The following is a 288358-nucleotide window of genomic DNA, read 5'->3' as shown; positions in this document are numbered from 1 at the left end:
AGATGGTTTGGGGTGAGCTGGACTGCAGAGTGAAGGCAAAGGGGCCAACAAGTACTAAACAACTCTGGGAACTCCTTCAAGACTGTTGGAAAACCATTTCAGGTGACGACCTCTTGAAGCTCATCGAGAGAATGCCAAGAGTGTACAAAGCAGTAATCAGAGCAAAGAAACTAGAATATAAAACATGTTTTCAGTTATTTCACCTTTTTTTGTTAAGTACATAACTCCACATGGGTTCATTCATAGTTTTGATGCCTTCAGTGAGAATCTACCAATGTAAATGGTCATGAATGTAAAGAAAACACATTGAATTAGAAGATGTGTCCAAACGTTTGGCCTGTACTCTATGTAAGAAAAACCCTAAACAAGTGAGTAAATAAATAAAATGATTTTTATTCATAGTTGTGGTCCTAGTGAACCAAAACAGATTACTTCATTGATGGTAACATATATGTACATTCTAAGTCGCTCTGGATAAGGGCGCCATAAATGTAAATGCATAAAACCACAACCAGTAAAGAAACTGAACAATAGTCAGAGCAGCAAAGTATGTCTAAGTTACCAAGAAAAGCAAAGTCTGACCTTCTGTGTCCCCAAGATCAGTCTGACTTTCTGGAAAAATTGTGAATGCCAGTCTTGATTTAAATCCTTTATCATTTATTACACTCAAAGCAGCCCCAAAGCTGGTTGTGAAGACAGCACAGTGCAGCTTTCTTTCATTTATCCCCCACCCCTGCACCTTATCTGCCTGGTAATGGCCTATTTTCTTTGGGAAATAACCTAAAGAAATGAACATAACTCGAGTGTCAGCATAGCAGAATGGACAGGGGTGATTTATCAATCTCAGGCCCCGTGTTCGGCCCTCCAGGGCCGCGTCTGAGATGTGAGGGCCGTGGCTGAAGTCGGGGAAGGAGAAATAGGTGTCGTTCTCAGCCCATGGACAGCCATTACTTTGAAATTAGCTGCTGTGCTCTGGCACAGAAATAGGCTATTTCAGACGTGTCGGAAAGAGACACAAACAGAAATGATTGAAGAAGAGTGTGTGTGCCGTCTGCACGCTAGAAAGAAATGGGTCAGAAGCCAATTTTACAGTGATACAACTGGGTGTCGGATGAGACGGAAGAGGTATTTGCTCTGTGTCTGCAGTCTGGATTGTCACCCTAACATGAAAGTCCATGCCATAGATTAAAGCTGTATTTCAGACTTAATTCTATAATTAAAGGGTCTTCATAGCATATGCAAATGAGAAATGTGTGGATTTAAAGAAATTTGTCCAAAATGGGAGTTAATGTGGCATAGTGCCTTTCTGCTTAAAAATCATTACAGAGAAAAGACATTGACCACAGGCCATGGTCCTCCTCAAGGGTGTCCAGCCATGGCCACCGTGGGATCTTATTCACGCCTGGAAAAGGGGATGTGAGGAATTCAAAGTGCCGCCTCCTTGCTAGCAGTTACATACAGGTCAAAATAACAAAAAACCTAAATGTGATAAACACCAGAAACCACAACTTCGGCAGGACGAGAAAGAAATTGGCAGATTCTATCAAATTATCACACCAAACCCCCTGGTAGAGAGGTTTTAGGAGTCTTACTTAGCAGGGTATGAACCTCCCACTTATTTTTTTAAGCGTGGAGAAGCCTGGGCAGCAGCTTTCTTTTCTTCTGGGAATTGGGTTGGAGAAATTCCAAGCCTAGAAGCAATTTAATGATTCATGATGAAAGTCTGTATACTCCTTTAAAAAAAATGTCCTGCATTGCATTGCACTAGCCTCTGGTCTTTTCAGCAACAAAAAACCCTGATAAATAAATAAAAATCACTGTCTCGATTTGAATTGTTAACAGAAAAAAATATATAATAAGATAAATTATCAAGAGGTGTTTTTTCGGCATATTGATTTTACCCATTAATGTCCATTTAATTTTTTTTCAGAACTATATAATGCCTTGTTGGGAAAAGAAATGGCTTCACTGTTCCACTAGTAGGCTGCCTACAGTTTTTTGTGGTATGTTTCACCTACATCCAAGGCCCTCGTTTCAATCATTCTGCTCTGCTGTTATGCACATAGCCGTTACTCAAGTATTTTTTCATAAAATACATAAAATGAGAAGGTTGATCTCATTTGATATCACACAGACAATGGTTCACAGACAACGGAGCCCTAATAGTTTTTTTGAGTCCGTCTAACACACAGCTGCTCAAAAGAATTATATTTTCCACACAATTGAAGAAAAAACAAAGATAATCAGTAGAGAAAGATTAATCCTGACAGCGGCAGGCAACCTTCCATATTGTCTGCAAATCTGTTGACAAATGAGCGTATTGGCAATACATGAACGGAACAGGAACTGGGGGGCTGCCCTTGCACACCGTTCTGATGAATACCAAATGGAGAAGGAGCAGAAGGATGGGGAACGAGAGAGGAGAGGAAGCGGGATGGTGCACTGAAGATGGTGCACTGACATAAATCATATCAGACATATAGAAACCCTTTATATACCCTATATAACCGGTGCGGCTCCGCTTCTCACCCTTTTCAATTTTACTCATACGTCAGTCATGCACAAATAATAATTCTGGTTTGCTTTAAGGTACGTTGTTTTTTATTTTTCATGCACTGTGTAGCAATAATAGTTTACTGATAAATTAAATGAAGTTTTTTGTTTTCTTATGCTCATGTAAAAGATGCAAATTGAAAGTTATTTCTTTTTAAAATTCTCAAATGTAATTTTATATACAGTAATATATATATATATGCTGTATATTTTATATATACTGTATATATACTGTATATTTTATATACAGTAATATATATATATATATATATATATTACTGTGGCAAAAAAAAGCAATTCATGGCAAAAAAAAAAGTTCATTAGGAAGGAAGCTTTATATAAATGCTGCAATTAAAATTCAGTATTGGAGATGAAAAGAGAGACACTCCTTTTTTACGGATGATTACAAATGGGAGGACATTCAGCAGATGCTCGCTTTCAATTAAAAACTGCTTAAAGGCAGACAAATGAGCACTGAGGAGCAGATATCAAACAATCTGTCATTTTCGCACTGTGTGTGTGGACATGTGTAGACCTCTGCGGGGTTTCAAATGCAGAATAGTTATTGCAATACAAATCTTCTCCTCATTCCTCTGAGAAATTCCAGAAATTCCTTGGTTTCTGCAGAGAAAACATAACCAAAGGGCCAAAACAAGCACAAATGTTCTCTCCTCTAATAAGTCTGACTCTCCCATTTTGGGAACTGTGTGGTTCTAGGTGAAGGACTCAGGAGGTCTAACAAACTAAATCCTCAGGTGTCCCCCACTGCATGCTCTAGGTTATGACAACTACAAGGCTGTGCCTGGTGTTCCAATAGCTGAATGACACTGGTGGGCTTTGCCCATAATGTCTTCAAACAGCTGTGACAAGCATGTTTACATGTGTTTGTTTTGTATTATTTGTTCTTAGAGATTTCCTCTGGATACTATTAAACCAATATAAAATGTGTTTCTTGACATGAAATGATACCTATCACAGAATGTTATGAAAAAACTGTAATATTGTAATACTGTAATATATCTGCTGCGTGATCTGTTGCTGTAAATTGCAAATTTTCTTCCCACCCCTGACACCAGGCATGCGAGGGTCTCAGCATGAATATCTCACAGTAGTGAATGGTGTGTTGAGGGCACGCCCAATGAGCACTCATCACCCGCAGTTTTTTTCATGTGTTTTTTCCCTCTGTTTGAGGTTTTGGACTGGATGGAAGTGAACACAGGCGATGATGCAATGGGCTGAAATAACATGGCCAAAGCGCACATGGGTTTAGATGCAGAACTTAAAATGATTGCCTTTCACTGAATGGTTTGCAAAAGCATCATGGCTGAATGTGTGCTTGGGTTCCCATATCATCCCATTTACAATGTCTACTGACAGTGCCATGAACAAAGGGTGTGATGAACAAAAGGGGAATGGAGGAGGAAAGAAGGAGACAGAATCTTCTGCTCTGTGTTGCCAGATAGGGCAATTTTGGAAAGAAATACATATTAATAATATCAACCCATTTCTGATTTAAATAAATTCACACAAACAAAACAGTGATTCAATGGTAGTTATTTCTGCATATTTTCTGCACAATCCCCATGCGCTGAACCCATTGCATTTCTTTGAAAATTGTGCCCTAATTGTTCTGCAAAGGTTTTCATGCTTTATATTCTAAACTGTTACTCATTAAGTCAATACATGACTTATACTAAACTTTCTGTGTAGTCATCTGACAACATGTGAATTGGCTTTCCAATGACATCATTTTGAAAATTTCCTTTTGCCTGCATGGCACATGGGAGAGAGCAAACAAATGCTTAAAACCCATGTTTATTATTACCACACATTTAACAATTACAATGTCTTAAAAACATCTCAAAATGTCCACCAAAATTATGTTAAGTACAGTAAATTGATAAGTAACACATTTTTAGTTAAAGCTTTATAAAGAAATGTCCTTACAAAATGTGGTCCCTGAGCTAGACCTCACTGTCAGAAATGGTGCCCTGCATCACGTGAGTCTGTGTCACATATACCGTATACTGTGACTTACTGTTACTCAATGCAAACTCATCACTTTTTAATTGTGTTTACTGTATCAAAAGTGAAATACTATATGTGGCAATGCCCACTGGGCATTTGACGTTAAATCAGTCAAAGAAAAACTGTTCATTTACATTGTTTCCAGGTTCTTATGGGTTATCACACATTTTGCCAGTCTGATATCAGAAAACTGAACTTGTTGGAGCAACAACTTCTGGATAGAGGGCCTGTCCATCATTGGGAATAAATCAAAAGGTCGCCATGACAAAACCCCTCAGCCACTGTGCCAGCAAAATCTTAAAATCTTCAGCAGCTCTGTCCCAAACTTGTGCAACCCATTGAGCATCATAAAACCATCAAAATCTGGTAGCTTTATTATGAAACCACAGTTATGCCATCTGTCGCAGCTGACAAAGTGTGTGTTACAGTCAGATCGTAAGACTTTTGTGCAGATGCAGCCCAGTCTTTTCTGCTATCTGGTCAATAGTAAACAGTGGGTGTGTGTTGCCAGAAGTTTTGTTCAGGCTTTCCTGGTTTTGCTTGTACTGTCCTGGATCAATTGTTTCATTTGGAACAGTTGAGGAGTGCCTCCAAAAGCCAGTCCTGCCTCGTCACACAGAGATTAATTTAAGATTTATGGAAATGCTCTGTCGGATCATCGATTGACTGGACCACACGCTGAAAGAGAAATAAAGTCATTATTACTGTGTCTGATGCCTTAGCCCTTGATTGATGTTTCCATTCAGAAGAAAAGGGATAGAAATATAGGACATTATCCAAAGGTCAAGTTCATTTGGTTGGCTTTAAATGTATATATGTCCCACAATTTTTCTTAGCTTGAATTACATATTGCTATTTTGGAGTAAGCGTGTTAATGTTATTCCGACCTCAAAGAAAATCATTTGTGAAAAACAACAATGAAATAAATATATAAGATTTCACCAAAAAATTACAAAGCGCTCTCAGCTCTGCACAGACATACATTTTATTAAAGCATCTTAATATTGAGGCAGATTTGTCATTTTGGGTATTGGATGCTTAAGCTTGATTTTCAGGAAACTGACCACATAATGTGATTTTTGAGGAGGTCCAAATCCCAGCATGGCTACTGGACGACAAACTGCATTAAAAAACCCAAACAAATAAAAAAACAAGATTTAGCCCTGAACCCTCCATCTGTGAAATATATATGAATCATGCTAATGTATTAGTACTGACATTTGACATTAGTGTGGAGTGGATCTTTCTATGTACGGAAATCTTTGTGTTTGAGGTTAGGGGAGAAAAAGGTCAGACTAATTTACTGGCTGAGATTGACGTGAATGCCAAAGTACACATACATGCCTTCAGCACCATGGATCCCATTGATTGGTTGCTGATTGATCATAAGCACAATGTGTTCAATCTACAGATGACTAGAATGGAGTCAAAAAGTCAGGAATTGATCTTGCGATGCTTTTGCTGACCTCATTAGCCCATCTATTAATATTCACTTTGTAACATATGTGTATGTCGAAGCCCTTCACGCAACCAGGGGTCTTCATGATCACTCTGCTTTCCACTGATTTCGAACAAAATGCCTGTAGGGCCACCGGACTGGCACCAGTTTAATCATGTAAAACTCTTGAGGTTAATGAAAATTCTCCCATTGGAAGAAGCTTATTGGAAGGAAGGGATCTGCAAAGCTGTTTTTTGCTGATAATACCACCAAGCAAACACACCCTGTTTGATAAAGATGGGGAAAGAAAGAAGATGAAGAAGATGGAGAAAGAAAGAATTTCACTGAGCAATGTATGTGAGACTGCAATGAAATAAACCTGCCGAGGTGGGAGTCTGTGTAGTCCCCTTAGCTTCTCTGTTCCATCCTCTTCCATATCTCTCAAAGCCACTTTATTGTGTTTTCCTCCTGAAAAGTCTCCCTTAACCATCTGGCACCCTGACTTTTATTGCATTGCGGACTTCCTGCTTCACAAGTGCGTGAGTAAACGTGGTTTCATTGCACTTTTTACGATTTGTTAAAAGATCTCATATCCTTCTCAGAGCAATAAGCTACAGAGAGCAAAGTTCTGAAAATTGATTGTCCAAATTGTGGGGTAATGCCTTAATAAACATTAACCCTCACTTTTTTTATGGAAAAATAACCGCTTAACCACTAATATGTTTTATATATTTTAATGAATACATAAATAATATTTATTAAATTAATATTCTTTTGACCTATCCTACTTTGTTCTGGAATACACAGCAAACATACCAGTGTTAAATTAACACTGGCCATCATTTTATAATGCAAATACTAATCAGTTCTACATTTAACCAGTGTGTCAGTTCAGTAGGTACAACAGTTACTAGCTACACAGCACTAAACAAACATATACTTTTATGTATTAAGCTAATAATGCCAGTCTCATTATTTAAAGACGTCTGATAAATGTATACCATAAATGGGATCTGTATGATCGTAGTATACAGTTTTGATGATGTCATTAAGTTGTCATTAATGGCCAAAAGGCAGGAACATTGTGTGATGAATGTGGTCCTGGCAAAGGCCCCGATCCCCTGCTGCTGGTGGTCACAACTCTAGATTGGATTGTGGACTGGCCTTCAATTCTGGTAATTAAAACCCTTTTTTGGGTTATTTGTTTCAGTTTTTGTTTGCCTGTTTTGTGCTTGAAGGGTTCTATTTGCTGGGCGTTGTCCTTAGGTTATGTGTGCTAATAACCTACATCAGCAATAATAATAATAACGATTGATTTTTTTGATTGAATGTTTCTTGAATTCCCTGTGGTTGCTTCCATCTTTCATTAGGTGAATCCGACTTATGAAGCAAGGCACAGGCAGATGTAGTTGTAGTATCTTAGTAAAGCCTTATCAGGGGTATCACAGATTAACTTAGGGAATTTGAAACAAATGAATGCTGAACCATTTAATTTAAGTGAAATGGACATTTCGTTAAAATAGGTTGCAAAGGCCTAAATGTCTGTTTGTCCTTCGCACTTCTGTCATTTTTAATTGCATTTAAAACACTCCTTTGAATTGACATTTCCAGACATAAGCAATAATGATCAGTACATGTTTATGACTGTAATTATGTGTAAGTGCTCAATGAAATTTGTGTCTGTGGTCATTGTTTCCAACTGGACTTGTTATTGATTCGTTTGTTCTGTGTCGCTGCGTTGTAAAGTAATGAGGCACGCTTGGCCGCGATACCAGATTCCATGTAATTAAACTTGTTCTGTTAATAATTAATCATCATTACCGCCGTTTTCCACTGAAAACAGACAACCTGACAGAGAATGTCAGGTTAAAGTGGCGGCCTGAGAAATGTCAAACAGATAAACCAATTAACTTTGAGCTGTCTGGAGACCGGAGAACTGGAGACCGGAAGGGAGGGGGGCTGGAGGCGGGGAGTTGAAATCCCTCTTAAATTGAAAACTATCTTAATTATTTATAGCAATCAAATGGAGAAAGTTTCATGAAAGGTATTCTCATCAGAGGGACTTGCAAAGCAGCCTTGGCCGCTTGTAATACAGGAGGCCATCAATTGGCTGCCCAGAGCAGCAAATTAAAAAGCTGTAACGCCGGTTGGGCTTAGAGCGGAAAAGCGTGAAGCGATCTTCTGCCTTGACACGGGTACGGGGTGTCTGATCTCTCGCCTCATCTTAATGTAGCTGCCAGCTCATTCTTTCCAAAGGAAATGTCCTTCTAAATGACGGTGGAAATTTGGAAGGACGTTGTAAAGTACCGCAATTATTGCACAAATGTTTTTATGTGACTGCAGTACAACTTGGTGATGGACAAGCCATTTTTGCACACATAACTATTTCACTAAAGCACTAATCTTTATTTATAGGAGAGTCTATTAAACAGCAATGATATAACAACAATTCATATTTAAAGGATTCCTTCCAATTCCAAAATAAACGTTCTATTTTTGGATCATAAAATAAATCTAGATAAACTGAAGATCTATGGAAGGATAAACTGACCGCCTCTGCCCCACTCTGTTTTTTGTCCACTGCTCATCTTCCAGCTCTATACATAGATATTGTTCTGAGCCAAATCTTTCCACTTTCTTTTGGTCCTGGTCCTGGCGTGTATTCTGCTTGGCTTTTGTCATATTTATACAAAGGACAGAAAAGCCATACAATTCAGAGCAAAACACTGACCATGTGTGGGTTCAACCAGAACAGCTTTCCATCCAGGAGTTTTGTATGTAGAATGCCACAACTCTGATAATCTTATATAAGATGTTAGACATAAAAACAATATGAACAATCCTTACAAATATCTAGCATACAACAATATAATAAAAAGTGTGAAGTTTTGGGGTTTACTCAACAGTAGAATGCTGAAGTTCAGTTGACTCATCTGCTTATTTTTACTGTGTGACACTGGCCCGTCATGCTGGTTCTAGATCTCTAGAGAGACAAAGTGGCTGTCACAGAGATCAAACAGAATCCAGATGTGTCTTAACACTCACGGTCATGCTTCTGAGGACATGCAAACCTCGTAATCTTCCAAACAACAAGCTGACGGCATTCACAGAACCTCACATTCCAAAAAAAACACATTATTCCTCATTTAAGGATCAGAACATGACCAATCTCTTGCTAGATTGTGGCAGGTCTATGTAGATGCAAAACAAGAAGGTAAAAAAATAATTTAAAAAGAAATTGGTAGTCAAGAAAAGCAGCACATACAGAAAATAGTATATTAGATTCCTGCTGATTAATTAGTAATTAATAGCACAACATTTTCTCTAGGGCAATAAATGCATCAGTGAAGACATGGAAAGAGGATAGAAAACAATCTAGCATATATTTTTTTTACTAGTTTCTACTAGTTTTACTAGTTTTTACTTTATTTCAATTAATTTCCATCTATAGAGTGCATTTTTCATATAGCATTAGATCAGTGCTCAAGGCCCCTAGTGAGGTTAGCACTGGACTTCAATGTGATTCATCCAGGAAATGACTGCATATGAGGTTATTGCAGTCCAGGTATGTATTATGATATAATATTGAGGTAATATATTAGAGTTCCAACATACATGTCTATCATGTAAAATAAGCAGATGGCTTGTAAGTGCCAGGCAGTAGAAACCCATGGATGTCAGCAATGCATCACTCTTCACCAGGATGCTCTCCAGGAGAGATTTGCCAACCACATTGGCAATTTGGCAACCACATATATATGTGGCTATTCACTCCGGTTTATGGCTAGTGATGAATATTTATAGCCAGGTAAAATTCCTCTGCTGATGACTTACTAATTAATCTAAATTAATTAATAAGTAACCAAAATCTTCAATGAGGAAAAAAAAAGCATGCGAAAACATAAAAAGGGGGATTGCGTTGAAGTACTAACATATTGAGCTGAGGTACTGGAGGCACCACAGTCACGCTAAATGGATGGTGTGGACTTAATGGATTGTCTCTCCATTGTCATACTGCGGCTACGGCACAGATGTCTGCCCTTTCCAGAGTAAACAAATAGTAAATTGCGTGGGGCCATGTGCTGAGGGAGAGATCTTAATTTGCAGTGTTCTGTGGGCATCATGAGATGATGAGGCTTAAAAAGGGACGAAGGGGGGGAGGGCAGATCAACAAAAGGAAAAAAGTGCGTGAGAGAGAGACAACGGAAAGCTAGGAAAGAGGATAAAACACATGCTTTTTCGCAAAGTCTTGGCTTTTTATTGGAATGAAACCCACCCAAATCCCAAACATTAGGGAGTGCAATGCTGTGTTTCTGTGTGTGTGTGTGTGTGTGTGTGTGTGTGTGTGTGTGTGTGTGTGTGTGTGCGTGTATAGGGTTGTGTGAATTTCTCTGTCTGAAATCCGTTTCCGTGTTTTGGCCACCACCTCCTCCGCACGCTCTGAAGCACCTTTACTTCCCCCCCTACCAGTCGAGACAAAAACCAGTCGGGCCAACTGTCAGTTTTCTGGCTGCGACCTACTTCCATGTGGTAATCTTTGCACCAGACCTACTTTTTTTAACGGTGCGCATCATTATCCAGCCCTCAGTCTTCTGAGTGTCGAGCAGACATCAAAGTGGTGGAGGACCGGGCCAGCGCCAGCTCCGGAGAGACGCCTGGGCACAGCAACAGGAGGGAGAGTGGGAATAAAACATTTAGAAATCTGGGTTAGTGGCTGGCATTTTATTACTGATGCCAATCAGCCACAGCATTAAAACCAAAAAAGCAGCTATGCATTTTACCTCCTAAGGGCCAATGCACCTAAACAGTATTCTTTCCCAACAAACCTCAAAATTTGGAGTCTTTTGTACAAACACATAATGATAATGACAGCCACATAAATGACACATGTAAAAAGAACAGTTGTATTCAGAAAGATTTTTTTTTTGTGCAGTTTTTAAAAATCAGTGTCTGTGTGTGTGTGTATATATATACATATACATATGTATGTGTGTGTGTGTGTGTGTGTGTGTGTGTGTGTGTGTGTGTGTGTGTGTGTATATATATATATATATATATATATATATATAATTTGAATGCTGGTTTTTAAAAATTGTTCGTGATTCTATCTGACTGTTTACTTGCTGCCAGATATGCCGCAAACCTTGACAGGAACCTTGACATGTTGTTTCGGATTTTGTTTTCGGCCTTCCTCCTTTGGGTATCAACACCCCATTATGGAAAAGCACATCTGTGGTGCAGTCACGTCTTGCCGTTCAATGCACACAGATAGATTTTATAGATTTTGGACCTGAGAGCAAGTGACCAAGTATAGAGCGGACAGACATAAACAGAAGAAACACTCACGGTAAAAATGGGGATTTAAATACAGAGTTAATTGATGCTGAATATGTAATTCAGCCCACTATCATAAGACGTCTGAAAACAGGTTCAGACATGTTGAGGTGTCTGACCTAAGAAGCCAATCGTGAAAGAAAACCACCCCTACTACATCATGTTGTGATGTTCACTGTAGATGATTAATGTTGCATGCTGGGAATTTTGTGCATTTCAGTTGCTTTGTTTTGCAGCAATAAATCCCCTAAGGCCCTACTTGTGACAAATAATCTGATTCCACCAGCCTGTGTGAAATAAAATGAGAACTTAACAGTAGACACTTTCAGGCATAGCGCTGTCATCCATTATGATGTAGAATCGATGTGTAATTTGAAATGTGTTCAAAGCTCCACAGCATTTTGCAGATACCTGAAATAATATGAGACGCATATGTGCTATTTGTATTCCTTTCATATATTTGCAAAATGAATTTTCAGTTCCAAATCCTTTAAATCTGTCTTTGATAGATCAAAGACATTGTTGTTATCTCCTTGAACTTCGTTGTGTAAAGGGTCTACAATCTACAAAACCCCGCACTGACACCACCTGCAGGCTCACTCTACCCTGGAAGGGGTTCCCTCTCTGTGTTACACCTTCCCAACGTTTCTTCCTTTCTTTTTTTACTCTCTCCTGGAGTTTTTTTTTTGTGTGGAGTTTTTCAACTGTAGTGGCGGGTGTCAACTGTAGGGCCTGTCAAAGCCCATTGAGACATACTGTATGTGATTTTGGGCTATATAAGAAATAAAAGTTGTTGTTGTTGTTGTCTACCTCCACCTGTTTACAAGAAAAGTGACAGTTTCTTTTCATCTTTTTTTTTTTTTTTTTTAGCCAGATCCTGTTTATACTGCACTTACAGTGCATGCGGAAAGTATTTACAGTGAATCCTTTTTTCCACATTTTCTTATGTAACCACTATCACATCCTTATTCCAAAATAGATTTTTTTCCTCAGAATTCTACACACAAAACATGATAATTACAATGTACATGAGGTTCTGGCACATTTATAAAAAAAAAAAAAAATCTGAGAATGCACATGTACATAAGCATTCACAGCCTTGCCATGAAGGTAAAAATTGAGCTCGGGTGCCTCCTGCTTCCCCTGATCACCCTCGAGATGTTTCTGCAGCTCAATTGGAGTCCACCTGCAGAAAAAACTGTTTGCTGCTGCCCTCAGCTTTGCACTTTCCCTTGCCATGCATGCAACCATGTGCTGTTTACAGTCCATCATCTCAGCAAGAAAAGGAGGTAATGAGTCTTCACCAAAAACATTTGTTTTGATTTTTTTCATTATATTTATTTCTGAGGGGAATATTCCCACACGTGTGAAATGGAAAGTGCTTTCCGTGACTGTGGACAGATTTGTGTGTAGGGGGCCACTGAAGTGTGAAATGATGCCACGGGAGTCTCCACTTTTCCCGACCTTCTGTGTGGCGGATAAAAGCAGACAGGCCTTTTCACACTATTTTTTTTTTTCACAAGAGGGAGGGGGCCGGACGGAGGACGTAGGTTTGAGGGGCTTGATGGAGCTAAGCAGGCCATGTCGGACCACTGAGGCTTGAAATGCTGCTCTCCAAAGCACTTGGAACATAGCAGAGTTGAGAAAATTTGCATGCGGTCAACAGGGAGAGCCTCATTCGGCTCGCACTCGTCACCCGCCGCCATCGCGGCCGCCTCACAAAAACACTCATCCCAGTGATGTATGCGGATTTTATGGGCTAACCTTTCCATAAAGGTCCAGAATATCGGGGTGGCCTTTTGAGTTAATTTGGTCTATCGCTCCTATAATCTGTGTAGAAAGACGAGGGGATGGGTGATGAGGTGGCAAAGGAACAGGCTCCGAGATTACGCGGGCAAATTGCCACCCTGTGACTTTCATGCGCCTCTGTCCCTTGTTATAAACAAACACTCGCTTTATGAGTTAATCCGCAGGCTTCATGAGAAATGACTCTGGCTTTCGGAGCCATTATTCAGAGTCTTACCTGTCTCTATCACGCTGACCTTTATGCCTTTGCTCTCATACATCATGTAAGGTCCCTGCCTGCAGCTCTCTGCAGTGAGGAGACAGTTCAGTCATGTGTGGAACCTGCAAAAATGCATTACATCAAAGTTTATATTTATACACTCCGTATATACCATTTAATGCCAACTCACTATGTTGTTTGTACTCGTTGCCCTAAATTTTGTGTAATTAGGAACCATATTTAAGTTGTGCTGTCCTGGTCATTCATTACCTTGTTTAACCCAATGTACACCATGAGTTCCAGTGTTATTTTGTTCTGTGTGTCTTTAATTCAGTAAAACTCACCTATTTTACCATGTTATGCACCTGTGCCTCCTCTTTCACTCGTGACATTACACAATCAGTATTTACCACCAGTGACAGGGGACTCAGCTGACAGAGATGTGTCATAAAAAACATGTCACTCTATTTAAATTCAATTTAAACTCCTTTCGCCTAAAATACAATATTTGACGACCACCGCTGTGTCCTTATTGATGACCTTTGACATATGTACATCAATAAAGACGTGGCTTAACAACTATTAAAATAAGTTAATTTAATAACTGGTGTAAGTATTCTTTTATCCAAATGTATTCTAAAAGTTAACCCTAGTAGCAAATATATGGGTTACTTATAAAAGGCACCCAGAGGGGATAAGAGTTAAAGTGATAAGTAAATATCAGTTTAACTCTTATCCCCTTTGGGTGCCTTTTATAAGTAACCCATTAAGGCTGACATTCCTAATAAATACATTTACAGTTACAGCATTTATCAGGCGAGTAACTTACAATCAGTAGTTACAGGGACAGCAATTTAGGGTTAAGTGTCTTGTTCAGGGACACAATGGTAGTAAGTGGTAAGTTGAATTTGGATCTTCTGGTTCACAGGCGAGTGTGTTATCCTCTAGGCTACTACCACCCACCCACTACCACTCAGCTGAAGTGTAGCAGACTTTTCAGAGACATGCAGTTTCAGTAAAAGTAGTTCAATAAAAGTATAAAATCTATTTAGACAATAACTTTGACAGCATCAATTGAGTATTGTTTTTTTGTATTGATGAATTTTATTCTTATGATTGTGTTATTCAATATAACTTAAGCCTCACCTCCTGCCTGTTGTATGGATCGTAATAATTTAATGAACTGTGTTTAACACTCGTAAAAATCAACCAATGTGCTTCTCACCACAGCTTCTGGTTTTATGCACGCACAGGTGAGGCTGCACCTTCATGAAATACAACCTCCTCCTGCCCTGGTGTTCTGGGAGGAGGTGGCATGAGACCAAGTCACATGATCTGTGTTTAAACTTAGCGTGAAGGAACTTTCGAGGCTTGGTGAGTGTTAATGAACATCAAGTGCACTACTGTCTGAAAGGGTCATTTTGAAATCACCTTGCTTTCCACAGGGGAATTTGGACAGTTTTATTGGACAGTTTTATCTTTAATCTGTACATCAGTTTTTCAGATGTACTAAATAATTTATTTTAACGTTTTTTATCTTAAAGTGACAAACATTCCATTGCAATTTAAGATTAATTATTGCTTTTACCTCTCCACATTTGTGTGTTTCCCATTCATTACAGACATTTCCAATTTCGTAAAAATACAGATAGACTGTCAGCACATTAATTCATGCATTCTGAATGGCCACTCTTCACAAAGCACTTCTAAAAATGAATGTTTTTTTGGCTTTCTTATGATCCTTTTCATTTTTGGATTTTTATTTTTTGCTCACCTGTGATTTCTAAACATGTGGCAGCACCGATACTCGGGCTTGAAGGATTTTGCCTGCTCCCTGGCTGCCTCAGTCAGAGAAACAATACAACTTAAAGCCAGAGATTTATCCTCAGTAACTAGCTTTAATGTTGTTTGTGGGACGCTGCGATAAACCATTGCACACCTTGTACACACCATAAAATATTCAAGTCACCAATATATCACATTGCAGAAGGGGGGAATAGCAGCACATAAAAAATACTCTTTCATGTCTCAGTTGGTTTGACGTTAAGTACGTTAATTGCGGATAGGATTTAATGATAAACGGTTAATCACAGTCCCATGGACTGGGTGTGTTTAAAGTAGAGCCAGATCATGGGTTCAGAGGTCAGGTTTGTAAAGCGATCACCAGCTCTGAAAAAAAAAAGAGTGACATCCTATGCCAAAATATCCAGGAAGTAATGTAATGATCTGACTTTAACCCGGTCTGCTCTGATTTATCTCAGCGGGGAGGGGGTCATTTCTTTTTCATGCACCCCTGCATCTCTGAGGTGTCTTAAAGGCGCCGGGCTGAGCCTGAAGCCAATGGAGAGCCACTGCTGCCAGTTTCCATCTGGTCCTGTGAAATATTTAAGAGCAACACAAGCCTCGTGCCCATAAGAGAGACAGAATGATGATGTCACTTTGAGAGCCAACGTCAGTAGTTAATCTCTGCAGACCTCCCACGCCGATATCGTCTTTACCCGCCACTGATTTACACCGCTCAAGTTTCCCATTCGCCTCTCAGATCCGTGACAGATTAATGAAAGATAAATGTGCATGGACGGGAGGGGGTTGGAAAGGTGAATGAATGATTGGCCTAATGAAGGTACTGCCATCCATCTGACTTGAATGACTGAGGTACTAGATTTTGGAGTGTGACAAAAGCAGGGCAAGTCACCTGTCAAGACTCAGTACTAAACTGGAACCATGAATAAGACTCTCCCACTTTAGCGTGCTTGGTGGCCATGCTCATCCCACTCAAAGGCCCTGGTTATGTTGCTGTAACAGGAGCCTGGATGCCACCTCTGAGTGGCGTTAAGTGGTTTAGAATGGCAAGCTTTAAGGCATTATGTATGAAGACAGACGGACAGCAGCCTTGATTACCCCATGTGGGATGAGCACTAAATGTGCCAGTGACTGCACGGTCCAGAATAAACGTCCGGTTTTAGAACTGCTTTGACGTCAGCGTGGTGCAAAGTCAAGTCAGACTTTTGAAAAAAGTGTGAAAATTTACGAGCAGGGGAAATGAATCATGTCCTCAGGAGAGGGATAAAAAAGAAAAGGGGAGTAATCCAGGAGAATTAAGATACTGATACTACATTGAATATCCAGGTCAGGGTTGGGAGGAAGCTAGAGTTTATCCTTGTGGTCTTCAGGGGCTAGCAGTGAGAAGACAATCCAGAACTCTGTAACCTTTACATTAGAAAAAGTTGATCAAACATAGTAATAGATTAATAAAATTGATCTTACAAATGTTCAAATGATGCATTCAAATGATTTTATGATCTTTTAGATGATTTTTTTTATTTTACATCATGTACTTTTTCAAATAAATGTTTTACTAGTGTTAAAATAACTTAGATTAGTACGAGGCAATGGTATTTATACATATACATATTCCACAGGTCAGAGGTCTGGGGCTACACATACGTTCCCATAATTTATTTATTTTAATTTAATTATTATCATTTTTGTTATCTGAAGGTAGGTCCAAATTTATGGACTTCTGTATGAGTATGCTTATTCAATGTTAAAAATCTAATTCTCATTGTCATTTGAACTCACATTGAATTGTTTGAAATCAAACAAAATCCCATACAAATTTAACCTTTGCCTTGATGTGAATAAATGGGAGTGTGAAATAAAGATTTTTTTCTGTAATGTTGTTTTTTTCATGCAAACATTTTGGACTTTAATGTCATTTGTGACACTATGTCAGAGGGGCATGTCATTGAGGACTTTTCTGTTTTGTTGACTGCTCTTAACCAAGTTCTGTTCAGTTTTATTACAAACCAATCACCCTGGAACAAGACATGCACATTTACAGTGGAAGATTGCAGCAAAGTCAAAAACTATTGGCTCTTCTCCTCCATGCAAACGGCTGTAGCACTGCCATCAAGAAAGGCAAAAGCCGTCACAGGTAATCACCCGAATGTAAATGTGCAGTATTGTCCTTGTTGTGTTCCGTGACTTATGTCCCCAGTCACCAGCTGGCCAGAGGTTCAACATAAGGTCAACAAATTGCCTGGGTTGAGAGGGCAGGGTCATGTCTGGGGTGGACGATCACCCTCAAAAGTGCATTCCTGCATCGGGAGCACAAACAGCAAAGGACATGCTGATTGGTCTGTAGCAAAGCTGTTGCAATGCTTAATTTCCCCTTTTTTTCTCCCTCTCAATCTTCATCTTTCTCATTCTGGTCTCAACATCGATTTCAGGAACACAAACACATTCAGAAAGCCCTACCAGGCCTTTGAAGCTTCATTTTTTCCCCGCTTTCCTCTCATATGTTCACCCTCACGTGATCCAAACATTATGCAAAAGATTCTCTACCATAATGTAACTATCACAGCCCTCCGTTAGTATTTTGCTTCCCTTGTATTCCCATCATGGTTTGTTGTGATGGAGCAAAGGTAGACATGAGTTGTTCTGGAACTACATTACACAACAATAATTCTACTGAGATTTAAACATAAAAATCTAAGATTTAAAAAACCCACATTCTTACATTTACATTTACATTTATGGCATTTGCTAGACGCCCAGAGCGACTTACAACATTCTTACTGTGGTTACATAAATTGCTTAGAATAGAATACACTTTTAATTTAAATGTTTCATTGAGACATCACATTCAATTGTGTTTTATATGATGACTTTCATATGATGACTTTTCATAGCTTCATTTATCAAACTAAAGGGGTTTTAAAGTGCCATGGAAAAAGGAGCGTGAAAAGAAATGAGTGATTCCTGGTCAGCAGGGAATGCGGGCTAAGGGGTAGCTGAAGCCACTGGCATATGAACCCATCACCCACCTTTATCCATGTGCATCACCAGGACGATGTAAAGGTCTTTCTCTCCCGGCCCCCTGCCAGGACAGCGCATGGATCTGAATTTCTTAGGTTTTCTGTGCATTCCCATCCGCAACCTCTGCAGAGTACCTGCAGGGTTGAAATAAAAACTCAGACTGTGAGATATTTTAATTGCAAATGGTTTGGCCCCTCAACTTCTCAGTTTCTTGAAAAAGGGGTGCGAATACGACTCGCCGACAGCGGTGTTTGCGGAGTTTGACTGTGCCTAGAGAGCACATAACCTCATTTGTGCCGAAACTTTAACTCGGGCCCAACAAATCATGGGAGCAGCGGCGAAAGTACGCTAACAGTAAATGGCAGTTTTTTTTATTTTTTATTTTGCTTTCTGAGCCAAAGTGCACAGTAAGCGCAATGTTGGAATGATGAAAAAGACACAAGAATAAATAAATGTGACTCGTATCGTTTAGACGACAGACAATTATACGTGCTCAAGTTTCTCCAAACTCCGCTAGTGCCTCGGGTCCCTTGTAGCCGCCTCCGGCTCCCTGTGCATGATGGGTAGGCGTGGGTGTAAGACGCACAGGTCTAATAAGAGATGCTGCATTAGGTGAGGAGAACAGAGGGGGTTTCCACCGCAACTCCTCGTGTTTGGACAGCTGATGTTAACAACTCAGATGAGATGCTGAAAGCTGGAAGCTGAAAGCGCAATCCACTCCCTCCTCACCCAGTCTGGGGGCAGGAGTTGACGTCTTGCTGTGGCTACACTTTATCTTTGTTTGCATCTATATACGTGGTAGTACATTATTATTTTTTAGGAAGGTACTGTAAGGAATAAGTCACTATATTATTTAAGATCCAGGAAAAATGGGATTATCAGAAATGCAGAAATTATTCATTTCAATCTGTAATGCCACGCGGGTGAAGATGGGATGAGGTGCAAATGCTCAATATTTTGAAAATCCTTTATGTTTTACACAATCCTTGATGTTTTTACAACAGAAAAGAAATGCCGTGATGTCCAAAGCACAGATTACAAATTCAAACATCTAACACATACCGTAAAATGGTTCTAATGAACTCATTCGAACCCATGTACAATGGTGATTCAGTGCCAGGGGCACTTAGGCGTCACACAAACTAGTAATCGTTGGTACTCCTCCTATAAGACTATTTCTCAGTAACAGAGGCTCCTTGGTGTAATATTAGAAAACACCCACTCGGGATTCTGGGAAACGTTGACTTTATTTGACTGTCCTCCATTAATTCTTAACAATTTAATTAAGACTTTTTTTTTTCTGATTAATTAGCTGTTTAATGGGATATTCTGATCTTAGAATATTAATTGGATACTGGCAACAGAACCAAAATAACCGAAGTGAAGGAGAGGGATGGGTTAGAAGAGCTTGGGGAGAACCAATGATGAAGTGCAGGAATAAAATGGAAAAATAGACATGTGTCCTCCACCATGTTCTGTCACAGATCATGGATTTGAGGAACATACTGGCGAAATAACAAAAGGGCTCTGAACATGGCCATAAATCTTTTCTGTGCTGTAGGATTTATTTGATGCATCAAAATAGGGCCCTGTTTGGTATTCATTTTGTTACAATTACTGATTGTTCCCTAATGGTGTTTCTAAACCTCATGTATCAAGAAAGGTGCCGGAATTCTAATAAATGAAATATTTAAAGTAACAAAAATATAAATGCAGTGTCTTCAACAAAGAAGATTAGACTCGTGATAAATGAGAATTCTTGTTAGAAATGATATTTGCCTTCATGATAAGAAAACGAGCTTAATGAAGGGGCACTGTAATTAAATGAAATATTTTTGGTGGAAAAAAAACGTACTGGGTAAGCAGCGACAGGCTCCCTTTTTTCATGAAGACACTGCAATTAAACCAAAGTAATTATTAGCTTAATTAAAATTCCTTCAAGCAAGACTGAACATGTGCCAAAAGCTGTAAAGTTAAGCAACTGATTTCATCACTGATGGACCAGCAAAAGCAAATGTCTTTGCCAGGCAGGATACCGGAAAAATGTCATTGCAGTTGGACACAGAAAAAAACAAATCTAATTTAATCCTGATGGTCCACCGCACTTTAATTTAATCCACAGTTTATGTGTCATTTGCTATCAAAGGATTTCTTCATTTTTGGTTACAACAACAAAAGAACTTGCCAGTACAGAAACACTTTACATCAAATTACATCAAACATTTAACTTTTTTTTAAAGATAAAAAAAAAAAAAATTAATTAAGAGTATCCTGCCCCAAGCAGCCATTTGATAATGTTTTTTGAGTGATGTTGCACAAGCATGTAAAAAATATAACAAAAACTGGAGGCAGGAAGAGGGAATACTCACCATCTGGCCTGTAGAAATCACAAGTGCATAATATTGTGTTTGCCTCTGCAAACCAGCTGTTTCCTGCAGTCCTCTCTCTGCTGCTTTGGTGACTGAAATTGGAGTCTATTGTATTTGTTAATCTGACTGGATCTGAAATTGAAGTGGAGCAATAAAAAGGGCCCCTTGTAAAAAAAACTGAATGAAAAGTAATACGAGTCACAGAAATGTGACAAATGGAAAAAAAAAAAAAAAAACATGTTCAATCAATGTCACAGCGATGCACAAGCAGCCGCAGCAAATATCACAAAGGGCTGCCAGAATCAATAATGAGCCCTAGATGATGGCTCTCTCAGCTGTGCCTCATTTGGGGGAAAAGATGAAAAGAGACAGTCGGTTAGATTGGAGGGGAATTATGGCTGAAAACACAATCCATTCCATTGCGATGGGTATGATACTGTCTCAACAGACAAAATTCCCAATGCAAAATTAATTTTGTGGCACAAAATATTGGACTGTCTACGATAATAGTTTTTGTTTTGGGTTTTTCTGGGCTCTGCTACTCAAAGGCATGCGCATTAGTTGGATTGTTGGGTCTAGGTAAATTGGCCTAGACTGTGTGAGTGTATGGTGTCTGAACGGTCAGCCTATGTTCTGGGCCCTGTAAGCTGCGTCCTGAGGTAAAGAAGCCTGCTTTGATCTGAAGGGATCAGTACTACAGACAACAACTCCAGTGATTGCATGGATGTAAAGCAGGAACCGATGCACATGGAGAAGCACTATGGGAAGGTCTCTGGGTGGTCTCAAATTGCAAGTCGCTCTGGATAAGGGCATCTGCCAAATGCCACAAATGTAAATGTAAAATGTAAAGAAAGTTTGACAGGGGAGGCAATGTGGTTCTCTTCTAGCAATGAAACTGCTGAAGAATGAATTGAGGAACCTGGCCAGTTGAAGGTCTTCAAATTTTACAGATCTCAGTATGATCTTTGGGAAAATCATGGATCTCTTGCCTTCCAACTTAAAGAATCTGTTGCTATTTTGTTTTTTCACCTTCGGAGGTCTTGTGGAGTCGTGCCTAATGAAGCATTGTGCTAAATGCAGCGTGTTGTAAACATGACATGCAGCCAGTCAGTAATGAGAATCTCGCCAGCTCAATAAACTCACAGCCCACAGTCTTTGTTTACATTGAACAGTTTGTCTGCACCCCTCTGCTTTTTTTAAAGCTCTTTTCCAGGCAGCTCTTAGCTCCACAGAGCACCAGAGATGTTGTGTTTCAGCGGGGCCAGGTCTAGCATGATGATGATCTGTGTTTTGCCCCTTCTTCAGCAATTAGTCTGCTCCGTTGAGTGCAAAGTCACCCTCATCGAGCCGTGAAGCCGGCGCCGATCTGCCACTGTAAGGAACCTAAACGCTGTGCTCCTTAACTACGTAGGCAGGACAAAAAAAAATTGTTCTGTTTCTTTTGAGGTTTCAAGCAAGGATATTGCACTTAATAGGCACAAATGAGCACATTTAAATTCCGACAGAGGACTACTTGATTCATATCGCCCTGCCATTACTAAACCAATATACAAAGAAACAAAAACAAAGACACAATGCTGTTCCAGATTAGGAATGAGGAGGATGTTTAGGTTCAAGCACAGCCGCTGACGGGTCTCTAATTGAGACCAGAAAAGGGGCCCATCGCTGCTTTTGATTGATTGGTTTGCGCTCTTCGTTTGCTTTACACGCCCTCCCCCAACACATCATTAAAAAGCCAATTTGTTGTGCAGATTTTAGCCGGCATGTACAGTAGCCCAGGTGCAACTAAGGGCACGGCACAGTGTGGCACTTCAGTAATCTGGAATATTGGCTTCTGTGTTATTGCCAGCATGAATGCTAAATGTGCTTTTAATGTTGGTAAGATATTCTGTATGGCCAGAGAAGAAGAGTGGGAATTACAGAGACCGATGGCCGCCTGATTGTACTGGCTGATGGGACCTGGCCTAAGTAGATGTTAATTAAATATGAATAATTTAGCTGTATCTAATAACATATTTTCCTTTCTTATTATGATACCTTTTTAATAACAATAGAACATAACTATATATCAAAATCATATACCAGGATGTTTAAATTAAATACTGTGAAATTGAATAGAATCTCAGAAACCTAATAATACGTTAAGGTATCATAAAGTCCCAGAGAAAGAATGTAGTTCAGTACAGAATGTCTATACATAGTTTTTTTTTTCAAAATGTGCTGATTCTTGTAACCTAGTTGCTCCAGGAGTTTGTCCCTGTAATTAGCCTGTGTATGTCATGCTGAAAAAGGAATGTGAGTGTACAATCCAAGTTTGGGACAGAGTCCTAGGATGATAAAAGTTTGAGACTTGCAATATACGCAGCTATTGAAAAAAAATATGCCCTCTCTGCTTTTGTTCCTTTGTTGGAAATTACGGCTGACACCATTAATATTTAACTATGGCAGTAAAGTCTGGTTGATTTCAAGAAACCATCTGGCTTCCAGAAAGAAAATAAAAGAACTGCAACACTGAATTGTGGCTTTCCAGCCTCCAACCATTTATGTTGCTGTTGTCAACCTTCATCATTGATATAGGCACTGTAAGATGGCTTCATTAATTTTAAATTATATTACGTTCACTTGTAACTTTTAGAAATATGTTTTATGATGTTTACACACCCTCGGGTCCACATGCATGGGGCCCTGCGCTTCCATTCATCATTGTAATGCCCCATGCGTGGCACACATATTTTCTCCACTACTTACAAAATGACCTCTCAATAAAACAGGGGCTAAATAAAACATGCCACAGCTCTTCCTGCCATTGGAGGAACAGTGGTCACAAATACTTTTACAAGGGCAAGTGATCAATACTGTTTACCGGTACAAGTTGGCTGGCTGATAAATGACCCCTGGCACATCAGCAGTGGTAAAACTACTTGGCCGGCAGCTTTCCTGCCAGCGATACAAACTGAACTCAGCTTTTCTTATGTGTTTCATAAGTTGAACCAGCATGTTTTTTTTTTTTTTTTACTCAAAGCTCATTTAGCTCTAGATACATAAGATAAGTGCTTGGGAGTGATGACCATCAGACTGATGAATAGTGCATGTCATGCTTCGGGGTCTATATGAAGTGCAAGTGCGCCTGATCTTAATAATCTCCCCAACCTGAGGCTCCTTCAGTGTGGGTGACTGGAGCCCTTTATGTGTTCAGTTTTCTCCCTCACCCCCTTGTCCTGCATTGCTGTACAGTCATGGCCAAAAGTTTTGAGAATTACACAAATACCGGCTTTCACAAAATTTGCTGCTTTCATTTTTATTATGTCAATTTGCATATACTCCAGAATGTTATGGACAGTGATCAGATGAATTGCAAAGTCCCCTTTTGCCATGAAAATGAGCACAGGTAAGTAAAAAGGCTTTAGATCATTCTGACTGAGTTAGAATAGCAGACTGGGTGCTTAAAAAGGAGGGTGATGGTTGTCTGTTAACCATGGTTTTCGGCAAGGAAACACATGCATAGCTCAGGAATGGCAGCAGGCAGGTGTGAGTGCATCTGCACACACAGTGAGGTGAAGAGTTTTGGAGGATGGCCTGGTGTCAAGAAAGGTAGCAAAGAAGCCATTTCTGTCCAAGAAAAACATGAAGGACAGACTGATACTCTGCAGAGAGTACAGGGATTGGACTGCTGAGGACTGGGGTAAAATGATTCCGAAGAAGAAAAGGTGAGCGCCACCATCAGTCCTGTCTCGTGCCCACAGTAAAGCACCCTGTGACCATTCATATGTGGGGCTGCTTCTCGTACAAGGGAGTGGAGTCACTCACAATTATGCCTACAGGACACAGCCAGGAATCAAGAATGGTACCAAAACATCCTCCGTTAGCAACTTCTCCCAACCGTCCAAGAACATTTTGGTAAAGAACAATGCCTTTTCCAGCCTGATGGAGCACCGTGAGGCCAAAGTGAGAACTCAGGGAGCAAAACATTGAAATTTTGGGTCCATGGCCAGGACACTCCCTGGACCTCAATCTAATTGAGAACTTGTGGTCAAACCGGCGGGTGGACAAACAAACCCCACAAATTCAGACAAACTCCAAGCACTGATTATCAGTCAGAATTTGGCTCAGAAGTGGACTGACAGCATGCCAGGACGAATTGCAGAGGTCTTTGTTTATATTTTAAACTGAAAAATGTGCCAACACTCCAAAGATTGACTCTTTGCATTAACTTGATGTAATGGTCAATAAAGCCTTTGAAACTTGCACTTTAATTTGTAATTGTAATTGTTGATTTTTATAACTTTTTTTGCCCACTAACAAAAAAATGTTCAGCATATAAGTTCAAACGCAGATTTATTTGAACAGTGAGCAATAGCAAATAAATCCAGAAAGTCACACATTTCTTGTAGATGTAGAAAAGGTTTGCACGTATCTCAGGGGGAATTTTGCAGATCCTTACCAAGCCATTTTCAGTGCCCAGAGATTTCACAGTACATGGCCATTGATGTGGTGCAGTTGCCCTGTCCCCTTTACAGAAAAACACCCCCAAAGCATAATGTCTCCACCTCCATGTGTGAGACAGTGTTCTTGGAGTCATAGGCAGCATTGCTCCTCCTCCAAACACTGAGAGTAGAGTTGATGCCCAAGAGCTCGATTTTGGTCTGACCACAACACTTCCACCCAGTCCTCCAATGAATCATTTAGAGGTTCAGTGGTTAAACATGTGCTTTTTTCAGCAAAGGTAGCTTCTGGGCTGCAGGATTTTAGTAATACATGATGTAGTGTGTTACCAACCGTTTTCTGGTGACTGTGGTCCCAACTGCCTTGAGATCACTGACAAGTTCCTCCCGATTAGTTCTCAGCTGGTTCCACACTGTTCTCATTATCACTGAAGTAATTGGCAGTAATTTTATGGTTCTTCCATTAGAACTTCTTCTATGGTTCTTCTGACTGTTGTCACCTTCTTGCCCAGCTGCTTGCCATTGGTCTTGTAGCCCATTATAGGTTTTGTGTAGGTACACAATCTTGTCCCTGACATCTTTGGAAACTGAACAAGTCAGGCAACATGTAAATAAAATGTAGAAAATGCAAGAGAAGAGAAGATCTTGCACTCAGTGTTGACAGATTGAGTGATTTTTGAATTTGAGCATGCAGTGAAAGGAGGTCCACCAGGAAGAATCTCATGCCACTGCTGGGGTTTCCAATATGCTCTCTATTTATTATGCTTACAGCACCACAGTTCGACCACGCCCGGGCAAATGCCTGTAACTGCTCGTACATAAACGGGGGCAATATACAAACATAACATTACTGCTTTTATGTAATAAAAAATGATATAATAAAGGGACCACAGGAGCTTGGACCAGTCTGCTTGGTTCCTCTGCTTGGTGGACAGTATGGGAAGCATCGTGACGCATCAATATTGAGGCCTTGGTAATTGTAATCAAATTGAATTGTGAAATCAGTGAAGTTTCACACCTCTAATGTATGCACAATTGTGGGAATAAACAACACACATCTGGCAACAGATCTTCATCTGCCTTCTGCATACAATGCATTCACAGGAACTAGTTTAAATTGTCCAAAGGTAGGGAGCGTGACAACTGTCAATCATAACTATGGTCTCCTCCTATTTTGAACTATAACAACTATAATTCCAGTTATGGCTTGATCATTACCAGTACAACTAGTGTGGTTATAGAGCAATATATAGAGCACTTAAAATTGTGCATTTAAATTCAACAGCACATTTGAATACAGCAGCATCATTAAATTGGAACAACTGCTGTGAAGTTAATTCATTATGACCCATGTCACCCTGTGACAGCAGATTACATGTGTCGCTTGAATGGGGTTTTGGTGTTAAGAGCCATGTGTTTAGATGCAGTGAGCCGAGTCAAGGGGGGTGTTTATTTCTGTATCCGTTACTCCGTGGAGTAGAACCTTTACCTTTTGCTGATTACTTAGATTCTTTTTCTCCCAGGACATGGCAGTGTGAATGATGGGCTCTTTAGTTAACTCTTACCTGAGGGTGTGACTACCCTTCTAGTGGGGATGATGAAGTAGGGTTACACATAGACTCAAGGCCTATCCAGACAAAATGGCTCAAGGTGAGAGCAACCTTTGAACACATTACCCTTAGAAGACCAGTTAATCTATCCCAAATATGTTTGTATTATGGGAGGGAACTATTAGGAGAACCTTGGTCAGGAGGTAAACTCACGTCTGCATATTGAAAAAAAAAAAGCATTGAAAAACGCTGGCCAAAAACGTTACTACTTTGTTTAGAAATATGTATCCATAACTTTATTCAAGAACTGAATATTTCACATGCTTGATCTTCATACACCATTCCATGTGCAGGCTATAGCTGATATTTATTGTTAAATGAGATGCATTGAATCTTGGGATGTATTATTCTGAAAATAAATGTCTGGTTTTGAAGGTGCCTCCGAATTTTCCCCCTTTGACTCGAATGGTCTTCAAATGCACCTTTACAATTGAGACAATTGAGTTGGTTGATCTAATTTAGTATGAGGCAGGTACCATCCTAATCTACAAAAGTCCTTCATGTCACTTTAATTTTCAAGGCAAGGACATTGCATGCTCACAAGTGACATGGTGCCACAGAGGTTTGTGCTACAGAATTCCATTAAGCAGATTTTTTTATTTTTTTATATTGTTTTTTTCTACATGGAGAATACATAGTCCCCTCTCCAATCCATCATTTTATAAAGCCCCATTCAATAATATGTCATATACATAGTCATACAATCAGATCCATAAATATTGGGACATTGACACAATTCTAATCATATTACTTTATACACCACTGCATGATGTGCTTTAACTACAGACTTTCAACTTTAAATAAATCAGGTGAACGCTGCAGAAATTATAATAGTTTGTTATACAGTATGTGCCTCACACTTTTTAAGGGACCACAATAAGATGCAACCCTGATGACTCAAAGGAAAATAATAATAACAATAAACAATACTAAATAATACTAAATACTAATACTAATAACAATAATTCATTGGTAAAGTTGTATTAAGAACTATTACTAAAATAACATGCAGCAATGATGCAACATACCAATGCAAATAGGAATATTATGACACATAATGACATGGTCACATGCAAGGTGTGCTTAGACAGTATTAAAACAGGTTGTTGTGAAAGGTTTAATCAATATAAATCTAAATCAGACTACAGAAAGTCCCTGCATGTTTACATAGCAGCACAGAACGAATCGGTTAAAATCCATTAAAAATGAATTCAAAGTTCAGCATTGTAATTGTGCAATGATGTACCAGTCAGTAGAGCACTACAGGAAGAGAGGCATGTCCTGATTGCCTCAGCCATTATCTGCTATCCCACCTCAACAAACTGCCAGCCGTTAACACTGCACACTACTGCGCCATGTTTTCCATTATTAAGAATCTGAATGAATGCTGACAACCTCCAGCCTTCCATTACCACGAGCTCATGTATACACATTTCTCATGCCTGACTCTGCCTTCTTAATTTGTCCTGTGGAAAATCTTGCAATATGAGCACATTATTAAATCTCAATCATATTTCTAAATTCCCACATGCTCCTAGTGAGGCCTTTGGACTAATATTTCTCCCAGCTTCTGTAATTCTCCTTTTGATTAATTATTTAAAGTGATCAAATTAGAATGTATCAAAGTTGAATTAAACATGAGCTGTAATTTAGAAAGGAAATGGAACCTGATTTCTAAAGGTATGTTTTGACATAAAATATATGACATAGTAAATGACTCAGCAAAGCAGTCATGAGAAATGTCTGGGGAAAAAAATGGAAAATATACATAAAATATGAATGTCAGAGTGAATATTATTAGATCAAAGGTAAGGTTCAGTAAGTAACCACAATCTAAGATTCTTCTGGGGATGTATGGGATTAGGATAGGGTTGGTGGACACATGCAAAAAAAATAAAACAAAGACATTTAATCGTAATTACCATTAGCTTACCATTACATTTCAGTGTACAATGGAAAATTTTAGGTGCAATTTTCTAGTGAAGTACAAAATTTGTCCATGTTTTTCACATCATATTGCAACTCAGCCACTGGGATACGCATGTGATGGTGCCAGTGCCAAACCCGGCTGAACGGGGACAGTTGCGTCAGGAAGGGCATCCGGCATAAAAACTTTTGCCAAATCATGCCGACAACCAGACCTGTGACTTTCTGTTTGAGGTGTAATTTCCATTCCGTTTCCATTTTTCATTTGTTTTCTGTCCCTGTTAAGGTAAAACACGTAACGACGCCCACTCAACCAATCAACATACCACCTCTTCTGGTAACATTAACTGTACAATAAACTAAATATCTGTGTTATTTAAATAATGTGTTAATGTTAATGTGTTAACTTGCTTGGCACCAAAATAGCGCTAAAAAAAAAAAAATAATAATAGTTAAATAATTGAAAGTCAATAAAGGTACATTTTGGTTGACCAGTAGGTGGGAACACAAAAATTCAAACTGGTGCTAGTTTATAGTCACTGGTAGACAGTGGAATGTCTAAGGCAACCAGCGCTCTCAAACCCAGTCGTCTGTCATGTTTAGCTGTGTTAGTTTGCATACAAGCAGTAGATAGATAATAAACACCCATCTGCTGTTGTGTCCTAAATATCAAAAATATGGCACTCTGCACTTTATTATACACAGTAATAATAGCAGATGGCACATGTATGAAATTCTGATTTACCTCTTACCTTCATTTCTTTAATTTATTTGAATTATTCTTTTTGTGATTTGAGAGATGATTGGGGTATATTACACTGCACAATGTACATGAATAATAATGTTTGTGACAAATAAATAATTTTGAATCTTGAATGTTTTCATCTAATGCATGATGAAAGAAAACAGAGTTGCGCCGATGTTCCTCCTCTCTTCTCTCTATTTGTGAAAGCCTGCGTTCTGCATCACATCCACTGGCTATGGACAAATGAACACAATTAAATATCAAAGGACCGTGCACAAAATCACCACAGATGAGCACTGAGGATGATGGGAAGGTGAGTTTTTGTTCTCCGCCATCTGACAGCGTTGTTGTGCAGCCGGGTGTGATTGAGATCATTCATCTCTCTTAAGGCCACTGTGTAATGACCATCTGTGGACCAGAGCAGCCCAGGTTGAGCATCTGAAGCAGTTAGACTGTGCGCTCATCTCCGGCCTCCCATGAGACAACAGTGGGGAGGGCAGATAAATCAGCGGCTCCTGTTTAATCCATACAAGGTATTGGGATGGACTGCAAGGCCCCTAGACCACATGTGAGCTCATGTTTCTGTTTTGTCTTACATCATGGAGGAGCAGCTAAATACAATAAATTTGGGAGAGATTGAGGATTTACACTGTTAACACCTTGATATGAAACAATATTTGTGTCCCAGAGACCATGATTTTGATTGTGTTCCTACCTCGCAATACATATTTTTTTAATGTTGTATTTCCCCAAGTCAGGAACTTGCTGTATGCTACTTGATGTTCACCTATTACATTTTTATGCACTCAAATGACATGTTTAGCATAAAGTAGTGGAGTAAAACGTAAGATATTTGACTTTGAAATGTACTAGAGTGAAGTTAATGTTCTTCTCAAATGGAAATGCTTTTTTTAAAGTAGAGGTACGTGAAAAAAGCTACTTAAGAATGACTTCTGTTCTGTCCACCCCTGACCCAGTGCACCCAACATCTTCTCGTTTGGGTGCTTTTTCTGTTATCCTTCAGTCTTTAATGGCAATGGAATTGCAAAATTTCGTATACCCTGTATAAACACACATGTGAGCCATGATCCTAAGTTCATCTTCCTATATGTGTGTGAAATGTGCATCGTTGGCAATGGCACTGGAATTCTTATAAGATTATTTTAAAAATTGATTAAAAGGAGGAGTTTTTTTGTGGCCTGAATGAGCACTGCAGCGAGGAACAATAGTCCAGAGATGACGGCGAGATATTGAAAACACCAGCTTCTCCCGGCCCTGACTGCTCAGCGATCAGGCCGTTCTGCGGCACTGATCCATCATCATGGCTGGCACGCGCCGCTGCCCGCTCTGCAAACTGAAAACAATGTAGGAGCAGAGAAGCTGCCGGTCTGCCTCTGATTTCCACCCTGACCACCGCGCCCAGGGCTGTATCTATTAACTCCGTCTCCATCCAGAGCATCTGTTTACTCCCTGTCACGGAGGCGGAGCACATGTCTTTGTCTTACGGAAATCACAGTCTTATGGAAATAAGGGAGCTAAATGACGCCGGCAGACAACTTCCTCTCCACGGAGCCATTTGGTGTGCGGAGAAAATCAGTGGACATTTTTTGTAAAAAAAATAGGGGTGAGTCCCCTCGTCTCCGTCTATCAAGAAACAGCAACAAAAAAATGTTCCACACTGGCACATAGCAGATCTGTGAGGGATTGTTTCAAATCTACAAGGATAAGAACTGCAGCACCGGAGCTGCAGCACCGGAGAGCTTCAAACTTTACATCCCAGAGGAAACGGCCCTCTAGGGCTCCTGGACCAAAATGAGCGCACCCAAGCTAGCATATCAACATTAGAACATTATTGACTTCAGTAAGGACCCTTGCAGTTATCATCATTAGCTCCCTGGAGCTTTCTGAAAGTCTCCTGTGTTGAGGAAAGTATTCAACACCGACTCAACTTCTTCCAAAATTGCAATCTTGAAATTTAATAACAGAAATTCTCATAGCTCTTTCGCCTAGGATGTTTCAGACGCTCAACTGAATGGCGTTAGAGACCATAAAGTGAACATACAGTATATGACATTCTAAACTTTGAAAATCATATTAATGTCAGCGTTATTGGCCCGGCATATAAGTGGTTATTGTCACCAGGCAATTTTAGCCTTTTAATGAACTCAAGTTTAAAATAGAATATGCATTATTATTATTATTTACTTGTGTATTTATTTATTTAGACAAGCAATGATCCGTTCAAGGCCTTATGCCTTAAAACCCCACACTTTTTTAGTGATATAAATCAATGTATTTTGCTACCTCTAATGAATCCATGCATCCATCCATACCGTCCCCACACACTGCTCCCTGGGCGCCTGTCATGGCTGCCAACTGCTCACCAAGGGTGATGGTTAAATGCAGAGGGCACATTTCATTGTGTCACCGTGTGCTGAGCTGCAGTGTTTCACAATGACAATCACTTCACTTTCACTTATAGAATTTAACACAATTGGCTTCTCTAACAACTTAAGTTGGATGATGGGGATGGTGTTACAACAGCCCTAAGAGTGTTCCTGTCTTGAGAACTCTTCATATTTCCACCCTCTTAACAGAACAGAAAAAACTTTAAATTTTCTTTTGTGATAAACCAAAGTTTGTTATACTTTTTCTTGAAATCAAACAGTAATAGAAGAGTGACACAAGCACTAGTACCAATATCTCACTGCTTGGCACTACTTTGTACTTATTATTGTGATTGATACCACAGCCTAATTTCAGGATTTACTTTTATTGTGACCAATAAAAAGTTGTACAAACATTATGGAGACACTTTAGAGAACAGCACTCATGATTAAATTGTTCAATCCATGCACAGGCTGTTCCTTAGCAAAACCATAAAGGCAACAATGTTAATAATGTAATAAAGCATTCAAAGAGATGTGTGATATTATTGTGAGAATCCTGAATGATAAAAAGCACTGAGCAGACGTTTGGGCAGTTTTCAGGCTTTTACCCTGCCTTTACACTTTGGTCTCCTGACCTGGTCACGTGTCTGCTGAGAGTTTAATTAGTAGAGGTGTGTGGCTTTATTCGGCACACACTGGCACCTTGCACCCAGTGTGAACTTGTGCAATACGTCTCTGATCTGGGAAGGCAATGAATCATTTTACGCGAATAGTTTTTATAAATCCCCCTGTCACGCTAACGTCAAAGGAATTAAAGTGGCCCTTGCTCAGCCCCACCGTTATTCTGCGGTCATTACCACCAAACGGAGCCGGTGCCCACTGTGGCATCGGCCGCTGACAAAACCTAATCCTCCTTTTTTTTCCTGCCAGTTGGACATGACTATGCTCTTGGTGGCCTAAAAATAGTTTCCTCTTGCTGTGACAGTGGCCATAAATGACGGATTGATGGACAGCCAGAGTCCGGTGCCATAGGGTCCTCCAGTCAATTACTGTCCCGATACACGCCGCTGCACAGCTAAATGATGTTCTGGCCTATTTTTGGGAGGTGGGAGGGGGGGCAAGCACTCCTGAGCGGCTATCGACGAGCTGCTTTACCTCAGAGGACAAACTTTCCTGCTAGTGATGTCCAAACATTAACCTTTCTCCGGTTTCCGCAACCTTACGAGCCTTCAGTCTGTCCCACTCCGTTATTTTTTTCCTTTGGTATATAAAGGTCACACATAAAGGTTTTATCTGCAAACAAGATTATATTTCTGTGTCAAAGCATTGTAAGCATTATACTGTAAGTCACAAGAAAACTGTTGTTTTTTTCAACCAGGATGTCATTCAAGCAGCCCGATCTCCATTGTTTTAACCAAACACCTATTCCCAAATATTAGAAACTACCAAGATCAGTGTGAAATCACTGAAGTTTCTGTTTGAAACTATTTAAATCAGCAAAATGTCTTTACATCTGTAAAAGGTGCCACCCCTATGTTGGATCAAACAGGTCTAGGGCAGAAGTGCTACTGTTTAGGCCTGTGAGCTTGCGTTGATTGTAGCATCTTCTTTGACGTGTGTTCATATTTATCTCTTTTTCTTTTTTGGCCGCTACCAAAGCTGCGACACCTGCCTGATCCAGCGTGGTAGTAGCCCTGTTGGTGGCCTGCTCACCTATAAGCAGGCACTTCACCCTGAGTGTCTCCAGGGGGACTGTCTCTGTAAATTGTTCTGTTATTCTGGATAAGGGAGTCCGATGGGAGCAATACATTTAAGTGTTAAACTGTTAACGTGTTTTCATACACAAATTGTGCTGCTCACCTAATGGAACTGAGTGAGTTGCTTTTTTTTCTTAAGATGACAAGACATAGAAGTATATGTACAAAATAATATAGTAGATAAAGAATTGACTAAACACATAGATTAGAGTTTTATTTTAATAAATAACACTAAGCAAGATGCCAAATGGAATGATATATGTAATGAAAAAGATGAAAAGTTGAAAATGTATAATTTAATTAGTCTCAAACAAATTGATTTTTATAGTTTTTGTAAAAGGTAATGTGTCAGAATTTGCTAAATACATAATTGTTACCGTATGAACTGTTTACACAGTACACTGCACTCAGTTAATTTATTTAAATAAAGTGGCAAAAAAGAACATTTTATTTGAATTGAAAATGAATATAATGAATATTTTGCACACATACTGTCATCATCCATGTTTACACTCATATATTGTACACACACACACACACACACACACACACACTTCACACTCCACGACTGTGCAAACATCTCTGTTGTGCTTCTTTTTGCTTCTTCACATTGAGCGCAAACATCTTCAGGCTGTTGCAGGAGCAGTGCAGCGGGTGTGCTGCTGAGAATAAATCTTAATGTCTCGGCTGTACAGAAGGTTCAAAGATCCTCTGCCAATAAAGAATATCCCTTGGATTCAGCATGCATGGAGCATAAGATAATTTTTTACGAAGGAAAGAAACATGAAGTGAATGTATTGGAGGCCCATTGTACGTTCTGGAATGGGTCATTTAATTACTGCACCTATTTCAGACAGAAATTCGGACTCCAAAACAGAAGCTGATGATCCATGTTCACCCAGCATGGAGTAAAAATTCTGACAATGATATTAGAAACTTTGCATTGTCAGTGTCATAAATTTACATAAATATGATTAATGGCCTAGAAGCTGTGCACATTCTTAAACTGCCATATTAACTGTCATGCACATCCACATTGGAGTGCACAAATCACGTCATTATTTTTATTTTAAAGTATTCTATTTCTTTAAAAAATGAACTGTATAATGAATTCTGTCTTGTACAATATAACATGCACAGAACACTTTATGACATGTTCATTGTTAAATCCCAACCCTGGCTACTGATATGCTGCTCTTCACGCCTACAGCAATGTATGTCAACTCATTTAAGTACTTCATATGGATAAAACGTGTTATGAAAAGTTAAAATTGGTCTTATACTCTTTTCTCTTTATTGAATTAAACCACATTGGATGACATGTTGCTCTTAAAGACCAGGGGGGTAAACAGTCTTGTTGACAATTTTCCTCCTTGGTCATAGTCTGGCTCATTAATTCCTTTCGAAGCTTCCATTTATTTTCACCCACGGAACTGAAGTCAAACCATGGATGAGCAAAAAAATGAAATGCATTTAGCTTGAACATGGTCATGGCTCCTTGTCCCAGAGTACAAGCTTTGGATTTACTGACTGATGTACTGTACGTACCGATCCGCTATGACAGGTGCCTACATTCCCCCTTTAAGCTTGTAGTAATTTCTCCGATTACATCGCATATGTACATCACAAAACAATAGACATATTTAGCTGGTTACAAAATGGTACCACATCAAGCAGTAAATTGGACAGCTTTACATGTAAGAACATTTCATATGTGCTGTGTGCTTTACTTATTTTACAAATGAGATGTATTTTATCATCGTCATATGGTCGTGAAGTTGCTTCAGGAGAACATCTGTCAATAGTACAATTTCAGTCAGATTGACACATTTGCACACAGTTCGGTAAGTCAATAAGTTTTTTTTTCATATATCATCACATAAATCTTCTTGTTGTCATTTAAAAAAATTGTTCAATTTTTTTTTTCAGTCCTAATTAGTTATAATGATGCACTGCGCATTTGCATTCATTTGTTATGACCCTTCCCATCTAAGGGCATTCTGGCAGCAAAATGCTCCAGAAATCTTTTTTCTTCTGCCATTCAACTGTATATCTGTATGAAAGGTGGCTGTAACAACTGCTTACAGGTAACTGTCTGTTGTAGAGTGATGAACAGCAGGAAAAAAGCACATCTTTCCCACATGTCAATCAAGACATACGTCTGGAATTGTCTAGCACAGCCTCAAATCGTTTGTTTACCATTGCTAAATACCACAGTGGCATATTTTTATGAGCAATGCATTTTATCTGCACAACATATATATGTATTAAAACACAAATCCATAGTCCCTGAAACACTCTCTCTTGTTTCTTCTTACGGAATCAGGAAGTCGTGGGTCTGTCAATCACGGGCGTTGAATAAAGAGGCTGATGAGAGTTAGGGAGGTGGGCGGTGACACGGCATAGCCAGTCAAATTTGTGGAGCTTAAAATAGGACCGTGATTAGGCCGCAGGGATTGCAGCCATGCTCATGAATGCTAATCAGTCGTCGAGCACGTTCCACGATTCCCAGCTGAGCTCGGTGGCACGCTGACAAACCAAGCTTCAGAGAGTGACTGACAGCCCTGCTACTACCCACCAATCCATCAGCCTCGCCGGGTGCCAACCAACCACATCAGATTTTCACTGCTGTCAGACGAAAAACGGTCCCACACTAATGATCTTAAATTATTCTGCACCCCAAAAAATGCAGGCATGTTCGGGTGCTAATGGAGGGTCATAGAATTAGGTGATTCGTGCAGCAGAAAATATTCAGGGATTTAGATCATATGTCTTTTTTTGTTTCTCTCCACTTAAGCAGAAGCATTTTGGACACCCCTGGATGGCTGTTGCATCTTCTGTTTTGAGTTGTAATGATAATCATCATCATAAATTCCGTGAGCGCTGCATTATATCCCAGATATTTTTGAGTGCTGCTTGAACAGGATTCTAAACCAGTGACCACACTCACACACACATATGAAAAACAGATCTAATTTAGCACAGTGAGTGCAAAACGTACTGCAGTCTTGCAGCAAAAAGGCCCAATCATTAAGGCCATAAACCAAAAACAAAATCATGACAGAATCGTGACACAGACCAGCCCAACCCACTGCTAGTACTTGACTCTCAGGTTACCAGTGTACACACTGCAACATGTGTTCATTTGGTGCAGTGGTGGCCTAGTGGTTACGGAAGCGGTCCCGTAATCAGAAGGTTGCTGGTTCGAATCCCGATCCACCAAGGTGCCTCTGAGGTGCCACTGAGCAAAGCACCGTCCCCACACACTGCTCCCCGGGCGCCTGTCATGGCTGCCCACTGCTCACTCAGGGTGATGGGTTAAATGCAGAGGACAAATTTCATCCACTACATTTCGTTGCCCTGTACTTGTACATGTTTTGACAATAAAGTTGAATCTAATCTAATCTAAAAAAAATTTCACTGTGCTGCTGTGTATCACATGTGACAATCACTTCACTTTACACTTAATCACACAATCATTATTTAGATTTGTATTTTAATGCAAATCATCATCAGCCTCCAATGGGTCCTAGGGCCCGAATATTGGCTTTGGATAGTGAGTGGATGAATGGGTTTTATTAGGGGATCTGTCGATGTAGCATGGGGGAGTGTTCCCGGTCATCACATTCAGTGGTTTTCTGCGTCTTACTGAAGAAAATTGCTTTGCAGTAAATCACTGACTTTACATGCTCACGTCATGTTGGTGCACGTTTCCACCTGGTTCTCCAGTTTCTTCCCTCCGTCCTAGGGCATGTATACTAGCTGGACTTATCGTTCAGATTAACTCTGAATGATAAGTAGGCATTAGAATAAATGGTTTGTGTGCGTATATGAATGTGTGCCCTGCGGTGGCTTTGCCATCCTTCTCCTTGTGAAAACCCAGTGCCCCGTGTCCCGGGATGGGCTCCGACCCTGAGCAGACCATAATGTGACCAAGCAGTCATTGAAGGTGAGCGAGAGTGAGTGAGTGTTTTACAAAACAGAAAAAATGGGAGCCGAACTGTGTCTCTGGAGAATGAAAATAGTATTTTTTTTTTAAATGCCACCCACAGTGTCGAAATGCTGATGGCAGGTGTAATCCTTTATGGGGACATATGTTACAGAAAGTTTGCAATAATTAGCATGAATGGCATCTTCAGACTTTAGACACAGCCCCTGTCGAGAATCAGAGTAGGAGAAATAACACTGGAACACGCCACCCATCAATTAGGCTGGGAGCAAATTGCAGTGATGTGAATCTTCCAGGCGTGGGACTGACTCGCTCGGCGGCCCCTGGCGGTTCGGCGGGGATTGAATGAGCCTCGGGTAATTAAAGCAGATGCAGAGCAGGCCACTCTATCGGCGCTGGACGCCAAGGCACAATGGGGGCTCATTGTCTCCGCTTCATAATGTCACAGGCTCCCGGGCGCCGCGCCAGGCCCCGCGCCACAGAAGGATTTCATTCATTTGTACGCGCGCAGTGACAGCAACAGTTGGGAGCCTTATCGCCGTGCGAGTGCACTGATACTGACAGGAGTGTCTGGCATATGCGGGGGGGAAAGATGGTAGGTCCGCCTGGGTGAATTATTAATGGGAATCTTTCGCGTTGCGAAGAGAGGAATTGTAAAGAATTCATGGGCAAAATAAAAAACTGAGATTTGAGCTGTAATATTAATGAGAAGACAGACTAGCAGACATTTATTTCTTTGGAAAATCAGCACATACAAAATGATGACAAAATGATGTCAGACTTCATTTGATCAGCTCTGCTGACGTTGAATTACAGATGATACAAAAACACCCACAAGCTTGTGTGCCATACTTCCCTGCACGCGAGTTTTTACATGCTCCCGCTCTTGCATTAAATCATATGACGCGAGACTTGGGGAGCCCCCACCCATCAGCCCGCGGCCTGCAGGACAGAGACCTTCCAGCTAATGATGCGGCTGTGTGCTCGCTCACAACGCCAACGGGCCGAGGACAGAGGGGCCGTGGTGGGTCCCGGCGCTGTAGAGCCTGTAAACAAGGTGTGAGCCAGATCTCCACCCGGGTCCTCATGCATGTTTGATGGGTTTGTTTTTGCTCCCTTCAGACAGCAGCTCAGAAGCTCTCTTAGACAGTACTGGCACCATGCATTGCAACATTTCATAACAGCCTCAGATAATACCAGGCCTTTAATGTATTTCGTTTTTGTAGTATTTCAATATGAATTTGATATACAGCAGATGACCAATGACCAATGTTAATTCATTTCGACCCCTAGAACATCAGCAAATGTCAGCATCTGAAACAATTACAACCTTATTAGGCACTTAGACTATAACCACTCACCTGCAGTTACTCATCCACCTTCACTGACACAAATGTATAACAGACTTGTAAAATCTTCATGAGGCAGTCTATTATATAAATTAACGGCATCAAACAGAGACATGGAAACACATTGATCTGCTGATATTTTGTAGATTTTAACGTAATTATTCCCCAAAATTTTACATTTACAGCATTTTTCAGATGCCCATATGCAAATGCCTTAGAATCAGTAGTTACAAGGACAATGTAGTGAAACTCACGGTTAAATGCCTTGCTCAGAGGCAGAATGGTAGGAAGTGAGGTTTGAACCTGGGTCTTCGGGTTCATAGGCGGGTGTTTTACCCACTAGGCTACTACCACACTAAATCTCTCTCTCTAATGTAGAAGAACGCAACACAAAAATTAATACAACTCTGAACTGAATTAAATAAGTTTTTGTCAGTTTAATAAGAAATGTAACTGTGAATTGCAAGTTGTAATAAAAACTAAAGGTGCTTTTGTCACGTCTGTGCTGACTCCGCCCACCACAGCTCCCTCTTCCCTGAGTGTTAGGGTCTTTGTTTGTGTCTGTTTCTCTGTCCCCATAGTGTGCACTTGCTGTTACCTTTTGGCTTGTGGGGTCCTTTTCACGTTCCCTTTCCTAGATCTCTTCGGCATGGATAGGGATCCTGCACTGATGTAACAAGTGTCAGGTGCCACTTGCTGTATCTTATCCGTTCCCCTACAGAAGCCCTGCGTGATGTAAAGTCCATGGAGCTGCTCTCCAACATGAACCTCGAAGTTTACCCATGTCCAGTGTGTCTTCCCCCCAAGACTGTTTTGAGCTGTGTGATTCCGTGCTTGTATTGTAAATAAATTTAGTTCATTTTTCCTTTACCATCAGCATCCATCATTCCTGTAAACGCTCCCCACAACCTTGGGTGCAACAGATTCAACCAAATGTATTTTTGTGGTGTATAAACTGTGTAATGTGTTAACGTGGTCTACATGCAACCAGCAGAGCACACATGAAGCATTATCTAACACCACAAATTGTTATACTGCCTGTCCTGAACAGGAAGAAATGCAGAGAGGTCTTTACCCAGACTAAACAGCACTCAGAACAAAACATAGGGTAAATCTACAGAAGCAGATGGTGACAGAAGGAAAACCAAGCTGGAAAGGGTCTCACATGACGTTAGTGTGAGAGGTGTGAACATCTATACGTAACCTAATATGGGAAAATGTTTAAAGCTTCCCTGTACATTGAATGCTGAATGTTACATTTGACCAAAAGTATAGATGTGTTAACATGATGGAGCTTGTCAATATATTGGAAATCAAATCCCCAGATGCTTTTTTTTCTTTTTTCCTGTTGTTCATATTCAGCACACAGGCTGAATATGAACAAATGGACTCTTGGCTCACGTGCAGATAAAAACAGAGAAGTTTGTAGCCTTTTTGTGAGCGGAAAACAGACAGATGCCCGAACCTCGCAGTTTGTACGGCACAGAGGAAAGCGAAGAGCCGCGGGGCCGACTGCTCACCAAGCAATGTTTAATTAATTACGCTGAGTAATTAAAGACCAGCATATGGTGTGACATGATTGTTTAGGAACGCACTGACGAGTTTTCGGGAGCAGTTAACCTGCCTCACTTAAAGACAGCAGCCAAAGAGGAGGAGTGAGTGATGGGCTAATTGGCTATTATGCCTATTAATAATCCCATTTGTCCAACAGGAGTCTGTCTCAGCATCTCGTTTAAATGCGTGGGCTTCTGTTGCATGCTGGGAGAATTAGAACCATATGCGTCGTTGAGGTTACCCAGGCTACCATAAAAGTGCCTCTGACAGTGGAGAAGGTGGATGAGAACGGAATTCAGACGATTCATCATTTTGGCTGTCCGCTTGTCAATGCACGCCATGTCCACCTCATCATGGGACAGCTGTGCATGATGGATCCCGCATGTCAGATGCTGTGCCTCCTCACCTCTGGCAGGTGGAACATATGGCGGGTATCGTTTCTGGAGACAAACAGGTGGAGGAGGTCATTGTGTCAATGAGGGAGTTGAAGTGAAGGACAACTTGCAAACCAGATTATTGTGAAGACACATTGCAGTCTATTGAGAGACGCTGAACCCTATAAATGATTCTGAGAGGGGGAACTCATTCAATGTGTTTTCTTTATTTTCATGACCATTTACGTTGGTAGATTCTCACTGAAGTCAACAAAACTATGAATGAACACGTGTGGAGTTACGTACTTAACAAAAATAGGTGAAATAACTGAAAACATGTTTTTTATTCTAGTTTCTTCAAAATAGCCACCCTTTACTCTGATTACTGCTTTGCACACTCTTGGTATTCTCTCGATGAGCTTCAAGATGTCGTCACCTGAAATGGTTTTCCAACAGTCTTGAAGGAGTTCCCAGAGGTGTTTAGCACTTGTTGGCCCCTTTGCCTTCACTCTGCGGTCCAGCTCACCCCAAACCATCTCGATTGGGTTCAGGTCCGGTGACTGTGGAGGCCAGGTCCCCACTTTTTGTTAAGTACATAACTCCACATGACGTAAATGGTCATGAAAATAAAGAAAACACATTGAATGAGAAGGTGTGTCCAAACTTTTGGTCTGTACTTTATATATACATGATACATATATACTAATGATCACAGATGGACACAATCAGCTAATCAAGGAGCGCAGACAGAGAACACAAAACTCTGGTCTGAGAAACAGAGAACAGGAGAACCTGGAAAATGGCAGGACTGTGACAAAACACCCTCTCCAAGGCACGACACCGGCAAACCACAAGAACATTGAGAGGGAGCAAAACAGGTGGGCCACGACAGGCATCAAATGTTCACAAGGTCCCAGTCCAGAACCAGCAGAACAATGTCCATCAGGCCTGAGTCCACAGCCTCGTTCTGTGCCTGGCCTCTCACTCCAGTCATCGCTGATCAGACCACGTCTCCATTGCTTCAGGCAGAACCAGGGACAGATGTAGCCTAAAGTAGCTGGAATTAAAAAATAAAAAATAAACATTTAGCAGTCAGTGGTTTATAGAGAACAGAAAAAGTTCTCTGAAATAACAGAAACAGTCAGTAAAAGTAAGGAATGTGTAGTGCAAACTGTGAATACATCTCTTGCCATGAAGAGTAATCCTTTGTTTAAGCCATTGTTTGGGATATGTGCTCTAGATTTGTACATTGGCAGTTTGCAGTGATGGTCCAGGGGATATTACCAGTATACACTCAACCGGGAGACTTGAGACAAGAGATGACCTTGTTTCACTGACTCCATTAAATGTTAACGATGTCATTTAGTAATTCTGATCTTAACTAGACATACAGAAGCATGGTGCAATAGGTTTTACATTAATAATGAGTAGGGTAATTCACTGACATGAATGGGTAAGTATTATAGTTACATGCGATCAATGCCAGTGAATAATGGACAGAGATAATGAGAGGGAGAACAGAAAGAAGATACAGGATGCTCACAACCTCACAACAATACTCATTCTTTCCTAAAATTCCATCAGTAAATCACATTTGGTCTCTGTTCTTTTGGATTCATTCTCAATACACACTTCCAAAACTTCTTGTTAGCAGGACTCAAGTCGGATTTGGGAAGGGGAGGCTTGTTATTGGGGATCTGACATATCATCATATGAGGGTCTTTCTTTTTAGGTGCAGGATGACCTGGGTGTAGCACTCTACCTTTTGTTTATCTAGGCATGAAAACTCTCAGGAAAATCAACATTGAGACAGACTAGAAGATCTTCTCAGGAACAGCAGGATATTTCTTTGTGCAATGTGCTTTGTTTTTTTTTTTTGATAGTAATATTTTTAACTGTTATTAGTCATAACAATTTACTTTTTAAAAGTGAAAACATTTCAAATGTACTACATACCAATGTTGCATGACATGTATGCCTAATTTTGCTTATGCTTTTTAAGTAATATTTTGCTGAGATATTAATGCTTTACAACAATAAATAGCGTACAAATTTCTTCCTTTGTCTTTAGATATTTGTGGGTCTATCACCGAGTTTTAAGTTGTTGCCAGTGCACAAATGAGCCAGAAGTTCCTTGCATGAAAATAATGTAATAGTTTTTTTTTAATATACACACCCTATTTGGATGTGAACATGACAACAGCTCATTTAATTACGGAACTCATTGGCTGGAGTGTCCACACGTTGTCCCAGGAGGATTATAGTCTTTGGAAAACAGGGGCTAGGAAGATAATGGAAGTAAAAGAGGTGACACTATCTGATCTTGGGGGATTTTAGGTCCACATGACTTTTGCTGTATTTTTAACACAGCGGCAATTAAAGAGCCTAGAAAATTTGTTTCACGTTGTGAAATTTGTAAAAATATATGTGATTGGACTAAGTACAGAGATTTCTTGTGCTTTGGTGCCATACATCCTCATGATTTTGACCTGGCTGCAGTCTATCTCACTCTGTAATGGATGCATTCTGCTCTCAAAGATGTGCAGCTGGAGGCTCATTCAGAGCAGGGCCATATATGTTTCTTCTGGGGTGTATTTTACATGAAAGCTTACTCTGTGGGTGAGAGAGGGCAGGAAGCCAGAATTAAAAAAAAAAAATGAATACCCAATCAGGCGCTGTTAGATAGCAGCACGGCACACATGCTCCTCCAAACTCCCCCGGTATGACTTTCAAAACCTCACCTGATGCTCTTCATTATGGCAATCACGCTCACAAAGGCATTCGTGTCATGGTGCCGCCGTCTTAACCACGCTCGCTGATAACCCCCTTAGCAGCTTTGCAGAAATGGTGCAACCATCAAGCCGCTGGTATCGTAATTTGGGCTATGATGAAGAGCTGAGTGCCTATGAGATCGAGAGAGAGAAGAAAGACTAGGCAAATGGCATGGTTTCGGCTTTGACCCCCCAAATTCCCCTTGCTCTGTTCAGCAGAGATCAGGTCGTGCTCGAAGTCAATGATTTTTGTCAATCTGCAACATTTTCCTCCTGCATCCAGGAAGGGGGTATGCTGAGCTCTGAAATGACTTGCCTAGACACTTTGTTTGAGTTTATTACAGTATACGGCGGTGCTTTGGTTTTTGAACAGAGCCGTGCTGAAATATATTAGCTTGGATTCGTTAACACAAGCTGTCGACAAAGCTGTTCTGACAGTGTTTGTAAATCATAAAAAAAAAACATAAGATCATAAAATGAATATTAAGAATGTCATGTTTTGGTTACGAGGACTCAGTTACGAGTTTGATGAGCAAGGAATATATTCAGGAATTAGTCAAAACTGCCATGGCTGGCCTAATGGACGCCATGTTTGGAAGTAAGTAGAGAGATAGATCTGTTCATCAGAATCAGTTTTATTGGCTTGATGGCTGCAATGGGAGGCAGGACGTTGACATTAAATGGCTGACTTGACTAAAGCGATGAAATGTGAGCAATAATTAATAAGTCATGGAACAAAGTCCATTGAACAGTGTGTGATGTGCAGCACGTCAAGTTTATCGTGCTGCACATAGCTTCAACAAACATGTAATAACAACTGTAGCCTTTTGGAAAATGTTGCATATTAAACAATTTCACTGATCCAAGGAACATTGCAACGTCAGTCTTACTTGAAAAAGAGCACCATTAGTTAAAAGCCATTGGAAACTAAAGCAATCCCCCCCCTGCAGCATTGGTTAATTTTTCTAATTTTCTGCATTCTTGGTTCCTCATTAAAAAAACACACAAAGCATTAGTGTAATAAACAACTGTCATTCTACTGCTGGTGTTGCAAAAGTCAACATGATTTACTGCAGTATCCTCAGAGCAGAAATGCTCACGTTTGAATGAACGTGTTCTAGAATGCCTGGTAAAGGATAACCGATGCTCCTTTAAACACATTAACCAATGTCTGCACAATGCCATATACAACTCACTAATTGGAAAAATGTCAAAACACGTCCATTTTGAAGTCGATGTACCACTGACATCTTCCCAATTAAAGCTGTGTAGCAAGTTGCCACACGTACAAGACATATGCATGTTATCAGTTTGTTTACTGTGTGGCGTTAGAGTCCACTCAATTATTACAATGCATTAGAATTAAAACAGGAGAAATGTATTGCAGTGTCATTGCCAGCCACCTCGACATATATTCCAATTTTGCGGTACAGTGAATAGGTGTAGACATCAAAATACCATGTCAGCAGGGGATGGCAACAGCATAGTCCTCGACTATGAAGCCTGTGGTGGCCTAGCGGTTAAGGTGGCAGTGGTGGCCTAGCAGTTAAGGAAGCGGCCCCATAATCAGAAGATTGTTGGTTCGAGTCCCGAGCCGCCAAGGTGCCACTGAGGTGTCACTGAGCAAAGCACCGTCCCCACACACTGCTCCCCGGGCGCTTGTCATGGCTGCCCACTGCTCACTCAGGGTGATGGGTTAAATGCAGAGGACAAATTTCACTGTGTGCACCGTGTGCTGTGCTGCTGTGTATCGCATGTGACAATCACTTCACTTACACATGGACCACATTGACACAACATCTCCTGATTTGAGTCAGTGTTGTTTTGAACCATGTTGTCTATGAGCTGTCCAGAGCTGTTTTACAGTAACTCTTGGTTCAGAATTTCAAATTCTGTATATTTCACTTTTATCATTCCTTGGCCATTCATTTGCATTATTTTTTTCCATGTGACAAAATGAATAATCCACCTAAGCCTGTTATTAGCATATCTCCTTACAATATTAACAACTGCTTTTAAAAAAGAAGCTAATGTAAAAGTGTTTTTATGATATTTTATTTAAAAATATAAGATGTAAATAACAAAATAGCAAAACAAGTTCTTTCCTTGGGGAAAGAAAGGAACAGTAAGTCTAACATAACATGATGAATAGGTCACAGAGGGAGCGAACTCCACACAAAAATCACCGCTTCCTTTATCTGAAGATGACCTCTGTGACATTTTCATGTGGTAAAGTGCTTTGAGCCTGCCTGGTTAGGACAGGTGTAGAGTCATATCTCTCCGGACGTTGGTGCAAATGGAAAAACGGTGTACCCGTCCCTGTGTGCTTCTCAGCTCACCCCACCAATCCTCACTGTGCTGCTCCTCAATGTGCTGGAGGAGACAAATAAATAAGTCATAAATCAGTTTACGAATGTTACCTCGAGGTAATTGCATTTAAACGGCACAGTCCGGCCTGCCTCGTTTGTGGACTTATGGTAATGAGAAAATAACCTTAGTGCCTCAAGACAAATGAATCTTTGATGATGTTTATTTTTAAATGAGAGATTAGCAGTTTTCTGGTATCTTCTGTGTGGCACGGCACCAGCACAAGAACCCTTTGGGGACTCTGCATAGTGGGCTGACCCAGGGCATAACCCAGGATATATATATAAATAACACACTGCAATAAAATTACACGCACACAGGCATTTGCAGTTAATAACAGTGGTAATCAGAAATGGCATCATGGGTAATTTATTGAAAACAACTTGCATGCAGTTCACCATAGGTGAGTACTGTGGTAAATATACTACTTTAATTGTCCTTTTAAAGTGTATTATAATCATTTTAAGTCAAAGACTGCCCAGTCAGAACAATACATTGGTCTATATGGATTAAAACTACACAGTACATACAGACTAAGTCTTGCTGTAATTTTTTTTATTATTATTTAAATCAGTATGAGTTGGGATTAACATCAAAGGACTCATTGAACGGCTGGTTATTCTTTCAGAATTCAAAACCCTGGATTTTCTTTGAATGTTTACAGAATTGCAATTTATTGAAAAGGGAATCTGTGCTTGAAAGCCGACTAAATGTTTAGCATCCAGCTGCTGTGAAAGTGCAAAATAAATGCAGAAAAAAAGACAATCTATTCTTATCCAACCGCTCCTCTGTCAGCAGTTGTTTAATGAGCGCCTACTTGTACAAAAGCAATTATTTATCCCTTTAAAATCAGCCATCCTTTTGAGAATAAAAAAGTGCAATTTTAGAAAACAAATCACACATGCCCAGACAGAACTGACGTTCATTTAATTTAATATCTGTCTGGTTTCCAGTTGTACAACAGATGCCATTTAGGTCCCTTTCTAGAAAACAGCTCTGGTACACGATAATTTGATGATAAGAAGGTGAAGGTTTGGGTCACAGTGCAGAGTGGCTTTCATAAATCACGGCAGGCCAGCGTTGGACAGCTGAGTGTCACCTGGTCAGTCCTACGTTGTTCTGTAATAAAATTGCTGCCCTCTCATGATATACAGGGTCTCCATTATGCTCCAAATTTCCATTTCCACACCAGAAATAACTTGTCTTACAGTTTAAGGATTTGGGTATTAAGTTTAATCCTCTGAAAGAATAAGAACATATTTTAAAAATTGAGTTCTTGGGTCAGAATCCCTTAAAGATCCCAAAGGAAAAAACTTGATATGAAACAAGATATAAAACATTGATAAAGCTATTACATTCAACATGTATAAGACATAAAACAGAAGTGGCCTCAGAGGTTTGGGAGGTTTTGCAGACAGGATTTTGCACTGAAGCTTGTGCGCCAGGAATTCTCTTTTTAACTGTTCCACAAAAGAGGGACTAAAGAGCAATATAAATAAAATCCAAAAAACACATTAAACATTTAAAAGATAATGGAAGAAGTATAGTGAAGGCTTTTCTGCAGGTCAGGCTTTAATAAAGTAAAAAAGAGCAAATAATAAAACAAAATTAATCACCCAAGAGAGATCAGTTTCTTGATCCACATGCGTTTATATGAAGAAGACCCTGTAGATAAATTAAATGTTATTCATCAAAATAGAACTGCTTCATTCACTCCAGATCATTAGACACCACTTTACTTTACACTTTTGACAGGTTTCTGTATATGCCTTTTATTTTATATGTGACTTATAACTCTTAACTTTTACATAATGTTCAATACTGCTTAAGTCATTACTACATACTTATTTTTTGTGCTTATTTTTATTTATACTAAATGTATGTCTGTCCCTCGGTCTCTCTGAGCACTTGAGGTAACGTGACTTCTTTAAATTGGCAAGATGGCCACTGCCAGCCGTCATTGATTGGCATTCATCCACTCAACTGGGCTCACTCAACATCCAATCGCACCGGTGTTTCTCGTTTCGTCCCACACGCACTCACATTCTGGTCCTGCACTGGTACCGTGACACATTGTATGTACAGTATATGTCTTTCCCTCTGTGCAGTTGTAGCATGAGCAATTTCCTTTGGGATTAATAAAGTGTTCTGATTCTGATTCTGCACATTATTTCCTTCACCTTTAAAATGTGTGAGTGAGCCTTAGATTGAGGAAAATAATTTCCTCCAACAGCAAATCACCGTGCCCTTCACTCACACAAACTGTACTGTTTTCATTCAACTAATCTCCTGGTCAATGTCAGCTCTCTGAGGGAAACATGACAGCCGTAATCACAGGTATTCGCTGCTGCATCAAAAGAGACACAGGAGTGGCACTTGAAACGCTGCTCTTAAGATTACAAGAAAGGCTTCATGTCACTAAGTTGTCCTGCAAGGGGAAAGACATGGTCCTTTTCTCAGCCTAAACACAGACTGGCGGGAGACATATGAAGCTCTGGTGTTCAAGGATAATTACTTAAAAGTCAAAGTCCTTATCTACTAAGACCTTATTGTGCAAACAATTTACACAGATTTCTAAGTGTCCTGATTGTGTTGAATCTACTCCATGTGTATCTCTGCCTCCGTGTAGCATCTACACCAGGTTCACTGATCTTTTGCCCAACAGGGTCAGTGGCGCAATGGATAAAGCGTCTGACCACGGATCAGAAGATTCTAGGTTCGACTCCTTTAGCGGGGCAGTGGTGGCCTAGCGGTTAAGAAAGCGGCCCCGTAATCAGAAGGTTGCCGGTTCGAATCCCGATCCGCCAAGGTGCCACTGAGGTGCCACTGAGCAAAGCACCGTCCCCACACACTGCTCCCCGGGCGCCTGTCATGGCTGCCCACTGCTCACTCAGGGTGATGGGTTAAATGCAGAGGACAAATTTCACTGTGTGCATTGTGTGCTGTGCTGCTGTGTATCAAATGTGACAATCACTTCACTTACACAGCTTTGATTCAGTCTTGACTCATCCATACCGTTCTTCGCATTAGTCTATCACAGACGAAGCACAGTGGAGAAGTTTTATTTATCATCAGGACATAAGTCTTCTCAAGCAGGACATTCCACCACAAGTCACATCCTGACCTGATCATACGTCTACAGTTGTTCACACTAATCACGACGTAATGCGCCTACATTGCCTACATTGCACATTGCCATTTTGCTCTTTATTTTTATCATCTTCTGCTTCATATTTATATGTTTTTTTTTAACATTAACTTCTTGTTTGTTTGTTTTTTACTTACACTTCACATAATTATTTAAGCGAATCAAAATTCGGCATAGTAAAAGTTGCAGAGTATAATAGTAAAAATGAGATCAGGATACATTTCACTACATGTTGTACCCTGTATAACTATGTATGTGAACTTAATCCTGAGATGTGGTGCTGTAAACCATTGTGTGACTGATAATGGTGCCCTTCCATTCTATCAGAATAAAGTCTTTCATCAAAGTCTGTCATGGAGTGATTAGATGGAAATGAGAGTAGATTTCAGTTCAGACTACACAGTTTTTAGGTCTGTTTTGAAGCAAACAATGGCTGTAAATTAAATTGCTGATTGGAGGCAAGTTGGTTAATTGTCGATTGCCAATCTGAATGTGTGAACGTGGCCAAAGACGCTCACTAGATCCTCTCAAGCTTCAGCCAATGACAGCACAAAATGACGGAATGAGGCCTGACCTCAAAGAGACTATGCTGCAATGTCTTAAGGACATACCACGCCACTCATATTTGACAAATATTTCTTGACCCATTTGAGTTTTATTTTTATTTTTGCATGAAATTTGTCACTTGTATAGTCATTTTCATGGTTGTTTTGGAGATAATTAATATATCAGGGTGAAACAGTTATTTAAATCAATGAAACAAATATTATAAATATTTTATAAATAACAGAGTGGAAAAAAACCTTCAGTTTGTCAGTAGTTTGTAAAGTCTGAGACATCAGCTGAAAGTGTCCACCTTGACATGGGACTGTTAGCCAACAAATGCTCCAGTCTTCTCTTGGCCTTTTACCTTTCTCCAAACATGATTAGCTTGACCTCCATATTTCCTTTGTAGTACCATTCGAAAAAAGCATAGCCACATCATCTTCATTCCATACGCATTTCACTCATGGCTCAACTCACGTCCATACATACCACTACCAGTGAACCACACAATCACGCACATGCACACTCCATTCCCTTCTTCCAGCACGCTCCTGTTCCCAAGGGCTGTGTGTCATACACTCAGAATTTTCCACTTCAGCAGTCACTCTCGGTGGGCCAGACGTACTTGAGAGTGTTCACGGTTGTGCATCACTTCTTCGATGTTTGTTTGCATATTTCGCACAAATGACAGAGGTCCATGAGAAATACACACAATTCCCAAACAAAAAGGCATGCTGTCTCATGTTAAATAAATCCAGAACTAAACAGGGAGTTTCTACTCTGTAGGTGGAGTGTCTGATGGCCACAGTGAAAAAAGCAAAATTGATTTTTTAATAACCAATCACCAGGCACCCTAGAAAAGGAAGGAAGCAGAATGCTAAGCTTTGTTCTGCAGACTCTACCTTCAGTGCATAAGGATGATCAAAGTCACATCAGTTTGCTTTGTAAAATCCTATCTGCACACTTCATGAGGTTCATGAGGTGTGTGATGAGGGCATCAAACCCCAAAAACCCTGCTCGAGCTTTCATCTCCCCTGATTAAATACTCATGAATACTCGGCATCATATGAATAATCAGCATCAGTCCAGTGGGGTGTTCCATAAAACAGGATTTCTCATTTAACTGGATACATAAAGACTGAAATCATGATTATCCAATCGAAAAGCTTCTTACAAAATTCTGTTTCGGACAATCGTGACTTCTGAGTTAACCATGGTATTCAGAATGCTAACATTGCAGTTAGACTAATTTAGAATTGGCTCATACATCAAGATAATTATGGCATATGAAGGTTATTGCAGTCAATAGCCTATTTTAAGCATTAAATTTAGCATTATATTTAAAATAAAGCAAAACATGCTTTGTAACCCCCCCAAAATACACCATCCATCTTGCTTTCTGACACCACATATTTAGAGGATCTTTATTCTTTGTTATTTATAGTTACATGATTTTTTCTACGCATTTTCTCCAAATAATGCCTGTTTTAGAACCAGACTTGGTGCTTTTTGCATGTAATTAGAGGCTATTTAGTTTCCTTGCATGTGACTAGAGCATTAATGCATAATGGTAATTAATCAGGCTGTCCATTTCATGGTATTTAATGCAGAAGCAAATGTTCTTCCAGATCAATAATTTAAACAGTTTCAATGCACACTTTCTAATTATTAATTTTCTGATTATAATATCACTATGATATCCCTTCTGGTCTCTAATTCTCTTTCAACTGATTTTTACTGCACTGCCTATTCAGGACAGTTCTGAGCTTCTCCGCTGTGTACATCAGTGCATTTGGTTTCCTTGCACCCTCAGATGACACCAAATATTAGCAGAGTTGGACCAACACTGACAGTCACTGAGCACCACATGAGACCTCTGCATGTAATGAGAAAGTTAAGAGCGGAGCAGCTATTGTGCAGCAACCTCATCAGTCAGCCCCACTGTGGTCTTGCCATTAGTCCCGTGGCTGTGAATAATATTCTGTACCAACAAAGAATAAATGGATTCTGTTCTGAGGGGGAGAGTGTTGTAATCAGTAAACTTGTAATTCATGAGGAGCAAAAGTAAAGTGCAACTGTCGAAACGAATCCATTTGGAAGGTAAGAGGAAGACATAAGGCATGGTGGTACTTCAAAAAGGCATGAGTACGCCTGAGGCAAAAAAAAAAAAAAAAACCTGGATGGGTCCATAATAAGAATAATAATTAATACCAAAAAAAAGCTTTTTCCTTCTTCCGGTTTCTAATACAAATGATTAAAACCTTACCCCGATGTTGTAAAAAAAATCATTATTATTCCATACAGCATACATATTTCATGTGATATAACATATTATTGATAAACATTCATGGCATTTGAGTTCAAGGACAGCATGGACGTGTGTTGAATATTTCATGGCGGCTTAGCATGTAGGTCTAATTAAAAAGTTGAAACGATCTCCGCTGGGGGAAGTCAGAAATGTTTTGTAAAATTATGTGTGGGAATGTTGGACAGGAAATGTGACATTCGTACAAATTCAGTCTTCCTGCGGCCAGATTCCGTAACAAAATGAAACCTTGAATGTGTGTATGTATGGTAGTGTGTTGAACGTGCAATCTATGAACGGGAAACAGAACATTTATAAAACATGCATTGGCCACCATGACAGAAATATTATTTATCGGAAGCGCCAGCCGAGCGCCCCGGGTTGAAGTCATTGTGAAGGTTAACCACGTTTTCTCCGATCCGCCTCAGAGATCTCGCTCTTTTGCTGCACTTGCACAATGAAGGGCCATGGGAATACCGCCCAGCGCTATCACCACCACCACCACCTCCACCACGTGCCTTCGCCTGCCCTCCGCGCTACAACCGAACAGTGGAAACCCACGGGGTGATCCTTTACAATAACTCCCATTAATTAAACATGACTTCAGTTTTGAATATGGCAGGACCTTGAATAAGTAATGAACCCTTCAGAATATGGGATGGACTGAAGGAGGAAAGATGGAGAGAAGGCGCAGCCCGTCAGAGGGCCGGCTGTCTTCATGGCTCATCTTAGGCTTATTACGATTTGATGTGGACACTTAGCCACCAGGCACGCGTTTGTCTCCCGTGTCAACGAGAGCTCTGACCTGCCGATAGGAGGAGGAGCGATCCTGGCGACGGTGCTGTGCTCGGTGGGAGAGAGCGTGCTTACTCAAAACCTGGCAGCTCCACCGCTCGACGTCAAGTAGCATCCCTGAGGAAATCTCGGCGAGATGAAGAATCTCCAAAAAGGTGGCGGAGACTTTCCTGCCTCTGACCGGCCACACAGAAAACAAACTTCAAAGAGGGGCTCAGCAATGAAAACACAAGGGAAATGTATGAAAATGCCCAAAAGAGCTGGAGGGCCCTACATCAAGCCAAACCAGGCCCGGCTCCAGGGCTTGGCCATTTGAGGGATAAGAATCCATGTTTTTTATTAGTTTGAAAAGATTATGCATAAATAGACTTGTTGTCACGACGGCGAGCTGACGGGGGAGGGAAGCGCAGAGACGGGACATTCTGGGAAAGGGATTTTTAACATTAAAAGAACTGAAACAAAACCGATAGCCATAAACAGTGCAAATAGGGAAATAAAGCGGACCAACATAAACTAGCCCGCAGGCGTGTGGCGGTTGCCACAAATCAAAAGGTTGCCAGGTAAAATGAGTCCAGTAAAATGTCGCCGCTGCAGAGGGGCATAGTCACAGGCTTTTCAAAAGCAGTCCAGATTGCCTCCAGCTGGCAACCTCACCTGGAGCCAATCCTGACTAGAAATATTAATATGACACCACCATGGGTCATGGTTAAGGAGAATAGTACATTTGGAAGTACTTTTTTTTTTGAGAAAACAATTCAATCCAAATCTATATTTTCATTATGTATTTTTGTTTAGTTGTTAATTCATACAATGAAATTGTCCCTTACTCAGTAGCCCTGGAATTGGGAGCTTCTACAAACTGTAAATTCTGTTTTTGCCCATTTAAATATATGGGTTACTGCAGTTTTGTACAACTAATTACGGGGCCGCTTCCTTAACTGCAAGGTCATCACTGACCCTCCAAGGTGGGGGGGGGGCAGATTTTGCCTATCTGAAGGTCAAATCAACATCAACATGAAGGTCACTTGCTGCAAAGATAATAAATGTTATTCACCCGTTTATGGTTATAATGTCGCTAACCAGTGTATAATGCATGGATAAGTGGGATAAGAACAACAGAACCAGAGCTTCCCCAGACCACAACACCGGGCAGTATACAAAAGCTTCATCAATATGCTCTGGCCGTGTTGCTAGGTGGCTAATGATATGGGGTCACCAAAGTGATGGCTCCAAGTTCGGTAATGGCATGTTTAATGTGCTGACACACATTTGATGGGTTTAACTTTGTAGTTAGTAATTCAGCTAAGACGTGCTGGCCTGCATTTAATGACTTCCAGTCTGCAGTCACTAATTTATTGTTAATGTGTCAACACATTTTTTTTAAAGTTACTGCGGTTGGTAATTTATTGGTCATGTGATGGGGACATTTATTAACTGTCACTTTAAGTTAAAGAATTATGTCATGTGTACAAATCCTATGTACATTCATAGGATTTAAAGGTATATATTTTAATGATAACATGTCGGCAGGACATTTTTTATTAAACACAATAAAATATGCATTGATACTTTAAATAATTTTGTAAATAGTGACCTAAAGTACTCCAAAATGTCCAGAATCAATATCATCTGTCAATTTGAGGAGAAAGGCTGATGTCTGTTATATCCAAATACTTGTGCATGAGAGTGGACCAGAGAAGAACAGAAGATGTTGAAACACCACAAATTGAACCAAAACCTTTGTAAATTTTCACAAGACCAAAACAGAAGGAGAAGCAATTCAGAGTAAGGATTGAGATCCAGGTGCAAAAGGGTTTCAGTTTAGGTTTTTCTCTTAAAACAAGGGGAAAAGGGAACTAGGACCTGAATACTAAACTTATAAAGGACAAACATCAGGCAGGGTCAGTACTTTGGTGAAAGGACCTTGGGAAATTCAGAGTGGGAACGGCGGACACACAATAACGGGGGACCACGGGGTTCACTAACACAAGGAACTGGATACAGTCCATGACCAAGGAACTGTCAACCTGGAGAAAGAACTCAGACTAGGACTTGAAAGTCCTCTTATAGTGCATGTGTGGTGAATGAGGACTCGGCAGGCCTTGCATTACACATTGTATTAAGAACTATGTTATAAAAGCAAGTTGAAATGTTATATGTCCTAAAAACCATTTTGTGCACACAATGAGATCAAGGTGCATTTTGAATTAGGACTACATTAAACCTCCAGTTCATGTTCCCAAATTGGGGTCTGAGTACAGATTTCGGTATATTCCATTCTCTCCAAGCAAAGAGTCAACAACTTTCAGTATTAAATTACCACATATTTCATAACTCTGCCTCCATTCTGGCCATTTATGTGTTTGTGACAGCTGTAGTCAATAACTGAATTACTGAAATGTTGTGCTTTAAATAATGAAACATGAGACATGCTGTCTGTTTATATCTGCACTGTATGATGTATAAACACATAAATAAAGATAAAGAAAAGTAACAAAAATAAAGAAGTGGAAATATTTATTACAATACATAGCATTAAACTAACGTTATTATCAATCAAGATAATTATTTACAAGAACGAATGTCTTTCTCAGGCCCACAATGGTCATCTGGTTCATGAGTGTGTAACGCACTCTTAGAAAGGATGAGTTCAAATCAACTGTATTTGTCATGGCTTGAAGGGTGCCCCAGTCTGGCGTTCCATATTGAACTTTAGTGTGTCGATGTTGTCATCCCAACTTTCCCAATTGTTTGCATCTGTTTTGTTGTTATAAATGGTCCCCTGTTGTTTCCTGTCCTTGTTTTCTCGTTGATTGTCTACCTGTCCTTGTACGTCATGTCATGTCACATTGTGTTGTGTATCAAATTCCCATTTGCATCCATCCTTCCATCTGCCACTGTGATGTAAGTGTGTCTCTCCCTTCTCCCAGTACAAATTTTATATATGAAAGATTATTATTGTAATACATCGTAACACCTTGTATATTATCACATAAATAAATAATACAACCTAACGCAAGCAGCTTCACTGCTGAAAGTTAAAATTAGGAATTATGATGTCTCTCTCTCTCTCTCTCTATATATATATATATATATATATATATATATATATATATATAGATAGATAGATAGATAGATAGATAGATAGATAGATAGATAGATAGATAGATAGATAGATAGATATAGATAGATAGATAGATAGATAGAGGATAGCTGTAATTCTTCCCCTTTTACCCTTACTGTAGATTTTTCTGAGTATATGTATATGGATGGGATGACAATAAAGATGTATTTACTTAATGAGAGAAGTAAGTGAATAGGTATCACTGCATGTACTTAATCCTAAGTAATCATCTGATGTTTCATACATATATTTTGTTTTAGTCAGTCTCATTTACTGTGGACAGCACGTAAAATCCCATCAGCTCACACAAAACAAGGCACTCTGAAGCATCCGCTGCGGGCCTCTTCAGACTATTCCAGCTAAAAAGTCTCTCTGCTGCAGAGCATCACCTGCAGCACTTTGGGCGCAGCTTTTTCTACTCCATCACTTGCCAGTCTGCATGCAGAGTGCTGGGCTTCCTCAGTCCATGAATAAGCGATGGCATGGCAGGTGGCCGCTCCAACCAGCAATCCAGGTCCGATCTTCAGAGAATTGCCTTGCATCTATCATTCAAGGCTGGATCTGTGACAGGAAGGGTGTGTGTTTTTGTGTGTGGGTGGTGGTGGCGGGGCGGGGGGATGGTTCTCACAGGTTTGCAGATGAAAGGGGATGTGGCACTCTCATTGCTATGGGAAGGATACAGAAGAAGGTAAAAAGAGCCCATGGTCCTTGCTTACTTTCATGGTCTTAGCATTCAGCAACAAGGTAGCTATAGTCACACAGAACACTGAAGCACTCAGTTACTTGGCATCCCTGGAGAAAGGTGAAAGAGCCAGGAGCACAATTCCTACATTTTATCTTTGTTGGGAGTACAGTCCGTCTCCACTGAGTAGCTGGTTCAGTCCATATGACAGCTGTCATCACCTACTGTGTGTTCTATTATAGACAAGTTACTTAAAAAATGATGCATCATATTTCTGGAATTTTTTTAGTATACTTGTGTATGGGATGTTTCAGTGAGGGCATCAAAACTATGAATGAACACAGTTCATTCATAGAGTTATGTATTTAATAAAAAAAGTGAAATAGCTGTAAAAATGTTTTGTATTCTAGTTTCCTCAAAATAGTCACCCTTTGCTATGATTTGTGCTTTGCACACTCTTTGCATTCTCGCGATGAGCTTCAAGAGGTCATCACCCCAAACCATCTCGATTGGGTTCAGGTCCGGTGACTTTGGAGGCCAGATCTCCACTTTTTGTTAAGTACATAACTCCACATGTGTTCATTCATAGTTTTGATGTCTTCAGTGAGAATCTACCAATGTAAATGGTCATGAAAATTGAACACACTGAATGAGAAAGTGTGTCCAAACTTTTGGCCTGTACCGTAGTTTTCCAACTGGCATTTTCACTGAATAGATTTAATAGAGCAAAACATGTGTAAATATATGCATATATCACAGCTAGCATTTACAGTTTAATGACCGATTAAGATAATAGACACTAGTTAAGGTACTGAGGGAGGCTGATATAGCCGTGTTCATTCATGCTCAGTGGACTGTTTAAAAAGCCTGATGAAATCTTAATGTCAGCGTGATTTACTGCTGACCTGAGGCAACACTCCAACACCTTTCCCAGAGAAGCGCCATAATGAGGCCACGCCGCATCACCCCACTTTCATTACAGTAAACATCGTAATTGTCCGATGCAATGATCACTCGAACAAGCAGCTACACTGTTTTCTCTCCAGGCGTTTTGAGAAAGAAGTAAGGTCCATAAAGGCTCTCTTCTGTATTGCCCTTAGAAAAAAATAAATGAAAGATGAAAAACCTCAGGCAAAGGGTCCATTTGATTGATTCTTTGATTATGCCTGCTGAACAACACATAACTAGTCTTGCCACACTACTCCTTACATTGGCAGGGTAAAGACCGGGTTGTAGTGTGTAAAGTGAAAATTCTGCAAAAGTTTCTTGCAACAACTGACTCCTTAACTCCGCAGCGAGTAAGCCCGAGCGTTCAGCCCCAAAAGCTATTAATTATTCTACACCCAAGATCGTGGTAATGAACGGTTGCCTGGTTACTGCCGAGGATTTTCTCTCATTCCCCGCATCTCGCTCTCATGCATTCACGCTTTTCCTGGTGGATGAGCACAGCCCATGTCTCAGTTACAGCAGTCATCATTACATTCTGCTGTCTTCTTTACGCATATGAATGTGCAATGGACATAGGCAAGACCCCACTTCTGAAGTCTCGGTTCCAGGGACTTCCAGGGTCTATTTTTTTGACCGAGCATCACAAATCCTTCAACACACACAAAGCGAAAACAAATTAATTTGCGGCATTTATCAGATGCCCTTATCCAGAGCGACTTTCAATCAGAATGACATACAGTCCTCCTGGAGCAACTTAGGGTTAAGTGTCTTTCTCAGGGACACAATGGAAGTATGTTTGGATTTGAACCTGGGTCTTCTGAATCTTACCCACTAGGCTACTACCACCCTATTTCAAATTCATTTGAATCCCAAATTCGTTTCAGTAGAATGTCAAAGTCAATGTGTGTAATAAAGAAAGTGTCTAATGATGACAACAAAAGTACATGTCTAATGATATACACAAAGTACATTTTCGTGCATCACACATCAGAGTTTGCACACCATTGTTGTAATCAGAATTAGCCAACGAGTGCTCAACAAGTGCATTCTATTCAGTTGGACTGTTGAAAAACTATCCCAACAGAAGTTGGTTACAAGAAGTCAAGGGTGGGAAACGGCGTCATTCAAAATTTTTTGTATTCACCAAAAAATCAAAATGTGAAAAAAGCCGTGACTGGGTAAGTGTTTCCAAACCTTTGTATGGTATTTCAGCCAGTCTGATAATTAATGCAATGTTTAATATCAACATATATGATCAAACCCAGAAAACAATTCACTTTCAGAAATGCAGTGGCAAACTTGCAAGGAACTTTAACCATGCATAACTGTTGCAGGCAGATGCTTATTATTGTTCCATTCTACGGGTCTTCGTCAAATTTGAAATCGGAGCGCCTGCTGCCATTTTTCTTCCCCCGAGCTCGTGTTTTTGTGTACAGTCACCGGCCCTGTTTCCAAGTCAACCCTTTCATGAAGACCACCATTGTTTTTTTACGAATAATGCTTAAACTTAAGAATGCTTAGTTTACAGCATTCACACCTGCTGAAACATTTTACACAGTACTGTAAATATATAGCCAAAATGACAAAGCACACTAACTGAAACAGACACTGCGATGGGCTCTGCCAGCAAATTCCAAACTTCCACTTCACTTGCGCAGACAGCGCTGACTGGAAATTTGGCTGTCAGTGGGAACCGTGCAAGAGAGACGCGGCCGAGTATTGGCTGAGTCACCCACCTCTGATCAATGAGCCGCCGCCCCGCTGCCCACTTCCTCTAAAGTGGAGTTCCAGTGCTGCAAGTGCTGCCAAACATTACTAGAGATTGGCTCAGATGATGATGAAATGCACAAACACAGATACACACACATTCTCTTCACTGAACCAACACACCGCAGCGGCTCCACAAAGATCAATCACAGTGCAAACAAGGGAGCTCCTCTGCGAGCATGAACATCTCACTGATTCCTGGAAGGATGAGAAGGTTGTTATGTAAGACGTTCTGATGAATTCCTCTCACTGTCGTTATATCCCAACCCCTCTGCCATCCAAAAGTTAGACGTTGTGTGGGGCCTGTCTGGCCACTTCATTTAACTTGTTTGTCAAAAATTTGGCTTAGCATGTGGTACAGAGCACAGATTTTATGGCCCAAATGTTGTTACACTGTGTTGAACGGTGACATGGGACATTGGTTTTGGATTTGAGTTTCTGAGTTGCTTTACCGCAGCCTTATTTGGCTCAGATTTTGACTCACAGCCCAAAAACATGCTTTCATGACACATAACAAAGTACAAGCCAACATGGCTTTGGAATCCAATCTCATTAAAGAAAATATTTCATATGGTTCAACGCATCAGTGACATGCTTGCAAGGAAAGCCACCCCTCACCACAGCAACCCGGGTAATTGTCTATATCTAGCTAACAACCAACTCACGCAAATTCCACAGGGCAGCTCAGAAGAAGTGCTGACCAGCTGGCTGTGGTACTTACAGACGTTTTTACAGCTCTTTGAACCAGCTTGTTGTTTTGACATGCTGCATGACCAGCTCCAATATAATAAGCACGCTGTCCAAATGTTTTAGTGAAGGTGCTATGCTGCATATATACTTTTATGTGAATGACAAAGCACATAAATGTGGCCTCAAGTCATCCAGGTTAACAACTCCAAGTTGAGCAGCGGGCAGCCATGAAAGGCACCCAGGAACCAGTGTGTGGGGATGGTACATTGGTGAGTGGCACCTCAGTGGTACCTTGCTGATTGGCAATATTCAAATTACGGGGCCACTTCAAACCCAGGTCAACTGCCTGGAAGGCAGCTATGCTAACCACCATACCACCAATGCACAAAAAAAAAAGTGAAGTGATTGTCACATGTGATACACAGCAGCACAGCACACGGTGCACACACTGAAATGTGTCCTCTGCATTTAACCCATCAACCTGAGTGAGCAGTGGGCAGCCATGACATGCACCCGGGGAGCAGTGTGTGGGGATGGTGCTTTGCTCAGTGGCACCTCGGCAGATCGGGATTTGAACCAGCAACCTTCTCATTACAGGGCCGCTTCCTTAACCGCTAGGCCACCACTGGCCCATAGTTAAAGCTTACAGCACCTGGTATTCCCAGGTAGTCTTCCATCCAAGTACTAACCAGGCCCAACCCTTCTTAGCTTCTGAGATTGGACGAGATTGGGCGGTCTTCGGCTGGTATGGCCGTAAGCATGTGTGTTAAGGCATTGTTTACCGACCTTAACTTGCACTGTCCTTCAGTGGATCTGCTTATTTCAAAATTAAATTACTGTTTCACAGACTTCACACCACTTTGAAACAAATATTTTTTCATCATGAACACAGTATTTCACATCACCATTTTACTTAAAGGGCCACAAACATAAATTAATTCAGAAATCGTGGTAAAGCTATACTGACATTTTTATTACTAGTTCCAGGGAATGCTTACCTGGGGTTGACATTACTTGTTTTATTGTGTGAGTCCCTCATTGAAACATGCATGTGACCTAATTACTTAATGCATTTACAAAGTAACTTGTAATTTATTTTCATAGATGAATTAAGTATGAGTTAATACTAATTTGTGTACCCTTAATGTAACGTTTTACCCAAATGACAATCAAAATGTTTGCATCTTTCACTTTCTGTTTCGCATCAGCTCCTTACTGATATTTGAATTCTAAAATGGTGAAAGCCATCAAGCATTTGACATTCACTTTACCTTGCCTGCCATTTTATTTAATAGATACATCAAAACAAGCCCAAAGATCTGTTAAGTGAGACGCCATTTGTCTGTTTGTCTTCCATCAGCTCTGCTGATGGAGTGGGAATGGTAGGCAGGGACGTAAATCTGTAAAATAATAACCCTGGGTCTATGAAACATATGAATCATGTCGGCTTGCTGACACTCCCAATCAATAAGGCCGTATTGTGTCTGCTTACAGCTGCCTGCCTTCCTCGAAGTATGTGATGTCTTGATAGGTCCAATAATCACAGCCAGATTCAGGCTTTCAACATTAGATTCTTCACTGAACGAGTGGAGATTGACAAATATGGCTAATCTGGGTTAATAATCTACGAATCGCATTTTTCCATGTTATTTTAAGACCATAAATTTCACAGTGATGTAATTAACATAAGAGTCAATCATGTTCATTTCATGGAAAAAAACTGCAAGGGTTGTTTGCCTTCAGGATAAGACACTATATTCAGTCTTAATCATGGCTTTTTAAAACGGAATGAGGACTGACAGTCATGTGAGTGCTGTTTTTTGGGTTATACACAACTACTTACTGCATCCTTGAAACATACTTGCCATGAAAACAATATGGCACCATAACAGACGGTCATGCCCTGAAACCGGGGAACCAATCAATTTCTTTGTCCATAGTAAGCACATGTTTTTATTTATTGCTGCTGCCTCCATACAGTATCAGAAGCATCATCTGGTTTGGGTTATGGTGGTTCTGGCTTTATATGGTTTTATGTTGATATTGTTGTGGCCCCAAGTGTATTGCACACTTTGAGGATGCTCAATATGTATTGCACATTTTGCACATATTGAAGATGCTCTTAACTTGGTATTTGTGGTAGACGTTTGTATTTACCCTGTTCCCATCAGCAAGCAACTCAGCTGCCCAAATTAAGAGGTCAAAGGGGCAGTGGTGGCCAAGTGGGGCAGTGGTGGCCTAGCAGTTAAGGAAGCGCCCCCGTAATCAGAAGGTTCCGGTTTGAATCCCGATCCGCCAAGGTGCCGCTGAGGAGCCACTGAGCGAAGGACCGTCCCCACACACTGCTCCCCGGGCACCTGTCATGGCTGCCCACTTCTCACTCAGGGTGATGGTTAAAAGGACACATTTAGTTGTGTGCACCGTGACATGTGCTGTGCATCACAATGACGATCAGTTCATTTCACTTTCAGGGCTTGTGTAGAGAACAGTGCTGGAAAGTATTTGTATATTCATGCTAGTAATAACACAGTGAGTTCCGGTAGTGTTCAGCACCACCAGTGACCCCCTATAAACAGTCAGAGCTCTCAATGCACTGCCATCACCAAAAACTAATAAACTCAACAACAATACACTTCCAGCCTTATGCACATGATAACATATGGACCATTTTGTACATCTCTGCTCCTTTTGCACATTTCTGCTCATTTTGCACGTTTGTCTTGTCTTGTCTTGTGTGTCCTTTTAAAAATATCCAACATATCCCCTCACAAGCATCCTACACGATGTTGTCCAGTTATGTCCAGTTTGTCCTGTTCATTGTACAGAAAAGTATATATAGAGATCTCATATAGAGATCTGTACAGTATTTAAGTTTTAGTTTTAGTTAGTATAGTTTAGTTTAGTGTGTATATACCCTGTATACTGCGTATACTGTTGTACTGACAATAAACCAACATTGAATCTTGAATCAGAGACATACACTCAAAAAAGCTACATTTTCATTGTGCTGCCTTCAAAAGTGAGCAAGATAAAAATGATATAGACCTTTTCATAGTTCATAGACCTGTTATGCAGTTCTCTGTCTGCAAAGAAATGCATTTTATGAGTACATGATGGCCCCATGTTGGTTTTGCACCTTTATTGTTCAAATTCATCTGGCATGTGTCTCACTACAATGACTAAAGACCCAACCAATGAGCTGCCAGCCCATTAAGTCACCCACTCCACCTTATTTCCTGCTCCATGTTTTTCACTTCATTTGCTGGATTCCTCGATGTAATAGGTACCCTTTCCTTTTGCATGTCAATTCATCCTTGATAAATTAATCAGATCTAATCTGAGAGGGCCAGCGTAATTAATTTCACCCTCACCGATCCCCTTACATCGCATTTCAGATTTTATCTAAGAGGATGAAATTGATCAGAGAGTGGAAGCAACTCCAAGTGAGGTTGTGCCTAAGGTGCTAAGTGCACTCTCAATGTTGATAATTAGCATTCCCCAAATCCCCGCTCTTTTGCCATGGGCGAGGTATATTCTGCTAATTCTGCAAATACTTAAAAATAATTGTATTGTATTAAAGCCCCCTGTCTCGGGAGTTGTACGTATGCATCCTGCTTTCCTCGCCATGTCCGGCCACCTTGACAGAAACAAACAAATAGATGATTGACATGAACAGATGATTGACATGTTTCAGTGATAAATTGATGCAACCTATGGTTGTGGCTTCAGAATAATCAAATGATATTCAAGCAAATAAAACAACTAAGGAGATGACTGAATGAAGTACACAGTTATGGCCAAATGTTCTGAGAATCACACAAATTCTGGTTTTCACAAAGTTTGCTGCTTTAGTGATTTTAGATGTTTTTGCCAGTTATTTCTGTCTCGTATTGAAACTGTTCTTGGATGGTTGGGAGAAGTTGCTGTCGGAGTTGCTGTTGGTATGGTCACCTTTTCTTCTCCGGACAATTATTTTTCCAGATGCCCCAAACAATCGGAAAGGGGATTTATCTGAGAAAATTGTTTTATCAGCAGTCCAATCCCTGTACTTTTTGCAGAACATCAGTCTGTCCTTGATGTTTTTCAAGGAGAGAAGTGGCTTCTTTGCTGCCCTTCTTGACACCAGGCCGTCCTCCAAAAGTCTTCACCTCCCTGTGCGTGCAGATGCATTTACACCTGCCTGCTGTCATTCCTGAGCAAGCTATGTACTGGTGGCACCTTGATCCAAGAGCTAATTTATCTTTTGGAGACTGTCCTGGCCCTTGCTGGACTTTCTTGTAAACCCAGAAACCTTCACAATACTTGAACCTCTCTCCTCTCTCTCAAGTTTATGATGATACGATAAACGGTTGATTTAGGTGCAATATTAGTAGGGCAATATTAGGGGCAGTGGTGGCCTAGCGGTTAAGGAAGCGGCCCCGTAATCAGAAGGTTGCCGGTTCGAATCCCGATCCGCCAAGGTGGCACTGAGGTGCCACTGAGCAAAGCACCGTCCCCCCACACTGCTCCCCGGGCGCCTGTCATGGCTGCCCACTGCTCACTCAGGGTGATGGGTTAAATGCAGAGGACAAATTTCACTGTGTGCACCGTGTGCTGTGCTGCTGTGTATCACATGTGACAATCACTTCACTTTAACTTTAGTAGCAGCAATATCCTTACCTGTGAAGCCCTTTTTACTCAATGATGACTGCAACCATGGTTAACAGAGGAAGAACAATGATTTCAAGCATCACCCACCTTTTGAAGCATTCAGTCTACTATTCTAACTCAAGTCAGCATGACAGAATGATCTCCAGTCTTGTGCTTGTCAACACTCTCACTTGTGTTAACAAGAGGATCACTGAAATAATCTCATCAGGTCCTTTTGTGGCAGGGCTGAAATGCAGTGATCATCTGATCACTCTTCATCACATTCTGCAAATTGTCATAATAAAAACGGAGGCAGCAAACTGAAACTGAAAACCAATATTTGTGTCAAGATTGTAACCGGTATAACCTGGAATGATGGGAAACCATCAAAAAGCCATCATGAATGGCCATGATCAGAGATAGCTGACTTCACAGTTCTGTTTACTATTAAAAGTAAAATCATTTCCACACACTGTGCAGAATCAGATATGTGGTGAAAAATGTCTCAATTTGTAAGGAAACATAAAGACTGAACTCTGGAGCAGGGCAATGCGACTGTGGTCTTATGAGTCTACATGGAGGTTAAACAAGGTCAGATTTCAGGATGTCATTTATTTAGGGATTGATTAGTCACAACTTGTATCCTACCTTCATCCGGTGAGAAAACTGAAATACCATTTTCACAGAACACCCCGCGACTGACCCTGTTTCAGTACCCCTGCTACATTATTTAAAGCAGAACTTTTTCAGTTTGCCTCTGTAAGGTTTTTTTCCAGTGAAAAAAGTATTAAAATCTTTTTATCTTAACCAGTTTTAAACCTCACAGATGTATATTTTTAGCACTGTTTTTACCAGGCCAGGATTGGCCCCGCCCTATTCTGTGTGCCAGCACACTTCCAATTGCGCTGAGGTGGCGGATTATGTACCTCAACCGGTTTTAAACCTCACACATTTATATTGATTCTTAGTGTGTTCACAGTGCGTTGTTACATCCCTACATACTTAGATTTTCTAAGTACATTAAGTTAATAACCATGTGAAGAGCTGCCAGCCAGACCAGGGGTTGTTCTTGCTGTGCCCCCTTATAACGTAATGACAGACTCCAGCTTTTCTGACCCCATGCAGGATAAGCGGGTTTAGGAAACTGATGGATGGGTGGATTTGCTCGATAAACATTTATTCTAATGAACATGGGAGCTGTCCTGACGAAACCAGGTCTTAAATTCACCATCAACAAGGGTACAACCATGACAAGGTTAGCAGAAAAATAATGTTTCAAACTGTTTTTTAGAATATAACTGATCTGAATATATACTTAGATTTTAATTTTTTGTTTATTTCTCCTCGCTTCTGAGCAAAGTTTAGTTTATTCAAAAGTGATTATGACACCTATTAATTTTTGATCCAGTCACAGCTCCTGTTACAATGATTGCACACAAGGGTCATACATAAAGAACTGAAGACATGGACAAAAGCTTTATAAATTGACATAAATAATAATTAAAAAATAATAATAATTTTATTTGGTAAGTACCGGATTTCATCTGAGCACTAAAAGAGCTCCATATTGAGCTGATCCCATTTAAAAGAAATATCATTTAGGAGTTTACATTTACAGCATTAATCAGATTTATCTAGAGCGACTTACAATCAGTAGTTACTGGGACAGTCCTCCCCTGTAAGTGTCTTGCTCAGGGACACAATGGTAGTAAGTGGGGTTTGAACCTGGGTCTTCTGTTTCATAGGCGAGTGTGTTTCCCACTAGGCTACTACCACCCTATAGTACCACCCTATAGTTAGATAGTACTGAGCTAATTAAGGCAGCTACATAGTATCAGCTACCCTGAAACTGATGTGCTGTTCACAGTTCCAGTGTAATGATTTACTGAATTCCTGACAGCTTGTTTTGCTGGAAGATACAACCTGTTATTCCCCCTGATGGTTACTGACCCATTTCCATCCCATCCATCCTTCACTGCCTACCTGGAGTGAGCTGACACCTGTCGCAGGAGGGAGGCTGCACCTTACTGGAGGTTGTAATGGGAACTCTCTAGAAAGTGGAGGGATGGATGGCTGCTGCTCTGGTGCCACCTCTTTGCTCAGCCTAAACGAGTCGTTATTTGTGGCAAGAATCCATAAAATAATTAAGCTGCTATGTTAAAATCTAAAGGACCAACACGTCAACATTAATGAACAATTCATGGTCCTTTGAGTCCTTTAGCCAAAGGCAATAAAGAAATGTGACCGATGAAACCTCAAAGTAATTGACTGCATTTGAGTTGCTGTGTGATTATTTGGATTATTTATTCATTTTTATCTCCACTTCATAACTCTGAAGCTGTCCTCATCTTAAGCACAGGGGTAGGAATTTCTGTGCTGGTGACAAAGCAAATTAAAAAGCTTTGGAATGAGTGACAGGCTTTAAAATGGTCCATGAAACAACACAGCCATTGCTTAACATCAGTCATTACCATCAATCATCTTCGTGCATGCAGGCCGCTTTCATTTTATATCTGGTCTGCTGGTAACATACATGTAATCCCTCTGTCTTTTAAAGCTTGTGTTGCCATGGCTACCACTTCAGCAGACTCCCTGTCTCTTGTTCCTAGATGCTGTTGCTGCAGCATCACTACACATTTTAGCCCTTCATTGTTTTTGCTCTTATGATGCATCAGTCACTCTACTGGCGCTGCCCTTGTTGACCTCCTGTAGAAATGGTCTTCGCTTTGTCACTGCCGGCCTGATTTTTCCTCCAGACAACCTTTTAGTCCATGAGCGCTCTCTGGCTTGTCTCTGCAGACGCTTCGTTCACAGTTGAACTTCCTCTTTTGTGTCTCCAGCTACAGCATAACATTCTATTGTCAGGGGGAAGGTCAAAGAGAGATCTTTAAATATTCTGGCTATAGGATGTATTCGATAAAATAAAAAAAAATTACAACCTTCTTATTATTAATGGACCCTCCTCACAAATAAATGTAGCACATTCCCAATTTTCACACAATTGCAATAACTGGCCAAATGTACAATGATGTTTAAGCTTTCTAAAAGCATCCATTAGTGTCTTACTCATCTAGACCCGTTCAGATGCATGGATTCCACATTTTAGCTTGATAATGTAATTAGCCACACTGCTTCTGGGAATTGTCCCTCAAAGTGGAGAAAGTCCAGAGAAATACTCATCCTGAGGTTTTCTAATGCTCTCTGACTCTGAACATTGTAAGCAGAGCTGCTTCCCAAAGGATTTTTTATTTTTTTTTATGTGTGGCACTGATACACATTGTCTTAAAAGAGACAGATTGACATTAAAACCAGAATTTAGCGATCAAACAGTCCATTAATCTTGGGATTGTTTGCTTGCAGTGTGTCTATTTAATTATATTTTGTCCAAAATGACTCTGGTAGTCTTCCAAATCCCAGGCCGAGACGAATGGGATGCGCTAGTATGTGTTTAATGTTTCCTACACAGAGCCTCATATGGGTTCGTCCACGCAGAGATTTGGAAGATGTCAGCATGCTGTTTATGACAGGGGTTGTATGGCACACTTTCTGAGGTTGTCCTTATAGAGTAAGATATGCATGTAGACCTCAGCTATAATACTCACTGATGGATTTCAAGCTTGAAATAATGGAATGGTTAACTCTGACAGACTGTTGTAAATATTGACCAGACTAAGGTGTCTCTTCCTGCAAATATAAACTGACTGGAGTGTCTCATCATATCTAACCTTCCAGTCAAATTATATGAACCAATGAGCCAGCAAATGTTGAGTCTAAACAAAGAATTATGTCTTAGATTCAGTGAGAGAAAAGGAACAAGACTGATATTTGTGTTTATTATTTGTGATGGCTCAAGAAATATGTCAGTACAAAATCAATACTAAATATTAGGAAGAAATGTTGCAAATAGATCTGAGCCATTTCAAATCTTATGTTAACTCATTTTCAGATTTGCAGTAGACCACACTGACTCTCAAGTTATTAAGACAATAATTAAATAATTCATTAACTGTTCACCTATAGGATTGAAATTTTCTCAGCGATAAATGATTTCATATGGATACATTTCTGGTACATTTCATTTGTGAAATGTACCAGTTCTCCTCTCAAAACAATCTTTTACAATTCTGAGAAAAGGACCACACATTTGCAAATGTATTTTTTTTAGATGCTATGACTGCACTGACAAATTCTGAAGCAAATGCATAACAGTCTGACATAATGGAATTGTGGTATGCAGAAATCCAAGGCAATTATGCTAAAGCATGGTTGGTTAGTGGTGATATAAATCATATAGAAATAGGCCTATTAGTGGTCTAGTGTTGTGCAGCATCATATACCTTACCTGTGCATCCAGTCTTTCTTTCAACCTTTATCAGAGTGGACAACCCATCCCAACAACCACTGGGGGCCAGACAGGAACAGCCTCTCGTTTCAATGCACGGCGAACACACGCCAATATCCAGTTGCGTAGCAGGCCCAATTAGACTTCACCAATTCTCCTAATGTGCATGTCTCTGTGCTGTGCTAGGAAACCAGAGCGCCCAGAGGAAAGCCATGTGAATATGAGATGGGGATGTGAAGGAAAGATATGGATGAGACAGGCTTGGCTCTACAATGCCAGGCTGTGCTGAAGTTGGCTGCTTGTGTCGCTGTTCTGCTGGTTGTCTAGACTGATATCACTTTACTGACATTGTGCAGGACCTGAGATCTGGGTCATCAGGACCTGTACTGCATGGAATGGTTGCATTATCTTTCAGGCCCTGAAACGAATTGAAATAGGACTGTTTTTCGAGGCAGAAATTCAAATGGGAAAGTTTCCCAAATAATAAAGCAAAAAAAAAAAAAACATGATATTACAAATGGACTTGAAGCAATAAACCTCCTTTATACGAATTACCTGCTGCCATTGCTGCTTTGTCCCAACAGCCCTCATTACAGCTCTCCCTCTCTCTCTGACTCTCAGCTGTTCCAAGGTGAAAATGAACATAGCCCACAATCGATCAGCAAACAAAGCATGAAGTTTTAAAGAGAGAGATTTCATTTTTTTAAAGAGATTTTCATTTTATTCAGGACGATGCTCACGCCCTGCTCCACTCCTGCTGTTGTGGAATCCAGAAGCAAATATAATAACTGTCTAAGGCCCACTGCATTTCCTTGGTAGGAATCGATACAGATGCCTGGATGCTGTTTGGCAGAAAGAAAATAATAAAAAATTGTGTGTGTGTGTTTTCCTTATGTGTCAGTGAACTTTATGAGCAGCACCTTTGGCTTTTTCACTCCTGAAGGGATTCTAATTATAATATTCGGTTAATAGCGAGCCTGCAGCCCGCTTGTCTCGGTGTGTACACAATGAAGCCTTTTTTTTCCCTTAGTAAGACACTGCAACAGACTTTTGGAGGACACCTCAAGTCACCTTTAAACAAACAAAGAGTGGACAGTGGCTCTCCGATGAGCAGAGCTGCTGTCTGGAACTAAGAATAAGAGACCTTTGCGCTATTTCTGGCCACACCATCTAAACTTAACTCCATCGTTCACACCCTATTAATGTGACCATCCATCCATTTTCTATACCGGGGTTAAGCAATCTAAGGGTGCCAGGCTGGGACAACTTCTGGACAAGGCCTTGTGCCTTGGAAGGTTAAAGCACACGCAGAAAAGGCAGGGCCCATTTAAATTGCCAATTAACCTGCAGGCCTTCGGACCGTGCCAGCGTCGAGAGGAAACCAGCACACAGATGAGGAGAACATGTGAGCGCCAACTGAGGGACGGCTGGCTGTGAAACAACAGCTCTGATGGACTCATCTAATTATTTTTTTCTAATGGCCTGTGGTTCAGTGATGGAACAACTGCAGACCGGGCCCTAGGGCAAAAATTGACAACTTCTAAGTTGTGTCTTCACGACGACATTAAAGTAGTCTCCAATATGGCAGCCATCATGTCCTTCAGTGGTTAGCCAATTTCTCACACATGCTTTTATTGCTAAATATATACAACAACAACATAATTCGACCACAAAATTTTGTAGCTATAAAATTAAGTTTATCTACAGGGCAAACGTGACAGATGCATCAAAATAGACAGATGCATCATTTCTTTAATGCTAGCAGTTCAGCGATTTAGGGATTATTCACAGTTGTTCTTTTTGACATTTAGGACGAGGTCAGGGAGCCCATTGGACGGCCTTGACTCCCCTGGTGGTCCTTGTGGGTTTGTACAACGTATTAGTTTTCAAATAATTTTCTAATAAATTATTGCATCTGGAAGAGTAGGGTGTTGTGAAGGGCTCCACAGCGTGCAAAAGTTTCGGCGAACTTTCTGACATTTTGTGCGAGAAACTTGGAGATAATTATGGCTGAAAGGGGCCTGGCCTCCTCAGCTCTGCCGGTGCAAAGCGCAGTCCCTGGACGGGGCTGATTGTTATTCTTCAGGTTTGGACATCAGGACAAGATTCATGATTCCCAGTTGAATTAATTAGGTTGCATATTGTTCAGTGGCGCAGGGAGTAAATGGGACCAGACAAAAAAAAAAAAAAAAAGACAAAGACAAAAGCAACATATTAACATAGTTTGTCACTAATAGCTTGCTTCCCTAACAATTAGTCAACCAAAGTTGTATGTGCGGCTCCAGCAATACTTACAATATATATTTGTTTGATCATAGCCTTAAGCTAATTAGAATTATTTTGGTATTCAATAATTTATTCTTTAAAATTTATAGTCTACATGTGCGCATGGACACAGACCATAGGTGTGTCTGTAAATCCTGAGACTGGACAAGATTTGTGAAATTTCAGGTATGGACCTACAGAACCCTGCACTAGGCTGTCCGACTGAAAAGACCCTCGGGAAATACAGGTTAAGCAGGCTTGGACATACGATGCATGTTGGGGTCCAGTGAATGGGGGACACAAAGATTGCTTATAATATATAATCACAAATTCCTTGATAAAAAATCATTAATATCGGTTATTCATTAATATCGAAACATCGACATAAAATAGTGCATAAAATCAAATAAACGTAAAAAAAAAAAAAAAAAAAAGTAGGCTGAAGGTAAAGCAGTGGCCGGTCTGCGGGGCTCTTCTGCTCCGGAACGTCCTTCGAAAAACGGACCGGCGACCGGGGGAGCGCGCGTTCACGCGCCCGGGCGCGGGCGCGCGCAGCCAGGCGCAGCTGGGCGAACCAGAACAGAGTGAGTAGGAGGGAGGGGGCGCGCATGAGTGATCGAGAGAGAGAGAGAGAGAGAGAGAGAGAGGGAAGGAGGGAGGGAGGGGAGCCAGCCTCGGAAACGGAGAACGACTCCCACCTCTGTCCATCATCCGCCCGCGGGAGCCGCGCCGCCGTACCGGGTGCCGCCTGCCGCGTCCGACCGAGGCGAATGGATCCCCACCTGCAGAAAAAAGTAACTGTGCCAGTTCCCGGAGCCCGGTTTCAGATTCTCCTCCTCGTTTACATACAACGGCGGGTTTTATTTCGTCGCTCTTACTAATAATCTAGATCCATATTCTTCATATCAAAGTCCACGTGCGGGACTGTCTGTTTTAAACTCGGGACGTCGGCGTTTCGTCTAAGAGGACACGCGTCTGTAATTTAATTCTTCCTTCTTTTACACGGGTAAGTGTGAAATGTGCCGTTTTGAGTGATCGTGTCACGGCATCGTGTGCGTTCCTTTTGCGCGTGACGTGCGTAATTGGAGTAACGCGCGCCGGCGCGTAATCTGGAGAATTGGAGCGACGTTGCCATTTCCGTGGAACTCACCCCACTTTAACGGGCTTTGGGGCGGTTTTGCGTTGTATCAGAAAGTAGTCGGATTTGTAAGTGACCCTCCAAAGTCACTGCGCGACAGGGGCACCCACTTATAGACTCGAGGGCACCCCAGATGCGCTTGAGGATCAACAGGTACCAAACTGTTTGCTTCGCTGAAGCTCAGTTCGGTGCTTGCCGGCTTTTTGTGGGAAATTTGAGGTCAGGCATGGTTATTAAGGAGTCCTCTGAAGACGCGGCCTTGGTTTGTTTATGTAATCTCCTTCATAGGTGCCGTAATTCTCCTCGGATGTTACGTAAAAAAAAACCTGGCAGGGTGTGGGTGCTCCGCATCGCACCGCTGCGTTGTGTGGGCAATCGATGCGTCCTGTTAACTTTGAGTTCCGCTTCTGATGGCAGAGAAAGGAGCCCGTACTTTCCTCTTTTCTCCCTGGCTTTCATCTTCCCGTTTACCGTCCCTCTTGTTGTACTCGCCGACCGTCGACTTCTTCTTTCCTCTCTGTTTGTTACCTACCGCTCTTGCCGTCTACGCTCAACGCCTTGTTATGCGTCTAAAGCGTCTCTCGTCTTTTTTCTTCTCTTCTTTTCTTTCCCCTGTGTTCCTTTTCAGATGGTCTATGATCTAAAGCCAAGCTGGTTGTGAAGGCGGTTGACTTGGCCCCCTCGCCCCAAGCCAGTGTCGCCATGGCGGCGGGAGTCGCGGCATGGCTGCCCTTCGCCCGGGCGGCGGCCATCGGTTGGATGCCTGTGGCGAACCTGCCCATGCCCGTGGCGCCCACCGAGAAGAACAAGCGGCAGGACGAGCTGATCATCCTCAACGTGAGCGGCCGCCGCTTCCAGACCTGGAGGAACACCCTGGACCGCTACCCGGACACCCTCCTGGGCAGCTCGGAGAAGGAGTTCTTCTACAACGAGGAGACCCGCGAGTACTTCTTCGACCGCGACCCGGACGTGTTCCGCAGCATCCTCAACTTCTACCGCACCGGCAAGCTGCACTACCCGCGCTACGAGTGCATCTCGGCCTACGACGAGGAGCTGGCTTTTTTCGGCATCATCCCCGAGATCATCAGCGACTGCTGCTACGAAGAGTACAAGGATCGCAAGCGAGAGAACGCAGAGCGCCTCATGGACGATAACGAAGACAACAAGGACTGCAAACTGCCCAACATGACCTTCCGCGAGACCATGTGGAGGGCCTTCGAGAACCCGCACACCAGCACCATGGCCCTGGTCTTCTACTACGTCACCGGGTTCTTCATCGCTGTCTCCGTCATCACCAACGTGGTGGAGACGGTGCCGTGCGGCGCCACGCCCAACCAGAAAGACATGCCGTGCGGCGAGCGCTACACCGAGGCCTTCTTCTGCATGGACACCGCCTGCGTGATGATCTTCACCGTGGAGTACCTCATGCGCCTGTTCGCGGCACCCAGCCGCTACCGCTTCATCCGCAGCGTCATGAGCATCATCGACGTGGTGGCCATCCTGCCCTACTACATCGGCCTGGTCATGACCAACAACGAGGACGTGAGCGGGGCCTTCGTCACGCTGCGGGTCTTCCGCGTCTTCCGCATCTTCAAGTTCTCGCGCCACTCGCAGGGCCTGCGCATCCTGGGCTACACGCTGAAGAGCTGCGCCTCCGAGCTCGGCTTCCTGCTCTTCTCCCTCACCATGGCCATCATCATCTTCGCCACCGTCATGTTCTACGCCGAGAAGGGCTCCACGTCCAGCAAATTCACCAGCATCCCGGCTTCCTTTTGGTACACCATCGTCACCATGACGACCCTGGGGTAAGGCCTGAGCGCGGCTCTCGTATCAGCGTTACCTGCACGTCAGGCAGAATTATTACTTATTACTTCAGCACCGCCCCGCTCTTGTTCAGATACGCGTTCAATCTCCGAGATTCTCTTGTAACATTGTGTCCTTGTCATAAAAATAGTCCCTTTTTCTCCAGGGAAAAGATAGCACAGTGGAGGTAAATTACTGTGCCAAAGTTGGACGTTTTAAAGTCATTTTTACCCTCTGCCATCTATGCCTATGCAATATTTTAATTTATATGAAAGATTCAGACAAGTCCCCACAGGCCTGTTTGCCCTTTATGTCCCCTCTCAAATAATGCACTATATGAGCTTATGGCTCATGGTAAGGTATGTTTTAAGAAGGTGAATATCTGATCGTGGTTCTAATTAAACTAGAGCTGGTTCATCCTGGGATGCCCACAAAATAATAAGCACCTTGTGATGAAGGTGAGAAATCCATGATGTAACATTCTTGTTGCATTTATGAGTCAAACTCTTATTGTGCACGGTCATCGTTTTCAAATCCATTTATCAGACTGGCTTTGTTTAGCCAGTCAGAGCTTAAAATCCACTTATGGATGCGATTTGGTTTCATGAGTGTGAATCTCAGAAGAGGCTGGTGACTGAGAAATCACTTCCCTTGAAATGCCAGAGAGATTAAAAAAAAAAAAAAAAGACATGGAACGGTTCATTATCTCGGTAGACATTGTTTACTTCACTTGGACCACACCGACATGTTCGGTCTCACTGTTAGAACACTTTAAAATATCCGGCTGCGGTATTTGCCTCACTAAAGTTGTAGGCCACCAGCGGTCACTCAACTTGTGCTCCTAAGGATTCATTTGACCGAACAAGAGGCAACCTTCCCGTCTCCTGCCATACCGTGACCCACCGTACCTCCTCTCCTGTTGCCGCCGGAGTGGGAGGAGAGCAGGAGTCGGTAGGGGAGGGGCTGGGTGGGGAATAAGAGAGGGGAGGAACGGCGTGGCCTCGTCTCCCGCTCCGGTTGCCGGGGCGCGCTTGTCCTCATCAATAAAACACGGCCAAGAAGTGGGTGTCAGCTTGACTAATGGTGTGGCCAACTACATCTGCTGACTAATGTAAACCTCCACCACGTCTCAGTGTTGTTTACATCATGGAGACAGACGCTCTTATTATGGGCATGCTCTCCGTGGCTGCTGGGACTGGCGCTTGTGTCCTTAGTGGGGAGAGAGGGGACTTTTTCAGCAGGCAGAGACATGGAAGATGTCATGATTCTGCATAAATGGAGATACAAATTAAGTTGTACTTTGCCTATTGTTTCATTTTTAGCATTCTGGTCCCTCTTCTGCCATTTTTGTAGTTTTGGTTCCATTTTTTTTCTGGGTGTGTTAGATCTTGTTTGCAATGAATTTCTCTTGGAAATCTTATTTTTAGCCAAACATTGAAATTCAGTGTTTTTAACTTATAGATGTCATCCTTACCCTGGGTACTGTGTGTATTTTGAACCCTCTCTCACTCTTGATGGTCAACACAAAATCTGCCATAAAATCCACATGCATCAATATTTTTCATAAATCACCTTGAGCCCTTTAAGAAACGATCAAACATTCAAACATTTTTTTAGGATTTTAAATGGCAGGTAATTTTTTGTATTACTGACAATTTATTTTAAAAATCCACAAAAAAATTATTATTATCCATATAATAACTAATAGGGGGATGAAGCAGTGGTGGTAGTTAGGGTCTTGGACATGTCAAAGATCAACAACAAAATTTGCATTAGTATTTTTTTGTCTAGTGTCAAATAATGCCTCTTGACACCCCCTGTGGCAAAAAATGTACATGCACCAAAATCTGCCATACAATTCTCGAACATCAATATCTTTTTCAGATTTTTTCATAAATCACTTAGTCAACTTAAGACCTTTGAACTTTAAATACAAATTTAATCATTTGAATCAATGAAAAAGCATTTTTTAATCTAATAAATAGTAGGGGGATGAGGCCATGATGGTAATTTGGGTTTTGGACATGTCAAAGATCAACAAAAAATGTATTTGATTGCATTTGTATTGTCAAATAATGCCTTTTGACATTCTTGTGGCCAAAAATGTACATGCAACAAATTCTGTCATAAAATTATTTTCATAAATCACTTAAAGCTTGAGCCCTTTCCAAAATGATCAAAACAATAATAATTTTCAGGATTTAAATGCCAATTTAATAATCTAACCCCTCTTGACACCTTTGTGGCCAATGCTTAAACTTAAACTGAAAATTATTAAACTGGCACTGAAAGGGTAAAAATCCTGAAAATGATTGAAGGATTGAATGTTCCTGAGGAACGTGGCACAAGCGCTAGTGGAAAAGCAGGATGAAGTGCCATGATATTATTCCTTATTCCTTTTTTGCTATATTAAGATCTGTAGGTAGTGTTGTACTATTTTACACTGAATAAGAACTAGCAGTATACGTCCATGTGTTTTCATTTTGTGCGTGTCAGCACTTGTTCGTTCATAAGTCCTATTCAAGTGCATCTGTACGGCTAGCCGTGCAGGGCGTCGGTGCGCCATCTATACTGGCTGCCTGATTCATTCTGTGCAGAAATCAGTCCATTCTCATTCTGCAGCGATGGCTGGTGCAGCTAATCGTTTTTGTAATGATTGTTCAGTTCACACCTCACATCCCAATGTTTCCAAGTGCAAGTATTAATTTGTACTATCAAATGCCCTCTTAGAGAGAAAGAAACAGAGGAAGATAGATTCTCTCTTTTTTGGCAAGAAATTAAGGGGAGAAAGGCCTCCTGTCGCCCTCTATCTGCCTCTGAATTGGCCAAATCTCGCTTCTTCCTCAGTTCCCTTCTGTAGCCATGCCTAAAGAGGAGAGAAAATCAGTGGGGCCTTTGATGACGGCTCTTAAGCAAGTGCAGCGGGGTTGCGATGGAAAGATAGTGTGTGCCGCGGACGACAAGAGCCGCTCCGACTTGGCAGAATTGGACTTTTTCCTTTCTGCAGCGAGGTTTCGTTTTTTCAGGAAGCTCTGCTGTCTAGCATGTGGTTTAATTTATAGCCCACTTGTTGGACATCTCACTACTGTGTCTTCAGCTGGAGGCGTTGATGGAGAGTGGGAGGGGGAGAGGGAGGGATCGACCGGGGAACCGGAGAGGAGAGAAGAAATAAAAAAAAACAAAAAGACATTCCAGCGAATGCTGGCGTTTTCGCACCTGAACGATACGCTAATTCCGCCGCAGAGAGTTTCCTTTATTACTGTCGAGTCTCGCCGCATTGTCAGTCTGACTGTGCTAATCCATGCAGAGATGGGAACAGGTAATCCCATGATCACAATGGGCGATAAGAGGGAGCAAAGCTGAGCGAGAGAGAGATTGTTTGCCTCTGATCTTATGGCAATGCTTCTGAAACTGATATTCGCCTTTTTAATGCTACAATATGCATTCCTCTATGTAATCCATCATAAAATCCAATGACATTACTGCCAGGCCACAGTCTCCGTGAGGTGACACAATGTGTTTGAGGTCCTGAATCGAGCACTGGTCGTAACAATCAAGCGATAAGCTCCCAGAACCAGATGCCATTTATGAAATTGGGCCTGTAGAGGATTCTGGGGTTTTTAGCAAAATTGATTTTGACCTTTGAAGGTTAGCCATTTGTAGGATTTGTTGTTTTGCTGTGATAAGTAATGCCATATTGTAAATAATGAGAAAAAGAAGTCTAGAAAAAACAATCATGTGTAATGTATTGAGGCTGGACCTTGCCTGAGTGACCTTTAAAGGTAGTATTTGGTATAAAAATATTCAATAAAAAAGTAAAACAATATAATATAATGTAAACAGTATTTGGGATGCAACAATGTATTATGGTGACTGTTATTGACCCCTGGGCCTATGCCCTACCATTATATTAACCATGGCAATAAGTTGTCTGATATTGACTGCCATCCACCTCTATTACCAGTTTGACATCCACAGGTTGCCAGTGTTTATCTGCAGGTTCATATGAGTTGGGGGGATTTGAAGAAGGTCCAATTGTCCAATTGTCTCTACTAGACAAGCATCTTTATTTTAATGGGCAAAATGAATACAAAGCAACAAAAACACGCAATGATAATCAGGCCAATAATCAGTGCATCCTTATGATATGGATGTTATAATAGATTATTTATAGAAACATTTAATCTAGCCAAATGTATCTGTTTTGTTTTAAATAATTTACATTTACATTTACAGCATTTATCAGACGCCCTTATCCAGAGCGACTTAAAATCAGTAGTTACAGGGACAGTCCCCCCCTGGAGCAACTTAGGGTTAAGTGTCTTGCTCAGGGGCACAATGGTAGCTAGTGGGATTTGAACCTGGGTCTTCTGGTTCATAGGCGAGTGTGTTACCCACTAGGCTACTACCACCCAAATGAGTTAGATTCATTTGAATATCGAATAACTGATTTCTAAGGTGACTGGTCACAGATTTTAATCTCCTTGACTTCCTGAAGCATTTCTGGTTGTCATATATAGGTAGTGTCACAGTGGGGTTAATACATAGATTCAAGTGGGACAGCGAGGAGCAGTGCAGCATCTGATATGCTGTTTACTAGGACATACCATGCGGTTCGTAATTACAAGGAAGCAATGTGAACAGAACTAAAAATACAGGCCTATGGTATGAAGCCTGGGTAAAGTCAGTATTATTGTTGGCATTGGTCTCAGTTTACTGTTTTGTATTTAACTATCTATCGTCATAATCTGATGAAGTCACACAACCCTTTATTTAGATGTTACAGCAGGCATAACCATCATGAAATGAGTCAGCCTTGTAACAAACTAAGTCCTATTATTAAACAGTACACTCCACATGTGTTCATTCATAGTTCTGATGCCTTCAGTGAGAATCTACCAATGTAAATGCTCATGAAAATAAAGAAAACACACTGAATGAGAAGGTGTGTCCAAACTTTTGACCTAAAGGCAGTAGTACAAAAGCCAATCCTAATGGTCATGTCTGCCTGATTCTCAAAGACGGAAGCTTTCTTTGTGTTCATAACCACTTCTGTCATTGCCCATCCCACCCATGGCCATTGTGTCACAACTATTTGAAAAATCAATCAATTACCCCATCAGTCCTTCAGAGATAATCAACGCTTTGACAGAAAAGCAGGTATTGATTTAAAAGTTGATTCAGGAACTCATGTTGAGAGCCATGTAAGTTCCTTGTTTGGCGGGGCTAATAATGACCTTCGACGGTATGTCCCCTGTGCCACACACATGGTTTTGACTTCAGCTTCACTTTTCATTTACTTTTCTTTGAGTTAGGAAATTATTTTGCCGCACCGCTCAAGGCCTCAATATGAATCCATATGTCACGTGGACACATCAGAACCTCCTGTCAGTCATATTATAAATGGCTTCAGTGAGGTCTAGGGTGCTGGGGACTGATAGGTGTCATTCAGCCACAGATTTTGTGACAGTAGCCTCCACATGAACCCGCCAAACGAAGTGGGCTGTTTGGTCTCCATCATCAGTCGTGTGCTAATCCACTCCAGCTCAGACGATTCTGACATGTTCTCCCATCACACTGCCGGCCCTTTATCTTCTGGTCTCAGTGTCCCCTGGGTGTCTCCATCTCTTTATATCTGCCCACCTGCATAACCTTCTCCCAAACACATCTTTCTCCTTTTAAATCGTTCTCCCGACCAGCGTGAGCTCTCCTTCTTTCGTGTGTCGGCCGAGGTGACCTCCATCAGCCGGGCGGTGGCAGAGAACATTGTGACAGGAGGTGAAATCGGCCTCTGCCTCTGAGCTCCGGTGAATAGACTAACCTTGCCACCCTCACACTCGACAGAAAGGGGACCGATCCTGACTACAACAACAACAAAGCAGCAAATCAACTGCAAATAAACTTCCTTCAAAAAGTCCCGGAATCAATTTGTTGAGGGAAACTTATTCATTGACTTTTGGAGTATCTTATTTAATTCTGCGGGTTAACAACGGAAATCTAAAAACCTTCACTTCTGCCATCAGGGCCTATCTGTCGGCGCCCAGGCACAATTATCTCCGGCCTCTGGGTGAAGAGGCCTCTGTCTTCGGGGCTTTCAGGGTGGATTATCTCCGCTGTGCTGAGAGCTTAGAGCCGTGTGGCTGCTGGAGACTTTTCTTGGGGGCCACGGCCTGCTGGGTATTTCAATATCCCGTCACACTTTCTCGACCATTTGTAACCGTAATGCATTTTATTGCTCTCTTATATTTTTAGTCTGAATTCGATTAGAGGAGATTAGAGATTAAAATGTTTTTTTTCCCCACCATGCATCTTAAATTCTTACCTGCAGAATTTGTCAGTCTGCATTATTGTCTGAGGGCACATCTTTTATTTTATTAGACCGTCTGGTGATGCATGGATGTGGTCTGAAGGGTGAAGGAACGGGAACTTTTTTTTGGCTAAGTGCCTTTCTGGTGATTATTCTTCCACCGATATTGGCCCGCCGGTTTTGGAGTATCCTGTTGAGGATTTTACTGGACAAGCCTGCTATATTACAGCGAGCTGTAAAGGGGTTTAATGCTGGGTTCCCTTCCCAGGCCAATCGCCGGGCTCACTGATTTGCAGACTTGTCGGCGAGTGATGCTTCTCTGTTCTGGCTCGTGCCCAGTGTAGACCATTTGAATAATTTTATTTTCAGTCCATCTATTTTAAGGTTATGATCCTGTTTTGACCCAAATCCAATTTTTGTTTGATCAGCTTTTTTTTTTTTTGTTGTTTTAACTAAGTTGGGTGGGGGTTTGATATGAAGGTGACCAGGGACAGCAGTGTACCCAGTCCTCAGTAAGGCCTTTTTCTGAGGCACTTTTTGGCTAGACTGCAACATCGAATGTGCAGTCTTGACCACCAGATTTTTGCTGATTGAGTGGACCATCATCCTTTCTGAAAACTGTTGGTACACTGTCAATCACATGGGTGGGTTTCATCATTCAGGTAACAGACTATGGGGCAGAAAGTTGTCATAGCCATGTCTATCCATCTCAAATAGTCAAAACCCGAACTCTATGCCGTGACACAAATATAATTTTTTTTCATCTGTGGTAAAATGGCTAGAAATCCTGCATTGCTGCATATTAACATGCATATTAGCTACCTTATCAGATGTGCGTGATGCATGATGTAATATGTGCTGTCCCTGGTGCTGAAACCTTGGAATGTGATTGGAAGCCTACAGTTGATGCAATAAATTCACATTGAATTGCCTGGCTCTTGCAAATGACAGCTTACTCAGCCGGGCCCATTGAGAATCTACGGCCTTTTTTTAGCTCCGCCTTTGTGATTGGGGGGGGGGTGTAGGTTAACAATGATTAATTGCTCATGAGACCTCTGACTGAGCTGTCAGATTTAAATGGATGTTTGAGTCTCAGAAGATAATTTTGCTAAGAACCCTTATGAAAGTCCTTCATACAACCCGTCTACATTTCAATGAATCAAGTTGAAAAGGTGGTCAGCTAACATCACCATAACTGTTACCAAATATGAATGCAAGCAGATACAGCCGTCACAGTCTAGCAATCCGGTGATACAGCTAGAACGGACCAGTTGCTGGTTTTGGAAATTGTAAAACTGGGGGTTTCTTTACTGTCGTCCAGATTCTACGGTCTTCTATGTTCTGTTGTAGAAGTTTCCTCCGATTTGGAGGTTAACGGAAATGCAAAAAGTTAGAATTGCAACTAAAGTGTCTGTGTCTTCTGTAGTTTATTTTCTTTAGTGACGTTGGTTCCATGCATTAGGATCGTTTTGTACTGTTCTGGTCGGTTGTATTTTCGTTCTCGGGGTCCAAGCTGCGCCGGCCTGCCTGCAGCAGGGTGACGCGAGCGCACGATGGCAGCCTCTTAATTACGGACGCGGGCCCCCACAATGGACCTTGAAACCGAAGAGGTTATTACCGCTGTCCTACACTTTTAAGTTCGCCTTGCCTCTCCGGGGGCCACCCTCCCCCCCCCCCTTCAGAGATCAGGGAGAGCTCCGTGCCCTGAAAGCATAATTACAATGCGCGTCCCGCAATTTCTCCTGCCCTCTCTGTTTATCGTGCCAATCCTCCTCTAGCCCCTCTCGGTTTCAAGTGGCGGCGTGAGGGGAGCCGAGAGAGCGGATCTCCGCCGGAGATAACCGCCGTCTTTCAGCATCGCGAGTGTAATTCCGCTGAAGTGTGCGTGGAAGTCGGTTGGAGTGGCCTTTTTCCTTTTCTCCGTCCTCTTATCCCCCCCCCCCCCCCCCCCCCCCCCCCAAAATGTATTTATTGTCTAGCGCAGAGACAGACGGGCCTCCTCTCGCGGTGTGTTTCCATTGCCTCAAAGTGGCCATTATTGTTGCGTGTGGGTAATGATGATGGCTTCATTTTGGCAGTGAAGTACGGGTGCGACTGATGCCGGCAAATGCATGCAAATTTATGCCGAATCGGTTCCTCACTTCCGTGCAAAGAATTTGGGGAGGAAAAAAAAAACAAGGCTGGAATTCATAATGTTTGATCCTCTTGCTCATGCTCTTGACATCACAGAACGACTCAGATCCTGGCGGGTCTGTGTTGCTTTCCCTTTCTGACTTTTTGTCACATTTCTCTCTTTCTCAGTCTCCCACGCCTTCTTTGGTCCCTCCCGTTGCTGATTTTCACGATATGCCTAGCACTGACAGGCCTGCATCTGACTGGCAGTATTTTCATGTATAGACTGCATTTGACGCCAACAAAAATATGTGAAGTGAGATGTACGTTTGCTGTACAGTGGAAGTCAGAGTCTATATAGAGCAGATTCCCACTGTGCCATGTCACTCCAATATACTGAAATGGGACCAGCCAGGAGGGAGTTCAGGTGATTATGATGCTTGAAACCCCTGGGGACTTTGAGGCTACATGACACATAATGCAATAAAGATAACTGCAACACGAAAGTCTATTATTTTTAACCAGTTCCATTTTATTTTTATTGCATTTTTTTTTCACAAAGCAACACAAAGGTAATAGTCTAGCAACCAGGACACTGGGTGATTTCTTTAAATATGGGCACCCTGTTAGTCTTTCACCATGGCTGTAAAAATTTAATTTGGATCCTATGTAATGAGTATAGTCCAAACTGAAATATTGAGTGTATTAGCTGAGTAAATAAATTGGTTGGGCCTAAATAAGGTCTGGCCAAACCAATTAACGTCAGAAATCACTAATTAATTGACGTGCATGTTCAAAAACCTGTGAAAAGGTGCCAGTGGCCTAAGACACACTTTAATTTCGAGACTTATTTAGGGATTACCAGGGGGTAAATCCGGATTACCCTATCGGGCTGTCACTGCCAGTTTTGTCCTGTGTGGAGTCAACACAGAAGCTTAAAGCTCTAATGCATTTCACTCTGGCCTTGCTTTACTCTGGCTCTGACTGACGGCCATTTTAATTCAATTTTCCTACCCGGCCGATAATGAGGAGCTTTGTATTCTTCTACCGCGTTTGATATTTCTCTGGGCCTGTTTGCTTGTCATCCCTCTCTCCACTTGTTTACCTGTCGACGGCAGCCTCCCCCTTCATCCCCTTCATCTTGGCCATCTTCCCGTTTTGTGTCAATGCGCGTTTCTTAATTAATGGAGTCATGAGCCATTGACCAGCTTGTCATTTTGGCGGGAGACAATTAATCTACTCTTTTCGTCTCTGAGAAGTCTTCATTTTGGATGGTGGCTGGGCCCAGCAATCAGTTGCTGTTCTTTTCAAGCGTGTCTTTTTAATAGATCCTGAGTTGAAACCCATAGACCACATGAAATTCTCAATTTCAGATGTCACAACTATGAAAATATTACTGGCTCACCTTTAAACCCTTTAAAACCCATCACCTTTCCAAAATTAAAAAACTACCAACTATATCGAACAAAGTACATGGTACAAAATCTGCACAAATCTAGAATCAACTCTGAATGTCATGGCAAACCATAGACCAGACCATATGGAAACAACAAGGTAGTGAAGGTGCACACAACAAAATGTGTCCTCTGCATTTAACCCATCACCTAGGTGAGCATGACAGGTGCTCCGGGAGCTGTGTGTGGGGACGGTGCTTTGCTCAGTGGCACCTCAGTGACACCTTGGCGGTTCGGGATTCGAACTTGCAACCTTCCAATTTTGGGTCTGATTCCTTACCCACTAGGCCACCACTGCCCCAAGTGATTATGTGGGTGTGGCTTATTTAGCCTTTAGTCTTTAGCCCTTAGTCTTTAGCCCTTATTGTCTTCTAAGCATGCACTGAGCGGAAAGATGTGGCTCCTCACAGTAGTCCCAACACTGTAAACAAAAAACGTTGGGAAAATGTAAAAATGTAAGGCTGTGAAGCATTTTAACATTTTCTCAACTTCACGCCAATACCACAATCGCATGGACGTGAAGTTGAGAGAACTTGAAAACGCTTTGCAGCGGGTTGCCTTATATTTTTTTGTTTTTACAGTGAAGTCTAACCCCATATTTTTATGTCTTTATGAGCAGTATGTTTAAATTTGAAATATAGAAATTTCAGTAATACCCCAGGGGAGCGCAATAAAAAAAAACTTGATGATTTTTTTAAAAAAAGATGCTTACCTGTGTGTGACTCTGCGGCTTTGCGGTAATTAATTAATCAGCGCTGCTCTCTTGGCTCAGTATTTTGAAGCTGTTTAGCGGCGGGGTTGACTAATCGCATTTCAGGCATTGCACTTGTCAGATGAAAGATTGCTTGAGCTATCATCACGCAACCCCTCCTCTGCAGAGAGGATTTACAGTAGAAATTTTGCAGTAATGTAACAGTAGTAAGAGTGGGAATAAATATTTATGGCTGTTTCGCTTTGTGCCACGAATGCTAGGGGTATTTGGAATGAACCTTAAAAGGCATTTGCTGCTTTTTTTGCAAAACTTATTGAGGAGCTTGTGAAAGAAAAGCTTTAAAAGTCCTCTGACGAGGGAGGGGTTGGTATTGACCAGACTATTCAGCTCCTCATCAAAACCTGTCCTTCCTGCCTAATACGCCGCATTCAGAGGCTGCGCTGTCCAATTTAGCTGTCTATTCAGCGGATAATGTCATGGTGACATGAAATGAAAGCAGCCTCTTCGCTACCGTTGTTTGTCTTTTTTCTGTCAGTGCTGGTAGTACGCGGCTTGTGCCCAACAGTTTTGACAAATTGGGCGAAATTTTACCTTGGGTGTGTGGTGTAGAGCTCTGTAGGTTGATCTCGCAACTTGTTTAAATGTTATTACGCGACAATAGACAATGTGACAATAGATACAGTATAGACACTTTGTGCTACTATACACACACACACATACACTGCACCTCACCCCCACAGAAGCAGTAAAAAGAATAATGGTGTCAGTTGAAGAATTTGTGCAGTTAATCACAATGAAAGGCTGTGATTAATCAAATAAATACATATGTGGTCTTTGAAAAAATGAAAGGTAACATTTATTTATTAATATATTTATTTATTTAAGTGTAGTCTTGATCATTTATGAATGGCAGCGCCTCTGGCAGAGAGATTCAACAGCCACTTGCATGCAGAGCCCAAATACAAATACACCTTAATACATGCAGGCCCATGTAACATTAATGCAACTCTGATGGCACGTAATGACACACACCACCCCCATCATAAGCATTTAAGTTAGTATTTACATTTACATTTGCAGCATTTATCAGACGCCCTTATCCAGAGCAACTTACAATCTGTAGTTACAGGGACAGTCCCCCTGGAGCAACTGAGGTTAAGTGTCTTGCTCAGGGACACAATGGTAGTAAGTGGGATTTGAACCCGGGTCTTCTGGTTCATAGGCAAGTGTGTTACCCACTAGGCTACTACCACCCAGTATTTCACTTTTTCTTGTGAAAGTACATTTGTAAACCATCTGCTTTGGCCATATACACCAGATACACCAGGGGATGTGCTCAATTAGTTTGCCTCGCATGTCAGTAACAGTAGCTAAACTGCAATATGGCAGGAAGTTTTTTTCATATATGACAAATTGATGTTAAAAGCAAAATAACACACTGATGTTTCCATCGCAGGCGTTGCTACAAAAAAATACAAGAAAAATATTCACCGAAACGAACAGCGGCTAATGGGAAAATCCGATCCGATGAGTTCTGAAAATGACAATGTTCAGTTTGCCTCGCCTGTTTTCCCGCCAGCTCTCACACCATCATTTGTGTCCTTTCGGGGGAAATGGCAGCGTTTTGTTCATTCTGCAAGCCCTCTCCCCTCTCGATCCCACCAGGCTTGGAGAGCTGGAGAGCGATGGTAACAACGGAGGCTCGCTTAGAGAAGGTCACGGTTTCTGTTTCATTCTGGCTAATTGGATCACTCTGATGACCATCTTAGGATGAGACACACAGATGTGCACACACTTACATGCACACACACACACACACACAGACACCCACAATGCCATATGATGCCACCGTCCCAGAGGTTTACATACCGACATTTCTCACACAGTGGCAGCCACGACTGAGGCGCTGCAGTGCTGCTTTTAAAAAGGAATCAAAGTCAAGAAGCAGGGCACTTAACAGATGGAGGGACTGCTGAGTGGACAGGGTAGGGGCTGATAGACATCATTTGGTTTACTTTTACTGCATATGTGAGCCAAATTTTATAGTATTAGCAAAATAAATTGGAACATGAAATATCCATAAAGACATTGGAACATCCGTATCTATATCATGTTTAGTAAAAAGCATGAAAAAGGGAGAAATCCAACTCGGAGGATTTCAATTTCAAAGAACTAGATTTGTCCTCGAGGGGCAATTAAGAAGTATTGGAAGATGGCAGGATGAAGAAGAGGTAGACGTCAGAGAATTGCACTGACCTTGTTTATCTGACTGCATTAATTGTTAGCGGTGTATTTAAACTCATCCAATGTTACCTGGACGTACAGGAGATTACTACTGCTAGATTACTATTGGTACCAATGTTACAGAAAAATTCAAAGTAAAAGTAAAGAAGAAAGAGATAGAGAAGAAAAGAGCCTGGACCTGGAGAAGTTGGGGGAGAGAACCCAGCATCTGAGCGGGCAAAGCCCCTGATGGAGGAGAACAGAAGATACAGTAACCATGAAGAGAACCTCTTTTATACTCTGCATTTGACTCCCAAAACGTTTGCCACAGAACAATCAGATTTTGATGTTCCTGCCTTGACCAAGCAGATGTTCTGAAGCAGGAATACATTGGTCATCCAGCACCCCACAAGACCATCATGGCACCTAAGGCCATTTGCTATAAAATAATGAATATGTTTCATGCATTAAATTCTTCAAAATTGCCTCCACCTGCATCCCAACATTTGACTGGTAGGGGATAACGTTTAATTTATTATATTCAATAAATTTCAAGAATCATTGTCATTTCAGTCAGTGGGTGTTATTTATTTTCAGTTTTGCACTTCTGTAAGACACAGACAGATTCAGGACAGGTTGCCAGATTATGCGTAAACCTGGCCGTGCATGTGGTTGTGACATCTTACGACAGGCCAACTGCGTTCTAACAGTGATGTCAGTGATGTCTTCGTGATGTCGAATAGCCAAATAAACAATATTAAATTATATGAAAACACATTTTCTCCAGTATGTACTGTGTATTACCACCCAGCCCTAATGATGTTAATAACTATTTATCAGAGGATTAATAAGTTCAGCCCAACCCCAACTAGTGGGCATGTGTTTGAGCTGTGGGTGAATAAGAAAAGACCTGGAAGAAACCCACGTGATCCCTGGGAGAACCCAGGACCCCTCATTGTGAGGCAGCCACACCATCCACAGTAACCCTGTGTTGCCTGCTGTATAATTTAACTTCTGTATTAGTGCACTGTGTGTGTGTGGTTACCTCTACACTGGCTGCCCGCCCCCCAGCTTCGTTCCACGCTGCCATTAATTACCTGTGACACTTGATCCCCCGCCTGCAGGGCTCTTGCTTGTGAGGGAGCACTCGGCCCGCGCGAGGCACCCGACTCTCAGCATGCTGGAGACTCTCTGCCCAGACGCATCCCAGGAGTTAGCGCTCTCCCGCCTGGAGGGTCGGGACGAACACACAGACAGACACCTCAGGACTGCAACACAGAAATGGGGGAGAATAAGTAAGAAAATGATGAAAGGAAGGCAGGGGCCGAGGGTGTAAATGCAAGATGAGAGAGAAAGAAGTATTAGAGAGAGTGAGAGGGGAGGGATTGGAGAGAGAGAGGGAGATGGCGTGGGGAGGATGGAGAAAGAGGTACTGAAGTGGATGAGGATGGAATACATCAACACGTTGGGATAGGCTTATATGTGAGAAGATGAGAGAAAAGAAGGATGTGACTTGAAAGAAATATAAAAAGTGTCGTGACCCAGTAGGGAGTATGAGCCTCATCTCTCTTTGGTCGCATAATAATTGCGTCACGTTTCATCCTCGTAAAATGTTGTAAAATTTGCAAACACTGTTCCACTGTTGTCACTTTAGTCAGGTAAAAAAATGTAGAATAATAGAATGACAATCCAGTAGTACTCAACTGTCCAAAATCACCCACAACCACTTGCGAAGAGAATGTCTGAAGGAAATGCAAATAAAAAGCGCCATTTTTTTTTATTTCTGTGCTTAGAAGTTTCAAATTATATATTTATGTGGGCAAAATGCAAATTTGATGTAAGCATAAATTATGCAAGCAACATGTTATAAATGCGCATAGTAGGCATATAACACACATGATATTCTCACAATATTTGTAACAGAATGAGTTACAAACAACTATACTAATACATCCAGGCAGTCTGACCTAGCATAACCCAGATTTTAATATTAATAAAGTTTTAATATAGGTTGAACATAAATACTTTTTTTCTGAAGAGAAAAAAGACCAAGATGAAGCAAGGGTCCTGAGAATAAGAAAATGTATTTATGTGATAGCATTTTCTTGCCTACTGCACTTTTTACATTTTTTAGTAATGTAATAGTCCCTGCAGAAACAATCAAATGGCACTTATTACCATTGTTCCAGCTGACCTGACCAGCCTTACCCATTCAGGGGGTACTGTGTCCGTAAGTTACCCAGACAGTGGGTAAGGAAGCAGACTCATAATTGGAAAGTTGTGGGTTCACATCCTGGACCGCCAATGTGTCTCTGAGGTCCCCTTAGGCAAAGTACAGTCCCCACAAACTGCTCCCCAGGCACCCACCCATGGCTGCCCACTGCTCACTAAGGTGATGGGTTAAATGACTCAATTCCTTGTGTCACCATGTGTTGTGTTTCACAATGACAGTAAGAGCAACAGGGAATGCACTGTAAGTTAGAAGAACACAAACATTTTTCTCTGGCTTTGTAATGGACAGCAACTCGCTGGAATCAGTGCCGGTGAGGTAAAATTAGCATTTAACATGGCAAGTTGGCAGACCCGACACTGCGAGATCTGGAGCCGTAAGATTCGCAACATGGGTGCTGAACGTGGGGAAATGGCAGCAGATTTGGGACCGCCTCTCAGGCCAAGCTGTTGCTATTCTCAAGCCTTGCCAAATGCATTTTTAAACAGACAGATGGTCACTTTCTCCACTCTTTTTTCCTCCCTCTCTCTGTCTCTTTCTCACCCTCCAGTCCCTTCATTGTTGCACTTCCAAAATGTATGTATGTATGTATGTGTGTATGTAATGTACATATATAGATATAAAAAAGACATGAAACACAATGACAAAAAACACACACACACATACATATATATATATATATATATAGAGAGAGAGAGAGAGAGAGAGAGAGAGACTTTTTTTATACCTTTGCTGCTTCACAGTATTTCACTATTGCATAATAAAAAAAAAAAATGGTGGTTTTTCCAAATCACACACTGTCAGCGACGCCATATGATTTATGCCAGGGCTGTATAATTCACTAACTGGGCACAGGCCCTGACCGCAAGCTTATAACAGCTTAGATAAAGATGTGCCTGAAAGCTTTGTACTGATAAGCCTGACTTTTCTTTCCATTTTCATACATTTATTATTCATACTGAGTTCCAAGGATTGGCTGAAGCTGGAGGCTCTTTGCCTTCCTTAATGCTTATCTACTCAGTCTCCAAATCCTGCAAGGTTCATGTTATTCATATGACATTATTTATGTTGATGCTGTTTTAAGCTGATATCTTTGGTAATTAAGAATTAAAAATGATAGTATAAAGTCAAAGAACATATGGCTGACCATACACTTTGTATTTGTGAAGAAATGTGCCATAGAAATGGATTTCGGTTGTTTTTTTTAGGGAAAAACCATTCTCTTCCACCCTCCCATCAGTAGAACCATTTTTGTTTGTAAAATTTGTGCTATAAATATTATCAAGTTACATATTTTTAAATATCGTATTCGCCCTGGAATTGTTCTCAATGTTGCAGGTTTCATTATGGCGATTATTATGTTTAAACTGTGTGGAACATTTGACTTTTTTGTCCTCATTCCATTTCTGATTCCACTTCTGGAAACCGTTTGGTGATGAACAGGCGTATCAGAACATTTACAGTCGCACAGCAGGGCTAAAAATATCTCCAGTCTCCTCAGCCTCCTCGCCCAATTCCTCTCATCCCCACTGTTCACGCTCACGCCCAAGCAGGTCTATATCCTCACCCATAAATAAGCTGTCTCCGCGTGCAAAATAACATGCTACGTGCGGCAAACGTCCCGGCGGCCGCGCGTGTGTAATTCCCGACCCGCGCGCTTCCTTCAGTCCGTCTTCCTTCCTTTATCTCCTCCTCCATCGCCTGGTCTCACCCTCCTCCCTCCCTCGCTTCTGTAATCCTCACCCAGCTGTCAGTGTTTAATTAGTACGGGGCTGTGATAACGTCACCGGTGACAGAGGAGGGGGCTGGTAGAATGGACGAGGGGGGGGGGGGGTCGACAGGCACCTTCGTTAAGGGGACGTCTACTCAATACGGCCGTCCGGGCGGCTTCCATTAGCCCCGGCACTACCGGGTCAGGAAAGAGACAGGCCAGCGGCGGCCCCTTTCTCCGGTAAAATACGGCTGCGGTGGCCACAAGAATGGTCGGTTGATTTGCTGCCCGAGTCGAGATGAGCTCTTTCTTTGGAACCGCTGGTGTTCTCATCAGAAGGGTGATTCGTCTCAAAGCTGAGCTGGGACCCTTTAGTTGACTGGGTGGTGACTCTGTTCCGACAATGAACCAGAATGTAGCGATTTGTGCCCACGAATATCATGTAGTATTACCATACAGCAGGTCGTACTTCTCTGAAAACCAAGAAAACCGCTCCGTTGTTGTCATTTATATTTTCTGACATTCGTTGATGTAGGAGGAGTTTCCAAGTGATTTAAAGAAATCATGAGTTGCGTCATGAATTAGCTGCCAACACCCAGTCCTCAAAGGCTGTTTTTGGAGGGTGATGCACTGCAACGTAGTGCAGGCACTTTACCCTCTCTGAAGTTCAGACTTTTCTGTCTGTTGTTAGGTCTTCAATTGCATAGACTAATATAGAGTTAAAATTAAAAAGTAATGTGTGTGACATCACGTGTCATATCCAACTTTGGCACTTCCAGATAGTTCCAAACTGCCATTGTCTCAGTCCATTTCCGAATTTCAGATGGCTGGCCTTGGCCAATGATGGAACATAACAGCACTTATTCATGTACTAGTTTGGCCTAAATTTGTGGACAGATGAGTAGTGCCTGAAAAGAGGTGCATCATACAAACAGAGCCCTCCATTAAGCAAAAAAGGAAGAATGTCTGGCTTTTATTATAGGATCTCGTAAAAAAGTGACATAAATCTGTGGTAGGTGACGTTGAAATCCCTGAACTGTAAAGAAAATCCTCTCATCCTCTGCATCTTTAGTCAGCAAAAGAGATGTGTTTGATTTATCTGCCTGATTCTGGATTACATGGAAATTGTAATTTCTCAGAACAATAGGAACTATATATAGATTTGTTTTATTGGATTGGAAAACCGTACACTTTATTATTATAGGGATTTTTATTTACCATCATGTACAGGTCACAGGCACTGTTTGAAACAGAAGCCCTACTCATGAACATCATTAGTTCTACTGTTATTATCATCTTTAAAGCCCCACAACATGTTATTGTAGTACAGGGCACATTCATCAGCTGTCAATTGTGCAAATACACACACACACACACATTGAGGATTGCCTCATATATATATACATAATCCTATATATACATATAGAGAGAGAGAGAGTGAGAGAGAGAGAGAGAGAGAGAGAGAGGATTGCCTCATCTTTGTTTAATGTGCACTTTCATAGCAAGGCATTGTGGTGCCGTATTTCTGTGTCATTGTTACTTACTGGCCTTTAAACAAGTTATCGGTGACAGGGACACACCGTTGACATGGTTAACACGGTACATTACTCCTCTCAGGTTCTAATGTTTATCATCTGAACGATCATCACACCTCTCGTGCTAGCACACACTGTCCATTTGCTGGAGCCTGAGGGTGTACAACCTATCTGTGTCAGGCTGGGTTGGGCACAATATTGCATCACTGCGCCCAAGTGATTTGGAGGCCTGTTGCACTCTGTGGAATGTGGAAAGTGGCACCGCTGCCCTGTCTGCATCAGGCAGCCACCGGCGACATCGCGATTATTGTAGTGTTTGTGGACGGTACACCAGGATGATGGTAATTAAACAGAATGATGCTAGAGCTTCAGAAAGATCCGGTGCTGGCTTAGGCAGGCTCGTACCCATGGGGTTTTTTTCAGGTCAGAGTATCATAATACAGGCAGTCCTTCCTCAATCAAGTCGTTTTTAGGTATGGAAGGAACTCAAAAATCAACGTTCGCAGCCAAATCTCTGACAATATACGATTTTGCTGATTGCACAGCAAAACAAACCAGAATGAAATATTTGCAATGTGACCCACATTGACTGCCCATTGTTTGTCCTCAACTGGCCCCTATTACATAAATACATACAGACCAAATATCACTATTCATTAACCACACAGCAAGCACAAGCTCTCAAGCGGACATCATCTATTTACTTACAGTACTGGACATTAGATGAGTCGTTTTATTTTCCGTTAAAAACAGCCCAGACCTTTTTTTATTTAATTTGTTTCAATTTCTAGCCCCGTCTACTGATTTCTTTCCATGCCACGTTATGAATATTTAGATAAGTCAGTAGCATCATTTTACATTCAGTAGAATCATTAGGGTCTGGGTAAACTTAAGTTATGCCATAATCAGAAGTGTTAAGAATTGTAAATGGTGAAATATATTATGAAAACATCGTAATTAATTTTAAGTGTTAAAGACACTGCGAAAAAAATACAGATGATTTGCTGTTGCTTTCGTCTCCCACTTCCAAATGCTTAGTGAATTCTAAGCAGGAGGCAGAATTATTTTCCTCTGCTAATTTGCACCCTGCTCTTATTTACAAAGCTGGAAAGATTCACCTCAGGCAAATCGATCAACACACACACAAAAAAATCAAGGGGTGGATCACCCCCTGCCTTCAGACTAATACATTTTTAATTAATATCTCAGGGTGACGCGTCGGACCCATTTACATTGCCTGGGTTTTTGTTCTTTGAGCTTTAGAGAAGCATCCATTAAGACATCTGAAGTTGTTACCCTCTGCTGAGTGAACCTGCAGTTTAGATGTGTATCTCCTCTGGAAATGCGAGCAGCAGCCAGAGAATCGGGTGTCACCGCTTGTCAAAAGAGGATGCGTCGCGCTCTCGTCCGTTGCCATGGAACCAGTGATGCGGTCCTCACCTCGGCGTCCATGAATCTGAGGCTCAGGGAGCGTGAAGGACGGTGAGGGATGCATCAGCTCAACTCTCTGAGTGTCCACTTAAAAGCTGCGCCTGTCGGTGCCACCTCATTCTTTCCTCGTGCGTTCTCTGTCTTCCTCTGAAATCCTTGGCCTACTCCCATTGGCCTACTCTGCTTGACATGAAGCCTTTTCGAGGCTGGGGTGCAGGGGACTGGCGGTGCAGTCTGGTGAGCGAAGAAGGCGGGATGTCAAGCCGGCCATGTGGATGGGACGGTCGGGTCCTTCTGTCACGTGGCATGGGGTCACAGGGAAGCGATACATTTAGACATTTAAACAGCTGCACAATCAGGTTAACAATGAACAAAGCTCCGGCCCGAATGGCGGAGCCGGAGTGCCCCCTCCGGAGTCAAATCGTGACATGCATGCTTCCATTTACCACTGAAAAGTTTGGAGGCACCTACTAAGATGGAGCCATTTTCAAGAATCCCCTGCAATTGAATCCGTTAACAAACAAGCACAAAAAATTGTGTTGCTGTATGCATGAGGAATTGGTTTCGTTTTTTTTTTTTAAGAATCACATCTTTTTACCTTCATGGCTGCTTTTTAACATGAGTGAATGATAAAAAAAAAAGTGTTCAGCATAAACCTTCAGGACTGTTGGAAACCATCCCTGTTGGTGGCTTAAGGAGGTTGAGAGAAGCCAAAAGTGTGAAGTGCTGTTATCACAGCATACGCTCCCTCCTTTGTTGGATATTTTCGGTTTATTACATCACCTCGTGTGTGTTATTTCATAGTCTTGTGTCTTCAGTTTTTTTTCTTCTAAAATGTAAATAAAAATGTGGGTATAAACCTTTCGTACATTTACTGCATTTATCAGACGTCCTTATCCAGAGAGACTTACCCCATGGAGACACTCAGGGTTAAGTGTCATGCTCAGGGACACGATGGTAGTAAGTGGGGTTTGAATCTGTGACTTTGTGGTCTTCTGGTTCACAGGCGAGTGTGTCACCCACTAGGCTGCTACCACCCCAAATAAGCCAAAAGATCTGAAACCCATTCAGATATGTATGCACTTCACGTTCACTCTCTTAGAGTTGGGAAAGATGCTCAAAAGTAACCAAACCAATTTATAACTCAGTGTGCGATATATGGCTGCCTCCATGAAGTTAATGTTTTGCTGAACATTTGCCTAGCGTGTTTTGTTTAATAATGATGACAAAATGAAATATTCTGTTTGTAGATTCGCTCTGCTTAGCCCGTTGGCTAAAATCAAATTCCCTATGTTTTATTCCCTACACACTGGCAAGAGTGAGGCATGGAAGCCCCAAAATGCACACATAGAGCATTCTCGGAAGTAGCTTTCGTTGGTCCCTGTTGGTACAAATAAATACTACATATATTAGCTAAACTAATCACCAAACACATTACGTATGTCAACTGTGTTGAGATTATTCGACTTATCATGGTATCTGCTTCCACTTGTAATGCACTGCTTTATATTAGGTTGGATTGTACAGACAGTATGGTGTCCGCATGAGGAGGAGACACGGGTGGTATTTGCCTGGCTAGCGCACATGACAGCGGAAGTGATGAGGTGAGGACGGGTTGAAGGTGACATGGAGATGGGACCCACCAAACAGCAAAGATTGATGAGCGCGGGCTTTGATGCCTCTTTGATCCCTCACATGAGTCTCACTTGAGAAAAAGTGGCTATTTTTGGCATCGGTTGACAATTTTATTCTCCAATAAATGACATGCTGGGCAGCTTGTAAAATTCTTGCTGACCCCGCTCTGGTGGGTGAGAGTTTGTAAGAGTGAGAGCTTCACATGAGCTCATGGATCTTGTTGTCCCAAAATTGTAAGTAAATAAATGAATTGACCCAGTTGTATGGTTCATCATGACTGCTGATTTTGGCTTTTGTGATTATGCGACTCAGGGACATTTAGGGGCGTGTTCTAGCATTCTGGTTGAAAGCTTTTAGATGTCACTCCAAGTTAATGTGATGTATTCATGATTCCTGGAACATTCCTACATTCTTAATCATCTGAAGGATCATGATAGTTTTCTGTCTCCAATACTGTCCGATCTATGTCATTTCTTGAAATGTGCCATTTATTATGCCATGGTTATAATTGGGCCATGTTCATGTAATCTCACGGCAGGCTTTTATTCTGTATTCTTTTATTCCGTGTCCTATTTAATTTCCTGACTCACACATTTAAAATCAAGTGAGATAATGCCGATAAATTTGTTTGTACCCCCCGAATTTCTCTCGAATTGAACGCTGTGGTGGTTAAACCTTTCCAGTTGGCTATGGAGAGGAGTAAAGAAGAAATAGAGAAATGTAGAACCCACTCGGAACGTGTCATCGCTCACTAGCTGGCAACTTGTTGGGCTTCGAGGTAAACAAATGCAAATGAGGTTAATTGCATGTTGTGATCCCTGCAAAAGCTGAGTAGTGCTGACAGCAGTGGCGGAAAAGGGAGAGTGATAGAACGAGAGGAGGAGGGACGGAAAAGGAGAAGGCAAGGAATGAAGGAGCGCAAGGCAGGTAAAAATTGTGCGGAAAAGCAGTGATCTAATTATGATAGTACGTCACGAGATTGCACGGTGACCTTTATTGGCGTTTTCCTGCCTTTCCGTTTTTTTTTTTTTTTTTTTTTCCTTCTCCCGCTTTCCTTCAGGTCTCTCACAATCCCCTTCAATCCCCTGCTCCCGTCCTCATTTGATTTGCACCTTGTCAGGTAGCAAGCACAACCCACGTTTCGTGAACAATCTCCACTTGCTGTGAACAGCTGACTTTTATAATAATATGGGACTAGCGACTGTTATTTTCATATGCAAATGTTTTAAATATCAGGATATTGACATCTAGTAACGCCCATCCAGCCTCAGTCTGATTGCTTTCTCAGAGCTAATGTTTGAAAGCACGGTGGCCTTGAGCAAAGGGAATACATATCCATCTAAATGAGCATCTTATCAGAACTCCGTAGGCTGTTCACGTAAACAAATCGGTGGTAATCTTCGATCAGAATGGATTCCGCTGGATCAGAGGACATATTGCCATGTAGTTCTGGGACGAGCTTTGCCTGTGTGACAGCAACCTGTACTGCTGACACACTGTATTAGTGTCATTTTTTTATTATTTGTGGCATTGTGAACATGTGCTTACACGTGCACTTATGCAAAAGTGGTAAAGTAGCAGGGTCTTTATGCATGGAATCAGCATGACATCTCAGCTCTCCTTCTGTTCCATCTCCAACGTCAAGGCAACGGCTGTACTTGCTGTGGAGGCTGAGTAGGGGTTTAGAACTAAAAGATGTTATAGATACATATTATTGCCCCAAATATATAGACTCTTTTAAACAATTAAACATGTTTCTGTATTGTTTTTTTGCTGCTGCACCTGATGGTGATAGGAGGGCAGAAAGATTTCATTTGTACACCACGCCCCCTGGATTTTTCCAATTTCCCCGCTCAATGCATAATTAATACGAAGCCATCCTACTTAGCTTTGTCAAAGAAAGGGTATTAACCCCAAAACTCCACATTTCATCCAGCTTTCACACATTCCCTGGCCCGTACTCTCCAAATGGTTATCTTCCTGTAGTTTTTACATTGCTACACTGTTACTCTGTTCCACTATAGAAATGTGCAGCCATGTGTGTGAGAAAGGGAGAGAGAGAGAGAGAGAGAGAGAGAATTATCACTTGCGTGTGCTTTTGAGTTCACAGTTCCCAGGGGAACGCGGTTTTTGTCTGCCCGTGGTTCCTTGATCTGAAATGAGGTTGCTGCGCACTTGGCAGCCTTCACCCTTTTGATTGCGGATTTATGGCCAAAAGCAAATACTGGTGTATACATCGCGCACGTCCACTAAAGCTCTTATCGGAACTTACTAGACCCAGGTTGTGTGTTCGGACTGCGTGACACACATACGGGTTGGCAGGTGAAACGGTGGCAGATGGGCCTCAGGCTTCAGGTCAGGTTGTGCACAGATTCTAGCAGCGGGAGAAGGGGAAAGTTCACACCATGAAATATAATTGACCTGCTTTGTCTGTACATGGATAAGACACACTGTGTAACATGCTGCGGGGTCAGGATATGTGTGTGTGTGTGTGTGTGTGTGTGTGTGTATTGGGTTGGGTTGGGGGTAATTACTTCCCAACTTGAGCTAAGGACTATCATCCTATTCTATTTTGGGACTCTGTCGTAGCCATTTGCGTCAGATGTTACCCAGAATTCATCTGAGCCTTTCCAGCCCACACCTGTTGCTGCTCTGTTGCATCATGGGTCCAGAAAAGCACAAAAAGTCGTTCGCACATAGCATTGTGAATCTCAAATGGATTATCAGAGATTAAAATGTATAGATGTATAACAAATGAAATATTGTCATGGAATTATGTTTTCTTTTTTTGTTGTATTGAAGACCTGTCTAAGAATGCTACAGGCCGCACACGCAGTGTCATTTTAGGATGCCTTCCTCTGCTGGACTGACACTTGTCTGTGTTAAGGAAATTCAATACTTAATTTTAAAACAGCTCATGCATATTAGACATTTGTCACTGGATAAACACACTGAGGCCAATGCATTTACACTATTAAAGCTAGGCTACATTAGCATCGGATGCAATTCCACTATATTATTAGTTATTACACCTGCTATTACATGAAAGCAAACATATCACAGAATATGTTAATTGCCCTGTTATTGGTTGTTTAAAATCACTGGCTAAGATGTGCTATTCAGTAATGCCTATTGTTAGTTTGGAAAAAAGGACAAAAAAAAGAGCTTTCTGTGGCAGACTGATCAAACACAATGTTATATATTTAAAAGTGAACGTGGCTGAACCAATTTCAGCAAATGTTAACACAGACTGTAAATAAAATGTCTGGCCGCGTGCATCTCGCTGACGTCGTGATGTTTATTCACATCCATAACGTTGCCGCGGGAGACCCTCATTACTCCCCTTTCGAGCTCGAGGCTTTTTATACCAAAAACCCAGACTGCATCTAAATAATAATAAAACAGACATTTCACAGATGGAAAAATGGGTCTGTTTTGACTCGACGGCTGCCGGCCACTCAGCGAGAGAAGAAGGATTGTGTGGGGGGGCGGTGGAGAGACAGCGAGGAGGGAGGGCAGGAGGGAAGGTAAGACTCGCTCATGAAGCTGATCTCAAGTGATCCGTCAGAACACAAACAGGGTTTCTGATGCGCTCACGAGCGCACGCGGTAAATAATGGTTATTTTTCCGCCAGCCAGTCGCCCCACCTTCTTTCCCTCGCTTGGTATTCATGGGCCGCATAATAATGAATATGACAAATTATCCGGGCCAGGCCGGCTGTGTTTGCGAGACGCCACGCCAGCGCCTGGGCTTGTAATCAGTCAATCTCGCGCCAACTTGTCACCTCACAATGCATTAACCCACAGCTACAGCAATCTGTGAGTCGTGGCCAGAGAGGGACGATGACAAATATGGATATTTATCTTTCCCCTTGTTTGTGGTGTGTAAAGCTCAGCTCGCCCTCCGTGGAGCTTTTTAATGAGCTCCTCTTTTATGACTTGGGCAATTAGCCCAGTCGTTGTTAGATGCTCTGTCGAAGGCAAGGCGCCCCTCCTGTTCTATTTTTTACAAGCAATTGTTGCATTTAAGGCCAGTATATCATCTCTCCATTTCGAGTAAACACTCACTCAACAAGTGCAAGACCTGGTAAAGAGGAGTCGTTGGCCATTTTTCGAGCTGAATGGCAACCTCCTCTCGTGGGAAGGGTTTTGTTTCAGGGGAGCGTGCCAGCAGCTGAATCCGACCTGTGAGCGTTTGTCTAGCCGAGCAGAGAAGACCCCAGATGTGTAGCTCTGGGTGGGAAGAGTCAGCGTGGCCCGATGACGTCATGCTAATTTGAAGTCTGCACACGGATCATGTGACTGCACCTGATGCTGCAATCTGCTTCATAAATGCTGTACAAAATCAAAAGCGTCAAAGCATTATGTACTCCATAAGTTCAACTATAATCAGCCGCACTATGTTTCTGGCCGCAAATGTAAAGCTCAAGGCCTGTGAACACTTTTGGTAACCGTAATATGTCTGGTATTCTGCATTCTGTTCACAAATTGTAGGACAGAAGAAATAAAGGTCTAATTTGCAATACAATGCATTAATGTAAAAATGTGAATTAACTTGCTCACAGTGCGTGGAATGTTGATGCATTTTTGGCCCAACATTAATTAATGGAATATGTTGCCTGAGCAATAACCTTACGTATGAGGGGGCTCACTGCATCAGCAATGCACGGAAGCACGCAAGCACTAATTGAAATAACGAGTTTAATGCTGTGTGCCTCAACATTTCCATTACATTGCATGTAACATCGAAAGCATATTACCCCCAAGGCAACAGGCACTTGAATTTGCATGGGCGTTATGCACAATAAAATGCAGGATGGAACTTCTGTAGAGAAAAAGTGGAAGTCTACGCATCGTTGACACATCTTTAGCTTTTTACGGTCCTGCACTGGGCACCTGCTGAAATTTATCAAGATGTTAGATATTTTATTATGCATCACAGTCAGTAAAAGCCCTGTGCTTTTGATTAATGGTCGGCGCTTCCCTCACTGAGGCTTTTTTGTTTTCTCATTTTGTGTGGCGATAAATTAGCAGTAATTTTAGAAGCTTGACTGTGCCGCACAGCAAAGCTTGCCGTGCTATAACCATATTAATGACAAACCAACCCACTGACAGACTCATTCAGTAATATATATAGATATATTTCAGTGGCCTCTTTCCCCATCCTGCCATGTTTTTTGTCATACTGTGTACACTAAGTCATTCTCTAGCTCGGGATGTGGTGTCCAAATGTTTGATAATTGATGCCAGATTGATGACAGATCCTGGGAAATGTCTTTGGAGGATGTTCAGAACTAGAGCTTTTCCCATTGCAGATATCATTAGTCACAGAAGGATTGTGGTTAAAAACATTTTGAAAGCTTTTAAATCTTTTTTTAGGATTCATACAGGCCTAAGATTTTTAGGATTAGACTCCAGCTTTCCATGAATCCTACCTGTATTAAGATGAGGAGCCTTCATATGGAGCTCATTTTGGTTGCTTTCATGCATTAGTACGTTTGTTTTGGTCCAAATCAGTCGGTGAGTTTGTAATATTGTATCATTTTCGTTCCACACAGGGAGATATCCAAGCAAATCTCTCTGCTTTTTTGTCGTATGTGTCGCTACGGGAACAACAAAGGTAAATTCAGGAAGAAAATCTTCTGTTGCCGACTACCACAAGTGAAAGTGAAGTGATAGTTATTATGAAACGGTGCACACAACAAAGTGTGTCCTCTTGTTTTAACCCATCACCCTTGGTGAGCAGTGGGCAGCCAGTGTGTGGGGACGGCGGTTCGGGACTCAAAACCGGCAACCTTCTGATTACGGGTCAGTTTCCTTGCACACTAGGCCACCACTGCCCCATAAATATATTTACACTAGATGAATTGGGATTGATTTGGGACGTCTATGGAAGTGAAGGCATCGATAGAGCTGCCATCTTGGGATGGGATAGAGCTCCTTTAAAATGAGTAAACGTCAAACAAGGCAAGGTGGGATACAGAATATTTGAGAAGCGATATTTGAGAAGCGATTTTTATTATTTTGGTTTGTTACAAAAGTCAAAACACATATTTACGTTCGATCCACAAATAAATTGATAGAAAATAAGTTAACTTATAGATCTGCATATAGATATTTTTTCATTTAAAATAACTCTGAAATAAAGACCAGCAATGTTTGGTGAAAGACCCTGGCAATCTCAATGATAAACCCCATAGCATTACTACTCATTCATATTTAAACTTTTATGGATTTGTAGGGAACTATACTCAATAAACTGTACACAATACATGTTCCAGTCAAGGAAAATACGTTATTTTTTATAATAAATGTGAAAGGTCAACATCCTTGGAAAAAAAAAAACTATATACAGGGCAGGTCTATACACAGAAGCACATTGTATAGATTTGTCAAGAACTATAGAAAATGAACTGCAAAAATATACAGGTGTCAGTACAGAAGCTGTGTCTTGGTCAGGGTGGGAAGAATGTTGAATGTACACTACACTGAAATTAATTCACTGTAATTCACTGTTCTCAAAGCATTTGATTTCTAGCGTTTAGTCCTGTTTTGGTTCGAACTTGAGATCAATTCAAAAAGACTAAAGCCCGTAGGTGTGAAAGCGCCCTTGGTGCTATTTAAGAATAGTTGCACTGGTTTCCCTCTCAGTGACCACAAATGGTGGTTGTAGCCAGTGTACCATCTCTGACTGTAAGTGTGAGAACTGAGAACTTGTCTCCATGCATTTTTAATGCAAGATGAGGCTGCCTCCATTATTGTAAATCAGTTTAACGCAGGTACCATTGCTTACAGTACTAATACTGCCTGCCTTTTGCGTTTTACTCTATAAAATACAAAAAGAGAGGAACTGTTGGCTATTTAATTAAAGTAGAAACGGCTGCGTTTAATGTGCAGTTAAGTGCACAAGATCAGTTTTCAATTCTATGAATCTTTTTCACAACTTTACAATGTGCAAAAGGCTTTTAAAAACATACAAAAATTAATTAAGGAGTATTTAAAGAACCTTAATTTTGAAATGGGCTCTATACAAATACACACAAAAAGTGATTCTGTATAGATACATGCTTTACATTATGTTGCTATAGAAACCTTTCAGTTCAAACCTTTTCAGTTTAGATGTCTGTAATTTTCTCATGAAAAGGCTTTCGGAACCTTTGTGAAACATCTTGAAGAAATAGTAAGCAATGTTATGCAATGTTTACTGCACTTAGACACACATGCATTCTTGCACACAAATCCCGCTTCAAGTCCTCTGCACTGGTGTGGGTCGTTCTCGGGTGGGCGGCAGCCTGAGCAATTGCCCAGAGGAGAGCGGAATGCAGGGAAAATGCACTCCCACGTGGATTTTACCACTGGAGAGGCAAATGCAATGCGGCAAGTGGATGTATGGATGTATAGATGGATGAGCATGAACCAGTGCCATCACCCCCGCCTGATGTAGCATCAACATGTTAGCATGCACTAAAAATATTAGTGTCCTTTTTAATTCGGCTATTGGATGGTGAAACACCTTCTCCAGGATGCAGCAATGTGTCAGTAGCGATGAAACGCTGAATGAAAAGTCTGTGGTCTGATTTAAACCCCCTTTCAAGTCGGAGATGTGTCTTCCCATACATTATAAAAGCCTGTCTTTATATAACATGACTCCCACTGGAACGAAGGACGGTGGAGGAATGGTGCTTTGGCTGCAGCATGATGCTTCTGAATGTTCTGGAACATCCTTGCAGCCCAGACTTGATATGCTCTATTCATACTGGGGTCTTTTAATTGGCATCATGCATTTTCCTCTGCATTTGCAGCATTGGATCGGCTGGCAGTGACGGATTAAACACAGCCCATTAGAGACGAGCTCATGGAGACTAAACAGCCTTCATTTGGACTGGGTTGTGCGGCACGGATATCAGTACGTTCGTACATTACTGTGCTTATGTCCTTCTGAGCGCGTGCGGCCAATGCGCACGTACGCATGGGTGCCCCGCGCGCATGCTTCTGCAAAAATCCACGGTCCTGAATGTCAGAAATCATCTGATTCAGTCATCAGGGAAATGACTGGCGCCGCACTGGCAGGAGCTGGAGGAACCAGCCCCCGCCCGTTCCTCCAGACACACCCACTTCTGTCCCGGACTCCCACGCCGGGGACCAAGGATACGAGAGCGATTTGTTATTGTATTACAGAATCGTGTACCTTCTTATGGACGGTAATGAAAAATGAATGGCCTCTGTGAACTGATACATCAAACACAGACCCAGGCTTGGCCAGCCGCGCCGAGACTGATTGGATAGAAGTCCGCTGTTCAGGCCCACGTGTCAGTTCGCTAGCATCTTAATGGACCTCTCCTGCTGCCTGGACACTGAGGGCTGCTGTGCAAAAGACAAAGAAGGCGCCGGGCACAGATAGCAGATCAGCGGGGAGCTTTGTGGTTTTGCAAGTGCAGAGTTTCTCTTCCTTCACCTCAGCTGGAGTCCCACAGGCCTGGGTCCGTGTCAGGTTAAAACACCTTAAATGCAAGGGAGTTTTGACAAGCCGAGTTTTAGATCTTCCTGCTGTCAGAGGATGTGAGGTGATGAAAGAGATGCAGATGCGAGCCATTCTTTGAGGATAATGCAAGACGGGGTTGAAAAGAGTAAAAGTAAATTAATTTAGACTTTGTGTAAAAAAAATGGCTTCATTGTATTTCTTTAAGATGCTCCACCTGTCCATACAGTTGTGTCGACAGCGGTTTCAGGCTCCCAGTCAGTCCATACCGTTCAATTTTGGAACCCTGAGAACCGGGAACCACTGGAACCCAAGAAAATATATGGTAATAGAACCAGACCCTTGGATTTTACCCTTGGATTTTTTTGTTTGAAAATGTTCTTAGCTACAAATAGGGGAGACCTAGAGAAAAAGTTTAGAAACACTGTCCTGAATGATTCTTTGCATTATTATGACATTGATCGATGCCTTCAATGTTTGTCTGACACTGTTGGATGGCTTCCAGTATAACCTGTATATAAGTCTATGCAGAGTATAAACTTGTATACTTCAAGAGTATAGACTTTATGCTTGAAGCTGATGTGTTGGAAGCAGAGAAAATGTCAAGGTCAGTGAGTTCCCATGTTAAGCAGTGGCCATGGCCAAAAGCGGCTACAAGATCATCAGAACAGGACACACACTGCTCACCAACATTGATGGGTTTAACCGCAGAGGACACATTTTGTTGTGTGCACCAGGGGCTGTGCTTGCTGTGTTTCAAAATTACAATCACTTTACTTTCACTTTGTTCAAGGTTCTTGGTCCCGAATGTAATTGGGATAGGCTTCATCATACGGAGATTTGCTGCAATATTTTATTGTATGTGAACAGTTTATTTGTGGATTATTCAAATTGGGACCTATTTTACATGTTAGTCCGTGGAGCCCATGCCCTCAAAGATGACCTTGACAGCTTCACTCTAACCCTTATGTGCACATCTCTGCATGTCTCTTGGAGTGCATGTTTGTATTCTGGGGTGTCCGTGTCATTCTCATAAGATGTCACATTTTCCACAGGGTTAGCAGTGACCTCTCACCTCAATTTCACAATCACTGACAATGACAAACATGCTGGCCCGGCCTGCCAAATCCTGTGAAAGACAGGAAAACATGAAAAAGGGGCAAACACAATCCGTTGAGCTGATTACATAAACAGAGAAGCTAAAGGCCACGTCAACCCCCCTCCATGCAGCGCACACTTATGTCTGCCAGAACCGTGTTGCTCCAACGTCAGAGAGAATGGAGTTCATTAAACGACAAGTACTGGACGTCACACAGCCTCAGCAGTTTTGACTTCTCCCTGTCCCGGCTTTTTAAGCAAACAATGGACACAAGCGGTGACCTTTCATTCCAATTTAGCTGGAGGGCCGACGGCGACAAACCATCTGGATGTGGAATGAATTGACCTGCAGGCGTGGATGGAGGAGGCCAGATTAAGTGGGCAGGAGGTTTTCCACTGTGATGAAGCTGATGATGACAAAGTTAGCCGCCTGCTAGCCCATCTTTCTGGTGTCTTCAGGTGATTTAGAGCTGTGATTCGCCACTCTAGTCTTGGGAATCCACTATCCTCCACAATTTCAGGTGTTTCAGCTGCCTAGAACACTTGATCCAGCTAATGCAGGGCTGGATCATGCTCTTATGAGCTGGATCAGATGTGCACTGCAAAAAAAATTAAACCTTAACCAGGCAGAAAATCTTTAGATCGTCTTGTAAGAACATCTGACCTGACTAGATATATATGTATGAAAAATAGGTTTTTCAGATAACTTCACTTAATTATAGTACCTCTTCTTAAAGTTTATCATTTTAATTACAAATTAAAGTACAAGTCCAATTGTTTAGAATATATAATATTGGATCACATTTCAAGTATATAATATTGTGTGGAGAGATCTTCAGATTGTTTTCCAAATTAACCAGCTTTAACTGGATAATTCATTGTATAAATCTTTGGACTTTAATCAGTATTCCAATTCGTTTTTTTTAACTTTGTTCATTTAAAATACTAATAAAAAGCACCAATTGATAAATGACTGTGGTGTAGCCTAAGAATTTAACATATGCATTGTGTTTATTAAATTAGTTGTAATGTAAAGCTTCTGATGTTTGGATCATACTGTTATAGTATTCTGGTAGCTGTATAATTCATATTCGTAATTACGTATTTAAAAATGATGCACGGATTACAAACCAAAGGAACTTTTCCTAATACCAGAATGAACCATCCTCCTCCCTCTCTCACCCACGCCTACACCATTGCATGTGTCTCAGTCGAGGCTGGTTAGTGTGTGTTTGCAGTGTGTCTCTTCTGTCCCTCGGTATAATGCTTAAATAACGTGCGGTGTTGGGATCCGGTGTGCGGTGTCAGTGTCCGTGTCCTCAGCTGCCTCCTGCAGTCAGTCAAGGATTGTTTACCCGGCGACGGTAAATAATGCAGCAGTGCTGCGAGCGCCGTAAAAATGTCATCGGGGCTTCCTATGTGACTCTGTTTAAACCTATATATTTCATGCATTTTAATGCACTCTGTTTGTTTATGGTGTTATTGGATGACAGGGTATCTTTTTGCTGCTGTCCTTTTTTGCATCCTTTATCATCTCTGGCATTTTTGGAGTTATGCCTACTGTTTATACTGTTTTTAATTTACATTATTTTAAGAGCTAGATTGTTGCTTTTCTATATTTGTACAGAAAATGTTTTTTTATTGTAAATTGTTCCCAAAAAATTGGGGTCTTCTTATGTTTTGAAGACCCCCATTGGTTCTATATTGGGGTCAGCATGGTATTTGTCCTATCGCCTATAATCCAATCACATAATGCAGTTTGTAATTTTATCATGGAAGCTTTAAATACATAGTGTGTAATATATCCTTGTGTTATATAAGACATAGTATGTGGTATATGTTTGGGTTGTGCTGGTTGGTGGGCGTGGCCCCAGGTCTGTGATGTCTGCTAACCTATTATGTCAGGATGGTTTTGTGAAAGTACAGTTTAAAATCATGTAGGAATCAGAAAGCAGAGGCAGTGTGAGCTCCTGCCTTTTTAAATGTATGTTTATAAGAAATTATTAGGCTGGGCTTGGATCTGGTTCCTCCTCTCAAAAACACTGATGACCTGAAAACTGAATAGACTTTTTGTCTATGTATTTCATTATATGTGTGTATTTATTTGATTCTTTTTAATCCAGAAGACTTTACGAACAGTGTAGAAAAAAAAGAAATGTAAATTGTGACTCTCTGTGTCTCTCTGTGTGTGTGTGTGTGTGTGTGTGTGTGTGTGTGTGTGTGTGTGTGTGATGCTTTCTCCCTGATGAACCTAAGCTCCTTTTTACATCACTGTTGATTCTGTTTTGGGACCGGCATGTCACAAAGATTACAATTGATACGCATTGCTTTTTCTGAGAAGAGCCCAACAGAATCTGTCCCCATCTCTGTCTGTCCCTCTCCCTCCCCTCCGTGTTAAAATCCTGTCCAGCTTGCAGACTGATGCCAAACATGGACTGTCCCCAAAGCCATTTATTGAGGGTCATGGATGGGTTCATGCAGTCCCTGCTGATGTCACTGTGTCCCCTCTGGATTTATAGGTTACTGGGAGGCTTTAGTTTCTGATCCCTGATTCTCCTGGCCATCCCACAACCCCTCTCACCCCTAAACCCTCTGGAGCCTGTGCTGTGCCAGCTATCAGTGGTATACTGTGGATGAGTGGCTGTCTGTGTCTGCAGCTATATACACTGACCTCAGAGAGCCCTGTGAGTGACCCATTGACCTGCCACTGCCTATGTTGCTTATCTTTGAAAGACATAAAGAACTAAAGAGTTAAACCTCAAAAATAGCCCTGGGAAATATGTGTTTGTGCATGTGCGTCTTTGGTTTGCTAAATGGTAACATGACTAAATAATAAAACAGTAATAATAATTTTACTTATGAAGGGCAGAACAGTCAAAATAGGACGAAAAACGAAGGTCAAGTTCATAGCTTCTTGGTTTGGGGAGATTTGGATGAACTGATCAGCTTCTCAACATTTATGTTTATAAATGTTGTAGAGCTGTCAAACGATTGAACATTTTAATCAGATTAATCACAGGGTTGTGGTGGATTAATATCAATTAATTGATTATTTAAATTTAATTCATTTTTAATCTACCTCACTCGCATTTAATTTTGCACTCAAGAAAAAAAAACATGAGTACAAATGCACTTAAGATATTAATTGAACTTCTTATATTAGATATTAATAGCTCTGAAGTTTGTTGCAATCCACTTGGCAATTTGTCAGTCCGTTTGTCCGAGGTAGGTTTATTGATAACCTGAACACCGTAGTTTGATGCAAGCTGGGCGACGCATTAGCTAAAGTGCCAAAAGCACCCTTGACTGTTACTGTGGTATTTTAAGGTGTAAGTGGTTCAGTGTACAGAAAACTCATGACTGGTTTATGAACTATTTCATTGTATCTCCTAATCTGCATTAATCATGGTTCACTGTTGTAATTTGACTGTGCAGCAGTGGTACTTCCATGCATGATTTACCTTATTGTTTGACATTGTGACCATTAATGGAAACCCAACCTGCTTTCCCAGGTAAACCCCTCTCTGCTTTAATTTTTCTGCAATCAAAATAGCAAAATATGCAAATGCCCATAAAAGGGTATTTGTGCTAGACTGTTAAAATAGAGCCCCATTATTTCAGTATTAGATATGTAGTTATTCAAGAGAACAGCTTCGCTCACTGCACTCATATTAAACTCATGGAACTATTTCATTTTATATATATATATACTCAAATTTCCCATCGAGACGGCCAATGTGCTGTTCAGAATCTTCCATTTTGAGTTGATTGGTTCTGCTGTCTCTCACTACCAGACCAACTGCCCATTTGCGAACATGTGGAGGTAACTCTCCCTGGGCAAAATGGCCGAAATTCATTCACAGAGACATTTTAGAGATTTTGAGTCTTTCTGCACTGCAGATTCATTGTGTTAATCCGGGCTAATGTGTTAGTTTTGACAGCCCAAATATTTTCTGAATGTTTTCTTGGTTATAAAGTGTCATTAAAAAAACATGATTACTGAGTCCCCCTAGTTGACTATACGAATGTCGTTCACTGCTGTGTGGTCTGGTGAGTACATCGTAGTATTTATAGTCAGACAAATCTCTGAATCTGGGGCACAATCAGTGCTGCAGTACACGAGAAAAGTAGACGCCAGTGACTACCCATCAGATTTAGCTGAGCGGGAGCAGAGCCTGATTGCATGTTGACTTTCCAAGAGTATCAAGTAGGACAAAATTTCTCAATAAAACTGAAGCAAATGTGAACATATCTGTGCACCAGTGATCCTTTTTCATTTGTAAAGACTCCCAACACTCCCCAAGAGGCTTTCTGGCCTTCACTCCCTCTCCAGGCCTAATATCTTTTTAATATCTCACTGAAGGCCTGAGTAAATGGCAGCGGCGTGTCTGTCCTCCGCTGTGCCTTGCTGCTTTAATTGTAATTGCATCTGCCTGACCCAAAAATAGCATCTGCTCTCTCCACTGGGGTAGCAGTGTTTGCCTGCATGCTCCACTGACTTACTTCCAATCTCGCCGGCCCACCGAGCCTCCTTCCCCTGCTCTCGGCTGAAGCAGCTGGGCAGGAGGAAGCACTTCTTTTGGATTTCTTTCTTGTTTTTCGGGGGCTGATGAGAGAGGATGGGAGGCATGGAAATTGGGAAAAACATGTATGAATGGAGGGACAGAGGTGGCCTAGCGGTTAAGGAAGCGGCCTCGTGATCAGAAGGTTGCCGGTCTGCCAAGGTGCCAATGAGGTGCCACTGAGCAAAGCACCGTCCCCACACACTGCTCCCCGGGTGACTGTCATGGCTGCCCACTGCTCACCAAAGGTGAGGTTAAAAGCAGAGGAAACATTTCATTGTGTCACTGTGTGCTGTGCTGCACCACAATGGCAATCGCTTTACTTTCATGAGTTTGATATGAGTGCAGTGAGCAAAGCTGTTCTCTTGAATAAATGCATATCATTCCTGTAATACTGAAATAATGGGGCTCTATTTTAACAGTCTAGCACAAATACCCTTTTATGGGCATTTGCATATTTTGCTATTTTGATTGCAGAAAAATTAAAGCAGAGAGGGGTTTACCTGAGAAAGCAGGTTGAGTTTCCATTAATGGTCACAATGTCAAACTATAAAGTAAATTATGCATGGAAGTACCACTGCTGCACAGTCAATTACAACAGTGAACCATAATTAATGCAGATTAGGAGATAATAGTTCATAAACCAGTCAGGATACTTTTAATTGTTCATTTTAAATGTTGACTAAAATGTATGAAAGCCAACAAGGCCCTTTCTAGAATCCCTTCCACTGCCAAATGCATCGTGTTGCAGTGCCCACGTTCTGCAACCACACATTTCTAAAACGTGCCACTAAAATATTGTTCATCGGTCTGCTGACTTTAGATGTGCTTTTTGTTGTAATGCTATTTTAGTGACATGCTGACAATGTACCCAATCACAGAAGCCCTACCAGCATTTGTTATTTTGAGGACCATCATGAACATTTGATGGAGTGCTATGGGAAAAAACAAAGAATCTGTGGGTCATTGGGTTTGGATGCTTCTCAGTGTGTTGCCCTAATGCCCTCTGCATGCTACTGTAACCCCGTTCACCCAGGTCCAACGATTTCGTGCAGGGAAATCTATGCGGAACGAAACTAGCCAGCCGGTCGAAAAAAAGTCGGATGTGTCTGGGTGCAGGCAGCCATGGTGACACAAATGAAAAAAAAAGCAGTTTAGTGGGCTGAGGTCTATTTTGGTTTGCTTTGCTTTGAGGTGTTGGGTTGTGTCTGCCTTGTCGCGGTCAACCACAGGGCACCCACGAGGAGAACATGATGGAATTAGCAGAAGACAGATGCAGGTAAACCAGAGGACTGGAAGGTGGTTATTATTTTCATTCGTTTTTTTTTTTTCTGGTATAATTATCACTTTTTAATTGTTGCTGTTTTAAATGTTACACAGTGCAGCCCGTTGATGATGCATGCTTTGTTGCATTATTCCCCTCACTGTGGGTTAAAACATCTCTGTGTGAAACTGGTTAAAAGCGATATCCTGACAGTGTGTATTTATTAATTCTTTTGCCATAGTCGGAGTATGCTCTGATGCGTTGAACTGCTGTTAATTAGCCCAGCGCCCTGTGACTTATACAGCAGCACTTTGTCTTCAGAGTGCGCTTGAGAGTTCTTGACAGAGCTGTCAGGGCTCTGAGGTTACGAGAGACTGGAGCGTCAGTAAAGTGCGCGATTCCTAGCCATCCAATGTCTGATCTGCTCATTACAGTAAACACAGATGTAATTGAAAATGCAAGACTTGTTTCGATGAAAGTGCAGAACAGTAGAAAAGCGAATGGAAGCACTACACAGGGCGCATCTCATTCTGAAGACTTCCATTTATATTTGTATTATTTATATATTCGTCACACACAACTGCACACATCTGGAGTAGAAAGTAAAAATACTCTGGTCATCAATGTAGACACAGCACTGTATGAACAATTTGCATTTTCGGTCTCAAGTACAGAGCTGGCGGCCCTCTTCCCCCATATATCACCGCAGACATTCCTGAGTATGTCAAATACTACTCTAGGATGAAAGCAGAGATCACTTTAAATTAGACATAATGAATTTTAAATGATTAAAATGAGCAGGGTGACATTAAAAAAGCACAAGCCAAAATCGAATCCAATTTCCATGTTAACCCTCTGGCCAGTAATTTGCATTTCTGTAAATAACCTAGTGCAAACGTAAATCTGGATCACTTCGAGGTAAGATGGCTGTGCTGTCGCAAGCAAGAGACAATGATTGGTTGCCACTCCTGTGCTCCCTGCATGGCAGACATCGGCGCAGCATTGGGAAGCACCTCCTTTGAAGCCTTCACCACGCACGCGTGAGAGCAGCCTAAGGCTCTGACAGCAGTGAATGAGTGGGTTGCTAACTTAACCAATGGCAATGATGCCGATGTTAAAAATGAATGCTAATCATTAGTACCGCATGACTTTGCCCCAGGTAATATACATCCCCACCTGTCATGACCAGCGGGGTGTGGCTTTGAAAATCAGTGAATTATCCCAGCACGCATGCTTTTGGACAGCGATAGGAAACTGGAATATTGGGACAACATACATTCTCCACACAGGTCTCCAACCCACAATGTAAAAAAAGCAAACATGTAATCAATAATAATTCACAGATAGCAAAAAGTTTTTTGTTTTTTTTTCAAAAATTCACCTTATTCCAGGTGTGTTTGCATATTTGTGAGTGTGTCTACGTTTGACACGCCGGCCACGTTAGCACCAGAGTTTGGTGGCAAGTTTCTTATCTTCTCATTTTGTTTTTTTAATTTGGATGCTTTCCAAACCGTCCAATCTGTGTGTGGCTTATCAGCCCGAGCACATGAGCTGGATAAAAGCTTATTACAAGACTGCTTCGTTTAAAGAGCCCCGCTCCGATGACAGATTATCCGAATCCTGCTCCCGCAGAAGGATCGAGCCCTGGGCCCTGTCGGATAAACCGAATTTGTTTTTATTCCATTTTCCTACGGTAATTCGGCATTCGTCCTCCGGGCCTAATTGCTGCTTGACTCGTTTGTTTGCCTGGCAAGGTAAAGAGTTGTATGTGCGGACCTGCAGGATGATTGAAGGGAAACATCATGCTGATAGTTTCAAACTTTTTCAGCTCCTGACCTTGGTTGCGAAATGAACAGAGCACACAAATAAGGGCGGATATTCACAATAAGAAGAAATGGCGAATGAAGAGAATACATTTAAAACCCTGTGGCTTTTTTTTCTGGGTTCGAATGTATCTGTACGTTTCAAATGTGTCTGACTGAGGGCCACTCGTGGGAGGGCTGCAGGTGCAGCCACATCTGTGCCGATCCTCTGCTAAACGTCCTTTGCGAAGGTGAGCCATCAGGTGTCGGCCTCTCAGAAGCGTCCTGTCATTGGAATATAATGAATTCACCCCCGCGCTTAATGAGGGAATGTACAAATGCGCCGTTGGCCATGGATTGATTTTTCCGCAAGCGAAGAGGAATGTGACGTAAAATTGACTCCCCACTTCCCTCCGTCTGTCTCTGTCTCACCCTCTCAGATGAGATGAGACTCTGAGGTAGCTCTTCAGACCGCCAAACGGTGTTCAGGGAGTCATGAGTCACCATGACAACGGTCGTGCTAACGGTGGGCCGTAATATTCATTCACTCACATTTCCAATCATGGCGCCGCCACGCTGCGCTCCTCATGAAAAGTGTAGCTACCTGGTTTCAATCATCTCCGATGCTGCTGTGATTCGCGGTAAAGCTGCAGCAGGTGCAGTGCGACCAGTGAGCATCATTACCTGATTACCTCAGTACTGAACTGCGTCTGAACTGACAGTGTGAACAGAATTACCACACTGACCTATTACCAATTATCACAAGATGACCCATCTAATTAAAAAACGAGATTACAGAAGATGATGTAAGACTAGATACAGCACACAATGCAGCACAGCACATGGTGCATACAGTGATCCCATCACCCTGAGTGAGCAGTAGGCAGCCATGACAGGTGCCCAGGGAGCAGTGTGTGGGGACGGTGCTTGGCTCAGTGGCACCTCAGTGGAACCTTGGCGGATCGGGATTCGAACCGGCAACCTTCTGATTAACCGCTAGGCCACCAATGACGATAGATAGATCGAAGGCTGTCTGTTCCCTGCACGGGCACATCAGCCGCCCTCTCGAGTACGGCCCCGTGCCCGTCTGCCAATCTGCCTGCCAGTGCCTGCTGAGAGCAATGGCCCTTTGAAAGGTTTCAACGTCCAAATCAATTTCAGTGTCGCGCTTAGCGACATATTTCTCCCAATCTCTCTTCCACTGCTTCTCACACACTCTTTCCATCTTCTCCAGCCCTGCTCGGCCTAATATTATTACACAGCTCTTCAAATCTGATTGCTCACTCATATCTCATGTCCTAGCAACAGGCGTTCCCATAGTAACTTTGGTGTGGATGAATGGTCTCCATGAAGAGAACTCCAGAAAGGTCAGGATGACATCAGAATATGATTCTTTCCCAAATTGACAATAAAAAAAAAGAAAAAAGCAAAAGAAAAGTCCTTAAGTTTAAATAAATGTCATACGTTGGCGAGCAGAAAGGGAAACACGGTTACAAAAAATTATATTGTACAATTTAATTCATAACAATTTTCCAGTAATATTTGACAGATTGTTTTGGGTCACAAAATGAACCAAAAAATATCAGTTTGATATAATATGTGAGCTTATTAATTCAGGTGTACGTCCATTTAATAATAGTGCTTCCTGAAGACATACACAGATGGAACCAGAGTATTTCAGATCTGATAATAATGGCAAATTCCCAAGACATTCCCTGTTCTTCATGCCAATCATTATTCATTAGAAATGTCAATATATAATGAATGTCCAATGACAGAAACAGATCTCTGGAAACAAACAATTAATTTAAAAATGTTAATTAAAACATAATGAACAGGGTAATCAGGATCAGAAAGGGTGGGTTCTTCCTGAGTTGCCGTCTAGGTGAGTCTGTTGGCCCGAGTCTGTTTATCTATCCCTGCGTTATTATGGCAATATAAAGTTAGGCTTGGTTTTCCTTAATAACTTGGTTGCTACAGTAAAAAATAATATTCTGTTAAAATATACAGGTTTTGACCATCGATTTCCATGATTCTCAAAATCAATTAATATGCAATTCTTCAATATTTCAATTATATTTTTTACACATTTTGAAAATATTGTTTTAATGTTTTGCAAATCTTCTGTGGAAACACAGCTTCTGTCTACAGTCATTGACCATCTTACTCTAACATTGCGAATGGAATGCAATAATGGCAAAAACAATCCATGCAGTGTTTTAGTATAAAATCATCTAAACCCAACGGACCACTTGACTGTGACAACATTTTTACCACCATCATATCTTGCTGTAGTTGCGTAACCGGGTGTGGAGAATTTGTGCCAAGGTGCATCAAAGCTGTAATAGCATGCTTTAATTATTGCTTCGTCTGGTAATGGTCACAATCTCCCAGACTCCCCACTGTCTCTACATTTGTCACACTTACACACCCACCTATACATCACCTACATATACACCCACAACCACTCAAATTTTCACATAACCGCTCCCAGACGAGAATACGGTGACTGTAAGATGGTCCTCTTTGGATGGTTTCCATGGAGACGCACCATCAGAGGGACTCTTTGCAAAATATCTCACTTTTTTTCCTCCCTCTCTCTCTTTTTTCTCTCTTCTGTTCCTCACCTGTCTGCCATTGTGAAATTGGGATTATAGCAGTGAGTGACAGAGAAATCCTGGCGTTTGGTTCGGTACTGATGTTTTCTCCCTTTCACTTCCCTTGAGCATCCCTTGGGTGATCCCTGGCGCGGTCATTCTGAGGTCAAACCCTGTAAATCGGCATGCCAGACAGCCTCATGGAGCCCCAGAACACAGGATGTCTGCTGTGGGTTTAGCAAATAAAACGGCTCTCAGGTCCCCATGGAAACCTCATAAAAGCTTCGGGTGACATTTCCAGACCTTCAGATCTTAAATAAAGAAAAGAAGCGGCCTTAAACACACTGAAATATGTAAACCGAGTCCTTCAGCCATGTCCAAATGGCATTTGGTATGTAGGACACAGCGGCTCGAAAAGAGTCGCCACTAATACTAGCATCTAGCTCTCAATTCAATGTTTTGTAGATGAAAGCGTTCGCAGGTCGTGAGCAAATCTCTTTACTCACAGCTTGATAAAGCTTTATTTGACGTGGCTTTTATTTTATTTATTATTATTAAAGGTCTAGATGTGCAAATCAATACAGGTGCCAGCGGGAAGGTGCCGGGAACTTTACATCACAAACCAATCCGAGACTCGACTGTCACCGTGCTCATTTCTATTTTTCTGTTATTATTTTTTTTTTTTTTTCTTCTGTCGAATGCAATATCGTTGATGCAAAGAAGGCGTTATGTAATTGTCCACTGATGAGATTAGGACAGATCCGTTTATTCGTGACTATTTTTGATTAATGTTCTGTCACTTTTGATACGAAGCGATTGTGTGCTTGGGCTGAGCTGGGTTCTCCCACTGAGGGAAGCAACACATCATTACAAAGTGTACCTAGTTTTCGTAATATGAGCTTAAAAGTATATAAGCCCAGTATGTGTAAGCAGCTTTACACTAAAAGCATTAGAGTGCTTGATGCCGTAGGTGCACAATAAAGGTAAAAAAAAATTAAATGTGTCATTACACAGTGTGTGTTAACTGCTGATTTATTTTTACAGCCCCCCTCCACACCCTGCGGGTTGCGGGTTAAAGCACCGACCCCCCCCGTCCTCTCCTCCTCCTCCCCCGGCTCAGACTGCGCTCGGTGTTTGTGTTTGTCGTGCGGGCGTCTCCTGCCCGGGCGCGCTGTGATAACCATGCTGCTCTTATTGGGAGCATATGGAGCGTCATTGGCACAGATCTGCCAAATAGTCCGATCGTGTCTGCTCCCTGGGGATTACAGCCTGTAAATAATCCCCAAAAAGAAGTGCGAGAAGGGCTCTGGCCCACCCCACCCCCCAGCCCCCTTCGGTCTGACCTATCAGCCCGCCCGAAAACTGCCATTTAACCTCAAATCCAGTATTTAGTGATAAGCTTAGTCTCGGGAAGGGGGCCTGTGGGTTTTTTTTTTTGTTTCTCTTCGCCGCTCTCTGCACCTACAGCAGCATGGCCCCTTGTCGTTCGACGTCTCCTGTGGCGTCATCACTCCTCCGTCTGCGTCTCGGCCTGTTCCTTTTCACAATTACACGTGTGCAGTCACGTGACCGTTTCTATTTATTCCCACCTCTGCGTGGCAGGCGGGAGAGAATAAATAGAGGGAGCATTTAAATGAAGCAGCTTGCTCTATAAATAGCGCACTGATAAGCGGCCCACACCACCGCCCCCCGCCCCGGCTGAGAAGCGGCGGCGATAAAAGCGGCAGCTCGGCGTCGTCCCCTCCCCTTCGCCGCTCCGTGGGCCCCGTTAACCTGATGAGGTCATTCTCGACGCAGGGGGAAGGAAGCTGCCGCTGCGTTGTATCAATTCCGACTTCCTGCGGCCTCTGCAGATAGGCGTGCGGAAAATGCAAGAGCGTCTCGCTAGGCCTCGCATCCGAAAAAAATGGAATGTGGGCGTATTGGAAGTGAATGACCGATGTCGCGGTTAGTAGCTCTTCAGAGGAGCGTACTGTTCCGTGCGTCCCACGCCGACATGGTTGAAAGAGAGGAAAGACGACAGGAGATTAGGAAAAGGCGATGAAATCTACCTGTACTTCACATGGCGCATCTTCGCTGGCCCGTCTAATCAGAATGTTTTTTGTTCTTTCTCTAAGAATTTGCAGGTTTGACTATTCATGGTCTCTTGATGTCTACAGCAGAGATCACGTTTACGATTTAAATCATCCAGGATGAGACACAATAGGGCATACCAGTAGATGGCACCAAATATAATATTTTATATTTTACATGAACAAATGCCTGAAATTGGCCAAATTTTGCTCCAGTGCTTCCAACTGTAGGTTGGTATGGTTAATGCACCAAGTGAAATATGAAGGTGATGGGGTTTTTTTTCTCAATTCCTAACATATTTGATAGAAATAGTAATTAAATGGTGTTTCTAGTGAAAGTGAAGCAATTGTCATTCTGAAACACAGCAGAGGGCAGCGTGTGGGGACGGTGCTTTGCTCAGTGGCACCTCGCCTTGGCGACACGGGATTCGAACCGGCAACTTTCCGACTACGGGTCCATGTCCTTACCCACTTGGCCACCACTGCCCATTTGTGGCATTAGCATTAATGAAAGGCATAAGTGTTTATTTGTAATTCCAATTATGTCAAAAACAAATAAAACCTTTTTAAAATCGCAATTTTGTCTGCAATAAAAAAAATAATAATTATCTTAAATTCGGATGAGCAAGGTGGGTAGATCGTTTCCTCACCAAGATACACCCAGCTAGCAAGCGGTCCTTTCTTGTTTGAAGACGGCCCTCGTTCGCTTTAGATCTGCCAGTGAGAAGGCTGGGACTTGGCTGTGCTCAGATGGGGTGTGTCGTGGATGCTGGGGGGGATCGCTAGGTTGGTTGGCGAAGGGACTAGTTTTATGCAGATGTGTTCTCCATCTCGCAGCCCTGCAGGGCATGGGAGCGAAAGGCCGGTCACGGCTATTTTTGGTCGGCTGCGCGAAAGCCCGCGCCTCGTTTTTTTACATTTTTTTTTTTTCACCAGTGTCCACTGTAAAACCAACAGCCTGTAACTTGTGTGTCTTGGAACTGCAGCTGCATGGAGAACTTCAAGGGTCTCTGCCCTCTCATTAATAAGATATTATTGATGCTGATAGATGCAGAAATAATCGAGTAATTAAAGACCAGTCGTGTACTGTCCTGTGGAACTTTGTTGGTCAGGTATTGTCGAGGTAGAAAGATGAAATTGATGACTGGACCGTGGGTGTGATCTTGGCAGCACATTCTGAATAATATTTGTTTACTGGTTTCTCATCCACAATTAAGCTCCTTTACAGCAGGCTTGTGCCAAGAAGGTGGTCGGATTCTGTTTACAGGGACAAAGTAATAAATCCATAAATCCTTGAGTGGCCATATTAAGGTCTGGTGAAAAAAGCATGTTATCACGTCGTAAGAGTCCAGGAATCAGCACTCCAGACAGATCCTCTTTATTTTCCAGTAAGTACATAATTGTGAATGAAGCCAGTGCTTCCGCTTGATGCAGCTCCATAGTGCAGATGAAGAAGTCATTCAGCATCTTGAGTGGTGGTTTAAAGTCCTTTAGCCAGCTGAGATGATACATGTGCTTTCTTCTCTAGGGTGTTGTGTGGAAGGATTTCTGCTCCCTTGTTTTGCCACTGTGTGTAGGTTTTTTAATGGGTTTTGTTGTAGTTGCAAAATGTTGCATATGCAGCCCTGCCACTGCTATAAAGGGTCGTGTAAAGACGTCATATCATCCAATAGCAATATGTTTTCAGTGGTTCGCCAACGCACCTCAGTCCATTAGTTCCATTCACAACAAGTCATGCCAAGCATCATGGTCAGAACCCTGTAGCACTTGGCAGCTTTATTTTGATTGCAGGACTTTCGCCGGCCTTTATTATGTACAATAGAAGGTGACGCAGGCGTGTTATGCAAGCTACTGTTAAAAAATGTCTTTTATACGTGGGCGCGGCCACATATGAGGGATTTGTAGAAAGTGATATTCTGTGATTTCACAGAGGAACTTTTGGCCTGCTCGCCTTTTAATTCTACATTTATTTATTTATTTATTCACTGTATATTTGTTGTCTTATCAGAATTAACCAGACTGTCACACGGTGAGTTCTGTGACGCATTTGCAGACATGCTAGGGGCTGGGGAGGAGGTTCGGGGGCGTTTGGTCTGTGGGGGAGAGACTGGCAGGGAATGGGGACATGGAGGAAGCAGTGGACGCGCTGCAACGCGGCGGGAAGTGAATTCGGGATCCGTGGGGGTTACCGGGGCAGAGGAGAATAGGAAGACGGCGGGTTTCAGGGTTGTCCAGGAACGTGGGTGGGACGGGAGACGTCTTGGGAGGCAGGAAGGCAGGGGAACATGGATGTCGTCATATATCGAAGGATCAAGCAATTCTCGGAGTCGGGGGCAGGCGAAGGTCGTAATTCATGGGTCGATGGATCTAGGACGTGGTTTAAGGGAGCGAGCGTCTCGAATGAGTAGTCTCATACAAAGAGCGTGCAGCATCTCCTCGGGGTCACCCGACTTTTATACTCGACGCTGCACGCTTCCGTTTCCTCTTCCGGGTCGTGGTCTTCCTGGTTAGTCTGGCGCTCTCTGGTGGGCTGGATATTTTATTTATTCATTTCATTTATTTCATTTACAGCATTTATCAGACGCCCTTATCCAGAGCGACTTACAATCAGTAGTTACAGGGACAGTCTCCCTGGAGCAATTTAGGGTTAAGTGTCTTGCTCAGGGACACAATGGTAGTAAGTGGGATTCGAACCCGGGTCTTCTGGTTCATAGGCGAGTGTGTTACCCACTAGGCTACTACCACCCTACGTTTATATGCGTTTAACCTGGTTTAACCTGGTTTAGCACCTTGTGCCAATATAAAATCTTTTTAGTAATTTTTTTCCCTCAACTTTTGTCGTCTGTGCAACTCTGCAGAGGTAAATTTCTTGCTTGCTACTACATTTGAGAGGATCTTATGTAATATCAAAGGCCTGCCTCAACACCCAGCTATGTGCTTTATTGAAACCTATGATTACATTTTCATAATGATTTTCAAACTAAGTCATACGTAGCGATGCTCCAGACTAACCCAAATGCACATTTCGAGTATTATTTGCACTATTCCAAAGATACTTATTAAAAGATATCAGCACTGAGGAAGAATGAAAAGCAACGGATCAAATTAGGTGAAGCTCTATTCATAAATCACTCAGAACCACAGTTTGTTGATTAGGAATAATTACGGTCATTTGTAGAGGTAGATATTTTTTTGTGTGTAATTTGCGTTTAATTTACTCTCCATTACATGGCAACTCCTGGAAATTATGTAGATTATTCTCATGACGGGCAACAGCAGTGTTGATCTTAATTACGTGTGAATGGGATCTTTTGAAAAAACCCGCATTTTATCGTGGTTTTTGCATTTTACTGAAGCCCCCCTGCAAATTTAGACTTTTTTTTTTTAAAACAAAACCTGTTGGTTTGTGTTGGCAGTGAACTGCAGCGCCTTGCAACAGTAAAAATAGCTCAAAATAGATCAAATGTCTCAGGCAACAAAATGTCATTGTACAATTTCACTGAGTGATATCACGAAGAGGAATGGTTGAAAAGCACCGCTTTTGAAGTCCGTACCGGAGACATTTGTGGAGATGGAGTGATGCAAATGCTGTAACTGTAGCTAAGATGATTTTCTAATCTGTTGCAAAAGCAGGGAAAAGAATGAATAAATTAATAACTTTTTTTTTTTTTTTTTACCCCTCTCTCCCTCTTTTACATGCTTACTCAACTGTGGCTCCTCGTGCTTGGTGGTCTCCTCAGGTGAGTGCGTCTTTTTGAATTCGAATTCTTCCTTGTTTATGCGGCTCGCGCGGCCCCTTCAGGCTGGGAGGGCACCCGCGGGGCCTGGTTGCCGTGGGCGGCCGCCGCTGGACCAGTTGACAGAGCTCAACGCGCGCGTGTTGCTTATGCAATCGTGCATATCTTCCAGCAAGCCCACGTTTTTGGCCTGTTTGCGTCCCATTTCTGGGAAAAGCAGTTAGACGGAGGCTGTACAGATGCGCCCGGAGGGAGTCGGAGCGTTATGAATTTCTGACGCGTGTTAAGCTGTGATTTTGGTCCGCTGTGAATTCTGGGATGAATCCTTTCCCCTGAAACCCTTATCTGCGTTGTGAGTGTGTGTGTGTCACCATCACTCATGTGTATTCGCAGACGGGTTTATCACGTTTGCCTTAACGATGGATACTATTTTTTTTTTTACACGATAGACCGACTTCTACAGCAGACTCTGTCTGTCTGTCTGTCTGTCTGAAATTCCGCTTTTCAGATTACATTTTTTTTTTTTTAAATCGATGTCCTGTATTCAGCGGCATGAAGAAAACATGGGATTGATTTGTCTTCACTGCCTCAGTTGCCATGGTTTGCCCAGCAGTGAACAGCAAATGGAAGCAAAAACTGAATCAATACCTGTTGTGTAAATTTTTTTTTTTCCCACTCTTTTATAAGGGCCCGATCATAAAAGGTGCAAATAGTAATAATTATTATTATTGTCCTTCTCACAGAGTTTATTATTGTCCTTCTTTAGGTGCTTCCTATGCGCAAAAACTCAATTTTATTTGCCCCACACATAACAATTCATGCAGATCATAAACTGAGACGATTTACGACCCGGGCGTGGCCATGGGGGCTAAACAGCGACACCTAACGAGTTACCCCTTCTGGTGCACATACACTTTCATGTATCGGCACCAAAATTAATATGCATGCGTATCTCATTAAGACAAATTTATGATACAGTCAGACTCAATAGCTCCAACAGGAAGTGAGATAATCTGGATTGTTTAATTTTCTCATACAAATTTCCAATTCACATCCATTATCTAAAATGCATAAAAAATTTGTTATTTTGTACATTGCACGTGATCTCACATCGCAAACGTTCATGCGCATTGTGATACACAGCAAGCACAGCACACAGTGCACACAACAAAATGTGCACTCTGTATTTAACCTTAGTGAGCAGTGGGCAGCCATGAAAAGCACCCGGTGAGCAGTGTGTGGGGACGATACCATGCTCAGTGGCACTTTGGCATTCGAAATAGCAACCTTAAGAGTACAGGTCCGCTGACTTCCAGGTTGGGCTACCACTGCCCTACGAAATTGCTGAGCAACCAGACAACAGGTTTACAAGGGAAGTGGGGATTTGAATATGGGTCTTCTGGTTCATAGGCGATTGTCTTACCCAGTAGGCTACTATCACCCCAAGATTTCACCTGTCAAAAATCTTATTTCTATCTTTGACGGTGTTGGAGGTGTTAAATTCACCTGTTAATAAGTCAGGCTGCTCTGCCTCTAAGTGAGATAGATACTGCACGCTCCTGTGCATCTGTCTGTCTGTGTGTGAGCTCTTCCAGGCTAAAGGGGAGGGGCTTAGCATGCCCTGAGTGGGCTGAAGAGAAGGTTTCTCGCACAGGAGCAGAGGAATCAGATGTCTGACAGTTTCAATGAATACTGCATTCAGTAAAATCATTCTGCGCATCCATTGTTTTACAAAAACATCAAAAGGCGTTGCACCATGTTTGCGAGGGCCCGTTAATCACCATCTGCGGTTATATACCGTTTTTTTTTTTTTTTGTAAGAGTTGCCATAGATTTACACACCATAATGCTGCATTATATAATTCAGCAAGAAGCAGTTTGTTTTTTGCATTTTTCTGCCAGTGCACTGAGCCATGTATCAAGAAGACACACAGTCCCTAATTGGGTTCGGTTCCTGAGCCTTAAGCAGCAGCAGCGCAGCTCGCCTTCTCCGTTACTCACACGGTGTCGTTGCATAATTCATTGCCACATTGTTTAACACACTGCCACCGCCTTGACTGCAGCAGCTCTGTGTATTTTGTGCTTCTTTAATTACTATTACGGAAGTGTTCACGAGGGCTCAGTGTTTGGTTTGTTTGTTTATTTATTTATTTTGTATATTTGTATATATTTATTATATCTTTTTTATGCAGGATTTATGCAGTGGCAGCTAATAAGTACTTGCATGGCTTCAGAACGTCCTAATAATAGTAATATTAACTAAGAGAAGAAAAAAAAATCCATTCATTGTTTGGACTCATCATAGCAATTTATGACAGGAACAGGTTGCCAGGTCCTTGTTCAACTGCAAAATAAATAATAATCTGCAAGTAAAGAATCGAAACAATCAAATTCAAACCACAACATCAGAACAAACATTAAATAAAAAACCCATGTGGGTTGTAATTTTACAACCTTTAACAACCTTTTTCTCAAGCATACAAGACGTGCGATAAATATAGAGCACACAGTTACACAAAAGACCTGTCTTTTGTGTGGCTGGGCCTGTTTTGCATTGATAGACTGTTGTAAAATAATTCCTTACTGTTCTTTGCAGATATTGATCTGAGTATAAAACATTGAGGAAAAAGGATTTTAGTTGCAAAGGGAGAAGATCCGAGAAACATTAAAAATAGATAAAATAATTTGCGGGGTGCTTCTGTTCTTCCCCTTTTCATCTTGCACCATGTAGAGAGACAGGTAAAGAATGAAAGAGAAAAATCTTGAATTAACGAGCGAACTGAGAAATGGGACATTTTGCTTGTTTAGGTCTACTTGTCCTGCAAGATCAATGGTTGCTGTTCCTGGAGGGCCAAAGCTGCCATATTTTCATTCCATCCCTCCCTTCCTCTGGTTCAGACAACCATTCATTCGATAATAATGGCAGTATGGGTTGGAATGAAAAACACTGCATGAACAGAACTAAGAATGTTTGCTATTACAAAGCTAAAAAAAAAAAAAATTAATGTGGGCTAATTTTTAAATTGACATGCAATAAATCAAACAGAACTGAGCATCATCTCACCTCTAAGATAAGATAAGATAAGATAAACCTTTATTAGTCCCACAAGTGGGAAATTGCACTTGTCACGGCAGAAAGTGGACAGAAGCAGAAGGTAAAAGCATCACAAAAAATAAGATAAATATGTATCTGTATATATGTAAAAATTGTACAATTTAAACAGTTAACAATTTAACAATGTGCCAAAGACAATTTACGATTTATCTACAATGGCAATTCAGGAGCTGGTTGGTACCATTTCAACCCAAAGTAAAGGTATAATTTTTAGCGGGTGGAGACTACCTAAGTTTTGGACCTGGAGATTTACCAGAAGCTGGCGGTGTGAAAAAATGTCTCTTTCTTATTTTATGCATTAGTTGTGTAGGAGCCCAGCCCCCAAAAGCCTCTGAGAAAACAGAGAACCAAAAATATGTTTCCAGCAATTCAGAGAGGCCACATCCCATTGGCTTTTCCGCCGTGACGGACCACCAGAGAGGGTCTTTTCATGGCGTGTTGCGTTATTCGGGGGGACTGACCCAGTAAAGAAAGCAGTGTGCCGTTTTAATGGACTGAGGAGCTCATGCCAGACCAGTAGATCGCCGCAGGGCCTCTCTTCTCTCGCTCTCTCCCAGCCCAAACCTCGTGCTTCTCAGGAGCGCACTGGGGAGAGATGAAAGCCGCATTAATTATTTGTGTGAGCTACGGGTTGCCGCCGCTGGATAGGCTGGTCCACATGGGGTCAGGGGCGACTCTCGCTTGCGATTGGTCTTTCTGGCCTGAAGAGTGAGTGAGTCCTGTAGACGACTCTTCGTAACCCTACAGAGGATACGGTGTCACTAGGCATTACATAGTTAGAGGTTATTATGTTAATAATTGAGGAGATGTCTTCAAAAGGTGACTTCTGACGGTGATTCGAAGTGAAAAATAACTGACACTTGAAACTGACTTTGTTCTTTAAAATAAAATAAATAAAACGGAACAGACTGGCATATGGTCTGTGGCCAAATTGATCGCAGTCGTCCGCCAGTAGATGACTTGACTGAGAGACATAAATCATTTTGACACAAGCCCAGATAAACTCTTTGGGAAAGTGGAGTGGATCTTGACGCTTGTTTGAAGGAGATCATGACGACGAAAGGGGAAAAAATAAAAAAACAAACAGCTCATGCTACAAGTAGATAACCGCCGGGCTGCCAAGCCACGCGCTCACGCAAAAAAAACTCTCCAATGTCAAAGGAGTCGGGGAAGTCATGGGACTTAACTTTGCTGTTTATTGAGTACTTCAGTCCGAGGCTTTTTTATTTTCTACATTCTCAGCAGTTTGTGTGACTTGTAGTTCTTTCTCTTCATGCCGTTGCATGAACGTGTAAATTTGTGTCTCCAAACAGAACTGGCGTCACCACACAGGGTGCCAAGATGGTGCCATATACGATACCATGAGTATTCATTATTCTTATATTCAAGCCAATACAGTAGATTGCATTCCCCGGTTCCTTCCATCTGGTTATCCAATCCATGCTGTCAATTATGTGTGAGTATGAACTGGATAGATGAGAGTCAATGACCAGTACTCCTACTCATTTGCTATCCCTGCTTAATGATGTGGGAATGCCTTGTATGCCTTGTTACGACCCTAGCAAAAAAAAAAAAAAAAGCATACATAAGTACAATCAATTGGTATTCATTTATTACACGATGCAAAACAAACTACTTGACAGATCAGACATAGAAAGTAGTCATACAGTTACGAGTGGTGCAGGGATGCAGATCCTGTGTTTAGAGCATCAATACTGTGACATTTATCATCCATTGTTGATTTAATTAAAAAGTTATGTGTCTGAAATCAGTTATTTAAATGAAATTTAAAAAAATGTTGGACCAATTGGAAACAAAAAAAAGTTTGCATTGATTGGGACATGAAGCACAAAAATACTTCTTGCCAAATGAAAGGACAGAGAGCTTGAAAATGAAATCATTATGCAGAATGAATTGCTTTTGTACTAAGAATAATGTACAAAATGCATGATGAATGCATCAGCCAAGGAAGTCCCTTCTTATCCCTTCATAATTGTCATTTTTAAACCATTTTTCTCAGTATGCTATCATGGTCTTGGTCTTTGACAAATCAGGGCACTTGTCTGACATCTTTGCCAGTGTCAACTGGTCTTGTGTCCACATTTCCAGTTAAAAGCATATTATTTGACTGGAACGCTTGTTATTGTTTTCATGCTCTGATTTGTGTGACTTGGACTGTTCCCTGGCATTTCATTTGTCTGCCATTTTTAATGCCATTAGTACATTTTTCTGCCCAGTGGGCACACAGACTGATTGACCGTGCCGAAAATCATGCCTGCATGTCACATCTATTTTTAACCCTGCCCTACATGTGAATGGCCCGCCTCGTATCATCACCTCTCATCCTGTTTCCATAAGCGCTTTACACCACTGGATGTGACTTCAGACAGCTTCTGATCTGAAACACACACACACATACACACTCCATGGCCCCTGTGGCCAATGCTGAGGCCCTAGGGGCTCTTCACTGCAGAACAGATGGAGACGGTGTCACATGCGAGCAGGCAGTCGGGCCTGGGGAAAGGTCAGTGCTGTGGCATGAAAGGAATGAGAAAAGGAGGTCAGGACACCCAGGGGACATTGGCTCTGGGCTCCTCCCCACTCGGACGACCTGCAGGATGAAAGGGAGGAGGTCAGTGCGTGCCCACACCGGAACTCCAGCTTCTGGGGAGTTTTCCATCATGCCCGTTTACTTTGGTGAGAACACCCAAACCGGGAGGTCGGCGCGGGGGTCATCCTTGTGATATTAGAGAGTTTGCGCCTTGAGTTGCCTTTTGAGCGTTGGGGGGGGTCACTGCTCGACTTGAAATGCTGCCGTGTCCCTCTGACCTCTTTCTCGCCATCATTGCCTGGCCCAGCTTTGCACCTTACCTTCTCCCGCATTCTCCCTCGCTCCCCATCCTCTTTCATCTTCCTCTCTGCCCCTCTATCCCTCCCTGGACCTTTTATGTCTACTCCGAGCCAGCAGTCCATCAATGTGATTTCCACTCACGCCAACGACGCACAGAGAATAGGAGCGAAAATAGAAACATAGATCCGGTTCCATCCCACTTGGAACAATTTTAACCCCAATTTGGCTCCGGTTTTAATGAGATCGTTTTCTTCAAAGGAACACATTCCACCCGTATTTTACACCGATAAAGTGACAATTTACCTCTGAATGACTTAATCCCATTCAGGCTGGGAGTCGCGGGTTTGTCTCGGCTAATGGCAACCTTTACCCCTGGGGTCTGAACAGTTAGCAAGACTGCTGGATAGGATCTCAGTCCGGCCTTATTGGTAATGAGTTGTCTTTTTTCTAGATGAAGGCTGAGATCTGGGTCTTACAAGTGATCCGCAGACCGATCAATTTAAAAGCGAATACCTTTGCTGTGTTTGAAAAGCCGCCTCCCTCTCTTGTCAATGCCTGCATGTTTCAGGTAGGGATTTTTATTTTAGTTTTTTTTCCCCTTCACTGCGTATCAGCATTTCTTTCATTGTCTATTTTGTCTTAAAGGCAAAATGACTTTCAGAGAACATTGATACTACAAATCATTCTGCCTACTGAAGCGTTTATGCAATGAAAAAGAATATAAAAGGAAATTGCCCCTGGTCATTATGTACAGCCTGCAAAACATCTTCTGCTGCACCAAAGGGAATAATGTCCCTCTGAATAATTTAAATATGACAGTGCTCTTCGCAGTTTGCAGTTTACCAAAGACAACATGTGGTTTGTATAAGGGGGTGGTAGCCTAGTGGGTAACACACTCGCCTATGAACCAGAAGGCCCAGGTTCAAATCCCACTTACTACCATTGTGTCACTGAGCAAGACACTTAAACCTAAGTTTCTCCAGGGGGGGACTGTCCCTGTAACTACTGATTGTTAGTCGCTCTGGATAAGGTCGTCTGATAAATGTCGTAAATGTAAATGTTGAACCACACCCCTGACTTAGAAACAACATCCTTAGAAACTGTTTTCAGGTGTTAAAGGGTTAAATCAGACAGTGGACAAAAGATAAATAACCTGGCATGGTTTGAGTCCACATGTCCACTTAGAGAGGTGGGTCACCTCAAATGAATTTAAAGTTATAGTGTTTTATGACTTTTATCGATTTCTTCCGTGTTAAGGTTGGCATCTTCGGTCCCTGAAGGAGCATTACAGAATCTGTGCCAAGGAGCGCTGAAGCTGTTGTGGGGGGGGGGCTTGTGTTGCTGAACAGCACTCAGAGACACCTGATGATGAATTAAGAATAAACCCAGTTGGACAGCCGCTGCAGAAATTCAACAGATGAAGGAAGCCGGTTGAGGGAAAGGGCAAACATCATCGCATTGCCAGTTGCCGGTCGGCTGGTAGAATAGAGACAGTAACCCACAGAGGCCCTGTCCTGGTTTCGCAACCATCTGGGTGGTACTCCTACTTCGGTGCCCTGAAGTCCCCCTCTTGTGGGACACCTCCTGTTATTTGGCACATCTAGGTTGAACATTTAAAGCCCAGATTTTGAGTGGATAAATACACCTTGCAATTGTTTAAGAATTTTGATATTAACACTAGAACTGTAGGACCAGTTATGGGGTACAGAGGGGTGTTCTGTCCCTTTGTTCCATGCAGGCACTGTAGCTAATCATAAAGAGAAGAGGAGCTGTTTATGCCACAGATTTCTGAACTGTTGAAGGGGTTTAAAAGCGGAAGCTGTTTATAGGCTGATGCTAATATTTATAGGCAAGGGTAAAAGAGACCCGCTGTGGGGTTATCATGGTTTCTTCCACACTTAATAGCATTAAAGAGGCTGTTTCTGCTTCATTAGGCCTGGCGCCTTGCCTCGCACCCATCACTGCCATGGCAGGAGAGAAACTAAAACAGTGACACACAGACATGCCTGCAGTAATATGCAGATGTCGATATAAATATATATATATTCTCTTTTTTATCTGGCATGGATGATGAGTAGCTTTCACTTCAGTGCCTGAATGTTAAACAATATTATTTGTCCAGGGCATAAAAGCAGCATAAAGCCACCCCATCCACCTTTTTAACAAATGCACCCGCTTCCTAATAGTCGGTTTTATGGGTTTGTTTGTTTATGCAAATAAGCCCACAGGCACATGACATGTCTGTGCATCCGATCATAATGTGTGGAAGTGAAATAAAATGATCCAAGACGTGTGTTTGAATATTAAAAGTGAAGTGACAAAATGTGTTCTCTGCATTTAACCATCACCCTTGGTGAGCAGTGGGCAGCCATGACAGGCGCCCGGGGAGCATGACAGGATGGTGCTTTGCTCAGTGGCACCTCAGTGGAACCTTGGCAGATCGGAGAACCCACCACTGTGGTTCTCTGAAAGGTATCTGTTGTCTCTGTGTTTAAAAAGTGCTCTAGAAATACATGTATTATTATTTTACATTTTATTAATGCTACACAGTTGTTATGAAGTGCTGTAAATGAACTGAAACGGGAAGCCTGTGCCGTGCAATTCACTGTTGGTTTTATCGACTCTGTCGTCTTCGATTTCCTCCATGATCGGGGTCACCTATTGACCCTCAGCACCTCCAGGTACGTTTCCTACAGGGGGGGTGAAATGCTGATAAACGCTTGGCTTCAGCATCAATATTTGCCTGACATTTTCCAGTGTGGTGGAGATTGGATCTGCTTGTTCGCTATTTATTGGTCTGGAACGTTCTTTATGAGTTGCTTCCAGAGGTCTGACTGTGAGCTTGTTGACATTAAATGACAACCAGTGTGGAACATTGTGGGAACAACGTTGGTCAAAGCTGAATATCTTTTTTTTTTCTTCGCCACTTTTAAATGTTCTCATGTGTGGTTTTGGCAGATTATGTGGCACCTTGATCATAATCATAAGAAAATGCTTAGATATTAGTCTCTCTCTTGCTACGCTCTGCACTTATCTTTTGCTCCCATTTGCAAAGGAAGATTGCTCTGATGACAGATATTATGATGGAGGGGGGGCAAATCGATTTCCTCAAACTCCTTTTTCAAGAAGCTGTGTTCTAAAGCTCAACCGGAGGCACCTGCATGTTTAAACAAATAAATCTCTGTGTTTTTCTTTTATAACTATATAATACATTTCCAGGTGTTTGTGTCTGTGTGTGTATGTGCCATAGAGGGAAGACAAGATCGGTGGTCACCAGCAGTGCAAACGGTGCTGAGCGCCTTCAGCCCCAGGTCGCATCTGTTCTCAGCCACGGTCGGTGATGGGTGGGCTTTAATTAACATAATCATCGTCACCCCCGACCCCATGCCCTCAACCCTGAGGCTGTCTACAACACCACAGAATAAGTCGAGACAGAGGTGGTTTGGCACAGAAAGGCCTGTACCACGATGTTGCGATGATAAAAGAAAAGTGGTAGCTATGAAAGGTTTATTGGTTGGCAGCTGGTATTGGGGGATGTTGCGTGCCGTGACATGTGGTCTCACCTGGGCTTGTCATAGCATAATTTGCCATGAAGTAAGACAGGGGCCCTCGGGAAGGAGCCGGGTAAAGTAGCGCGTCCTCCGCTTTGCAGTTTTAAATGCAACGGTCCGCGTCAAAAATCGAATCGCAATCCAGATAAAATGTCGTACAGTCAGTGTCAAAACGTGAAATGATGACTACACAATGTTATATACAACTCACTGGCTAATTGGGAAGCCGACAGAGAGATGCTGCTTAATGATCTCCAGCAAGTTCAAGTCTTGCTAACATCTTCCCAATTAGCTCACTAGTTGCATGTGACATTGTCTGTGTGAAATCTGAAAACCGTGTCACAGACCAGTCATATTTTCTCAGTGCTAAGTAATGCGGGTGAATTTTTGTGAAGCAAATATATTAAATTGCCTTTTGATTTCCTCTTAAAAGGATTTTAATATTATATTTTTATATGATACGACATAATATAAGGCTATACGTTTTTTTTAATAGACTATACGTTTTCCAGCAGCATTATTGACAAAGTGCTGGAAATCAGGAATAACCGGGAATGTGTGAGGGCAATCAGGCAAACAAGACATCTTAAAAACGGAAACTGGGGTTAGAAACTGGGGTTGTCACACATCACCGTGAAATCTTCCCGTATTTGACTATTAAGTTGTGCATTCTGTTTTCTCATCAATATGTTATGGGGTTTATCCCATATTTCCGAGGGTGTGATAAAAATGTTCTGATTTAAACATCACTGAATGAAATTGTTACTGATCTGTCATGCACGCAGGATCTGAAATTTGTAGCAGTTGTGAAAGTGGAGGCAAGAGTGGGAGGATTTGAATCCGAAGTGTTGAAAGTTTTTTGGGAGAACATTTTCTGAAGTATGAATTGTAATACTTTATTGAGACCACTTTTCTATAAGTTATGATTTACCGCCGCATAGTGTTCGTGGCAAGGCCCCAGTGTGGTAGGCGCCCCTTTTTTTTCTGGATGAAATGAGGCAACCATTATTACAACTCATAGATGTATCACGCCATTCAAAAAGAGGCTGAACTGAGCCGGTTTTCACTAATTGTTTCAGCAGCACTTGACGGAACTTTGCGTCAAACCTCGTTTGTCATTGAAAACATGGCCTCTGCTAAATTAGCCGTGAGGGGGCGGAAGTAAACACCGTGAGGGACCATCTCGACTGTCACACCACAGATCGCTCGTCTCTGCAAGAAATGAAGCCCCTTCTGCATCGGCTCAGAAAAGGTCACTGCTACACACTTGACATTGCGGCGAATCCACCGCCGTTCCTTTACAGTCCGCAGTGTCCTCCGCCAGCAGGGGCTCAGAGGCTAAATGAATGAAAGGGAGCAGGAGAGGAGCATATTAACAAATTTGGCCTGACACGTCTGGCCGCGCTGCCCTCTGATTCCTCTCATAACGCAGATGTAACAAGAAAGATGAGTCAGGGGCACATTCGTCTGGAATGAAGAAGGCTTTAATCTGATCATGCTAAAGGGCTAAATTTGACAACTCTTGGATTCGACATGCTTTTTGAAGGTGGTGAAGGATATGGTGCCTTCACTGTTTGTGCATGGCTGGTGACCAACCGTCACATCATCGCGTTGTTTATTTGATGTCATTAGTACGCTGCTTTTAAGATATATAATGTTTATAATGGTAATAACATATAGAAAATATTGAATAGCTGCAATTGCATGACTGGTATTAGGTTTGCAGAACACCCCGACCAGGGTTTGAACTGTTCGGTTAATGAATGTCACACGCCTCCTGTTCTGGTAAAGTGTCTGCATTTCGACCAGCGATTCGAGGGAAGTAAAGTGATTGTCATTGTGAATCTGCATTTAACCAATCACCCTTGGTGAGTAGTGGGCACCCAGGGAGCATTATGTGAAGACGGTACTTTGTTCAGTGGCGCCTTTCGATTACAGGTTCGCTTCCTTAGCCTCTAGGCCAACCACTGCCCCTAAAAGGGCCTAAGCTTTATATTGCATATATTGGCATATATTGCTTATCTTATTTTAATAAATGAACAGAAAACCAAACCGGTAGTACACAGTCACCACGAACATTAGCAACACAAGACAACCTGTGTTTCTTGCAGGCCCGCCGATAAAGAGTCCCATATCGCTCGAGCCTAATGAGCAGCACCCAACATTCAGGGCAACAGGTGCATCACAATCACAAGACATGAGCACACAAGACATGACAAAAGGCAGATTTGGAGGGTTTTTTTTTACGATTTTGAGGTGTTATAACTTTCTTTTCTGTCTTTTCAGCTGAATTTATTTAGACTCATCCTCAGGATGCTTTTACTACTTTTATCTGAAAAGTTGGATCTTTAGAATGACAGTAATGGACGAACGATAGATGGATGATAGAATGGGATGAACAGCCAGTGGTTCTAAAGCCTTTTCAATAAAACATTATTTTCTGTTTTTGAAATTTAGTTACCCCCAGAACATAACTAAGATGAGTTGCTCGCAGTGCTGTAAATAATCATTGGCTCTATTCACGTTTCTCCGAATATCTCGGGCGCTGGCTCGTGAGCGTCGTGCGTGAATACGAGTGCGGTCGTAACTTTTTATTGCTAAACTCTTAACCGTTGGGAAGTGCAGCTATGGGAGGTAATCTCTTCACACTCGGTTTTGCTGTCGGACCATGTAATCTGATTTACGGCCAGCGAGCCCTGCTTCGGTTCAATCATCGGCAGGCACGAGCGAGTCAGCCGAGCCACCCTGGGATCAGTGGTTAAAGATGTAATGCCGCGTTCCCGGGGTGCGCTGTCTGGAAGGTGGAGCGGACGTTTTTTGAGGAATTACTCTCATGCTATGGAGCTCGGAGGTTTTTTTGTAAAGAAGAGAACGAGAGCAGATTGCTTCGTTGCGCCCAGCACCTTCCATCTCTGAACAGCAAAAAATAGAAAGCCACTCATGCTCTGATTTATATTCTGCATGAAGAATGACGTGGCACAGCGAGGACGAAATGTATAAAAGCAGAGACGAGGACTGATACCTGTCTGAACGCATTGAGACGGGGACGGGGCCGACAGGACCATTAGTGTCCAACAGGCTTACAGCCCAGGCATCAAACACCTCTAACACACCCCAGCCGAGTCTCAGTGTTTTTTTTTTGTTTTTTTTTTATCTCCTCCGCTGCGCTGAAATGTTTTGACAGGCCGGACGGCATCAGCATACACAGCCCGGTGGAAGAAACGCCGCTATCCCACTTGCTCTAATTGCGGCCAAGTCCTCCCTCTCTATTCCTCTCGCCCGCACGAATCTGTCCAGCAAAGTGGGTTTAAATAGCCTGGGGACCACACACACACACACACACACACACACACAGCTAACTGGTAAATATTGTTAATGAGCTCCAGAACATGCAGGAGGCACCTCGAAATGAAAGGGCACTGGCGACGACATGAGGAGACACTTTAATGATTTGATTAGTTCATTAGACCTCACCTTGTACCCCTTTCCCACACGCTCTTTTTTTTTTTTTTTTGCCATTGTGTGGGAAGTCGATCTGGTAATCTATCCCCTGCCAAACTACAGTAGTTGCATTGGCAGTAGTCTTCTGACATGGATCCAGTAAGAGCTGAGGCTTCTGAAATATTGGGTTGGTTTGCAGGGACGTTAAAGCCAAACCAATGACCTGATTAGCACTATTACTGTAAAGCAACAGCTTTGCATTAAAATTACAAGCTGTTCGTGCCGAAGACAGTGTGACTCATCAGATGTCCTTTGGTGTTCAGACCATGTTGCTAACTTCAGTGGCAAATGCTTTTTTCACAGCGATATGACCTTGCCACTTGAGTTAAATGCAGTCAGGAGGCAACCAAGACAGATTTTTTAATGTTATGTGCAACATGTCTTGATAAATCATAATCATTTTAAAAGTGCTCATAATCTATTGGTCTGTTCCCTTTGGTAGTGAACATGGTGATTTGGTCCAGAGACCAATAAAATAAAATCATGAGAGAACCTTGCACTCAGCGTTGCCAGATTAAGCAAATTTGAAATGTTTGAAAATACTGCTTGTTGTTGACAATGTAAAGCAGTCATGATAATTACATACATATAACAATGTTTTATATAGGTAATAGGTTTTATATAGGTTTTTGTGTGATTGTGGGGTGAAACAGTAATGCATCTGGAAGCCTACCTTGTGCCAATCATTAGCCTGTCAATCATTGACACTGGCTTTTCCCATTTTAAACAGTTTAAAACATCAACAACAACATTTATTTCTTATATAGCCCAAAATCACATACAGTATGTCTCAATGGGCTTTGACAGGCCCTACAGTTGACACCCCCCACACTTGACCCTTCTGCACACAAGGAAAAACTCCACACAAAAAAACTCTAGGAGAGAGAAAAAAAGAAAGGAAGAAACCTTGGGAAGGAGTGATACAGAGAGGGACCCCCTTCCAGGGTAGAGTGAGCCTGCAAACGGTGTCAGTGCAGGGTTGGATATGATATAATAATAAGTCCTACGGTTGTAGGGTTGGAGAAGTCCAGGATGTATTAAGTGTCATGGTCTAGATAAGGTGTCTGTAACGATGTTACTGGTCCATTTGAAGATCCCTGGAGCTGTAGTTGTAATGGTGGTGGTGGCTGTGGTGACCCTCTGGTTTGTTTCATGTTTTGTCCTTGTAAAGCATCATTAAAGTTCATCTTCTGTGTGACAGAAATAATAAAAAAAGACAAAAATGCTCATCCTTGGCGTCCAGCGATTTCCGGTCACCAGGGAACTGAGTGCAGACCACGCATCTGCCCTATGCCCTACACCTGTTTTCCCTCCTTTAAAGAAGTGACCGCACCTGCTTTCCGACTCCGGACTTCCTGGTGTACTGTCATCAGTGGGCAGTGTGCTTTGCAACCGCAGTTTTAAGGGTCATGGTCTGAACTCAGGGTCTTGGTGTTATCGTAAAAGTCTTGTATGTCTGATGTGGTGCAAGTGTGGAGTATCCTCGTATGAGTGTGAACCTTCCCTTTTCCCAAAGTAGACCCCTATATGTTTGTTTATCCTGTATCCCACATGTGCCCAGGCTCTCTCCTTCCTTGGTGTCATGACAAAGGGTAGTAAGACATAAATAACTGGCAAGGAGTCATGCAGCGATAAATGTCTAAAGAATACTTGATGTGAAATAATGAAGACTCCTTATGCACTCTATTATTGCACTTTTAAAATAATGCCCTGAGTGGGAAGGAACATTAATTCTCTAAACCTAGTGGTGTTTTACCTGATTCTTTATTGGTCTTTAGTGTCTAGTTTTGATCCAAGTGTTTCGGGTGAAATAATATATGAGAATGTTCTGGGTGGTACAAATTGATTATTTGGTGGACACTATCAGAAGAGCTTTGTCTGGCTGGCCAATGAACACCAGTATTCTCAAGAACATTTCCTCACTTGGACTTTTTAATGAAAACTCCTTAGTTTTATGACCCCATTGATTTCAAAATGAATGCCATTACAGGACATTGCTGTGGCCCATGCAGATAATATGAAACTGAAACAATGCAACTTAAATAAAAGCCCTGATTAAATAAGAGTAGAATGTTTTTGATTTGATTATGTTATAGTAGGGTGGTAGTAGCCTAGTGGGTAACACACTCGCCTATGAACCAGAAGACCCGGGTTCGAATCCCACTTACTACCATTGTGTCCCTGAGCAAGACACTTAACCCTAAATTGCTCCAGGGAGACTGTCCCTGTAATACTGATTGTAAGACTGTCCCTGTAATACTGATTGTAAGTCGCTCTGGATAAGGGCGTCTGATAAATGCTGTAAATGTAGTCATGTCCCTGACAGTGTGTAGCTTGCATTAGCATAGACTATTAATCTTATTATTTTACATTGTATACATTGTATGGCATACATAGAGACATACACACACAAGCTAATGTAAGTGTTATTACAGTTGGTATTAGTATTCTAATATAACCATGTATAACCATGTATAAACTCTGTGTTTGTGTGTGGATACAGTGTTTGAACATGTTTGAGCCTGCACTCCATGTCCACAAACTCCTCGTCTTCGGCTGCTCGGACACACATGTCTCTGCCCTGATTCACTCTATTAGGGCAGCCATAGCCAATTAGAAGACTGATTAGAGGGGCTGGATGCCTGACGCAGGCCAGGGCTCTCGCTCGGCGAGGGTCAAATGAAGAGTCAGAGGAGCTGGGAATCAGCGAGAAGGACAGATAGAAAATGGGATGTGATTGCCCAATCATTACTGGCAGTCACACGCAGAAGAGTATTTCTTGGAAAGGTTGGATGCCTGATTGCAGATTGAAGATGGCTGATTAGTTCTCCTTCACTTCAGGGTCCTACCATGTTAATTTTATTTGGTGTTCAAGTTGAAGACCATATTCGCCAGCGATTTGACCAGCTATTTCAGTTCAGAACTGTGCGTGTATGCAGTAAGCGAAACACAGTGTGTGTCAGGGGTTGTTCATCCTTGGCCTTCCATAATCAAGGTTGGTGTAATTAACTTGTGGAGAGACAGTGGAACAAGTGTTGGAAGTAATCATCACCATGCTCCTTACTTCCCTCTGAATTAATCTAGAGCTTAAGTGGGGTGAGGAGGAGGAAAAGGGCAGAGTTGATGTACTTTCTGTACTCATTCGTTGCTCTGAGCTGTCTGTCACACATGCACTGACCAAAGTCAGCAGTTTCCTTGCTATTGTGTGTCATCTGGTTGAACAATTTTTGACTCAGTTGTAAGGCCTTTGATGGCTATGTGGTCCTGGAATGCACTGATTATTACCTACCAAATGAAGGCTGATGAACTGGTTACAGGGACACGAGTGCCCATAACTGGTCGGTAGGTCAGTGGTATGTGGTGTTCTGCTAGAAGATCTTGGGTTATGGCATGTTGAAATTCTCCATTAGCTGGATAAGACACAATGCAAAAAAAAAACATGACATGAAATTCCCCAGATCTCAATTCAGCCCATGTTCCTTGGGGTCATAGAGTCCCCATCTTTAGGATCCGAGGCTAAAGTCTGAATTGCAAATACCACAGGACCCCTTCAGACATGCAGTCCATGCCTCAAAGGGTCATAGATAATTTGATGGTATGAAGGTGGCTTACATAATATTAAGATGTTGGATTTTAATGTTGTGGCTGCTAAAAAAAAAAAAACAGCAATTAATATTGAAATTTAATGGTGATGAGGACATCAAACATTAATTGGCTGCCAGGCTGTTTTGAAGGTCAGGACATTTCGCATGAATTTTAAAACTTGCTTTGCTTTCATAGCTAATATATGTTCGCAGTATTAAATATGTAGTGTACCACCCGAGGTGCAGTGGGCATGACTGGGTAAACTAGACATAATTAACTCACGATACTTCTTGTTAAATTACCCATATAGGTTGCAGCGCTCTTGTTCTGGTTATGTATGAATAATAATGTTATTAGACACTAATTTGCATCTCTTCACTATTTTCCTGGTTGTCGTTCCCCTCTGTATGTGCTCTTGTGATGCTAATGATCCCACCGTTGCTCTTTTTTTATAACTGCTCCTTGCTTGGTGCACTGGAGATAACGTTGCACACTGAGCTGCTGCACCGAGAAAGTCAGAGAAGCGTGTCATGGAGACTTATGGTGACGGATTCAAATATCCCCAGAAAGACTCATCACACCCACGTCACATTCATTCCCACACGCAAGATAAGGCAGGCGAAGAGAAGCGATGGAAAGAGCAGAATAAGAAACACCCGCCACCACATCTGTCTATGGATAGTCAGAATCACTACCATGCATCAAGACACGACGGCAAAAACGACAGGTTATGATTGTGTCCTAGTGTCCTACTGAGAGATCAAATTTAGATAGCAACCCATATTTCTAACATCATGTGATGTGACAAATAAAAAAACATCTAACATCATGTGATGTGACAATTTTTGATCTTGTGTAGGCTTCCCAGTGGGTCTCTCACTCTTAAGGACATTGATTTTGCTTTATTATGCTACCATTTAATGACCAAATGAAATCCTGTCAACATATTTTTTATTTTGCATTTATGGCATTTATCAGACGCCCGGGTCAGACACCCACTAGGCTACTATCACCCTCATATCTTTTCATGAGGAACATTTCCAGTCATCAGTTGGTTGACTTTTATAGTGCTGGACTATAGTTCTTGAAAAAGCACTATATGTATTAGGACACATTTCCCGCTTTTACTTTAGTCAACTTTTGCGACTTGGCCTGAACGAACGTGAAAAAATATTATTTTTCTAACATCATGAAAAAAAAAGTCCTCTGTGGTCACTCATCGATTAGCCAAGGAAGGAGTTATAGCATGTCACAGCTATTCTTATTGAGACCACAGAGGCAAAAATGACAACATTGCCACAGTTCACATTTGGAAGACAAGTGTTTGTGAAGCATTGGCACCATTGGAAGTCTCATTTAGATGACAAGTGTTTGTGATATATTGATGCAATGTTCTCAGGGCTTTTATAGCGAGCCAATGACCCTAGCTGGAAGAAATGTGCTTTTGATTTGTTCACTGAAGTATATGAGATAATGTATTGATCCAATGCAAAGCAGCCTATGATTATTTTGGTGCACTCAAGTGTACGGTGTGATGTGAGCTTTCCTGCTTCATTGGTTCCGCACTTTGAAAGATTCATGCCTGAAGGCCGAAGTCCATTTCAGCTCTGTTTCAAAGACCCTTTCAAGAAAGGTCATGGCCATTTCACCGAGATCCTGGGGGCTTGTCGCCTTGTTCCCTCCTCGCCTAATTAGGCAGCCCTCGTTAGAGAAGCACTTCCTGTCAGCTCAGCCCAGCCTCTTACCAACAAAGCCAGTTGATGCCGTTTAGATCCCTTTCACGAAACGGTGACACCTGAGCCTTGCTTTGTCACCAGCGTAAGTCATGTATGATGCCAGCATATAGGTTTTACCTCTGTTCCGAGCTCGTTCCAACTAATTTGCATCTCACCTGGCCCATTCTAGACTTCTATGGGAGCTGCCAGCTTTGCCTCATTAAAGGCCAAGCGGTCCTCCTGCTATGGATGCTGCTCATCCATCAAGCTGACAGCAGGGAATCATGGGAGAAGTAAATGTGCATAATGCATCCAGTCTTCACTCATCCCGTCAGCCTGCTTCCTTCCTCTGTTTATTGCTGTGGCAACTAATTGTCACGTCATTGCACATTAGCATGTTTTTCTGACACACTCGGCTGATTTGGTTTATTTTTAATGTTTAACTTGACTTTGTCATTAGACACTTGCTGGAACCAAATGCATCAGTTAGAATTGCAGTGGCACTGTGGCTTACATATTAAGAGGGGTTCTTAAAGAGTCTAAATCATTCAAATTACTTACAGGCGGGTGACAAATGGAAGGAGAAACATGAATAAATAACTGAGGGAAGTCATTATTTTGCAGTTTAGAGGTAGGGCTCGTTGCAGCTCTCCACATTTCTGAGTGATCGACTTCATCTCGCGATGAAATAATAGTGCGCAGCAATTCAGAAGATTAGATGACTGGAAAATCTGTGACGAGGTGCACATGGTGTCCAGCACCTTGGATTGCTTTCAGTTCTTTGGATTGCTGTACAGTTCACATTGCACGGTTTTCTTGTGATCAGATTGGGAGGTTAAATGCAACATGACTTATCAGTGGGGTCAAACAGGAGCATTACAAGTTGTCTGCACAATGATCATTTCTAAAACAAGCATATGAGTATGTGTCAAGAAGTAGTCAGCATGGTGGGCCTTTGGTGCCTGCATCCTTGCATAACTGAATTAAGGCAGCAAATGCACAGCTGCTCCTGAGAGGAATTCACATCTTGTTCATGTTGTTGTGGTGGTTCTCCTTGGTGTTGCCTCATCTCCACGGTCACCCATTGTGTTGCTAGAGCGGACATGTGGGTGGGTGCCCAAGGTGCTACGTTATTATTTTCATTATGGTTCTTCACATGCTATTAGCAACCTGTGTTGTACTGGTCACAATGAGAGCATGGGTGTGAAGCCAAGCTGCGCAATTTGGGTTGACCCTCTCACATTTACATTTACATTTATGGCATTTATCCAGATCAACTGTCATACAGTAGTTCCCCTGGAGACACTCAAGGTTAAGTGTCTTCCACTGGGACACAATGGTTTGACCCTTCATCTGCGAGTGTGTTTCCCAATAGGCTACTACCATCCTATATACACTTTCAGTTGTCTCTTAGTCATCCACCTGAGTATCGGGAGCTTTTAGTTCTGATCTGCCTACATCCTGTTGGTTTCTGGGCCTGCCACTTCATAGCGAGATAATAGGCTACACTCTCACCATATGCTGGATCGATAACTGCAGCTCGGCTCCAGGCAGCCTCACCTGAATACACAAAAGGCTGTAGGGGTTTTATTTATTTAATTCTTTCCTCAGATATATTTATTCCTTTTCTCTCATGCTGTTGTAGTAATAACATTATGACAAATAATTTATAAAGCTGGCTTTGATGTTGGCACTCTCTGTCTTAGCTTGAAATGTGCATCAAAGCGATGAGCTTTAAAAGAGTGTCCTGACTGTGCTGGTGAAAGACTTCTGAGAGGTTGCCTGTGCAGAACTGTAATCACGTTCCCTCAGTATGTTTAGATTTTTCTTTTTTGTGTGTGTGAAGCTCTGGCACCTTTCCTGACACCTATCCTGCCACCAAAGAAAGCTAATTACATCTCCAGATCAAATGTACCATGCGTCCTGAGATGTCTTGGTTCCTTCCCGTCAGTTTTGGTTCATTGCTGGCCTGTAACTATAGCTGTAACCTTGCCCTGTGTTGATTTAAGCCTGCTGGACCATCCATACCTCAGTCTGGCAACACGATCACCGGGCGAGGCCTACATGAGCGGCAGTGGTGTTAGTCGCATGCATGCTCCAAACAGGGTCAAGATCAGTTAACCAAACCACATGACAACGCACAGCATTCCTCACTCTAGCATGTTGCTGTGTAGAGTTTCAGTTAGGTGTGTAATGGATCTCATTGTTTAAGAGGATCTGAGTCTTCTGTTGAATAAGTAATGTGTGTTCATGTAAATTATGTTCATTTAAATCTATAACCAATTCTTTATTTAGTGTTTCAAAGATATAGATGGAGAAGCTATTGCCCTACAAAAGGTTCAATAGGTTTCAACTGGGTTGAGATCTGGTAACTGAAGGTTACGTTATTTATCAATTTAATTTACCATTTAGTTGCTTTGATGGGAAATTATCTGTACTAAGCATTGAGAACACTCAGAAATTTACTTGTACTGCAAGACATACAGAGTTACCGTGTGGAGCATCCTGTGAAGAAAGTGCCAGAAACAGGAGAAGGAGAAGAGTGTCTCTGGTGTCTGCCCTGAATGGTGTGGTGAGGATCATGGTCAGGACCACAAGACTAAAAGGTCACTGAGGTCCCAGTGGGACAGCAATTCCATGCCAGTTCCCATTACACTTTTAAAATCATATGAGAAAGTTTGTACTTTTCAAGTTAATGAATATAAATAACAATGATCAATGTAATTCTAGCCAGGATTGCTCTTCCTGCTCAAGAACCAACTGAGGTCCTCTGACTCGTTTTGGAATGAGTGGGAGAGACAGAGAGGAGTACATTTAACAAATTGGGAAAAAATAGGCTTTGGAGAGAGCAGAATGATCAAAGGTTAAGTATGTAAGATGAGGAAGCGGTTTCGGTTTCTTTGTGCTTGCTAAATCATGTTGAAAAGACAAGCTGCCAGCTGATATCCAATCATTTCCTTTAATCATGTTGAATACGCTTAGACAAAACCACCCAACACCATTCCCTAACATGTGAGCAAGCAAATTAGCTGTGAAATTGCAGAGTAAACTTGGCTATGGAGTTATTATCGTGCCATTAAATCCTTGAATTTGAATGCATTAAGCTGAATTATTGTCTCAAATTTGTATCTGAGGATGAAATGTGAACTTAAATTGAATTCCACAGTCTGTAAAAGGGGAAAGTCAGGGTGTTTCAAATACAAAATGAATCAAGCAAATGTACATTTAGTAAAAAAGGCAGTAGTGGAATACACATGCATTCGTATCTGTGCTGCAAAATAGTCCAATACATGGCAGCCTTACAGGGAGTGCAGAATTATTAGGCAAATGAGTATTTTGTCCACATCATCCTCTTCATGCATGTTGTCTTACTCCAAGCTGTATAGGCTCGAAAGCCTACTACCAATTAAGCATATTAGGTGATGTGCATCTCTGTAATGAAAAGGGGTGTGGTCTAATGACATCAACACCCTATATCAGGTGTGCATAATTATTAGGCAACTTCCTTTCCTTTGGCAAAATGGGTCAAAAGAAGGACTTGACAGGCTCAGAAAGGTCAAAAATAGTGAGATATCTTGCAGAGGGATGCAGCACTCTTAAAATTGCAAAGCTTCTGAAGCGTGATCATCGAACAATCAAGCGTTTCATTCAAAATAGTCAACAGGGTCGCAAGAAGCGTTTGGAAAAACCAAGGCACAAAGTAACTGACCATGAACTGAGAAAAGTCAAGCGTGCAGCTGCCAAGATGCCACTTGCCACCAGTTTGGCCATATTTCAGAGCTGCAACATCACTGGAGTGCCCAAAAGCACAAGGTGTGCAATACTCAGAGACATGGCCAAGGTAAGAAAGGCTGAAAGACGACCACCACTGAACAAGACACACAAGCTGAAACGTCAAGACTGGGCCAAGAAATATCTCAAGACTGATTTTTCTAAGGTTTTATGGACTGATGAAATGAGAGTCTTGATGGGCCAGATGGATGGGCCCATGGCTGGATTGGTAAAGGGCAGAGAGCTCCAGTCCGACTCAGACGCCAGCAAGGTGGAGGTGGAGTACTGGTTTGGGCTGGTATCATCAAAGATGAGCTTGTGGGGCCTTTTCGGGTTGAGGATGGAGTCAAGCTCAACTCCCAGTCTGGAAGACACCTTCTTCAAGCAGTGGTACAGGAAGAAGTCTGCATCCTTCAAGAAAAACATGATTTTCATGCAGGACAATGCTCCATCACACGCGTCCAAGTATTCCACAGCGTGGGTGGCAAGAAAGGGTATAAAAGAAGAAAAACTAATGGCATGGCCTCCTTGTTCACCTGATCTGAACCCCATTGAGAACCTGTGGTCCATCATCAAATGTGAGATTTACAAGGAGGGAAAACAGTACACCTCTCTGAACAGTGTCTTGGAGGCTGTGGTTGCTGCTGCACGCAATGTTGATGGTGAACAGATCAAAACACTGACAGAATCCTTGGATGGCAGGCTTTTGAGTGTCCTTGCAAAGAAAGGTTGCTATATTGGTTGCTGATTTGTTTTTTATTTGTTTTTGAATGTCAGAAATGTATATTTGTGAATGTGGAGATGTTATATTGGTTTCACTGGTAAAAATAAATAATTGAAATGGGTATATATTTGTTTTTTGTTAAGTTGCCTAATAATTATGCACATTAATATTCACCTGCACACACAGATATCCCCCTAAAATAGCTAAAAATAAAAACAAACTAAAAACTACTTCCAAAAACATTCAGCTTTGATATTAATGAGTTTTTTGGGTTCATTGAGAACATGGTTGTTGTTCAATAATAAAATTATTCCTCAAAAATACAACTTGCCTAATAATTCTGCACTCCCTGTATGTGTAAGAATTTCATATTCCAAATTTGATATGGCTGCATTATTCTGTGTGTTTTTTCTCATTTCACTATATTATTGGTTAGTGTCAGTACATACCTATTAAATGTTACTAAAATGCTAATTCAATGATTTGGACCATTTCATTAAGTAGTCAGCATCAGACATAAATATCCAGTGGCCATCTTGGATGCAATGCACTTATTGTGACTTGCTCCTCTACTGGAAGCTCTTATTTATGGTGTTACACTACCTCACGCCAGCTGCCTGTTTTCTCGACCACATCTCCCAGATGTTAATGACTGACCGCTTCGCCCCTGACTATTCTCACCTCTTGTCACCTCTTCTGCACCGTGTGCTGCGCGTGAAAACCCCAGACAGCACGGACGCACCCATTCTCTGATTTTTATCCGCTGTTCTACAAGCGCCCTCGTCCTGCCCTCTCCAGTCTCCCATCTAGTGGTTAAGGAAGCAACCCTGTAATCACAAGGTTGCTGGTTCGAATCCCGATCTGCCATGGTACCACTGAGGTGCCACTGAGCAAAGCACCGTCCCCACTCACTGCTCCCCGGGCGCCTGTCATGGCTGCCCACTGCTCACTCAGGGTGATGGGTTAAATGCAGAGGACAAATTTCACTGTGTGCACTGTGTATTGTGCTGCTGTGTATTATGTGTGACAATCACTTCACTTTCACTTTCATCTGTCTGCAGCGATGTCCCCATGATATCCACAGACCCCAGCCTTGACTATTAATTTTGTGCTGTTTCATTAAAGAGAGTTTCATGGACATTTGTAACGCAGAAGCTATAATTTTTACATTCATGGCATTTATCAGACGCCCTAATCCAGAGTGCCTTACAATCAGTACTTACAGGGACAGTCTCTGTGGAGCAACTTAGGGTTAAGTGTCTTGCTCAGGGACACAATGGAAGTAAGTGGGGTTTCAACCTGGGTCTTCTGGTTCATAGGCGAGTGTGTTACCCACTAGGATACTTAAGTAGTTTTACCTTAACAATCTGTCCATATCTTGTTCAGATTAAATCAATTGAGCTGTGCCAATCAAATGTAGTCCAGACATATTTTAAGGATGAGACCACTGCAGTCAAGCAGTAGCACTTCCCTCATGTCCTATGGGATGATCATGTGCTCCAGTTCTCAAAATGTCCAAAATTTGTCAGCCCTGTGGGACCACACACTGTTTTCCCACCAGCATGATGGGCACCAGGGACCAGAGTGAACTGGCCTATGGTGACACCATTTCCCTCAGGCCTTTTCATCCCCCCACACAGAATGCACCTGCAAATGTGCCGGTGTGCTACGGAAAGGCTGGCAAGCACCACTGGGACACTCGATCTTTATAAGGGCCCCAATCCTTGATGCTGAGTCACATGATGTATAATGTAATCTCAGGTCTGGCTCGGTACTGAAGTAGGACAATGTTCCTGGCTTGCGAAACGGAGGAGGGGGGTTGGGCAGAAAAAGCGAAGACACGCCCCGAGTCTGGCTCCGCCGATGGCCTACTTCTGCAAACAACCTACTTTAGGCCTGAGAAAAAAATATCAAAGGCATCAAAGCACTGGAATATGACACAGCGTGGCTCCATTACAATAAAAATTGCGCCAAACATCAAATCAGATAACAGGCCGCCTTGCCCACCTAGTCCATATACCAAGTGTGTTTTGTAGTTTCTTATCACAGCTGCAGCATTCGACTTGAGACGTCTTGATGTTTGACACTGCTGCTGGACACATACTGGGTGCAAAATCACTGCTGAGAGAAACAGTAACCGATAGACAGATGTGACCTAAATACAATATCTGAAGGTGGATGTGCTGTGACAGTGTGTGAATCACACATGAGTCTCTGATATTTGGTTGTCTGTGACATTTCACAATAATTGCCAAATATATTGAAATAGTTTCAGACTGATTGCTCCAGATTGATTGGATGAATGCTTGCCTGAGAGTGATGCCTAGGTGCCCTGGCCCAGCAGGTGGCACCCTTTCACATATGTGCTAGGTCCTAGTCACCCTCAGGGTCTGCCTGTCAGGTAGGGGTGATTAGGATCATCCTGTGCTTTTCATTAATTTTGTGTGCTATGTGTTTTTGGACTGTTTATTTTCATTTATTAAATTATGCCTTTTTCACAAGCGTCTGCTTTTTTCGAGTGTCTGTGCCTCACTCACTTCTGGATGTGGCATAAGACTGAGGGGTAAACTTTATATACAGTGGGGCAAAAAAGAATTTAGTCAGCCACCAATTGTGCAAGTTCTACCACTTAAAAAGATGAGAGAGGCCTGTAATTTTCATCTTAGGTATACCTCATCTATGAGAGACAAAATGAGAAAAAAAAAAAAACAAGAAAATCACATCCTCTGATTTTTAAAGAATTTATTTGCCAATTATAGTGGAAAATTAGTATTTGGTCACTAACAAAAGTTCATCTCAATACTTTGTTATATACCCTTTGTTGGCAAAACATGGACTTTCAACTCCCTCCAATGATTTTCTATGGGGTTGAGATCTGGAGACTGGCTAGGCCACTCCAGAAGCTTGAAATGCTTCTTACGAAGCCACTCCTTTGTTGTCCGGGCGGTGTGTTTGGGATCATTGTCATGCTGAAAGACCCAGCCATGTTTCATCTACAGTGCCCTTGCTGATGGAAGGAGGTTTTCACTCAAAATTAGAGCTGCACGATTTGGGGAAAAAGACATATTGCAATTATTGAGATCAATATTGCGATATGCGATATGATAAAGGACACTTGCTTGTATATCAATGAAAAGTCACATACAAATTACTAATAGTGAAATGTTTAATTTCAAAGTGAAACATACAAACTACTTATAACAACTTGAAATGCCCAGTGCTTTCAAAATACAATATTCTACAAAAATTAAATAATCACAAAAAACTCTTTACATTACTGTCGAACGACTAAACAACTGCTTTGATTATATTTGCCCATTATAAAATCCCGTATTATAGTTCTTACATTTAACCAAAACGTTGTTTGGAGGCTGACTTGAACACAGGGATGCATAGCTTTGCTAGCTTAGCTAAGGTTAAGATTTGTAAACTGAGGTGAATTTCTTTAGGAAACCTTCAAAGTTTGAGAACAGCTCAAGAGAACAGCTAAGAACAGTCTAAATAGTTAATGCCTACGTTTAGCCAAAACGTTGTTTGGAGGCTGACTTGAACACAGGAATGCATAGCTTCGCTAGCTTAGCCTAGCTTAGCTAAGGTTAAGACTTATAACACGGTATTTTATAATGGCCAAATATATTCAAAACAATTGTCCAGCCTTACCTATGAAATGTAATCCCCCGGGATCTGGTTTGGAGCGTACAGCGGTTTGTACAGCCCCAAGCAGCACAAGAGTGAGGCATTTTAATGTCATGTGACCAAACACGTCACATTCGACTGAAGTGAGACTTCAGTCAGCTCCCAAACTTTGAGAGAATGAGAGAATGGATCGGATATGTTGTTGATCCAATTCATGTACTAATCATTTAAATCGCAGCTTTTTGCATTCATGTAATCGCACAGATTGAAATTAGATTAATCACGCAGCACTACTCAAAATCTCACGATACATGGCCCCATTCATTCTTTCCTTTACACGGATCAGTCGTCCAGGTCCCTTTGCAGAAAAACACCCCCAAAGCATGATGTTTCCACCCCCATACTTCACAGTAGGTATGGTGTTCTTTGGATGTAACTCAGGATTCTTTCTCCTCCAAACACGACAAGTAAAGTTTTTACCAAAAAGTTCTATTTTGGTTTCATCGGACCATATGACATTCTCCAAATCCTCTTCTGGATCATCCACATGCTCTCTAGCAAACTTCAGACGGACCCGGACATGTACTGTCTTCAGCAGGGGAACAGGTCTGGCACCGCAGGATTTGAGTCCCTGGCGGCATAGTGTGTTACTGATGGTAGCCTTTGTTACTTCGGTTCCATCTCTCTGCAGGTCATTCACTAGGTCTGCCCGTGTGGTTCTGGGATTTTTGATCACCATTCTTGTAATCATTTTGACCCCACGGGGTGAGATCTTGCATGGAGCCCCAGATTGAGGGAGATTAACAGTGGTCTTGTATGTCTTCCATTTTCTAATAATTGCTCCCACAGTTGATTTCTTCACACCAAGCTGCTTACCTATTGCAGATTCAGTCTTCCCAGCCTTGTGCAGGTCTACAATTTTGGTTCTTACTCTTTGGTCTTGGCCATAGTGGAGTTTGGTGTGTGACTGTTTGAGGTTGTGGACGGGTGTCTTTTATACTGATAATGAGTTCAAACAGGTGCCATTAATACAGGTAATGAGTGCAGGACAGAGGAGCCTTTTACAGAAGACGTTATAGGTCTGTGAGAGTCAGAAATCTTGCTTGTTTGTTAGTGACAATTTTCCACCATAATTTGCAAATGAATTCTTTAAAAATCAGGGGATGTGGTTTTCGTGAATTTTCTTTCTCATGTTGTCTCTCATAGTTGAGGTATGCCTATGATGAAAATTACAGGCCTCTCTCATCTTTTTAAGTGGGAGAACTTGCACAATTGGTGGCTGACTAAATACTTTTTTGCCCCACTGTATATATAAATAAAAAGATTTATTTTTTCCACCTTTCATCTGTAAGGAAGGAAACAGACTCCTAACAGGGCAGACAGACTCATTTCATGGTTTATTTTAGCCCCAGCATTCCGAGTGAAATTTGGCTGCACTCAGAGATAGTCGTTTTGATTCTGGTCATGACCAATTTCACAGGCGTCAAACATTTTACAACTGGGAATTTTGCTGCCAAAAACAAAATAGCCACTGATGTCTTTGACCAACTGGAGGGTAAAAAACATGATGATGGTCATTTGAATCATGGCAGTAACTGCCATGCTAACGTAGTAAGGAGCATTTAGGCAACAGAACCTTCTAAACTGTTCTTCACAGTTCTCATCTCCTTAAAGACTGGCCTGGTATAGCCAGGAGTAATGTAACCCGCCTGATTGAAGCACATGCCAAGCCTCCTTGCCAGTTTGTCAAGGTCACTCAGTCATGACTTCTGGTAATGCAGTTCTGGTAATGTTTTCACCACGACTCATGTGAATGTTCTCAGTTTTCCTCAGAATGCTTTTTAATAACATTAAAGTTTTTTTTATGAATCTGGCTGTTTTGTTGCATTTAAGGAGTTGCATTTTAGTAGAAATACCCACACCTGGGTGGCGAAGCTTAAAGGCAATGACAAATGATAACTTCTGTAGGATATACTTTACAAAGGATTTTAATATTCATGTTGACAGGTGTGTTAGGTCCTGATCACTCCAGATGCTATCACTTAGAATTGTGTGATCAGGAGTCGATGTCTCAGCTCCTGGTCAGTCTTCGAATGCAGTTACGTTGCTTTTGGTTTATTAAACACCCCTCTTTTTCACTTATGCCGTGCTCCGGTGCCTGCTCCTTCCTTTGTACTATGACAGTTCCAAAGTGAGTAAACTGCTTCAATAGCCATCTCAATATTGTCTGTGGAATAAATTTTTCATTATTCATCAGTGTCGTATAGATATTTCAATTATTTCAGGTAAAATATACACAATTGTAGAGGCAAACCCTAACTCTCAGGTGTGAATATGTGCTATAAGGAAGCACCAACAGAGGCCAGACCGAATGCAAATGCATTGAAGCAATAAACTCTAATGGAAAAAACTCATGCAAAGATCTGTTTATTTAAAAATATTTTATTCATAATATTTTTATTTTATAGTCTGTAATTTATTCTATTATGTTATACTGCATTTCCACTACAAATTTTAGACATTTTTTTTACAATTTGCACAACATATATTGCAGTTTAACACATTTTAATGCAATTTTCACACATAGTACAGTGCAAGCAGAGATTAGCATATTCACATTTTAGTGTAGTGAGCAATGCATTTTCTTAAACAGATTGCTTTTTTTGCAGTTTCTTTTGTGGTTTTGTGTACATTGTAAGAAGCCCTTTCAGTGCACTGCGATACAACAGATAGAGGCTCTGAATGAACACTGGCCTTGAAGACTATCGGGCCCAACATCTGCTGGCCAGTTCAATTGTGATTTCCCACCTGCCAGTGGCAGCTCCAGTGGCAATCCTAGCCCCTGTGACAGCACTCTAGACAGGCCAGAGATAACAGTGGCTACAGAGAGACAACACGGTGACTCTGAACCAGAGATTCATGGACAAACAACTGACTGACCTTAAAGAGGAAATAGTCTGATGCCCTCTGATACCTTAGAGAATCAGAACAAGAACATTTGTGACTTAAGAGGGACAAAGTAATAGCTCACACCCCAGGGTTTTCTAATGTGTATCTGAAGTCCTTTTCTCATTTTGTCAGTGGCTTCTTCAAAAAAGGCCCAGCAGGGTGTCCAATCCATTCTCTCAGCATTTCTTAATGATACCTACTCAGCTATCATGCATAATGATCATCTCTTTAAAAGCCATGCAGCTGTGGCCATTTCCACATTAGCATCATATTGGGCCTCCAGTAGAGGAGCACCGCCTGTGTCCTTCCTTCACTTTGGTGAGAGAGGGGTTTTGCACAGAAGAGATTTGCAGGCTTTGCAGGAAGCTCTCATTGTGTGGAGAATTATAATGGCTTGCTTTATCTCACCTCTTTTCCTGTTCACCTTATCTCTCAGTGGGTGCATGATTATTATTTTAAACCGCTGGTGAGGTCACTTGTTTGCAGATTACACCTTTGCAGTGGCCTCATTGGAAGAACACCACAGAGGGCTGTTTTTCCCCCGTCTTGCATAAAAAAATACCCATTCCGTTAGACAATGTGCACTGTTGTACATAATGCATGCAGGTCTTGTGCACGTATGATCGTTTTAACCTCCACAGCCTTAAATATGCATGGCGCCATGGTGTCAGTAATCATCTGCGGCGCTCAGCCACTGACAATCCCCACTGCCTTTCTGAAGTTTGCACCATTTGCATTTTAATGCATTGTGCATCAAGCATGAGTTGGAACATTATGCATGTGGAGCTTTTATTGCTAATAAATGTTTATAAAAATGTGGATGTGATTTAACTTTTATTGCAGTCTATAAATGTCCTGTTTCATGTTTAGATTTCAGGTCAGGTACTACTTTTTTTTAGCAAATATGGAGAATTTTGAATGGTTATGATTTTATTATCAGTATGCCATAATGTATTCTGCCATCTACATGTATTCTATTTTTCCGCCAAGGTGCCACTGAGCAAAGCATCGGTCACACACACTTTCATGCCTGCTCACTAAGGGTGATGTTTTAAATACAGCAGACACATTTTGTTGTGTGCTGTGCTGCGGACCCTAACAGATCTCAAGGATCTCCAGTGCCAATCTTCATTTATTCTTCTTCATTCCTTTGTTTTTTTTTTCCTAGACTGTAGCATACTTGTGTGTTTGTAATCACTTGGGTCCTTACTTCAGTCTGTACCCCAACACGGCCCAATATTGTACATATTTCATATAATGATAAAATAAAGTTTGGATGCACCTTCTCACTTTCTTATCATTCACTCATGGTAATGAGCATCATCAATGAGCATCTCATGAAGCAACTTTTGATGACAAAAGTGACAATAGGTACAATAGTGAACAAACCATGTGAAGGTAAAAAGCGTTGAGTCTAAAAAAAATTATTCATCAAACATACTTCACTGTCTTCTGATACAAAATACTAAGTATGTTTCATGCATTGGATTCTGCTAAATGACCTCCATCTTAGTCCCCATAACTACCACAGAGTAGGTATGTCCAAACATTGTGTATGTGTCTTGTCCTTTTATATTGGTATATTTGTCTCACTCAACATTTACAAATCGTTGGATTTGAAGCTAAGTGTCTCCAATGTTTCCAGTGTGTTTAATGTTATGTTGCACTTCCAGACTCTATTATGTTGCACTTCCATGCACTATTCAAACTCTTGGGGCAAGAGAGAGAGCGAGTGAGCGGATGTACAGAAGATAATTCTGTTTGTCGCTGAAACGTCTTAATGGAGGAGCCACTCTGTTTTGTGAATCAGTCATGAAGGAACCACTCAGAAAGCCCATGGGATAAATTATGGCCTAGATTCTAATTTGAGTGTGTGAGCGTGTGTTTCCTTTTTTTCTCTCATTAATTGCACATCTGAAATTGTGAGGAAATGGAAGCCACCGGAGAGCTGGAGTATTACAATAAATGTGCGGCAACTGATTGTTCTAAGTCTGCGATGAAATCCCATGACAACGTGCTAACTATAATGCTAACCCTGCCTAATGGCATCAGTGCGCTTCTCTCCATTTTTGCCCACGTTAATGGGCATTTTCAGCTGAAGGCATTGGAAGTCTAATTAGCCCGGGCAAAATTGTGTCTGCACTGTGAAGAGAAAAATGGAATGTTTTCAGAATCAATGTGGTCCAGACAATTGGTTCTGGGAGAATATACATTAAATAAATAAATAAATAAATAAATACATTTTAGAATCAGTCCAGACTTGTGCAAATGCCTGTTCCGGAACAATGTTGTATGAAGGGTTCTTCCCGCTTCAGCAAAGTGAAACAAATGAAATCACAGAAGCTACATAAGTACAGTACTCTTTTTATTTGCTTATTTGTACAGTGAACTTAATATTATACAGTCCACATAGTGTCTGTTCTATTGTCTTTTGCTGCTCTTATCTTGTACTGTCCACTTCCTGCCATGACAATGTAAATTTCCCACTTGTGGGACTAATAAAGGATCATCTTATCTTATCTTGTCTTACATCAGTAGGAGCAGTGGTGGCCTAGCGGTTAAGGAAGCGCCCCCGTAATCAGAAGGTTGCCGGTTCAAATCCCGATCTGCCAAGGTGCCACTGAGGTGCCACTGAGCAAAGCACCGTCCCCACACACTGCTCCCCGGGCGCCTGTCATGGCTGCCCACCATGGGTTAAATGCAGAGGACAAATTTCACTGTGTGCACCATGTGCTGTTTTACTCTGCATCAAAATGTAACCAGAGGCTGTTGGAATAACCTTCTGCTAATGAGATAACAGGCTCAGTTTTGCACATATTCTGCCACATTTTCGTCATTTTGTCATTCATAGATGTGGAAGCTGTAGACAGAATCGTCACCTTGTGCAACATATTTACAGATCAAATATTTACAAGTAAAGGAATTTGGTTGACTACCGTTTCTTAAACATTCCAGATTCCGGTGCATCAGTTATTCAAGATTGCTTCAGCTGGCCAGCAAGTTGCAAGCTGAGTTCATACATGGCTACTCTAACACACCAGTGAACCAAATGAAATGCCACTGCCATTTAAGAATTATAAAGAGGACGTCTCTGTGGTGGTGTTCATTGAGTGTTAAGTGGTTACATTTGGTCTTCTGCTAATGAAGATGGTCCCATAGCTGCTGCGGATCTTTTAAACTCTCACTTTAGCCCTTTGTCTAACGTGGCTCCCAATGGATTCTGCAGGGGTCCAACCAGGCAACCTGACAAATGTTAAAATGGAATTTGTTTACATTTAACTGGTATTTCTGAATCAGCTTTGATTTAAGGTCCACCACATGAGGTGCATCCACACCTGGCCACAAACACCACATTCACAACTCTTTCAACACACCTGCTTTGTTGTATTCGACATGTACTCAAACATGCATCACTGATGTTCATGGTTCCTCATTTCCTATTTTCTAGATCGTGGGTACAGGAACCAGCCTAAACCAGTGTCTGCTGGCCATGGTGCTGAAACTAGAGCGCGGTACACTTCTGTTATGTGTTAGTGTATGTGTTGTGCTGTTAGTGTATGTGTTGCGATGAAAGAAAAGCAGATGGCAGGCGTGGCTCAGTATGCACTTTATGAATAGAAAGTTTTGACTTTAGACTCCAAGCTTTACCTTAAGGAGCGATCCTGGGAAGTTTTATTTCTTTCTTTTTGTTTCATTTTTTTAAACCCTTTATTCTGACTACGGCTTATATAAGGAGCACATGCTCTCAGCAGGGAACTGTGTTTTTTTTAGCATTTGATTATGTAACAGATACAAGAACACTAATTGTGCCATTTGCTGTCAAACTGTGTTTTTTCCTCAATTTTCCATCCCGTTTCCAATTTTGTCATGTTCACATTCTCCAATACACACTTCTTTGTTAAAACAAACCACAGCTTGTTATTTTTGCTACATTTACTGTATTCAGTAAACTTGGCCCCAGCCAAGTTTAGATTGTGTTCAGAAGGTTGACTGCATGTAGTATTGTAGTTTTTGAGTTTTTTTTTTAGCTTATCACACACGATCATCATAATCAACATAAAACCAAAAAAACACTTTTCACAAGGATTTATTTGAAGCTTTATCTTTTATAATAAAATCTTGAAAACCAAATGACCTTTTTCAAATACAATGTACTGCAAATTCACTTACAGTTGGGGTTATGGCATATGATGGCATATGATAAGTTCATGACATTTTGTTATATGTTACACTGTACTTAATGTAACATTACAACTGTAGTCATTATGAATTAAAAATATCATCATAATTCATATATCTGCCTTGGCTCTTGCAATGTAAGTTACAGAAAATGTATCACTCCAGTCCCCCCCCTGACCTTCATAAAAGAAGCCTCTGAATGTTAGTCCATTACTGGAGCGAGTGTTGATCTTCACCACGGTGGAGTAAAGCCGCAGAATATGTGCTGCATAACAATGAAAAGCAGCAGCCTTTCTGGTAGTTGGGGCTTTTGCTGCGACAGCGCTTTTTAAACACCATTGCAGTCAGATGCTTCCCTCCACATGGATCCTAATGATAACATTAACAATATCACACTGGTCCATTACCTCTACATGCAACACGGCAGTAAAAAAAAATAAAATTTGGAGCTCTTATGGACTTAAACGCGAGCCAGTTTTCCAAGGCAAGTGACAGCCAGGGCCGTGGGAAATGGCATGAGTTGCAATAATGCAAAACTCCATATTTGCATGGGATTTGAATCCTCAAACCCGAAGGGAGAAGATGGATTAGCTTGTTTTTTTTTTTTCTTCTTTGCTTGGTGACGAGGCGCCTCTCCCGTAGAGCATGTTCTACAGTAATCCTTTTTCTGCCAGCGTCCATAATAGAGCGTGATCTTGTGTTAAACTTCAGCTCCGTTTGACTCCATAGACTGGATGCCTTCCCTGCAGTTTCAGAACAAAAAAAGAAGGAGAGGGAGAAATCGGCACAATTATTTCAGCATGTGGAATTGTGGACGCAGTTATATGTGTTTTTTTACAGTAGCTGTGTGGGTTTGCCCTGAAGAATCATTAGCTGACATCCCAACTGATTGATTGATCCATTGGGCATTTTGCAAAGCGTACGCTGCAAATTTTCATCGACAATGAAATAATGTCACACAAATTTGATGAGGTCGTCTGCCCAGACTCCATCTTATTAACACCAATAAGAAAGGCTCTCAGTCACTATCCAACACTATTTCCCCGACTTATGCCCCTAAGGAGAAGCTTTGAGGTGAAATGAAGGTAATGGGGAGTTCTTTTTGCTGATAACACAAGCATTTTTAGCAGATCTGCACCGTCTGTCATGTGGAAGTGGTTTGAACGTTCCCTCCCCTTTTAGTTCAGCGGCTGTTCAGGCTTTCATTTTCGTAATTTGAAAATAATTTGTCATTTTATGTGTCATTTGTGACTATTTAAAATAATAGATAAATGCATTTGATCTAAAATGATGCAAAAATGACTGCATAATATATGAACCATCATCTAAGAACAAAACCACATTAAGTGTGAATCATTTTACACCACAGTCAGCTGGTCTTTACTCTTACTTTACTGTCATGTTCATGTGTTTTATGAATGCGGACGCTGCATGGAAGAAAGACGTGTCGTGGATGTCCAGGTGAAGCAGTGGAAATGTTATTAATCTCAACTAATCCAGTAGGGTAACCATTTTTATTTGCATAGTAATTGGCCAATTGCCTACTTTTAATTGTGGCGCCCTGGCAAGATCTCCTGTAGTGTGATCCATGTTGAATGCATATGAGAGTCTTAAAGTCACAACTAAAAACTGTTCTTTCTTTATCTTTTGCCCTTTTATGTGTGTATTTTCTGCACTATTGGGATGGAACATGTCTGTCACTCATGTGAGAAAGCAATTATGCTTAATCTCTTCCTCTTTTTTTCACCCCCCCACCCTTTATTTCAAAGACACAAAGGAGGAGTTTGTTCTTGATCATGCTGAGTCTGAATGAATGTTGTGCAGGTGCACAGAATTCATTGCGTTAGCTTTTTCCATCCAGCGAACTTCTGAGTTCCTGATGTTTAAGTCGTGGAACAATTACAGCTTTGTGTCTGCCCTGACCAGAGTGCGTTATTAGACTGTGAAAATCTGCAGAAATAACTGTAAGTTTCATTCCATCCCGGTTATTTAATGAGTACAGAGTGGATTAAACCGAGCAGTGAGTGGAGGATGCTACCAGACCCTGCGAACACGTACAGAAAGTCTCTTTGATGAGCGGACAGGTGGGCTGGAACACCGGGCACAGGTGAGCACGGAGCCAGACGGTTGTCTGGTCCGTCTTTTTTAGCACAGGTCAGACCGGTGCGCGGCAGATGGGGTCGAAAGCATCTACCGGTAATGCAGGGTCACGCAGGGCCATGTGGAACAGCAGCTGAGATCTGGTTTCCAGTCAAGGGGTCTGAAAGTCCAGCGTGGAGCCACAGTCGGTACACACAGATAGAGAGGTGGACCGGGAGTGGGCGGTAAATACTGCCAGCCTGCAGAGGGAAAAGCCTCGTAGAGAAGGACTAAAGCTAGCATTCGGCAGGCAGCCACATCAGATAAGTGAAAAAAGCCTCCGGGTCTTCCTATTGGGCAAAACCACCCCAGGCTGCCTTACTGCTACATTATGGCTTTGTTGTAGATTTCACAGACATCAAGCCACATCAGGGTCCCGGGACACCATTCACTGCAAAATGTGTGTTTTAATTAGTTTATTAGTTATTGATTGACGGTCCTAGTTATGCCCTGTGGTGGGCTGGCACACTGCTGCTGGAGGAGTTCCCTGCCCTGTGTCCAAATGTCCCGGAATGGGCTGTGGGAATAAGAAGATTAGGAATAAGCAGTGATTTGAGTGAGCGAGTGAGTGAGTGAGAGTCCTAGTTTTTTTTACACGGGTGGACTTGGTCCTGACTGTTGTAGATTAAGGCCGAAATAAATGAAAGTGACCCTGTCAGCTCCCTTTCTCCAGAACTGGGGGAGTTAAACCCTGAACTGCAGGCGACCTCCACACCCCTGCCGCCGCCAAACCCCCGGTCATCTGTCTGGAGACCATGGAGAGGGGGCGGGTTGATCTAATGCAGTCGGGGGAGACCGGGCCAGGGCAAAGCAGGTTGAGCAGCGAAGAGCGAGCCCCGGTGGGCTGATTAATGAGCCCGAGCAGAATCGACTGGCACCGGTGGCCCGAGCGGGCAGACAGACACCAGCCGCAACCCCCCCCCGCTCCTCCAACACCACCATCATTCTTTTTCACGTACAGATGCTGTTGCAACTCTCTAATCCCGTTTTAAAGGTTGGATAATTAATGTGGTCTGTAACAGCGAAGACCCTGAAACGATTCCACAAACGCACTTCTGCAGTCTGCTCCTTTAATTTCATTCGCATCGAATTGGAATTTTAAAAAGAGAGAAGCAGCTCCAGCCAGAGTCTCCTGAGAACAAACGTGTGTTACCGAGTTAATGAGCTTCAGCGCTAGCTGGCCTACATGCCTTCGCTCTGCTTTGGTTCTTACCTCATTCACGCGCTGACTGGAGGCCGACTGCGGAACGTACGACTGCTGTTCTTCTGCTCTTACAAGAAGCTGCCTTACTCTGTCCCGTCTGTCAGAACCGGAATCTGTGCTCATGCGATGATGAGAGGAAATAATACCTGCCACCCGAGACACCCTGACTGCTCTGTCTCCCTTTCCGGTATCACATATATGTGATCATATTTCCAGATACCCTTAGCAAAAGTTAGCATGGACACATACAGACATTCTATATTCAGATTTTAATCTCTGATGTAATATTCCACTTTGCATTTTTTTTTTATTTGAGTTTAAATGTGCATCTGTCCTCTCTGATGTACATTCACACCCACAAACGGCTTCCGTTTTATTCATAGATACAAATCAGAGCGGCTTGTGGATCCGATTAGAGCAAATCAGTGCAATAGACATGGGAGCCCTGCCAAACAACAGCTCAGACAGGCATTAAGAAATCCAGGCTGTAAGAGAACAATGCCCATATTCCAGTCTTTGTTTCCCCCACTGCCTGCTGAACAAGTGGCGGACCTACAGGCCAGGCCGGTGGCTAGTAGCCTAGTGGGTTACACACTCGCCTATGAACCAGAAGACCCGGGTTCAAATCCCACTTACTACCATTGTGTCCCTGAGCAAGACACTTAACCCTAAATTGCTCCAGGGAGACTGTCCCTGTAATACTGATTGTAAGTCGCTCTGGATAAGGGCGTCTGATAAATGCTGTAAAATGTAAATGTAAATGGCTTAGTCTTCAGGGCCGTTGGAAAACCAAGCCAAGAGTGCCTGCCAAAAGCTCCCTGCTTTGGAGAGACACAAACTTTTTTTTTTGTTCATGTGTGTTATTTCATGGTCCTGTGTTTTTTTCTATCACGTAAAAAAAATACAAGACCCATAAATGAACAGGTGCATCCAAAATTTGGACTTTATAGAATTCCCGATTACCCTCACATCCCCTAATAGATCAGTGAGAACATTATGGGTGCTTAGTATTCTGCCCGATTTTGTGGGGGCGACCCACAGCTTAATGAGAGCCTGTGTTCACGATGCTGCCTGTCAGCAGTTGATGCGACTCAATCGCGGAGGCGCGCAACTTCCTTTAGCCTTGCCCTTCCAAGCATCTGCTCGAGTCTCGTATCATGGCATTGGTGCGCTGACCTGTTTCACATGTAATAGTCATTTCTTTAGATTTATAGACACCTGCGCTTTGGCCTTTCCTGCTGTTAAAAGGTGCAAGATGGTGGGTATAAAAAGCTGGTATTGTCGGTAAGTCATTCCAAGGTCATCATTCAAACAGCCATGAACACTCGACGTCACTTAACGGACGAGCAGCGTCACCTTTGAATGCCAGATGCCCATTGCAGGTGACTCCACTGACACCAAGACACGGCCGTAAACGTTTGCAGTGAGCACAAGACCATGTGACCTGGAAAATGCAGCAGAGGACTACCGTCCTGTTCACTGATGAGTGTCGTGTCAGCGTTGCTGGAGAAGGCGAGGTCAACATGGTCCCCAGGGTTTGCTTTGGTGGAGGAGGTGCAACACTCTGGGAAGGCATCAGCGCAAAACAGATTTGGTTATTGTACATGGCTCAGTCAGTGCCCGTTCTTACCTCAGAGACATCATAGACCCATCATCATCCCCCAATTCCGCCAGCACACCCCCAAATTTCTGTTCATGGATGATAATGCTCCACCACATCGTGGCAGATTTTTCACAGCTCGACTTCAGGAAGTTGGAGTGTCTCATATGGTACGGCCATCAACGTCCCCTGACCTGAACCCCATAGAGAACGTCAGGGACCAGTTGAAGCAGATACTGAATGATCGTACCCCACCCCCACGTGACCTGTGTGTCTAGCACTTGTGGAAGAGTGGAACGCATTGCCTCAGAACAACACCATGAGGCTTGTGATGAGCATGAGAGGTCGCTGTCAAGCTGTCGTTGCGGGAAAATGGTGGAAACCCCCGCTTTTTGTTATTTGGGGGTATCCCTGTTATTGTCTAATTTTTTGGGGTAATAAATATTAAACTAATGAAAATGGTGTTTCTTCTCATACATTATTAGTAATGTGAAAGGGACTTATTTACTTATTTCATAAAATATCAGAGCAGTTAGGAAAAGCACTCGTGTAAATAAAAATATCCCTAACTTATTGTGAGTAGTGTATTTGTGCCTCCCAGGATCGACAGAACGCAAATTAAACCTTCATTCACCAGATTTCAACATGCAATAAATTAAACCAGGTATTTTAGATTTGGTTTAAGAAGCGCTGATCAGACGCGGAGCACGACCCTCAAAAAAAAAGTTACTTAATCCTACAAAAGTTGCACAACCTGATCATTCAAAGACCCTATATACCCTCATTTTCCCCCTTGTAATATTACTTTTTTATTATTATTTAATAATGTCTATTCCCACCTAATTAATATAATGAAAGATTTGCACTTAATATCCCATAAAGGCTTACAGTGTGTGCAACGAAAAACACCGAGGCAGCTTTTTTATCCTCTTTTCCCATTTATAAAGACAACTAATGTAATGGTTAATGGAAATAATGGCTGCAATACCATTTCAAATGCTAAAATATATCTTTGCTGTCAGATCCTGCTCAGGGTCTGTGCGGTACATGTCCAGTTTATAACACAATTTTAATAGAACACTGAGACTCCACTCAGGCTACATGAAAGGGTCTGTGGTGGTCTTAATTAAAACAGGGAATTCGTTTTTAATGCACAGAGAGAAGATGGACCTCTCCTTCCTCTCCCCTACCAGCGTAGTTTAATTTCTCACCGTCTCTCGGGTGACATGGCTCTGTGAAGGCCCTGTCTGCCTCAGAGAACAAATTGCGGGCGATTACTTTCGGAACGAAACTTCGGTTACCCGCCACGTCTGTCTCTCCCAGGGACTTTTAACTTTCTTTATTCTCCCCTAGTCTCAGGGCTGAGACCATGTGGCCTCCACACAGGCTGGGAGCGTCTAATATGCAGGTCTAATAGTGTTGTCCTTCTCTGAAGTGCCAGTATGATTGCATTGTGTCCTCCAAATATTCCAGTTTGCGCCACACTAAATTACTTTTTTTTTTCTGTGTTTGTTTTTTGGCCAAATCAATCGTCCTCTGGCTTATGGTCAGGTGGTCCTTGCTTCTCAGCAGCTGAATGTTAATATAGTCTTCGCTGCGTCTGGGTTATTTTGAACGGTTCTTTGAACATTAGGGTCTGACTGCTGTGAAACCGTATATGCAGAAGTGTCCCCCTGGTACCTGTGGCTTGTTCCCCACTGATGAGTCGACTGTAATTTATGACCATCTGCCCTTTAACTCATGCGCTCTCATTAATCTCTGTAGCCTAGATTGCTGTGCAGTTAACGATCAGTAACTGTCTTCTTGTACAGCCATTTACTAGCAAACAATTAAACTGCCGGCACTGTTGTCTCGGACTTCTTCTTCCCCAACAGCTATGGAGACATGGTTCCCAAGACGATTGCTGGAAAGATCTTTGGCTCCATCTGCTCTCTGAGTGGAGTGCTGGTGATTGCGCTGCCGGTCCCCGTCATCGTCTCCAACTTCAGCCGCATCTACCACCAAAACCAAAGAGCAGACAAGCGCCGTGCACAAAAGGTCCAGGTGAGCTCCACCTTCTGCACTTGGTTCGAATCCCAATGCGCCAAGGTGCCACCAAGGGTGATGGGTTAAAGCAGAGGACACATTTTGTTGTGTGCACCATGTGCTGTTCTGTAGTGTATCGCAATGACTTCACCTTCACTACATTCATTAAAATTGTTGCCATTCCAAAAAAAATACGATTTTTGTTATACAGTGTGGATTGTAATTAGCTTCTTGTTAATTTTTATGTTTTAATATGAACATATTTTCCAATTCTGTCCCGGTTGAACTGATCTTTTTCAGAATTTCTGCAGGGCCTACTAGTTTGCTAGTTAGAGATATTAGAAAGATCTGTTAATGTCTTGGAAGTTACCAGATTAACGAATCCGTTTGAACAGCACTTATCGTTTTCCACTTACTGCATTTAGTAATGTGATTTGGGTTTTAGATTTGATTAGAAAAGTTCCCCAGCTCTTGAAGACAGCCTTGAATTGCAATGAATCCCTGGTTTTTAATCCACCTATGCAGTTCAATTCAATTAGGGTTTATTGATAGGCTGTGCTTTATCTTCCAGTCCGGTTCTTCAGATCCAGTCCTGCGGGGCCATGGATCTGCATAGTTTAGTGAACACTCTCGCCCTTGGAGCTCATGATCTAATAATCCAAACAGAAAAATGATCTGCACACTAGCTCAAAGTTTCCAAATCAGATTTGTTATTCAGTGCGCTGAAAGTTAATTTATTGGTTTCAATCCCAAAGGATCTTCTTCAGGGTAGTTAACAAAGGCCTTTATAAATTTGCCAAATGTGAATGATTTACAATCATAAATCTTAATATTAATGAAGGGGTGGGGCCTTCCGATACTGGATAATGGAACAATAATGGCAGAGAGTTTAATGCCATGAATAGCAAAGAAGATGAAGTGTTGAAGTAAAAGCAAACAGGGCCATACGACATGGTTAGCAACTTGACCTCACACCTCTGAGGTTTGTAAGTTTCCTGCCATTCAAACTACATACACAGAGGCTGGATTGGCAGCCCTGGTTTCCCTGTGTGTGTGTGTGTGTGTGTGTGTGTGTGTGTGTGTGTGTGTGTGTGCCCGGCACTGATTAACCATAAACATTCACGCAGCATCTAACATCTGTGTCTCATTATGGCATTGTGTTCGAGGAGGACAATGATTCAGTTTTAAAAGCTCTTCAGATTCTATAATGGCTTCCGCTGCAGCAATGAAAGTATAGAAGCAATCTTCTGACTAACCACTTCTGTGGAACCTTTCTTCCTGTGTATGTTTAAGCATCCTTTGTTATAATAGTGCATAGCTGAAGGAAGAAATATTACTTTGGGGATTGACTAGTGGTTTTGAGACTCATGTCCCACCTACTTTTTTTTTTTGCATACACACACACACGCATACTCGTAGTTACACTCCATCTTGTGTTATTGCTTAATTAACTTTCATTTAATAGCCTGTAAAATCACCATGGGCCCTGTACTGGCCCCTCTAAGGCCAACCAGCCTCAGAGACAAATGACAAGTCAATTTTACTGTAGATTAGTTTGATGATGAGAGCTATTTAATGCTGGCTTCATCACGCCTATAGGGACTGGATGGGTCTCTGTGTCTCAGAAAGAGCAGAAATGCTTTAGGAGGCTTCTCTAGGGTGGTTGAGATAATATGCCAGGGCCGGCAATGCTGATTTTCCATCCGGCCCAGCTTGGCTCTTACTGATTTGCTAATTACACAACCTACCATGAAGTAAGCCATTGGTTAATTAGTAGCGATGGGAGGAGGTTAAAATATTGCTGCAAATTGGATTTCCAAGACCTTGATTACATATCCTGTATTTTTATAGTAACAAATATTTTTGTAGCAATTTTTTTGTTCAGCTTTTTGTCCAACTTTATATTGCACAGCTCATTATGTGCTGCATACGTGTCTTGCATTCACATTTATTGTTTGTATTCCTCGTTTTGTGCGTGTGTGTGTGTGTGTTTGTGTGCCTGTGTGCAGCCCCCAGGGTCGTTTGCTGGACTCGTTTATGTAAATGAGTTTGGGATTTTCAAAGAGAATGCACAACAGAGCCACTGTTCCCAACTGCCAAATGGAGCAGTTGTATCTAGCATGCATAAACACCATGATAATGGCTGACGGACTGCAATCAAACAAGTTGCACCATTGAGTGGTCAGGTGTTTTATTTTAGTCCTTGACACTACACACACACACACACACACACACACACACACGCACACACTCACACACATATATATATATATATAGTGACAAGCACTAAAATAAAGCATGCATGCATATATATATATATATATATATATATATATATATATATAGAGAGAGAGAGAGAGAGAGAGAGAGAGAGAGAGAGAGAGATGTATATATTATAACATTATGTTCACATTCCAGTGGCCCATGATTTACTCATTGCAAGTTCTCCAATGTGAAAAAAACTGTTTGCGTTGCAAATTGTTTTGGGCTAAGGGCCCCTGGCCAGCGGCCCCGCTGGTCCGGTCCGTAATCCGTCCCTGCTCACACAAAACAGGATGATAAATATAAGGAGATGTTTTGTGGTCCTGGTAGTAGCTCTGTTAAGTAACTGTAAATCTGAAAGTGAATTCGTTGACTTGTTCAGGATTAGGAGATACTCTCCTTTAGTGTTAGTTGAGGCTGATTCTTAAATGAGGCAGGTATCCGTGGCTGAAAACTCCTCCTGATTATACAAAGGCCACTTGGGCCGTAGGCAGCTATTCCATCAAAGTGGGACTCCGCTTTAAAAACACTGAGACGCTCTGGCCTGCAGTTCTAGTTACCCCAGCGGACACCGGCTCTGTAATTTAGCTTCCACTTGGAAAATGCCAGAGGTCGCAGTGAGCAGAAAGGAAAGCTGTGATTATCGGCAGGGGGACCAAGCTGAGATAGAGAGGGAGAGAGACTGAGAAGGATGTGGGGTTTGTTCTCCCCAGCATTGCATCATTTCCATAAACAACACCCAGAGATTACGCCCCAGAAAAATACCCTGGGGGCAAATTTGATTCGACAGCTTTCGACGTGGTTGTGTGTCTGAACTCCTGTGGAGTTTGTTGTGCTCGTTCGTCCTGTTTTCAGGACGACCTTGTCCAGTCGCATCTGTGCAGAGCTTCACTAAAGCGGCCAGCTCAAAATGAGTACGACGTAAGCAATGCTCACATCTGTCCAGAAAACTTCAAAATATGTATATAGCAGATTCATTTCTACACAGTATGTCCAGGTCCCACATGTCCAGGTAAACGTTATGTGGAACATGGAGCCTGTCCCAGCCTATCCCAGCCATTGTCAGCAATAAGTAAGAGGTGGAATTATCACCGGTTCTGTCACTTGCTTTTTGAGGGTAATCGTCAGATTTGGGTAGAAACAAGTTACATTTACTTGAGTAGCTTTTTGAAAAAATATTACTTCTAAGAGTAGGTTTATAACGCAATACTTTTTACTTGAGTACATTTGAGAATAAGAAACTGTACTTTTACTTCGCTACATTTGGCAACACTCGACTTGTTACTTTATTAAACTATTTATATGCTTTATTTTTGCCAGACAGGCCCGCCAGTAGATCTAATTCCTTTCAATAACCACATGACATCGTTTCACCAATCAGGTGTAGCGATGCAGTCACATGACCACAAACAAGCTGGGGTGGGCAGAGTGGCTCTAACAGTGTTTCCAGACATATGATAATTATCGCATTTGTACCATCATTTTACCCTCTCTATGATGTACAATCAATAATTCCAAATTTCCCATTATGTCTGATCATTTTATACCCATAGTGTATGATCGTGTATGCCCATAATGTATGATCAAGTTATTTAATTAGCACAACAGGGTACAGATCTCTATTTTCATCTGGCTGTGCAGACATCCTTGGCTTGTTTATGCGCAGTCATCTCACATGCCTTTACATGGAAAACAATGATGAGTGGTTTAAGTGAGGATTTACATGGCAGAGTTGCATTTACGGAAGTACGCATACGTGACTGACATTTAACAGAAATGAATGGGAGAAAAGCCCACACATTTTTATTAACTGGCTGTTTTCTCCCATGAATTTCTGTAAAATCGAACATTTTCTGTCAGAATGGAAGTTGCGTGTGTACCATAATTTTTCTCAAAATATGGTAATTTTAAGATGCTGGTATGATACTTTTTTTTTGGTGTGTTTGTAAACATTTTGTTAAACGGTGCCGTGATCTAAGTAGAGCACTATACAGATTTAGTCTAGTAATTACTACAAATCGTAGTTTAATACTAACTTGCTTTTTTATCATGTGAATCAGCAAACACATCTGTCAGGGTCTGACTCCGTTGGTGGTAGTACTCCGGTTTCACAAGTTTTTCTATTGTCAGTGTTGTGCTCCTGATTATTTTCATCAGTGAAGTGTTAGAAATGTATGGCCTTTGTGTCGGCCCGAGTCAGGTCATGGAGTGTACTTGTTATATACTGGTTTGTGATTGTGTTAAGGGTTTTAACCCCCCCCCCGTTTTTGTTATAGTCGTGCAAATGTGTCCATTCTTCCACCACGTTCCCGTGACAATGTCCCTTCTACTTTTTTGGTCAAAAAACGATGCTTCATGAACTGTTATCATCCCTTTGAAACAAAGACATATGACAATATGGCAACCGCAATTGTTCAAGAAAAAGTTCCAGATATTTTCTTTTTTTTTTTCAACAAGCTATGAAAAGCTTTGTATTGTCTTTTGGGGGAAGGTGAGAGCACTTTTGGCCTGTTCGCGACACGGCCACCCCAGTCCGCAGCCAGCAGGAAATGTGTCTGAAATCGCAGCGTGAACCCTGTTCCCGCTCCGCCGTGCCAGTGAACAGCGCCCGACCTGCAGTGCTAATCCATCTCTCCTCGTGTCACTTTGATGCCGGAATCGCCTTAATGAAACTCTGATCAAAGAGGGGGAGGCAGGACCCTCCCTTTGTGACCGGCACCAGCAGCAACACGCCCCCACCGCGGCTCATTCCACGCTTCCTGTTAATGACTCGCGCGTTCAGAGTGGCGCCGGACGCTCGCTGCCGGCTCGCTGGGGGCGCTTTGATGCCTTCGCTCGCCGTGGCTCCGGAGTCAGGTAGTTTTGATGTAGTCATTACCGCCATTTTTCACCCACCGACATCCACCCATTCATCCGCCCACATGCCGCCGATCCCCCGCCGAGGCGCGCTAACCCCACCAAGGCCGTCCGCACGGGTCACTACTCGCTGTTTAAGCGGCAGGAGGCGAGGAACAGAAGTTATCAAAATGCTGTACACACACACACACACACACACACACACCTTGTCCATATGCGAACGGCGAGGACAGACAGCAGTGTGCTGTCCTCTCCCCTCCCGTCATCTGTCTTCATCAGCCACTAATTGTGAGCAGCTCACGGCCCCATTACGATTAAGCCTCCATCTGGGGCAGCGAGGTGCTCGCTAACCTTCCTTCTCCTTGCGCAGCAAACAAACGCAGTTTCACGCCATCAAACCGCGTTGCGAACCTTCCCGCACGTAGAGCGAGGACAGGCTGCTGAGGACTGCCGCCATTTCCCCCCCTGCCTCGCCGTCAATGTTCGCGGAGCTGTTTGGAGGGGCCTACAAGCAGCTAATTAGGCATGGATTAGCTGCGAGGAAATTATGGCGTATGATCGAAATGGCGAATTTTGAAACATTAGGCCGAGGGGGATCTGTTATTCTCTCGCAAATTGATCATGAACCTTTTCAATTATCTAAGTGTTTATTTAAAGCCGCCCGAAGCATGATGAGTGGGTGATGGGGCTTCCTGGTGGTCCCTTTGGAATGAAGGGACACTGGAGATCAGGGTTTTCTAACTTTTTTAAACCTTTTTTTAAGGGACTGTTTCTTCTCCACATACACAGCACTGAGGTTCAGTTTACAAATCATGAACTACATCTACTTTTACACTAGGAGTGCTTTTGAATGGAGAACTTATCTTTCATTGTAGGATTATGTTTTATCCATGAATGGGAAACTGACCCTATATGATATCATTATTTGTAAGAATTATGTAATCTCTCCAGGACAGCCACTAAGAACTCCTGATTTGTGTGTGTTTTTCTCATATATAACATTGTTATAACATTGTTATCTGTTTCCGTGTGGGCTATTAATTATTTGTAAATGTTAATGAATACATAGGTGACTGAGGAAGGGTTTCCTAGATGAGAGTAACTTCACCCACAGGACACGGAATCGCTTATGAGCATAAAATAAATCACATTATGTGATATGACCTGTATCTCACCTCCACACGTGGTCTGCAGCACAAGCATCAAAACACACATAACTTTCAGAGGATTGGTGTTCACCCCTAATGGAGAATCTGAAACCAGGACCATTCAAGATGTTCTGACCGCTCTTGGGGCACTTTAAAGCTTTCCTTGAATTTCTCCCTTGTTTTGTTGATGAGATTGACAGTTGTTCAGTGAGTCTACCCAATTCCCATAAGTGTAGAATTTCATTCTTTCTGAGAATCCATTTCTGGCGGTCGCACCTGAGCAGCTCCTTTTATGTTGAATGCGCAACCTTCCCTGCCGGTGTACATCTTCAGAATCTGCTTTCCGGGCCTCCCGAGTGCCTGCGAGGTAAAGCTGCGGACCTCAGAGAAGCAATTGACACCTTTTCCCCTCTTGCGGGAGCGTTTTCTCTCCGAGACGGAGGGGGAAGTCTCACACTTCAACCCCCGAGTCGGATTGATTCAGTCTCAAAGTGACACGACCGTACCCTCCCGCTCGCGGCTCGGCAGAATGGAGTTTTTTTTTTTCCTCTCCCTGCCGAGCGGAGCGTTGAGGCGTCGTGAGAAACACTGATAAGTGGTGAGAAAAACGATAAAATAGAAGAGTGATGCGACACTGCCAATTTCTCTTCTCGTGATTTTATATAATTACTAGTCTGATTATATTTCGCCACATGAACTGACACATTTGAGCTCATTACTGCTATTAGAATGGTTTTGTAATTAGATTTTAGAAAACGTAATCGAGGGTCTTTACGTGTCCGCTTTGTCCGGTTGCGGACTTTGCTATCCATGCAGAAAGCTGCATCGTTGACCTTAATGTTACAGGGGTGTCAGTTTGATTAAGGGGTCCGGTTTATTCTGGCTCTTCTCCATTTATTGAAGAGGAAAGGCTGAACATCCAGAATTATGTTTTTACCGTTTTTTTTCCCCTCCCTCGGTGACCGAAAATTATTGCAGTATTTGTTGGAAACGGTCTCTGTAGTAACAAATTGATTCCATTATGTGATGGCAATCTGCTGTGAAAAGAGCAGTGTTTGCACTTTACTTTCCTCCTAGGGGATTGCCGTGTGTGTGTGTGTGTGTGTGTGTGTGTGTGTGTGTGCGCGCACACACGTGCATTCAATGACAGCTGCGTTTTGGCAGTGTCTGTCTGATCGGTTGTATTGCAAATATTTGTCCCAGGTTTTCTGTGTGTTTTAGTATCTGTGTGTGTGTGTGTGTGCGCGTGAGTGTGTGTGCGGATGTCTTTAAACGTGCTAACAGTATCCTAATAAATGTGCATCCGCCTCATTTTCTCCGAATGAAGACACGCCACGATAACATCGTTGTTCGACCGCAGTGTTTTTTTTCCCTAAGTGTACAATCCCAGTAGTCCGAAAATCTATTTAATAATCTAATCTTGGTGGACGTGTTGCTACAGACCCTCCATTACCAACCGGCTGCTCAGCGGCACTGGGGGATTTGGTTTTTCTCTGAAGGACAGAAGCAGGGCAGAGGGACACAGGGACCGAGTGATAGGATAGAAAAACAGACAGAAGAGAGCGATCATTTCCATATACATACGCTACATACTGATCAAATGAACATTTGTTGATATATTCATATTGTAATGTTTGCATATTTCTAATTACTCTAAACCTTTTTTTGGTGTATTTTTTATAGCTGTCATGCCCACCCTCAAGTCCTGTGGCAAAAGCATGTGAGAATATAGTAAATAAAAATGGCGCTGTGTTAATGGCATGTTAAGTTGTGGTATTCACATTTTTTTGCACAGCAGAATAAATTGATACTGTTCATAAATGTGTACAGTACGCTCACACGATGCGTCACATCAACGCTTGAGGATGAGCGTGTCTGCTTTGCAGGGTGCACACGAGTGGCAACCACTCGATCGTTTCTCGATCGCAGCAATGTAATCGCTTAACCCGCTGAACATATTCACGTTCACGGCACCCTGGAGGCAGTAGGTACTATAGGGGTGCAGTTTAATGAGCTTTTAAAGAACTGTGGTGTTTTTACTGTAGGTATCATTCTGCAAAAAATCTGGAGGGTGCTACAGATGTGGATGCTACATAACATTGTGGATGGTCAAGCTAATCAGGGGCTATGGGAGAAATGTGGATGAATTTCATTGCAATTTCTTGATGAACAATGCAATGTTTTGTCTTTTCCGAGCTTCTGTATCCCAGTCGTATAACGGCCCCACTTGTTGGCGTGCTATTTCTTTAACATTTCACCACACACTTCACAAGACAAGGGGTGTGAAACGGGTCACATTCTGCCACACACTGCCGGTCCCAAACCAACAGCCTGAAAAAGTACACACATCTCTAAGCAGTGGCAGTGCCAATAGCACCCATGAATATAAAAAGCGATAGTTATTAGAACATCTTGGCAAAGCAGTGTATTGTGGGTATGTGTGTGTATACACCTGCTAGAACACATAATGTGAAAATGCTACTAAATGTGCCATTTTCAGTGTTGAGCGTGTGCAGTTCCAGCTCTTATGAAAGCTGTCAGAGCTGCTAGCAACAGCTGGTTGAAATGTGTATTTATCTATTTATTTATTCATTTCATACTCGGTACTGTTTCACACTTCCCTCGGCACCCCTCTACCGGGCCGCCGCTCTCGTCGTCTGCAGCAGCCCGAGTGGCGCGGAAGGCTTTTCTCCTCGTTAGCTCGGCGCAGCCTGATGTGATGAAAACTTCGCTTCCCGCCCGGTACGGGCTCGTGCGGGCGCCCCGTAAATATGCCAGGCTACTCCACACGGTGCTAACTTTCATTAAGGGCCGCAGCGCAGGAGGCGAGCGGCACTTTAAACAGCCCGGAGGCCTGCCAGCGCACAAAGAGCTTGTTCTGCACCAGAAGTGTGTGTGTGTGTGTGTGTGTGTGTGTTTTTGGTTGGTCTGTGTGTGTGAGTGTGTTGCAAATGCAGTGCTCATTCCCTCGGGGTAAGTGTTCACCGGGGGCCAAATATCTTTATTCCCAGACTTCTGGGGTTTTTTTTCTTCTGTTTACGTGTGTGTCTGGTGGGATTTTATTTTGTGTGTGTGTGTGTGTGTGTGTGTGGGACCGAAATGCCTCACCACTTATCTTGCAGTGTGCTGCTGTGGGTTGTTCTCTTGCAGTAAGTTCTTTATGTGGAGAGGCCTGCAGGTGCAGATCTTCAGGTGCTGCAGTAGACTGAAGCGCACTCCCTACATTTACATGACATTAGACCTAGAAGAAAACAGGCTTTTAAAATGCATATTAGTATGACTGAAATTGTACTACCCCGGGCTTTACGCGCCTAACTAATGCACAAAGCTCCTCACTTCCCTCTCCGGGCTTTAACCTGGAGTGAATGCAGAAGCCATGTCATCTGGCTTTTGGGGAAAAACATAACCACTTGGGGAAATGTGCGTGTCATTTGCAAAAGGCCTAAAACATACATCTTGCACAAAATGAGTTGTAAAGCTGTCCAATCCAGTACTTGACACGGTATTAGTAGCTTAAAGATTTCTCTATTGTTTGGCTCTGTGACAGTAGGACAACCAATTACAATAATATGCTGAAATGGAGCATATCACCAAATATCATACCGTAGATTAATCAAATAAATTGATTCCCGTGCTGTGCTTGTATACCGTAGCATGATAAGTAGCATAATTACCATATCTTGACAGTTAACACTACAATTAATGCAAATTCAGCAAGCCACATGATTTCTGTGAGACCTTGCTGTTTTCTGGGATGACTACATTTTGTGGGACCACCACAACCTTCCCGTAAACTTGACCAACTTGTTTTTAGAAAAAGTTTGAACCTCTGACTCTGTAGGTCATGTGGTTGAAATGGCCAGTTTGTTACCCAGGAGTCTTCCACTAGAGTGGTAGTAGCCTAGTGGGTAACACACTCGCATATGAATCAGAAGACCCAGGTTCAAATCCCACTTTACTACCATTGTGGGATTGTAAGTCCCTCTGGATAAGGGCGTCTGATAAATGCTGTAAATGTAAATGTCCTTGCCAATGACTTCCAATGACTGAACATTATCTACATGTGGAGGGGGGTTGGATGGATGCATGGATGGTGTTAGAGAAAGGAGTGATGGGTAGAAGGAGGTGGAGGGGTTTAATTGTGTTTACTTTGACATGGAAATGACAGGGAATTTGCACAATGACAGTCAGTTTATAGTCCCGAAGACAAACACGCAGCCATCCTTCGCTGGAGGAGGGAGTGTCAGCATGACGGTCCCTTTCAACAGCGAGAACAATGCAGTGCACAACACACACCGCAACACTCATTCCTACCAGTCATTTCCTGTCCCCTTTTGTTGCCGCCTGTCGTGTGCTGATTTGGCTGCTCACCAGAGCTTCCTGTATTCCTGCTCTGCTGCAGATTACATGATGGGCTGGCTTTGGTCGGGAGTTCTTGTGTCATTTGATTCTGGTCCTGCTCCTACAGATCGACACAATAGGGATGTTATTATCACAGATGACCAGTTTTCAATGAAGCTATTACCTTCCTCTCATTTGCAAAGCTCTGAAATGCAGGACATCTGGATCGTGGCAACAAGTCTGTTCTGTTGCACTTGAATAAGAAAAGGCAATATTAAATTTTTTTTTTAACATTCCATACCTATGGTGAGGCTTTTTTCCATCAGATTCAGCTCTGTTTTCCTAAAGTGGCGATCTGACCCGATGCTCGCATCTCTCTACAGAAAGCACGCCTGGCACGGATGAGGATATCGAAGACTGGCAGCTCAAGCGCGTTCCTTCACAGCAAGCGCAATGGCCTCCTGAACGAGTCGCTGGAGCTCACGGTAAGAACTGGGCTCAACCTGTGACACTGTCAGCAGGGCGCTGTGAACCAATAGGTTCTCATGCTGCACCATAGAAAACAACAAAATACATTCCCAAAATTATATAAGCTGTGATACAACAATACACCTATAAAATCTGATCTGTGTTTGAAGCCAGATCTCTTGCTTGTACTGTTCTGCATTCTCCAGCATTGCCCTGGTGGCCTGTCCAGTGGCTGGAAATATCTAGAACAGCCCCTCGGGCTGAATATGTGTGCCTGAATTTTGCAGGTAGGCTGGTGATGTCAGGGCTTTCACCTTCGCTGTAAATGCTGGGAAAAAAAAAAAGATTCACGATCGTATAGGGGACGAGATGCCTGGATCCTGCAGAGGTCTTATTTAGTTCCTGGAAATGATTGTTCAGCACCACTCTTTATTAAGAGATTCTGCCATTTGCCCTTGGGCAAGGGTAGGTAGGAAGGATACTGCTTTCCTCAGGCCACCTCTTTGACTGAAGAGCAGTTATGTAAAATCGTTTTTTTTTTTTTACATGGCAGGTGAACCCCCACCCGAACACTCAGAAGAACCCCTGACTCTAATTACCCCCAATTCAGTCCCCATTATATCCTACAGAGGTGGCACTCAAAGAAGGGTCACAATTTTTTCACCACCCCATTAGCTATGATAGCGTATGGTTCTCAGGCCTGTTCCAGGTGGACCGCACCCTTCGCCACAGTGTTTTCATTCAAATCCCACCTTCATCAGGCCCTGATGTTAATGAACAGGTTAATAAAGAATGTGGGCTGTTGAAAGCAGTGTGCTGGAAGGAAACCGTGATGGTGGAAAGCCGGGATCCAACATAGGACAGAACCCTCACATCCTTCCAATTATTTTATCTATGTTCATTAACAATGTGTAAAATTTTACAAACAAGTTACTTCCTCAGTATTTTTTCAAAAATGTCAAAATTGCAAAATAGTTAATACATTGTCTTTTGGTTAAACCGTTTATTTAAACACCTTCGGATTTAAATTATAATCATTTTGCACCATTGAAATGGATGACTGAAATGGCTCCCGCAGACCTAAACACCACTACAAGGGTTACAATGTAGGACACTTTAGGATCTGAGAGTACTTCCATGTCATTGGCATTACTGGCGATTCATAGGACAAGGACAGAAGCCACTAGAAACTTTTCCAAACCTTCTTGCGCCGTATTTACATTTACATGTTACGGGGACAGTCCCCCTGGAGACACTTTCAATCTGTGACTTTGAGGTGTTCTGTTCCATAAGCACTACTAGTTTTCTCAATATTCAATCTATATGCCTTGCAAATGAATACATAGTTCCTGTGTCCCTCCTTGCATATCTTTTTTGTGACAGAACATTGCTTTGCAATATATATGTGAACTATGCAGTGTTCAAATTACTTTGAACATAGCACACATGATCTTACTCACGTGACAACTAATTTACATTATCCATCCTGGTGGTAAATGGCCAGTCTTAACAGTGAACCCTGGATTGGAAATATAAACAGTGTTCTGGCCCGTTTTCCCAACAACCCACTTCTCCATTTCACAGACGGACGCAGCGCTCTCCAGCTTTCTGTTCGCTGTGATCCTAAACCCCGAGTTGACAAAGAGACTGAACAAAGATGCGGCATAAAAAAAGTGCATAAACGCAGCGGATCATCATCTCTCATGTGTTCATGTGTTCTCATCTCAACAAAAACCAGATGAAAGTCCAGTGATCAGCCTTCTGTTAACACCCTCTTTATCATCTCCACCCCAACAGTGGCCGTAAGAAAGCTCAGCATTATTTAATGTATTCACATTTTTTTTTGTCTTGAATCTGTAATGATTGAAATGCCTTCTTCTGCACTCCTGCCTCTCTGTTATGCTTTAATCCAAAGATAATGAATTCAGACAAGAGCCTCTTTCCACCTTGATTTGAATTACAAAAAAACTTTATTCAAAACAAAAGGCAGTATCCAAAAGGAAGTATCCAAAATAGAGATCTTTTTCTTCCAGGTTTTGAATAAAAGGCAGAAACTGCAGAGTGAATTATTCCCTTTTATCTAACAGGTCTTTGTAGCCCTTTCTCAGACTTTCATTTTACTGTACAAAAAAAAAAAAAAAAAAAGCCATCGCTGAGAAACGTGGCAGACGAAAAACAATGCATGCAATTAGAGGGCCTTTTCATCACTCTAGCAGCCAGCAATTCACGCCAAGGACGCTGGATGCTGAGACATCAGTCACCGAGGCACTATAATTAATTAATTAATAATACATTCCAGCTCCTCTGTGTATTCGTATATGCTTTTCTGCCTGGAACGTGAGGCAGGGACGGGAGGACGCAAATGTGCAACTCACTGACGCAGGGATTTCAAAAATGAGAAAGGGGACACTAGACAGTAACCACTTGGTAAAAGACGAGGACAGGACACAGTTATTAAGCCTTTATACTAATAAGAACAGATAAACACGATCAAGAATTCAGGAACCCAAGGCAAACACAAAAACCAGGCCCAGAGTACCAGGAACTTTCGGACACGTGACACTTTTGTCTTGTGAAATTTAAGGTATGGAATGGTGACATATTGACATGATATTGACAGGGTGGTAGTAGCCTAGTGGGTAACACACTCGCCTGTGAATCAGAAGACCCAGGTTCAAATCCCACTTACTACCATTGTGTCCCTGAGCAAGACACTTAACCCTGAGTGTCTCCAGGGGGGGACTGTCCCTGTAACTACTGATTGTAAGTCGCTCTGGATAAGGGCGTCTGATAAATGCTGTAAATGAAATGTAAATAATTAGAAAGAAGACTAACAAATTTCTTAACCAAACTGGATTAGAAAACTTTATTTTAATAAAACTGCCACAGTATTAGCCCCCAGCCTTTATGATTTCTCATTAGTTTCCACTGTGTTTTTCATTTGTTTTTGCCTCACCTTCATATGCCTGTTGCACAAAGACTCTTATATGGCTCATTATATTATAGTATATTAATATTATATTATATTAAATTTATAGACATAACTTTAGACTTACTTTAAGGTGGTGTGACAAGCATACAGCACACAAATAACACCACATACTATAGAATACTAAAATATGGTGTATAATAAGCACCTTATCCACAACTACACCACTGAAAATGATCAATTATTTTAGGAACTCGTTATATAACGCTGGGCTTTACGCTGTAAGCAGTGAGAACTTTTTTCAGAAATGAAGCCTTGAGGCCATTTGAGCAAATCATGAGGCTCCAGCCACTGCAAGGTGAACAGATGCTCTAGTAGCACATTTCCTGTAACAGCTGCCACACTTCCTGTATGGATTTCCCAAGCAGTTGCCCTGTGGGTAGCGAAAAGTCTTCAAAGAAAACCATGTGTTGGTGGCTACAAAAAAAAAAAAACGGACTTCTCTCCTTTTTTCCCGCACAACGTGTTGGACTTGGTTTTGCGCGCCTCCTGTCTCGGTCAATTTTGCGCTCACCCACGAGCAGGCAGCGAGGTGGAGGCAAGCGAGGCAAGGCCCACTCCACGCACTGACTCACACAGGCTATTTTTGAGCGCGAGTCGTGATGAGGCACCGTGGAATCCGGCTCCAAGCCTGGAAACCGGCTCCGGTGCGTGAAGCCCTTCTGTGTACTGATCTAAGAGCGTCAGCTCAATAGCGAAACTGGTCTCAGATCAGTGCAAGAGGGTGAAACGTGTGGGATGCGCAGACAGGCGGAGCATGTAGTCCCAACGCAAGCGGTCCGTGCCTTCAGCAGTAGTGTGCAGTGTGTGTGTGTGTGTGTGTGTGTGTGTGTGTGTTTGGGGACCCAGCAGAACACTAGTAAACCGCTTTCTGTTTGTGTTTTTTTTTTTTTTGTCTCCATGTGAAGCAACTCCCTTACAAGATGAACATTTCCCATCAGGTAATGAGCAAGCAACACGCACAAACACACAAACACTGTTTGCTGCCGGATGGTGCGAGCCTGTGTCAGGACACTGTGTGTTTGCGGATTTGGATGGGCGCACAGTGTGCTGTGGGGATGGCGTAATGTAGAGCCGTGTGTGTGTTATTGTGTGTGGTGTTTTTTCCCCCCGCAGAGCTGTTCAGAAGACGGGCAGAAGCTCAGCAAGACCATGTCCCTTTTGGAGAGTCAACACCACCACCTACTGCACTGTCTGGAAAAAACTACGGTGAGGGTGTGGTTTTTTTTTCATAATAATACCATATGATCATTGAGAGGCAACAGTACCATTGTGACTAAATGACCTTTTTACCATTTCTGTACAGTTTTTTTTACGATTATTTGAAGTCATCCTAAGTAAAATCACAAGAAATGTAGATTTTCTTTCCAAACCTGAAACGTAATAATCATTCTCCTTATGATGCCATTCAAGATAACATAATGTAACATAATCCAAAATGGATTGCAATGTTTTGAGATGTGAATGTACATCTCCATCTTTTTTATTGTGGTTATTATAGTGGTTATTTATCATTTTAAGTTATGTGTTGAAAAATGTTCATAATGCCTCAACTGCTAATCATCAATAGAGTTGATCATTTCACGCATATGCATGTGATGCTGGAGAAGTCATCAAAAACAGGGTTGTTCTAGAACTACTCTTTTTTGGGGGTTCTTTATATTCCAAAATTTGTACGACTTCCCGATGTGAATCTGCCATGAGCTACATCTCATGAGGGGAAATAAACACTCTTGTATGTTTGCATCCATTATTTAATCCATTACTGAGCGCTGAATGAGTTCCCGGATCCATTTCGTCGTGCCCTTATGCTGAGATTGGTTATTGTTTCGGTTCGAATTCCCTGCGGCTGTTGGGAAACAGGCTGCACATGCGAATGGTCATTATCTAACAAAAATGGGGTTTAAAAAGTCATTACCTCTTTTCTTTCTTTTTTTTTTTTTTTTTTTGTTCCTTCATCCGATTTCACTACCTGTGCTCTAACGGGCAGAGCTATCAATTAAAAGGGCCCACAGTCGGTGTGGGAACAGGGATAATTAAAGTGTCAGCGTGGAATCGGAGCTGTAGCTTTAAGGCTTTAAGGTCACCTCAGTGCCAATGATTGGTTATATAAGTGGAGTAAGTGTGTGTGTGTGTGTGTGGGTGGGGTTGTGTGTTCTGGTGGTATACATCTTTCCGACAAGGTGCGAAGGGGTTCACGCAGTGATTAATGTTCATTGCGACAAACAAAATCTCCGCTGCCCACACTCCGCATGTGTGTGTGTGTGTGTGTGTGTACGCGTAATGGAGAAATTAGCCGGGTTTTGGTGTCCTGGACTGAACCGCTGCCAGTTATCTTCTTTGCCGCGCTACTTGACTGATCGGGTCATTAGTGACAGGCGAGGTTTTTCATCATGACTTCACAATTTCACAGTTTAAAAAATTGATTGAAAAAGTAACCTTTAAGTCCGTCCAGAGAGAACTATAAGGCCAGAAGTGTTTCAGTGTTCCGAGCACGGAACATCCAGAATACTTGAACTTTTTTCCCCCTGTGGAGATTTGGCCATTTGTTTCTGCCTTTGCTTTGGCTTTGTTTCTCTTCTTTTACATGGCTTCTCGTCTTGTTTTCACTCCATTTCAGCTCTACAGTCTAGCAGAATAAATGTGAATTGAAATATAAATGTTTTTTTATACAACACCACCCCCCCAGTATCAAAATGTATTGGTGCTTTAAAAATTTTTTTTAATTATCTTGATTCATTCCTGACACTTGTTAGCTGTAGGCAGCACACCTCTTCAGGAGGAAATACTCTACCAAGGACAAGTAGTGGACGAAAAAAATGATCAGTTATAATTATTGTGAGATTTTTGAGCATCCACTGCTGTTAATGAGCACCATGGTTTGGAGGAAAAAGCTGTTGCTATGACTTGTTCTGCAGACCTTGATGGTCCTGAGTCTTCTAACACATGGAAGTGATGGACAGAGGTGGTGTAGAGGATGTCCAGGAAGGAACGGCTTTAAATATGTACAGACTATTGTGATATTAATAGGCATTAGCTTGAAGTCCGCCGGAAGCTGGAGAGATGCAGCAATCTCACAGTCTAATGTTGGTACTTAGAGTGGCCACTCCGAGGTTGGGACTGGTCACATGAATACATGAGCTTGCTTTTTGCTTTTCCTCTTGTCTGTGTCTCCCTGCTTAATTCGCTTCTCTCTGCCTGGGGCAGAACCACGAGTTTATGGACGAGCAGCTCTATGAGCAGAGCTACCTGGAGACAGCGCTTCAGAGCTACCCCTCCCGTAGCCCCTCCCTCTCCAGCCAGGGCCTGACGGGCACCTGCTGCTCCCGCCGCGCGAAGAAGAGCAGCCAGCTACCCAACGCCAGCGCCGCCACTTCTGGCCTGCAGGAGCTGAGCGCCATCAACATCCAGTGTGGGGACCCACCCCTCAGCACAAGGTGCACTGAACACACCCTTAGGAATGCTCACATGCACACAAAAAAACATAATTAGCATGCCAAACAAGACTAGACTGCCTGGCTCATTTAGTGCACACAAGGGGTGAAAAACTAGAAAGATTACACCCCACGCGCCAAAAAAAAAAACCCTCAAAAACAGAAATGATAAATTCAACCGTTTCTGGACGACCACCTGCCGAAAGGTTTTCAGCCAAGCCTACACTGCTTACAGCCAACTGCCTTCATTAAGGGCAATTAATTATGGCTAATTAATTCATTCAGGCTGTAGTGAAAAGGAGTACATTGAGGCACAGCCAATAAAAGAATTTACCCGCAATTCTTAAATGTACCACCAGGTGGCACTGCAAGATCACTGTTTAATCTTCTGTCTTAAGTTGTCCAAACTTTGTCATGTGGAAAGGCTATGGCTTTATACAGTACAATACACTATCTGAAAAAAATATGAATGAGTGTATATAAATATATGTATATAGATCTCTATATATAAAAATATATATGTACACATAGAACATATGTATGTATATATACAAGGTGGATATATGCACATATTGCACAATACAAATTGGTGTATTGGATGAAAGTGAAAGTGAACTGATTGTCACACGTGATGCACAGCACACAGTGCACACAGTGAAATTTGTCCTCTGTATTTAACCCATCACCCTGAGTGAGCAGTGGGCAGTGGGATGTATGTTAGTCTATGTATGTGTGGTCAGCTACACACCCACATTGTGGATGCAGGTGCCTGCAACTGAAAGCGAAAGTGATACACACAACAAAAGCCATGACAGGCGCCCGGGGAGCAGTGTGTGCTCAGTGGCACCTTGGCGGATCGGGATTCGAACCAGCAACCTTCTGATTACGGGGCCGCTTCCTTAAGCGCTAGGCCACCACTGCCCCACTGCCACATATTGTGCACGTTATATGGGATATTTGGTCTGGTTCAGTGTACTTTGGCTTGACTCCAAAGACTTCAGCAGAGTTTTATTTTTCCTCAATGGTGTTAGTTGCAAAGTTGCAGGTTTAAACCCCAACTACTACCATTGTGTCCCTGAGCAAGACACTTAACCCTAAAATGGGTTTGGACTGTCCATGTAAATACTGATTGTAAGTCGCTCTGAACAAGGGTGTCTGATAAACTCTGTAAATGCAAATACTTTTGACATTTTCCTGATTTCTTTTCCTCTCTCTTTCCTCCAGCCGCTCCAGTTTGAACATGCGGCCTGATGACCCCCCACGCCTCAACTGCCAGAGTGGGCAGATCACCACGGCGATCATCAGTATCCCCACACCCCCAGCGACCACGCCCGATGGTGACGGACACACCCTCCCCAACCCCTCTGTTCAGAACATTGTGAAGGTGTCTGCGCTGTGAAGGGTCCCACAGAGACCTGATGGGACTGTAGCAGCAGCCTGGAACAGTGGTAGAGCAGGAGAGCACAGTTACAAGCAGAGGGTGGTGTGCTCCCTCAGTATGCCGCCCCCTAGTGGGAGAGGATCCGTACTGACAGAGATTCCCTGAGCAGAGCGTCGTTTTTTGGATTCAGTGGTGATGTTTCTTTGTGCAGAGAGCAAATGATGTGACCTGGACATGACCAAATCAGTCTTGGGTCAAACCTGGATATCATGTCATATATTTTATTTTGGCCTTTTTTTTTAAGAAAGGACATGAACAGAAATAGTTGGAATGAAATATATATATATAAAAATATAAATATCTATATAAAATGTTTTCATGTTTTCTTTAATTTGGTGAAGATACCAAATCAGCCTTGTTGGGCAAAAAAAAAATGTTTTTTTTATTTTTATTTATTACATTTTTTTGGTGACAGTTAAATACATAAAATGTATTGTAGGTGTGTGTGTGTGTGTGTGTGTCAGAGATCCTAACAGGCATTTGACTCTGTGAGTGAATGCACAGCTCTGTGTGACTGTGATCGTGGGCATGCGTCCAGACCCCCAGAGCATCACACGAATCCTTCCGGAACGTTCCATGGGTGTATACGTCCAACTAGCTGCCACTTGTGGTGGGTTTCCAAACACATATCTGTCCCAAAATTCTCAGCGGGAAGCCTGTCACACATTATGTGCCTATTTTTAGGGAAAAAAATATAAATAAAAGGGATTTTTATTTTTTGGATAAGGTCCCCTTTCCCAGGCTATTTTTGGGCCAGCGTGATTTTCCAGAGTGCCCTTGTCATCCTGTTGGATTATCATACAAAGCAACACAACACACATGTTGACAACGTGAGAGTACAAAGCACAAGGCATTTGCTGAGAATTTGTGACACGGATATGTCCCGAGCCTTGGTCACTTGTGTATAATGTTAATAGGATATTTTGTAATATTTTAGCCATCGGTTGGCGAAAAAAAAAAAAAAAAGAGTGCAGCTCTTCTCCATCTCTCTCTGTCATGATTGTTCTGTTGTCGACCCTTCCTCCTGTGTGAAGGACATGGCGCTTTTGATATCTGTTTTAGTCTTTAGCGTTGCTCTCCCTTCCTCACTCATTTGGGCATTCTCTGTATTATTTTTCTTTTTTTAACTTTTTCCTAAGCTTACTAGGTGTCTGTACTGTGTGGGTAGGACTGTACTGTGTTTCGTGCTTTTATGTCACCTACAGTGTTTTAAATCCATCTTCTCCAAATTTCTGTACATCTTTCTGTCGTCTGAGGATGATGCCAGTTGCCAGGGAAACAGACGTGGAAGTAACTGCTGTGATTTTTATTTGTTACATTTTATTTGTTAAATTTGTGGTTTAAAGTGGGGGGGAAATACAGGCCTGAACGAATTCACAAAATTTCCCATGGACAGCCACCAACTTCCCATGCTGAGGGACTTTCTGAGAAGGACAGGACAAAGCTCCTCCCTCATCCAGGACCCAGATGATTCCAAACCCCTTTCACAATCATTCCCACCTCCTGCAGGGGAGACACCAGCAAGAGACCTGAGGTTTTCAGGGATTGTGCAGTAGTGTGACTGTGATCTCCAGACTCGCTGCTCTGAATGTTGTTGGTTGTTTAAAATTGAAGATTGCTAGACCTTGTCCACATTTGTTTGCCGTTGCTGTGTGTGTGTGTGTGTGTGTGTGTGTGTGTGTGTGTGTGTGTGTGTGTGTGTGTGTGTGTGTATAAATATCATGAGCCAAAAGTGTTTGGAGTCCAAGAGGTGTGTTTCGGACAGAGTTTTTTTTTTTCCTGACACTTTCTTTGAAATAATTTTTTTTCTATGAAAATTATATTAATTGCCACAGACATTCACAGGGAACAGTAAGCCAAGCATTTACCCTTTTTAGTTTTTCCCGCTTTCAAACAAAATTTCTATTATTAAAATGCTCATAGAGGCCATGTGGATCAAAGTATTAATAATGATGTTTCACTCATGTTCCGGTAATACATGTATAGAAACTGTATAGAGGCAGAAGTATACAAATAACACTAGATTAAAAGAAAAGAGATCATAGCAGACTCCCCACTTTTTATGAAGATCAGCTGATTTAACAAGAATCAAGTCCACTGCATCAGTCATTCAGGACACCGTCAGGTTTGACAGATCAGTAGTAGCCCCGGCGCAACAGAACTATGTGATCAGATGGAATAATGGCTACCTGCCCCCAAGAGCCATCAGATAACCACATAGCTGTATTGAGGTTATTACAGGCTAATAAACATTTCAAGTTGCCACCTATGTCCTGAAAATATAAGAATTCAGCACAGTACATTTCACTTTATTATTATGACAAAGCTCATTCAGTTTAAGATTAAGTAGCCCAGGGCATGCTTGCCATATTTGCAATATTATATTTTTTAGATGTTAGTACTAAAGTGACCCACAACTGAGATCTCCAGCTTTGTCAAGCCGCATAAAACCACTGGCTTTTCTGGCAAGCCGTGTCACTGTGATTTAGAATGTATGAATAGTAACGATAATAATAATTGGATATTTTAGGGTGTGATTCTACCCAATAAAATCCACATAAATTGTTAAGTCCAAACATCCTGCACCCAAGAACTGAACATGTTTTAATCATGGATGGGCGGCCAGTGTAGAGAGAATGGAGACCGACCTTCCATTGACCTTGGTAATGGTGTACTGTGACCAATCACTTGAAATTGCTGTTCAGTTGCTACCTGTGATTAGCAAAAAGGGCCTGTGTTTGTTGTAATAGCCAATCAAATCTCATCAGATGTTTTTTGGAGGGAAAATATATATATTTTAACCCATTTGGCAAATCCTTCAATGCCTGGACTCAGAATCATGTCTGTATTTGATGTAATCTCTGGACCTGATGTGGCTGCACCAACAGGTTCTGTGGGCATGATCGGTTTAGATGTGGGTTTAAAAAAAAAGAAATGTGAAAAATGAAGATGTGTATCTTTGTTCCAGAGTAGGATAAATCAAGGTGAAGAGTCTTCGGCGTTGTGTAGTCCCTGTGTCCGATTTTAATTCTAGAGATTTGTACCATATTGTCCAACCTTCTCCTCCCCCACCCACTTCCTACCTGTCTGCGCTTAATCTTCTGTTTTCTGTGCTTCATATTTGGAACTTCTGTCCTTTCTGTTGAAACGACCGCTGTGCATATTCTGTCAGATGTTGGAATTAATTTATGACCTTGTCTTGTGTCACAAATGTGAAACGCCTGATAAAAAAAAAGATCTGTATCTGCCACTAACATGCCACTGTGGGTTTTATTCATTAAGCGTTATTATACAGAACCTGTTGTTCTTACACATCTGCTTACAGAATACCACGATTAAATCATGAACAACGAGGTAAACTAAGAAACGAACAACAACACACTTAGAAATGCCATGACAAACCCCTATTGGACCCAGCTGGGGCAGTGGTGGCCTAGCGGTTTGGGAAGCGGCCCCGTATTCAGAAGGTTGCCAGTTCGAATCCCGACCCGCCAAGGTGCCACTGAGGTGCCACTGAGCAAAGCACCATCCCCACACACTGCTCCCCGGGCGCCTTTCACTGTGTGCACCGTGTGCTGTGCTGCTGTGTATCACATGTGACAATCACTTCACTTAACTTAAGTCCATTATGGCAGCACACGCCTGTCCCTTTACACAACAACTGGCAGAGTACAACAAAGCACTCTATAAAGATGTGAGGTGACAAACTAAAGCCATGACTGCTGTTGTACTGGTTTAAGCTAAGTCCCCTTGTCACATTTTGCTCCGTTCGGCTTCTCGCCACAGTGGACCAACCGCCCTGCTCGTCGCACCAAGACTTGTCCTTTTATCCAGGCTTGTGACAGGGACTATCCTTGAAATCTGATCGGCCACCGTGCCTGGCCACCGGTTTGGTCATTAAAAACATCAAGCTTCTTGGACTAACATTTTTTAATCATAGAGATGAAAAAAGTAAACAGTTGTTTGCAATATGTAGTTTTTATTCATATGTTTACTTTTAAGTTGATAAGTTGTGTAGCATTAGCGTTAGCATAGCTTCGCCAAGCATGTTAGTTGCGTGACAGGGAAAAAAAATCGCTTGTAGCCCAAGCCACTGTAAGAAACGTTAAAGTTGAATAAATAACATTGTTTTAGAGTGCCAAGCGTCTACAGTCTGTGCCCCTGCCTGGCCCACCCATGAAAAAAAACTGTAGACACGTCCCTGTTGGAGTCCAGCACCAAGAACCGCGCGTCCACGTAGGTCCCCAGTGGCCCGTAAAAACCAGCAAAATACAGCAGAGCGGAATTTATAGGGCAATGGCGCGCTCAGAGAAACAGCTTCGGAAATGGTAGAATGGCCACGGCGGTGTCGTAAGCGAGACGAAGTAAACAGCGAAGACGTGGAACAGCCCCTGGGACCCCGCGGTTACAGCGCGGTCAGTGGGGTCTGTGAGTAGCGCATAAGGGGGAATGTCCGGCGCTCTCCTCTACCGCAGTAAACAAGACACCTTTTTATTTTCAGTCTGTCTGTTATTTGCTTACAGGTGGGTGGAGCAAAAACAAGGATTTATAGATTATATAGAGATTTTAAATCAGTGAAATGCATAGAAACATGTTTTTAAAAGAAAAATACAGGCAACATTATGTCCAATTATTTTCAGATGCCATGTTAGAATTAAACAATGCAAATAAAGTACAAATGTCTGAAAAGCAAATTATGCAAAATTATGTGCAACCAAAGGCAATACAATGTCTTCAGACATAATGAATAAAAAGGTGCGTTAGAATTTAACATAAGAATGTAAAAAACATATATGATGGTGCAGCTTATGCTTGTTTAGTTGAAATAGAAGTGCATTTCTGTTATTCAGTGCCGATGCTTGACTGTGATCTTTTTGGAGAATCCTTATCACTTCCCTGTCAAGGCAAACAAAAAAAAAGATATGGTTTGCAAACCAGAACAATTAATTAAAATGAGTCAAAAAATAGATTTTGAGCTGCTTATCTATTAGGACTGCCTTTTTGGGGAAATAAAAGCGATGAATATGTGATTACCAACAGGCAGTCACACCATTTATAGTCTACCATAAGCAAGACACCATGTTATACTAGTTTTGATTGTATTTCCATCTGTTTTTAACCTTACTCAGGATGCAGAGTAGACTGCCGCCACGGGTACTTACACAAGCATTTTGGCAAATCTGGCTCCCACTTCCCATTGGGCCCACATGTGACTGTACGGGCCCCTTGCATCCTCATCTTTGGACTGCAGACAAAAGTCACGACATCGTTGTACACATATTTGGACTTGAAACCTCGTACTCTGGAGGCCATTTTCACATTGGGGTTTGGACAGACGATATCTGGATGGGTGAAAAAGAGCAGCACAGGTCATCGGTGAAGGAGCAGTGGTGGTCTGGCAGTTAAGGAAGGTTGCCGGTTCGAATCCCGATCCGCCAAGGTGCCCCTGAGCAAAGCACCGTCCCCACACACTGCACCCTGTCATGGCTGCTCACTGCTCACCAAGGTTGATGGATTAAAACACATTTCGTTCACAATGAGGATCACTTCACTTTCAAAATGGCAGCCAAAATGTTAAATTCGATATGCCAAGATGGGCAAACCCGACAAGGCAAGCACTCGTACCTTTGCACTGAGGAGGAGGCGCGCTCCATGTGCCATTTTTTCTGCAGTAGATCTGACCCTCGCCTACCAGCACGCCAGTGCGACACCGGTACGAGATTGCGCTGCTGTAGACGTACAGCCCATCCATCGAGCCCGATGCTTCTGCATTCGCCACCTCGGGGGGTTCAGGGCACTGCACCGCTGCATGCACCAGAACACAGATCCAGTTTCAGCTTTTGAAAACAGGTTTTAATGCTATAAAATACAATCCATCTACTTCACATTAATATTTCTTTAAATGTACGTGCAGGCAGACTGGAAAAATCTTAAATTCGGTTCTGGGAATACATGTCATATTGCTGAGCAGGTTGATCCTATGATATATGTTCACTTTCGGGGTATTTTGAAATGTACAGTTGTGGAACAGACAGCAGTTCAGATACCTTCACATACAGGTTCTCTTCCATCCCAGCCACTGCTCAAGCAGGTCCTGAAGTTCCTTCCTACCATCTCAAACCTAGGTAAGAAAAACACTTGGAATGAAATCAGCACTGGATATGCCACCTCAATAATCCCATAAAATTAAGTAAAAAAAAAAAAGTTCCATCCTTGTATTATCAATGGTAATTTAAGTTTTGATGAAAGGTTATAAGATGAAAGTCATTAGTTTTTTTTCTGTCAGAACATGTTATTTGGTTTCAGATCTGTTTGTCTAGCTGCAAGACACACGTCATGGGTGCATGGTTGTTGAAGCATGTTGCAATGTCTTATGCTGAATACAGTATTTTAGCTGCAAAACACCATAGCTAAAGGCAATTTGTGGTGGGAAAAGTGTGGCAAGATTAAATACACAAGCACATAATTCAAATAGTTTAGTATGTTTGTCAAACAACAAAGAGGGATAAAATAATTCATTTTCATTGGAAGGCAAAATGTTTTATGACCAACGGCGACGCCTAGTGGAAATTATGCTCACTGCCCTGAGTCCGGGTTCCATTTCCTTTCCATTTAATTGAAAAGACTGTCAATTGCTCATCTTCAACTCTGTCTGTAGTCTTTAATGTTAATTTAATGTTAATCAGTTGGTAGTAGCCTAGTGGGTAACACACTCGCCAATGAACCAGAAATCCCACTTACTACCATTGTGTCCCTGATCAAGACACTTAACCCTAAGTTGCTCCAGGGGGGGGACTGTCCCTGTAACTACTGATTGTAAGTCGCTCTGGATAAGGGCGTCTGGTAAATGTAAATTTATTTTTTCACCTTTCCCATGCTTTTCTCAGATGTGTTTATTCCCTCCACACTCTGGATTTTAATGTTGCAGGCAGTTGCAAATGTAAGATGCTAATAATGCTAATAAATACGTGTAAAGCTAAATTAATTTCTGTCCTTAGTGACCCACGAAAGGCAATTTTATCAATTGCAAATATATGTGATAGTTCAAATCACTCCATTAGTCATCATGTAAATTATTACACTTTCTTTTTAAAAGTACATTACCCATCATCGCAGATAGCTGTGACAATGTCCCCAAATTGCACTCCCTCATAAACATAACGACCATTTTGGATCTCTCCAGCATTGCCACAGGATTTGCCTTGAGGAGAGAGTATATATGGTCACTCAATCAGAAATGATGATCCAGTATGGGGGGGAGAAAAAAAAAGTCAAACAGTGACTTACGTTCACATGTCAGAGTAACCGGTGTCCACTTTCCATTGACACACCGGATTATGGAGGACCCCCCAGCCCGAATATAGCCCTCATCACACTTATATACTACACGTGCATTGGGCTCAAATTCTGCTGGGTGCAGCAAGTCGATTTTGGGGTGCGTATTGGGGACACGAGGCGTTGCTCCACACTTGTTTGCTGTGGAAAATGCAAGGAATGGTTGAAAATTGTTTCCCCCCTATGTGTTTAGTATGTTGTGTTTAAACTTGGGTACCAAGTTTATTGCTTTTCGTACTGATGTTACTTGTTACACATGTATTAAACCTGCATGCAACGCAATATCAAACAGAAGCCTTTATTTCCTTCCACACTCCATGTACTGACCTGCAACTGAAAACAAAAAACGTGTTTGTATCTGACCTAATGTCATTCTATTGTCTAGTCTTGATTTAGTGAATTATGTTAAATATGGCCTATTTCTTCATAGTCTGGACTGTGCCAGTCTGTTTCATCCTTAAAGAAAACTTTGAATTGAACTAAACTGAAACCACTGTATAAGGGTTTCTACATTTCTACATTTTGACTTACTATTTAAATCTAACCTTTTGTAAGTTTTGCCAAACTTTAGGATAAAGTTTGCTATACAAATATTATAATCACTCACCAGCGGGAGGCTTGCACCCAGGAAGCTCAGGCTGCCATTGACCGTCCTGCCCACAAGTGACCTGTGCAGAACCCGACAAGACATAACCCTCCAGGCAGGCAAAGGTGACTGAGTGTGTGGGCTGATACACCGAGGCTTCTCCACTAATCCTCTTAGCATTATCTACCACTGGAACAGGGCATGTTGGACCTCCCTCTGTGTGAACAATAAAAAAATTAAGATTAATGAAAGGGGCCAAGGCAGATTGTATTCACATTTTTGTGTATTTTCTAAAGAGAAAAAATGGATCATATGTATCGGTATTTATATATAAAAAGCTATTATAGACATTTAAACATTATTCAATAGGTATTACAGAGATAATAGCAAAGATAGTAAAATATTGTACAGATAAAAATGTGTTATTTCGAATCTGTAAATGATGAATATTTATCAACCAGCTTTTCCGTTTGAATGATGCAGGGTTAAGTATTAAATCCAATTTTTTCAAAACCGAAGCAGATGCCAGACATCTTACGAAATATTGAAGGGGATTGTTGAATCACTTCAAGAGTCAAGAACCTTTAATCCCCTCAGAGGAGTGGTATTACCTGAAGTGTGGCTGATAGACAAACACACCCCATACCTGGAACACAAGTTGGAAAAGCTTCTGTCCATGAGCCACTTCTCAGGCATGACAGCTTGGCCGCACCAATCAGGCGGAATCCCTGATCACAGGAAATGGTAACTGACGTCTGGAACCTCACCTGCTGAGGCCTCACCCTTCCATTGCGTATGTGTATGACTGGACACTTTATCCCTGCCAGAAAAGATCTGATTATTTATGGACAGCACTCCATAAAACCAATTCCATAAAACAAACAATAAATGCTGTTAATTCATACAAAACCTGAATATACACTACAGACATCTGGGCCTATCATCACATTTAAATAGATATAAGTTAAACAATCTTTTCTTAAGAAAAAAAATACTCTTTTTCAATTCTCAAGACTCAAAACTGCTGAACAAGACATATCAAAAGTGATATTTGCAAAAGTTGCTGCTAAAATAAATGTTCGTTTTGATTTAATTACTCTTACAGTGCGGGTTAATACATTGCACTTCAGCAACCACTTACTTATATTTGAAGTATTAAAGAGAGAGGGTTTGTACTTACAGAGACACTTTGGAAAGTAGGGGTTCCATCTTCCACTTTCATCACACTTAATAACAGCAGCAGATCCATTCAAGTGATGGCCTTCAACACACGCCAGAGACACAGTGTCGCCATACTGATAAGTAGTCTTGGTGTTGTTCATAATCAGGTTTTTGTTCCTATCCTTGGGCACAGTACATGACGTGTGTCGGCGTGATAGTTCCCGAGTCATCTGTATTTCTGATTGGAAAAGACACGCAAATATGACAAATCAATCTAAAACATCCCTGTATCATAATAAAGAGACACTTTCATAAACGACATTATTTGTTATTATTAGGGCTGTTAAAAAATATATCGATACACTGATATTGTGATCTTTTATGAGGTGATACTGTATTGATACAGAGACGAAAAAACAACAACAATGTTGTTTTGGCTGAATTATTAATGTAACACAGCATTTAGAATTATTGTAATTATTGCAATATGTACAATATCCAAATATATCATGATATAATCATACCATAACCCATGTATCGTGATATGTACACCCCTAATTATTATTATTATTATTAGCAGCAGTAGTAGTAGCAGTAGTAGTAGTAGTAGTAGTAGTGTTACAATACCGTCACATGTGGGCACCTGTCCACTCCATGTAGCATCTGACTGACACTCCCGGAAAGTGTCTCCTATCAACTCGTAACTTTGTAAAGGTCACCAAAAACACATGTATTAGAGCTGTGTGAAATCTGATTTTTGATGTTATATTTCTGGTTTATTTAGAATTAAACAAGCTTACCCTCTATTACAGACAGCATGGGCTCTTTCACCATACAGTACCCCTTCATATTTAAATCTCCCGTTTGGAATGTCTCCTGCAGACCCACAGGACTTTTCTATAAAAGATATAATGTATTCTGAGTGGAGGTACTTGGCAACCTTAATGTGTAATTATCTTGGTAATAGAATATGGATAAATTACAATTAGAAATTTTAAATCTATCTTTATGTCTATCATTCTGTCAAATATTGTTTAAGATTTTGGAAAATTTGGGATATAAGGAAGCATCTTTGTCTAATGTTTCAGCATCTAGGGTGGTAATAGCCTAGTGGGTAACACACTCGCCTATGAACCAGAAGACCCAGGTTCAAATCCCACTTACTACCATTGTGTCCCTGAGCAAGACACTTAACCCTAAATTGCTCCAGGGAGACTGTCCCTGTAACTACTGATTGTAAGTCGCTCTGGATAAGGGCGGCTGATAAATGCTGTAAATGTAAATGTAAATCTATGTCTAAGGTACCATCACACCCATGTACATGACACTCACTTAATCGACAAGAATTTTCATTGTTGGTCAAACCAGATTCTGTTTCCATAGTGATTTCCTACTGTTCTTAATCGAGAAGCACAACACCTCAGCTAATCGTCTACCGACATACGTGCACTGATGAATCATGGGAAAACAATATCCACCTCCCCGCTGTGTCTCAGAAAGCTGGTGCAACGCTATTTGGGTGGGATTAGTGAAGGCAAACCACGCCATTAACTGAAATGAGGATTTGTGATGAGGAGTTGGGACTGTGTAGGACTGGGGCATTCTTCATAACCACACAGTGCAGCCACAATATTTATTACAACTCGTCACACACTTCATACACTTCCGCTAAATTTCATTAGTTAACAACCATCAACTCAAACAAGACTCACGCAGACTGGAATAGGAACGGCACTCTGGAAGTGTTCAGACTAGCCTGGAAAAACGGTCACATCTTTGATGACAGAAACACGAACAATCCTCAGTTCTTATTTGACACAATTGCTAGACTAACAAGAACTAATGATAATTCCATAGAGCCCACAACTGCAATAGGCAGCAGCGCTTTATGGATTATTTTGACAATAAAATCAATCAGATGAGCCAGAACATTTTAGGTAATAATCCCATGGATGAGCAAAATTATACCACTTCTTAAGAAATCTACTCTTAATCCTGAGGTTATATCAAATGTCCAAAATCCTAGAAAAGTGGGCAGCACAACAGCTTTGTGCTTTTTTGACCATGATTAACGTATTAGAAATTTTGGATTGACAGGTTTTTGACAGAACCATAGTACTGGAACTGCCCTACTGAAGTTAAATGACCATCTTTTATCTTCTGACCAGACCCACATCACTGTGCTAGTGCTCTTGAACTTACCATAGATCATACCATTCTACTAAATCGTCTTGAAAAGTTAGTTGGAATACGAGGCACAGCTATCTCCTGGTTCAGATCCTTTAGCCTTTAACAACACTCCCCTGGCCAATAGTAACACTGCGGTAGTTTTGTCTAGTTCTCTTTGTCTAGTCACCCGCATTTGGGTGTCCTTTTCAAGGAAGAAGACAATTTCTTGCATAGGAGAAGGACAAAGGTCATCGTATGGCAAAAAAACAGGGGATCTACAGTCAAAACGTACTTTCGCAGGTCATCTGCAGCTCAGTCCAGCGGCCCCTCTCGCACCGGACAACCCGCCTGCCAGCGGTTTGCGTGTAGCCGGGTCGACATTTGTAGGCGACCTGCACCCCGCTGCTGAAGTCGCTGTGCTGCAGATACAGGTCTTCCAGCTGTGTGTTGGGGTAATGTAGAGGAGCACCACATCTGTCTGCAGGCTGGGAGCCTGAGAAACACGGAGACAACTTTATTTTCAAAAGAAAAGTTTGTTTAATTTATAAATTTCACCGTATTTTGCTTTGGAATGTGGTTGGTTCTCTTACAGTACTGGCAAAATGTTTGGACACATCTTCATTCAATGTGTTTTCTTTATTTTCATGACCATTTACATTGGTTGATTCTCACTGAAGGCATCAAAACTATGAATGAACACATGTGGAGTTATGTACTTAACAAAAAGTGGAGACCTGACCTCCACAGTCACCGGACCTGAACCCAGTCCAGATGGTTTGGGGTGAGCTGGACCGCAGAGTGAAGGCAAAGGGGTCAACAAGTGCTAAACACCTCTGGGAACTCCTTCAAGACTGTTGGACCTCTTGAAGCTCATCGAGAGAACGCCAAGAGTGTGCAAAGCAGTAATCAGAGCAAAGGGTGGAAACTAGAATATAAAACATGTTTTCAGTTATTTCACCTTTTTTTGCTAAGTACATAACTCCACATGTGTTCATTCATAGTTTTGATGCCTTCAGTGAGAATCTACCAACGTAAATGGTCATGAAAATAAAGAAAACACATTAAATGAGAAGGTCTGTCCAAACTTTTGGCCTGTACTGTTTATCATTTTACTTGCATTACTACAACGGTACGTTCTGGCAAACAAAATGAATTTAATAATAATTGTACTATATGCTATTAATACTTAACAAGATATCAAATTCGATAAGGGAACAATCTCACGTTATGAGTATAGTTTTTAGGCTGCTACTGTTATTTCTATTACCACTATTAATAAATAAAAGCAATAATAATCTAGAAGCCGAGCAGCTCAGCGCCTCACCTGCTGAACGGAAGAGCAGCGACACGAGAGGCAGCAAGATCCACCAGAAATGAGCCATTTTCCCGCAGACTGCTTCCACCTTCCAGATTTAGTTCTCTCGGGGTATTTATATTCAGCTTCAACGCCGTAACACGCCGCGCCAGGAAAGGCGTGGCTTCGCAACCGCGTTAACAACGTTGCCAGTTCGGCTAAATGTGCGCTATTTTTCTTCGGACTGTATTTTAGCTGGTGGTATGTTGACTTGATTATTCTTTTTTTTTTTTTTACGCAGTTTAATCACACGACTGATCCCAACATCCTCGCAACTAAGACAATTTCCTCTCGTCATTCCATTGCATATTCTTTCCCATTAAATGACCGAGGTTACAATTTTTTCAATGTCCAGAGGATGCTAGATATTTTCAATACTAGTTTCAAAACCGCCAACATCAAAATCGCCACACACGTATTGGTTTGGTCTTGCAAAATATATAAGCAACTGACACTATTCCTTCTTGCTTAGCCAGGCTTACAAATGTTGCAAAAAATAATACAAACATTTTAGTGCAAAGATCCAACTGAGCTGGAACTGGCCAAGCTGTGAATCTTCATGCCTGTTTTTGGGATGATATCTGGCAACCCTAAGGCGAAAACAGACTGCAGTTCAACTGTGAGAACAGCCCTGTTTTTCTTCTGCCACTTCATGTCCTCTGGAGCTTTCATTAAACTCCCATGACACACTGAGCTGAAAGAACTCACTGTATGTATTGACTGTTTTAAAATGACAGCTGGCTCAAGCAACTCCTCGTTTTGAATATTTTATTTAAGCACAGTAAGTCAAATGAGTTTACTCTTTACTTAAACAGTGTATTTTGGTTGAAACCAATTCAAAACATTATCTTGCAAGTGGTGCATCAGAATAAATGGATTCCATTTGGTCATGAAGTTTTCACACATTTTACCATTGCCATCCAGTGAGAAGCAGAGCATAAATACGGCCTCTCCCTGCTGACATCATGTCCAGGAGGAAAGGGACAGTGGGTGGATTTGGCATCAAGGTCCATTAAGGGTACACCTCGCAGAAACATCATGTAATGGTCACAGACAGAAGGAAGAGTCACACTTGGCTCTTTCCACAATTAACGACAGATGAGAATAGTAAATAGTGAAGGATGGTTCAGATGAGCGGTTCTTGTTTGTTACATGGGCAGTGAGACATTTTTCTGTCCAGACTTGCAGACAGATATCAAGGACGGATTAGTAAGAAATCCATCAAATTCTTTGGTTTTGTGGTTTCAAGGGCATTCGGTTATTACATCACACACGTAAAAGACAAAATCCCTGTTATCCACATAGTGCAACCCAAATTCCAGAAAGGTTTCTATATTTTTTTTAAGTTTTAATAAAATGAAAACTTAAGCACTTTTCAAATCTATTGACTTGAGTCAATACATTTACATTTTACAGCATAAATCAGACGCCCCTTTCCAGAGCGACTTACAGGGACAGTCCCCCTGCAGCAACTCAGGGGGTAAGTGTCTTGCTCACAACGGTAGTTTTCTGGTTCATAGGCGAGTGTGTTACCCACTAGGCTACTACCACCCCACAATAGTTCATTCACAAAAAAGCAAAGATAACACAACAAACGTTCAAACTGCAAAATTGTACATCTTTACCCACTAAGTGAGCTCATTGCAAATTTGATGCCTGCTAGAGGTCCCAAAAAAAGTTGACACTGGGGCAACGTATGGCTGAAAAAAGCAGGAAAGTTTAAAAAGATTCAGCTGGTTTATTCTCTCAGAAGTCAGATCTCCAATCTGTCAAAGAATGCATAATCTTAAAAACACAAAATGTCAATGTCAAATTGCAAAGGATTTGCATATCTCATCCACAGTGCATAACATAATCAAAAGATTTGGAGAAACTGGAGATATCTTTGTGCGTAAGGGACAAGGCCGAAGACCTTTATTGTATGGCCTTCAGACAACACTGCATCAGTCACCAGCATGACTGTGACAGTGACATTACTATATGGTCCCAGAAATACTTCCAGAAACCACATATATATTATGAATGCTGAAAGGCTTTAGAACAACATATCCTCCCCTCTAGACGACACCTATTTCAGGGAAGAACTTGTGTATTTGAGCAAGACAATACAAAACCACGTACTGCAACTTTTACAACAGTATGGTTGTAACAACAGTTTCCCACACTTGGGTGGTAGTAGCCTAGTGGGTAACACACTCGTCTATAAACCAGAAAACCCAGGTTCAAATCCCACTTACTACCATTGTGTCCCTGAGCGAGACACTTAATCCTGAGTGTCTCCAGTGGGGGACTGTCCCTGTAACTACTGATTGTAAGTCGCTCTGGATAAGGGCGTCTGATAAATGCTGTAAATGTAAATGTAAGTATGGTTTCGTCAGAGAGGAGTCTGGGAGCAGAATTGGCCTGCCGGAGAAGAAAAGATGCTCTGTAATGTCAAACATTCCCCCGTACCAATTATTTTGAGACTCATAGAAAGCATATTTTTTTAATGAACTCATTTTGTAAAATCTCTCTATTTAAACATTTATTATGTTTTCTGTTGTGAACTGTGTGAGTGGAAAGCCTTTTAGTCTTCATTTTATATAAATTTAATGAACTAACTTTTCCAGAATTTGGGTTGTATGATGAGTTTTGGACCCGAACATGTGCCCAGTGTAGGTTTTGTTATGCATGTTCTATTCCTTCATCAGTGCTTCATTGTTGTCTGCAGGACAATCCCCATATAAATACATTCACATGCAGCAGAGACCCGTTGTTCATTTATTTTAGAACCTTTGCTTGATATTGCAAAGCATGGCATCTAAATTACAGGACATCAAGCAGAGGAACACATACCCATTACCAGGTCCCTCCAACATTTCCACATCCCTCCCACAGGCTATGGAAAACAACAAGTGATTTAGCAGTGGGGGGCTTCAAATGAGGGACTAAGACGGTCAGGATGAAGCTTTCGGTGTTAAATGTGAACAGGATAAGAACATGTGCTTATCATTTCAATACTGACAGAGTACAGTTCCACTGTTCAAGAACAACAGACCAGCACATTTCACCAATTTTCTGAAATACAATATTTTTAATTTTTAGGTTCCAAAGGTCAGAAATACACAGAAACAAAGAATACAACATAATACAACAAGGAACAAATGAGACAGAAGATTGACCTTTAAGCCTTTGAGACACACACACACACACACACACACATATATATGTATATATATATATATATATATACACACACACACACACACACACACACACATACAGGGAGTGCAGAATTATTAGGCAAGTTGTATTTTTGAGGAATAATTTTATTATTGAACAACAACCATGTTCTCAATGAACCCAAAAAACTCATTTATATCAAAGTTGAATGTTTTTGGAAGTAGTTTTTAGTTTGTTTTTATTTTTAGCTATTTTAGGGGGATATCTGTGTGTGCAGGTGACTATTACTGTGCATAATTATTAGGCAACTTAACAAAAAACAAATATATACCCATTTCAATTATTTATTTTTACCAGTGAAACCAATATAACATCTCCACATTCACAAATATACATTTCTGACATTCAAAAACAAAACAAAAACAAATCAGCGACCAATATAACCACTTTTCTTTGCAAGGACACTCAAAAGCCTGCCATCCATGGATTCTGTCAGTGTTTTGATCTGTTCACCATCAACATTGCGTGCAGCAGCAACCACAGCCTCCCAGACACTGTTCAGAGAGGTGTACTGTTTTCCCTCCTTGTAAATCTCACATTTGATGATGGACCACAGGTTCTCAATGGGGTTCAGATCAGGTGAACAAGGAGGCCATGCCATTAGTTTTTCTTCTTTTATACCCTTTCTTGCCAGCCACGCTGTGGAGTACTTGGACGTGTGTGATGGAGCATTGTCCTGCATGAAAATCATGTTTTTCTTGAAGGATGCAGACTTCTTCCTGTGCCAGAAACTGGCAGTAGGACTGGGAGTTGAGCTTGACTCCATCCTCAACCCGAAAAGGCCCCACAAGCTCATCTTTGATGATACTAGCCCAAACCAGTACTCCACCTCCACCTTGCTGGCGTCTGAGTCGGACTGGAGCTCTCTGCCCTTTACCAATCCAGCCACGGGCCCATCCATCTGGCACATCAAGACTCACTCTCATTTCATCAGTCCATAAAACCTTAGAAAAATCAGTCTTGAGATATTGGCCCAGTCTTGACGTTTCAGCTTGTGTGTCTTGTTCAGTGGTGGTCGTCTTTCAGCCTTTCTTACCTTGGCCATGTCTCTGAGTATTGCACACCTTGTGCTTTTGGGCACTCCAGTGATGTTGCAGCTCTGAAATATGGCCAAACTGGTGGCAAGTGGCATCTTGGCAGCTGCACGCTTGACATTTCTCAGTTCATGGGCAGTTATTTTGCGCCTTGGTTTTTCCAAACACTTCTTGAAACCCTGTTGACTATTTTGAATGAAACGCTTGATTGTTCGATGATCACGCTTCAGAAGCTTTGCAATTTTAAGAGTGCTGCATCCCTCTGCAAGATATCTCACTATTTTTGACTTTTCTGAGCCTGTCAAGTCCTTCTTTTGACCCATTTTGCCAAAGGAAAGGAAGTTGCCTAATAATTATGCACACCTGATATAGGGTGTTGATGTCATTAGACCACACCCCTTCTCATTACAGAGATGCACATCACCAAATATGCTTAATTGGTAGTAGGCTTTCAAGCCTATACAGCTTGGAGTAAGACAACATGCATGAAGAGGATGATGTGGACAAAATACTCATTTGCCAAATAATTCTGCACTCCCTGTATATAATTGTCGTCCAATTTACAACATGTGCTTGTAACTGATGTTTATAGCAAATGTGTTTTTAAAAATGTAATGTGAACTTTTATCTCATAAAGAACAGACATTTCCATACACTGGCATACAAGGGCCAACATTCACACTTCCATTTTAATCCCCACCACACATTATTAGTATTTAACTGGGTATGAACTAAAATAATTCATTGTATAAGGCCTCATATGGTGAGGAGGGCATTTCTGCTCTCCAGCAGAAGGAAGATGTGACATGCATGTGAATTCCAATGTGCAAACATGTGCAAAGAAATCTAGCTCCATCTCCTCAGCCCTGGACATCTGCATCCCCTGCAGCAAAACAACTGAAATATTCCTAAAGTTAAAAAAAAAAGGGAAAAGGATGTTAAGGTTATAGGTTTGTATTCATTAAGGGTGCAACCTGTGCATTCTCATCAATAAATGAACAGTATTAAGAATTTCCTCCTGCCCGACAATGAATAAAAAAGCACAAACAGCCAATGTACCAAAAGGAAAAGTCAGTACATAAAGGGCAAAAACCGATATTGTGTATTCTCTGGCCACTTTATTAGAGAGTTTACCACAGGATGGCTGCCAGTTACGTAGTTTTGGTGGTGTATCATTTAGTGAGACGTAATTTGGAGATGTGTCCTTCTGGCAGCGGGTGTTTAAATAACTGTGGGCAGATTAGAGGCTGGCCTTCGAGGTGACAGAATCTTACTTGGCCTTCTATGAGACCGTCCTCCTCCTCTGGCGTCTCAGGAACGCTGATGGAGGTCAGCAACGGACTGGCAGGCACCCGGGGCCGCTTTACCTGATCTTGGCTGGAAAGGGGAGTGAAGCTGTTCCTGCGGAATAGGGTCGTTTCTCCGGATCCTTTACTCGCCTGAGCAGAACACAAGACAGAAAGAGAAAAACACTACTCACAACACCCACAACATCATTTCCAAACCTGTCACTGCTGATCAGCTAATCAGCTAAGGGGTACCTAAAATGCCTAATGTAATGTGTAAAGTGAAGTGAGTGTCACATGTGATACACAGCAGCACAGCACACGGTGCACAGAGTGAAATTTGTCCTCTGCATTTATCCCATCACCCTGAGTGAGCAGTGGGCAGCCATGACAGGCGCCCGGGGAGCAGTGTATGGGGACGGTGCTTTGCTCAGTGGCACCTCAGTGGCATCTTGGCAGATCGGGATTCGGCAACCTTCTGATTACGGGGTCGCTTCCTTGTGCCTATTATAGTGGCCGCACCCTCAATAATTGTGTACCTATTGCAAACTCTACATATTCCTTCCACCAGCTTCACACATGGGGCAGTGGTGGCCTAGGAGGTAACGAAGCGGCCCAGAAGGTTACCGGTTCCAATCCTGATCCGCCAAGATGCCGCTGAGCAGACCACCGTCCCCACACCGTCCCCACAAGGGTGATGGTTAAAAGAAGAGGAAACATTTCATTGTGTCACCGTGTGCTGTGCTGCAGTGTTTCACAATGACAATCACTTCACTTTAACTTTTCAGTTTTTCACATGCATCTTGTCATGGTCCGGTCTGGAAGGGGTTACTCTGGGTCCAGGATCCGGACCAGAGTTTCATGTTGTCCCTGTGTGATGTTTCCTGACTGTGTTCACCTGTGTCTGATTGTATAAAGCTACCCTGTTCGTATCTGTTCACCATCAGGTCATTGTTACAGGTTACATGTTCACTTTTACTGGATGTCTCCTCAGTCCTGTTCATCAAGTATTGAACCCCTGTTTCATGACGTCGTGCATACGCGTCCTTCTTCATCGTCATGTCCAGCCATCATTCCAGATCCCCTGCCTCACCATGTCAAACCAGCGTGACACATCTCTTGTTATCTGCAAGTTATTCTTTTGACATTTCTGTTCGTGTTTGACCTTCACCGTTGGATATGGAGGAGACGCAGAACAATCTCCATGCTGAGGACACCTTGCATGTTTCTCCTTTGTCTTATTATATGAAGTTCACAAACATATTCTATAGAATAGTCTTTCTTACAGTGGGTACAGAAAGTAAGTAAGTAAGGGGTAAGACCCCTTTAATTTTTTGTTATATTGCAGCCATTTGCTAAAATAATTGAAGTTAATTTTTCCCTCATTAATGTACACACAGCAAACACAGAGTTGTTGACTTTTTTGCAGATATTTCAGAAAAACTGAAATATATCTTGGTCCTAAATATTCTGACCTTTTCCTCAGTATTTAGTAGAAGTACCCTTCTGATCTAATACAGCCATGAGTCTTTTGGGGAAAAACAGGTTTTTCACACCTGGATTTGGGGACCATCTGCCATTCCAACCTCTCCAGTTCTGGCAGGTTGGATGGTAAACGTTGGTGGACAGCCAGTTTTAGGTCTCTCCAGAGATGTTCAATTGGGTTTAAGTCAGTGTGCTTTTCTGTCAATATGGGGTGCTGTGTGTATGAGGGAAAAAAATCAACTTAAAACATTTTAGCAAATGGTTGCAAAAATTTAAGGGTGTCTGAATACTTTCCATACCCACTATATATAATCCACAAACACACGACTGCACAGTTATAATTGCATACAGTATATGTACAGTTCAAAGCGGAACACTAAATATAGCAGTGAGAGGCGGCAGTGACCAGCACGAATGGGTCAGAAAAACAAGTGACGCTGAGCTGATGCCCCATGGGCGCTGTGGTGTGGTGTTTTCCCTTTGTGAGTCTCTGCAGTCAGTTTTACTGCCATGCACACACACACACACACACATACACACACATGTTGAGCCAGAAACAGCAGGCGGATGGGGATCACCACACTGAGTGGGCTGCAGCTGGGCAGGTCACAAAGGCTGTAAACATGCGGTTCTGTTTAAAAAAGGGCTAAAAGCAAGAAAGCTGTGTGGACTAATGGCAAACTGGTTAAAGGCGGAACTCTAAGGAGGGGGCAGAAGGCCATGACCTTTGTCACTTTCTCCCTCATATTTGTCTAAGTGTCAACTTGATGAAGGCTTATACCTTGAAATTATATTTTCGAATAAATTGACTTAACACGTAATAACAAAAAGGAGCACTTGTTATAAAATTCTGGGACTTTTACCCCTTTAAACCTTTTGAACACATGCCTATCTAATTTGGTCTTGTTGCAGCCATGACTCGTGTATTTTTTATGGCCGTTCTTTTCCAGACTACATCTGGTTATTTAAAAAAAGAACAGAGTGTGAAGGACTCTGGCCTCTGAAAATTAACAATGCCACTCCTGTCTGAATCCAACTGGGTATTTCTCAGTCTCTGTGTCGTACCTGAGGCCGCTCTCGATGTGTGTCCACAGCCTCCACCTTCAGGTGATAGGTGTCAACTTTACAACCTCCGATTCATAAATATAGCAAGAAAAAAGTTGCATCAAAACAGACCAATAAATACAGCAATATATTGAGATTTGGGGCCTTTAAACATCTTAACCAATATGCACAACATTTGTTAATGAGTTTACATTAAGTATGTTTATTCTGTAGTTTATAGTTGTTTATATGTTTATAGTTGTAAATACATATTTAATGCCTCCAGTAGGGGGAGGTAGTAAGCCACTACCTACCATAGGCCACAGGAGTGAGTTTCAGGACTACATGCAGCGGACATTTCAGGTAGGGAAGGTCCTCTGAAAGAATGCATTCAATATATAATGTTGTAATACTATTATTACTATTAGTATGGTTAATTACTTAATTAATTAATATGTATTAATGTATTTATTAAATTCATTAATACATATTATGTGAGAACACAGCATAATATATGTGTATATTACAAGGTGTGTGTGTGTCTTTTAATTTTGGCAATTTATCTACCTTCCTAGTTTGGATGAACAGCGGCACTGTTCTGAAGCTGATAAACAGCAGAGCAACAGCAATTCCTGCCCAGCATTGTACATTTTCCCTGTGAATTCTACATTTTCACGCGGATCACCCCACATCACTCTGAGACTCCTCCACCCAGAAACTGTAGGACAGCCAAGACTGCCAGAGTAAATCCGAAAATGCTGTAAAACACATCTGTCTTCTGAAGAATATTCTCATTGTCCTTGTTCTCCTTCTCTTTGTTATTGTATTAACAGTCAAGTGGAGGATCCTGAATGAAACGTTCAAACTGCCCTCATTTTGTTTTTGTGTATTATAAATAGAAAATGATAGTACAACAAAACGTCATATAACCTTGTTCAGATCACACCTTCAGATCTGACCTTGCTTTGGACTCTGCTATAGAACCTCTGCTATCTCAGGCTATCAGCGTTTTAATTTATTCAACTGATCATTTTTAAAAGTATTCGCTACCTGATTGCTGAATAAATGATATTACAACAAAGTGACCATACATCGAACTGTTCGAGATTTCACTCAAAAATGTGCATAGTTATAAAAAAACGTATTTCTAGAATTTTAGGTTGTGCTTATGTACAATGATACAAATTCTAAATAACAGGTATAATAAACTGAATGAGCACCACAGACAGATTCTTTTTATTAACCATAACCTAATGAGTGTCTGAGCCCAGTTTTAACAGATTACGTAACTTCTGTTGTCAGCCCACTCACAGTCAGTCAACAGCTGGCAGACACACCCATCCACACAATGACCACAAAACCCCAGAAGATCCAGTCACATATAGCCATTGTGTTTAATAAGATATTTCAGTTGCAAAGCATGAGAAAAAGGTGACAGACACACCTGCACTTTTGTCCCAAAAGTAGGCGAGAAGGCAACGCATGACAGCCTGGTGACAGATCACCAGCACGTTTCCCTGACGCTCCAGCTCCATGATCACCGGCTCCAACCGCTGCACCAAGTCCTGGTATGACTACGGCAAGTAGTAGGGCAAGATCCTGCATTACACCATTCACTATTCAAAATGCAATTCATGGGAATATTTGTGAAATTGTAATTTTCACCTCTCCACCAGGGTACCGGTAGTGGTATTTGTCCTGTTCCCTCAGTGCATATTCCTCTGGATATATTTCACGTATATTCTCATATGTCATCTCCTCACATACACCCTGTAAGGAAACACATAATCATTTTCAGAATAGTTTTCTCCAACCACATGCTGAGCTCACCCATCAGTTTCTGTAGTTTGGTTTCAGCATCTTGAGCCTTTCGTGAGTGGATGAAAAGACTACATCTGACCACAGGGCAACTGCTGGATGGATATTATAATGTGGCACTGATGTGTGAAACACAACACAACAGTATTGTGGCTTTTACATGCATAAATCTCGTTCAATTTTGTGGTATAATATATGCAAGAATAAACCTTCACTCCTGTTTACAAAGTCTGATATATGTTATATATGAATGAGAAAATGAGCCATCAGCTGACCAGAGCAACTTTTTAGGACAGTGCAGATATTTACAATAAATGTTGCCTATATATAACCATAAAAACACATAAACAGAAAAAAAATGTAACAGTCGATAATCGATTTATCAGATATTATTTGAAAAGATTATTAGTGAAATTAATTGAAAATGTCAGAAGATGTGTTAGTAGACGGTGTAAAGATACTTTATTAATCCCAGTTTAGGACACGCACAGCATCAATCTCATTAAGGATCTTCCACTGCTCGTAAGGTACTGCCAACTCTTCTGCAGTCTGTATGGTGCGCCGCTGCTGACTGGTCCAGACCTTCAGGTCAGATATGCACTGCTCCTCCAAAAAGGCACGAAGAGCCTTAGCAAACTACAGCAAGCAAAAGTGGAAAAAAAACATGATTCTCTGGACAATCCGGGTTAATAACATCTGAGTTTTACCAATATAGGGGAAATGGGAAGGTAATTTTAACTTAATCAACATTTATTATGGGCCAAAAGTGGCCTAGCGGATAAGGAAGTGACCCTTAATCGGAAGGCTGTGCTTTCGAATCCTTAACCGCCAAGGCGCCCCCGGGCGCCTGTTATGGCTGGCCACTGCTCACTAAGGGTGATGGTTAAAAGCAGAGGACTTCACTTTCAACAAAGAGTTAATAAAATTGTAAAAAATAACATTATAATTTACATTCATCTATATATCCTTGTTTTAGGTTAACAAGGCCCTTTTGTTAATGGAACGCACCTCCTGACCATGTGCAGAGAGCTCTGAATCTCCTCCAATAGAGCCCTGCACATTGAAGTGGCTCTCGCCATGGCGGCACAGGTATATGGAACGTGCATGCACATGGATGTTCATAAGATAGTAGACGATTTTGCTCTGGATGTAGTCTTTTACGCGGTTCACCAAGAAGCGCTGGCCCACGTTGATGACTTTGATGAAGGACAGGTCTCTGAGGGATTAGAATGATTCCAAACATATTAAATAAAAAAAGGTTCAAAATTCCTGTTTCTCCACAGAAACCTTTAAAACTTAAAATAAGATTATGTCTTATATCATGATCATAAGTGTGTGTTGATGCTTTTTGTTTTGCAAAAATGATCTAATTTAAGATCGCATTAATCACTTTGTTCTAGAGTCACTTCAAGGTTTACCAACGGCTAATATTTTACTGGTAAACAGAAGCAGCTTTTCTTGGAACACATCTTTGGAACAATGCTTCCTGCCAGGCTGGTCTCTAGGACAAGTATAGACAATCAAAACTTGAATGGCCAAAGAAGACCAAATGCTTTCAAACATGCAATGATGTCTGAATCTGCTTGTTCTGACATGCCATGTGTCCTCCGTGTACTTTTGGTTAGGAAAAAAGCATTCCCTTGAAAGCAATTCAAGTCAACAGGCTTCCATAATGGGAAATTCACACTGTGCACCTGACATTTAATATGTAAGGCATGCATGCCAGTGACAAATGTTAACTGTACATTTTGACAATTAAAGTGCGAAGAGGGGGCCATACTTGTCATGCTCATCTGGATCTAAGGGCTGGTACATGACTTTGTAGCACTCAATCCGTTTTAAAAAGTCTTCCATCACACTCTCGCGGTCTTGCTTGGGGTAGTCTGGACTAGAGACCTTCACCTCCTGTACAAAAGCAAGCAAGCAATTCAGGACTTATAGTCAGGAGATCGGCTAAATAAAATCTTTTTTTTTTTACTTCTCCTGCACTCACCATGATATTTGCAGCTATAACGTCAGGGTCGTCACACACTGACTCCACAAAAAATACCTGTTTATTAAACATGGACTAAAGTTCTCGATTAACCAGACGACCACAAAGTCACAGGTTCAAATCCCACTTCCTACCCTTGTGTCCCTGAGCAAGACACCTAAGCCTGAGTGTCTCTAGGGGGACTGTCCCTGTCACTACTGATAGTAAATCGCTCTGGACAAGGACATGCCATAAACGTAAATGCACCTGACCTTATAGGCATTTTCATGAGCAAAATGTAGAATCAGATCTCTTCGCTCTCTTGTGGTGTTTGTGGCATCAAATACCTGTAAACAACAAAAACTGGTTCAATAAGTATAATAAATGCATAAACATAAAAATGCATATTCTGTGTGCAAAAAAGAAGAGCTCACAGCGATCTGGCCACCTTCCTCGCTCAGGTACAATTTCACATCCTGCAGAGCATTAATGGCACACTGTCTGCAAGCAAAATGATTCTGTGACCTTAAACTCAGTGTTGATCCCACAAAATGCACATTCCTGTTCATGCGTATATACATATATATGTAATATACAACATAATGTTTACACCCATTAATATCAATTAATGATCAATATCATTAATATCAATTGCATCTGTGGGCACAATTTACAAAGTGGTGTCAGCTTGTTTCCCGAGGGAGCGGACAGAATTTACGTAAAATAGACAAAACATTTGGTTGAAGAGAACCTAATTACTCCTTTTGTAGGTGTGTAGTCCTTTGGGTCGCCCAGAACGAGATATTCAATGACGTTTTAAAATAAGAGTAGTCAGATGATTGACAGCTTGCACGTTTTCTGGATGATTAAATCCACTCCCGTCAAAATGTCACGCTTAATAATAAATCCTGAGGTAGTGAACAAGGCCCTCACATAGAGTGTAGTGCTACACTGAGCCCCAGGAGGAAAATGGTGGCCCCAGTGATTTTGCACCTAATTTTGCCCATCTCAGCCTTTTTTTTCCTAGATTTGATCCAGTTCTTTGCAGGTCCAATATGTGTCCACTCACTTTCTGATTTTCATGGCCTCTTTGTTGTCGTGTCTGAAGAAGTCATAGGACTTGTAAGCACGAACCGTCCCACGCCGGTATTCTCCTAGGTTAAACACTGCAGAAGCCAGAGGTGCCGCCATTTGTAGTAGTTAGCAACATGAATTACATAAGATTACATAAGAATTATTTCTACTGACTGTCACCCACATTTGCATTTCAGTGTGCAGAGCAGATTTTTATGTTATATTGCAGCAGATTAATTTATGTTAAATAACTGTACTCTAAATGCTACTTTGTTAAATGAAACATTGATTAAAAACATTTTTTGTACTATACAAATGGAATTGCCTGGCCCCTCAACAATGACTGGCTCATTCCATGAGAGATCAAATTGTGTCTTGCTATGGCAACCCATGCTGAGTGACCAAGCACCAAGGTTTTAAATTAACATATTAGTGAAATCTGTGGTTGCGTAAAACCATTTCAAGTCAAATGATTCACTTTAAACAATGTGTGTTTCTCCCTGGGGGATTCAATTTAAAAAAATTACAGTCATTACCAACATCCACAAGCTCTCACAGTTATACAATTACAATCTGGTTGGTTTCTTACAGAGACTTTAAATGCACGGCCAACAAACTTACCCTTTGTTGGTACTCCTATCCAGTTGAGGTAACGAGTAAGCTTTTTGGAAATGTAGGTCTTTCCTCGGGCAGGAAGGCCCATCAAAACAATCACGGTGGGCGAGTTGGTCATGTGCGAAGCCCACGCTGCAGAAACATGCACAACAATGTCTACGAGGTTCTAAAATAAGTTGCTGAAATGAAAAGAAAAGTATTTTGGTGAAAAGTGCTTTCCAGTGTTCGTGCCAAGGCTGAGCAAAGAGGTGATGAAATTCCCCGGAGCTGATGGCTGCCTTCATGGTTGCCACTGGTATCCTCCCTAAAGAGGTATGTTTTCTGGTAGCCTCCCCAATGATCTTCTCCTCTACTAAACAGTCCCTGCACTCTCTTAACAACGTTAACAATGGTCTTCATTTTGCCTTTATGTCCATTTTTGGCAGGGTTTTTCCATCACGCCACTCTTTATACCCCTAAAATTAGAAATGCTCTGTAACCAGTTGCATGGTTTAAATATGAAAAGATGGAACATTGCCTAATGGAACAGATGAACTATCTCAGTTTAACCTCATAATCAAACCCAAATTCCCAGATATTATAAATGGTGCTTGAGATCCACCCTGCTGATATCTGGATGTCATGACCATCAAGCTTTACTTATTTATCACATTCAGCCACATGCTAGACGGCTGCAGTTTGGAGGGGAGAAAAGCTACTTCCCTGCTGCACTTTTTTCTTCACTTGCATTCATTTCTTCATAACACCGTGTGGTGCTGTTCCACTACTATGTACCCCAGGCGTGCCACGCCCTTAGTCTGTCAGTCCACACCATATAAGGACTTGTCTGCCATCACCTCCCTGCTGAGTGTACTGTCCAAACCTGTGAATCTATTTTTGGTATGTGTGGTTTGTAACAGTCTCTGTTTTGCAAAAAATTCTGACAATTGTGAGGCTGGTAGTAGCCTAGTGGGTAAAACACTCACCTATTAACCAGAAGATTACAGTCTGGGGACTGTCCCTGTAGCTATACGTCATATTAATGCCATAAATGTAAATGTAAATTATGGCCATAGCTATCATAGGACACAGAGGTCGTGTCCTTAACTTAATTTATTCATGCATTAACGTCACTGGTTGGCCATTATTGACATTGGTGCTTGAAAAATCCTGTTCCACCACCCATCCTCATGTCAGATATGCTGGGATAGGCTCCAACTACTTTCAGGAGTTCCGCATTCATCCTGTCCTAATAATTACAAGCCCACCTCTCTATCATGTAATGGGACTGTATTTCGCTCTTTCCTAACTCTCTACAATAGGAAAAGATGACACCATTGTAACTAATTTAAATGTATTATATGCATCTAGCAGTCTTCTCCACAGACTTGTCTTCTGCAAGCCCACCTAACTAATCTTGGCCACAGTATCATCTGGATTTTAAAGTAATCACATGGATTTTGGAAATTTTGGTAATTAAAGAGAATAAGGGTGAGAAACACCATGTCAGAGGTTCACTTAACATCTGTTATATATTCATACATTGACTCATAGCAGATATCCAAGAATTTACAATCAGCTTTCTTACTACCTCACCAAGAAAAACCTTCAACACCCAAAACAATCTGGTTTCAAAATTGCTCGCTCCACTCAGAGACTGCTCTTCTGGCCGTCACAGAGAAACTACATGCTGCCAGATCAAAAATTAGATCTTATCAGGTGACATAGAACTGGACCACATCCGCTTCAGTGCTGGGCCATTTGGTGTGAAGTCCTCACTTATAAGGACAAAACACACCCCAACAACAGCCTGTTCCAGCACCTAAAATCAGGCAAAAGAAGCATCATGGCCAAGACTGAGAGACTCAAGATGCATCAAAGGGACATGCCACCACACCTCGCACACCTGACTGTTGTTCACTGTTGTTTAGTGAACTCTGTATTGTTACACTTATTATTGCACAATGGGGCAGTGGTGGCCTAGCGGTTAATGAAGCATAATCAGAAGGTTTCCGGTTCGAATCCCGATCCGGCAAGGTGCCACTGAGGTGCCACTGAGCAAAGCACCGTCCCCACACACTGCTCCCCGGGCGCCTGTCATGGCTGCCCACTGCTCACTCAGGGTGATGGGTTAAATGCAGAGGACAAATTTCACTGCTGCTGTGTATCACAAGTGACAATCACTTCAATGCAAAATAGACTTTGCCAGAATACAAATCCACTACCCATGTCTGTTTCTCGTGTTCTCATTGAACATAATATTTTTTTACTAGCATTATTTTCCTTTTATTCTATTTTATTTTCTCCATTATTCTATTTTATTTTCTCCATTATTCTATATTATTCAATTCTATATTATTTAACTATGCACAATCAAAACAGAGTGGTTCAGGATGTATTTCACTGTGTGTTGCACTGCTATAACTATGTATGTGACAAATAAAAATCTTGATCTTGAATCTTTTGGTGAAGTCACATCTTTGCATGGATTTTCCTACCGATACAAAGATGACATCAAACTTGTCTTCTCTTTTACACCATCAGATGCACACGTGTCCAGCAAGTTGGCCTGTCTGACATCTCATGCTGGATCTTAAACTCAACCCCAGCAAAACTGTACTGCTATTTATCCCTGCCGATTCCTCCCCACAACAGGACCTTAAAATCTCCCTCTGCCACTGCATACCATGGACAATTCCCTCTCTCACTCCTCTCACGTTTCCAATATCTCTCACTCCTTCACTAAAACATTAGAAGGATTCAACCACTTTTACCAACACAGCCTACTCAGATACTTGCCCAACCTCTGGTCATCTCCAAACTAGACGACTGTAAGTCAGAAGACCCAGGTTCAAATTCCACTTACTACCATTGTGTCCCTGAGCAAGACCCTTAACCCTAAGTTGCTCCAAGGGGACTGTCCCTGTAACTACTGATGTAAGTAAATCTGGATATGGGTGTCTGATAAATGCTGTAAATGTAAGTCCCTCCTGGCTGGTCTGCCTCTGAGCACTGCTCAACCTCTCCAGGTCATCCAGAACACTGCAGCACCACTTGTTTTCAACCTTCCCAAATTCTCCCACACCACTCTCGTGCTGCGTTTTTTTTTTACCATGGTCTTCCTGTAGCTGCTTGCCTGATGCCTGCCTACAAAGCAGCACCCTCCTACCTCAGAACTCTCATCACTCCTCACTCTGCACCTCCATCTCTGGTACCACCATCTCTCAAGGCACTAGGAAAGCACTCGTCTAGACTCTTCTCTGTCTTGGATCCTAGGTGGTGGAATGAACTTCCACGATGAGACACTAAAGATCTTCAGACGCAAGATAAAAGCATTCCTTTTTAGGAAATATATGAATAAGGGTCTTACGTTCACAATATTTACAGATCAGGTTCTAGTGATTAAAATGAGAGATTTCAAGGACGGACGTTTTGAAGCACCTATGTAAGTCACTCTGTGTAAGAGCGTCTGCTGAATGCCGTAAACGTAAATGTATCCCGGGGAATGAAGAGAGCGCCTTTTCCTGAAAACCAAAAGTCAAAATGGGTCAGATTCACCCGTATCACCAATACAGGCTGCACTTGCCCTAAGCCCTCAAGGAACTACCCAAAGAGAACACAATGGGAAACTCAAAACCGTACAGTACAATAGGATGGCGGGAAAGGCCATCCTATCACATTACATAACCTTATCTTCTGTCCAAAGCTGTCGAACCAACAGAGAAACTCTTTATGAAACTATACCAGTAGCTTTATGGAATAATAGCAGTGACTCCTTCTGTGCCTCTGGGTAAAGCCCAGATGTACACGGTAGTGTGGAAAAGCAACCCGATAGGCTGGATCACCTGCCCTGATTGTACTCTGGCCCAAAATTCTCCTCCCATCTTCACACTATAGGTGGACAGCCATTAAACCACAACGGAGAACAGTACAGCACCCAGGAGGGAGGCCGTTCCACTCCAAAACAACTTACAACACTTCTTCTCATTCGCCCGTGGCTCCGTCCTCGAATGTCCTGGGTTCCTCCACTGATTCAATGCCATGGCACTACAACACAGATCAGATCAGATCAGATCAGGTCAGATTTGCATTTGAGTCGCATGGGCATGCTGAAGCTTGCACAGCTCTATGAAAATTGCATTGAAAAAAAGGCCTGTGCACGAACTAGACATGCAAGACCATTCTTAATTAAAAGTTAAATGGGCAGAGCCTTACTCCCCTTAATAACACGTTCATATCACGTGATTACAGGTAGACTGTCATTGAATTCCTCTTTAAACAAAATATTCCAATACTGCACCCAACACGTGTGTGAGAAAGTGTAAAAGAATATAAAACTACTTTGCTTTTGTGTGTAATTCATATTACTTACAAATATCCGTTTTATAGAACTCACCTTTTCTCTCTTGCAGGTAGTCTAAATACTGAGGATGTTTCGCCGTTTAATTTCTATTTGATCTCAAAATCCCAATGCGAACAGTACACCGGAAAGACACGACAAAATACACTTGTAAAATAAGAATGTATCCGAAATAAGATAGTTTTTTTTTATTAATTTAAACAATGCTCCACAGTTGTCCCTGCGCGGCGCTTTCCCTTTCATCCAGGAAGTGTTCCGCAAGGGGTTAACCTTTCAAAATAAAAGCCCCCTCATCTGCCTTGCACGCCAAATCGCATAAAGAAGAGTTCATTCGAAGCGCTTGTGCAGTTTCCCTGCTTTCAAGAAGCATCAAGAACTACAAATTAAATCACTCAAAATATTATGTACAGAGCTTCAGAGCTTAGGTTCAGATGCTCAGTGCTTCGTTTGCTGCCTAAGACTCTGACCGTTCTTGATTTATCCAGATGTCACTCTTTATTATTTGATTTGTGTTTCTGGAGACTTTCCTTTATCGCCTTCATATTTGATCTTAAGTTTAAGAAATTTCCTCTCCTCGTATCCCATAATAACATAACATTCCAGGAACAATATTCACTCTGTTTCTTCATTGACCAGCACCATCCTAAAACCACAGCAACTGTATTTTCTAGTACATAGTACTGAAGAGTACGCACTTGCACTCCCCCACACACAAATCAACACAAAACCACCATTCAGATATAAAATTGTAACTATTTATGTTGATTTGTATACACCCAGATATAATAGATTACAAAAAAAGGAAATGAAATTATATACATGATTGTCAATCCAAGGAAACAGCAGCACTGGCTTTAAAACCAGGAGACGTGTCTATGATCAGCGTTTAGAAGAAAGAACATGTTATGCATCCCGAAAGGCAAATCAACACAAAGAAATCAACTGAATAAATTAACATTAAAATATGCAGTCTGGCAGCAGTCGGTGGTGTGCTGGTGCATTATCTTCTGGCGATGTCGTAGTTGTTCAAGAACCAGTCACAGGTTTCCTTCAAGGCTTAAAAAAAAAGGGAAAGAGTTATACGGTGATGACATCTGAGTTTTACGTAACTGCGTGCAAAGCCATTAGTATGGCACACCTTATATAAATATAAGGTGTGTGGATGTGAGCGCCAACCTTGGGGAAATGGGGTGAACTCAAAATCTGGGAGGAGGCTCCTCAGTTTTGCGTTGCTGGCCGTCTTTTTTATCTGACCATCTGATTTGGTGGTATCGTACTGATATTAGGTTAAGGTAACAGTTATATAAATTGGTATTGGTAAAAAGACATTTTAGCCACACACGACACAGAAAAGAACTGCATTATAGCAGTGATACGCAGTTGTGAAGGATACAACAATTTCCCCCTTAAACTCCAGGGTCTCTGCAATCTTTTCAACAGCCTCCTTTATTGATATCTCATCATCTTCTCCAACTGTAACAATAAATGCAGACATATTGTACATATTTACTACAGCAAAATAAATCTCAGCACATTCCAATATTAGAAAAAAAATGTGGTTCTGATTTTTTAAACAAAGCAAAACATCCCACTTATCAAAAAGTGGGACCTGTATCTGAACTGATCATAAACTATCCTCTGCAGGGGTTTTATGTAGGTGTTTCTTCCACAAAAAGTATAAAATAAAATATATTAATATCATAACACTCCAGGATCATTGTTTCTGCTTGGAGTCTTGACCCACCTGACAAAATGATGGGGCTTACTTCTTCATACTCCCTCAGAACCCAAATAATGAGCCGGGCTATGTCCTATCACATGGGATGAATAACAATTCTATTAAGCAACATCATTTATATAGCATGTTTCATACAATAATTGCAGCTCAACGTCTATGCAGCATAATGTACCAGTGAGTAGATGAACTGCCGCAGTGGTTTCCCAGACCCCCACACTTGGAGGGGAGACCCTTCCACTGGAAACGAGGGAATAGGAACATGACAGATGGCATCAGTTCTGTGTTTATTTGTGCCTTTGTTCATATTATGCACATGCATTATACCTTTCGCAGTATGAGTCTTGTTTATCAGCGCAGACAGCACGTGTCCATTTTCCTTGTTGAAGTTGTCGTATGGGCCGAACACATTGGTGGGGATTACAGCGGTGTATTTCCGGCCATATTGCGAACGATATCCCCTGTAAACATATGCGGTTTAACACACCCCCCTTTTACAAACATGTAGTTCCAGTTGTGAATGTTCACCTGTTCTGCACATCAATCATCCTCTTGGCATAGGAGTATCCATAATTAGATTCATGTGGTGGTCCATTGTGGATCTGATAAGAAAGAATAACGATAATAGCTCATTCTTTTGTCCTGGTTACGCTTGAACACCGGTTCCTGAGGTTCCTCAACTCTCCCAACCAAATATTCCTCTCCTTATTTGCCCTGACCAATCTGACCTTCCTTCTCCTCAACACATGGTGTTGTCCCCACTGTCTCCAGGAGAGGAGAGTGTTCAGATACAGAAACAGGAAAAACTGGACTAGAGGGGGTTCTACTTAAAATTTCTTAAATATGTAACCGATTATTAACACATGGCTACGCTTTAAGATTTGCAACTGAGCAAACAGACTCTAAAAGCACAGTCTGGCGCAGGTGGCTGAAAGGCCAGAGAACAGAAGGGATGTCAAGAATCAAATGAAGGAAAATACCAACAAGAGCGAATGCAAACATTAAATACTATTACAGTATTCTTACATTTCAAACGCAAATGTCTATTTCTAAATCATTTTATTTTCATTTATTTTAAATGCTGAGTGCTAAAGACACGTGGGCCGAAGGCCCTCAAATAGGTATGCTGCAGGTTACAGGTTATACCACAAACAATAGTCGCATTCGTTTTCACTTTGCCTAGTTACTTCAATTAAAAACAGGACACTGAGTGGCAAACCCGAAAAGTATCAGGTTATCCCATCGCCTCAGAAGTGCTGTTTCGCCATCATTTTCATGTTTGAAGAAAACTTACCATGGTCTCGTCAATGGGATAAGTTGTCTTATCAGGAAATATGCAACTCGACAGGCAGGACACCACCCTGTTGATGTTCATTTCGTGAGCAGTGTGCAAAACATTATCATTGATCCGGATATTGTCCCTCTGCAATATAAAATACAGAAAGTTTGAACTCTCTCTAATTCACATGCTGACACTATTTATAATATAATTAAGACAAATGTATATACATCATTTACTCCATATCTATTTTATTGACTGACATACCATTGAAGATATTTTTAAGTATAACCAAATCCAAGGAGGGGGGAATTAGCTGATATAATTAAATTGTTAATTTTTGTTAATTGTTCATTATAATTCGTAATACCCAGAACTGCAGGTTCTCTTTCATGTGGAGATACAGCCCGCCGACCTTTGCAGCCAAGTGGATGACATGCGTTGGCCGGTGCTTCTCGAAAATAGCACGGGTTTGTGCCAAGTCCCTAAAACCAAAGAGTGCAATCCATTTGGGTCAGCATTTGGTGGACAGAAACATTTCCAATAGCAGAAATTTAATAGAAAATATTTATGGTTCAACAAATGTACATATGGTGGGGCCTGCAAAACAGAGAGCTGGGTGTGACTGACTGCAGAGGAAGGCGTGTGTGTGTGTGTGTGTGTGTGTATATGTGTGTGACTAAATCCAGCTCTTCCTGTTATGCCAACAGAAGCGCTACATTCAAATGCAACACCCTTCCCTCCTCCACCTAATAGCAGGCGGGGCAGAAAGCATGGGAAGGGTCCATCTGCCCCAGTAATACAGATAATTGGACACAGTGTACAAACCTAGAAAGCAAAGGCCAGCCTGTAACAGTGTGTGGGTTTTTAGTAACATTTCAGACTATGAATTTCTGGCAGCGACAAAATGTGTTGTTTTATACTTTGTCGGGGACAGCGGATAGTACTGTACTCACGTAAGATTGGCATCTTTGGAGGACAGAAAAATCCACTCCTCTCCATCTCTAGCACCGCCCTGCTTCGTCACCACGTGCTCTATGGCTTTTCCGAGGAGACCCGAGCCACCAGTAACAAGAATACGCACTGGTGACTGCGTGTTGTTTGAATCCATCTGTGAAGAGGGTTTTTTTTTTTTTTTTTTTATTCTCTGACAGGCCAATGAATTTGTGCCTGTTATGCAACCACTACCAATCTTTTTTTCTTTTTTTTTTTTTTTTACACCCATCACAGGTGTGGTAAGTTGTTGCCAGGTTTGATTATTTTAATCAACGTATTTATTTTACAAATAAATTGTCAATCAAGGACTGGGTATTTTGCACTTTTGTTTGGGGTGAAAATATATAATTGCCAGCGTGCCTCAAGACACACCCCTGATTTGCATAAATGGGGCATCGGGCTAATCGGCCTAGTCTGTGTGCTGCCGAACCACAGGATCGCCAAATGTGTCGCCAAATGTGTCTCCGCAAACTTCAATCCAGAGTGCGACTCGTTCCCCGTTCAGAACAAAGACAGCACACGATCCAAAAGTAAGGAAAACCTAGTACACGTGGTCTCCGCTGGACGTACGGCACAGGTGAATAAAAACGATATCTGGCAACCCGCCTCACCTGAATTTCATGTTTTACTTTCTTTTTTCTGAAGCTCTCATAAAAACACGGCACATTTATATTTTCCACGGCTCTACAGTAAAAAAAAAATCATTGCGTAACTGGACACCTTACGTTCCTATAGATAATTAACCAGTTCTAAACGCAGGTCTTTCGGTAATGTTACGTGGCTTAGCATTACGTTTATTGAGGTTTAAATGTGAACAAAATGCGTGGCTAGGCTAAATCCTTTATATAGCGCGCTGCCACGGTTACTGTTACTGTATGAGCGCGATCAAACGCTGTTTAACCCCAAAAAAGCACGCTGTTTCGGCCCTCGGGTACTCTCTTATTGCTGGCGTCCCAGCGCGAACGAATTTGTCGACTTCTGTCAACTCGAAAGCGACGTGTTCGGGCTTACCTGCGCTGGTGATGATGGTGATGATGGTGATGATGATGATGATGGTGGTGGTGGTGACGACGACGATCTTGCCGAGTAAAGTGTAGAGACCAGGCGCTGATGCCAGGTGATTTCTTTTCCTCCAACCTGTTTTTCCGGAACAGGTTTCAACTTCCAGTCCACGCGTCGTGGTTAAACCGCTCGTTTACATAACCTCACACGGCACTTCTGTTTCAAACATCAAGTTCGAAGTACTCATCAATACAAGTATCTGTTGAAAAATAGACATATTTACCTGTCGATGTTATTCGTTCCAGCCGCCACCTGGAACGAATGTGTGTGTGTGTGTGTGTGTGTGTGTGTGTGTGCGTGTGTGTGTGTGTGTGTGTGTGTGTGTGTGTGTGTGTTTTAATACAGAGGTCAGATAATTTAACACGAATAAATATATTTTCTCTGTAGGACGAGTTGTGCCTGTGGACCGAAGGTAGGTGAATTATGAGCATGAAATCACCGTGTCAGGGGGGACTGGATGGTTACCTGAGGTGTGACGTGTCGGCCTGCAGTTTTACGTCCAAACAGGATGAACTATATTCACTAATTATTTAATAATTATTTCTACTGGTAAACGTAGTTAAAACTCACTTAACGTGTGTCTTGATCTAGTTATACTAGATTATTGTATAGTTTCCTGTATGTGTTTAATATGTGTACATGAAATGAACTCCCTCCGATTCAACTTTACAACCACACTAGATCTAAGTGCGCGCAGAAAGACAGAATAGAATAGAATAGAATAGAATATAGAGATTAAAATGTGTTGCATTTGATTTTGCATGTTGCCAGGTATGGGAGGAGTTCCGTAATTACAGGCTCCTCCTACAAAAAGGAAAACACAGAGAACAGAGAACACAGACAGCACATCACCACGGGACGTAACAGTGATCAGGGTGTGTGTGTGTGTGTGTGTGTGTGTGTGTGTGTGTGTGTGTGTGTGTGTGTCACGGTGAGGGGGTGCATTCACGGGAAAGCTATATTGTATAAACTGCGATTCACAATTTGCAAAAATAAATTTCTTTTCCAATGCCCAGCGAGTAAAAAAATGGGAGGAGGCCAATGCATCCCCACACATGGAGAAGAGCAAAGGTGTCAGGTGTTGGTGTTGGGTTGCTTGTAATTAGTCCTTCGGGCTTTAGCAGTAACGTACGCTACAGCCAGACACCCTCAACAAGACGGGAAAATCAAACTACGTGAGCCATATTCAACTCTCACCTATAATGATATTGTATGGTGGCATATAATATAAATTTAATTCGACTGACAAAGTTGACGTGTTCATTCTTGAGCCTAACAAGGCCCCCTGTTCATTAATATTTCAGCATGTTTTAACAAATGTGTAATAAAGTGTAAAAGATCCTGATCTTGTCGCTGGCAATCGGTGACACTTGTCATGTTTTTGTTTCCTTCATTAACACCTTGCATTTTAAATTATGTACAGTGTGCATTTGTCAGAATAATTCCTTCCTGTTGGATATCTGCAAAGCTTTAGTTGAACTAATGTCTCTTCTGAATAACCAGTTTAAAAATTATAGCATCAAACACATTTTTTTTTTTTTTTTTTTGTATTGATCTTTATGAGAGAACCATGATGCTGAATTGATGGTTCATCCTTTCAACTCTGCCACGTCAGCCACTGGCTTCCATGGATTTTAGCCGGTAGTATGAGGAGTGGTGCTGTTACTTATCAAACTGGCCTGACCAGATGGAGGTGGGCAAAAGAGGAAGAAGATGGATTTGAATAGTCCACACAGCTTTAACAAAAGGAGTCGTCCGTCAGCGTGCAAGTGCAAACAAAGACTCTTGACAAACTTGACAAACCAGACAAGGAACAGGCTGGTGACTGGCATCCATTGACAGGGAAGTAAAAAGCAATTCTCAGACAGACAAGAGACTGTATCAGGGCTGAACTCTGACCGAGAGAAAGAACGTTATTCAGGAGGTGGAAATTAAGCAACCAGCGGGGAATCTCATGAGAATCAAGAGCTATAATATTATGTATAAAACTAGATAATGGTAACACAAAAACATAACCCACGCATTACAATCCATAAACGGTAAAGCCTGCCGCTATTGTGGGGGTTTGCGCGTGGTGAATAAATCGGTGATCAATGCTGTAAATGTAAATATAATGAATTCAGGCGTTTTGGACTGTGACCTAAGCAATAGAACGGTAATGGAGGACAGGCAGTACAAGTGATAGATTCTGAACACCAGATGGAGCCAAAGTGAAAACTATTGCTGCAGTGGAAAGTAAAGGTTGTGTTATGTGTTGAAGGGAGAATCCCTGGTCCATCAGAGGGGGAATATGCTTTTGAGGATGCTGACCTATTACATAATATTAGCACAATATTAGCACATCGGCAGAAAAAACGAATTTATAGTTACTTTCAGCACCTTCAAAACAACATACAGTGTTTATAACCTGCTGAAATTAAGACAGGACACAGGGTCATGAAGGACAACCAGCACTCGAAACCACGATCAAACAAAAGTCATCGAACTGAGGTGATAAGCCTCAAAAACCGCAGACAGCTACAAAGAAAGGGATGGAAAAAAAATGTTGCCAAGGTCAGAGGTTGGATTCCCAGGTCTTGTGATATCTATCCCTGTGTTGCTGTAGGGTTTCCATCCATTGTCCAAAAGTGTGCCTATATTGGTCGAAGGTGAGAATGTGTGTGGGATCGGTTGTGGCTTCAGTGGTTACTTAAATTAGTGTGACAGTGCGTGATAAATCACCCGAATACCCCGCCCAAAACAGATTTACATTTACAGAATGTATCAGACACCCTTATCCAAAGTGACTTACAATCAGTAGTTACAGGGACAGTCCCATGGAGACACTCAGGGACAAAATGGAAGTAAATGCGGTTTGAACCTGTCGTTTTTTTTTTTTTTTTTTTTTGGTCTTCTGGTTCATAGGTAAGTGTGTTATTCATTAGGCTTCTGCCAGCCAGACCTTCTCTGAAGAGAATTAGTTCAGTCCAATGCAACAAAATGAACAAAATGGCCGATGTTGGCAGATGCTGTGAGTTCGGCACACAGCTTGGTTGTTCTGTTTGCTCTTCAGGCCTATCAGATTGCAGAAATATGAACATTGTGATGGTGTGCGGTTCAGACTACACACTCAGGAGCTGCGTTGAATAGTTAACAGCTTCATTTGGTCACTATCAGTGGGACAATAGTCATGGGTTAATCTGATGCAATCTCAACAATTTATTATAGCAGTTTTGCATTCATTTGGAAAAAATGTCCCAATCTTTTGCACTGTTTAGGAAGGAAAAGTTGACAAAGTATGGGCAAAAAAATACATGATTAAAGATACCTGATCCATATATTCACCAAGGATGCAAGATTTAACATGCTTTCTACATATTTTTTGCCTCCTTGGTGTGGACGGACCCAACACACCAGTAGAATACAGTCATTTAGGCTCTGGGTCTCACACGAAATGTCCCAGTGACCTTTTTCTGACAACTGGAGCAATCAGAGATTCTGTAAAAATCCTTCCCTTTAAAACTTGAATAAAGAATTAGATTATCAGATGCCTGTTGGTGGTGCTTTTAAGACAGTTTGACAATTTTTAAAAACATTCTCTCTGTCACCTTTTTTTTACAAGGGTTATTGCAGCCTAGCCTGAAATCCCTGTTTTTTTTCTGTTTTTGCAAGACTGACATTTCTGTGCACAATGTGTGACAACATGATTGTATAACTATTCATAACCCCTACAAGACATCCGATTTCCAATGCACTAGGCTTACATGCAATGATCAGGAGAGTGTAAAAAAACATTTTTAAAATGCAGACTTCGTCTCCATGTTATTTTCTTTTTATATACTTGTGGCAAGGGGTCACAAGTTCATTATATTACATTATTTTATTTATTTAATATATTCATCATATTACACATGTACTACCAATTTCTGGCATAAATATAGGTCCAATCAGGTCCGACGGCTGAAGCAAGCAGACAGCACTCATACTACAGCCACAGAACAAGAACCTAAAAATAGCTTAGGCAAATCTCACAAGAGCTGTCAAAAAAGTTGAAAAAGCCACAATAGCCTAAACTTAATGAGCAGCCACCGGGGACGCATGGGGTCATTTCATGAAGACAGGTTTATCCTAGCTGCTCTCATACAAAGTCAGCTAGCACATAAACTCATATTCAGACAGCTCGTTCCGAGGGAATGCCCTTGCTGGGTCGCTGTACAGCTAAGCCAGGAAAGATTGGATGTTATATGAGAGAGGTGATATTTGCTGACTGTTGGAGCTTCTGAACTGCATGTCACATGGGGTCAAAACATCTTCCTACTTACGGAATTATACCTGTACATTTCAACAAGGCCGGTGCAGATTATACAGACTGTTTTAAAAATTTCAAGCTAAATTTACATGTGAGCTGCAACATTTTAATATATTATATATTATTTTTTCTATTATTATATACATGTGTGGTGTTTGGTTAGCACGCCTGATTGTACCTCTCTACCTGTTACCACCCAGTTGTTGAGTTGAATCCGGTGTGGTAGAACATCTGATGTTCTAAGCTGTGCAGGGCTGGTGCCCTCCAGGACTAGGTTTGGTGTCATAAAATGTACAGAACAGATAGGGGGGTTTATATGATCTAGAATGTAATAATCGGATGCATATGCATAACTGGGTGTCCTGTTTCCCACAAACTTTGGATCCATACTTTAACAGGCGTTTGAAAATGTTGCTGAAATTATACTGCGCCGACTTCACTGATGAATGGGCCTATTATTTGATTTTCATTCCCGTCAATGTAATTTAGTGATTTTTTTCAAAGGCTTTGTTGTAAACAATTGCAAACAAGCGAAACCTAAGCTAAAAACTAATTCACTGTGAATACGCTCGGCGCATCTGCAGTGGCTTTGTGCTGCAACCAATTCATCCAAAAGTTAGAGCTCGGGGAAAAAAGGGGAAAAATTATTCTGCATTCACAAGAAAATGCATCCCCAAACAATGCTGGCTAAGCCAATTAAGCGCTGCAATTTATCAATGGGTATTTGAATAGGACTCCGTGATGACGTTTGTTCAGCAGAGGTGGCAAATAATGGTGCTTGTCTGCTCAAGGTCTGGAGACAGTCCAGTTTCGCTGCTGAACAAAATTAAATATGGACAGAAATTGTATGCTAAAACAAAAGGGATTTTGAGGGTTAATTAGAACACGTGGTTTTTTTGTTTTTCGCAGTAGTGTTTTATAACAGATGGAAGTAGCAGATTTTTATTACATTGTGTTTTTTCTGGCCAGTTGTATTTTGAAAGCAACCAAAGACCACATTTTTACCTTTTTGATGCCAGAAATATCAGTCAATTTACCACTCATTAATATTTTAGCATTGGAAATTGATCTCCCGTTTTAGACTACACCTTAAATCTTCATTTATTATCACAACATGTGGGCTCTCTGACTGAACAAATCACACTGAGATGAGATTAATGAGATTTCCCATGACCGGAATATTCTGATTTAAACCGCTTTTCTCTTTAACAGCCATCTGAACAGAGTGTAGAACTCGTAATAGAACTTGTAAAATTGCTAATTACTAAAACACACCAATGAATCTTGTAAATAATATGCATAAAATAATTATTCATTGCAGTAATCACAGTCATATGATCTCAATATGAAAGTACTTTTAAATTAATCTTGTAATTTAAATTATTTAAAATTTAGTATTGCTATTGAATATTTTAAGATTGACTCACAGTGATTTACACCAAATCACGAATAACTGACAACTACAATCCTTTAATAAACAAAAATGCAAACAATACAGATGTCAGGATTGACTGCAGCTGGGCTCAACACCGGTGGCCAATCCTGACGGCCCATAAATGCCAGAGACTTCCGCCCCTTCAAAATCTCCGGCATTTTCGTGCACTCGGTCATGAACTTGACTTCAGTTAGTGAATGAGTTTATGTTTTGAGTTCTGGCAATCGGCACACGCCTACGGGTTTGTTTCAGTTCTTTATTTAAGTTAAACTGTTTTCGGCCACCAAGCCGCGTTTATGTTCATTTATTGTTTATAAATAAAACCCCCTTCCCAACATGTCACACCTCTGCGCTTCCTTCCCCCGTAAGTCCGTAGTCGTGACAACAGACAATAATTGTATTTGTTCAGTGTTACCTATGAAAGGTCATCCATGGGATCTGGTTTGGAGCCTACAATGGCTGACACCCCCAAGCAGCGCAAAAAAAAAAATCTCTAATTAAGATCTTTACTTGACACTTCACTCAGACAAGTGTCACAACACAGAAAGAGGGGGAGGACCCAGGTGCAGGTTAGATCCACCAAAGGAGTGAGGTGGGGGGTGCTCTGGATAACTGTTTTTGGATTGCACTTTGTCAGGCCTCTATACCCAAGACCTGTCCAACTTGTGTGTCCTGCCTGGCACACAAACCCCTGACCATGACAAGGTGGCAATCCCGCAGGGGGAATCTATAACATAAAATATTCCTCATTCCTCAGTAAATAAAATATTCCTCAGATTATAACATAACATTTACCTTAATTGGATGGCCTATATCAAATTTATTCAAACCCAACAATAACACTTCTCACCATTGACAATATTAACAAAACTAAAAAAGGTTGTCATGGTTGAAAAAATGATGCATCTCACAGCATTAACTTTGTGAGCTGCTGGGATGGAACGTGAATAAACTTTACAGACAAGCTGACAGTGATACTTGTGGGATAGACAAAGAAACATCTCTCTATGAGACTGAAACTTTGAGAAAATCAATGGACAAGTAACCCATTGACTATACAAATATAGATGTATTTTTTTAGTTGTTAATTATTATTTGTTAATCAATTTCTCCTGGTTTCCTGTCATGGGGTAAGCACCCAGCTCAATTGTACGAATAGATCGCACGCGGAAGAAAAACTCACGATGTATGTGTACGCTCCGATGCTTGATTGCGACCTCACACTACACGTGCAATACGAACACATCGAAACCAGAAGAAGAAGAAGAAAAAAGCACATCATTAGTGATGATGAACAAAGCGAAACGCGCTGCTTTGGCCATTTGGTGCACAGAAAAATTAAAGAAATTCAGGACGTTTGTTATGGGGGGTATTGCCCCATCTTGCACCGTGCACAGCATCCGCCGCCACAACTAGCCATACACAAAATGTTGATATTGATGTACGATGCTACTGCTGACTCCATTTGAAATACCCTGCAAAGTCTCCGTTACAGATGTAACTTCTCTGCATGTTACTTGGGTTACGTAAAGTGAAAGGGATGAAATGCCGCAGGTTCCTGCTGCTACTGCTGTGTGTAGCTGTGCTACTAGTAAAATAGAAACATGTGTAAACTCAGTTACAAGCTCCTGTTTGATTAGCATGGTGCTACAGCAACGCACAATTTGGCTAATAAACCTCCGATGACCTATCATTCCGTACACGGTTCAAACTGATGAACTGATTTAAACTGGTCGTTCTGGAATACGGTTTTTCATATGTAAAAGTATTGGTACATTATTGCGTATTTGCAGACTGAGGGGCATTATAAATCATGTTCAGTCTGTCTTCGCGGGTCAAAGTGGCAGTGGTATCTATGATATTTTCACTGGAGTATAAATCCACACAGTGCACTTATCCGACCAGGAAAAAAACAGCATGATCTAAATGTGTCAAATGGACACACCACCAAAAAGCAAGAAACAACGGAAAGTGAAACAAAGACTAACAAGACCCAAAGGTATCAGAATGCAGACAAGCATAAATGGCTTCCTATCACGTCTCAGAGGAATCCTTGTTGCCATTGGGCCGCGAGCCATTTCAGTGGCACAGCTCAACTCTGTAGGGGTTCTTTCATCCACTTCTTTACAAGGGGAAATGATGCAAGATTATCTTGACTTTGAGTAAACACACTACAGGCTGTCCACACACACCAGTGTAAAGTCTTTGAGCAACACGATCTACTCTGGCACAAGGTTTTGATGAATAGTGGCTGGCCAGGCTAACAATTGCACAAAGTACGCCGAGTGGGAGGTCAGGCACCAGCAATATGTCATCCCCGTCTCTGGCTCCAATGAGAGATCTAATATTGCACTATGTCTTTCTTTCCCCTTTTCATTGTGAATGACTTATCTGTTCTTAAGGTATAGGCAGTTCAAAGATTTATTTTTTCATTAAAAAAGGCACTCACTCGCCCATGCTTGGCATTGCTCTGAACATTCTGTTGCATTGTTCTGAATGCCAATAGGTGAAAGCATATATAAGAGAGTGCTGCATTAGAAATTATTTGCAAAATTTGGTTTTAAGGATTTATTTTTTCTGCAAATTGAAATTACAATAAATTACATATTACTGATAAATACAGTAACAGTAAACTTTATCATCACATGGTTCCGATCTGAAAAGGGTAACGTGAAATAGAGTTTACTTTCACCATTAACAGGATCCCTTTGGCTCGTGTTACTGGATATTTTATGTGGAAAGGCCAGCTGTCATGATGAAATAGAAGAAGATACGAAGGGTTGCAACATGGTGAGATTCAAGGTTGAATTAATTTGCGTTTGTAGTGGGGCGTCGATGGGGTCCTCCCAACAGAATCTCCAGTGATTTTTTAATTGGAACTATACACACCTTTATGAATACTATATGACTCCTACTTATTCACATGTGACTATCATTATTTGCTTTCTGTTGGCACTATCCAGACGACGGAGGGGTTGCAATGGATAATGCATTGAATTATCTTAAAATATTTCTTAGCATTTTTTATGGCATGTAATAACATTATGATAAATTATAATCTAGGGCAGACACCAAACTGAACAGCAAAGAGTTACAATGCACTCCTGCTAGACTAGGTTGTTTCAGTCCCATTTCAGAAATGCCCATCAGAAATACCCCTGTGACCCCATTAAAAAAGGATCCTTGAATTTAAACAACCCTTCAAAAGCATTTTTGCGATGGTACAAAGCTGAATTCTGGACGCCTTGGATTTAGTAATACCATAATGGAAGATAGTGTTATGAACGTTATGGCTGGTGTATCAATTCCCACTGAAACCTTTTCAAATTCATGACTTGTTACAAATTCAGTAAGAATTCATTCTCCTGGTGCGGCGGGAAGGCACATAAATAACTAAAGTTATTCCTTTATTCCTGCATTAATACACTGAATTGAAATGGATGGATGGGTTCCAGAGGACACAGTGAATGCCACCCCAGACACACACACACTCGCACACACTCTCAACAGACACTCAATCCTGCTCACACTGTGGCTGTTCTGGAAAAAGCGAGATAGGGAAGGAGGACCGAGATGGGAGAGAGGAGGGACTGAGCAACAGAAGTGGACGGGGAGAGCAGAGGACGAAAGAATCAGAACCTGAGCTGTACTTTGGGCACCCAACACCGGATTCTGGAGATGCTGTACTTAACAAAATGAAGTAAACCAGCGGCTCTGTGGATCCAGCAGATCTACCATGGTTCCAAGCAAGATCCTGCCAGTGCTGTCCTTCCTACTGTGTCTGCACTTACATCAAGGTAACATTCCTCTGTCAACTCTTTGATTAGCTGTAGACTGGTTAAAAATCTGTCTGCTATATTAAATCCATCAGATTGAGTTGAGTAACCTTCATTGGTCCAACAGAAATTTGCATTGTTACAGCAGCAAAGTGGACAGTGCAAGAATATGCACTTTATATGTTTACAAGTGTGTGTGGGCGTGCATGTGTGTGTGTGTGTGTTTGTGTAGTTAACAGTGATTTATTCATTATATTGTTATCTAAAGTGTCAATGACTGAATTGTCCTATTGACTTTTTTTTATAACTATTAACTTTTTCTATGTTAATTCTAGATAACCTAAATGTTTTAGAATCAAAACCAAATAATGTCAAAAACTTCATTTTTTATTTTATATGTTGCAAGAGAGACTTGTATAGAGGAATAATGTATTTGAACGTCTATATATGCAGAAAAAGATGTAATAAAAAAGTGGCATGAGTCTACAGTTGGAGGATGTAAGCATACTAAATGTGATGCATGAGGTTTAAAAGACATTGTGTCATATCATTTCTGCCTGTTGTGTGCTGTTAATGCACCAAGTATATAGAGTTGGTGCTGTTCACATCACATCAGAACATAAAACCATTGGTCACAGAACAGCCTCTGTACCAATGTGTTGACCTCTTCTTAAACAGGCACGTATATATTAAGCATTAGAATAAAAAGTGACACACAATTAATCCAAAATGTAAAACTCTACCATTATCACTGGGGCATGTAACTAAAAGCTAATAGTGTAATTAGTGATATAAGATAAGATGTGTACATTTTTTAGATGTTTTAGATCTGGTATGCATTGTGTCCCAAAAGTCCCAAAGTTCCATACATCTTCAGTAAATAATCCCATTCTAATATAATAACCAAATGCCAGGCAAGGGTAAGCATTGTTATTGCTCCGCTCACGGGCAGCAGAGGACAACACTCCTGACACGTGCATTTTTTCCCAGAATTGTTCCACTCTATTTTTAGAGCTCAAGACAAAAGAGTAAGCACTACCTGTGCAGTCATTAATTAAAGGCTTTTCTGGCTGCCTGTGGCATCTTTATAATCTTTTTTTCATGTGTTCATTTTTATACAATAATTTTGTGTGATGACTGTTATTTTATATTTATAATTAATTATCACAATTACTGAAGATGATTATATTGGAAATATTACATTGTAATAACAAGCACTTTGTTTGGCCATGTAAATTAGTGGGCACATCTAGCTGTGCTCTACCTGTGACCATCCTCGGACAATTTCCAGGCAACCTCCATCCTGTGTTCAGAAACCGAAACCGTCACATTAAACAAGTCCCTCCCCAACAGCCCTGCCCAAAGTAGCCCGGGCAGATGCCGAGGAAAGGCTCCTGAAGACCCTCTTCGCCAGCTACAACAAGTTCTCGCGACCGGTAGCCAACATTTCAGAAGTGGTGCTGGTGCACTTCGGTCTCTCCATCGCCCAGCTGATTGACGTGGTGAGTGAAACCTCAACCTCCCACACTAATAAGAAGAAAGTGAATACACAGCAGCATAGCACACGATGCACACAGTGAAATTTGTCCTCTGCATTTAACCCATCGCCCTGAGTGAACAGTGGGCAGCCCGGAAAGCACTGTGTGGGGACGGTGCTTTGCTCAGTGGCACCTTGGCGGATCGGGACTCGAACCAGCAACCTTCTGATTACGGGGCCGCTTCCTTAACCGCTAGGCCACCACTGCCCCTGTGTAGCAATTAAACCTGTGTAGACATCACTCGGTGTCAGTCTTCTTCAACTACTTTACAAATTGCTTTTTAAAAATGTACATTTTGGTTACAAATTTCTTGATTTCTAAAACGAATCACTAGATAATTCAAATGAGATCATAGAAATGTTTGAGGAGCGGCATTGCTTCTCAGTTGTAATTATTTATGCCTGGGCAGGATGAGAAGAACCAGATGATGACCACCAACGTCTGGGTAAAGCAGGTATGACTTGATTGAGCATTATTGGAATGTAATCAGAATTATAATTGGAATCACGGGGCCTCCGGCATGCCCTGCTGAGATATTCCCGTGACAGCATCTCTGTTCTGACAGGAATGGAACGATTACAAGCTCCGCTGGAACCCTGATGAGTATGAGAATGTCACCTCCATCCGTATCCCATCCGAAATCATCTGGAGGCCTGACATTGTCCTTTACAACAAGTAACTTATACTTTTTATTTATTCCATTTTTTGTGCAATGCTAACAAGGTAGTTTGAGCTTGACTGTCTCTAAGTTGCATGTTCACTTTTCTTAAAGTCAAACAATGCTTCTGATGACATTTTTTGTTCGTATTATAGCAAAAAAGGTTGTATGGAATCATTTTTTTTTTAAAGGCAATTGAGGAAAAGGCAATTGGCCAGAGAAAATTAATCACCTTGCTTTATAGCTGCAGAAATTAGTATTAGTCTGTCCTCATCGTGGATGGGCTTCAGAGAACTGTATCACATCATCTTTAAGGTTTCTGCAAAGCAATTTACCAGATGACAGCCTTCAGAAGGATAAAACAGCTATGATAAAACAGATATATATTGAAACCCAAGGATGAGATACAATTTTATTAATCTGCAAATGTTCATCTGAGTATGAAATGCTTTTCGAGAACTAATCCCCGTCCCTGATTTTGGACCTCAACCCAGACTTGGTTTTCAGCCATCTTCAACCAAACTTTTTTTTTAAAGGTAATCACCATTACATGCATCGTGTGCAAATTAAAGTGTAATAACACTTATCCAGCTCAAGGGTGTGATTAATCCAATGAGGAGGAGGAACCTATTTTAACGGCAAACTTCAACATATTGAATATTTTTCACAGACTATTCAGGCGATCGCACTACAGTTTTGCCACATGCAAGGTCATGATTAAATTCAACAGTACACTGAACTAACTGGACAAACACCTTGCACTGTTTCTTCTAGCGCTGATGGCGACTTTACAGTGACTCACCTGACAAAAGCTCACCTCTTCTACAACGGAACTGTTAAGTGGACGCCTCCTGCAATCTACAAAAGTTCTTGCAGCATTGACGTCACATTCTTCCCTTTCGATCAGCAGAACTGCAAGATGAAGTTTGGCTCATGGACTTATGACCGAGCCAAGATTGACCTGGTGAGCATGGCAAGCAACGTTGATCAAATGGACTACTGGGAGAGTGGCGAGTGGGTCATCATCAACGCTGTTGGAAAGTACAACAGCAAGAAGTACGAATGTTGCACTGAGATCTACCCTGACATCACCTATTACTTCATAATCCGTCGGCTTCCTCTGTTCTACACCATAAACCTCATCATCCCCTGCCTGCTAATCTCATGTCTGACGGTCCTGGTCTTCTACCTGCCTTCAGACTGTGGTGAAAAGATCACGCTCTGCATCTCCGTGCTCCTCTCTCTCACAGTCTTCCTCTTGCTCATCACAGAGATCATCCCGTCCACCTCGCTGGTCATCCCTCTCATCGGTGAGTACCTGCTCTTCACCATGATCTTCGTGACTCTTTCCATCATCATCACGGTGTTTGTGCTCAACGTGCACCATCGCTCGCCTCAGACCCACAGCATGCCTCATTGGGTGCGGAGGGTCCTGCTAGACCTGGTGCCATGTGTCCTTTTCATGAAGCGCCCGCCAGCTGTGGGCAAGCAAAACTGTCGCAGGCTCATTGAGATGATGCACAGGCCAGGGGTGGTATCCCATCCCATCTGGCAAGAACATGTCTTCCTAGATACTCCTTTAGACAGTCCAGATGTTCTAGCCTGCTCGGCCACCTCCCCCGAGATGCTGGATTTGTCCAAAGAGGAGGAAAAGCCCCTACAGAACACACAGTCTGACTTAGAGCAAGAGCTTAGCGAGCTGGGTCTAATGATAGCTTCACTGGATGTTCCAGCCTCATCTTCATCCTCCCTGCCTTCTACCTTGGGTTCCATCCTCCATCATCTACCTCTAAAAGGGAAAAAGGCAAAGACGTCAAAAACCTACAACACTGAACAAGCCCAGGTTTATAGCCTTCAATGTGGAGGCCTACAGGATGACAGAAGCTACCAGAGAACTGATCGAGAACATAATAGGAGTTGGGCTTCGAGCTCATTAGGTGGGCACCTGCTCTCCTGCTCAAATGGGAAACCTGCCGAGATCTCCGTGCAGCACAACCTGGGCGAATCCACGTCCTCCTCCCTGAAGCAGGCCCTCGAAGGGGTACAGTACATTGCAGACCACCTGAGGGCAGGGGACGCCGATTTTTCTGTAAGTTCACTAAATCCCTCCTTACTCAAACAAGCCTGGTTAAAGGTTGAATGGGTACAACAAGCTGAAAAGGGGTGATTCTGGCTGAACTCGACAAATGGTCCACACTTAACCATCTCATAATTGGACTATTTTGTGAAATTGCTTTGCCGTTACAGCAAGTTAAGGAATATAAACACCTGGGCATGCAGTTCAGATTCAGACTTTATTTGTCACATACACCATCATACATGGTACGACATGCAGTGAAATGCTTTTTGCAATGTCTGATCTAAAACAAAAAAGAAAACAGTGTATAGAAAGAAAGTCGAAACAAGTTAGACCTTATCAGGGCTCTCAGTTTTGTAGCTCAAAATCTATAGAAACCGAATGAGAATTGCTGGTGTCTTCCTCTTGTAAGTTGCTTTGGCGCGTCTGCCAAGTAAAGTAAAGTAAAGTAGAAACAGAATGCCCGTAAGGATGAAGTGCAGGGGCATCAACACGACCTACATGAAGGTTTGATAAATGTATAAATGCACAAGACCTATATTATGTGGATGTGAGTACAGTATGGATAGACTCACAGTTGCAGGTACAATGCTTAGTGCTTAATTATACTGTGAATGTAAAACAGTAGAAGCAGAATTTAGTAACAGAGACTGGATCTGCATCTGATTCAGGGCCTGAATAGCCTGATGGAATAAGATGTTCCTCATTCTCTCTGTTTTGGCTTTAAAGGGAAGCAGAAGCACTTCCCTGACCTCAAAAGCGAGAATAGTCTGTTGTCAGGATGACAGTGATCCTTCAGAACCTTACTGGCTTGAGTTCGGCTCGACCTACAGCTGGACTGAAGGTCGAGCACACCACTCCTTGAAGAGCTTGTCTGTCCTGCTTGGTGCTGTTCCCGAACCAGCTGCAGATGGTTCCCGTCAGGACGCTCTCGATGGTGCGGGTGTATCTCTCTTGAGATGCCTCAGAAAGAAAAGGCGCTGACGGGCCTTCTTCGCCAGGGTGTCGGTATGACAGGTCCAATTTGAAATAAAACATTCTAAACATGTGGACCTGTTCCATTCTGACCATTATTCCAAAGACAATATCTCCTTCAAGCCAGCATCAAATGCTATTGGCTTGAATTCATTCCTCCATATACTACATCTTCCCCCTGTCTGTCAAGAAGCTTGCACTACAAGTCACCACACTTCATGGACCTGTGTTATCAATATAGTAACTTCTTTTGTGTATCGATAATGTTCTACAAATGTATTCCTGAGAAAGGCCAGACAAAACTAAACATAAGATAAACTTATCAGATAATCTCTCTGATCTAAATACTAACACACTGGACGCTACTCCCATCTAAACAAAGAGGAATTTGCATTTACATACTCTACATATATGTCTATGCCTAAAGCACAGGAATAATTCTTGCAAAGTGAAATATCGCAGAATACAGTTTACACAGAGGTATGTTCAGTTCTAAAAATAGTGCTATTGTTTCTCAGCCTGTAGACACTGGCAAATGGAGGACATCTGCAGCCTCTATTAGGAAAGTCCACTTAGAGCCACTTACGTCGATGATTTATTGTGGTAAATCACCCCAGGAATGTTGATGCAATCATTAAAAATACATCATTTAGACATGATTTAGATGTCGTGACCAGTCACGATTCACAATTCCCTCTACTAAGTCTGCCTTCCCCCAACAGGTAAGAGAAGATTGGAAATACGTGGCCATGGTCATAGACCGGATTTTCCTGTGGATGTTCATACTGGTCTGCGTTTTGGGAACTGTGGGCCTGTTTTTGCCCCCTTGGCTGGCAGGAATGATCTAGTACCCTGAGGTTTGGTACAGAAGTGATTGTTAAAAAAAATTCAAGCCACCTCATTCACCCGAGATTTTACTGTTCTTTTCCAAGCTGTCTTGGTTTTATTGGGAAAAAAAACAGCAACAACAAAAAGCATCACCTTTCAGAACCCAGTGGTGAAGGTTTCAAACTAGTTGCTGCATCACCGCTTATGTCACTCAGATGAAAATTGCAATCCTAAACCTTTCTTTATGATTTCGTTTAGGAATCATGGAATTTGAGCTGGATTCCATTTGTTAATACTAGTACTTTTGCATTACCAGGCTTGTTTCATGTTTGTTTAATATCTTAATTAATCTATTAATTAATTAATAAGGTTTGTTTGCTGGATATTGCTAAATGTTGTAGCATCATGATTATTAGCATTAGATTATAATTTAATAGTTTTTTGAGGTAAAATAGCCAGATAACATTATCTCCAGCTGCATATAACTTATGTATTTATCACGTGCTTGGATGTTGTAATTTACTTTCTACTCTTTGGCCCTTAGAACTGAAATTACATTTTCAAAAAGTTTAAACCCACTTCCTGTACAATATGTAGAACCTTTTGTCTTTAACCTTCTGTTTGTCTGCATATTATTACAAGGTAACATCTGATCTCTTCAGTTTTTGAAAAGTATGATATGGGACCTTCATTATGCATCACAGATTTGCCATGAATCATACATAGCAGTGTCTACCATAATAATATTTGATAACAATATATGTAGTTCTGTACTTTACAGACCTATTGTATTAATTCATTCCAGTTGTGCAATTAGAAGTTCTAAGCGCTGCTTCCATCTGCTGGTAGGTTATTAAAATGCAAGCTGGCGCAGGAAACATTTAGAAAATGTTGTAAAAATGTTCCAGTTGAGTTCTTTATTCGCTACCCTGCCAGGAAAGTTGCACACTCTTATATCTGGTTGGAATGCCTTTAGCTTTGATAAAAGCATTCTTTCACTGTGGCATTGTTTCAATATGTTTTATTTTACCCACTTTTGTTCACAACATATTTACGAATATCTATGAAAGCCAGAACATCCTTGGACAAGCAGCAAATGGGGTTTTGGCTACATTCTCAGAGTAATATTTACTACATTAATTACAAAATGACAGAAAAAAAACCTGAATAAAAAGTGGTGTTCTTAATAAATTAATGGCACTTAATATTAGAAAAACAAATTAGATTTTTTTAAAGCATCTGTCAGCCGATATCATCTTTTCATGTGTATAAATTAAATCTTTCGGTCCAGTAAAGTATAATTTAATCTGTAGTTAAGTTACTAGCAGACTCGCTCGCGCTCACAGGCAGTTGCAGTAGGACATCAAGGCACATGGTCAACAGACAACAGTACAGTCCAGAAGGCACAGTGGAATGTTTGAAATTTTTCCACCCAACGTTTGGACCACCGGGGCACAAATTTGGCCTCAATAACTAAATTTGTTCAATGGACCAAACCATTTGTAATGTGACATGCAAATTATGACACACATACATAGAAAAAAAAAATGGCTACTATGCACCTGCTCCAGTAAAGGACAAATTGCAGGTATTGCATATTTAGGTGAAAAATTATTTTCCAAACTTCACTAATCATCTATGGAGGACAATAATGATAGTGGATTATTTGAACTATGCCCCAGTTTGACTAATGACTGAACTAAATAGCAATAAGAATAATCCATGAGCTTTTAAATACCCAGGAGATTGGAAAACTATTTTAAAAAAAACTTTTGTGGCACAAAAACAAAAATTGCAAATATTACAAAAGTTTTCATTTACACTGTGGGGCTGATTTAAAAAAATAAAGTAAAAAAAGAAAGATGGAGAAGTAGGAAGGCACAGCAGCTCTTGTTCTCATGTTTTTCATTCAGCTTGAGGCACAGTGATGGAGGGACCCTTGGGGTCATCGAATCGGTCCATGGTGCGCAGCTGCATGATCATGTGCAGTCCGTAGGTCAGAATGAGGACCAGCACCAGAGACGTAACCAGACCCATCCAGATGCCCGGGGAGAAGAAGGAAGCGCAGTCGCTGGCATATGAGAAACTTCCGGTCACGTTAAACCCCTGGATCTGAGGGAGAGGAAAGACAGTGTAGGCCTCATGCTTAACCACACATACATAGTCCACTATGCCTGAATATGTTTTCAACATCCAACTGAAACTATATGTAATTATCTGAATAATAATTTTTTTTTTTTTTAAATGTTTCTGCCCCTCCGTCAGTCATTCAAAAAAGTACGATGAAGAAGACGTGCAGCTGCTACCAACTGGTAGAATTGCAAGGGACAGCGCTTTGTAACGCTTTCATCATCCCTAGGTTAGACCTTCTCATTTAACAATGTTACATAAGAACATAAGAACGAAACAAGAGGAGGCCGCCCAGCCCATCGGCCTCATCATTCACGGTTGGCTCAGATGAGACGGGTATCTCCCCCATACCTGAAAGTCAGTGAAGGTGATTCTCCACTGGTTAGAACTGTCAGATGTATTCCAGGGGAAAAGCAGTGGGTCACGGGTGTTGCTGACCCTTTGGCAGTGGTAGGAATACTCCGCTGGTGAGTAGATGTTGCGGCCAATGAACGTGGCCAGCTGCTGGTCATACAGTATCTCCAGTCGGTCCAGCGTGCTCCAGTTCCGTGCCGATACAGGAAAGAACTTCCTGCTCATGTCAAATCTGTACGTTCAGGCAGCAGATTAAATGCTTGTGCATACCCATATGTTTCTGTATATTTGAGAAAGCGACTAGAATATGTAGTAAGACATTGACTATAATATGTTTATTCATTTCAAGATCTAGCATTATATAAAAGATTTTTATGTAATAACATCTATATTACTGGTACATTTTATCCTTATATTTTACATTTGTAGATGTAAACTGTATTGGTTCCAAACTGTTTCTAAAATGAACATACTTTAAAAATCCTTTCTGCTCCAAAATAAAATTACTGTAGTTTTTTTCATTGTCCTCTTTCATTTATACCATTTAACATGTTTAATGCGTTCATAACTTTTGCATACAATTTCTTATACGCTCAGAACAGGGTACTTACGTCAAACTCAGACTGTTAAAAGACAGCACGTTGGCATAATTCAGGACCAGTCTGGAAAAAAAACAAGCTCATCAGTGAAACTGTAATAAAGCTCTAATATTTAATGTTTTCTGGCACATATCCAATCGTTCTGATTGTCAGTATATGCATATACTGTTCCTGTGTGAAGTAGAGAAACGAATTGTTTCTGCCAAAATACAGATTTGTAATCCTGGAAAGGTGCTGAAATGTTAAATTAAGAAAAGAAACCATGTTCCTGTCCTCACCGAGACACGGTCTCGTTGCAGACAGAACCTGCCAGGGAAACCGAGTTGTTGAAGGTCAGAGGTCCCAAATCTACCCATTCGGACCACTGTTGGTTCCTGAGGAAGCTCACGTTCAACTGCTCTGCCCAGAGCATTATACAGGGACCCTGAGTGCCATTAAAGATCACAGGGGCCTTCGTAGTGATGTCTTGAGCCGGTGCCTGGAGCAACGTGCGCCCAACAGATTCAACATCTACAGGCAAGTTCTCCATCATCTGAAAAAAGTGAAAACATTTGAACAAATGAGATTCAAATCAGCAAGGGATCCCAAGGTTAAGGGCGGTAGTAGCCTAGTGGGTAACACACTATGTACCAGAAGACCTAGGTTCAAATCCCACTTACTACCATTGTGTCCCTGAGCAAGACACGTAACCCAGAGTGCCTCCATGAGGACTATCCCTGCAACTACTGATTGTAAGTCGCTCTGGATAAGGGCGTCTGATAAATTCTATAATTGTAAAGGTAAAAGAGGCACTATGCCGCACTGAACATACAAAGAACTGCACAAATGTTATTTAAAATACTGTAAACAAATTTGTACTAAAATGTATACTGTAAGTCCACAGGTGAGGTGAAATGCACATGTAGGGACGACCTTCATTCAACTTACCCGTGAAGGCTTCAGGCCAGTGTAGACTGCTGTGAATGGCAGATCCCTGTCCTTCATGACCTGCAGCACCTCAGCAATCACCTCATCTGAAGTGCAACACACACAACACCTCAAGTGGACAAAACACATTTATCATTGGGGCTGTCACAGTCATTGCACAATCATCGTTGTCATAAAAAATAACAGTGATATCTGTTCCTTTAACCACTAGTTTAAAGTAACCCTAATTATAGAAGAAGACCTGTTTATTTCAATTCCTTTGGACATGCAAACAATGTCTATGTTTGCCTTCATGTCTCATGTCTTATGGTAGTAGACCACAAGACCACAGGTTCAAACCCCACTTACTACCATTGTGTCCCTGAGCAAGACATTGAGTTGCTACAGGGGGACTATCCCTGTCACTACTGACAAACTGATAAACCGACATCTGCTAAAGGGCATAAAAGTTAGTGTTTTCATGTTATTACCAATATTATCATAGTTATGAAAAAATGACTACTGGCCTATATATAGTAAAATATGTAAATTGGCACTTTACAAAAGCATAAACTTACCATTCTTACGGAGTACTTCCTTAGTTTGCACCCTTAAAATGAAAGAGATATAAAAATTTTAAACTGATTGATTCATCAGCACCCGAGTCTGTGTCAAGTTTGTCTTTTGCCATAGCAGCCCACCCTACCCAGAGCTGTAAGGCAGGCCTATCACCAGCAAGGCGGGGTCAGCCGAAGGAAGGTTCTGCTCTTTGAGGGTGGCGGGGTTTATGTAGAGTGGGGAGGTGCCCACAATCTCCTGTAGCAGGCTGGGAATCTTCTCAGCTACAGGCCATGATATTTCAGGCAGGACTAGCTGCGAGGAGGCTTCCTTCAATGACGCCTGTTTCAAGAAAAGAAAAGAAAACAAAAGGAGGTCAGAGATCTCGAATGTGCAATGTGCAACCAGTGAGATGACCAGCCAAATAATGTGAAAATCCCCGCCTGTTCCAGTTACGCAAGATCAAGTTTCACATCACATGACAGGGATACAAACTCACCTCCAGGCTCGGAAACACACTCTCCTCTTTGTTTCCGAATACACCACCGTAAGCAGTGAAATCGTCAATGCTCATCTAAAAAAAAAAAAAAAAAAAGAGAGAGAAAATTTCAGATTCAGCACAATAACTATTACGCGCAATCCGACTACTGAAAAACGAGCAGAAGATCCAAGCAAACTCAGTCTTTATGCAATTGTGGAGTGACACTGGAAGTTCAAAACAGGAAGTGAAATGATGTCTCACAATCACACCAGCGTGAGAGGTCTACAGCAAGGCCCTGTTATGCACACCACCTTCATACGTCCTACCCCTCTGATAGCTTCACAGTAGACTATAAGGATCTGTGACACTGTGTGGCAGAAATGTGTCTACAGACGTGTGATTTAATGGAATGACCGATTCTGGCAACTCAAGCGTCGGGCAGATCAAACCTTTAGAAATTTACAATCACGGCATTAAACAGTAGTTACAGGGATGGTCCCCCTGACGCCATTCCGGGGTTAAGTGTCTTGCTCAAGTAAGTGGGGTTTGAAGACGTTGTGGTCATCTGGTTCATCGCTGAGTGTGTTACCCACTAGTGAACACCACCCTTTTTAAAAAAAAAATCAAGGTTCTGACTGGTCCCACATCATCAGCAAAACCAATACGGAGAACAATTCATGGCCAGGGATGATTACAGTACTTACTTTGTCCTGCAGGAAAAGAAGCACTGTGTGAGGGGCAGATCCCAGGGCAGTAGACAGGTGAGAGTGGGCCTGCGTCCATGATAAAATGTGTCCGGCTACAGGAGGTTCCACTGGCAAAAGAGAGCTGCAGAAAGAGAAATGTAGCGAGCAGAGCAGAGCAATGAACTCCACAGCAGAACACAATGCATGATATAACCCTACATACACATTTATTACACTGTAATTACTATTTCCTATTGATCTGACCAAAAAGAGTCGTGACTCGTGAACAAGCATCAGCCCAAATTCCTCATTCCTGTATCCAGTCTGCAGAACTATAAAGAGGCTTTAAAAAGTAAATAACATAATATAAAAAAATAATAACAGTCAAGTTAACTATTGCCACATGTTTCATAAGAATTTTTTAAAAAATTATCCCTGAAAATGTATCATTCCGCGACGAGCACTTAAAATCATTAAAAAAAATTATTCAGACACACAACACTAACCCTTTACTTGTCCAAATGATAAGTGGCACATGTGCACCGCAACTCGAAATTAAGAAAAAGGTTAATAATAATGAAGAAAAAGTTACGGCGGAGGCTCTAAGTCCCTGCATCCTGACTTCCGCCATTGCTGTGTACGGTCACGTGAATACAGGCAGTGGCTCAGTCATGTGAGCGACCAATGCGCTATGTTGCCAAGTGCGAATAATTTAAACCTATCACAATTTGAACACACGTAGCACAAGTGGAACAATAACCAGGAAGCCATTCCCGAAGACATACTTTGACATTCCATTGACTACATTTTAACGTTTTAAAGTAATTTTACGCACATGTTCAGCTTCTTTCAAAGAGCTGGTATTTTGTCTAATTTCTTAAGGACTTGGCAACAACTGTAATAGACGCAAGGGAAGCCAGTTGGGAGTGAGGCTTTAAATTTGCAACGCTTAGGGATGAACTCAACATCTGCATTTTTAAACGATTACTTTAAACATGTTGATGTGTTTGTGCCTTCATTTGCATGTAAGGTGAAACAAAATATTGTACTCGGCTATCCGTGACATATGATTAAAGAGTTATCGTAAGAAACGCCTCCGACTTTTCACAATATCCTTTGGTGAATTAAATAAATTACGTTAATTCACAGAGGACAATAAAACACACTCGTCTTTTCCCGCAATCCTCTAATCCGTGTACAAACATCCTCAAGATGTTGCTACTGCGTTTGTCATCTGTACCGCAGGCGGAGGGATACATCGATGTGCAGTGACGTGTCTGCGCCCACAAAAAAATGAAAGTGTCCTATTGATAATGCAAAACAAACAAAAACACACAAAAAACACCCCAGACAGGTTGCGAACTGATGGCTGTATAGAAGAAGATATGTTGTGAACTCGTAAGAACGGGAGCTCCCTGAGACGAAATTACGGGAATGTTATGTAGTGCTGGTGATGTCCTGCACTATTTTTCGGTGCGGACGCATGACATCTGATTTGAATAGTTCCACGGCCCAGGCCATCTTTGGGTGTCCTCGCCGGCTGCAGTCGCCTACGTGAACTCCCATTATTAATTGTTGTCTATAAGGGACAAATAATAATAATAAAACATTTCAGCATTTTCTTGCGCGTACACGTCTGAGAAGACATCCACTGAGAAGTTATTTTGCGCGTTTTCACATCCAGGGTTTTTTTGTTGTTGTAGACAGAATTTGCTCATTTCCTGGGGGGAAAAACTGGGCACAGCATGGATGAGGAATATGATGTTATCGTGCTGGGAACGGGACTCACGGTGAGTAGCAGCCTTCTTGCCCTACCTATAAAATCGCAGGTGCATCCCGTTTTTTTTTTTTATTCGTATAGGAACAGAGGAACATTATTCCATATGTGCGACGTTTGGGCTGATCGTGACCATCGCGGAACCGCATTTTATTTTCATGTCAACATCTTAATCTGGCCACGCAGGGACTCGTTTTTGGGCTTTAACGAATATGTGGACACTGTGGCACAGGGCGTGTATGTCACACACACACACACACACACACACACGCACACACACACAGGCCTAAATGCATGCTGCGTCGTTTGAAGTCACCTGAAAAACGTTTTAAAATATTTATTCTCCTTTGAAGGGTTTCTGGTTGCTGAATGGGTTTCGTGTTGCACTGCCTGCGGGGTTTCTTTTCTTTAAATAAAGAAAAATATACCGACGAGTCGTTCTGACATTGTTCTGTTAACCGCCACGTAAAAGTCCAATTTAGTCCCAAACGTATTACTGTTGTCGCCGTTATTGTTTTTAAATGGTGCTCCACGCATGCGCAGAACAAACGGTAGCTTTTTCGCCAAACATTTCAGTGCCGCTATTGCATGGATAAGAGATATTAATCTTGTTATTAGTCGTGGTCAAGATGCTGTCACAGTCTTTGTCATGTGTCCCGCTCCCCGAAATTCGCCGTGTCACTGTTCAGCTGGAGCTGTGGGCACGTACAGTTGGACGTTGGGTGGGGTTTTTGGAGGAACAGTGTATCCCGGCATGCATTGCTCCGCCCCGATTGTTGGGGGGGGGGGGGGGGGGGGGGGGGGGGGGGGGTAATTTAATGGCTGAACAACCACGAAATGAAACCGCGCAGGCATCTCAAATGCAGTGTTGTGCAAGATATGATGACGTGTCGGAACCGTTATAATCGCTAGGAAAAATATGTATTGCACAAAAATATGTATTACACAGTTTGCATGCAATTACTGCACTTGATTCCATGTTTCTACATAATTTTTTCTCTATAATGAATATGTTTACTTGTTGCAGAATATGATCTGTCTTTAAGACGTTTCTTTCATGTGCGTTAAGGTGGTAGTGGCCTAGTGGGTAACATACTCGCCTATGAACCAGAAGACCCAGGTTCAAATCCCACTTACTACCATTGTGTCCCAGAGCAAGACACTTAACACTAAGTTGCTCCAGGGGGGGACTGTCCCTGTAACTACTGATCGTAAGTCGCAATGGATAAGGGCGTCTGATAAATACTAGAAATGTAAATTATGGCGGTTTTCCCCTCGACAGGAATGCATTCTTTCAGGCATTATGTCTGTGAATGGGAAGAAGGTGCTGCACATGGACAGGAACCCGTATTATGGAGGGGAGAGTTCCTCCATCACGCCACTCGAGGAGGTACATTTCGCCGTTTAACAATAAAGCCATGTGCAAATCATAAACTTGAGCAAAAGATAAATGAATTAATCCGTGTTCCACAGCTGTACAAACGCTTTGACCTCACTGAGAGCCCCCCGGAGTCCATGGGACGAGGACGGGACTGGAACGTCGACCTCATCCCCAAATTTCTCATGGCGAACGGTCTGCTTTACTTCCCTTTTAATAGGACTCTTTTTTTTTTTTTTCTTGTCGACACAAAGTGTGTATTGGGGATGATGACAAATTGTAAATGTTGAAAGTAAATTTTTCATGCAATGCAAATTCATTGCAAATTCTTCATGCACAGACCAACTCGAAACTTGTGGAGTTGTTGTTTTCATGCAGCTTTGGAATGAAAAAAATATAAGTGACAGACTTATCTAATTATTATTATTATTATTTTGTTCAACTCCAGGCCAGCTAGTAAAAATGCTGCTTTACACAGAGGTGACACGATACTTAGACTTTAAAGTGGTGGAGGGAAGCTTTGTGTACAAAGGTGGGAAGATCTACAAGGTTCCCTCGACCGAAACGGAGGCGCTGGCCTCGAGTAAGTGTCACCGCTTTGAAACATTTCCATCCTCAGGGAACCCGTTCTGCAGGAATACTGTAATCTGTGTTCAATCTGTTTCCACTGTCCAGACCTCATGGGAATGTTTGAGAAGAGACGGTTCCGGAAGTTCCTCGTGTTCGTGGCCAACTTCGATGAAAATGACCCAAAGACGTTTGAGGGCGTCGACCCCAAGAGCACCACAATGGGGGAAGTCTACAAGAAGTTTGACCTGGGCCAAGACGTAATCGACTTCACGGGCCATGCTCTGGCCCTCTACAGAACAGATGAGTGAGTGCAGATGAATGTAGCTGTAGCAAAAAAAAGAAAATCATAATCATTCTCATCCGGACTTAGTAAATTAGAGTGGATGTAAACGTGAACAACTCTCCCCCTCTCAGCTACCTGGAGCAGCCCTGTCTGGAGACCATTAACCGCATAAAGCTGTACAGCGAGTCGCTGGCTCGCTATGGAAAGAGCCCCTACCTGTATCCCCTGTATGGCCTAGGGGAGCTGCCTCAGGGCTTCGCGAGGTGTGGCCCCATAGTAAATGATACCAAATAGTAGAATAGTAAAAGAAATCAAATACCAATAGCTTGTATATATTGTACATTGTATGTCTTGTCTTATGTGCAATTGTCAGGTTAAGTGCAATCTATGGAGGAACCTACATGCTGAACAAGCCTGTGGACGAGATTGTGATGGAAGGTGGCCATGTGGTGGGAGTGAAGTCCGAGGGAGAGGTACGGAGAGCTTTCTTTCGGATATGCTACCAGAGAATAAGGATTTTGAACGTGGCGTGTTTCTGAACACGCCCACGCCATTGCGAGTCCCAGCCGTTCAAAACCAGAAGAGTAATAATTATGGCTAAGCAGTGACGTGGAAATGTGGACAATGAGGGCTGTTTGGACTGGCTCAACTCCTCCAACTTACATTAGGAAATGGAGCCCTGTTGAATATGTACTTGCACTGTCAGAATTGTATGTTTTAATAGCAGTAATAACACTGTAAAACAGTGCTTTATAACACATTTCATATTTTGAAACATCAATATTAAAACTGTGTATGACATTTAGTTTTGCTACAGTTGTACCAGTTTTCACAATTAAATAGCACTAGCATCTGAAAGCCCAAATAAATGTGCACATTTTCATTAATTCACTGTCGTAGGAGAAATGCACAAATGTTGAACTAGCCTTTAATTATGTATTTTTAAATTTAAGCATGTAAAATCTCATTTTTGCTCTTTTTTTATGTCTGTAAAAGGACACCCAGCTGAAACATTTCTATATCTCACCTACATAGGCGCTGACATTAAGCAACACTTCCACTAGGGGGCTGTTCAGAGTCCAAAGTTTGAACCTTCCGACAACATTCGTGATTAATTAAACTTGTTTTAATTAAAAAGCGATAGATTTATGGAGAAAAAAAAATGAACAGAAAATGGACGTAAGAGCATAAACTATCCTTCTGAATAAATGGAGGTCATCAGTCACTGACTCTTGTCAATAGGTGGCACGCTGCAAGCAGCTGATCTGTGATCCCAGCTACATGGCTGATCGCGTGCGGAAGGCGGGTCAGGTGATTCGGGTGATCTGCATCCTTAGCCACCCTATCAAGAACACCAATGATGCCAACTCCTGCCAGATTATCATCCCCCAGAACCAGGTCAACCGCAAGTCAGGTAGCTACTGCATTACTCTGCAGCTCTTTTTCGCTGTTGCTAGAAATAGTTATTAACGGTACGTGTCTTTTGCAGATATTTATGTGTGTATGATCTCATACGCACATAACGTGGCGGCTCAGGGCAAGTACATCGCCATCGTGAGCACCACAGTGGAGACGGCCGAGCCCGAGGTCGAAATCGAACCCGCTTTGGAGCTGCTGGAGCCCATTGACCAGAAGTCAGTGCCTTGTTCTACACCATCACAGCTCTACTCTTATATATAATGGAAGGTCACTTCAAATTCCATTGCGCTGTAGAAATGCAGTGACCCCACGGCATCAGTTACTGACCTTGCATTAACCTTTGCATAATTGCATGTGATGTGCTTAAAATGTTCTTTAGTTCCTGGTCGTCATAGAACATTAGGGGCCAGCCGCGCTTCAGGATAACTGAGTCATGTGTTGCCTCTTTTGTCTGTGTGCGCAGGTTTGTGGCCATCAGTGACCTGTATGAGCCCACGGATGATGGCACAGAGAGTCAGGTTTGTGTTTCTCTGTAGATCATAATGTTCCTGATTGATGCACAATATTGAACCATTTGTATAACTTAACTACAAGTGTGTTAAGGATGGCATGTCATGGGGAACTGTCTCGACTTGGTACTGCAAGATTCACCCTCCGCATTCCCCTTCTTAGCCTGTGTCCTGATCAGAAGGGACTATTTTGTGCTTTTGTTCCCTCAAATGAGCCCCAGTTCACCTCGTCTCTCTTTACCAAAGGCTCTGGAGATGCACTTTTCATCTAGTTTATTACCTCAGCCGTTCGCAAAATCAACTGCTTTTTCAACACTTTATCTTCATCCTTGAGCTACTGACACTTGGACGTCCTCCATTCTGTCCTCTATTACCGGGGGCCAATGTAATGCTGTGCACAGGGCCTGCAGCTAACAACAGATTAATAATTTTGGCCGGTCTGGTGAGTGCATGGAAAATATAGGGAGGACGTGTTGCCTTGTTTCATGGTTTATGGACTGTCTTCATAATATGTCCGCCTTTCGTGGGCCGAAACAGAAGTGTTAATGTCTCCTTTACCTATTGCAGGTCTTCGCCTCTCGATCATACGATGCCACCACCCACTTCGAGACAACCTGCAACGACATCAAGGACATCTACAAGCGCATGACAGGAAGTGACTTCGACTTTGAGAACATGAAGCGCAAACAGAACGACGTTTTTGGGGAGGACGAACAGTAATGGAGGCGGGGCTGAAGAGGGAGGGAGGGGCAGGCTGAAAGAAGTACGTCAGAAGAGATGTAGGTTCCAGAGAGGCTCTAGATGAAGTCTGTTTTAAAGGTTTCAGCTCCGCCCCCCCTCGTCTCTTGAGTATCTCACCTCCTGCGGTCGCTTTTTTCTTTAGCCGTCTCAGATGCACACACACACACACACACACTGAAATGCACACTTTCTCTAGCACACAGACACACAAATCCAGTGCTCACCTGCCCTCACCTGTCTGCACTAAGAAAGCAGGGCTGAGGTTTTATTCATTCCATTTTCAAAATCGAGGCCGAGTAGAGGTGCGACGTCTTCTGTGTGTCGTTCGAGGCGAAGCCTTCGGTGCGAATTTACTGTGAGTGTGAGAGTGTTACGCTGCCACCCCACACAAAACACGGTCACCCAAACACATGCTGTCAACATCTCCTCATCCCGCTGCTCTTCATCCCCTCTTCCATCGAGGTCCCACAATCCCCCACGCTGACTTCATTAAACTGTAGTTACAATTCAGGCCGAACTGTCTTTACACTCTTCTTCTTCTTCTGTGTCCAGCTCATTCGTTGGTTTTTCTTTCCTGTAGCGTCTTGAATCTTTACTCTTCTTGCAAACCTGTCTGAATGAAAACGGTGCGAGAACATTTTTCGTTGTAGTCGTATCCCAAGAGTTGAGGGAATAATGTTTTAAAATGGTTGGTATGGTTCTATTCGTATAGCAAGGTTCAGTGTGTTAATGACGATGGTGTTCTGAGAGGAGGTGTGACTTGGTGGGATTAAACTGGAAGGTAGCGTGCCGTTTCAAGGTCTGGTGGCAGGAAGTTGGAGTTCGACATAAAGGAAGTTGCATGGGATGTCTGCAGGCAGTGGAGTCCCACAGGCAGGAAAGAAGATCACAATCACGTGAACGGCCGTATGAAACCCAAAAGCAGGACTGGTGTGAAGAGTGGAGAAGCTGCCGACTAGAATAAAAAATAGGCACCAGGGACTTAACCGTTGAGAAGCCGGAGGTCTCGTTCTAGCTATTGCATAATTGCTTTGGTCTGTTATAAACAGTGTAATGCCATTAAGGTGGCAGGTGGTACTCACAACCCAACTGTTTTCCCAGCCTTGATAACACGTTAGCCTTGAATCATCTTAAGATCGCCATTAGTTTCACCAGTTGTGACCTCTGTCACTTTACCCGACACCTTATTACTTTGTCCCCAGGACTGGGATTCTTGCGTTCATTTTACACACATTCCCAGCATGGAGTGTTGTGAACAACACAAGGTTTGCTCCCGGCATGTCAGGAACCAGCGCAAGTTGGTCCCATAGCCATAGATTCCTGCATTGACCTTGTGGACCAGACTGCGGAAACTTATCCTTTTCTGAAAATGAGACGTGCCGGTGCTTTTATTAATCTCCCAGCCATACGTTGGGCACAAATTCAGCTTCTGTTTGTGTGGAAAACTTAACGTTCTGTGCTACCATGCCATCCATGAGGAAGGTACTTCACTGGACTACATTTAAATCTGTTACTGTTTTACCTCTACCTTTTTTTTTTTTTTTTTGTAAAATTATTTTTTGGCCTTGCTTTGTATGCATTAATCCAGTGTCGTGGTTTACTGAAAACTGGAGTTGAATAGATTTTATTTAACAAGCATAGCTACTGTGTGTTTGGGGACTTCTCTTCAACAACGATATTGTGACCTTTATTTATTTAAATTAAACGATTAAAATATTTCGTTTTGCACTATTCATTTTTCGTTTTTTGCCAACTGCTGTGTCTTAATGTGTACACGCTGAGAGAAGTAGACGCCGTTCTGGTTTTATCCGTTCTTTTGAGTCATGCCTAATGTCTTGTGAAACAAATGGAATTCAATTCAAATACTGTGCGAATAAAATGCTGAAACAAGCCTTTAGCGGACTTCGGAGATTGATAGGAACCCTGCTTCTGTTCTGAATCCATGGTCATGTGACAGTGTAAGGTAGCAGCAACTTTTTGAAGTAAGTCAGTGTCATGTGGTACAGGAACGCTAGCCCACTTGTTATACGTCTAATTGATTATAATTAACAGTGTAGATGTATGAAGTATAGAGTGGCTACTGAACATGCCTAATGAAGACCTAGTGCCAACACATCTGCAAAAAAAAAAAAAAAAACTCTTGACAGCCAAAACTAGTACCAAGAGTTTCCACAACACACAACTGTCTTTTTTTCCTCCTTTAAGGTCCATAATCACTGTGCCATATAAAGCAACCACCTTCAGCACGGTAATGTCCCAGTGTCCCTTTTTTGGCACTTCATGGCCTCATTTACTGTGACACCAAGCAAGCCTTGTTTTCTTCTTCTAAATGTGGTCAACCACATAGCTGAGGTACGACAGGCCCAGAAGTTTCTCAACTTCCACTTTTGGCACCACCCAGCACTGGTCCATGTGTTTCTTCCCTAGTGTGTCCTTCAGATGTTTCTCCTGGAGGGATACTGGGATGAGGACATCTTTGTGCTTAAGTACGCCCAGAGCCAGAGATGCCCCTGGCCTGAGCTGGCCGTGGTGGAAGTTGGCAGCATGAGGATCTTGTAGCTGTACAACCTCCAAATTTGCATGTTGGAACTGACCTGTGAAATGTCAAAGGTCAACATAATTAATATTAGACATTTTAGAAGGAAGAGCAACTGTTCAGTAACAATGAAAGGAAATACCTAGCAGGCCCTGTGAGTGAGGAGAGAGACCTTTTCCCTCAGCAATGTAGAAGCCCAGGTGAGCCATCTGAAGGTAGCTCTGGTGGTCATAGCGATGAAAGAGAACCAGGAAGATCACATCCTTCTTAAGTCTGATCCAGCAGCCCTGGTGGCTGTTGATGACAACCTGGACCCCGGGTTTTGTCACGGCCGCCGAATGGCTGGTTGAGAGTGCCACCGTTTCCTCTCCGTCAATCACCACAGAGTCCAAAGTCAGCGTGATTGTGACACCCACAGCCCCGTTCCTAGCCACGGTAATGGTGATCTGGTCAAAGTAGGTACGTGTACGATCTGGCATGTCCTGCTTTGAAGGGGCCAGCATCAGATGACCGTCCACTGTAATGCCTGACCAAAAATATATATATACATTTTTGTTTAAGTCTGTTTTGTGGTATTTTTTCCTCTTCATGTTGTCACCATAATATCTGAAGGTTTCAGGGACGTTATCGTTCAGCTAATTAAGAATTGATACATTTGAGCTTTGCGACCGTCATATAAGAGCTAGTTATATTTTACTCCAAAAGTATTAACTAACATCACCTCTATGATGTTATATATTAAGAATTAAATATAAAAATAGAATAGTCTCTATATTCACAGATTGCCGTTGAAAAAAACTGGAAAACAGTACACAATGAAATGTGTCCTCTCCTTTTAAACCATCACCCATGGTGAGCAGTGGGCAGCCATGACAGGTGCCTGGGAAGCAGTGTGTGGGGACAGTGCTGTGCACAGTGGCACCTTAGTGGCACCTTGGCGGCTCAGGTGGCACCAACCCGGCAACCTTCTGATTACGGGGCCGCTTCCTTAACCACTATGTCACCACTGCCCCATGGGACATATGATATTAAGAATTTGAAATTCAAATTTTATTTGTCACATACATAGTCATACATGGTATGATATGCAGTGAAATGCTTTTAAAGCATTACCTCTCTCTGTATCCTCCACGAGTCGCAGCACATCATTCGCTTCTCCATCAACAGTGAAGCAGAGCCTCTGATCCTTTTTAGGAAGCCGGATCACAAAATGAGGATCTCCATCCACTGGGACAGAACAATGTATGAATGAGTGACCCCCCTCATGCCAGGTGTGATTTCAATGGACTCTGCTGGTCATGTGACCCTCTAGCACGATGTGTGTTTGTCTTACCTGAAGAGGCAAATATGCGAATGGAGCCGAGTCTGGTGGGGCTGTCTGGGGGAGTGTAGACCGGTTTTACAGAAAATGCATAACATTAAGATTTGCACACGTGAAACAAATTCCACTGCAAGTATTTACACAGAGTTTTTGTGATTACACTGTTAACCCTGATATTTGATTTAATTATGTTCATAAATGTATACATACCTAAGGCGCCATTATTATCCCCTAAAAAATAAACCACTGTTTAAAGAGTGCCTTGCATATAGGGGCTTGTGCTAATGCTGGCAGTGAATACAATGTACAAAACTCATAATGTGTGCACCCATTGCAGTTAATAGGAATTTAATAATATTTTTGTTACTGCACTTACAGGATCCATAACTGACGTCTTGGTTGTTTTCATAGTCCATATCATAATCATAGGTAGCATCGTAATCTGAAACTAGGGAAAAGAAAGAAACATCCCGCTGTACAGTATAAAGATAATCCCAAAAACATAAATTAACTGAGATAATTTCTTTATGTTTACCTTTGATCAGGTCAATATCTGCTGTGACCAAGAAAAAAATATGTATCATGTATAGTTTGCACAAACTTTCCACAAAATAATGAAACAATACAATTTTAATCAGAATGTAAGAAAGTATAAATTATAAAAATATGTAAGTCGAGAATATTTACCCTCACTTTGTACCTGGATGGCAGTAGAGACATCTGGTGGACAAAAAAAAAATCCATTAACATTCAGTCTAAAAAGTGAACAGATCTAACGCCCCTGCTGGCTGACCTGTGATTTTCAATTTAAATTTTTCATAGTTTAGTGATTAATTTATTGCTTGATATATGCAATTTGTTTCTCCTAAGAAGGTGTGGTCACTAGTGTTGTAGTTCTCAAGTCCGGTCTTGTGGTCTCGAGAACTACACACTACACAGAACTACACCGAGACCTCTTTTTTTGTGGTCTTGGATTTGTCTTGGTCTCGACGCTATTTGGTCTTGGTCTTGTCTTGGCCTTGGACATAGCGGTCTCAATGGGATTTGGGAAAAAAGAGAAAACAAGACAAGCATCCTCACAGAACAGTACACGCCTATATTCAAATGCAACCAGTCAGACCAATCGATGCAACCATCGATTGTTGACGAGCTCTGCGTTTCTAGTCGTTAAACTATGAGGAAATCTGACAAAGAATGTCGTGTATGCACGCATAGTACAGTCGTCTGTTCAAGGGGAGATCATTTTGTTTTTTGCAAGCAGCTAGCTAACTATAGAGCCATTTAAGTGCCATGAAATGCAAGAAACAATCCTGCGCACACAAGTTGTTCTGTACCACAATAACTTTTGGGTCACTGCTTGTTTTGTAGGAATTCAGACAAATAATTTTTCAGGAGAAGCCGTCAATACACCCTTTAATACACACAGCAAAAATTTTGTATAATGAATCAATGGGCCAAATGTAAATAGGTTCCTTTGAGAAGTTTTCATGTGAAGTTCCTGTTTACACCTGTATGCTCAGAATGCCTCAGAATCCAACTCGGCTAATATGATTCTAACTTCTTCTTCTCTCTGCACTTTGGGAACATCTATCCATAACCATGCATTTCCCCAGACCTTGTAATTGTTCCTGGTTGAAGTCAATAACACGACCAGTCTGTGTTGTCCTTCCGTCGGCTGAGCCTGTTATCTTTCAATATGCACAGAAAATGAGTCCGACTGACTACAATCCCATGTGCAAGAGTAGCAATAATTTTCATTCCAAAATGAAAATAAAACCTGATTAGCTCCTCTCCATCATGAGCTGTGTATCTTAAGTATCTTAAGAAAATATATTTTAGAGTGTCAGTGAACATTTTAGATGAGCCAAATGTCCATTGTCTTCAATTCAAAGCAAAGGATCTTTACCCGAGACCTCTGTCACTGGTATAAGAGTCTTAATATGAACCTCTTCCTGGTACATCTGGTACGTCTTGGTTTCGGTACCCTCAAGTCTCGTCAGCATCTTGGTCTTGATACCCTTTGGTCTCTGCAATGCCTTGGTCTCGGTTTAGGCGAGTGACTACAACACTAGTGGTCACACTTGGGAATTAACTGCTTACTTTTTTTCCAACAGAACCCAGTGGTGCCATGTTAATTGCAGTCTATGGCTGAAGTGCAGTCATGCAATGCGTCTATTACTACCCGTGCAAGACACATTACTAGGCGACTTCAGGCACTAACTCCACACATCGACACTAAAAGGGGTGGTTTGTGAATTCTAGACAGGCCTTGAGATGGCATGACTCTGCAGAAATAATCCAACAGCCAGGAGCAGATTAAAGCCGCCCTGAAATGGCTCTGGCCTTCAGGTCGACATTTCACAGCAGTGATGGATAAATGATCTCTACAGAGCAGCACTGCATTACCGCAGTCCCGTCACGGTGCACAGTCAGCAGCACCTCATTTCCAGGTCGGAAACTTCTCTATCAAATAAATAAATACGTTTCCAGAAGTTCCTAGCATTTAATTGAATGCCACTGAGCAAGGTACCGTCCCCACACGCTGCTCCATGGGCACATGTGATGGCTGCCCACTTCAACAACAACAACAACAACAACATTTATTTCTTATATAGCCCATAATCACATACAGTACATCTCAATGGGCTTTGACAGGCCCTACAGTTGACACCCCCCCACACAAACTCCCCACAAAAAAACTATAGGGGAGAGAAAAAAAGAAAGGAAGAAACCTTGGGAAGGAGTGATACAGAGAGGCACCCCCTTCCAGTGTAGAGTGAGCCTGCAATTGGTGTCAGTGCAGGATTTGTGATGATTCTCACCAACTTATGGATTAAATGCAGACGGCACATTTTGTTGTGTGTTGCAGTGTTTCGCAATGACAATCATTTCGCTTTAACTTCACTCTCATGATTTGAGATGCCATACCCCGCATCTGTGTGAGATTATTGTTCTACTTACCGAGGAGTCCAACTGCTTCCCAAAGCTTTGGGGCATCCGTGAAACCTGGCATGGGTGCAAACGTAGCAGCCATCAGAGTGCCGATGTCTAGGTTAGACTCAAGATCAGTGTCTACAGGTGAGGGGGAGGATGAGGGGAGATTGGAGGGAAGGATGGTCGGCGGCGGAAGGATGGTCGGTGGTTCCAGACTGAATACTGTGTTATTGTCATGGTCATGGGAAGGTGTCCGTTTGGCAGTTCCGGTAGAGGCAGGCGGTGACGTGGTCTGAACCGAGGTAGAAGCTGTCTGGGTCGAGGTTTTCGCAGCGATGGTGGTGGCAATGGTCCTCACTAGGTTGGCCGCAGAATCGCTTTTCGAGGGGCCGGGCGGAGTGCTGTTTGGCTGGGTATCAAGGGCGACCATCAGCCCTTTGGCAGTGGCATTTGAAGGAGTTGAGGGCTTTTTTGGCAATTTCTCACCTGCTGGATTTGTAGGGGCTTTTCCAGATGGGAAGGTGTTGGAAGAGCGACTAGTTGTGTGCAGGCCTATAGGGGGCTGGGGGGCTTTTGTCAGGGGGGGCTTACTGCTACGTATAGGCGCTGATGACCGCTTCTTATTGGCTGGAGGGGCTGCCGTTTTCAGAGCCAATCCGGGGTTGTGTTTTCCAGCTGTCTGTGTGGTTGTGGGGGTATACGCTGGTGAAGTTGGTTTAGGGGTGTCATCCACATCTGGTTTGACCACAACCAAGGACGTGACAGGTGTCACAAAGTTGTATTTCAGAGAAAGGTTGGTGGCCTTCTCGACAAGTAGCCTCTGGATGAGTGGGTCGGAACTGTTTAGTTTGGCCAGGAGCAGCTCCTTGATGGTGAAATAGGCCCAGAGTCGGTGCACAAAACTGCCAGCACCTTCCATGACCCCAGCGCACCTAAGGGAGCACCCCGCGGGACCGTTTCCCCCCTCTTCTTTAGGGATTGCAACCTCCTTCTCAAACTTTAGCTTTTGTTTGGAGTCATTTGCAGTGAGAGCTACCTTCAGCTGTTTTGCTGCAGGCTTCAGCTGTCCCACCACCACCAGCTCTGAACCTTGGAAGTAGTTGGGGAAGAAGGAACGTGTGATTTCAAAGGCCTGCTGCCCCAAGTAGGACAGCTGGATGTCGGAGAGGAGGGGGCTGGCCACTTCATCATAGAAACCCTTGAACTGCAGTGCTGCGTCGGCATCTTCATACACCATGCGAGACACGCCACGGTTCTCCAGGGCCAGCCGGCGGAGAAGGGGGTAGTCGGCGTCGTCACCGAACGCCAGACCGAAGAGGGACGCTGATCCCAAGGCCTCCTGCGCGTTGCGAAGGATGGTTTCGCCGGCAGTAACACCGATGGTGGCCTCGCCGTCTGTCAGGAAGATGATGAGCGGCACCCGGTGAGGAGACCGAGTGGAGCGGGAAGAGGAAGGACGAACATTTACAAACTGAGCCGCCGCGAGCAGAGCGGCGTTAATGTCGGTCCCTGGTGATGGACGGGAAAGTGGATGAATCAGAGGTGCTGAACATACAGGAATAAGCAAGGTCACAAGTGGATGTTTAGATATGACTTACAGCCATCAGCACTGATCTTCCTGATAAACTCTTTGGCATCTCGAATGTTCTGCCGTGATGCCTGCACAGTTCGGCCCTTCTTCCATATCTGGACTCTGTGTGAGAACGTAATGATGTTGAAGAAGTCCCCTTCACGTAAATCACCCAGGATTGTGGACATGGCCTGCTTTGTCTAAAACACAGCAAGAGTTTCGTTGACAACACATTTAAATCCAAAAAGGTAACGCAGCAGGGTTCAGGGTTCCATTATTTTATCATCAGCAGGCCTTATGGGACCAGCGATGTTGCGGTACCTGTTTCATTTTGGTGCCGATCATGGACCCACTGATGTCTAGAACAAAAATGATGTCCTTGGGAATAACAGGAAGATCACGAGGTGCAAAGTAATGAACAAAGTATCCATCGTGCGTCTGTGAGGGAGAGACAGCATTTTACTCCCACTTTTTGTTTGTTTGTTATTGAGGCATCCTATGTTACAGTGTGGTAAATTACAGGATGACTAACACATTCGGTATGAAATAAGAAAAATCTATAGCTCTATATGAATAAAATCGATGAACAGTCCTCTGACCTGGATGTCCCCAATGAGGTCTCTGACCTCAACATCATACTGAACGATGAAGTCAGCATTCAGGCCTTTTGGCGAAAGGCTTTTCTGCTGTTGGAGAGAGGGGTTGTAGTGCACATGGGCACAGTGGGAGGACTGCTTAATCTGAGTAGAAGGCGGGACTTCATCCCCTCCTGCACGGGCGAAGAGAGAGATCAAAATCCAATAAAAAGCATTAGAAACTTAATGGGATGGCATCACCATGCATCATGACCTGCAGTAACTACTGTACAGTTAACACACATGGTCTGAAAAAAGCTAGGTTTATTATCTACAAGCCAATGACCTCCTTCTCCTCTACTTCAGACGTATTAGCATTTCTCACATTTCTTTTTGATTTGAAAACTGACAACAAAGCATGTGTTTTAGTATTTATCTCGGTGAACTGGTATTACAGAAGAATAAGAGATAAATCAATATATCTTGTCCCTTTAGAGAACATTGGATCCTAGAACTACGTAAAAGTTGCCCAGAGGGAATGAGTGACGTTGCACTTTGGTTTCCCAACAGATAAATTAGCCTCATATGTTGAGTGCTGGAATGGATGTAAGAACTGCAAGTACAAGACAAGCCCAAACATTGCAAAACACATTGTGCTTTCATTCCAACTTTCCTTCCACACAGATTTCAACATCACACATTCATCATTGAGGTAGAATTGCAATGAAAACATTCCATCTCGTGGTCCTCCATCAAGAGAACATCATACAATTGGATTGTCTATCTTTCCAAGTAAGCATTTAGTTTTTTTCAGAAGTATATTCCATAAAAAAAAAAACGTTTCGTTAATTGAGCCAATATGTAATGCCCCTTGTTACAGCACAGTGTGTGTCAGGTACCTTCAGTGTTGGACAGAAGTCTGCTGGTCCGGAGGGGAAGTGCTTTAACAAATCTGAGGCCACTCTGCTCAGTGATTCTCACGTCCACAGACAGGTTCTGCACTGGCTGGCCCGGCTGCAAACCCAAGGTCAGCTCATAGCGACCCAGTTTCCGTGACAGCAACTCCTCATAGGTCAGGCTGAAGGACACGTGCGACCCAGGAGGAACGCTCACAGCCACGCGGAACTTCTCTATCTCACGTTCCCTGATGTGAATACACACCATCTGTGATAGCTTAGGCATGAAACTGGCTCAATTGAAATAATATAAAATATATGAAAACTACCAGAAATGTCAAAATTAGCCAGCTTGGGAAAATGTGACTTTGTCGGTTAAATGTAAATGTGACCAAATGTTTAAACAGGCCAAAGTAATTATACATTATATACATAATTTGCCCTTGTGAATCTAAATCTTCTTGAACTGACTTGGTGGCGACGAGTCCTGCAGTTTTTCCTTGCTTCTTCGCAGCATCATAAATCTTCCTAGCTGCCATCCGCTCCTTTACATGGCCGACATAGTCCTTCCCGTTGGAGATGCTTCAAACATAGAGAAAATCAGGATGGGTTTCAAGTCAAATTCATAAATGCCATAACTCACAATGAAATTACTATAAATTACAATTCTGTAATAAATCACAAGATTTCCAACTGTGTTATATTGATTTAATATTGTAGTAGAAACTATACAAGTTGTCAATATGCATGCTATTAACTGTCCAATCAAGAAAATTATAGAAATGAAATTCACTGAAACATGAGGAAGTGGAAAGAAGGTAAAAACTCACACCCTTTAGTAAACAGTCACCAGAAAAAAAGATTACTAATAATCCCCTCTTGCACAGAGGTGCACAAACGCAGTCACACAGATGCATCTCTCCAGTAAAAATCCGCTGCCACACACTTCCCATATTCTCACTGGCGAAAGGTCAATAGCTGTTGAGCTAAAATAAGGTTACGTCCGTTCAAGCAAACATATTTCAATAAAAATCAACATCCACCGAACCAAAATAAACCCAGGCTCTGAAAACGGGATCTGTGATGGAGGAAGAGGAGTGGGGGCATTTGGAGTTTGGAAGAAAAACGAGGGAAAGTGTGTGCGTGGGGGGGCGGATTAGTCCAAAAACAGAGACTTCAGTCACAGGAACCACACGCTGGGGCCACAAGCATTTTCCTCTTGTACAGCCAGAGCGTCACCAGATGCTCCATGTGTGTGAACACAGGCATGAACACACAGGCATATGTGTGTATACACACCGCGTATAACTGCAAGCACGCCATTATGTATGGCCATGTGTATAATGGTGTGCGAATGTGTGTATTGGCCCCATGCCCGGGTAAACTGGGTGTCTCAGAAAAGGGGTCCCCTTCCCTGTGAACTTTCAGAGCCATGGTTTCAAAGCTTGCCATTCATCTCCCGCTGCACCTCAAGCAACAAATGGCGCTCTGGCACAGGCGAACATACATACTAACCCTAACTAAAATACATACACTGTAAAAAAAAAAAAAAAGTTGGGAAAACGTACAAATTTAAGGCAACCTGGTGTGATGCATTTTTTATTTCTCTCAACGTCAAGCCCACGTAGTTGTGCTGACTTCATTTACCTAGTGCTGTTTCCTCAAAAGTCCTGGTAGGGGTTCTCTTTACCGGGGATGTCTTTGTGTGTGTCTCCATGTGAAGGACTTGAGTTATTTTTTCACATTTATAACATATAATAGGTTTATAACAAAAAAAAGATTTTGCACATACAACTCACCATTTTCTATTACAACTATAGGAGAATAAGATAAGGAAGTCCCCCCCCCTGGAGACACTTAGGGTTAAGTTTCTTGCTCAGGGACACAATGGTAGTAAGTGGGATTTTGAACCTGGCTCTTCTGGTTCACAGGCGAGTGTGTTACCCACTCAGCTACTACCACCACTGTGATCAGATTCATTATGTAATTTGCCGATTTGACAATTTGAACAAATGTTTTTCTTTTTTAATCCAGAGTGTACTTTTCCAAGCGAATGATTCATTACTGCAATTAAAAATCACCATGAGTGACAGACAGATTAAACAGGGCAACTGTAAGTGGGTGCCACTGTTTTTGGAATTTTTGGATGTTTATATTTTCAGGTTACTGTAAATTTGAGTATTTTAGCCATTTGCCGTGTTGTTCTGTTCTTTTATTTCTTTGTTTCCATTTGCATCATGTAAATAACCAGCACACACACACACACATACTATATTTAAGTCATTCAATTTCAGAGAGAGACTCACCTAAATAAAATGATGTAAAATGTAGATGGAAATATATTAAAGTGAAGCTATTTCCCAGAGCTCCTATTTTTGCTCATAAATTAATTATTTTGTGTCTGTGCCATTTCATTCATACGCAAATACAAAAACAAAGAGAGTGATAATGAAACAGCACCCTTACATGCTGAAGTTGGAGATAAATGCAGACGAAGGCAGATCCACCTCAAATGCCGCCTCCTTGGTGATGGGCAGCTGGTTCCACACACTGCTCTGGACTGTGGTGTGAGCGTAGCGAGACACCACCATGCACTGAACATGGTAGTCTGTTACCTTCAGCTAGGAACCCAAAACACACATAACACACACAAGGTTCAAGCTGTTGCTGAATGCACACAAGCATTTCATATTTTCATATTTCATATTGGTGTTCCATATTTTCCCTTATCCAGAGCAACTCACAATAAATTGTTAGAGGGACCGTCCCCCAGGAGACACTTGGGGTTAAGTGTCTTGATTATGGGTACCATGGTGGTAAGTTGGGTTTGAACTTGTGACCTTGAGGCCTTCTGGTTCATAGGCTAATTTTTTACCCTTTAGGCTACTAACACCCTTGATCATATTACCATCGTGCAACAACTGATGTTGTCACAGGATGGACCAGGGGCAGTTTAGCAGACATGCTGAGAGGTAGAGGAGAAGCTCCTGAACATTGGCTGGCGAAAGGGGCGTCTTTGGCGTACGTTGAAAGGAATCCAAGGGCTGGGCTGAGGTGTAGTCATTGGGTAGGTCAAGAACATCAGGGTCAAAACAAGGAACAGGCAAGGGCAAATCCAAAAGAATCAAAGGAAGTATCAGTCATTGTGACACAAACCACAATGATTGGAGGGCGCGGAGCTAAGATGGCCACCGGATGTTTATAATAAACGCCGCCCACACCCGCATCAGCATCCAGGTGGCGGCCATGAAACATGTTACACAAAGTACAAAAAGATCATTGCACAAATAATATTTAAATCGCAGTGGTGGCTTAGCAGTTAAGCAAGTGGACCCGTAATCGCAAGTTCGCAGGTTCAAATAACGAACCGCCAAGGTGGTACTACGGTGCCACTGACCCCACTGCTCACAAAGGGTGATGGTTAAAAGCAGTGGACACATTTCGTTGTGTGCACTGTGTGCTGTGCTTGCTGTGTATTACAATGACAATCACCTTCTTTATCTTCTTCTTTAATATTCTGGTGATGCAACTGCAGAGTGCAAGAACTTCAGATGATCTTACCTCTCTTTTTCGCTGTTGCTCTCCATTACATAACAAGTCACAATATTTAATAATATTAATAAAGCCACTTGCATCCCAGAATGCTTCCCATCATTAGGCGTGCTTACTGCACTTCCCTTTGGATGACAGCTGCATGAGTATTATAAACCTAAAATACAAAGGTCCACAGTGCCAGAAACATTCAGTGGATGCCTTAAGCAGGCAGCAAGAGCAAGACACTTAACCCTAAGTTGCTCCAGGGAGCCTGTCCCTGTAACTACTGATTGTAAGGGCGTCTGATAAATGCTGTAAATGTAAATGTATATGTAAATGCATAGCTATATGATCCCCGGTGCATCTGCACCTTCAGTGCAGTCCTGAAGGGCTCACCGCCAGCACAGAAGCAGTTTACAGTATACCGACTTCCAGAGATGAGGAAAGGGGACTGAAATTTAAACAATGCCCTGCAGCACCCTGAAATACATATCTGGGTCTCCACTTTTCCTCTTAAAAGTGACAAAGTGTGGAAATTACAATTCATGGAGGGGAAAGGTGGACATAAATTGTCCTAGCATCACTAAGGTTCAGCTGAACTGCCACAAATAGTTTCATATGTATAATGATAATAAATGTCAGCTAATTTAATGGAAAAATCAGGAAATGCAATTTGATTTACTAGGCCACCAAATACAGAGCATCAGGGCTTCTCATCCTCTTCCTGAAGACCCTTGTTCCTCCATTCCTCAGTCAGTTGATTAATAAGAACCTGTACTTGGAAGCACAAAAGAAATCCCACTGGCATTGGGTGCAAACGCGTGAGTTTACATAAAAAAAGTACTTTACATAAGAATTGCCGATAGAGCGATGAAGGGGATTTGGTTTTGGATTCACAAAAGACACCAGAGAACTGCCTACTCTGATCGCCTCCCATCCAAGAACAGGTTTCCAAGAATGCTTAGATTCAGTGGATTCAGTCAACCTACTGCATATGACTGATGGAGGAGGAGGAGTAGAAGAAGAAGAAAAGACCAGTGGAACAGAGAAAACTTACCGCTGGTTTAGCAGGTGCACTTTGCCTTTTAAGTCTCTGCTAAATGAAAGACCTTGTTAGAGAGGTCTACAAAGCAGTACAAGTTTAGGCAATTAATGTTGCGCTGCACGAATGAATGTAATTTTCTATATTAACAATACAAATATACTAGAAATAATATGCACAGGCATGACAAAAAAAAAGGAAAAAGCCTTTTAATGCAACACAAACACATGCCCCATTTCTTTATTGCATTTAGTAACTAGCATTGATTATGAGTATATTACACACACACACACACACACACACACAGTACAGGCCAAAAGTTTGGACGCACCTTCTCATTCAATGTGTTTTCTTTATTTGCATGACCATTTACGTTGGTAGATTCTCACTGAAAGCAAAACTATGAATGAACACATGTGGAGTTATGTACTTAACAAAAAGTGGGGACCTGGCCTCCACAGTCACCGGACCTGAACCCAATCAAGATGGTTTGGGGTGAGCTGGACCGCAGAGTGAAGGCAAAGGGGCCAACAAGTGGGCCAACAACACCTCTGGGAACTCCTTCAAGACTGTTGGAAAAGCATTTCAGGTGACGACCTCATCGAGAGAATGCTTGTGCAAAGCAGTAATCAGAGCAAAGAAACTAGAATATAAAACATGTTTTCAGTTATTTCACCTTTTTTGTTAAGTACATAACTCCACATGTGTTCATTCATAGTTTTGATGCCTTCAGTGAGAATCTACCAACGTAAATGGTCATGAAAATAAAGAAACACATTGAATGAGAAGGTGTGTCCAAACTTTTGGCCTGTACTGTGTGTGTGTGTGTGTGTGTGTGTGTGTGTGTGTGTGTATATATATATATATATATTACTCATAAACAATGCTAGTTACTAAATGCAATAAAGAAATGGGGCATGTGTTTATGTTGCATTAAAAGGCTGAATTACAGGCATTCAAGAAATAGAGGCAGGGCACACTAAATGCCCGGCCTGTGTTCAGGGACCCAGTCAGGGCCAGTCAGGGGATCACATGTCCCTGTGTCAATACATTACCACATATCCTGAGATGCCTGGAATACACAAGCAAGCAGAACCTTTCCAACGCGTCCTAAATCAAGCTTATTTTCTATACGACCAGAACTTGCTGTGAACAAACAGGATTTTTCTACCAAATTATTTTCGTCATTTAGGTCTGTTTTATCTAAGTACGCATTTTCACTGTGGACAGTTGCTATATTTCGGGGCGAAATTGCTTTACAGTCAAACTGTCACATTCATTATTCACACAAGGGATTTCGTAACTTTATATTAGCAATATGTTCTATTAGATATAATTCTAAATATACATCGTACAAACAACTTAAAACCACTTACAACTTTTTGAAGGCGCGCTTCATAATCCACAGAGATTCCTCCAGGCAGGACGGCGATGAAGAAAGCCAGCATGCAGTTGACTCGAATCCCTCTGTAGATGCACATTTTGGTCGCTGGTGACCTCCGGTGCTCCGCGCGTCGCGCTCTGGCCGCTCCGGCGCCTGTGCGTAAAGACGAGGTGCCAAAGCCACGTTTTACGCAGCGAACGTCGGTTCGTTTTGCCGCGGGTGGGCGCCAAGGCCCTCCTTTCCCAGGAATTCAGGGGAGACGGCGTGTCGGGAAGAGGTGCCGCGCCGACTTCCACGGGTTCGGAAGCGGGAGCTACCGGAACGCCACCGTCAACCCGGGAATGGCTCCCACGCACGGTTCCTTCTGGTTTCGACGCCCCCCCGGTGTGCCCCGTAATGCTTTTACTTTTACATTCACGCCCTTTATCCAGAGCGACTTGCATCGTGCCTTCATGTCGCCATCGATGAAGTGATCAGTTCTGGTTCACTAGGACTCAAACCATGAACACAAGCACTTTATTTCACTCTGTTTTTCTTACATAAATCAGACAATAAGAAGGTTACAAGTTAATCTAAATATGTCATTTTAAAATACTCAGCGACTGAGCTGTTCTGACCTCGAGGGGAAGTTCATTCCACCACAGAGGGGCCAAGACAGAGAAGAGTCTAGATGAGTGTCTTCCTCGTACCTTCAGTGGTGGAGAGACCAGGCGAGCAGTATTGGAGGGTCGTGCGAGGTATAATAAGGGCTCTGAGGTAGGATGGTGAGCTAGGATGGCCGAACAAAGCATGTTTGGCTTTGTAGTCCAGCATCAGTATTTTGAATCTGATGCATGCAGCTACTGGGAGCCAGTGGAGGGGACGTAGCAGTGGGGTGGTGTGGGAGAATTTGGGAAGGTTGAAGATCAGTCGTGCTGCTGCGTTTTGTATTTGTTGTAGAGGTCAGATGGTACATAGAGGTAGACCAGCTAGAAGGGCGTTACAGTAATCCAGTCGTGAGATTACTAAGGACTGAACCTGTATCTGGGTGGTCTGTGTTGACAGATAAGGGCGGATTCGTCTGATATTGCAGAGAAGGAATCTACATGAGCAGGAAAGATTGCTGATGTGAGTCTAGAAAAGAAAGTGAAGTGATTCACAGCACAGCACAGGTGCACACAACAAAATGTGTCCTCTGCATTTAACCCATCACCCTTGGTGAGCAGTGGGGAGCCATGACAGGTGCCGGGGAGCAGGGTGTGGGGACGGTGCTTTGCTCAGCAGTACCTCGGCGCTTTGGGATTCGATCCGGCAACCTTCTGATCACATGGCCGCTTGTATATAGTTACTCCAAGGTTATGTGCTGTTGTAGAAGGAGAGATCTGTGAGTTGTTCAGGTAGATAGCAAGATCCTGATAAGGTGAAGAATCTGCTGGAATGAATATTAGTTCTGTTTTGGTGGGCTTGAGTTTTAGATGATGGGCTGCCATTCAAGATGAAATGTTTTATTAAACATATCATGTCATGTCAATACACAAACCGTGTCCAGTTACCTGCCTTCGGTGCAATCCAGAGTACATGTTTGATCAGAGTGTAAAAAAAAAATTACTAGACATTTGATTTCAAATTGTTTAATGATGCATGATAGCATTGAAAGTTACAGATTAGAGGAGTCAAACTTCTTTACTAATGACCTCCAGTATAAAACGGATCATTAAGACAAATTATTGATTGCTATGTGAAGCAGTAAATTAAAAACTTGCATTTTTACGTTAATGTATCAGTTATGTCTTTTTTTATTCCACATTGACTCTTGGAATGAGCATCTTCTCTTCCCATGTCTTTTGTAGACATTTGTTTTTTAACTCTAGTGGGGCTTGAAATGATTTTCAATCATTGCACTATGGGAATCTGGGCTAGTGTAGGGTTCTGGCTGTATGCTGGCAGTCAGACGTGCTCTGGTACAGTTTGCAGGGCATCCTCTGTTTTTCTGTTGATGTCCACGTTCTACAACACAAAACAAGTTGTAGTCATGGCCTCATCATGTTTTTGACATTCACAGGTATGCGATGATGGCATTCGGTAATGAGCAGTAATATATATTATTAGACTAGTTATACTACTGGTGTTGGATGCACGTTAATCCATTTACTCACAGGCGGCTTCTCCCTGTGTGTGTTCACAGCCTGCACATTCAGAAAAATGGACTCCACTTTACATCCTTCACGCAAGAGTAAAGAAAAATCAGTTTGTTGATTGGATGTACGAATCAGGAGTGATTTTTTTTCTCAGCTGCGAAACTGACCATAGGCCACCGGTGTGAGTTTGAGAACTGTGTGCAGTGGACATCTCAGGTAGGGCAGCTCATCTGTGTACGTAAGAGAGACAATCTGGTCATCAGTACTGCTCACGTTTGAAATGACGACACAGACAACATGCCCGGATGTGAATATGTTAATGGGCATGGTAACTGTAATTCTATGTCTGGTCATACTGACAAAAAAGCTTCATATTCATAATCAATTTCATTATCAATGTCTTATGACATCTGTGTACAGATCCACATAACCACTGACAATGAACTCTAGGCCTTTAAAGTGTACAAAAACTAGATCCATATGTATCTATATATAAGACAACTGTGACAAGCATGAATCTGGCAGTGGGGACAGGCATTGTACTTTGAATGTGTAGCAGGGACGTTGAACGTACGCGTGTATTGTCTGAATGAACAACGCTATGACAAAGGCATTGTGTTCTGAATGTATGGCCTTGGTGGGGTGAGTGTTTAGGGTTTTGATTGATCAGCAGTGGGGACAAGCGTGTTGCAGACCTGCACTCTTATCCAAAAAGTAGGCGAGTAGGCAGCGCATTACTGCCTGGTGGCATATCACCAGTACATTCTCTTGACGCTCCAGCTCCATGATCACCGGCTCCAACCTGTGCACCATGTCCTCATATGACTGCAGAAAGAAAAAGGAACGTCTGGAGTGGTCACTCATGTGCATTTAAATTATGGCTGCACGATTATGTCCAAAATAGTAATCACAATTTTTTTTAGCAAATCGTTATCGCAATTATTAATCACGATTATTCGTTGTTTTAGGTAAAAACACATTTTATTGCGCTTTCTATTTTAAACAAACAATAAGTGAAGGCAAGCTTAATATGAAAGATGAACATCCATTTACCTAAAAAAAAAACCTACAGACAGGGCAGGTCCATACACAGAGGCATTTAACAGGGATTTGTCAATAACTATAGACAATGAAGTAACTATGCAATATATAGAGGTGTCAGAACAAAAACAGCGTCTTTGCTTTGATCTGTAACATGAATAACGTTATTTGTCAAACATAAAAGTTCGAAACATATAAGATGATAAAATAGAATCTTATCTTAAAAAAGTTACGCATTTGTTCGCTCGTTCTTACAGCCATAAGTGGCGCAAAAGTCTGGCCTTTTTGCTCGCGCCATCAGAGAGGCGTGGTCGAATGAGTTTGAATTGAATGAGTATTGACGCATGCTGAGGGGCTAAATTGGTTGTCACCTACTGCTTCCGACATTACATCTCACTCTGTCACAATTTGAGGTTGCCGCACATACGGTCAATGCTTTTGTTCTCCCCCTGGTGGTCAGCTGACAATTCTGACAAACCGTGATTGTGATTAAAGTTTTACATACAAGCTGATTGACTAAGCTTTTTTATTATGGACTTTAATGATCTTATAATCCATAACACTACTGGCAGCAACAATATGTTATATTCAATTTACAGGGCATGGAGGATGTACCTCTCCTTTAGGGTATCGGTAGCGGTATTTGTCCTGGTCTCTGAGCGCAAACTCCTCTGGATGATGATCCTGTATTTCTTCATATGTCATTTCTTCACACATACCCTGTGATGAACGAGGCACAGAGACATGCAATTTGATTAATTACATATGTCAATCAAATAAAAGCTAACTCAATTTGCATAGCATGGCTTACTGCATCTATTTCATTGAGGGCCTTCCATTGCTCATAAGGTACTCCCAAGGCCTCTGCTGTCTGAATGGTCCTCTTCATGTGGCTGGTCCAGACCTTCAGGTCCCGTATAGACTGGCTCTGGACAAACGCAGCCAGCGCGGAGGCATACTACACAACAGCAAGACAGGAAAACCCTTTTATTACCAACAAACACACTCAAAAAATTTTCGTTTTTCAGAACAGGTCGCCTACCATTTGACCTCGGGTTGAGAGACCCGAGTCACCTCCTATTCGGCCCAGCAGGTTGAGATCGCTTTCACCATGGCGACTCAGGTAGATGGAGCGTGGTGTGACATGAATGTTCATCAGGTAATACACGATTCGACTCTGGATGTGGTCCTGTACACGGTTCACGAGGTACCGTGAGCCCACGTTAAAGATTTTAATGTAGGAGAGGTGCCTTTAACAAAACAGTGGCAAAGCAACATTAACATACTGCATCATCACAATTTAACTGCATTCATTTCAATGCCTAGCTCTATTTACATTTTTCCAACCCACCTATCCTTCTCTTCATCAAGTGGCACATAGGTCATCTTGTAGCACTCTATGCGTTTGAGGAAGTCCTCCAGAGCTTCCTCTTTATCACAATTCTCGTAGTCTGGGCTACTCAGCTTCACTTGCTATTTGGTAGATAAAGTGCTTTATTTCAGTATGTATTGGCAGTGTTATGTGGATCGATATTAACTAAAGCTGCTGTTTTCTTACCATGATGTTCTGTTCAATGATGTCAGGATCATCACACACTGACTCCACAAAAAACACCTGTGTGTAACATAAGTGCACTTTCTTAACTAACACAACCACCTAGAGCCCTAAATTCCCTTTACTCGTGTACATAAATATGCGGTGAGGCCCGCTGTGGATGGATGATATTTGCTCTGACACACAGGTGACACATTCTGGAAGGAAGGCACGCAGACCCATGTTATTTCTGCAGTAATAACGCAGAAAGGTGAGCTGCTGAAATAAGGCCTGTGGTGGCCTAGCGGTTAAAGGAAGCGGCCCCATAATCAGAAGGTTGCCGGTTCGAATCCCAATCCGCTCGGGTGCCTGTCATAGCTGCCCACTGCTCACTAAGGGGTTATGGGTTAAAAACATTTCATTGTGTGCACCATTGTGTATCACAATCACTTCACTTAAAAATTGTACATTTAATACTGTACACAAAATGTAACTTAAAAATTAAACGTATAAAACATTCTGGATATATGGATATCACACACCTTGTAGCCTTTTTCCTTGGCAAAGCTCAGGATGAGCCCCCTCCTCTCTCTTGTTGTATTGGTGGCATCAAACACCTGAGGAAGGAACCGCAAAATCATTCGTCATATAACGTGGTTCAAGCACCCATGTACTTGAGTAGCTAACACCTAATAATATTCGCCCAGAGTATAAATTGCTCAAAATGAGTTGCATTTCACATTTACAGATAGTCTTTCCTCAATTCTGTCTGTTCAGAAAAAAAATATATTGTAATTCAGTTTGTCACAACCTGAACCCTAACTGGCACTTCAGGCAAGGTTTTCCATGTCTTCCGTGTCTCGTGTTCCCTGATTACTCATTGTATTCACCTGTATTGTTCTAAATGTTCCTGAATGTTTTGTTGTTCCTGTCACCCAGTATGCTCATGATTCCGGCTTTGTTTGATGTCTAGCTATTAAATCCCTGTTTGTGTCTGATTGAAGCATATGCATTCTCCCTGAACTGTGCCACCATGTCAGTTTATGAGTGTGTGTGTGTGTGTGTGTGTGCATTGTATGCATAAGGACCATCTTCTTTGTCCTCTTACTCACTGCTACTTGCCCCTGCTCCTTGGTGAAGTAAGCCCCAATGTCCGTCAGAGCATTGGATGCGCAGTTTCTGAACAGAACACCAATCAGAGGGTGTTAAGTCATATTGGGCTTCCACAGCAGGGGTGATTTACAAAAATAGTGGAATTGATTGATACTTGATTGGACAGAACTACTCTTTAGAAGAAAAAAATCTATTCCTTCCGCATACCTGCGAATCTTCATGGCTTCTTCATTATCTGGCCGGAAGAACTCATAGTTCTTGTAGGTTTGAACAGCTTCCCTGCGATACTGACCCAAATTGAAAACTGTGTGGGAGCAAAAAGACATTTTGAAAGTGATTGTCATCGTGAAACACTGCAGCACAGCACACAGTACACACAACAAAATGTGTCCTCTGCACTGTCCTCTGCAATGTTATTAATATTCTTAATTCAGCTAAAGAATCTATGGTGAACCCTTTCATTCAGGAAATCGGAGAAAGAACTTTTATTAAAATAAAATTTCTTCCTTACCTGCGGTGTTGACACCTATCCAATTGAGGTAGCGTGCAAGCTTCTTAGAGATGTAGGTCTTCCCTCGGGCCGGGAGGCCCACCATCACTATCACTGTAGGGCTATTTGTGAACTGAGGCACAGAGGCTGCAAACAGACAAACAAATGTTTATACATATTCATGTGCATATAAAAATGATCCTGAATATCATGAAAGTCAGCACCTTGAACTAGTGGTGTAGCCAGTCAATAGCAAATTTGTGGGAGATAGCTTTGTTCTTCTAAAACTCACCAAACATGTGCAGAACCCACCAAAACTTTTTTTTTTTTACTTTTTCAGGGTCCAGATCTGATTGGCAGCTACAGAGTACTGTGTTGCTCTGTAGGTCCTCTCTGTCTTGACTGGCATTAACGTTACTTTTGTGGGATTGGACCAGATGAGCTTGGCTTCACTTCCCCATGTGCATCACTGAATCTTGGACACCTGTGACCTGTGGTTCAGTTAAGCTGATACTGCACACTGAATAGTGAGGACATTTCACAAGAAATGCTGTTTTTCTATTTTGAACCCATCAACTGTCTAATATTCAGCAACATGTGCTGATATTATTAAGGTATCATTGGTTTTAATGTTGTGGCTTGATGTGATGCAACAGAGCATAATGATAAAGAAATAAAAAAAGTTTAAAACCACTTTTAAGAACACATTTGAATACATCAACATTATACTTTGAACTTGCCAATAATAATTGCAACATTGCTGGCCATATTAACATGGTATTTTTATATGTATTTTTCATACTATATGATATTTTGTGATAAATAATTTTATGAGCACCATTGAAATAAGCCAAAACACACACGCAGAGATGTTATCTGGCTGAGGACACAGACAGAGTTCTGACCACATCCACCTCAACTTGCCAAATGGTTGAGAAATGTAGCACAAGGGAAAAATGGAGACAAGTCCCAACTTACAGCCCCTGCGTCGGCTCAGCGTGCTGTGGACCCATGGAACCCAGATCTTCAGCAGGGGCGTCTGGGTGAGCTCGTTCTGCTCCGACGACATGCTGCCGCGCCAGCAAGGCCCCTTTTGCGGCCGAGAGAGAGCCTCTCTCACGCATGCATACACACAGCTGCCAGCCTGGCTCGGGTCACCTGACCGTTGCTAAGGAGCAGGACGCCACGGGAGCGTTGCCACTGTGATTGCCACTGGGGTGACATACTAACAGGGATTATGCTACAGGCAGACAAGTTGTGGCAAAGACTGCCAAGCATTTAAACCATTAACATATTTACTGTGGTGAGATCTTGATTATAGCCGTCAAGCAGTGCCATGTACACCATATTCACAGGGAGGGTTAAATCCGGATGTCCCACTAAACCAAACTGCAATATTACTGTGGTCATAGTTGATTCAGCAGCCTCATTTGCCATCAGTGCTTGTTGCTCTGCTGCCACAAGAGGTTCACCTGAGGATCTGGCTCAGTCACGGGATTGCTGAAGAAGAGCTCAGACCAGATTTATTAGCACAGCCTGATCTCGTCGTTGACCCAATGAGGCACTGATACCACAGCATATACCAGCTTTTCAAAAAGGTAAATTGATATTTCCCGTTTTAGGTAAAGTAAACAAAAAACTGTATTTTAAATGGGATATTATAGCATTTAAATGATATTTGCTTGTATAGCATTGGCATCCAGTGTATTGCAACTTTTGGACCTTCTCGTTGGCATCACCATGTGTGCTCTGGAACCCCAGAAATCGTGAAAATGATGTGACTCAACTCACTGGTATGTTTGTGTTACAGCCCAAAGGCTTGTCTGGCTCCTCTTCACTGTTTGTAATGTGTCTGTACTCATCACATCATTTGTGTGCTCCAGGATTTGATGTTTCCGTGAAAGGCCTGCTGAATGCATGTGTGTCTTGTTGACAAGGTATGTGTGTGTCGCAATAGAAGGAAATCTGAAGGAAGGACCACAGTGACTCCCAGATAAAATTTGCCCTCGTCTCAGTAAAGATCACAGCGAGAGAGAAAAGTCTTTTCTTTAGACCACTGTTCACTGTGTTTGGCACAAAGATGACAGCTCTGTTTTCAGACTATTCCCAGCTCAGTGAAGCAACTGTTGGAGAAAAGGCCACGTCAAAGCCCAAAGCCTTCTGGGGAAAAACAAATCTATATATAAACATATAACCTAATGGCCACAGGAGGGTAGATCTGTGCTCTAAAACCCCATTCACGAGTACACAGCTGGACCTCGGTGTCACCGAACAGCTGAGACAGATGAGCAGACATGTCACCTCTCCAACGGAACAGAAATACACCAAGGTCAAATCCACTGGCGCTGCATGCAGCCATGCTACATGGCAGCTGAAGAATGAATGTGTGGGTCTGCCTGTGCTATTCTATACACACGCATACGGTTATCCGGTCCAAGGCGGTTGCTGTAATTGTTCCCCGCATTTTTCACCCATTCGGAGACTCACCTGCACTGTCACAGCGCACCCGCTTACGGAACTCTACAGGCAGGTCCATCGCTGCAACAATCAGCCCGTCCTGGCCATGTGTGTCCTCATGCCACTTTATTAAAGTAACCAAATACCCACTCCAAACACACTCCCTAAAGCTAGAGTGTGTTCCCCCCTCCCCTGTCCCAGCACTTGGACATGCGATCTGAGCGGCGGGCTGGCCTTTAGCGTGAGCCAGACTCGGGGTTCACATGTACATACATAGAGTTTAGTGCTCTGACATTATTGTAGGTCAGAAACCTTCGTTCATTGCATGTATTAATAATATTATATAATAAAGTAATATATTATAGTAGTATAGTATATATACTTTATATAGTATAGTATATATACTTTATTTTCTTTTCCTGGTGAGCATTGGAATTTAATCACATGGGTCCTAATTACCCACAGCTTCCACTCGTTTGATGTGGGTGATCAGGACCCTTTTTAATATTTAATGTGTGTAGCGTAGGGTTGTTGTGCATTGTGGAAGTTTGTATGAGGATGCTTTTTATGTTTTTCTAGCCACCACACGATTGTTTTCAGTTTTCACTTATTAAAACTGTGCGATGGCTTGAAACACAAAAGAAGCAACAGAAAAGCAGCATAGCAGTGAAACAAGTAAAAAATGCAGGACAAGGGAGTGAAGGAGAAACCAACATATAAACGGTTCATATCACCCTCACTGAACAAGCAGCTGGTGGGGGAGATTCAAACCCTTGTGTGCATGTGACTGGCAGTGACTGGCTAGTCCAAAGCTGCCTTGGCGTCACATTATGTTCTCGCACACATCTGATAACATGAACCTCCACCCCTCTACAGGGTTAAAAATCTATTTCTGTAGCATATTTTGTGAACTGTTTAATACATGTGAACAGTGACTGATTTATAATACACATCATTATGTTTTATATACTATAAAAAGTCTTATATACTGTAAGAGTCAAGAGCACTTCATTACAGAGAGCCTCAAACATCTCACTGTACAACACGTTTACTGTAAATGTGGCATTTTCTCACATGGGTGTTAAATATGGAAGATGGGAGGAAAAAAACACACACAGCCTCTCTCAGTACGCCCTGCCGTTCACCACAACTGCCCCCAATCCTATTTATCTTTAATAACAAACCGCCTTTGAAAGGACTCTCTGTGCCCTACTGGGTCTCTGGTTGGCCACTGGGGCCGCTATGTCTACTCAGAGCTTCAGTGTCCATCAGAAGGGTTGTCACCAAACAATGACGTGTCACTGCAATAATGTGCTATATTCCCTAAACCAAGACCACACATTTCTTATAGAATTTATTTCCATTCATAGGAGTATATTTTATATTTTGTGCACAAAATGTTCCTTGGGAAATTTAGTAACCATAAGATTAGTACACACTCATAAATGAACAAATTCTTGAGCAGTAAATATCAGTAACGATCCGACCCTCCACCCACACTTTTTATCAAATGTGAATTAATAATTGGGTGAAGCTGACTAATATTGTAGTATGTATAAAATATAAAATCAAGTTGTGTGACCTGCCAAATTTGTCAAGGTGTGCTTCATAACTGTCACCAGCAGATGTCAGGCTTCAGTCATATCCTTCAGAAACGCAAACTGAAACATATGGGGCTTTGAGAGAATCTGCTTAAAATATTCCTGCTGATAAGGTACAAGGTAGGTGGGGATGGCAGAAGAAGCTCATCTGCACCACGTGGCATGTAGGTTTTTTGTTCATAGCTTTGCACACCCGGATTGGGCAGATACATTCAAAATAGGTCAGTCTGGACTGTGGGTTTTCTACTGACTTTCCTGTGATCAGAGATGTGATGCATGGTCTGCATTCCAGTGAAACCCCTGGCTTGGACTATTAAGCAACATGCAGAGTCATTGGCAATTGTCAGTTTATTTTTTCCCCATTATGCCATAATTTTTTAAAAGAAATGGTACAACAAACTACCAGTAAAAGGTTTGGAGAACCTTCTCTGTGGCAGAAATGGAGATTAAAATGAAAAATCCAATGCAAGGAACATATTTAGATTTTTTTTGGAGCAGGAGAAATGTGATGCATGTTCAATTCATCGTTTTTTTTTTTGGTTTTTTTTTTAATGAATGATAAGAAAGTGTTCAACTCACACCTTCAGGACTGTTGGAAACAAATCCTCATTGTCCCCGCTTTGGAGAGCCGTGTTTGCTATTTTTAGGTTTATTACATAACCTCACGTGTGTTATAGTTCTGTGTCTTCAGTTTTGTTCTATAATGTAAAAAATGCAAGAACCATTAATGACTAGGTGTGTCCAAACTTTTGTGTGGTAGTATATTATATGTCATTATTACTCATCCTTGAATAAATACTGATGTCGACTTTTGTTTTTTTGAGAACTGTAACAACTGTACAAACACACAACTCTCAAGTACAAACGCTTTTTTTTTTTTTTACATTGGGGTAATTTGTTAAATCTTAAAAAGTAAAGTACTAGATAAAGCTTTCTTATTAGATGTGGCCATCCTAGTAAAAATGACGGAAAAATAATGGGTTTTTGTATGCATGAAAATGGTACATTTTTAACCCTGAGTTGCTCGAGGGGGACTGTCCCTGTAACTACTGATTATTTCCAATGAACCTGTGGAGAACTCCATGGATGGAGACCCATCTTATCCTGCAGGAGATGCACAGATTTGTCATCATGGTTGCAGACATACAATAGCGGGTTGATAGCACTGTTCATGCAGGCCATGGCATGGCTGACTTGGTTGGTGAGGTAGATGCCAGTTTTGGCACGTGCCTTCTAACTTCAGTAATGTCGTAGTCAGGTTGAGGTTGCGAAAAATGTGGTAAGGGATGAAGCAGACAGAGAAAAGCAGGCTGAGAAACACCACTAGACGAAGGCAACGCAGCTTCAGTGTTTGGTCACTTTTCACAGCCAGAACTAGGGCCACTAGGGCTACCGAGTATCCCAGCACAGATGCTGTACTGTAGGTATTGCTTGACGTGGTCGTTGGACGTGGTGTCATAGCAGTTGAAGTTCTCATTCTCATTTTTGTCATAGAAGATGTCAGGCAGACAGAGGAGGGAAACCAAAATCCACACAACGAACGACCACACCACCAAGTGTAATGGAGTTATTCTGCCCCTCACATTGAAGACGTGAACAATGGCCAGGTAGCGATACAAGCTGATGCTGGTGAGGGACCAGATGCTCCCATGGAGGTTTGCACTGAAACAGAACCTGGCGACTTTGCAGAAGGGGTGTCCAAACATCCATCTGCTCTCAGCTGCGTAGTACGCAATGAAGAACGGCAATGTGAACAAGTCCAAAATGTCCACCACGGAAAGATTCAGGACTTTGTCCCAGTTGTTGTAGAGAGATTTTTGTCCCAGAGAGTTGCCCAGTAATCCAACGATGAATGTGTTGGACGGGGGGCAGGAACTTTCCAAATTCATATCTTGCCATTAGTTATTTGCCTGCATCCTCTCTTGCAAAATGTTTCTAAAAAGTGTAGAGATTTTTATTGTGTGAGTGAAAGGTCTCTTATCTTGTCACAGTTCCCACAGTTCTTTACAGGAACTTGAATGCAGCCGCAACCACATGAAGATATTCTTCTTTCTGCATGATGAATTGATACATTGATAAAATAAAAGATTATTTAAATAACTCAAGTTATTACTGTATTACATTTATTCAAAGTCTTCTTACAGGTACAAACACACATATTCTGGTTACATGAAAAATATAAGAAGGAAATGATCTAATATCTACAAGTAGGTCAAGAATGGCAGATTGTAATACTCTAGTAAATCATTTCTTCTCCAATAATTAGGTAATAATGTAAACCATATGGAATATGCAAATCCATTCACAGGTGTGAATGCTGAAATCAACGGCATACAGCACTTAAAAAAAAGCACAGGTGATAAAAGTAATGCAGTAATGCATTTTCAATTACAGTGCAATTTATGCAATTAGAACTCATTTACAATTATTTACAGTACATTTCAAGAGGGGACTATTCAGGGATACATAATTCTGTCAAACATTAAAATATGCAAAACATTCTGCCACCTAACCAGCAACACAACACAACGTTCCCATAAGTAGTGCAAATACTTTCCATAAAGGCTTGTTTCTGTGAGTCCCCCCGAAATGTGGGGACACACAGTAATTAACATGTGATTTAAACCTGAGACATGTTTTTGGTGACGTCAACCAGGCAAATCTCCTGCTCCTAATTTAAAGATTACAGATCTAATCAATGTTTCTGATCAATGCATAATCAGAATGCACACAATTTACTGTAAATACATACAACCTGATTGAAAATGGTCCTCGGTCACTTGTGCAGAGATTAAATGTGCAGTGCATAATGCACACTTTGAAAGTGGGTAGTCTAAATGTTGCCACCTCCAAAAAAAAAAAAAAAAAACACTTTGCAGTTGCCCCCAGGAGTAAAAATCCAACCATTGAGTTTTCATGTATGTGTGTCTTTCCTGCAGTTCTGCATTTGGACACTTCATCCCCTGAACGCAAGGTTGTGCGTGTGGGGGCAGTTATAGTGGCAGATGCAGGAGCTGATGGACATGACACTGAGCCTGTGCAGACGCCCCCCGGGACAGCGGAAGGTCACGGGAATGGTCTGTGTGCGGAAAGGGGTGCAGCAACGGCCATCGTTACACAGGCCGCAGTAGCGTGGCTGGTGTAGGCGCGTGCTGTAACAGCCTTGATGGAGGAGCCTCACTGGGACCGGTGAACGGAAACTTGGGTCACACCTTCGCATCCACTGTAACAGAGAGGTCATATTTTGGTTATTATCTATGCCTGTACCAAATAAAGCGTCCTAAATATGCTATAAACATAACAAAATCTTTAGCATTTAATACACGTTTAGCATTTACTGTTCTGGAAAGAGAGGTCACAGCTTGGAAATAACTGTACAAGTACATTTACATTTATATTATGGTTCATTGGTGAGCATGTTACACGGTGGTAGTAACCTAGTGGGTAACTGCCTGTCCCTGAACAAGACCCAAGCATGTCCCTGAACAAGACACTTTACCCTGAGTGTCTCCAGGGGGACTGTCCATGTAATTACTGATGGTAAGTCGTTCTGGATAAGGGTGTCTGATAAATGCCGTAAATAATACCCACTAGACTACTACCAGCCACGTATTGACAAATGACATGTGTCCCTGTAGATGTTGCATAGAGGGAGTGTTTGTAAAACAGTCATCTAAGGACCACGTCTGCTAATACCCCAGCACTCTGATTACAGGAACTGCCACTCCCCATGCACTTTATCTCATATAACTCTGCCAAAATATCCCCTATTGAAGAAACAAACCTTGAGTAACCAAACATGGTTGTTTTAGAACATTTTAACCCTGTTTGTCCAATATCATTTAGACTCGGAGTTGCAACATGTTGGTTTCTGCATAGAAAAGCTTACCACTGGGCCCCAAGGTAGGTGTGTATGGCAGGGACGGACGTTGCACAGGCGAGTCTGCCACTCCAGTCTGCAGGCATGGTTCTGGTTGGACACACGAGTTGAGATTCCAGGCCCACATGTCTGCGAGCATGAGCTCCACTCTGAACTCTGTTCAATGCAATTTGATCCGGAGTTTGGCGATGGGCCAGGAAGCACAGCCTGTGGTCCACCTGCAAGTGATGCTGAAAGACAATATAATGTGTGACACGCTGAATGCATTAACAACTGGCCACATTTCAATTACACTACACTACTCGTTTACTGACTAATAGTCAACTGGAGATCCATCATGCCTAGGTGGTCCTGGGTTAGCCAGGTGGCACCCATTCACATAGGTAGGGTCAAAACAGAAACTGTGTGACTGCCGTCATGCAGAAACATGCCGCATACATGGAACAACATTAATGTTGTTTAGATTTATATATATATAATCACGCAATTTCTGTTTTGTTTATTAAAACCACATTTACTTTCAAAATGTTAAGCCCCTCTGTGCCTCTCCCTTCTCACGCCGATGTGCCATGACACGTCCATAAACGAGAAAGCCATCTCTGTCAATGGCTTGGAATCTTGGAATCGAATTCATCAGAACTGAATGATAGCCACAGACAATGACTCCCTAGAACCAAATTATGGATTATGAATTGAGCTATATATTTCTGATTTGTATTTCAAAATACGTCTCAGGCACAGCTGGCTTCAAAAGCAGCGGTGCAGCCGTAGGGTCATTTGGACCAGAGCACTCAGAAGGATCCAGTAAAGCCATCTGATTCCTATTATAACATAAACAGTGTTCCCAATTCAAATCCACCACAGGCAGCCGACCCCCAGATAAAGATAGAATGAAAACATGTCTGAGGATAAGGGCTTCTCCAGGTTTTTTATTTCTGTGTCCATTGTGTTGTGTGATTCTGTCCAGTCAAGTGATGTTCATCCAAGTCATGAGTCAGGACGGTTGGGCTGAATCAGATCTGATTCATCCAAGTCAAGCTTGGGGCTCTTTGAAGCCGACAGAAGCATGAAAACATTCATATTGTCAGGGGTTTTAATCTTGAGGTGGAATATCTTTAGTTCTCAGTAACCTTCAGGACTTTTATTCCCTCCTGCAGGCCAATTAAACTCCTGTGGTGTGTGTGGAAGAACAAAATGTACTGCTGTCCACGTAAGTTGGTGACAGTGCTCAAACCGCCAGATGTTATTTCAAAGTGGTCTGCCCAGTGCTAGCCTTCGTTTGGTGGGCTACTTTAATTCCAGACATTAGTCTGCTTCTGAATCACAGACTATTATTTGGAAAAACGTTTGGTAAAGAGCTCTGTCTCTGGCAGGCCATTGCCAATGTATGCATGCCTGCAAAGGTCCCTCAGCAAAAAGACTTTCAAATTTTTGCATTCAAGTAGGTAGGTTTCGGAACTAATATGAAGTGTACAACTGGTAATGTGTATTACCTATGGATAGTAATGCCAGGGGGAAAAAAATCCTAATCCAGACACCCATTTCAGCTTCACTGATTTTCTGTATCTTTTAGACAAGATTTATAAATTCAAGGTACTGAATGAACCAACACCTCATTCCCCTAGATCCCTCACATACCCTTGGTTAAAGTATCCTGGCTGTAGTGGCAGAATCCCTCCCTTGTTCTAAAAAGCTTTTAAAGATAAGGCTTTCAAGCCTTATCTTTAAGGCTTTTTAAGTATAAATTAACTCTCTATTGATTGTTGTTTTACTGACATCTTAAGAATTATTTTATTTATACTTCAATAATTATTATTCTTTCTTCTTTGTTCCATAAAGTCAGGTGAGTTGTCAGTTAGGTTGACTAATGGTGTGTTATGGGATTAATTTGTGTTATTTACCTAAATATCCTACAGTATTTATTATGTCTTCTTTATTTTGATGAAGGGATCATATATAAGGATAGTTTGCTAGTAAGCTGTAAGTGAGAAGTGAATGATGTCATTATGATGGGTGGGCACCTGTCTGGAAGTCCTGCTGGATGGAGTTGTCCATGTTCTCACACACCCACTCCTGGCAGCAGCTCCCTGGTAGCTTCACGCGTTGAGGTTGGGGGCAGTCGTGGGTGGGCAGGCGAACGTCTTCCCTGCACAGCGACTTGCAGGTGACTCCGCCCCCTTCACAGCGACACTGCACTGCGCACGATGGCTGGAATGTCTCACCCTCGGAGTAGGAAACTCCATTGAGTTCACAGCCCAGCTCAGACTGATCTGAAAAAAAAAATGGAAGCATAAACATCAATCCTATCAAGCTTCACACTCAACTGGAGCTGGACAAGACCCAATTAAACCTAAATTATTGCCTATAATTTTTTTAGATTAAACTGGCACAGACGCATGCATCCAATATTTACTCTCTAAATGTATCTATTTGAGGGTGTCAATGGGCAGTGGTGGCCTAGCAGGTAAGGAAGCAAAATTCCGTCCCCACACACTGCTCCCCAGGCGCCTGTCATGGCTGCCCACTGCTCACCAAGGTGATGGCTTAAATGCAGATGACATTCCGTTGTGTTCTTTTCTTCAGTGTTTCACAATGACAATCAGTTTCACTTTTCACTGTTGAAAGACACTGAGGTGTCTGTTAGTCTTTTGGTTCATGCTGAACAGAGCCCTCTCAATATGACACATTCACATTTTCCTCTGTCCTGGTCAACATGTCCAGTTTTTGCATTTTTAATTTTTTTGTAAATTTCCTTGTGGGACTACTAAAGGAATATCTTATTTTATCTTACGTTCAAGAACAGGCAGTCCTACTCACCTATGCACTCTCCAGGGTCACCAGGGAAACTGGCACTGTAGTCACATTGCAGTCCCTTCTGTGTGTCGCATGGCTCAGCATTACTGCAGGCCTGTCCTTGCTGCCTGGCACACACCTGGCAGCAATGGCAGCCATCCCAAACCAGGGCAACTCCAACAGGACAAGCGGGCACAGAAGCAGGACACTGACATGGCCCTCCACACGGCTGGCACCCAACCTGAAGCGTTAAGACAATTGCCACCAAGGATTAACACTAAAATCTCACCAGAACATTTATCCGGCATGGTGAGTTTATTTCATAAAGATTCTGATGCATTCAATCCTCACTGTATGATCAGTTATATGAAAAAAAAAAAACATTTTACCAGTCACACTCTCCAGTTTACCAGGCACACACACTCTCAAGATAAGAAAAAAAAACATTTCCAGTTCCCAGACATTCTCAAGTCTGTAAAAACATGTTTCCAATTACTTATTGACATTGCGGCCAAAAGGCGGGAGACTGAGCTATTCCTGAGTCATTTGTACCAGTGGCAAAACTGAAGAAGTCTTATTTTCTACCATGATCAAATATGTCTGAACATTTGCATGCAGCATCACAGATTCATGCACACATCATGTTTGAGGCACTTTCTGCAGAACAGCATCATCCTTTAAAAAAATACTAACGTTGGTTCTGAATATATATTATTATGGTCAAATTTACCCAGAGTCTCTCACCTGTATCCCCACGAAGAACATGAAAGCCCAGATGATCATGTCTTTCCTGTGTCTGTACATCATCACCATCTGTTTTGGTCTTCAGACTTTTTTTCCCCTGTTTCTCACTCTAGTACTTTTATCCTCCCCTTTTCTCCGTCTCTCTCTATTTCTCTCTCTCTTTGTCTGAGGTGCTCTACAGCCACAGTGCACAGCCCGCCCCAAGCTGCCTGACATTTATAACATGCGTCTCCTGATGTCACGGACGGGCTGCCATGTAAACAGACACTGGAGCAAGATCAGAAATGTTTCGAATTCCACACCCCTTCCACCCGTTCCAACCTTTTTCACCCCATCTTATATAAAGCCTTGGCTGATGTCTTTCTTTTTTTTTGGAGAGAGAGAGACAAGGGGCACACATACTTTCAACCTACTCTTGTACTTTTGCGGATGGATATTAGCTATGTCAATCTCAGCACCATTCATAAACGTTAATGACATAATATATGACATTACTGGAGGATAGGAGTGACCCTGGCTTTTTACTATACTATATAGTTTTGTAATTTATAATATTACAATAACCGTTACAGCTGGAGGGAACCTTTCAATTCACAGCACAATGAGACCATTCAACACTGTCACCATAAGCACATTGGGGTCATTTCATTTTGTGTTCTGTGCAATGCAAGCTAAATATTATTTGTCCTATAAATGTGCTTAAGCAAATGCTGATCACAGCGAAGCGAAAACACACTCTGCGCCAACCGTTCTTCAAATACAGGGCAGGAATCTGGAGAGCAGTGTGGAGAAGACATCTTGAAGTTTCCACAGAAAGATTTTTCAAAAGGATGGACTCCAGTGTGGTTGGATTATGTATTCCATTTCACACAAATGGCGATAAGAACAAGGATTTGTGTCTGCCAGTGCTTTCTAAAATTCAAGTTTCCATACAGCTACGCAGCTCCATGCGCTTCATCTCATCTGTGAAATGTTTGGAAATATATAATGTGTATATATTACAATACTGTGTACTGCGTGTTTATATTTTCCATGATTTACTATGTCCAGGGAGTGTTGGGAGCCGGGTCCCATAGCAACAGATAGGTCTCAAGTGAGAGATCTGTCTTCACAAGCCAGTTCTCACATTCACAAGGTTCATTTCTGTGCTGTGTGTGTGTGACCCTGAAACCTTTTTAAACATACCTGTTTATCTTCTTTTCACATGGCTCGCTGATCTGCATTTTCAGTCTTTGAATGAACAGATTCTTTGAATTTGAAAATAACCACATGCTATGAGAACCATCTTTTTGTGGGAAGCAGGAAGGGAATATGATTGCAGTGATAAGTGTTCCAAGATCCAATGAGGACTGTAACCCATGTCTAATCACTCATTTCCATCCATTAGGTAATAGCTCCTTAAATTGTGCATGAACTTGGATGACTCCTCCTTTTGCCATATCCATAACACTTAAGTAGGTTTGGGTGAGTGTGTGTTGCATAGTTTCATAGCCAAATCTCATTCATACACTTCTGAAATCAAGCTCTGTTTCAGAAGGATCCTTCCCAAACAACACAATAAGCACCTTGCTGACATATTAAATACAAAAAAAGTTTTTTTGTCCACTTATGCAGGCCATAGCAACTGTTCAGACAATTCTATATTCTGTATAAACCAAAGGAGTACCACCAGGGCAAGGGACATGGCTTATTTATGCCCATTCCAAAAATCCTAATTTTTGAATCAATAAATGTCAATAAATGTCACAAATAAAAAAAGCTCTCTAATGAGCTCGCCACATTATTCAAATGTGCACATGCACACATCTCTTTCACTTTAACATGTCATTTATACATTTATTAACATCATGGTCAAAGTTGTCCCACACCCCAGACATTTCTTTCATTGCCAGTGCAACCAAAACTTAATCGCCAGAGGCTAGAGTCCGTTTACACCTCCTCTCCCTTTTTTTTTTCTTTCTCGCTAGTCAAAAACTCATCATTTACCTGCGCAAGTGAGTGTAAAAACTAGTTTGGTTTGGGCCGTCTGCGCCTAAAGTTCCACTTGGTGGAACCCCAGGCATTACAGTACGAATTCAAATGAAAGCCATAATTATGACTTTATTTCGGCAATTCTATACCAATATTCAGCAGGCCGGATAAAAAAAGACGGATTTGGTCATGGGTTGCACCTTTTATTAATTCTCTCTACCGGTTTGTTTGTCAACCAGTTTCTTTTCATTTGGTCATTTGTCTGGTCTGCTAATTACACCTGTTTCCTTCTATTATTCATTTAAATGCTATGCTTATGATCATAGTAATTTAGCTTTATGAAGAGTGAGGATGACCTTCACAGGAAGCCAGAATGTCTGCTGCATGATGTCTTCAGAGCTTCTTGTATCTCATTGGTTAAAACAACAGAACACGTTTCTCTCTCTCTGTCTTGCTGTGTAACTTTCTCTTCTGATAAAATCACTTGTGCAGAAGTAGTCACCATTCCTTTCACTAAGGGGTTGTTGCAAGAATAAAAGATTCATTATTAAACAATTTAATAATTAATCTGATATAATTCTGATTATTAAACGCATCAAGCTCCTCGCAATAATTATGGTTGCGGACATATACATTTTGTTCCTAAAAAATGAGCACTGTAATTATAGCAAGTAATATTTAAAATAATAAAACAATAACCATCGTGTTCTGAATGTGTTTTTCTGTGTACTCTAAATAGCAGCTGTGTGCCAGATGTGCACAGTTATAAGGACACTCCATCATCATCGTCCAAGGTGTTCCTGCAGCTAAGATGTTATGGTGAGGGGATGTGACACCTGGATTCCAGGAATTCTGTCAGGGCTGTGTGAAAACGTGGTGCGCCCCGCCACAGGAAAGCCCCGAGCCCCCAATAAGGATGCTGTCCTCAGCAAGGGTCAGCTAAAGACGTCAGAAGCAAGGTGCACCTACCAAGCTGCCAGATCAGGCTTGCTTCTTGAGCACACACAGACGCCGCATATACCCACAATGACATGGTTATGAGTGGAGCTGCATCCGTCTGCCTCTGCATCAGATATTTCAGGGTAAGTTGTGAAAGTTTCCAGCGAGACTTGAAAAGGCCGTGTGATATTTGTCTACATACAGATATACAGTGAATACTTCCCTCCGCTGACAAAAGACGAGTGATGAATGAATGTCTGTGTGCCAGGAGACATGATGGAACTAGAAAGTGAATGAGAAATTCAACCTGCAATATGTTAAATGTAATAAAAACATTTTTAACAATTTAATGCCTGAACCAAGAAACAATGGACAGAAAATAATCTTTTTTAATCTTTAAACTCTATATTATACATCTTTACTCTATATTATACTCTTTACTAAAATGCAAAAAACAAAATAACAAATAACATGTAATATGTAAATCAAAAAAGTAATTTGCAAGCCTGTTTTTTGTATCATACTTTTTTTTTTATTCTTTTCTTCTGCTTCATCATCTGTCTGTACAAGGCCCTCTATCTCACTCAAATTGCCATCAAGCAGGTGAACTTCCATCTATAAATAAGCCATCGCATGGATATTAATGAATTCTGAGTCTAATTATTACCACTAAAATCACCCTTTATTCTGGCTGTATGTGAGAACTTTTGTAGTGTGAAAGGTAGAAGACCAACAGATCAAATACAAAAGGGTTTTATGAAAGTGTCACGACTACGGACTTACGAGGGAAGGAAGCGCAGAGGTCTGACATACTGGGAAGGGGTTTTTATTATAACAAACAATAAAGAAATACAAATAAACAATGGCGCGGTGGCCGAAAACGATTTAACTTAAATACAGATAAACTAAAACTAACCCGTAGGCGTGTGGCGATTGCCAGAACTCAAATTACAAACAGTGTTACCAACTGAAGTTCACGAAAATGCCAGCGACCCCGAACGGGCGGAAACTTCCGGCATTTATGGGGCGTCAGGATTGGATTCCGGTGTGGAGCCCAGCTGCAGGCAATCCTGACAGAAAGGTTTATATCTTGTGGTAATGCAATGGGTCTCAGAAATGCATGTCTCAGGTATAATACGTACCGGCATTAAATGCTTAAAAGTAAAATAGACTTTTTACGTGGCCTAGTGGCTACGAAAGTGGACTTGTAACCAAAGAGTTGTGGGTTAAGGTGCCATTGATGTCACCTTGAGCAAGGTAGCGTCCCCACACACTGCTCCCCGAGCACCTTTCATACCTGCCATCTGCTCACTAAGGGTGATGGGTTAAATGCAGAGGACACATTTCGTTGTGTGCACTGTGTGCTGTGCTATGCCTGTGTGATCTGCCATGGGTCCACAATGCATGTTTCTTCTCTTTGTGCCACTGCTTTGATCTTATATCACAGATCAGTGCCTCTGGTATGGTTTAGTGTAGAAGCACCACACTTGGAACATTGTGAAAGTATTTGATCCACTTACCAGTTATAAATTATTTTATAGGGAAAAAAAAAATCTGATTACTTATAATGATTAAGATGCTGCATGCATCACATCAACCATTACAGAGAGGCGGGAGAAAAAAAGAAAGAGGAATGTTGGGCGAAGCTGTGACTGGATATCCGAAGATACAACATCAACTCACAGTGCAAATGTGTTATGACATCTGAGAATAAAAGGAGTGCAGTGACATGCTATTTGAGGAATGTTATATACAAGGTTAAGACTACACACAGGCTATTTCTGAACACCGTAAACGTCTACTTGACAAACGCTTTGTTTTTTGTTCCTCTTGGACAGTCTCATTGGTGTATGCCAGGAAGAGAATTCATCTTTATAGGGATTAATCAGAGTTTTCTACATGAAACGCTGAGATGATGGTGTGGCACCACCAAAGAGCAGCAGGCATGTCTGCCCTTTCAGGTGGCCTGGGGCTGGCCAGAGAACCCCAGGGTTCGCAAATAAACTAGACAGGGGGAAAAACTAATGTTTTCACATCTGTGCAGAAGCTTTACATTAGTCATTTGTGCCCTAAATGACAGAGGATTTATGAAAGGATTTATTGTTAGCTTACCCCAGTGTCACCTTCCATTTTCTCTACAATTCTTTTGCATGTTCACTTTAACTGGATGTTTTGGGTTGAGAAGCAGACATAGCTTTATTACAGTGTGGAGATATGGGACAAAGCCAGTTCAAACAATTATCTCTGTGAAGCCGGCAATCTTTCCCGTTGTGAAACAACTTTCAGATATTAAAATAACACTAACGCCAATAGGATGATTTGAACACAAAATAAGTGAGTGGCCAGAAAAGATTTAAAAGAATTGCACCAACCCGGCTGTCACGCCGCATGACATATTGCCATCTATTCAGAATAAGAACAAAGCAAAAGTTCATCATTTATTGTCTGTGAAAACAGACATCACTGACTTTCAATTTGAAAAAAACTGACTAGATTTGTGGTCAAGGTTTGTGCCGAGGCTGTCAATCACTTCTGTAATCACACTTTCTTTGAACATACAGTCCAAAGGTTTTAGGTAGTACTGAAACTTTATAACCTAACCTCTAAACTATATAGCTATATTCACCTCCCCACCTAGTGTCCATGAAGGCACTATCTAAAATTGTCAAACATATTAAGGCGTGTCTAGGGCTGATTAATCAATTAATCAATTTATTTTATCTATCAATTATTCTATTTAATCACAGTTAGGATTTTGGCTGACACTATTCAATTAAGATGACCATCAGATATTTACATTTGAATAGCAGGCTCTGCTGCATATCAAATCAAGCACTTTCTCAACCAACCACCAGGTGGCGAACAAAAGCATTGACTGTATGTGAGACTTAATGTCGGAAGCAGTAGGTGACAACATAGAATGTCGCATTCAGCCTCTCGGCATGCGCCAATGCTGGCTTCAAATGTGGACCGGGTTCCAAACTCATTAAAAAAAATGCTTCGCTGGCGGTATGAGCGAAAATGACGGATTTTTGCGCTGCATATGGCTGTAATAACAAACAAACGAAGAATCAATGCATAACATTTCATAAGTAAAAGTAAAGCTCTCCCCGGGTGCTTTTCATGGCTGCCCAATGCTCACCAAAGCGGGTTTGGTTAAAAGCAGAGGACACGTTGAGAACACTGTGTACTCTGCTGTGTTTCACAATGACAATCAATTCACTTTAATTTTATTTTATGTTACGAAATTTTGTGTTTGACAAATAACTTTATTTGTCTTACAGACCAGAAAATCTGTCTTCCAGAGGTGTGGACTCGAGTTACATGACTTGGACTCGAGTCGTTAATTTGATGACTTTAGACTCGACTTGACAAAATGTAAAGAGACTTGCAACTCGACTTGGACTTTGACTCATTGACTCGTGACTTCACTTGGACTTGAGCCTTTTGACTTGACAAGACTTGCTGTTTCCCAGAAAACCCAAAGATTAAAACGTATGTTATTACCGAACGCTCTGTATCTTTCAATGTGTGTGTATATGTGTGTCTGTGCGCGTATTTGCTGTCGGCAAGACATCCAATCAAATTAGATCCACGTTGTTTTGAGCCAACAGCATCCATCCAATTAAATTACAGGACAACCAACGCAGTGGAACTCTCAAATAACGCGCCAGTTAGACAAAATGATACCAAAGATAGTTTCGTTCGGATATAAAAACTACGAGGTGGTCAACAAAAAACGAATAGCAGTATGCAAAACATGCGGGTCGAAGATTACAGACGGAGATGCAACAACTTCCAACTTCGTTCGACATTTGAAGTTGCGCAAAGAACGGTAAGTTCTGAGTGAATGCTAACGCTTATTTGCTAACTTTTCTTTGCTGTGTAGTTAAATCAGTGAGGCTGTAAACTCGCTGTTAACGTCGCAAACTGGTCATCTGTCCACTGCGAGTTCACTCCCTTAATTCGTACACTTATTAAAGTGATTTTTTAAAACCTGGTAGGATGAGGTACTTATACATAACATTAGTCAATGTACAGTATCGCACACAGTACATTTACATTTACAGCATTTATCAGACGCCCTTATCCAGAGCGACTTACAATCAGTAGTTAGAGGGACAGTCGCCCTGGAGCAACTTAGGGTTAAGTGTCTTGCTCAAGGACACAGTGGTAGTAAGTGGTGTTTGAACCTGGGTCTTCTGGTTCATAGGCGAGTGTGTTACCCACTAGGCTACTACCACCACAGTAGACGGCGGTCAGCAGCAACGTGTATTTTAGCCACCAACAAAGACATACAATACATACATATTAGTGGTGGGCGTTAACGTGCTGTGTGAGACTCTTATCGGGCGATAAAAACGTTAATCTATTCACAAAGTTGGGTTGGAAGCTGGGTCTATACTACGCAAGATATTGTGCCCGAGTTAAATGGTTAGATTTATAAGTATATTTCTCCTTTCTTGTGTCTTTTATGTTCTTATTTTCTAAAGATTTTTATTTTGTTTTTGAGACCCGGTTCTCTTGGACACATGGCGTGAGCTGTGAGAGGTGCGTGGGGTTTGTGTGCAAAAAGTTATTTCTTTCATTTTAATTTATGTACATATTAGGAATATTTTGCATGTGTGTTATTTTGTGAATATTTTTTATGTTCTTTTAATACTGTATATTGTAGAGAGAGGTGCAGAAAGACACGATGTTCTGACGCGACCTTGCTTTTTGTACAGGAATGCAGTATTGTAAATTGTCAATGCTTTATGTTAATGTTCAGTTCTCTTGGACACATGGCGTTAGTTGAGAGAGAGAGAGGTGCAGAAAAATGCGATGTTCTGACGCGACCTTCCTTTTTGTACAGAATACACTTTGCACAGAAAATCTCTTGGGTGTCAGCTCATCAAGAAACGAAATCAAAAAGTTCCACAACACAGAAGAAGAACCGCTACACTATGATGACTTTCACCTTGATATTTTAGCGCGGATGTATACCTAGCCGAATTGCACTGTAGGGGGCGAGAACGAGTATTCGAACTGTGAAATTACCACATCAAACGTGACGTGGTAACATGGATGCAGCTATTTAACTGAATAAACAGCTGGTAAACACAAGTACATCTTATTTTCCACTTCCCGCGGTTAAGTTTGTTATGTTCATGTATTTGTTACAGTACAGGACAAACTGCTGTGGAACTAATTGAAATGCAATATGTCATGGAAATACAATGTTAGCACTTTTTGTTCAAATAATTACAGTTGCACTTGTTTTTTCAGATGCGTTTATTCTGTAAAGCAGTGGTTTAAAATGAAGAATATTCTTTAAAAATATGAGTTAAATGTTAAAAATGAAGTTAATAGTGCAATGTCAGCACTATTTATTTCTGCAGTTTCAATTGCACTTGTTTTAATAATAGATTTTAAAAGCATACACGATCGGTGAAAATATATTATTATTCTGCGGTTGAAAAGACTTGAAAGGACTCGACTCAAACTGCAGGACTTAGGACTTGACTTGAGACTTATCAGTCTTGACTTTGGACTTGACTCGACACTTGCCTGTCTTGACTTGGCACTTGACTTGGAACTTGAAGGCAAAGACTTGAGACTTAAAAAAAAAAGCAATGACTTTGTCCCACTTCTGCTGTCTTCCGACCCTCACACCATAGGAAAAGCACAGCATCTGTTCTGACTAGGGCTGCTACTATCGAATATTTTTGTAATCGATTATTCTGGCCATTTTTTCGTCGATGAATCGGATAACTCATACAACAATTTGTTTAAAAAACAAAAACAAAGTAAACGGGGTCGGAGCAGTTGTGACCTCACCGGCGCCATCTTGGGTAAATCTATATGCCACTGAATGTAGATTTGTCCATCTGTTGCATTTATTATTACTTACCTTATGTATAGGGAAGGCGTGTTTTGAGATGTAACTTATCAGTGTGTGTGTGTGTGTGTGTGTGTGTGGCGCACGCGGGAGAATTACTTGAGTGAGATCTTTGTATTTGCTCTCTTGCTACTTATCACGCCCCGTCACTATCGACTCATAACACAGGCTACAATATTTACAATAATTATAAATAATGTACGTTAGAAGCGCTAATGTTCATATCAGTTAGCAATCATAAAAATACGATACCTTGTTGAAGCTCCGAGTCCGCTTGGAGAACTGCAGTTCACATGTTTTCGGTTCAGGTGCTTTAGCATTGATGACATACTTTTATGGTAGGACAGGTCCATTTTACAATCCGTTTCTATAGTTCATGACAAATCTATATAAAATACCTCTCTGTATGGACCTGCCCTGTCTATAGTAATTTTTTTTCCTCAAATAAGCAGGTAAATGGATGTTCGTCTAACTACGGCGGATGTGAAGTTAAGTCACAAAAGGCTGCTGGACCAGACAACATCCCAGGAAGAGTGCTCAGAGATTGTGCAGACCAGCTGGCAGATGTTCTCACCAATATCTTCAACATCTCACTGAGCACATCTCACTGAGCACGTTGTTCCAATGTGTCTCAAGGCCACCACCATTGTGCCCGTGCCGAAGAAGTCTTCAGTCTTCAGCACTTACACCTATCACGATGAAATGCTTCGAGAAGCTGGTCATGAAACATATGAAGCCCTCCACCCTGGACCCACTGCAATTCACCTATTGTCCAAATCGCTTGACGGACGATGCCATCGCCACCACCCTGAATCTGACCCGCCTTCAAAAACAAGGACACATATGCATGAATGCTGTTCATTGACTTCCTCTAAAAGGTCAACAATCTATTTCTGAACGTGGACAAAACGAAAGAGATGATTGTTGACTTCAGAAGACAATGGAGGGACCACTCTCCAATGAACATAGACGGATTTTGTGTGGAGATAGTCGGGAACACAAAATTCCTTGGTGTTCATCTAGAGGAGAACCTCTCCGGGAATTTCAACAGCCAAGAAAGCCCAGCATCGACCATTGAGAGCATTCAAACAGCTTCATCACTCTCTGGTTTGGGAATTGCACTGTATTGGACCGCAAGACCCTACAGCGAATAGTGAAGACAGCTGAGAACATCATCGGAGTCTCTCTTCTCCCCATAACGGACATTTACCACACACACTGCATCAAGAAAGCCACCAGCACTGTGAAGGACTCTACACACCCCTCCCATCCACTCTTCACCCTCCTGCCATTTAGTAAAAAGTACAGAAGCATTTGGGCCCTCACAGCCAGACTATGCAATAGCTTCTTTCCACAGGCCATCAGAAACATTCAGGAACTTAGGAATTTTCCACTCTGGTTTGACACACACACACACACACACACACACGCACGCTACCTCTGTTATATTGAATAATATTATCTGTCTGTAATATTATCTATTAATACACCATTCCAATTTGTACAGCAGTATTTGCACTATTATTCTTTGCATATTTATTATTCATTTCACTAGTAAAGCGCGGCCGGTCTCATTGTTGTCTACATGTTTTGTTAAACTCTTAGACTGCCTGTGTCAGGATCGATTGCAGCTGGGCTCATCACCTGTGCCCCATCCTGACAGCGCATAAAAGCCTGAGATTTCCGCCCCTTCGGAAGTGGTGACATTTTAGTGGACTTTAGTGCACGTTTGTGAATGTGTGTATTTTTGAGTTCTGGCAATCGCCACACGCCTGTGGGTTAGTTTGAGCTCTCCCCTTTGTTTAAATAGTTTTTGGCCCCCGAGCCGCATTTATTTGTGTTTATTAATTACTATAATAAAAACCCCGTTCCCAGCATGTTCCGCCTCTGCGCTTCCCTCCCCGGTCAGCTCGCGGTTGTGACAGAATGTCGGTGCTTCACCCAAAAACGCAGAGGAATAAAGAAGCAGAGGAGAAGCAACGGCGCAAAGGACTCAGCCCGGCGTGACGAACGCGGACACCAGGGGAGAGACTCGCCACCCATTCTGGTGGAGGGCTTTCTCCCCG

General features: G+C 41.9%; 10 protein-coding genes and 2 pseudogenes across 24 annotated transcripts; 3 read left to right on the top strand and 9 right to left on the bottom strand.

The window, feature by feature from the left end:
• Positions 1-60427: 60427 nt before the first annotated feature.
• LOC114798904 (uncharacterized) lies at positions 60428-60546 on the bottom strand (annotated as a pseudogene).
• Positions 60547-71681: 11135 nt separating this feature from the next.
• kcnd3 (potassium voltage-gated channel, Shal-related subfamily, member 3) lies at positions 71682-183661 on the top strand. 2 transcript variants are annotated; one of them, XM_028993714.1, is made up of 8 exons: positions 71682-71817; positions 72790-73966; positions 161318-161486; positions 172459-172560; positions 176441-176473; positions 176649-176741; positions 178740-178969; positions 180191-183661. In XM_028993714.1, exons 2-8 carry the CDS (start codon positions 72864-72866, stop codon positions 180363-180365), a joined length of 1905 nt encoding a protein of 634 aa, XP_028849547.1. In that variant the 5' UTR covers positions 71682-71817; positions 72790-72863; the 3' UTR covers positions 180366-183661. The 2 variants fall into 2 exon arrangements, with proteins under 2 accessions (XP_028849547.1, XP_028849546.1); XM_028993713.1 differs by having other exon boundaries at positions 71683-72029.
• Positions 183662-184322: 661 nt separating this feature from the next.
• LOC114798211 (complement receptor type 1-like) lies at positions 184323-193131 on the bottom strand. Of its 2 annotated transcripts, XM_028993716.1 has the most exons (14): positions 192983-193131; positions 191951-192151; positions 190290-190386; positions 190117-190193; positions 189509-189727; positions 188975-189148; positions 188350-188544; positions 188070-188075; positions 187695-187883; positions 187512-187608; positions 186455-186528; positions 186033-186212; positions 185570-185749; positions 184323-185303 (listed from the first exon to the last, which is right to left on the bottom strand). In XM_028993716.1, the coding sequence occupies exons 1-14, from the start codon at positions 193038-193040 to the stop codon at positions 185296-185298; spliced, it is 1755 nt and encodes a 584-aa protein (XP_028849549.1). In that variant the 5' UTR covers positions 193041-193131; the 3' UTR covers positions 184323-185295. The 2 variants fall into 2 exon arrangements, with proteins under 2 accessions (XP_028849549.1, XP_028849550.1); XM_028993717.1 differs by lacking the exon at positions 188070-188075.
• A 4560-nt stretch (positions 193132-197691) lies between these two features.
• On the bottom strand, positions 197692-211488 carry LOC114797660 (6-phosphofructo-2-kinase/fructose-2,6-bisphosphatase 2-like). Of its 4 annotated transcripts, XM_028992612.1 has the most exons (16): positions 210938-211488; positions 210515-210588; positions 206569-206694; positions 205943-206039; positions 205308-205374; positions 205146-205220; positions 204895-204951; positions 204682-204806; positions 203910-204117; positions 203391-203537; positions 202749-202853; positions 202528-202657; positions 201398-201460; positions 201105-201169; positions 198543-198707; positions 197692-198176 (listed from the first exon to the last, which is right to left on the bottom strand). In XM_028992612.1, exons 2-16 carry the CDS (start codon positions 210582-210584, stop codon positions 198129-198131), a joined length of 1548 nt encoding a protein of 515 aa, XP_028848445.1. In that variant the 5' UTR covers positions 210585-210588; positions 210938-211488; the 3' UTR covers positions 197692-198128. The 4 variants fall into 4 exon arrangements, with proteins under 4 accessions (XP_028848445.1, XP_028848447.1, XP_028848444.1 ...); XM_028992611.1 differs by lacking the exon at positions 197692-198176 and having other exon boundaries at positions 198189-198707; XM_028992613.1 differs by lacking the exons at positions 197692-198176; positions 201105-201169 and having other exon boundaries at positions 198680-198707.
• Positions 211489-211634: 146 nt separating this feature from the next.
• LOC114797661 (GDP-L-fucose synthase-like) lies at positions 211635-216368 on the bottom strand. Of its 2 annotated transcripts, XM_028992617.1 has the most exons (12): positions 216197-216368; positions 215923-216048; positions 214872-215026; positions 214286-214400; positions 213931-214059; positions 213165-213238; positions 212964-213097; positions 212812-212876; positions 212646-212712; positions 212295-212374; positions 212078-212177; positions 211635-211957 (listed from the first exon to the last, which is right to left on the bottom strand). In XM_028992617.1, the coding sequence occupies exons 3-12, from the start codon at positions 215024-215026 to the stop codon at positions 211902-211904; spliced, it is 975 nt and encodes a 324-aa protein (XP_028848450.1). In that variant the 5' UTR covers positions 215923-216048; positions 216197-216368; the 3' UTR covers positions 211635-211901. The 2 variants fall into 2 exon arrangements, with proteins under 2 accessions (XP_028848450.1, XP_028848449.1); XM_028992616.1 differs by having other exon boundaries at positions 215923-216368.
• A 7981-nt stretch (positions 216369-224349) lies between these two features.
• On the top strand, positions 224350-231745 carry LOC114798748 (neuronal acetylcholine receptor subunit alpha-4-like). 3 transcript variants are annotated; one of them, XM_028994676.1, is made up of 7 exons: positions 224350-225493; positions 226826-226974; positions 227420-227464; positions 227576-227685; positions 228443-228503; positions 228579-229757; positions 231443-231745. In XM_028994676.1, exons 1-7 carry the CDS (start codon positions 225433-225435, stop codon positions 231566-231568), a joined length of 1731 nt encoding a protein of 576 aa, XP_028850509.1. In that variant the 5' UTR covers positions 224350-225432; the 3' UTR covers positions 231569-231745. The 3 variants fall into 3 exon arrangements, with proteins under 3 accessions (XP_028850509.1, XP_028850510.1, XP_028850506.1); XM_028994677.1 differs by having other exon boundaries at positions 228443-228978; positions 229402-229757; XM_028994673.1 differs by having other exon boundaries at positions 228443-229757.
• An 809-nt stretch (positions 231746-232554) lies between these two features.
• LOC114798749 (V-type proton ATPase subunit S1-like) lies at positions 232555-237899 on the bottom strand. Its single transcript, XM_028994678.1, has 10 exons — positions 237769-237899; positions 237281-237404; positions 236595-236669; positions 236244-236437; positions 236116-236147; positions 235559-235644; positions 234910-235163; positions 234644-234694; positions 234030-234264; positions 232555-233660 (listed from the first exon to the last, which is right to left on the bottom strand). Exons 1-10 carry the CDS (start codon positions 237891-237893, stop codon positions 233454-233456), a joined length of 1383 nt encoding a protein of 460 aa, XP_028850511.1. The 5' UTR covers positions 237894-237899; the 3' UTR covers positions 232555-233453.
• Positions 237900-238778: 879 nt separating this feature from the next.
• On the top strand, positions 238779-245829 carry gdi1 (GDP dissociation inhibitor 1). Its single transcript, XM_028994679.1, has 11 exons — positions 238779-239052; positions 240322-240429; positions 240513-240612; positions 240866-241000; positions 241093-241291; positions 241402-241533; positions 241644-241743; positions 242513-242684; positions 242760-242904; positions 243153-243207; positions 243766-245829. Exons 1-11 carry the CDS (start codon positions 239008-239010, stop codon positions 243916-243918), a joined length of 1344 nt encoding a protein of 447 aa, XP_028850512.1. The 5' UTR covers positions 238779-239007; the 3' UTR covers positions 243919-245829.
• Positions 245830-246117: 288 nt separating this feature from the next.
• Positions 246118-260100, bottom strand: LOC114798746 (inter-alpha-trypsin inhibitor heavy chain H6-like). 7 transcript variants are annotated; one of them, XM_028994666.1, is made up of 17 exons: positions 259724-260100; positions 258363-258401; positions 256238-256392; positions 254243-254353; positions 253775-254019; positions 252900-253069; positions 252622-252738; positions 252329-252500; positions 250758-252239; positions 248484-248516; positions 248332-248352; positions 248173-248244; positions 248007-248027; positions 247809-247853; positions 247589-247702; positions 246618-247001; positions 246118-246533 (listed from the first exon to the last, which is right to left on the bottom strand). In XM_028994666.1, exons 1-17 carry the CDS (start codon positions 259826-259828, stop codon positions 246265-246267), a joined length of 3555 nt encoding a protein of 1184 aa, XP_028850499.1. In that variant the 5' UTR covers positions 259829-260100; the 3' UTR covers positions 246118-246264. The 7 variants fall into 7 exon arrangements, with proteins under 7 accessions (XP_028850499.1, XP_028850500.1, XP_028850501.1 ...); XM_028994667.1 differs by having other exon boundaries at positions 248332-248349; XM_028994668.1 differs by having other exon boundaries at positions 258363-258398.
• Positions 260101-261325: 1225 nt separating this feature from the next.
• LOC114798047 (6-phosphofructo-2-kinase/fructose-2,6-bisphosphatase-like) lies at positions 261326-268484 on the bottom strand. The gene is made up of 14 exons (XM_028993409.1): positions 267005-268484; positions 266048-266173; positions 265744-265840; positions 265536-265602; positions 264966-265040; positions 264448-264504; positions 264241-264362; positions 263932-264139; positions 263701-263847; positions 263505-263609; positions 262544-262673; positions 262016-262078; positions 261867-261931; positions 261326-261717 (listed from the first exon to the last, which is right to left on the bottom strand). Exons 1-14 carry the CDS (start codon positions 267093-267095, stop codon positions 261658-261660), a joined length of 1413 nt encoding a protein of 470 aa, XP_028849242.1. The 5' UTR covers positions 267096-268484; the 3' UTR covers positions 261326-261657.
• Positions 268485-270980: 2496 nt separating this feature from the next.
• On the bottom strand, positions 270981-271983 carry LOC114798019 (P2Y purinoceptor 1-like; annotated as a pseudogene).
• A 239-nt stretch (positions 271984-272222) lies between these two features.
• Positions 272223-277704, bottom strand: LOC114798444 (connective tissue growth factor-like). The gene is made up of 5 exons (XM_028994167.1): positions 277502-277704; positions 276782-276998; positions 275986-276234; positions 273974-274194; positions 272223-273307 (listed from the first exon to the last, which is right to left on the bottom strand). Exons 1-5 carry the CDS (start codon positions 277568-277570, stop codon positions 273041-273043), a joined length of 1023 nt encoding a protein of 340 aa, XP_028850000.1. The 5' UTR covers positions 277571-277704; the 3' UTR covers positions 272223-273040.
• Positions 277705-288358: the final 10654 nt, after the last annotated feature.

This window comes from Denticeps clupeoides, chromosome 10, assembly GCF_900700375.1.
Source record: "Denticeps clupeoides chromosome 10, fDenClu1.1, whole genome shotgun sequence".
NCBI classification, from domain to species: Eukaryota; Metazoa; Chordata; class Actinopteri; order Clupeiformes; family Denticipitidae; genus Denticeps; species Denticeps clupeoides.
The sequence above is the reverse complement of the archived record's forward strand: the minus strand, read 5'-3'. Positions and strand labels throughout refer to the sequence as shown.

Bases quoted from the DNA above. Each gene is read 5' to 3' on its own strand.
- LOC114798749 (XM_028994678.1), bottom strand. From the start codon at position 237,893: ATGGCGGAAGTCAGGATGCAGGGACTTAGAGCCTCCGCCGTAACTTTT. The intron at 236,148-236,243 runs GTAGGGTGGGCT...TTTCATTTTAAG, and splicing joins GGCCTGCCTTACAGCTCTGG to GGTGCAAACTAAGGAAGTAC. The intron at 235,645-236,115 runs GTAAGTTTATGC...GTTGCACTTCAG, and splicing joins GGAAGTACTCCGTAAGAATG to ATGAGGTGATTGCTGAGGTG.
- LOC114798047 (XM_028993409.1), bottom strand. From the start codon at position 267,095: ATGTCGTCGGAGCAGAACGAGCTCACCCAGACGCCCCTGCTGAAGATC. The intron at 263,848-263,931 runs GTAGGCGACCTG...GCTGTTGTGTAG, and splicing joins TCTCAACCCGAGGTCAAATG to TATGCCTCCGCGCTGGCTGC. The intron at 262,674-263,504 runs GTACATCCTCCA...TTCTTTCTGCAG, and splicing joins ACCGATACCCTAAAGGAGAG to TCATATGAGGACATGGTGCA.
- LOC114797661 (XM_028992616.1), bottom strand. From the start codon at position 215,026: ATGGATTCAAACAACACGCAGTCACCAGTGCGTATTCTTGTTACTGGT. The intron at 214,060-214,285 runs GTATTACGAATT...TTTATATTGCAG, and splicing joins AAGAGAACCTGCAGTTCTGG to AGGGACAATATCCGGATCAA. The intron at 213,239-213,930 runs GTAAGTTTTCTT...CTTTCTTATCAG, and splicing joins ATCCCATTGACGAGACCATG to ATCCACAATGGACCACCACA.
- LOC114797660 (XM_028992611.1), bottom strand. From the start codon at position 210,584: ATGGCATTGAATCAGTGGAGGAACCCAGGACATTCGAGGACGGAGCCA. The intron at 203,538-203,909 runs GTGCGTTCCATT...TGCTTGCTGTAG, and splicing joins TCTCTGCACATGGTCAGGAG to TTTGCTAAGGCTCTTCGTGC. The intron at 202,854-203,390 runs GTGCGTGTCCTA...GTTTCCTTACAG, and splicing joins TCCTTAATGAGATTGATGCT to GGTGTATGTGAGGAGATGAC.
- LOC114798748 (XM_028994673.1), top strand. From the start codon at position 225,433: ATGGTTCCAAGCAAGATCCTGCCAGTGCTGTCCTTCCTACTGTGTCTG. The intron at 226,975-227,419 runs GTGAGTGAAACC...ATGCCTGGGCAG, and splicing joins TCGCCCAGCTGATTGACGTG to GATGAGAAGAACCAGATGAT. The intron at 227,686-228,442 runs GTAACTTATACT...TGTTTCTTCTAG, and splicing joins GACATTGTCCTTTACAACAA to CGCTGATGGCGACTTTACAG.
- gdi1 (XM_028994679.1), top strand. From the start codon at position 239,008: ATGGATGAGGAATATGATGTTATCGTGCTGGGAACGGGACTCACG. The intron at 240,613-240,865 runs GTCTGCTTTACT...GTTCAACTCCAG, and splicing joins CAAATTTCTCATGGCGAACG to GCCAGCTAGTAAAAATGCTG. The intron at 242,685-242,759 runs GTAGCTACTGCA...TGTCTTTTGCAG, and splicing joins CCAGGTCAACCGCAAGTCAG to ATATTTATGTGTGTATGATC.
- LOC114798444 (XM_028994167.1), bottom strand. From the start codon at position 277,570: ATGGTGATGATGTACAGACACAGGAAAGACATGATCATCTGGGCTTTC. The intron at 276,235-276,781 runs GTGAGTAGGACT...TTTTTTTTTCAG, and splicing joins TGACCCTGGAGAGTGCATAG to ATCAGTCTGAGCTGGGCTGT. The intron at 273,308-273,973 runs GTAAGCTTTTCT...TCTCTGTTACAG, and splicing joins ACCTACCTTGGGGCCCAGTG to TGGATGCGAAGGTGTGACCC.
- kcnd3 (XM_028993714.1), top strand. From the start codon at position 72,864: ATGGCGGCGGGAGTCGCGGCATGGCTGCCCTTCGCCCGGGCGGCGGCC. The intron at 172,561-176,440 runs GTAAGAACTGGG...CTCCATGTGAAG, and splicing joins ACGAGTCGCTGGAGCTCACG to CAACTCCCTTACAAGATGAA. The intron at 176,742-178,739 runs GTGAGGGTGTGG...TGCCTGGGGCAG, and splicing joins ACTGTCTGGAAAAAACTACG to AACCACGAGTTTATGGACGA.
- LOC114798746 (XM_028994666.1), bottom strand. From the start codon at position 259,828: ATGTGCATCTACAGAGGGATTCGAGTCAACTGCATGCTGGCTTTCTTC. The intron at 252,739-252,899 runs GTCAGAGGACTG...TCTCCCTCACAG, and splicing joins ACCTCATTGGGGACATCCAG to ACGCACGATGGATACTTTGT. The intron at 246,534-246,617 runs GTATTTCCTTTC...GACATTTCACAG, and splicing joins TCACTCACAGGGCCTGCTAG to GTCAGTTCCAACATGCAAAT.
- LOC114798211 (XM_028993716.1), bottom strand. From the start codon at position 193,040: ATGGCTCATTTCTGGTGGATCTTGCTGCCTCTCGTGTCGCTGCTCTTC. The intron at 189,149-189,508 runs GTAAGTACAAAC...CTTTTCTGGCAG, and splicing joins CTACTTTCCAAAGTGTCTCT to GGATAAAGTGTCCAGTCATA. The intron at 188,545-188,974 runs GTATGGGGTGTG...TTGTTCACACAG, and splicing joins TTTTCCAACTTGTGTTCCAG to AGGGAGGTCCAACATGCCCT.